The sequence below is a fragment of the Tetrao urogallus genome, assembly GCF_951394365.1.
Source record: "Tetrao urogallus genome assembly, chromosome: 7".
NCBI classification, from domain to species: Eukaryota; Metazoa; Chordata; class Aves; order Galliformes; family Phasianidae; genus Tetrao; species Tetrao urogallus.
The window spans coordinates 679598-935330 of NC_136820.1; the positions used below are offsets into that span (position 1 = coordinate 679598).

A 255733-nucleotide genomic window follows, 5' to 3' on the forward strand; every position below is an offset into this window, starting at 1 on the left:
AACTTCCTAAGTTAATGTATTATTACTTATTGACCCCTGAGAGACGGCAAACCACCAAAAAGAGAGAGAAGGAACATGCCAATCATGGATACGACAAGCAGTGCCAGCAGGGTGTCCTGTGCTTCAAAGTGCACTTTCCCTCTTTCACTCACCACGGACTTTCTCCTGCTTTTATTGTTCTCTGTGTCTGCAGTGTTTTTTTCCATTTGTACTCCACATTCACATGGCTAGTGCACAATACAGAGCTCAGGTGAAACACCTGCTTGCAAAATAGAAATAATCACTAAGATTAGATCTCTCTACAAAACAAAATACTCTCAGAAAGTATTTACAGCTTTAGTTACTTATTTCCATGGTTTCTTGCTAACTAAAGTGAGAATTTTGCCTTCCTCAGTCACCAACATATCACTGACTGATCCCACATGTCCACCATCCAGTTCCCCCGGACCTTCTCATCCTGCTCAAGTGAGGAAGCACTAGTAGTGTGAGCCGGTTGTTTCCATTTCCTTTGATCAAGAGGAAGTCCTACCAGACATATAGTAAATGGGGAGTCAGGGGATATCATTGCTAAGCAGAAAGTGTTCTGTCTGATGGTATTGGCAAGCGTCATCCACACGTTATTCTTAGGCTGTGAAGGTACCCACACAGCATTCATGATAATGGTGCAGCAGATGAAGGTGATGCCGACAAATGAGATCGCATTGCCCTTGCTGGAACCCATCATGGTCCTGCACCTGTGGAAACACAAGCATTATGTCTCCCCAAGATATCAGAGGGAATGGGCCTTCCCATTGACCTTATTCCGGATTCTTTACTAGTACCATAATTTTTCCATTAATATTCACTCTTTCCTTGTTAACTGAAACAAGATGAGGGCTATTGGTGGTCCTCCATCATCACACCCTTGATTTAAAAAGTTCAATACATATGTAGCTTTAGCAAGCCTTTCTACTGAAAGTGCCTTCTCCATTCTCTCTTTTTGCTTATATTTAAAGGTGCTATGGGTATGCTCAACTATGGCTTGTCCTGTGTGCAAGTATGGTATGTCTTTGATGTTTGATTCCTCTAGACTGTAAAAAATGTAATACTTTCTGTGATATGTATCTCTGGCCATTATCTGTCTTAGTAGTTTTTAGTACCCCGAGAGTTACAAAGGCCAAAAGAAAATATTTGCAGATAATTGCAAACATTTTCTCCAATATGTGCTGTCACTGCAATGGTTCCAGAAAAGGCATCCACTGACACGTGGACATATTTAAGTCTTCCATATTCAGGGATGTGTTTGACCTCTGTCTGCCATAATTCCAGGGCTGTTAGGCCTTGGGGATTAACACCATAAAAAAGGGAAGGTGTTGTTTGTTGGCATCAGGGCACGCTGCAATTATCTGTTGTGTCTGAGTTAATCTAAGGCCATAAGACTTGCAGCACCTTAGTGTTCTGTTTAAAAAAGGCATGTCACAGTCAAACCTGTTCAAATGAATTGGGAAAAACAGGAACACCAGCTAGCCAAGCCACAGATCTGTTTCCTTCTGCTAACTGCCCTGGAGAAGTGGTATGTGATCAGCTGTGTGTTACGAAATATGATTCCCGTTGGCAACTAACTAGACACAAAAGGATATACAGAAGCATGAGCAGCTGTTAATTAGAAATGTCTCTTAAACACGATCCTTCTATTCTAGTCACTATTCCTGTAACATAGGCTGAATCAGTGACAGTGTTAATTGGACTGGACCACTTTTGAAACACCCCAACAACTGCAGCTAATTGTGGATATCCCTTTGTTGTCTGCATATCCAACTGCCATCGGCCAGATGTGTCCTGCCAGACAGTTGCCAACTGACCTGTTCTCCCCGACCCATCCGTGAATACAGTCATCTAAGGGTACCAAAGAACATTTTGGCATCTCCTGTACAATAAAATGCATTTGTAACAAGTTATGCCCTGGCGGGTGTATTGATGTCACCCTGGTGAATTCCTTCATTGCCACCTGAAAAGGCAATGAACATTGGGACAGCCATTGTAATATGTTTGTAGGCACAGGTAACATAATTATCAAAGAATTGGTCCGTCTCAGCGACAGCAACCTTTGTTTTCCTCCCATAACAAGAGCAGAAATCATTTCAACCTTCATAGTGATCATTTTGGAAAACTGATAAGGCAAAAAATCCATTCCAGTATTAAAAGGGGATCATTCAAAGTATTATCTCACTGAAAGAGAAGAACACAAGGTTGGAAATCTGGATCTAGTACTATTAATTCAAATGGAAGGGCAGGGTCATATTGCTGAGCTTGTCTGTGAGACGCAGTTGTGCCAACCTCCTGCAAAGCTTGTCGCACTGCATGTGTCAGTCTTTTGAAATTTAAAGCTGGATCGCCCTTTAATAATTGAAGCAATGGGTGCAAGGTTTCGTTAGATATTGCCAGCAAAGTCTTGATCCAATTTACAGTCCCGAACAGCCTTTGCACATCATTTAGAGTTTGAATGTCTGAATCCTGAGGAGTGATAGTCTGATGGTCTAATTCACCATCCGAAATGCTTCCATGGTGAACTCTGTTGGACCTTTTCTGGAGCTACCTTTAAACCATGGCTTCTTCTACTGTCAACAGCTACAGCCATGGCATGCTGTATTTCTTTAGTCGACTTGGTTGCCACAAGAATGTCATCCATGTAATGATAAATAACAGCATTAAACAGTTTTTCCCTTGCAGGGGTTAAGGCTCTGGCAACAAACCATCTTAGGGCTGCTTTTCATGCTCTGTAGTAATACTGTCCAGTGATACTGGTGGGTTGGGCTGACGAAAATGGTGGGTTGGGACAGAAAATGCAAACCTAGGAGCATCGTGGGTATCCAGAGGGATGGTGAAAAAAAAACAGTCTTTTAAGTCAACTGTCGGGCAGGCGCCATGAACAAGCACAGTCACAGCATTGCCTGTGTCTAAAATTCCTGAAAAGTTAAACCTCTGTGTGAGGGTCCCCACTGATCCAAACCTTGCAGCCCCCTTTTCCACAGGCACAGCCAGCATTTAAAAATGCATCAGTTGAGCAATACAAGTGCCTGCCCCACTTCACATGGGGGCATGGGTGACCAGACCATAATTTTAACCTCTGCAGTACAATCAGCGTATGTAAGTCTGAGTACTGCAGAAAGACCTTGCACTGTGGCTGATGAATGCCCTAACAGGAAAGAACTCAATCCATTTCTCAATGGACCAATTACCCCTGTAGCCACTGCTTACACTGTCACAGAATCACAGAATCAAGGTTTACTGGTTCAGAGGTGGCCAGGTTAACTGCAGAGGGTGGCAATGTCATGGTGAGCAGCAGCAGTGCAGCAAGAGATGAGGGACTGCAAGAGTGGGGCTCTGGGCACCTCACAGCAGCAGTGGCAGCACTTTCCAGGAACTACCTGGGCAGTCTGATCCAGAACCCAACAACTCTATTGGAAAAGTTTTTCCTAATATCCATCTTGAACCTCCTCTGGCAGAGCTTGAGACCTTTCTTTCTCAACCTATCACTAGTTATCTGGGAGAAGAGGCCAACCCCCTTTAAGTTAAAGAGGGAAAAGGTCTTCGCTGAGCCTCCTCTTCTCCAGACCAAATGATCGCAGTTCCCTCAGCTACTCCTTATAAGACTTGTGTTTCAGACCAGCTTTACTGCCCTTCTCTGAACACACTCCAGAGCTTCAATGTCTTTGAACAGACACACATTCTGGTGAACCAGAAAGAAATTTTATCAGACAAGTCCCCTCTGTCCTTGATGGGCACAGGTTGTAGCCCTTTCCTGTGTATTGAAAAAACTGCTTTTAGCTCCAGAAAAAATCCAGACAACTGATGCCAGGAGTGCCACACAGACAGCAAATTTATAGTACTCAAGCAGAGACTTGCAAGATATTTTCCTATATTGATTCACTGTGTTTTGTGATGAGAATCCAACTTTTATTTAGTTCTCTACAATCAAGCTGGAAGCTTTCCTGGCCTCACCAGTATTCAAAAACGTTAATTTTTTTTTTTTTTGGGGGGGGGTGAATGCAAGAAGCTTTCAAAATCTCATCTCCTAAGGCAGAATTACTGAGCACATGAGCCTTGGAACCAGGAACATTTCGGTTTTAGCAGCTGTGGCAGCAAATAGTTACCAACACGTTCTGAGGTTGGAGATGTGTCTGCAGAGCAGTTGCATGCATGAGCTTGAGGCCAAGGGGCTCCAGGGCCTGCAGATCACTGGCTTCTGACAGACCCTCCAGGAACCCGAACACAGCCAGAAGTCTTGGATTGGTAAAAGTCCAATAAAATGAAGTGTTCAAAAGCAGTGTTCGTTGGTGGGGTTTTTTTTGTTGGTTTTTTTTTTGTTTGTTTGTTTTGTTTTTTTTCCACAGAAACTTTGTTTCCTTATATGATTTCTGACCTGCACCACCAAAAACCCCATTTATACCTTGATTTATTATAAATTCTTGGAACCCACATCAAAAGCCTTTATGGATGAAGCTCACATTTGCTTTGAGAAGAATCTGTGCTGTATAATTGATTATATAACCAAAATTTAATTACTTAGTCCAAATCTGAGCAATTTATGCTTATCAGTACTTTTTGTTTGTTAGAATTTATACATGAATTTTCATCCAGCTGAGCATGATGCGGCCAGGCCAGATGTTTTCAGACCTACCCGTGTTTGAAGAATGTATAATAATACAGACATAGACCTGTGTTCTTTGTTGTGAAAAACAGGCAACAGGATCATGGGAAGTTTTGGGAGGTTTTATTTTTGTTTCCTCTTTGATCTTTATTTGCAAGAATCTGAGTGCATAGGGATCATTCTATGCCTTCAGAGCTATAGGAAACTGTAAGAAAACATTATGCACAAACATTAATTTCAAAACTGGAAAGCATTTATCTGTTCTCTCATGCCTCTATGAGATGGAAAGAATAGTTGTGTGACACAGAATCTTTGGTTCTGCTTTGGAAAATGAGTTAGTGGCAATAATTCCTCCTCCTTCAACAAAACAAACCCTGACTTCTTGGAGTCAAGCTTGGTTTGCTCTGATTATAAATATATATTTCTTCTCAATAGTTGCAGCTGTTCAGGAAGTCTGGACTACAAAAATGTGACACCTTTGGTGATTCTTCATTACATGGAAAAAGAAAAATATTCCAGGCACAGGATCACATCATTCTCCCAAGTGTCTACTTGGGGCCATAAGACCTGATCTGTCCTGTGCTCTTCCTCCTGCAGGCCAAGTGTTTGCAGGTATTGCCCTATTTAGAGGGGGGACAGCTTTCCCTACTGTGATAAGGACTGAGCTCTGGAGACTTAGACAAATGACTTGTCTTACTTTATTTAAAGAACAATTTAAAATATGGCCTCCTAATCTGGTGTGAGCCTGCAGTGCTGAAGGCCAGCTGTGGAAATGCGGGAATGGGTTATCTGCATATTATTTCAGAGTTCTGAAAGAAGCATATGACAAGAGGTTTGGTGAGTGCTTAGCTTCAGAGCTCCTGGCCATTAAATGTTTATCTTTTTTAAATGACAAGCTTTGAATTAGTCTTCACGAATGTAGCCCAGTGTTTGTTTGAAGGCAACTGGTATGTCACGCAAAGTAAGTACTTTGGAATGCAGTAATGATGGCTGCAGTTGGGGAGACATGTTCATATTTGGGAGACTGTGAAAAATAGATAGAATTCAAATGCACTCAAAGAGAATTCATTAAAAATCTAGTGAACAAGTGAACAATACCATGTTGCTCACACAGGTTCATTGATGATTGTCATCCACCGCTGTGACTCAGAGCTCAGGAAGTGGCAGTGTCTGAAAGGGAAAATGCTCAGAGTGAATCTGAACTTCTGTTTGCTTCCAGTTTAACTCTTGCCCTTGCGTTCTTGAACACGCTACTCTTCTAGATTTTCACTTCCATACTATATGTACTCAAGTGAAAAAGTATACATCTAGGTAGTTCATTTAAAGCATAACAACATTAAAGCTCAGTGATAAAGTACTTTGTCAGCAAATATAGATGCTGAAGACAGAACTCAAATCCTAATCTGGGCCTCACACAAAAGCAGAGGTGCTCAGACCACCCAAATTTAGCTACCCAACTTGGCTGGTTAAACCACAGTCAATGGAGAAACAAGGGGGGGAAAGAGAGATTTGCTTCCAGGAGCAATTCAGAAAGTCTGCATTCTGAATTGCCTCTAGGAGAACTTCTCAATTAAAGGAGTTTAAGAAGGCAAGCCAGGTAATTTAACCAGCTAGGCTGGGTGCCTAAACTCAGTGCTTCTTGTCATGCCATAGAAAACAATAGCATCTAATATCATCTTGGAGCACGGCATCGTGTGAAGCCACTGAAAAATGTCCTGCATCCATCCCATCTTTGTGTTCTCCAGCTTTCCAGAATTCTTTGTCTCTGTTTACCCTGCACCCCAACAGACCCAGAAGCTATCAGCATAGCAGCCTGGAAGTATCATTCATACAGCTTTACATGTGTCTAGTAGCAGGGAATGTTGGGTCTTGTTCCTCTACTTTGTCCTGGTATTTGATACTAAAAAGGCTGTGATCATTTGGCATTATGGAACTGCTTGGAAACCTCCTAGTCAGATAGAACTCTACTTGAAAATGGCATTCTGGTGGAACTGAACTGCTTTGTTGAAATACGTTGTTTTTGTGAGTGTTTTTAAAGGAAAGCATACAAAGTGGCTAGCTGCCTGGCTCACTGACATGTCAGCCAGCAGGTGGTCAGGTCCCGAAAAATTTGTTCTGTTTTGCTGGAACAACCATGTTGTCAACTTATCACCCTGACAACCAACGTGCAGAATTAGCAGCTTCTCTGACTTTATCATAGAGTGAAAGATTATTTTTTTTTCTGGCCAGCTCTGAGCTACCTACAACTGTTATTTTCCCTCTCCCTCCTGCACTCTCTTCCATATTACAAGGGAAAACAAGTTCGTCTGAGTTTGCTTTGTTTTCCCTCTCCTTTGTTCTAGTGTCTCAATTATTTCTGGTATGCATATTTATAATTTGGAAGCAAACTCGCTTTCCTGCTCTCTCGTTCAATACTTCCTTCCATAAGGTCTATCTTTCTGGCACTTGGAGAACATGATTTCAGTTCCAGCCTTGCCAACAGCCTTGCCAACAGGAGAGCTGCTAACTCTGCTGCTCTCAGATTTGCACTACACATTCAGATACAGCAAAGAATAAATGAGGCTTGGATAACTTTTGGTTTGGATAACTTTTTACACTTCAAGAATCATTTTTAAAGGGACTTTATGTGATACTGAATCAGGTAACAGGAAAGGAGCTGGCAAGGACTGGATTCAACTGAAGCAGTTGAGAACCAAGCATCTGCAGACACATACATCTAGAAAGGGACTCCTGACAATCTGGAGTGGAAAATCAGTCAGCTTGATGGGATAACAACAACTCCATCCTCTGTAATGTTGGACATGGAGCTGGTGTGCCTCCAGCACTGTAGCATGATGGAGTCGCAGGGCTTTGTCCCAAGCCAGTATGACTTGTGCTAACTACCAATGTAATTCACTGTGTACTGAATTACAGATTCCCATGTAGCCAGGAGGATGATTGCTGGCAAGGATGCCTGTATTTTTCTTGAAATCTTCACAAAAATCATCTTTGACATTAAGAACTCTCCAGAGATGACAGTTACACTTGTGCAACATCAGAATACTTACATCATTTTACAGCAGCTTTGTTCTAGAATCCTCAAAAGCACCAATGATTTCTTGTTTAATTTAGAGACCTTTCAAAAAATCCTCTTTGATGCAAGGTAAATTCTTTGCAATCACATTCTTTCCAAGTTTGAATTTCTGAAGATTCACATATACTCCAGCCTTCATCCCTGAAAGCACTTAAATGCACACTGAACTTGGCAAATGTGTATCATACAGTTGAATTCAGTGCAGTAGCTGAAGATAAAAGAGTGCTTAAAGATTCCCTGGGCTAAGACTAGGAAGCTTCATTTCTTGAAGATTCAAGCAATCAGTGAAGAAGGGACAGAGGCAGGTAATTTGTTCGCTAGTTCTCAAATTTAAACCTATTTGTTGTTTCTACAATTAAAGAAAAACGCAACAAATCTTGACAGGGAAACTTGAGTTTGCTCTGCTGGCTGGGAATACTTTTACTTGCTCTCTAAAAAGAAATATTCTGAATGCATTCATGTTTTTGCAAGTTTGTGTGTTTTAAAATGGAGAATATATCAGCTTGTGTAGGATAGGTTGTTTTAAAACCTCAGGCTGCTTCCCTGCCATTCATCAGTTTTCTCTGAGCTTCAGCCAAATCTGATGCATTTCAATACCAAAGACTCGTTTTGATGAGCCCTGAAGGTATATTGTTTGAGAATGGAATGAGTTAGTAGAAGTAAATTTTATTTTCCCCATCCTCCCCAGCTTTGCATACATGGCAAACAAATATGGCCAGATGCCCTGAATAACCTGCATTGCCCTACAACAGGCAAAAAGCACTGCTCTTTTGGTAGAGAGCACAGCTTCATGCTCCAAAAATATGGTGCAACCACAGCATGTACAAATGCACAGGAAAAACTAGAGATGGCTTAGGCAAAGACAAGAGTGCAATCATGATAGAAAGGCAGAATAGCCCTTCCCTGCCATCCCAAATAAGAGACTGCCTGCTGCTGGGGAGGCTGAGCTCCCTGTGCTACTTCCACGCTTTCCTGAAATAAAAATAAAGAGGATTTAGCCACTGTTCATTTGAGCAGCAGCATATTTACTCAATTCTTATGAACAGGAATGGGAAGTTTAAATTTCCCATCTTGAAGGGCAAACCAGGCCCCAAATCTTTCCATCTCTGGGACAATGTGTAAAGGAATATATCACAGAACTGAAACTGCAAGAAACATTTCAGCAGCAGTACATCATCTCAACCCAGAGCTTGACTGGAGCTCAGCCTAACAACTGTGCTCCTGTTGAAGCTGTTGTGATCCTGGAGGATGCTCCTTGGCAAGACACTGGGCTGTGAGGCAGCCCATCATGTGCTGAAAGAGCAACACAGCCAACTTCATGAAGCTGCTTTCAAGTAAGAAACCCTCCTTTCCACAGTGTCCTTCTGGTGTGCTCTTACACGAAACCCAGCATGTTGTCAGCCTTTCCCACTGTGGGTTAGTCTTCAGGTATTACTCTATTTAGAAAGTTTTGGCTCTGTAGTTTAATATTTCCTGAGTGGAGGAATGCTTGTAACTTCACAGCTGCAAATTTTTAGTTGGTTTGGATTTACAGAAAGTGGTTCTATTTGAAAAGAAATACCAAAGTAATTGGAGTTTGGCTGGGAATCTACACAGACTAAAGTGACTTGGATTTTCTTGTAGCACAAAGCTACTCAATGTAAACAGAAGTTAAAAAAACCTGGAAGGAACACAGACTTATTCTCTCTGAAGGCCTCTTCAGCACACATCTTGTAATTAAACAACATAGGTGGACTAATCAGCTTGTATCACCCACTTAGCACACACCGATAATTCAGTTTTACCTGCACACTAATGTGTACAGATGTAGGAGGTTAAAACTGGAGGTTGGAAAAAAACTTCTCTATTGCAGTTTTTTAGAGAGCTTCACCTTCGTGCACCAAATAAACACTGTTGCTAAGATGTGAGTCAAGCATCATTTTTAGTAAGTGAGCTGGACTGATCAAATGTCTGAAAAAGCCAAACTTGCATAGAATTATGTTATGAAGCTCCTTGACATTACGACGTTAAATTGAATAATGGATAAACTGTTAAATCGTAAGTAGTGATTTGGTTCTCAGTGAGTTTACAACTTCTGTGGCCAAACACATGGTGATACTAAAGCCATTAGTTTAATAAAAATATTTTTAGGAAAAGAGAGAAAGAGAAGAGGATTAAAAAAGTACCACAGAGCACGTATTTAAGCCTAGTACACTTCATTGCATCTTGCATGGACCTGCAGGAAATTTTAAATGATGTGTGAGAGCCCCCTGGGCCTCATTTGCAACAGGCAAACACTCAAGGCAAGCACTGAAAATCAGAGCCTGTGGCAGGACTGGCTGTGCTCCATCTTGCAGGTAATGTAGCCAAGGAGGATGAGCATGCACTATTACACAGGAAACTAACCTTTTTTTACCCCTTCTGGGTAAGAGCTGCTTTGCTTCCTTCAGAAACAAAGAAAGGGGTAAAGTAAGTAAAAAAACCTCTCCATTTCTCAGAAAATATATTTAAGGTGAACTATCACAAGCTGACAAATATATGTACAGAAACACTTAAATAATATGGGCCCCAAAGTTTGTAGGCATCATCTAAGCAAGGGAAAAGCTGGTCCTTAAGTTACTGACTAGCAGCAGCAAAAATACTTCTCTGCTTATACGCAGATCTTTAGGAAGTTCTTACTAGTTCATGACAGTTCTAATAAATTTGTTTCAGTATTAATCTAAATTTAACTAGATGACTTGGGGAAAAAAAAAGAATAAAAAACTAAAATCCATTTCTCCGTGAGATAGTTTAAATTTGTTGTTTTGATTATTTTTGTATTCCTATGACTGAGCCAAGAAAAACTCAAAGGATTAAATCCTTTTTTGTTTTGTTTTGTTTTGTTTTTTTAATTTCTAGGTGTGGTTTAGAATCTTCTCAAAAGAATGTGAACTGTAGAAATTTAACTTTTTGGGGGGCTGATATCAGCACAAAACATCATGACATCATGTTGGTTTTGTGAGTGCCATTTGTACTAAGTTGTGTCAACGCATCTCCGGTGCCAGCAAAATATCCCAAAACATCTGAAAATTAGATCTGGAAAGAACTCTTCAGAAACTAGTGGCCTGTGCTGACAGTTTCAAAGTCTCTCAATGCTTCTTTTCCTCCTCTTTTTAAACACATTACAATTGCCTGATTGAAAACAAATATGCACCAGGAGAAGGGAAAATGCAAATCTTTTCTGTGATAGACCAGAATCTTGTCTTTATCTCAGATAATTTTAACTCTATTTGTTGTGTTATTTATATCAGCATCTGTAAACGTCGGATGTAGTATGACTTCAGAAGGCAGACAAGGACTCAAACAGCACTGACCATATTGCAAAGTCATGGGATAGCTCTGCCCATCTAGAAGATCTTTCCTATTTTCTTGCATGGAAGATGACGCTGCTAGCAGATCTCTAGAGCTTACAAAGTGCACAATGCCACTAGTATTTGCTAAACTGCTAGAGACTGGATCATACCATCTGGAGAACCTGTGATGTGTGCAAGGTATCCCTTCTCAGACAGTTGTCTTGTTCTGCTCTCGGAGTTGTATTTTTCACGTTGAATGTGGACAGTACCTTTCATACTGTTTATTAGTTTGCATCTTGTGCAAAATGTATTTTCTCTCATTTCCTGCTTTGTAGTGTAATCTAGAATATTTCCCAAAAAGCTACACAGTCTTGCACCACCTGCCAGGTTCTCATGCATTATAATATTTTTGGCCAGCTGCTGTGTTCATGCCAGGAGCAAGTATTCCATTGCTCCACTTTTAGCTTTCATGCAGTCCAAAGCCTACTTTCAGCCTGTGTGAGGCTGTGAGCATAAAGCCTGAGTCAGTAAGAGTTAAAATATAAGGTCAAACTTCTCGGAGCCAATTGGTGGAGCCCAGGTGTCACGTCCTATTCAAAGTTTCAGCACAATGCTTTCCCTTCCACTCTGATGCAATGCAACATCTACTGGGGCCTTCCAGGCAGAATAGTGAATATACAGTCATCATGATCCTAAGGGAGATTTTTGGCAGCGATTACTGACATGACTGATTGCTAGGAGCTGCTGTTATGCCTATGGCCAGGCCATTCTTAACCCTAGCTCTCCACTCACATTCGACTGAACCCAGTGAATTGGAAGTGTTTCCTATTTTAGGAGCTAATTTTATTTTTTTTCCCACTGCATAGTTGGATATCAAATAGGCTTTTATTAATGTTTCCTGTGTCTAGCATTTCTAAATAGTTTGTTCTTTTCTGGTGGCTATATTACTTCCTGATCTCCAGAGACATTTTAGAGGGTTCAGAAGACATTAGCCTATTTCCAAGTGACCATGTTTTTGGGTGCCCAGTTCAAAATATATGCTGTTTATGGGGTTTTGATTCTTAAGAAATTCCTGACATTCCCTTCTTGAAGTCAGATATCTCAAATGGGACACTGACCACTTTTCTGAAAAAGTTAAGCCACACTGTTCCAGTATATATATATTTAATCACATGTATATTCACAGCATGGAAGATATACTATTGCTGCTTAAGAGCTTATTTCAACAGAATGATGATACAATGGATGATCATAATTGTTGACTCAGTAGGCACTGTTAGAAAGCATTATAAACATGTAGAGACAGAGACTTCTTTCTCAAAGCAGATTTGGATCTGAGTTAAAGACATCTTTCGGTGTAAAGAAATTCAGCTCAGTATTTCTGTTTGGGTTTTGATCTCAAAAACATACAGCAGTCTAGAAAAAGTGAATTTTGGATGGAAGAGTTATCTAAGCAACGCTGTGAAAAATCCTGCTCTAATGAAATAATCTGCTATTGAAATTTCTGGGAAGGTCCTCTCTAGTTCCTTGCTCAAGAAATGAAGTCTTATCTCTTACTGCAAGAGAGCAGAAAGTGTTCAGTCACTGAGGAGGTCTAAATAAAGAAGAGGATATCTGGGAACAAGCTACTGCCATTTTTAAAATGGAGAGGATCTGATGGGAAAACCACCAACGCAAATAGGAGCTGCAAGGAGGAAATGCTGAGGTGACTGCATTCTAGCAAAAAGCTTTATCTATAATTTCTTTAGCATCTCCAAATTGTACAGGATGTAAAACACGAGAATAAAGCTTGTGAGGAATTTTTACGTACAAAGGAATAAATTGTGTGAAAAGATTATTTCTGACTGCAAAATTAGAGGATTTATGGTGATTAGGCTTCAGTCTTTGATACCATATATCACTGCACTCATTAGAGCTAGTTCTTGAAGAAGTATGAATTACAATTGTGTGTGTGTAGTCGTAGCAAAGCTATACAAAAGGAAAGAATGCTTCCCAGGTAAAAGGGTAAATTGCTTACCCCTTTTTACAATGGATGATTAAATTGACATCTTCTTGCTTGTTGTTTTGATTTCAGTTGTACTTCATTTTTGTGGTGGCTGATGGACTCAGAGTCAGACCTGGGCCGCCCTGCTGCTGAGCAGAGGAAATCTATGGGATGCAGTTGTAGGAGAGAACAATACAGGGCTGCTGTGTTGTTTTCCTCCCATTCTTGTTTTTCAGGCCTTTCCATCTTACAGATCTCTCTTAACATGCTCTACATTTAGCTCTTTGCCATATCTACAGTAGATCTGAAGATATACACCCTGAGGAAGAAATGAAGGGCTAGAGAAGACTGAACACTTGGACAGCAAACAGAATTGTGATTTTTTTTCCCTGTGGTTAAGTTAATCCAAACAACTTCTTAGAAGGCTGAGCCAGTTCTCACATATTTAAATGTGCGTCTTATTTGGGTTGTGTTTCACTGGTGTTTTTTTAGCTCTGTAAGCTGAACACTGATCCTGGTCACTCTCTTTTCCTGTTTATGCTTAACTTTCACCTGCGAAGCATCTCTTTGTTGCAAAGTGAGTGGTACTTCAGAAGAAAGTGCAAGGGCAAAGAGTGTGACCATTTGTTCTTAAAAGAAAAAAAAAAAGAAGACGAAAAAAGCAATTACAACTGCAACTGCAATTCTACAGAAAATCTTTATGTCTGACAACTTCCCTTCATATCTCCCTCCTTCCAACTGTGGTTTATTAATTGAATGCCAAACCATTTTATTCCTTTCTACAATCAAAACAAGCAGCATGTGTCCCAATGATTATCTGCTTCATGTGATATTTTAAAATAACATTCTACTACATAGAAGACCCTTTCAGAGCACCTTTGGAAGAGGTTTACCCAACAATTTCCACATGCTTTGAATCAAACCCATTTATTGTAACGTCTCTCCACTGCAGTCATGGCTAACAGTCATAACATGTTCATGGCAAATTGGGTTGTCTATTTGGTGAAATGTGTTTAGTCACAGAATACAATTGAAAGGTTACATGCCTGCGTTTATCTTCCTCTCCTCCAAATTCAGAGCATGGAGTTATCAGGTTTTTCTTTAAAAAGTGTGTACACAAGTATGCATAACTACGTTTTGACAGCATAAAGCAAACTGTGCAATCTTCTGCATCCCTACTACTCTGAGTAGCATTTCACTCCATCAGATCTTGATCATTTTCATAGAGCTTATTGAGTGATTAGTTGAAGGCATGAGCATGGGTGAAATGCTGTTGTTCTTCATCCATGTTTTCAAATGTGTATGGCAGAGCCCAGAATTCATGGGAAAAATCATTAGTGCAGAATTATTTATGTTGGAATGGTCCTCTGGATATCATCTAGTAAGAAAAGAAATGACTGGGTAACTTTGACTTCATGTTATTTCCCCAGTTCCTGGAAAAATTCAGGTACCACATTACTGGGAGAGGCCATAGAATTTGTTAAATGAAGGCATCTAGAAACTCATGAATCAGAGTTTATTCCTAGCTGTGTTTGATAACACTTCATTGAGCCCACTCATGAGACAATGTAGGTTGGCAACACAATAAAAAAGCAACTCCTGTCTCAGTGAACTGCATCAAAATGTGCCTTGAATTGACTGACTATAATTCAGCTCCACCAAAATGAGAGTTCAGAGTTGAGTCCTCTAAGAAACTGCAGATAAAATGATAACATTATAATTGCAAAAAATTAGTAGGATTTGTGTTATTTCATCTCAAATGTGATGACTTGTAACACATAAAGCCCATCTCATTTGGATACAGACATTCTGTTAGCATTCAGTAACCCTTAGTGAATATGAGCAAAGACTTCTGTTGCAGTGTATAGCATGTATCATGAGAAGAATGTTCTTGGTTAGTCTGGTGCAACCCAAGGCTTTCGGTAGAGTTATACTATTATATCTGAAAGACCTTTGACATCTGGGTCTTCTCAAATGTATGAGGGGTGCAGTGAAGTTAGTGCCTCCTATGTTATTGTGTTGGCCCACACTGTCAGTCAAGTGCTGGTGGTATGGCGATAGAGTTTCCTACCACTATCCTGTTACATTTATTGCCATGAGACAGATGGCAGCAGGGGGCAGTCTGACAAAAATGCCATGTGTGGTATCTGATGTGGAAGTGCATGTTGAAGCAAAGGTATGGAATTGAACTCCTCTGTATGGAAAAAATGACACCCACTGACATTCATCAATGCTTGCTGAACATTCATGGAGACTAAACAGTGACTGTTAACACACAGAGGTTGTCAGTGGCACATTTCAGTGATGGTGACATCAAAGTGGAAGACAAGCCATGTTATGAATGCCTATGCACAGCTGTTACACCATGAAATTAAAAGTGTTTTAATCAGCTCATCTGCATGAATCAGTGGATTACAACCAAGGAACTGTGTGTGGAGCTGACTATTGGCTTCAGTATATTGGTGGCAACACTGGAATATCACAAAGTTTGTAATGAGTGGGTTCAATGAGTGCTCATATAGATACAGAAGAAACACTGTATAAAAGTTTGTCAGAACCAGTATAACACTGAAGATGACTTTTTCCTGGATGGCATCATTACCGGTGATGAAGGGTGGTATCACAACTGCAAACTGGAGTAAAAACAGTGGTCCATGGAGTGGTGATATGAATTCTCCATCAAATAAAATGTTTAAGACACAGCCCTCAGCAGTGAAGTGATGTGCTCTGTCTTTTAGGATAGATGATCTTTCTGGATTTCCTGGCCCCCAAACAAACCAGCAACTCTGCCACTACAGTGTATCACTAAGCTGAAGGCCCCAGTTTATAGAGTGAAAAAGACAACCTTTCTCTTGCAACATGATAACACCAGGCCCCATCATATCAGTTTAAAGACTGACGCACATTGCCAATCTTGGCTGGACTGTCCTATCACACCCACCATATAGTCCAGATTTGACACCGTCTGACTTCCATCTATTTGCGCCAATGAAAGATGGACAGCATGGGCAACATATTGCTAGTAGCGATATTGTCATAGTAGCTGTGAGACAATGGGTATCTTCCTCTGATGCAGCTTTGTCTGAGAGCAGCTTGCAGACTCTTTCATCGCTGGTAAAAATGCACAGTTAGTGGTGGTGGCTATGATGAAAAATACTGTTTTCTAGCTGTGATTTTTCTCTGTCAAATAGCATCATTTGTGCTCTTTGTATCTTTTGTAATTTGCAGGGAAACAAACAGAAGGCATTGGTATTACTTTCATTGCAATCTAGTTAATCAAATGAGAAGTGTAGCCCCAAATCTTAGACTTCTTTTGAAGTCTAAGTCTTAACTTCTGCTTTCTGGCTGCCAGGATTTACTCCTTCACAGCTCAAACATTCCTGGGCAGGAAACTTCATGTCTGCCCAGCCTGTGGTTTTTCTGATTTGTATATGAATTACTGGAGAGACTAACTGGTTTTAAGGATGAGAGGCATCAAAGTTAGACCATATGGCCTGCTTGGTCTCTACCTATATCTGTAAATGCATGCAAAATTATGCTGGGATTTTTCTCCCTTTGGAGTTTCTTTTAGGGATTCTACTACTGTACGTGCTTTTACAGCATCTACAGTAACAGAAAGGCAGTTAAAATAAATCCATGGAGTTTAAAGTTGGCAGCTAGAGCATGCCTATACAAAGAGTTGTATCCAAATTAGGCTGTCACCTTGGGTTTGATGACACAACACAGTTCTTGTAGCCTTCCTGCCACCTCAGATTTCTTCTTGTACTCTAACCTTAGCTCAACCAAAAACAATGTCTCCAACGCCTCGGGTTAGAATTTTTTATTGTAGTTACATCTTTCTGTCTCATTTGACTAGTGCAAGACAGCCAAATAGTATGTAAAGGAGTTCATAACTAGCTGTCCAGCTTTGGTGCTGATTAACTAGTTTTTACCTTTTTTAAACCAGAATGAGTTTTCTTGAAATGCAACAGTGACGGGCCCTTCCTGCTTAACCTCAGGAGATCTGTGGTGTTTATGAGAATGGAAGCACTTCCTCAAAGGAGGGAGGACAGGCTCTCTGGTAACACTCACTTTCTGCAAGAGACTGGAATAAGCAGGTCTAGAAAATGAATGTAGACAAACCCTGATGTCTTTATTGATATAGTTTTAAAGGTCAGAAGCAACAGCTCTCAGTGATTTGACATAGGGTGATGGCACCTCCTCTGAGCTCAGTGCTGAGCTCTGTGCTGAGCTCAGTAGAAGAGAGGAAAATGCGTATCTGTATGTTATTTATAGTATTTTAATTTTGTGTTTTGAAGACTAAAATATTTTTATTCATATGATAGGAGCACCCTCAAATTTGTGGAAATTTTCAGAGTGGGATTTTGTACTTAAAAATGATGGACTGGCTGGAAAGGTCGGGGCAGCCTTGGATACAGTGATCATGAGATAATACAGTTTGAGTTCGTACATGGAAGAAACAAGGCAGCATGTAGGATTGCAGCCCTGGACTTCAGGGGAACCAACTTTGATCTCTTCAAGGATCTGTTTTGGAGATATTTACTAAGGATACGTTTGACAGGGGCTGTCATCTTCATTGGTCCTACCTGCTTACAACCTGCAGTGCAGTAGGGGATTGAACTCCAAGAGGTAAACAGAATATGATAAGGAATTGCATATTATAGAAAAACTAGTAAAGATGTGGAGGTGTTCAGGAGAGAATGCCTGATTTTTAATTACCATTGCATTCAAAATAATATGTTTCATGGTCTTTTCTGTATATCCTCAGTAGTGGCTGTGAATTGGCTGTTAAAAATAACGCTTTAGTTTTGAATACCAGCCCATTGGTTCTTGATTGTACAGTGGCAGTTATCCTGCTGGATCAGAAGAATTAATTGAGCTTTTTAGAGTACCCTTTGATCCAAACCAGAAACATACGAAATAATACTTCTGACTTGACTGTATTTTAAAATTCACTTTCTCAAGTATTTGGACTCTGCATTGTCCTCCTAAAGGGCAAATACAAGTTCAGTACTTTCTGAGGCTTTCCTTGTTTCAGCTCCTTTATTTTAACACCACTTATCTATTACTTGGCCAACCTGCTGCTGCTTCATGTACCAAATAGATGGTGCTTGCATTTGGAGAGAATGTTATTAATAACACTGTATGCTGGGTTCCACCAGAAGAAGGCTGGCCAGAAGGGTGAGGGAGGTGATTGTCTCCTTCTGCTCTGCCCTCGCGAGACCCCAGCTGGAGTACTGCTTTGAAGTCTGAGGCCCACAAAACCAGAAAGATGTAGAGCTTCTGGAGAGGTTCCAGAGGAGGGCCGCAAAGATGATCCAAGGGCTGGAACACCTCTCCAATGAAGATAGGCCGAAGGAACTGGGCTTGTTCAGCCTGGAAAGGCTGCAATGGAGACCTCAATGCAACTTTCCACTATCTATGAAGGGAGTTTATAAACATAAGTGAAATCAACTTTTTACACAGGTAGATGGAGATAGGATAAGGGGGAATGGTTTTAAACTAAAAGAAGGTAGATTTAGATTAGATGTTGATGCAATTTTTTTCTGAGAGAGTGGTGAGGTGCTGGAACTGGTTGCCCAGAGAGGTTGTAGTTGCCTCTCTCTGGAGATATTTAAGGCTAGGTATGATGGAGCCCTGGGGAATCTGATCTAGTACTTGATCTAGCAGCTGGCAACCCTGCCTGTGAGAGGGAGATTGGAACTTAATGATCCTGGAGGTCCCATCCAACCCAATTCTATGATTCTATAACTCCATCCATCATTTTGTCGCTTACCCAAAATATACAATTAACTCTCCATTAACGCACTGGGACTCTGGAATACTGATCTTTCACAGGGCATTTCATCAAAACTCTCTAATAGCTAATTGCTTGTAAAGTGGATGAGCTAAAGGTGCTTGTGGGTATTTGTTCATGTATATAAAAATGATGTGTATGAGACTTTCATGTTTTCACATGAAGACTTTTTTTTTAAGGCTTTTTTTTTTTTTTTAAGGGTTAAACTTACAGTTAAATTAACGGGCATTTGCATATTCTTATCTGTTCTACTAAGGGAAAAAAGACAAAAAACTTTAGTGGAATATTTTTGGCCAAATCTAATCATTAAAAATATATAATACTGGCTTTTAGCTCTATAAGACTTTCAAGATTTATCAAATATATTCAAATCAGTCAACTTCTGCTACAGAAAATTATGCATATATTAAGGTAAAATAATTCTTAAAATTTATATGTGAGGAGAAAAGTCTTCAATAAGAGAAAGTGATGTCTTCTTTTAAGCTTTACAGAAACTAAGGAATAGACCATATACATATTTATCTGCGTATATAATAATGTATTTAAGGACACATATTCAGTCCTTCTTGCATAAGTAATGGACTTAAAATGTGTTGCTCTCCATCTCACTGCATAGAGACTGTTTCAGAACCCTTTGCTACTATATAGATGTACTTCACTAGTTAAAGTCCAAATTCAATACGTCAGCATACCCAAGCAATACTTTTTTGTATAAACTTTTTTATATAAACAAATATAATTGTTGTATACAAACTCTTTTGTATAAGAGATATTTCACCTGTACTTACATTCTTATTTAGCAGCTATTTTCTTTGTCTTCCTTTTCAAGATTATTCATTATGCAGGACACGACCTGTGCACATACAGGCAGCAGTACCCAAAAGCAAACATGTAAAGGATGTTTTTTGAAAATTAAACTGTTAGAGATACAGACTTGTGAATCTGGCAACTTCATACAACACCTGATCTGTTTTTCTGGTGGATGGTGGGCTCCAGAGCCTAAATGTGAGATATCTACTTTGCATACACAGATTGGTTGTGATGACAAAAATAATGCAATGTATTTGTGTAATAATGCAATTTAAAACAAGTATAGTGAAATCTTTCTGCAAAAAAACTCTTGCCACATTGGTGTACCTGTCACAGGAATGCACTAGGCATCACAGCATGTAGTTTCCTAGCAGAAAGCTCTACAGCTAGTAACATGAAAAAAGTTCTAGTCCTGATCTGGTGATCTCTAAAGAAATGGGTTCTCCTCACACAGAACCAGAAATTTGTCAGTGTTATCTATTACTTATTAGCATCTGATGACTTTCTGCTCAGTGCATAACAACATGAGAGCAGAAAAAAAGGGAAATGTGAAATAATTCCTTTAACTTATTTTCAGAAAGTAGTGGCTGAATTGCCAACTTTGTTGTCTCTTCTTAAGATGGGAATCTTCAACGATATGACAAGTGGGTCTGCCCTCTTAGATGAGATCGGGTCAGTACTGATGGAGGTTTCTGCCATCTCTGTGCATACCTTCTTTGCAAAGGTCTTTGGAATTCTGCATTTATAGGGAACCTGCTGGTACAAATATAGAGGAGCATTTATATGCTTAGTCAACAGAGATAAGCCATGCAATGCCCTTCTGACTGCAAGCTGTTATTTTTTGTGTTCAGACTGTGTGAACTAGTGTGAGGGCTGTGTTGTGTTCTACCAGAGCATGCAGTCTGTCAGGAGATACTTGTTTCACATCCCAAAAAATGGCATGATTACATAGTGGTGGCATGATGATGAACAATGGCATGATTTGTAGCAGTGTTCAAGATTACAAGAACACTTGGGATAGTTTGGGAGTATGGTGCAAAGTTAAAAGAACCAAAATTAGTGAGACTCATTCATATCAGCTCATGAAAAGAACACCTGCCCCAAAAGTTGGGGCAGTAGTCCAAAACAGAGCAAGGCATGACTACTGGTGGTCAGGTTTACTCCTAAGCTTTCTTATACTTAACATTTAAGCACTTAAGCACTTCATTTTGGGGGGGTTCTGAGTTATTCAGCTTTGCAAACTCATTATGACCTGTCAAGCCCAAATCCTTCCCCTGTAAGACTTTCAGATGTTTTGCTGTTACATGATTTCTGGTTCACGGTTACTTTTAAATCAGAGAGCTGTCAATCTCACTGCTGATCCTGACACCTCAGGTGAGATTTCATTCCTTGTCTTCTCTTGCCCTCTTCCATGGACCCACAACTCCTTTACTTAAAAACTTCATGTACTTTTTCTTCATGATATTATGGTAGCCACTGACAGCCTGGAAATCTGCTCTCAGGAGCTGTTCTTGCAGTTCTTTTCACGAGGTACAGAAGTCCTATAGCACAGTTCTTCCCCTAGAGACCCAGCCTGTCTGCACCTTTGCTCCCATTCAGGTCAGTCTTCTGCAGGATGCTTTGACTGCCTAAAGTGTCTAATAACTACTGTCAGCAATTTAATGCCTCAAACCATCAAAGTAATTTCTAAGTGTATGCTATGGGTGCTGCTGATCTGTTTTGGGAAAGTCTGATTTTAATTCCTCTTAACCTAAATTCCTCTGCCTGTTTTGTGGATTTTGTACTTTTCAGGCAACACAGTTATCTGAAAAGTCTGTCACCCAGGCTCTGGGGCATAGTCCAAGAGTAATTTGTATACCAGCAGTTGTATTACTTACACATTTGTGGATTGCACAAAGGTTACACAGCTTCAGATTTCCTGACCATAAGCCTTTCTGGGAACACAAAGCCAAAAATCTGACAGATCACAAAACCTCCACAAAAATCAATGAAGCTGCAAATGAGATCAGTATTTGACCTACTTCCTGTAGTGCTTTCTTTTATTAAGAAAGTCACTTCTCAGGTATTAGGCTCAAATAGTTTTCTGCTTAAGTCTACATCTAAAGAGCAGAAGAATATGAAAGTAACTTCAGTAAAACGCACTCTGTACAGCTGCATATCTGAAGAAACACTGGTTACACACCTGGAGATAACTTCAGGCTCTTAATCAAAATGAAATCCTAGAGCTTAAGAAGTCACTCAAGCTTCCCTAATGAATGACGATTTGTTCACTTGCTCCTTAATAGAGAGTTGACTAGGCTCCATTATTCAGAAAGTGTTTAATGTTGTCCTCTCAGTAATGGTCTTTACAGTCCACTACCATTATGCTGAACTAGCTCTACAGAGAACTTGTGTAGACACAAATTCAGCAAAGTATAGTGTAATATATGCATCTTTAGGCAACATATATACTGGAGATTCCTGAAGGAAGGGTCTGACAGCTCAATAACATACTCTTGAATAAAACCAAGAAATTTACTGGAAACTCCATACTGCCGTGCTTTTCTTTCTTTTAGTGACACATATCTGCATAGATACAGGCACTTTGTGAGTAAGTGTGTGTGTGTGTGTGCGTGAGAGAGAGAGAGAGAGAGAGAGAGTCAACAGGGAAAATGTGAATATCCAAAGACATTACCCTAGGCTTAGAGGGAACAGACAAGTATGTGTTTTTGAGTGACCCTACGGATGTATCATGGACCAGCATTCAGAACATGCATTTCCAGTTATTTCTGAACACTCAGTTTGGTAGCTTTCATGTTCTTTCATGTTTTACTTAAAGGAGAAAGATTATTCAACTGTTATGTCATTTTGTTGCCTTAGTTTCATCTGAGATGGAATTGTTTTCTTCAGAATGTCTGGTATGATGCTATGTTTCGGATGTGGGAGAAAAACAATGTTGATAACACACTGATGTTTATAATTACTGCTAAGCAGTGTTATACAGAACCAAGGCTGTTCCAGTTTCTCAGCTCATGCTAATGAAAGGCTGAGAGGGAACAGAATCAGGAGCTGACTTAAGCTGGCCAAAGGGATATTCCATACCATATGACATCATGCGGAAGGAGAGTTTTGAAGAGGATGGGAGTTCATTTTGGGGCTCTCATCCATTGTGGACTAGCTGGACATTGGTTGGTGGGTGGTGAGCAATTGCTTGTGCAGTGCTTGTTGTATACATTCATATATATATATATACACACATATATATATACATATTGTCATAACTACTAACCTTTCCCTTTTCTTTATCTTAGTAAATAGTTCTATCTCAGCCCATGAGTTTTACTTTGTTGTTTTTTTTTTCTTTCTTTTTTTTTTTTCTATTCTCTCTTCATCCCGCTGGAAAGAAGGGGAGTGAGTGAATGTCTGTGCAGTACTAAGCCAACTGCCAAGTTAAACCTCAACAGTCAGTTTGGCAACTGATGTGCAGTGTGAAGTGTTGAGATAACAGCAGATCTGATCGAAGTGTGTTAATACAGTGTCTTGTGGTAGTTTAATAATTCCTAGTCACAATGCTATTTTTTCCCCTATTTACAGAGCTCTTTGAGAGTCTTCTCGTAGAACTATAATGTGTAGCACCTTGCTTGCTGCTTATTTTCCCTGCTGCGTTATTTTCTTTTCTGGAGGTTGGATTAAAATTTTTGTTTTGCTATGTGGCCTTGGCTTATATTATGATAGAATTGGCAGCCAAAAAGCTAATTTTATTTTATTTTATTTTTTTTTTTTTTTTTGTGTGTGTGTGTGTGTGTGTGTGTATGCAGACTGGCTTTGGAAATCATATTGTTTGATATTATAAATAATTACACTGTTTGCTTTGTATTCTGGGGAGCCAGGAGACAGAAGAGTAACAAGATAAAGTGTATTATTCACTACTGGTTAGGGATCTGGAAAATAAAGCATTTCAGCATTCTGACTTACACACAGGACAGCTGTAGCCTTGATAAGAACTAAGTGGGCAACTTGATACAGTGCTTGATCTAGCAGTCGGCAACTCTGCCTGCAGCAGGGGAACTGGAACTATATTATCTTTAAGGTCCCCTTCAACCCAAGCCATTCTATGATAATGTAGCCAACACCCAGAACTTCAGGACAAAGCAGGGTGAAAGATGTTATCCCGTGTGAGTGCTTGTAGACCTTAACCAGGCATATCCAACCCATGGTGAGCAGCAGCTAGTAATTAGCACCCCACACCATCATGGCAGCAGCTCTTGCTTGCCAAGCAACCCAGCCCGGTCATGGACTTTCAGCCATCACTCATCAAAAAACAAAGTATTGTCCCTGAACAATTCCTCTTTACTAAATGTAGCTCAGGCAAGCTAAAAGGTTGGACACCCGTTATCAGCAGCTAAAGTATTCAAAGATCAGTGATGAAATATAATCACAGAATCACAGAATAGCTTATGCTGGGAGGGACTTGAAAGATCATCAAACTCCAACCACCCTGCTGTGGGACAACCACGAGATTGGGCTTTACTCTCTTTTACCTCCTGCCATCTCACTGAATCCACAACCTTAACTTCAAATGCATTGTATTTGTCAGTTGTTGTATAGGCAGCAAACTACTGAGCACCTTAAATGAAGGGAAAGGAAAATGGTACGTACTTCTATAGGTCAGTTTGCTGAGTATGGTGGTTTGGTGAGTATGGATTAGTTTCATTGGAAAAATGATGTTTTCCTTGCACAGCAAGATTCTATGGACAGTTAGTTAAATCTTTTTGGACAACTGGTTATTCATTGACACTGAGAGAAAGACTTATCAGCAGAGTAAAAGGGAACAGAAGAAACCCACTTTGAGAATACACCTAAGTGTCTCATACATTTGACGTGTAGGTAAACCTGTAATACAATATATACACATAGATGTACAGAGCAGCATAGCAACATGTATAAATCATATTACTTAAAACAGATAGATTAATTTTTATTCTCCTTGCAGAAACAAAGAAAAATACATTCAAAGAACTGCATTCTTAGTTCTACCTAGGTGAGAACAGTTCTGGCTTTGATAAACAGTAAGTCCATTTACAATGTTTTCTTTAAAAAGAAAAAGAATCAATTTCAAATGTCCAAAACGTGACCATATAAATCAAGACAAGACAATTCATTCTAGGCATCTCCTTACAGATGATTACAGGATACGTTTGACTCTGTTACTTATTTCACATGGAACAGGACACTGTGGTTGCTCCTCTAATTTATACATTGTTGTAGTGGTCATAACATGGTTATGAAATTTCCCACAGCTCCAAATTTGCTGTTTGGATATTGGACCAGGGTAAGACACAGTTTCCAGTGCCAAAGTTTTCCATCATGCAAATTTTGTTTCAGGGTGAGTTGTTCTGTAGTGAATTCCTCCCCAGCATTTGATAGACTTTGATGATATAGAAATTAGGTTAGGTGTCAGCTAAAGTCTGCACCCCTGTTACTATAAATGTAAACTACTGAGGTTAAGTGACATCCAGCAAGAATCAGCTGCTTAAATTCATCTTGTCTTGTGCAGTGCTTAATAGGCATCACAATAATACGTTATGAGAGCAAGGATGGCAGTACTAAGCTCTGAATAGTATCTGTGGAGCTATTTCCTTTTTTTGAAGTTGTGAAGTCCTTGTGCTCAGCTGAGTTCACTGCAGATTTTTTGAAATCAGACATAAATATATTTAGCTCTCCAGAACTTAGTGCAAAACACTGTAAAATCACCTTCCATTCCCAGAGTTAACGGTTTAATGTCTGTCTTCATTCTTATGCTACTAGAGATTTGGTGATTCATAGGCAAAGCATTTTTTTTCCAGCTCCCATCCTTACTATAAACTCTACAGTCTTATAAGCAGCATTTATTCTGATGGCATTCACCAAAGCAGGGAGTAGAAAGATGCCTAACAGAAGACAGTTGCATATCTCGAAGATAAATTTCATAGTAATAAAAGAAGTTTTACTATATTGTGGAAGAAACTATCAAAGGCTTACTGGCCACATATTGCAATTGTTTTCATATGAAAGCCACTTTGAACTGTATGTGGCAATCTGACTACTTGCTTGGAATGGCTGGATTTGAGCAATGATTCAGTGATATTCCGTTGAGAACCTTCTTTGGCATGCCCTGTTTTCAGTCACCTCTAAACTTGGTCTTCACAAAGAAGCAGTGAAAGAAATGACAGAGGGGAATCTCTCACACCTTTTCCTTGCAGTTGTCCTACAGCTAATTGAATTTTGTGTAGGAAATGAAGCAGTTTCTGTGTGGAAGGTGACCAGGATCACACAGTGTTTCACAGGAGGGGTTGCAGGGAATGAAGGAACACGATCTCTTTCCTTCTTCAGAATACATCTGGTATTGCAGGCCACACACATTCAAAACTGTCACATACATAAATGGTGTAACAGGCTTTAGGAATCATGTCAATTTGATAATTATGGGCTTCAATTCTCTATCTTCTTGTGGTGTAGATACAGATCACATTTTTTATTCTTTTTTTATTAGATTTTTATAGCGAAAGGAAAGGACATCACATCTCTTCTATGTTATTGTATTTGCTAGTTATTTAAACAGGTTTTTCAAGTCTTCCTGCAGAACCAATGAGCATGGCATTCTGTTTTAAAATATGTGAAATGGAATTTTCTGTTAAATACTGGTAGAGGTTGTAAGAAAAATACCAGCTACTATGGATGCAACACTAGAACAAATGTTCTAAATAGGGACTAAATAAAATAGAGCAAGTCTAGTTAAAGCACAACACTGTTAACATGCATCAGAATCAGACAATCTTCACAAAAAGATTCCAGACAGAAAGACTGAAATAAAATAATTCTCTTATCAGATGAAAGCATCATAAAAATGACCTCATAGAAGAGTTTCATGATCTTCAAGTACTGAAAACCTCTGAAAACCCACTACTCTGCTCTCATGAGACCTCCACCTGGAGTATTGTGTCCAGTTCTGAAGCCCCTAAAAAAAGAAGGATGTGGAGTTGTTGGGGCAGGTTCAGAGGTGGACCACAAGAATGATCAGAGGGCTGGAGCATCTCCTCCATGAGGACATGCTGAGAAGACTGGGACTCTTCAGCCTGGAGAAGAGAAGGCTCTGATGAGACCTTACAATGAAGGTGGCCTACAGGAAAGCTGTGGAGGGACCTTTTAGAAGGGCAGGTAGCAACAGGATGAGGGGAAATAGCTTCCAACCTTGTTCAACATCTTTATCACTGAACTTGATGAAGGAAAAGTGTCCACCCTCAACAAGTTTGCTGACTGATACAAAGCTGGGAGGAATGGCTGACACACCAGAAGGCTGTACTGCCATCCTGGACAGGCTGGAAAGTTAGGCAGTTTTTTGTTAGATCAGATGATGTTTAACAAAAGCAAGTGAAGAGTCTTGCACCTAGGGAGGAATAACCACATGCACACATACAGGTTGGGGGATGACCTGCTGGAGAGGAGCTTTGCAGAGAAGGACCTGGGGGTCCTAGTGTACAACAGGTTGGCTAGCTGAGTGCACTGGTGTCCAAGAAGGCCATTGGGATCATGGGGTGCATTAAAAGGAGTGTGGCCAGATGGTCAAGGGAGGTGATTCTCCCCCTCTACTCTGCCCTGGTCAGGCCTTACTTACGGTACTGTATCGTATCCAGCTTTGGGCTCCTCAGCACAAAAAGATAGGGATCTCCTGGAAAGAGTCCAGGGCAGAGCCACAAAGATGAGAAGAGGCCTGAAGCACCTCTCTTATGAGGAAAGGCTGAGCAACCTGGCCTGTTCAGCCTTGAGAAAAGAAGTCTCAGAGGGGATCTGATCATTGTCTATAAAATATCTAAGGTGCAGGAGGCAAAGGAACAAGGCCAAGCTCTTTTCACTGGTGCAATGGTGACAAGGGGAAAGGGCTATAAACTGAAGCACAGAAAGATCCACAAAATTGTCTGTAAGAACTTCTTCACAGTAAGTGTGATGGAGCTCTGGAACAGGCTACCCAGAGAGGCTGTGAATTCTCCTTCTCTGGAGACATTCAAGACCTGCCTGGTTGCCTACCTGTGCAACCTGCTGTAGAGAGCCTGTTTTACAGGGGACTTGGACTCAATGCTCTCTAGAGGTCCCTTCCAGCCCCCTGTGATTCTGTGATTCTGTGAAGTAAGCAGTTGTAAGAGTGAGACAAGTTCTCTTCTTAGATACTTAGCAGGAGAAGCCACTATACAAGGGGCCATCCTTCTGCAAGTTCTTTTGTTTTGTAGTTATTCTTGGAACTCATGGGCTTAGCAGTAGAACTGATGTCATTTGGGAATGCTTGTTTTGGTTTTGGCAAGTATGTTTGCTAGGCCCAACTCATTTGACTTCTTGTGAGTTAGTGTGCATGGATTATCTGTTTTCTTCCCATAGCCAAAGTAACTTGACTAGTTAATCACATTTGTGCACAGGAATGTGTAAAGCAAGCTTTATTTCTCCAGATACAACTACTAATCTACCATACACTGTGTTTACACAGTGGAAATATCTTCTGTCAAGAAATGTGAATATAAAAAATACTAGTAGGCATGAACACTACCTTTCTCTTGAATCATAGACTACTTATATTCTTATGTAGGAAAGCTCAATCATATCCTAGAACATGTTTAATATTTTTGAAAGAGGTCCAACTTCCACAACATTCTCTTTTATTCTCTTTTCCTTATCTTTTTCTACGTGCATAGTGATGTGTTCTCTCCAGGCACTGTGCTTCTATCTACAGACTGAGTGATTCATTCAGGGAATATGAACCACACTCATACTAAGTCATGCTGGCCAAATACAGAATGCTAAGCACAAAAAAATGCAGAAGAGGAGCCTTTGCTTCAAAGAACTTTTGGAAATTGAATGTTTCTTAACTATTACAAGTATCTGTGGAGTAATTCTGTTCTATCTGTAAAATTCATTACTATCTTGAGGATAGAAAAGAAGCAGTTCCAAGAAAAGATAAAATGGTGAAATTTCCTAGAAGTTTCTATTTCATTTCTATTGTCTTTGGTGTTTGAAGAGGATAAGGAGTTTTGTGGAAACTTCCTTTGTAACAGAACAGTTGTCTCTGTGGGAGTTTTCTAGTATCTGATAACTTGTGCCCCAGTCTTTTTGCAGACACTTCAGTGGAGTCTCTTTCTCTGTTGAGACAATCTTGATGGAACTGGTCAGTACACACAAAACTAAAGTGGGATGGACAGGTGGACGTGGATACAGCTAGGCTAATCTGTGTAGTTTCTGTTTCCTCTCAGAAAGCTGGTTCAAAGAATCTATATTCTTAGTAACTAACAGTGCCTAAAGCATTAGCAGCAGCAGAGAGGGAGGTGCTGCAGGAGGAGAAACTTAATGCAATCTTGTACTGTCTAATGTGCTGAAAGACAAAGCAATAAAGTCAGTAAGATAGCAATGAAGTCATTTGCCTGCATATGAATAAACTCTTAGTTACCTATAGGTTTGTTTAGGACTGCACTACGTGATAAAGCAGCAGATTCTTTCAGGATCAAATGCAATCTGGTAGCCTGCAGAGTAGCTTCTTGTATAAATACATACAAAGATTGAGAAAGTAAACTGCTTTGTCTGGTTGTGGAATGGCCAAAAGCATGCTGAGATGTTTGTATTTAGTCATCGATCATTATTTGGGTGGTTTAAATTCTGTTTTGATTTTAGATAGTTACCATAAATAGCTTCTGAAATTGAGCAGTGCATGTGAGGTAAGATAGGTGCAAAGTTTCCTTATACTATTTCTGTTCATAGAAAGCTCTGTTCATGTGTGCCTGAACTGATATCTGAGCAAAAGTATGCACCAAAGAGAGTACGAGAACAAAGTTTTGAGTCTTTTACAGGAATAGTGCTCAGCTTCTTACTCTAGTCAGAACTCTGCAGGGAGAGTAATTCTACCAGTGCTGTTTCACGTGTGCTAATTGGTTGGCAAGGATGGCAAAGATTTAAAACAATTTGCTTAAAATGTAACAGGAGCACAACATGAAGTTTGGAAACTTCCCAGTTTGCAGAGAGATGGAGCATCTCCAGAGCTTCTTCTCTTAATACAGAGTTTAACTTGACAAGTTTGGAACTCTCTTTGTAGATTATCTAACCAGACATAAAACAAGACTCACTTGTGTGCCACATGTAAGCTGCTCTAAGACTTGTAATGGGGAGGTGCATGTCAGACAGCAGAAGGGTTACTGCTTGTAGAAAAGTGCCATGTACTCAGGGTATGGTATGCTTGTTAGATTTATAATATTAATAACCAGATCTCCTGGAAGGACCGTGGAAGTGTAAAAATGTAAAAGTGTGGGATTATCTGGAATAAATTTTTAAATTTTCATCACGAAGGGCTGGTCGCTTTTCAAGAAGGAAGTCTTAAAGGCGCAGGAGCTGGCTGTCCCCCTGAGCCGCAAAATGAGCTGGAGGGGAAGAAGGCCGGCGTGGATGAACAGGGAGCTGTTCTTGAGCTCCGGGAGAAAAAAGAGAATCTAGCTCCTGGGGAAGAAGGGATGGGCAACTCAGAAAGAGTACAAAGAAGTTGTTAAGATGTGCAGAGAAAAAAACAGAAAGGCAAAAGTCCAGCTTGAACTCAACCTGGCTGCTTGGGTAAAAAGGTACATTTCTGTGCAGGGGAGTGTTTGTATCTTAGGTATCACTATGGCTTGTCTGAGTACATATGTATTTTTTTGAATACTCACCCTGTAATGATACAGCCTATCTTACATGTTTATTTTAAATGTATTATAAAGTGAGGGTAGATACCATTACCTGCAGCACATGGCAAAGGAAACCAGCACGGGTTCAGGTTATACCCTTTGCTGAAGAATGCAAAGCAAGTCTTTGGCGAAACAGGGAACCAGACCTCTGATACAAAGCCTTCTGTCTTTAATAAGACACATTACTTTTCATGCTTATTCTGCTGAGGAAGCATTATGAATTGTAAATAATCTAACATGAATTCACATTTTGTTGCTCAGAGAGCCTCATGGCACTGAGGAGTGGAGGTTTTATTTCTTTACCTAAGGACCTTTGCCACTGCTGCTGCTACTGGCATCAAGACTTGAGTTCAGCATCAATTTGCATTGGCTAAACACTGACCTGCAAATAATACTGAACAAGAGCTCTCACATGCATCCTGTAGCAAATATTTAGTGGAGTGACGTGCTAAGTCTGGTTGCATTCACTTCCAGTAACCAAAGCAAGTGATCACAGACTCGACTATGACCTGGAATGCTAAATCACAGTCCTTCAGAGGACCTGGTCCAACAATTAGTCCAGCCCTCTGGACTGCTTTTTACAGTAAATGTTTGTATACATTCAATTCTGGAAATTATCAGATTTGGTTAGTACAGTAGAGCTTACTGGAGAGCAAGCTTTTTGGTTGTTTGGCAACTTTCCAGTTTTGAATATGAATTTTCATTCAGAATAATATTTTCCTCCAGATTTTCCAGTAAAACAAATGGAGAGAATCTCTTTGGGAAATGATATATTTTGTCTATGATGTGTTCTTTTTAATTAAAGGAAAAATAATTCCTAATCAATAAATTGAAGAATTTCATCTTCAAAATGTTTGAACAGGTCAAAAATATATTTTTTCATTTTTTTAACAAAACATAATTTTCAGAAAAATTGAAACATCATGAAGTGTTTTCAACATGCCCTAAGTTGTGCTTCTCACAGAAAGCTAAAATTTACATGACAAAAGTGTCCACCTCAAAGTAGACTACAAACTGGGAGAACCAAATAGATCACTTTGCAAGAGACAAATATTTTCCTTTGGCCTTTTTTAGACTGCAAACTCCCTTATGGCACAGGTAGTCTTCATTTTATATCACCTACCAAGAAAACCCACTGTTGAAACTTAAGAAGCAATAGTTTCTCCCAGAGTTTATTCACATCATTAAATCAGCTTGTGCCCTCTTGTTGACATCTCTGGATAGGAACTGCACAGAAATTCAAATCAGGCATTATTTCATTTTAAGTGAGTGTAGATAATATCTTTTAGGCTGCAAAATTTGCTTATTAAAATAACATGGTTTTTGTTCTTCTCTCATCTCTGTTAATCACATTCAAACACATCAGAGTAGGTTGTGAATTGTAAGCAATACATGAAATTAAAGCAGTCAAAGAACCTAAGTGTATTTTTTGTGGTGTATTATACGAATTAACTTCAAAGCTTACAGATATTCAGGCTATGCAGTGACTGAACACAGTTCTGATGCACCAAAAATAAGTCTGGAAAATTAGAAAGGGCTTTTTACGTGAAAATACAATGGACAAGCTTGAAACAAACATCATTCCTTCTCCTTGCCACTCATCCTTTCCATCACCAGCTTCCTCCTTCCAAATCAATTACAAACATAATTAATCACGTTTTAATGTGACTTTTTTGATCTCTTCTTTTGTAGTGGTACTAACAGACAGATTGGACCACTGGGCATGCAGAGCAGAGAACGTGTCTTCTGTTGTGCTGTGTGCCCTACTTTTCTACAGCAAAATAATATACATCCAAGAGTCTTCAAAGATATTGTGTTGTCTTCTTTCTCCTCCATCAGAGTAAATTGTTTTAGAAAATCTGCTGTTTGGGACTGAGGAAGGTCAGGTAAGAAACGTTACTGATCCTAAGTGTACTTGTCTTGAGAAACTGTGATCTGTGATCTGTGGATGCCTTTTTTGTGCCTGTGGAGTACCATCTCTCGTGTTAGCAATGTTTGAAATTGTAATGTCTCTGCACAAGAATGTATGAATGGATGAGTTTGATAAACTCTAAGAAAGAGGAAAGCATTTCCTTTAAATAGTCTGTCTGTATGTTACTCCTCCATTCTAACAGAAAACAGGATCAGGAGCTTGTCCTAGAGCCATGTAAATCAATGGGACTATGGTAACTCAGGCAAAATTTATTATAGGCTCAAGTGCTCTGCATAGTTTTCCTTATTTTGCTCATTTTTATGCAGCATTTTGCTAATACCATGCATATGCTGTAAGAGGAAGAGATTTACATGTTCAGTATTACTAACATTCACATTAAAGGCTGGATTCCAAAGCCTTTACTCATTACCAGTAGGTCACTCCTCCATGAGTAACCTTGGAGAACAGGGAAGCTTGTAGTGAAATGAAGCTTTATTTAATGTAGATTCAAGCTTTAGAGCCTAACTGTGTAGTATTAGGGACAAATATTATCCCCTTCCCTCACTTTACCTGCAAGGTGATCCAGTGCTGCACCCACAGACTCGGTTGGGCCTGTGTCATAGGAGTGATTTATGCATCCAACAACCAGAAACATGTGGGCCTGGTATAGAAGCTGAACTAGGGGAACACAACCCAAATATTGCCCATCTCTAACGCATATCTCAGAAATGTGGCATTCTCTGGGCCCCTGTCACTTCACAAGTATTTTCCGTAGATGGACAAGAGCTCTCTCAGGAGAGAGCAGCACCTGAGGTAGCACCAGGGAAATTTACTTTGGCAAATGTTCTGCTGGTGGCAGGTGACAGCCATTCCCTGCCCAGAAGAAGGAGAAGAACTGTACTGCATATGTAAACACTGGAGGAGATAGGAAACAGCACCTAAGGACTCCCACTTCTGCTTTCCAAGTTTAATTCAGTGCAATGGGAGGTTAGCTGTACTGTCAAGCACAAAATGATGCTTCCATGATATATCTCCTCCCTCATCCCACACAGTTCCCAAAATCTCCTACAGTGTTGGACATTTCTAGAGGGCATAATTGAACTGATACTTCTGAATTTAACAGTCCTCAGTGAATTCAAACTGATCAATTTTTTTTTTTTTTTTTTTTTTTTTTTTGCTTACATCTGTCACAGTGTTCTGCACTGATGCGCTCTGTAGCAAAGCTTGGCCTTGAGTTTGCAAAGTCAGACTTTGGTAAAATAATGTTTCTCCTACCTGTGGACTACAGTGCCTGCAGGAGGTGACTGGTGACTTCTTTTCTGGGGCAAGTGTTGGCAGCACGTTTCCCAGTACCTTGGCCCTGTCTAGAGCAAAACTGTTGCCTGTATTGTATGTAACCCCGTTGCCATTTGTGTGGGATGCAGTTGTCAGAATCAGACCTAAAGTTATAAAGATACTGAAGTACTCAGCTCCTACCAGAATCCATGTTAGGATTGTTGCTATCTTCTATTAAAAAAAAAAAAAAAAAAAAAAAAAAAAGAGAGAGAGAGAAACAGAGAAAGAGAGAGAGAAAGAAAGAGAGAGAAAGAAAAGAACTGTGCTGTGTCACACATGGAGTCTGCTGGCTTTGAGTTGAGGCACATTAACTTTGAAAAAGAGCTTGCAGGACTTGTTATACTTGTTCTATGAATAAGGCAAGGCTTTCTGTTTCCCAGACTGCCATTCTGACAAGTTTTACAGGCACTAAAGTAAACAAGTACCTTTCCTAGGAAATGCTGCTATTAAAAAAGCTCAAGTAGGACTTTTTTTTTTTTAATAGGTGGGAAGATACACAAATATATATAATTCCATTCTGACTACTAATGGCAGGGAATCATTTGTCTGTTTGTAAGTTGCCTGTAGGCCCACGTGCAACCATCACGCAGCTCAATCCATCTGAATTCAACACTCTCTTTCACACTTGGCTCTGAGTAGGTATAAATGGACTTCACATCAGAGGCTAAAGGGAAGGGTTGAAGCATCCAATCTGGCTGAAACTGGGGCTTGGAGCCTCTGTCCCCCTTACCCCCACACGTACAAATGAATGGCCTTTCTCAATATTTCAATATTTCACCCTGATTTTAACTCCTTCTAGAAAGTGAAGTGTCAGATGTTCATAGTAATGTAGTGATTAACCAGCCTGTGGTAAGAACACTTTACCCAACCGGCTTGATTTATACTGCACTTGTCATCACACCAGCAATTGAGAGTGAACACAACAGCAATGCCAATGCTGTGTTGCATCGATTTCACTAACTTTCAGTTTTGGGGTTGAAATGCCCCTCAAGAAGTGAGAGTGCAGCTGGTGTTTCATAGCAAGCACCCTCTCGGGTACACCAAATGAAAATCAAGGTGAAAGCTTGTCATTTTAAGACCATTTAGCATCCCTAAAGCCTGCTCGGGCTGCAAAGCATCATGTAGCTGTTAAGTGAGTATTTCTAACAATGACTTAGCTGGTTGCACTACCTGTTTGCACCATTTTACAGGGGAAATTGGGCTCAGGCAGGCTTACAGTGTATGAAGCCCTGACTCCCAGTTCAACATTATTTTTTTTTCAGGCTACAGGGAAAAATTTACTCCTTCAGAAAGTTTTTTGGTTTTGTTCTCTTCTTTTTTTTTTTTGGCTTTTTGCGCTTTTAGGGCACACAGATCTCCCAGAACAGCAGTGATGTGCTCCCACTTATGTTTCTGAGATCTTTTCAATGTAATTCTTATTTTCCCTTTACTTCTTTCTGCTCAAAAAAGCCTGGTGTTCAAATAAGATCAATCTTCTGATTCTTGAGAAACTGAAGAACACAACCTCCTTGATTCTCTTTCCCCAGGGAAGCCTGCGTAAGCTGGCCAGATGTGCAGGAAAGCCCTCTGACTTTTGTGTGGGTTTGCTCAAGCAGGTCTGACTTCTGTTGTTAGCTCAGGGGTGAGATACAGAGATAAAAATAGAGGTCAGGAGCAGATCTGTGAATGACAAACATCGTGGTCATGCAGCACATATGCCTCTATGCCTCTCCCATTAGCCCTGACAACTTTGTTAACCTTAGGCCACATCGATGACCTGATATAATCTCTTTAAAATTAAAAACAAAAAAAAAAAAAAAAAAAGAGAGAAAGAAAAAAAAAAAGCCTCAAGAGATTTCAGATGTGCTATGATGTGCTCCCATTCAAATAAGGTCATGGAGTTACACACTCTAAACCTATAATTATTTTTAGTGCTCTAGCAAGGACATTAAGGGCACATTTTGGCTGTTTCATGTTAGGCAGCTACAGCCCCTTGCTAGCTCCCTGTTTTTCAGCCTGGAAGCAAGATGTATGCAGTCACTCAGTCCGTCAGTCCCTACCCCTGCTAACTAATTTTAACAGAATTTCACAGAAGACTGAGGCCCTCTCAAACTTTGGGAAACTTGGTAGTAGGTGAGACAAGAGTCTGCAGCTGCAGCTGCAGCCACATGGCTCATTAACATGCATACACCTCCATAAGGCCTCCTCCAATCCCACTGGCATTGCAGGGCATTGAGTATGACAGGCAGCGAAGGAAGAAAGTACTATTCTTTGCAAGGAACTAGACACCAGCAGTTCCACTACTCAGAGGGCTGGGCATTTGCTTTTCTTCTGCTGTGATTGTACAGAGAACAGGTAAGATTTAAACTATGCTTCCATTTGCAAGCTTGCCTTCAATTCCTGCAAGACCCTCGTTTCAAATTAATAGATTCAGCAACATGTGTAATGAAGAGGCGCTTGCTTCCTCAAGTAAGCCAGAAAAGCCAAAGTGCCAAATTGCATGAGTAAGTGCTCACTGACTGGGTAAAGGATTACGCATGAATGCATGAAGAAATAAGGTTACTGAAGTTTAAAGTGATAAAACAGCTTCAGTCATCAATGATAAATTTCTTTGTCTTCAGAGGAAATATTTTAAAGGAAAAAGAATTGTTTTAAAATATATTTAAAGTATCACATTACACGTATTTATGCCTAAATCACTTTCCCACTCCCACAGGCTAGGATTAGAAGCTGTGGCCCTCAGTTGCCTTTTTGAAAAGCACAGCTCCAGTTCTTTCGCAGTCAAATATGCAGTGAGGTCAGGAAGGAAACAGGTCTGGAGAAGTTAATGCTCTTGTGATGGCTCTGAGTTTTTCAGTTGAATTGATCCCTAGTTCTGCAAAAATAGCTGGGAAAGGAAGTAATGCATAAAATGAAATGAATATCTTGCAGTTACAGGGCTGCTTACAAAGATGTGGTGATGGAGAATCTGAAACAGCTGACCCATTCTGACCCATTTCAGAAAAAAAAATAATGGTAGAAGACAGTTTGCTTTGTTCTCATATATCCTTGGACTGTTTTCTGGTGTGCTTCCCATTATATCAGGATATTGCATTCTTACTAGTGATGCAGGGTATCACATGTGGGTTGCTGGGGAGTCTGTTGAGGCTGAAGTGTGCACACTGAATTGATTAGGGGCTTAGCTTCTTCTTGGTGGCAAGTCATGTAGGTATTTCAGTGTCTGAACCTGGGTCTGGAGCAGAGGAAGCTGCAGAGACAGCTATATCTTAATTACCTCTGGAAGGTTTACACCCAGAGAATTGCTCATCTGTCTGAACAGAATGGGAGTTAGTACCATCAAAGCTGCTGGGAGCTCAAGAAGTCAGTATCAGAGCTGAGATCCTGAGGTGTGATGGGGACCATGTAATAAAAAAAACACAATATCCAAATGACCCCTCAAAATCCCTCTTTAACTCAAGTTTTGACAGCAGCTAAAGCACGATGTCAGCCCTTGATTATCTGGCTTGGGGGTAAGCTAATTTTCTCTCCAACCTGCTGAGGCATCCTGCTAAGGATGCAGAGGCTAGCCCCATACCCTGCCTTATCCCTGTGTGTGTTGCCAGACCAGCTGTCTGTGGAGCTCTCAGATCCTATTCTTCAAGGTACACTGTCCATTCTTTGTATTACACAATCTATGCATGTTTTGTATTATCCATGCTTCTGCTTCACTGAGCTTATTTTGCAGTACCCCTGGGTAACAGGAAGTTCTCAGCATTCTCATCCCACTACCATTTTTGTATCAAGTAGTTTTCCAAGTAATCTGTGAAAGTCTAGGTTTGTTTATGTTCTGGGTTTGGGGTCAGCCCCGGCTGGAAACCTAAGACTGATGTTTGGATCCAGGTCCCATATTGCCGTTTAAAAGATTAAAGCATCTATAGAAACTCAAACATTCTAATGTTGTTTCTTTTTCTTCTAGAAACAGCAGACTGTGATCAACAAGAGAACTGACAAAAAGAAAACAAGAAGTAGGGAAACAGAGATGACCATGTCCATATTGGTAAATTATGAAGTGAATGTTCCCTAGATGAGACCATCTATGCTATTCATTTATATGAATAGCCAAGGATTGCTCCTGGTAGTTAGTTTGGATGCAGCCATGCTAGTCTTGTGACTGAGAGTTTATCTTCATGGTGGATACAAGTTATTCTGTGGCAATTTGTTTATGTGGAGATGGTCCTGAAAATGCTGAATTAAGGCAGAGATACCTCTACCGTGGAAAATCATGTGTCACCAAGTGGGTAAAAGGGAAGCCTGATTTCTTCCATGCTACTTAGCCCAAATTAGGACTGTTAGATGCAGTTGTTTAGGAGAATCATGGTGTTGCAACTTCTTATCGCTCCCATCTGTGTCTGCTTTTGATGCAGACAGCGGGAGATGGCTGAATCTGAAGAAACCCCCATTAGCCGCACCCTTGATGCAATGCACATTCCTTGCTCATTGACTCACGGCTATCAGCTTTCTCTTACTCCCTCTTTGCCATGTGTTTTGCAGCACTCTGAACACCTGAGGAGACAGTGTTTTGAGCAGACACTTGCTGTATTTGTGCACAGTATTGCATGTCCTCTCTCTGTCACTCTGGACATATGTGGCTCATGCAACAGATCAGAGATTAGGTAAGCAAAGCTATAAAGTTCTATAAAAGCTATAAAGGGAGGTGTTGTTGTTGTGTGTGTTTGTTTGTTTGTTGCCTATTTTTATTAATGAATAGGCTAGTGCTGCAAACAATATCAGAGCTTAAGACATTTAAGAGCATACTCCTGGTTTAGGAGAAGCTTTCCTGGAAAATGCAACGTTGAACTTGAGGACTGAGGTAGTAGATTAAGTCTGATGTAAAGAAGTTAAAACTGAAGTACGAAGATCTACCCAAGATAACATCACGGTCACTTGTCAAATACTGACTATGAAATTTGCTACAATTAAGACTTAATTCCAGCAACCCTGTCTGTGTTGGTCTTTTCCCTTCTATATGCTGCTGTACAAACAAGCAATCAGTGTTAAGAGAGGAAAGAGAGAAGCTGAATGTGTTAAAATATACACATTTAAACAGTTCTCCAGAGATGTTCTCTAGAAGCAGCACAATCTGACAGGGTTTAAATAGTGTTCAAAAGAAACAGCTGTTGAGTGATAACTCCAGTCCTGCCACTAACATTCTGCCCAAGACAAATTAGTTTCAATCTACAAAATGAAAATGATAGTTACTAACCTGCTTTACAGGTGATTTTCAACTATAAATTAATTAATATTTGTGCAGTGCTTTGAAAGTGCAAAGTGCCATGAAATGCAAAGAATAATTACCTCGTTCCTTTGTTTTAAAACATCAGTGAGCAATCATAGAATACAAACCGCTGTGCAAACTGTGATGTCCGCTGCCTGGAACACCACACACATTAAATCTGAGAAAGCCAGGTTGTAAAATCCCGTTAATTCAGCTCTGCTTCATCTCTGCTCTTCCAACAAAGATTCTGCCCTTTAGAACCACTTCTGCAACATGCACAGAAGAACCATGTTACTACTGAGGAACAGTTGCTAGTAAATTTTGGTGAGATGCAAATGCTGACCCAGTCCTCATTGGGTAATGGATTTACAGTTTACATGTGTATATATGCTGAACATACCGGAAAAAAAAGGAGATATGTATGCTCAATAAAGGAGGTCACTGAAGAATGTTGAAGTGAGGTGTTTTATTTGGTGTAATATTCTCACTATGAACCATAAATTTAAAAACAAATGGTCAAAAGCCTGACCTTTATCCCATGGCCTTTGCACACATACAGTTTTGAGATGTGAAAAAATACTGTATGCCCATGCTGAAATTCACTCTGTTACACTAACTTCAAAGAAGTTGGATGAAATGCAATTTCTGGGTACGTGGCCAGCTGTGTAGGGAAAATGCCATGTTTGAGTTCAAATTTACAAAAATTGTTCAGTTATGTCAAACGGGCCTGAAAGAGCTGCCTGTCATCACTGGTGTCTTCAGCCTCAGTCTCTCTGTGTATCTTGTGACCTTGACAAGCAGAGCATAGATGCCATAGAAATGGTGCATCTGTGTTCAAAAAGCCGGGAAGTCAGAACCCATGGCAAGTCTGTGGTACTGCACCACCAGTCTCAGACAAGACTTCCCTGCATTGAACGACTGCAGAGTGGGAAAGAAAACACAGAGAAGAACTTGCCCAGTCTTCTCTTTACCATGTCAGGAACGAAGGAGAAATTAAGTTAGGATCAATGCTTGTTTTCATGTGGATTGGTGTAGGGGCAGTATGCGATAGGCTGTAAATGAAATATGAAATATTCCTGCACAGTACAGGAGGTAGAATCACAATTGTATGAAAAATTCTGCAATGCAAGTGCTTGTTCTGAAATGAGTTAGAACAGGACTTTGCCAAGTTTCTCCACTGAATTCATGTGCAAAAGATGTTTTCATTTTCCTGTGCTTAGCTTACTTTTTAACTGTCATGCCAAATCCTTCCTTTATTGTAGATTATCAAAACTCAGTTTCATGTTGGTATCTCATTGTGCAACATGCGTGCCTAGAGGTATCTGTTTTTATTTAGCATTTATCTGTAGAACTGATTTGAGGTTCATTTCTTTGGTGTCTTAATTGCACTTCCTCTCATAATGCAAGCTGCAACCTTTAGTGTGTATTGAGGTTACTTTGCAAATCTCCCCTCTCTAAAAGACGATTTTTTCCTGGGCTTCTCATTTTTAAAAATCTTCCAATTTGTCTAAACAAATGAAAATGTGTCATATGCACGTAAAGTTTTTGATGTTGCACCGTGTAAGCATCTTTGAAGCAAACTGAATTAAATGGATATTGTGTTGCAGGATCAAATTCTGCCCCTGTTAAAGGCACAGAAACAATCAGAGGAGCAGTGTTGTATGGTTATACTTATGTCTGAGTTTACTTCAAAGTATTTATTGTGTATTATTTACAATGGATAAGGAAAAGAGCATGCCAGCTATAGCATCCAAAAGCTCATCTCAATAATAAATGATTAGGGACATGATACGGTATGTGTTGGAGCATCTATCTTGTGCTACTGTAACTGAATGGTGTTTCACTTTGCCTAATTAGCACAATAACTTGTTAAACTTAAAAAAAAATTATGCAGAGAAATCTGATGGGTAATATAAAATCAATGAATCATTATAAAATCAGTGGATCTCTCAGAATCTCTCAGAAGGAATGAATCACCAAGGCAGGATATCTCAGCGGCTGTTTTGCTATCTATGTGATATATTTATGATATCCAGTTGTGTTGCTATCAGCAACACACTGATGGGGATAGGCACAGGTATTTAGCACGTCCACCTCCCAAGCCCCTTGTCACTGTGAGTTCTGGAGTTCCCAATCGATTATAGCAGTTCATATCCTATTGACTTTGTGACCAGAATCTTTTCAGGAGCTTTAGAAAGAAGTTTCCAGTAAGCAGCACATAAGCATGAGTCTGGGTGCCGGATGGTGAGATGGAAAACCGTGTGCTTGAGAAGATCCCAGCACAGACAAGTGACACTTCGTGTCCCATTTCCATGCCTAAGCAATAAGGCAGTGCTCCTTCTCACCTTGCAGATCAGCAGCCCACTTTAAAACAAAACAGATACATGTTGACTTGCTTGGGTTTGCTTCTTGGGGTAGCAAAGCTGAGGGGGAAAGAGCATGGTGCTTTTGCTTTGTGGATTTCCCTGCAGCACCCCAAGAACACTTCTGTATTACTGTCTGTTTGCAAAGTAATTCACTACTCACAACAGGTAGAAAAGAGAAACAACACGGGCAGATACGGACCCTGCTAAAATACATCTAGCATCAGCTTGGTTTTTCTTGAGGCAAAATGACCACGTGGAAATAGGACCGAATGGGACTTTTCGCGGGCTCTGCTGATCCCGAGGTAGCAGAAACGAGGGCTGCGTATAACGGGACGAGATGGGTTTCTGCTGCATTCCCCGGCAGAGGCTGAGCTGCTGCCCGGTGTCCCACGGGAGGACACGGAGAGGGAGCTGAAGGCCACGGGGCTTTTTCGCAAGCGGCGACGCAAACGTCTGCTCGCGCCTTCGGCAGCTGCCGGGCAAACAAACAGCCGGGAAAGCGGAAAACGGGATATCCTCAACACTCACATAAACCGAGCGGGGGAATCGGCCGAGCTGCTCCCTTCCCCCACAACCCGTTCTCCTCCTCTGTCCTGGGGCAGGTAGGGGCCGCTCCATCCCTACCTGGGCGGGGAAAGGCGCCGCTGGTTCCTCCTCCCCCCGCTCCTTGCTCCCGCCCCATCCTCCTCCTCGGCGTCCCCAGAGGGAGCCCCTGCGCTCCGCGGCCGGGCGGAGAGCACAGCTGGGCGCAGTAGTCCCGCGGCCGGCCCCAGCCGCTCCGCAACCCCTGCGACAGAAGGAGCAGAGGAAGGAGGAAAGAAGAGGAGGAGGAGGAGGGGAAAGAGGAAGAAGAAGGCAGCAGTCCGCCTGTAGCTGGGCAGGCACGTGTGCGCGCAACCCTCGACGGCCTCCCTCCAGCATGTTGCGCAGAGGCAGAGCGGCTGCCAGGAGCTGAGCGGGGTGGAGCGGAGCGCAGGGCAGAGCAGAGCGAGGAGCGGCTCGTCGGGGAGCTCCGTGCTCCCGTCACGTCCCACGCACACCATGGGCGTCCGCAGCCCCCTGTCCGCCGCCGGGCCCCGCGGGGCCGCTGTCCTGGTGCTGCTGCTGCTGCTGCTGGGGCGCGTCGCCCTCTGTTTCGCCGTGGAGGAGAAGAAAGGTAACGGGCGGTGCGGGTCTCCAGCGGCGCTGCCGGGTGTGAGCCTTGGTGCTGCGGGGAGCGTCGGAGGGAAAGTCCCGGCTTCGTCCCTTAAGAGAAAGGGGAAAAAAAAACGGGAGAGAAAGATGGGAAAACAAACCTACAGCAGCGATCGCGCAGCTCTGACTTCCTGATTCTAAGCTTATTTTCTTTTGGAGGGAGGGGGGAGGAGGTGGAGGAAATAAAAGGGAATAAACCTTCGCGCGTCTCATCGTTTGTGCTTCTCCCCTCTCGAGGCTTTTTTTTTTTCCTTCTCTCCTTTCCACTCCGCCCCCCGTGCTCTTTCCGCGGTGTCCCGAGCTCCCTCACCGCCCGGCTTTACCCCGTGCTGGCCGCCGGCCCCGTCCTGCTGCCCCGCGGAGCTCGGGGAGATGGCACCGAGCACGGCAGGGCTCGCCGGGCAGCCTCGGCCGGCCCGCCGCCTCGGGCCGGACACCTCAGCTCATTCCGCTCCAAAAAGATGAATGCATGTTTATACGTGTGCACACACCTGGGTAGGGCGTGTAGGGGAAGATGGGAAACTTCTTGCGGGTTCTGGTTCTCCGGTTATCAAAGCAGAGAGCGTTCCGTGCTCTCTCTTTGCCCCGCGCGATGCTGTCACCCTCGCTGAGCGCCCGGCAGCCGTGCGTGGGAACGGCGGGGGGTGGCCGCGAGGCTGTCTGCTTGGCTTCTGGGGCTTTGTTTTTTACACGTTTTTGAAAAACTGGTTTAAGGAGTGAGGAAACGTTTGTGTCGGGAGAGTTCCACCACTTTTTCTCCATGCGTGGTGATCTTTTCTGTGAATAGGCCCCGAGCGTTGTTCCAGGCAGAGTGCAGTTCTCTTTATCTTGGAAATCTGCCAGCAAGGGAAAAAATGCAGATTTGTTGTATTTTCTTTCTACAGAAAAAGAGGAAAAAGAATTAGTGGTGTTTAGAAGAGCTGGTGTGTGGCTGAAAACAGCTGAACCCATCTTTTTGTAACTGAGGGCAATAAAACCATCTTGAAAGGGAGCAGCAGCTCCCCGTTCTGAGGAACTAGTTGCACAACCTCAAAGCGGCGAAGAGGCTCCCTTGTTCCAGAAATCAAGTTCATACCTGTTGCTGATGTAATGTAGGCAGCTCTTCTTTCCCAGGTTTCTGATCTTTTTCTTTTCTTGTTTCTCCTCACCCTTTGAAAGTGACGCAGAGTAGAGCTGGCTCCATCTCCTGCATTTCTGTTAAGTCCTTTGAAATGCAACTCCCAGGTGCACGTACCCTGTAGAATCTGTAAAATGTGAGGATAAACACATTGTTGCCTTCTTTAAAGCGCTTAATTCTGTGTCTCATGAATTTATGAGGGTGCTGTTTATTTGAGGATTATTAAGTGATCAACAGCTACGTGATAAATCCAACAGACATTATTGTCAGCATTCTGTTAGTGAGTAACTGTTCATGTGAGGAGGACTAGGGTCAGAAGAGGGAAAGGCAGAATAACTTCTTCAAGAATCAATTCTTTGGACTTTATTTGTTTTCCTCCGCATTTGAGGATGAATGAGAAAAGAAGGTGGGTACAGAATAAAGCAGCATCTGGGAATCACGAGATGCTGATTTAGGCAAAAGCCCATCGCCTTGGGACCCCATGGCATCTGAATTTCCCATTTTCCAGTTCTGAAAGCAAATGTACTGCCATAAACATTGCAACACTCGTGTCTTATGATAAAATTCTGTTGCTTCTAGATGTCCAAATGGCATGTGCATTTGTACTTCTTAGTATTTCAATCCAGTTAGTACTATCCCCCAAAAGTATGTAGGCAAACCTTTTTGTTACAAGAAGGTCAGAATCAACCTATAATGGGCGATGTCATAGTTTGATGGAAATTAAAATATAATTGTATATTTTACCAGAAGTTTAGGAAGATCTTTTCAAATTGGGATGAGACAAAACTTTTTTGTTTGAGTGACTATAGTTGTGAAAATGAAAAACAAAACAAAACCCAATAGTTATGCATAATCCAACACCAAACAGCGTTGTTGGATACTGAAGAACATTCTCAGGAATCAATACCTCCCTCTCTCTCAACCCACCTTCTCTAATAATTGATCCAGATTAAAAACAGAAGAAGTTATCTGGATTTACACTTATATTTGCTGGATGGCCTGTTAGGTGGCACCTGGTACAATTCCTTTGACAGCAGGCATGCCACTTCCTGCAGCATGCTTTTGACTGATGTCCATTTTGTGTCTCAGTGCTTAGTGACACTGCATTTATGCAAACTGCTTTTTGTTGCTTTATTGGCTCTATATGGCTAGTTTTGATCTGTACTTTTGCAGCCTTTGTGGGATGGGAACAAGGACTGTGCACATTAACCCACGGGGCAGCATACTGCAGAAGGTCTCTGCAGTGCCCTCCCATGTACCTTATGCTTCGTATCGCTTTCTGCGGAACGGGGAAATTAGGCTCCTTTAGGATGCTGTAGTTGTTTTTTTGTTGTTGTTTTTTTTTTCTTTTTGTTGTTGTTGCTTTGTTTTTTTTCTTCTTTTTTTTGCCTTTGGAAACTATAACAAATTTGTGAAACGCTGGAGATGATTTTTCAGATATAGTTCAATGTGGTGAAATAAAGCAATTAAATAAGTCTTCAGTATAAACCTGTTCTTACTCCTTTGCCTCAATGTGTGAACGATTAAGAAAAAAATCCAAAGCCTATTGTTAAGGGCAATTGGTGATAAGCAAAGAAGGGAAGGCAAAGTGACAGCAGTCATTCCCTTAATTCAGACAACTTGCAAATACAGTGAATGTGCAAAATGCTGTGAAAGAGTTTGGTGTCTCAACAGAATGCATATATGTTCACATATGTACATGTGAACAAACTGCGTGCAGAAGTGATAGTAGTAAATAATGTATTATTGCTTGCGTCAAGAGAGTATGAAGAGATTTCCAGATAAATGAGAAATGAAGAGCAATGCCCTGAAGACTACAGTCAGAGTAGTACATTATAATTCATTTGTTAATTTATAGAGACTTTCAGGGAGTGTAACACAATGTCATTGTGTTCCTCAGGGCTGACTTTTTCATTTGGGTATCCATATATCACTGAAATCAGTAGGATATACGAGCTTTAGCAGTGAGATAGCTGACTGGCCAAACCAGTTCCTTCTGAAGGCATCCTTATCTTCCTTCAGTACAAACTACATTAGCTTTAGCAGCTGTTCAGAATTAAGCCTACCAAAAGGTTTACTTCATCTTAGGGAGGATGACTGTCTTCCCTGAATGCACTAATATCCATACTTACAAAGCAAAACCCCTAGATCAGTCCAAGTTTCAGTAACGTGTGCATCAGAGGGTACAGTCAAACTGTGGTTCTAAGTGTTGCATCCAATAAAAAACTAACATACATTAAGAACCTAGCAGTCAGTATGTCATGTTCTACTTGTGTCAAATCCAGTGTTCCAGACTGTATTGCTGAAGTGCTTTGTGGTTGTGCTTTGTGCCAAATTGCTTTGCCTTGGAGGGCATTGCTCTGAGAAGCCAGGGCTGGCCATACTCACCAAATCATCCTCTGACTGGTCTACACAAGAGGAGAACTTGTTGGGGTGACCCACTGACAGACGAGCTGGAAAGGCCTCATTTTCAAAAAGTGACCTGCTATCAAGAGTAGTTGTTATTTTGGAAGAGCGTTAGTTGCACTGTCTTTTATCATTCTTCAAATACCACCCTGTTACGCTGCTTTCCTGGAGCAGGGGAAATGTGATCGCCTTGGCTGGGGCTCAGCTAGTACAGAATTGCACCCAATCTAATTAGGATTTTGCTAGTTTTAACAGAAGCAGGAAGTGATTGGAAAGAGAGCAGGGCTTTCATTTGCTCTTCATTAGAGGCACATTCTGACTTTTCCTTTCTTGAATTTGCCATGCAGAAACTGTGGAAAGTGTGCAGCCTCTGATACATGCTCAAGCAGTAATTATTGCTGTGCTAAGGATCATCACCTGACCCACTCTCACCTAAAGGTCAGCTTGAGCAACGTGCCTTGCTGTAAGCATGTTTTGAGAAGTGAGTGCACAGTTTGCCTCTCTGAGTCCTACAAAGCGCTTCATCCAGCACCTGGGTGCAGTGGTGGCTGAGTGGGACCATTGCTTTGCCCGGGCTATGTGATACTTGGGGGAAAGCATGATGGGATCAAGCAAAACAGCCCTTGCCTTGGGGATACACGCTCCCAGTTAGACTGATGTGTGCTGGCACACCAGCTCTGGCTGAGAGGGTGACTCACCGGAGGTCCTTCTGCCCCTGTTGCCTGCTTGTCCCTGCCGGGTAGTAATTGGCTTTAGCCAACGGATTTAGCAGCTTTAGCAGGGGTAGAAAGCACTTAGGTTCAGCAGAGACCGCAAGGATGATCTGAGGGCTGGAGCACCTTTCTTGTTGAGACAGGCTCAGGGAGCTGGGCTTGTTCAGTCTGGAGAAGGAAAGGCTCTGGGGGAGACCTTACAGTAGCCTTCCAGTATCTAACATGACCTGCAGGAAAACTGGGGAAGGACTCTTTATCAGGGAGTGTAGTGACAGGACAAGGGATTATGGTTTTAACTAAAAGAGGGGAGATTTAGCTTAGGTATGTGAAAGAAATTCTTCTCTATGAGGATGGTGAGGCACTGGAACAGGTTGCCCAGAGAAGCTGTGGATACCTCATCCCCGAAGGTGTTACCAAGGCCAGGTTGGATGGTGCCCTGAGCAGCCTGATGTAGTGGGAGGGATTCCTGTCCATAGCAGAGGGAATGGAAATAGATAGTTGCTTGAACCCAAGTCACTCTATAGTGTGGTATGGTCCTAGGATAATTCTGCTTTGCTGGGAGTTAATGGTGCTTGGGATGTGAACCCACCAGTTGATGTTTCCTGTGGACTTGGGCAGTTGTTGTTCAGCTTGATACAGTGCATGCTACCCCTTTTGTGTGTGAAAAAATTTGACTTCCTTCTATGCATCCAGGAACACTATGTTAGTCAGCAGAGGATGAGATCTACTACAGTTCCTGCCCGTTTTGGCTTTCACTGTGTTACTTCTGGCTTCCCATGGCATCAAACTGGACTGTAACACTCCTTTATTTAGGGCTGAATTCTGCTGACCTAATTGTATTGAGTAATAATGTACTTTTTTTTCAGAAGTTATAGTTACAGAGGACTTGGCATGAATATGGGCAGCAGAAGTTATTTATAAAAGAAATGTGGAAAGAAAGTGTTTTTTTTTGCTGTTCAGAGAGGTTGTACAAAACGAATGTCTATTTCTGCTGAAGCAAGATTGTTGTTTATTAAGAAAGCTGTGACTACTATGCCTTATTAGTTTGGCCCATGTGGAGCATATTTATATGTAGGTGTGGGTCTTGTGCACTCTGTATTTAATTAGTAATGTTATTAAGTGTTGTTCACAAGGAAAAAGCATGAGAAATTCTTGTTACTTTTCCTCAAACAAACTTTGTGATGACCAAACTTTCTGAAATACGCTTGCTACCACATTTTGAAGTTTTAATGCGAAGTGTGTTTTGCCTACTGACAAATCAGTGCAAGGCAGATGCGAGTTTCCTCTGCCTTCCAGTGTGCTTTCTTCAACCCACACATCTGTGTACGTGAAAGTAAACATCTACATGTTCACATGCATGTCTCACTGTTTGAGTGCATCAAACCATGGGAGGATTCTGTTTGTTTCGGTGGTTGAAGGAGGAAAACAAACAAACAAACAAAGAATGACTTCCAGTCAAAGTGAAACATATTAGGGTGGTTCTAGTAAAGTGAAAAAAAAGAAAAATGAAAGAAAAAAAAAAAAAAGGAAATAAAAACAGAGCACTGACTATCTAAAAAAAGGCAGATCTAGGCTAATTTGGAAGATTTGTTTGACCTGAAACCATTTTATTTTTTCAAGTTGGGTAAAAAGGAAAATCAAATGCTATTTGTAATGAAAAATTGCCAGTTTATTCTGAAAATAGCAGAGCACTGCTTAATTTTCTTAAATTTGTCTCCCACTCAGTTTCTGGGCCATGGCATATTTGCTGCATTTGGCTCAAATTAATGAACTAACTTCAGTTTTTGCTTCAGAAAAACTAAGGTGGGATGAATTGCTATTTGTGTAAAGTTGAGAAGCTCTGCTCCAGTTTATCTGAAGGTAAAATAGAGAGACAAATGTTTGTCATGGCTTTTCCATTTTCACTGAGAATTAATAATGAAGGATCTTGGTTTCCATCACCTGTGCTGGGTATGCATGGTGCATACACTGAACCGTGCTGTCCTTTGGCCAGGGCTGATACACCTGGGACACCAGTCCCAGTGTGGACTGGGGCTTTGGGCAGCAGAGCAAGGGCTGCCATGCAGAGGCTGTACCCCAAGGGCTGGTGGTGCTGCCAGGCTGGTTAAAGGCCCTCTGCTGCATGCACCTGCTGCTCTGTGGTTCCAACATGCAGCGAAGGTGCTGTGCTCCTCGCCACCCAGCCATGCCCTCTGGCGCCTGTGGAAACTGCAGCTCTGCCATCCCACTCCATCCCAAGCCTTGCACAATAAAAATAACACAGTACATGCAAGGACTGTTTTGCCAGAATATCTCTTTCCAGGCTGCTGGGGTCCAGAGCAGGGTGATGCTGGGCGAGATGTTTTCCAGGAAATATGGAAAGAAGGAGGAGTGGATATAAAACAGACGTTTCAATGACAGAAAAGTAGTGCTTTAGCTCGGGTTTGTGCAGTAAAAAAGTTATCATTTGTGGGAACTGTTTTTTTTTTGTTTTGTTTTGTGTTTTTTTTTCATTCTGTAATCCAAATAGTGGCATAATCCTTAATTTCTCATCACCAAACTCAGTTACACATATGAAGATAACCAGGGTAGCCCTAGAAATTGGCTATTCTTGGCACTGGCGCGCTGTGAATTTGCACTTCTCTTGGTAGGAAAAGTATTATTTTATCTACTGGGAGCCATGGAACCAGGGCCACGGAGACTTTGGCTGCCTGAGGTAGAACAGTTGGCTACTGGCTAAGTTGCTTGTTGGGATCTTGGCCTCTCCTCCTTTGTGCTAGCCAACAACAGTCATAGCCTGCAGTTTGAGGTAACCGGCTTCCCATTTGAGGGCTGATTTGCGAGCTTGGAAATGATGTCTAGCAAAGGGCATTGTTTTGTCCCATTCCTGAAGGTCATTCTCTGCATCCTCCCTGGCAGTTCTATGTCCATGTGGGATGCTGGCCGTAGCGTGTCTGGTGGTTCACTTGGGACATGGTGACTTCAATGGTATGTGTCTGGCTTGGCTTCTTATTTTCTGCTTGCGACAGGCCTCTCGTTCCACCACATTGGGGAAACTGCAGCAGCTGCTAGAGTAACAGCTGTATGAGGCAGTGGCTGCAATCAAGGTGGGCTGCAAGTGGGTATTGCTTTGTGAGATATGAACTGCTTCTGAAATCGCTTCTACCTAGCTGCAGAACAGTATTAGTGGCAGTTTCGTATTCCCAATGCCTGACTGAAGAAAAAAAAAAACAACAAAGAACTACAGCTACTTCTGACTGGGGATTTGTATTCAAACATTCAAACTTGTCTCCACCACTTAAGATCAGATAACTTATGTGTGCTTCTGAAAGATGAATCTGATTTGAATCTAAGGTAGTAAACAATTCATTTTCAGAACTGTGTACTTACATTCTGCAAACGATTGTTATGGCTGCATGTTATTGTTCCCTATTGCTAAGAAATTCCCTGATCTGGGAAATACCGATGCACATAATTTATTTGTTTTCTTATTGAAATTCTTAGGTTCAAAATGCGTTTGTAGAACAGCCCTGCTTTCTGAAGTTCACCTGGGAGGCAAGGCTTAGGAGGGAGGCATGGTTCAAGGAGGAAGCCCATTCTAGCTGCTGGGTCAGTTATTTTAACAATGCTTTCAGCAAAGATGCAAGAGGCTGTTTGTGTAAATCAGTAACTGGTTCCCATGATTCAGATTATATCACTTGTTCAGGTCATTTGAATAAATAAATAACTTCTAGTAAATGAAACAACTTCTGCAATTAGGATGGCATGCTGCATACTTCATGCTGTTTGTTGTGTGGCTTTCAGTAGATACAATTAAGTTGGGTTATACTTGGAATGCTAGGTGGCATTTCATCACGAGCCACTTAACCAAAGCTTACATTAAAATGAGATATAGATTTGTTTTGTATGGGTGGCATTGTGCTGCATCTTCAACGCTTGCGTTCTCTGCAAGCAGACACTTAATGGGGAATTGATTTCTCTTGCCAAGTGCACCTTGAAAGTAGTATTTTAAAAACATATTGTTACTTACTTTTATAAGTATGCCATGTACAAAGTAATGATGATAAACTGAAGAAAATTTATCACGTGCTATCCATGGCAATAAGCAGCTTTGGCTGATGGTGCTCTTTGGAGATGCAGTGGATGGGTAAGAATTGAGGGCTTCCTGACAAAATCAGCAACTGCTGGTTCTCCTGCCTGAGGGCCTTGGCACTGGACTTTGCACAAACTGTGACTTTGGAAGCTGAAAAAAAAATCCTCCATTTCCTTTAATCATTATGAACAAGAGGCTGTAATAGAAGCAGACATGACTAATATTTGACGAGCTTGCTTCTAATGCATTAAATCCAGAGGTACAGAGATCATCTATCTGTATCCTCATATCTGGGCACATGAGAGCAGGAATCTCTCCCTTCTTCCACAGAAAAAGAGGGTAAGGAAGATGTCCTGAAGTCCTGGTTGAAACTACCTTTTCAGAAATTATTTCTCCTTCCACATGGAAGTTTTCTCATCTGTGCAGTCTTGGTTGTTTTTTTTCCCCCTCCATTTTTATTACAACTTATTTCTCATGGATGGAAACATGATATTCACAGTTGTTTAAGAAGGATTCCATTTGTTTTGCTGCTCTTCAGATGAGTTTTGTACAAAGCCCTGCCTTTTGCTTTTTCCTGTTTAAAAACAAGCAGAAAAACCCAAGTGTAAAAAAAAAAAACAACAATTAAACCAGAGCAAGGCAAACCAATTATTTTTTTAAATAAGAATTTTTAATCAGCATAATTCTGACAGAGCTGACCATAATTTAGACTTCTGTGTCTGCAGATGAACGTGGGTTTTGCAGCAAGGAGTGGTGTGTATGGTCTTTGTGCATGGCATAACTCACTTTTGCTGAAAGTGGGAAGTGGCAGAAGTGGGACTTTGTTCTCAGCCACCCTGAGGCAGAAAGGTGACTGCACTAGAAACAAGTTGTCACACAGTTTAGGAACAGTCCCATCTCCCCTTCATCATGTGCCGTGCCAGGTCTTTCCCCATGGACACATGCTGTAGGCTTAGATCCAGAAAGGATGTATTTCCCTCTTCAGATTCAGTGTTTGAATCCTGACTGGTATCTGGTTGGCCCCAATGGGGCCATTCCTATTGAGGCATGATAGCTGATAGTACATTGATCATCATTACAAGTGGAAGAGCTAGTGTTTGTCTTTCTAATGAAAATCTCTCTTACTAGTCATTATTTACTTGGGCTTACTGAGGACAGAACATGGGCTGTTGTTTGAAGTTTCCCTTGCAGAGCTGTGGAAAACAAACATTAGTATTGAGCCAGTGTATTTGTGCAACAGGCTGTGGGAGGTGCAAGGCTGGATCAGTTTGCTGCTTGCCATGGCTGCATTGGCCAGGTAGATGTTGGTCCCATTATCTCTTCCCCAGAGTTAAGAGCAGGAGTTCAGTCCTCTAGAGCAGAAGCAGCAGTAAGTCCTTTTCCACAGATGTAGAAAAAGGAAAATGTTGTTTGTGCTTGTGCCAAGTGCTTGGCTTCTGGTCTTCACTACTCAGAACAAGGGATAAACAGTGAAGTTACAGTAGTTACTGTCTGTCAGAGCAAATGTGATGCTTCCCTTTGGTGATTCCTAATTTGATAACTTGGAATGAAGTTAAATGATGTAGGAGATTGAAGTCAAAACTTTTGCATCTTCAGTGATCCTGGTAAGACCTCATCATTTCATAGAACGTCCATGTTGAGATATGAGTCTAATTACTACACTAGTTTGATATTTTTCCTTTGTCTTGGGTTCAGAAGGGGTTTTCATTTATATGCTTTCTCATTTCCATTTGATCTTCAAAAAGTAGTTGTGTTGAACAAAGATACTGGCAGCCTGTTTCCTTTCTGATAAGCTCAGTGAGGTGCTCATGCTAATGATTTCTTTTAATAGTTATTATTTCAGGGCTTTTTGTATTCTTTTTTTTGTCTCCTTAATGTGGTAGATGCCATTGGAAGCGTCATTTTATCATAGTTGTCCATGGCAATTAACTAAACTGGCAGCATCTTTTCTGAAGTTTTTGTTCCTCAGTGTGCACGATGCTCCCAGCAGTGTGTGCTTCCTGACATTTATGATATTTCTCAAGCAGAAAAAAGATAGCATAGAGTTTTTTTCCAAATGAAAGTCTTTTTGACTTGAACAGCAGCAGTCTGTCTTGCATCAATGAGCAAGGTTTTCAGTGAATTAAGACTAAAAATAGCTAATTAACAAGTTCTCTGTTTCTTTTGTGTCTGGTCATTAGTTACTATGGCCCACATTAACTCATAGTATAACAGCGTCAAAGATGCTAATGCAGGAGGAGAATTCTTTGGGGTTCTGCAGAGAAATACTCTGTTACCTATTTCCCAGAAATACGTCCTTATATCATGAGTATGTGTGCTTGTATGCTCAGCTCGTGTCGGTATTTTTTACTCACAGCTTATCTGACGAAGGGGAAAATCTAAATTAGTCACTGACACTTGAAAAGGGACTTGGCCTGTTTTCTCCTCCTTTAACATACCAACTGGATCCTGACTATAAAGCTAAACTCAAATGCTGTTTCAAAGACAAGGATCATTTCAAAAACAGCAAACATAACACTTTAGTAAACAGACTAGTTATAATAGGCAAGACTAGAAAATGGATTGTTCCATGGATCAGTGCTGTACTGTTAAGAATGATGGTATCTTAGTGGCAATCTCACTGTTGGACTTAATGGCCCGCAAACATTGATAAAAGCTTTTGTAAAATTGTCACCAATGATTCCATCCATTGTTAGATTGCCAATGAACTTCCTCAGACGCTGAATAAATTGCTACTATCAATTATGTTTTTGTAATTATAAAATAAGTCTTTTGTTTTGGAAGTATAATAACTCGCATAAGGAAAAAACAAATTCTGTCAGCTTAAAATTAATTGATCACATTGCTGTAAATGCCCAAAGCTCTTTCAACTGTATAGGGCTGGTGTAGCTTTTCATCTGAAGCTGTACACCCATGAATTTCCTCTGCCAAATACTCTGTGTCAGCAGAAATGAGAAATGTCATTGCCTGTTTTGGCTGAAATGGAAAACAGAATTTTGAATTTTATAATAATTCTGTTCTGTTGTTTCTGTGTAATTTTAGCATGGTACTAGAATGTGAACATTGAAAAGGCAAGAGAGATTGCTTTCCCAGCCTTTAATACGCCAGTGTGAAAAAAAAAATTCAGAAACGCTTAGATTTTTATCTACAATTACATGCTGTGTCAACGTATGGTCCTTTTGATTTTGATTTTTTTTTTTTTTCCACACAGCTACTAAATTCTTCAGCTCCATTTTTTTCCTCCCTTAATCCCTTCCATGTGATTGGTGAAATGACTTGTTATCAGCCCCAGCCTGATACAGAGCGGACTGTAATCCGGAGCAGGAAGAGAAGGAAGTTCTCTTGCAAGAAAGTAAATAGCACAGGGTATTTAACAGTGCATTAAGCAATGTAGCAGTTAGACTATCCTCATAATATAGAGATGAGAGCAGGAAAATGCTCTGTATGTCATTAGGTTAGCCAAGCAGTGAAATGTCCTGGCATTGATAGTGTTCAGCGTATCTCATGCACTGGCATTGGTAATGCAAAATGGAGTAATGCAAAATGCAAAACACATGGAGGAGCTGCCTGGGAGCTTTCCAGTTGCAGCACGGAATGAAAAGGAGCAGTTGCCTTACCTGATTTTTTTTTTTTTTTTTTTTTTTTTTAGTTCAGTTTTTATACTCTAGGGAAGAGAAGTAATGTGCCTACTGCTGAATAGACCCAGGATCTGTTCTCTTAGTGCTATTCCGTATTCCGTTTGCTTGATTTTCTTTAGGAGATGGCAGTGGGCCATGTATTCCAAGGGAATATGTTATACAGCCCAACTCATGCAGTTTTGTGCATCTAATAATGGCATTGGCTGGCACATTAGCTGTGATGAAGCCACTTTCTCCATCCCCACCTTCCTCATGTGTTTGCATGTGTTTGGAAGAGGGCGGTATGGTGAGATTCAAGGATGGCCTTGAAGATTTTGGTTTTCTTACTCAGGAATGCGCAAGTTCAAAGAAAGGCACTGCAGCTATATGCGGGGTGGGGGGGTGGATTGCAAGAGGTGGAATTATGGAGAACTGGAGGAAAAAGAAAATCTTGCTTCTGTTACAGCTCTGTTACAGTAACACTGTAGCAGAAGCATGTCTTTTCAACTGGTACTTAATCTGGCAAACCTTAGGTGTAATATTCCTTTGAAGTCTATGGATATTTTGCCTGCCAGGACTGCAGGATCAGGATTTTTTATTACTTTATTTGCCTAAGAAAACTCTTCTCATCTACTTAAAGGGGAAAGCTGATACAAAATACCAGACTATGTATTACGAAGGCTATGCCAAAAAAGTAATTTGTCTGAAACAGAAGGTGAGATTATAAATTATAGTCACATCACAAGGCATTGTGGTGTCAGAATTAAAACTTTAAATGTGAATTTTGATTGGCTGTGCTTAAAAATAAGTCTAGTAATCTGGTAATTGTCACTTCACTTTCTTTTCCTAAAAAATTATTCCTAGACATTCTGTTGGATGGAATTGAAATTGATGAATTCCTTAGGATGTGTACAGTGATGTGTCTTCACTATGGATTTCTGCCAGCTGACATGATGGTTCTACGACTGCAGAGAAAAGGAGATATCTCAAAACTTGCTGGAGTTAACCTGGTTGAGTCGAATGGCATTTTGCTCACATACTGAATGTGCTGGACTCAAAACTTCTAAATGTCAGATCTTGCAACTAATTGTATGTGTATACATGTATTACACATGTATGTCTATATATAAAAGAAAAAGAATTATTTACTGTAGTCCTGAGACAATATGTTAATATGGCATTCTTAGTTTTTACAGGCCTCTGGCACTCATACTTCCTAGGAACAAATAGAACAAGCTGCAGCAACTGTTATGCCACACAGTACCTAAGCAGCTCCTGTCTATATGGTGTACATTAGACAGACTTTTAAACCGCACACAATTAAAGCAAAAGTAAGAGCTTAGCACTCACTGAATGCTGTGGCCATAGGAGAGCATGAGTTGGTTCTGAAGCTGAGAAAAGGTCTTCATGGAAATAGTTAGCAATAGCTGTGATTTAGCAAGCTACTTTGGCGAAGGCATCACTTCGTTTGTATGCACAATCCATTTGAAATCAGTGGAGTTGTACATAGTCATTGAGCCTGTACAGGATTAGGAGCCTCGTCTTACTGGGGGCAAAAAGTAGATTATTTAAGGGAGCAATAATTTTTAGAAGCTGAAGGAGGGACGCTTTAAATCATGACTGATGAGGGCAGCTACTTGCCATTTCTTGATAATGAGCCTCTGAGGATTGTTTGTAAATTTAATTTCAATAAGTGGAAGCATCAGAAGCTGCTGGAAATTTTGATTTATGGATGTGAATTTTGGGCAAGATTTCATGTTACGTGTGTACACTGCCTGTGTCTGAAAACAAGAAAACGTTGTCAAGCTGTGTAACAAAGTTTTGCTGTCTATTAAAACTTAGAGATTTGAAGTAACACATTCTAAATGTTTCTATACAGTGCAGTGCAAATAGGAGAAACAAAATAGTGGTAAAGACTGAACTAGTCTGGACTCAGCGAGACTCTACTTTATCACTGATAGTAGCATCAGATTAGCATCCTATTTAGGAGTTTCGCTGTTACTCACTCAGCTATGGTACAGGAAGACTTTCTGTGCAACGAATTTACTATATTTCATTGTATTCTTAAACCTTATTCTTACCTCTTAGAGCTGAGTGTGTGTATTAATAGATATATGCATTTAGAAAAAGTGTATGGGGATTATGAAGAATTTATTATGCTCAGTAGCACTATGTTTTCATGAAGATTGGCTGCTGTTCTCTTGTTGTTTTTTTTTCTCTCAAAGCTGTGCTTTTATCAGATTATATAAAACTGAAGCATATATGCAGTTTTGTGAAATAGAAAAATGCTACTTATATATGCTTCATAATTGGTGCCTTTCCCTGTTCTTTTGGAGTAATTGCTGATCTGCATCTTTATTCTTTGAAAGTGCTCTGAAATAAACATACACTGAAAGAAATTATGCATAGATGCTAATTCATATATTTGTAAATATGAGTTCTGTTTGTCACAGCCTGAATTTCAGTCTCCTCCATTAATGGTAACCTGTGTGCTGTTAGTAGCTGAGAGATAAATGATGCAGAAGGCTGGAAGGAGCAGCTTCCCTACTGGTGTCTTTTCTGTGTGACTGTTCTTGTTTTCCCTGGTCTGCTCCTGAGAGCATTTAAGACCATGCATTAGGACGGTGCCATTGGGGCTTACCTCCTTTTTCTCCCATGAAAGCCATTAGTTAAATAACTTGGGAGAGAGCATTGCAGAAGTCTGCCTCTGCTGCAGCTGGATGTTCAGAGCTGAGCCCAAATCCTGATGTAGTGAGGATATGGTTAAAATACCTGCGAACATTTGGATATATTGATGAGAAGCAGCAAGTTTTGTGTGAACTGTGCTGGTCTTGGAGGCAGCCATCCTAGACTGAACCATGTAGGTGTGAACACTGAAAGATGACTTTTGGATGCTTTCTGTAGCTCTACTTTTCACATCTTCACTGTGATATAAGCTCTAGTTCCTGTGTGATACTCCTGCCCTAATTTGCATTTTGATCTTCACAGATACTCTCCCTTGACAAGCATCTATTATTGCCACGTGTACATTAGGGCAGTAGAGCACATTTACACTTGATAACAATGCTAGCCTCATTATGTTTGAGCAAATGCCAAAAGCACTTTAGAGTTCACTTAAGTTAAAGGCAGTGACAGTGGCTGTATTCTAGGATTGGACGCTTTGCACAGGGTGCCTTTGTGGTGCTACCCGGAGGATAAGGACAGGTGAGCAAGGTAGAGCAAAGGTACCCTCAGAAGTCCTTTTGGAAACATTATTTAGGCCTCATACTAATGCACCAGAGACCTGCTGCACATACATGATTTTCCATGTGTTTTCCAGAACTGTACTAGGGGAACAGATTTTTGTGAAGGTGTTCAGATACTTGATATATATCATCATATAGCCTGAATCATGACAAAAATAGAAGTACTTTTGTAGTCAAAAGTAGAACTTTTAAAAGACGTTTTCTTGTTAGTGCTTTGAATGCTCTATAACAATACTTAGGCAAGCAGTAAATTATCTCAAAAATGTATGTGCACCTAATAAAAAATGCAGCCTGTGTCTGATTTCTAATTAATCACTGTGATAAACTCAGTGTTATGCAAGGAATGCTTTCCAGCAATAGTAGGATTTAAAGAGTTGTTTTATATGTATATTAAGGATGCTTTTGGAGGCCAAGAGACAGAAGAGCTTAGAAGTCTGATGATTATTTATCTGGAGGGAGTTCCTGGTGTCACAGGAACTGAGCCTGCACTCTGTAGTTGTTTAACCACATGGGGAATGTGTTTGGTAGTCTGCTCACAGAGACACTGAGGGACACTGTGCCTTTATAAGTATCAGCATTCTGCTCTCTGTGGGCTTTGGAAGCACAGATTGGTAGTATAATGAAACTTGAATTCCTGGTGAAGGTTTAGAAAGAAAAGAACTGAAATACATCAGGACACCAATAAATTCTCATCTGTATTCACTGCAGTGAAGCCCAGAGAGGCAGTGAACCTTAGGTTGATTAATGAAAGCTAGAAAGCTGCACTGGGGAGTAGGAAATATCGGGTGTTGTAGAAAAATGGAGCTTTTGCATTCTGTCCTGCCTTTTGAACTCAAAATTAGCAAACTTCTGAAATTGAAAATTAAAGGCAGTGAAATTATTCCAGTATGTGAGGTTAAGTGTCTTGCAAAGGGTGATAGCTAGGGTTTATGTCTGGACGCCATGTTTTCTCTGCAGCTTGCAGCGTTTGCACAAACTGAAAGTGAATGAGGAAGCTTCCCAACACTTAGAAGGTTTTATTTATAATGTTTGTTGCTCCTTGTTTAAAAGGCATATCTGTACTTGTTTCCTGATCTTATATGATGTGGTATGCTAAAATACAAAACTTGCTTTAGCTGTAGGGGGAGATGAACACTATAGGCTTCTGAAAGTGGTCTGAGCAAGGAAGACTTCAGTTTGATTGGGGGGAAGTAGTTTCTTTCAGATGGAGGAATAGCAAACGTTCACCTGTGCAGCCAGCAATTGCACGGGCAACTGTTATCTAAAGCTAACAGCACCTTTATGTGCATGGGCATGGGCTGGGAGAGTGAAGGTATCCGCAATGCTGTGTTATGAAAACATGAGGTCACATTCTGCCCTCAGGTAAACTTCATAGCTCATGAGGCAATGAGCTAGCACACCTTTACCTGAAAGTAGACCTGGGTCCTGAGCAGCCAGGAGAAACATTGTGCCAAGCAGGATTTAAGTCTTTCAGGTTTACTCTCCATCTGTGCTGCCCAGCATAACGCTTCTGGCAAGAGAAATATTGCTTGTCCTGGATGAATCATATGGAGAAGTTCTATGCAGTACTCTTCACATTATTTTCCTGTGTTTTGGGTATTTATTTCAGGTCACAGTAAAACTGCAGTAACAAAATTTGCAGAGAAATTATAATTGATCTGTCCCAGTTAAAATGGAATTTTGGTTTAGAGTTTAGAAATGTTTAAGTGGTAGAAGTACAGCCAGGAAAAAATACAGCAAGTTAAAAGGTGGCCTGAATTCAGGTATCAAATTGTCAAGTCTCTTCAGATTTTATGGAGGAGTAAGTTGTTTTTTTTTTAATCTTGTGTTTGGGAGTGGGGTTGTATTTATAGGGATCAGAATAATGCATTTCCCATGAGATTGTCAAAAGAGGATTATAAAAATCAGGATCTGTGTATTATAACTGTACTGTCATATAGATTTAATGCAGCTTAAACCCCTACCCAAGAAGTTGTACATAAAAAAGAAATTACATGCTGCAGATTTTCCTCCTGGCACTTGCTTGTTCCTGGGAGCATGCTCTTTGTCCTCAGCTTGTTGCTGGATGGGTTGAGCCTCCACAATGAGCTGGGAGCTCGTGTTTGGGTTTGGTGGAATTCTCTGCACCAAGACTCACTTTGGCCAGTGCTTTGGCAGCAGCTCCTTTCACTAAGATCCTTTTAATTTGTCCATCGTAGCATGTTTTGCTAAAGTTTGTCAGGGTTTGTGAGTTGTGGATCAATAGAAAACCAAAGGGGGTAAAGAGAAAGAAGAAAATCAATTAAGCTTTGAACTATATGCTGCCTAAAACCTGCCATTAGTAATGACTGCATTTAAGAAACTATTTTATTAGCTCACGGCTTTGGGATATTTTGCTCTAATTAATGCTGAGAATTAACCTGCACTGTTTTCTTCAGCGTTAACAATCCTTCTGTTGAATATAAATAAGATTTTTGCTGCAGCTCAAAATCAAGTCTAATATTGGTTTATATATAGAGTATTTATGATGCACCTGCATGGACTGGTGGATTCTGTTTTGGAAGGTTTGGGGGAGCTATATTTGTATTATTTTTTTTTTTAATTTTATTTTAATCGATGCAACTTTCTGTGGCCATGATAACTGGTGGGACACTGCATCTTCCTTCCCACTTTTTTTAAAGCAGCTCGTGCTGCAGAGGCTTAGTGCTTCATAGCTTATTTTCATGAAGAGAGAATTAGATCCTTTTTTATACTTGCAAAAATTTCTGAACAATATTTTGCTTGCAGATCATACCTAATTTATGAAGACGAAAGCGCCTTGTTAGGAGAACCCAGCCCTACGATGTCTGGAGAGCCTGTAAAAGGTGATAAACTGCTTTTGCAGCCACTTAATGTGCTACCTGGATATTTGCAGAGTGGCAGGATTGAGCCCTAAAGGAGGTGGAGACTTCTTGGTGGCAATGAAAAGGAAAACCAGTCTTGGGTGTGTTGTTTGTTTTCTTTTCCAAGCCAAGATAGGCTTATTCCTTTGCACAACTGCTTGCACATTGCCCTCACCTGAAGTTTTCAGAAGGATGATAACATACCTGTACCTGTAGAGCTGCAAGTAGCTCATGTTGAAGCCACTTTCCTGCAGTGCTGGGAAGCAGATCTTAGGCTTGCGTTCTCCCATGCAGCAGGGTGGGTTGGTGTTCCACCCCCCTCACATGCAGGTATGTAGAGTGCACACAGCCTTTCCTTAGGATGAGAATGTGAGAGGAGCTGCACATGACAGCTCTCGTGCACATAATTTGATTACAAAAGGGAATTTTTAATTGGTAATTTTGTAATTTCTCATTTGGGACAGGCAAGACAGAATTCCCTTAACCTTCAAAGCATTTTGAAAATGAATGATGAAGAAAATATTTGGTTTTCAAGATTCATTTTGTGTCTTGGTCCTAAGCATCACTTTATTGGCAATTTAAATCCATTAGAAGGCAAACAAAACTACATGGATTGTGATATAGGCAGTAGGTCCACATCTAAATTTGAAGTGTAATCATTCACAAACATTTACTTGACTAGGATTGCTAGTGGCATTAAGTGGATAGTTAAAGACTTAATGACACCCTCCAAACAAATTGTTTTATTTCTATAATGTATTGATCAGACTGTGAGGCCTGCAATTGAATATTTTTTCTAATCATTGATTCTAGAAAGCCTTTTGGGTACTGGCATTGGTTCATCTGTTCTGTTTTCCAGCCCAGTTAATATACAGCTGTTTTGGCAGGGCATGTGGCTGGTTGCCATCAAAGCATAGCCAGATCCTACAGCATGCTTAGGGTTTCTTGTGAAATGCAGCAAATGCTTGCTAACGTGCTTTCCTGATCTTTGTGGCAGGGAGAAATGTTGGCAGTTGGTTGAGAAATCTGCCTGATGCAAGGGGAAGATCCATTGGCCCTGGAACCTACGTGGCCCTGAATATGTCTTTGGTGAATCCAGTCACTAGAAGGTGACTGTGGTGAGGTCTGAGGAGGGAGCACAAACTGTAACACTAAGTTTTCCATCTTGAATTTTTCTGCAGTTGACCTTTAGTCACTTGTTCTAAGTGTGAGGAGAGCAAAGATCATATAAGTACCTGTTTTCCAAATGTCTGTGCCTGAATGAAAACTTGGTGCACAGAGATCTAAAATGCAAATGGTTATAAAAGTAGCCAGTTTGAGGTTTGGTAATGAACTAAATTGCTGGAGGCTTTGGAATGAAGTTCGTGGAAGCTCACTTTTTATGTCACTTAATAGCAGTTCAATGGGAGAGATTTTTGGCACAGGCCAGTCACTCCCTTCTTTTACTTGGGATTGGCTACTTAATGCTTCTGATCCTCTGCTCCTACCAGACAAATGTCTGCAGCACCCACTGGCAGTGGCTGAGGCCTCGGGCTGTTGGGTGAGCATCTCCAACTACAGACCTAGCAACCTGAACAAAGGCAAGCAAAGCTTTCACACCTTGCTGTTTGTAGTCTCTCATCCCACTGTGAATTAATTTAATTAAAAAGGCAGCTGGTAAAACCAACAACACACTGAACTTGGCATTGCATCTCTTATGCAAGTCTGAGACTCATAAAAGAGGCTTGGGTGCAGGGTGAAGCACCTTCAATGAGAGCCCCTGGCTACTGCCCAGGTTGCAGCAGCCTGCTTGCCAAACAGGACTTCTGCAAAATATAGCAGAGCTGAGAGACTGAGGAACAGCAGCGGATGGGAGTGGAGATAGTCTGACCTGCTGGCTGCCCTCTTGGAGCAACACACACCCAAAATGTAGACTAGGAGCCCTTCTCCTCCTGGGATCAACTTGAGTTGTCAGATAGCATCATTTGAGGTGTCACCCAGCAGACAAGAAGTTGAATATACATTTAAGTACATCAGTCTGGTTTTAGGGAAACCTATCACAGAATCCTAGAATGGCCTGGGTTGAAAAGGACCACAACGCTCATTCAGTTCCAACCCCCTGCTGTGTGCAGGTCACCAACCAGCAGCCCAGGCTGCCCAGAGCCACATCCAGCCTGGCCTTGAATGCCTGCAGGGATGGGGCATCCACAGCCTCCTTGGGCAACCTGTTCCAGTGCCTCACCACCCTCTGGGTGAAAAACTTCCTCCTCATATCCAACCTAAACCTCCCCTGTCTCAGTCTAAAACCATTCCCCTTGTCCCATCACCATCCACTCTCACAAACAGCCGTTCCCCCTCCTGTTTATTTGCTCCCTTCAAGTACTGGAAAACCACAATGAGGTCTCCCCGCAGCCTTCTCTTCTCCAAGCTGAACAAGCCCAGTTCCCTCAACCTTTCCTCACAGCAGAGCTGCTCCAGCCCTCTGCTCATCTCAGTGCCCTCCTCTGCCCCAGACCTGGATGCAGTACTGCAGATGGGGTGTCACAAGAGCCGAGCAGAGAGGAACAATCATCTCCATCCCTGCTGGCCACTGCTTTTTTCATGCAGCCCAGAACATTGTTGAAATCCTGATGAGGGGGCATCCAGATTGAAGGCTGAAGGGTTTGATGTTCCCCAGTTGGATTCACATAACCAAAGCTGCTTCTGCAGACAGCAGACTGCTCCTGTAGTCTGCTGTTTTGTTTATCCCTAAAGATGATAAAAGAAGTTGTGCTTCTGGATTAGGTGTAATGCTGTGTCCTGAGTTATCTGTCTGCTTGTTGATAAGGTGTTCCCATACCTCTTATTTTGCAGGAGCAGGAGGGAAAGTTTGGGGAATCCTTATAAAGAGATGGGAAAGTTATTGGGGTTTCAGCGTATCTGTAAACAAGTAGGTTTCTATAATCTTGTTTCTCCCTTTGGAAAGCTTGTCATGACATCATGTAGGAGCCCCACCTAAGAAGGAAGAACTTACTGCCTTTGATTTCTGAAAACATGCAATGGGTCAGTACGTTTGGGTAGTTGACTTTAGGACTGGTAGAGATGTTGTTTCTTTAAAATCCTAAATTAAAGAGTAACTTTTATTTTTCTTTCTAAGCAGTGCAATTTGGCAGTTTCTAGAATTTCAGAGAGGCAGCCAAATTACTTTTGGCTTTGCCACCATTTAAGCATTAGCAGATTCTCTGTGCTATATACTGGGGAGATTTGGGAGGAGAAAGGAGCTGAGGAGTTATGTGCATGTACCGACACATGCATGCACGCTTATTTAGTAGCTTCTAGGAAGTATTCGGCCTGAAATCTCAAGTCAGTGTTCGGGGTCCCACACATTACTGCAAAACAGTTTTGTTGCAGGACAGTATTCTACAAAATGTATTGAAATGGTAGCTGCATGTAACTCATATCATGCTTAGTATTTGTTAGTGTTGAATTGTGCATCTTCCTGTGTCTAGTCCAAAGGGCTCTTGTGGTTCTTGCCCCAGGAACTTGGCTTTTTTCCTCTGAAATCTTGAAGTTCACATACTGATCCAGCATCTGGTGATAGTCACAGAACTGAGCCCTCATCTGCATGCCAGTTCACATGAGCATGATGTTAATTACTGAGACCTAGCCTGAAACTGAGCTTTTCACTGCACGTTTCTGTGGACCCAAGCAACTTGTGAGCTTTATTTAAGCTAATGGATATGAAAGGAGTGCTGAGCATGACTGGGGAAGGGGAAGTGGGGATGGTTTCAGGGCTGCACACATCTGTTATCTCCATGGAGTAGAGCAGCGGGGGCTTTTTGGCACCTCAGATCTTTTTCAGTTCAGTTGCTCAGTACCAGCTTTTGTTTTGTACATTACTGTAGTTTCGCATTTCACTCTTGAGTTATTCACTGCCTGGGCCAGAAATTAGAAGTTTGGAGAAGATACTGAGCCATCCATGAGTAGTTAAAGAAAGATCTGATGCATACTTGCGTCAGCAGTGATTAGCTGTGTGTTCAAACCAAGCAGACGAATGCTGCGTGGCACGTCCACCACACACTGGGGCTGCCCATTAAAACAACCGGCACGAGTCACATCCTTGGGCAGATCACAAGCTGTTACCTGAAAGAATAAACCAGACAAAAAAAGTCTGAGTGCTTCCAGTGGCTGAAAGATGTGGTAAATTACAGAACATGTTTAAAACAGAGTGAAAATATACGAAGAATTACAAATCCAGAGCACTATTGCTAGTTACCCAGTTCCGCTAGTCTAAGGTTACATTCTCACATGGAAAGTAAGAGACTCTCCTTAGTCTGCATGTTCTGCAATAACATTTTATCAGCAGGCAAACTCTCATTTAATACACCCCATTGGCTGCATTTAGGCTGCCAATTTTTGAGTGGAAACATTGTATTAACTTGGCTGTTCCCTACAGGATGTTACTCTTGGAAAAATACAACGAAGTGAACAATCCCCAGATCAGCATTTTTCATTTAGGGCAGGCCATAACTTACAGTGCAGCGTGGATCTGTGCTTGCGCAGAGAATTCCCAGTTTCTATATTGGCCCAAAGAAATGATTTGTTTCCTTACTTAAATGTACACGGTGGTTTTGGTCTACTTTTCCTTTGCATTTCAGTAGAGCACGTTGCATGTATGGATGTAATGACTCATTAGCTGCTGTGTAGTTCCAGATTGCACATCAGTCTTAGGGACACACCTTATCTTCTTCACGTGAGTTATGTGTACTTTCCAGTGCAAAACCTAGTGTATGTTTGTATCCCGTCGTACATCAGATACCAATCTGCAGGAACTCCTTTGAGGTGAAGATTTACAAAGGAAGGGAAAAGAAGTTTTTAAAACACTAAAAAAAACCTAGCACCAGTTTGGTTTTCTCTCAGGACTCTCTAATTAAGAAAGCTGTCTCCTTGCACTCCAGAAATTTCATACTAGTACCATTTATAACTGTTGATTTAACTGGATAGAGGCAGTATAATGGTTTAATTTTCGGTTTTGGAAGCTTTAAGGAAGCAATGTCCTGAACATCTGTGAAAAGAGTAGAAAACTTTCCTATTATCATAAACAACAACAACAAAATAGAACCTTTTTCACCTGCAAAATTTTGTCTAACATATGTAATTTATCCCATCCTAATAAGTACAATCCTCTGAGTAACTGATCCTGTTTGTTTATATATCAATTCAGCATGGTAAATGAAAACGCAGTTCAAGCTATTCACATCGACATTTTCTCTTTAATGGAGAGTATGAAGATATTAAATAGAAGCATGATGGAAAAAAGTCAAAAATAAACTGGGCTGGTCTGAGAGTAGTGCCTCTTATTTTACTATGTTGTCCTCCAACATCAGAGTGGTATTGGTCATATGGCAATACAGGTTGAACCTTCCCAACAATATTCCATTACATTTTGCTGCTGTGTGACAGATGACAGCAGAAGGGCACTCTATGAGAATGGCATCTGACATAGGAGTGCATATGAAGGGAAGGTGTGTCATTGAATTCCTCCATACAGGAAGAATGGCACCTGTTCATCAATGCTTGCTGAATGTTTATGGAGACCAAGCAGTGGGTGTAAGCACGGTGAGGTGGGTGGTGCATTTCAGCAGTAACAACAGTGGGTTACTTCTAGTCGTGCAGATTCTTAAGAGTGCAGCACGCAGGTTCTTGCTCATTGCTGATGAAAATGCAGAACTAATGGTGGTTACAATGTTGAAATAGTGTTACTGTGCTCTTTGTATCTTTGCATCATCCAATTTCCATGAAAATAAATAGGAGGTGCTACTTTCAGTGCAAGTACCCAACAAAAAAGACAAATCACTAGTGTCCATGGAGATGTGGATTTTGGTGCATTTATGTCTGGAAATGCTTGCACATGTATTTCATATTTTCATGTCTGCTAAATAGGAGCCTTGCTTCTTTAAAAGCATTTGTCTTTTTTTTTTTTTTTTTTTTTTTTTTTTTTTTGAGTTGCTTTAGTGTAATTCAGACACTACTGACATAAGTGAATTCATACTATGGAGAAGAGAGCTATGCCAGTGCCAGTAGTTCTGAAAATGCCAGTCTTGGATATGCAGCCTGTAGATATTTCTTTATGATAAATAAATAAATAAATAATATAATTTTTTCCACCTGAAATCTTTCCTTCCAAGGGGAGCATTTTATGGAGGCTAGGTGGGAAATACACATTCCTTAAAAACGTATATGGGGAAAAGGGGATGGATGCAGTCTGTGTTAGCTTTGTTTGTTCCCATCAGCTCCAGTATGGCCTCTCTTTCATATTCAGTTTAATTTGACTTAATAATCCATTTCAAAAGAGAGCAATTATATGAAAGGTCTGCACTTGGTGCCAGAATCTTTGAAGCCAACCATAAAACTCCATTCCCAGAGGATGAAATTTAATTTTTGAGAAGGCCTAAAATTTCTATTACGTAAACAAAGTAATTAGATTATTTTACTAAATGACTATATTAATAATTATATTAACTGCCTGCACTGGCTCTACACCCACTGATTTTTACATTATTATGTAGTGAGTACTCAGCACCTGGAGAACAGGATGGAAACAAAGCCACCAGATCACTTTTTTTTCCCTGAGATTATTTTAAGAAGAAGAAAGCATGTCTGTCCTGCACCATTGCTTTAGTTCAAGAAGCATCAGTAGGATGAGCCTAACCACTAGAATTTCATGTGTCAACATTGCCAGTTCTTGGCCTCTGCAGGCACCTTTGTATGGGCACATAGATGAATGTGGTTTCTGGCATTCTGGCAGGCATTGGATATGTGCAGGGGAGTGCAGAATGAAAAGATCTGAGAAACTGTGTGAAGAGAGCCATGGAGAACACCAGGAAGTCATGACACTTTAATTATTGCTCTGTTCTTGTGCCATTTGAGTGAAAGAACCTTGTGGTGGTTTTCTTTTTCTTTTTCTTTTCTTTTTTTTTTTTTTTTGCTTTCTCCAAGACTGGGTTCTTCATTCCAAATTTGTTATTAAGAGTCAGCATATTTGATGTCTTCGTGGGTGGGCTCATAAAAACCATTCTCACTTCATATTCTTTGCATAATGAAGAGTAAAGAGTAAAAATACCTCTGGGGCATCGTAATAATTGAAACTTAATTCCCAGCTATCTAAGCATATTACTGTCTTAAAAGGCAGGGCCAGAAACTGAAGGGAATGTCCAAGGACTTCATGCATATTTGGAGGGAGAGAAAACATAGCAGAACAAAAAACAGTTCCTAGACTTTACAATTCTTTTTAATCCAGTCTTCTCAGTGTTTCTTCAAAACATAGTGTAAGCTGCTAGATTAAATAAGGAAAAGCAGCATACAAAATATTGATTTTGAATCTCAACCTTACCACTCACTGACGAGGAAGTAGATGTTTCTGTGCAATCGCCTCTGTTGAAATGCACTTTTGGCTCTGTGGAGCTGAGAAGGTGTGTTTCTGTACTTCAGAGGTAGAGGTGCAGTGATCTGAACGGCACACAAGCAGATCTCACCTTGTTAAGCATGTGGGCTATTCACAGTTATGCTATGCAAAATTGTTCTTGCCTCTTAAAGATACGTGCGATTACTGAGTGAAGATAAGGTTGGTTACAAGCTGTGTGCCCTGTTGTTGACAGTCAGCCTGACTTAAGCCTGCTTTGCTAAGACAGAGTAGGAAGTTGGTGAAGAGGCAATGATGTAACTAAATGGAAGGTAGGTCCTACTGGCTCCTTTTCATCTGAAAGTTATCTCTATTTTTCACCTACAAAAAAACAGGTATGTTGTTTTGATCAGTCATTGAGTTCAAAACATAAACCTTGGCTGTAATAACATTTAAAAAATGAGAGGACAAAATTTTTCCCTCAGGCTACTTTGAGGATGCTGATTCATGATCTTTCAAACACACCATTATACAATTCAAAAGACCCTCCCAACATCTTAATACCAAACATTATTCTCTTGTTAGTAGAATGTGTATGCAAAATTGCACTACTTTCTTGAAAGACCCAATTTTGACCTTTTCATAACTTTTCTTTGCCAACAGAAGTACTTAATAAAATGGAAAATTTTCGTATATTTCTTTTAAAGAAATCTGCAGATTACCAGATCTGCATTTGTGGTATGAAACTGTGCCTCACTAAGCACTGTTAGAAGGAGGTCAAGTTCAGATACTTGCTTCTGAGTCAGGCTGGACTTGATGAAGCAGTGCTCTCCCATTCCCAGAGGGCTCTTGCTGAAGCATCAGATGTGTCAAAAGTGTCCTAACCTGACTTTGGGATGTCTTCAATCTCTTGTAGATAACATGACTGGATTCCATATGTTCATCTAAAGGAAGAGATTTCTGGGCCTTTTCCAACATTTCAAATTGGTAATTGGTACTCACTGGCAAATATTGTTAAACAATACTCATGGCAGCACTGCAGACTATTACATCCTTTCTGCATAAGATGCTCAGAGGTCTAGAGCTTAGGCCTTGGCTGGGGGAGTAAAACTACATATTCTGCTTTTGGAAGAGCAAAAGTTGTTGGTTTTTTTTAGGGTTTTTTTTTTTTGGGGGGGGGGGGGAGGGGTTGGGGGATGGTAGCAAGGAGGTTTCTTTGAGCAAGGGGTTAGTGTTCTTCCACAGGCAGCTGTGGTGGAATGTGGGTTCTTTGAGACTATTTCTCATAGTATCTGTATCAGCAGTGGGAGTTATCTTTAGATTTTTCAAATTTTCTGCCCTGGAGTCGTAGAATCCTTCTAAGGCTGCCTGGGACTTGTCCCTCCTCTCCCTGGGAAAAGTCTCTGTAGAAGAATAATGATCTGGCTGCTCGTGCTGTGGTCATAGATCTGGTAACTTGCTACCTGGCAAGATTGTTATGTGCAATTAGGAGCTACAGTGCTCCTGAGATGAATGCTGATCGTCCTGTTTTGTTCATGTAATTGTATCGTGATTTGTACTTTATCCCAGTTGATCGTTTTGTGTGTGTGTGTTTTAAGGTGTATAATTCCTGTGTGTCATCCTGTTACAGTTCTTTTAGTCACTTTTCGACTTTGTAGTATGGACTAAAAGAAGACAAGGAAGGCTTCAGACATTGTGACAGAGGAACATTTTAGTGGAAATGTTTCACCCCAGCCAGTTGTTATTCATCCAAATTCAAAGGTTGCATTTAGTCCATGTGGGAGGACACTGCATTCCCATGCTGTCATGAGGAAGCACAAATAAGGGATGCTGCCCCAGAAAGAAGTTCAGATTATTTTCACAGTGGGAAATACACAGTGTGTATGCGGCCCTGATACTAGTGGAGAATCAGTTAACTGCAGCAGAATTTTGGTTGACAACTGCTGTGTCTAGTGTTCAAATTAATTAACTGATAACTTTAAATAAATGTTTTACAGCGGCTTCATATCCTGAAGTCTCTACTTCACTTGTAACGTAAGTCTTGCATGTAATGTAAGTCTCTACTTCACATGTAGTTTCACATGTAAAGATCTAAAATCTATTCTTCACTTGCATTGTTAAAGCTTTGGGATCTTAAACGCTTCTCAAGTTTGTTGAACATATATCTTTTCTCTAAACATTTTAAATCAGTGTGTTTTGAATTGTCTTCAGAGATGGAAGGTAGGAGGGAAGCTAGAAGTACAAAATGATTAGAAAAAAATATGCTTGGTAATGAAAACATACCCCTTTACACAGAAAAGTGTGATGTATCTAGCAAATAGCTCTAGCTAAGAATGACAGATTAATTAAACTAAATTAGAAAAATTTGTATTTTATTCAAAAATTTTTTAAAAAGTAAAACTAAAAGCTATGACAAATGTGCAGGGCAGACGTCTTATTTTGTAATGGAGGAACTCAGTCTGATTAATGTAGAAGGCTGGAGTGACTTTTCATCCGTTTTACATGCCATGCCATGTCTGAGCAGGAATATTTTCTCTTGGTTAATAAACATTTGTTCTTTGCCTTGGGTGCTTAACAACCCTGTTGATCTGTTCTGCCATGTGGAACACCTCGAAGTTTCTCAAAGGAAACAAAAAATACAGGTTGGCGAAGCAGAGTTTCTCTTGTTTAAAACTGGGACAAATATATGCTTCCCTTTCTCCCCTGCTCTATCTTGAACATCTTGATTAATGAAACTGTTTCCTGCCTTCCCTGTGGAGCTTAAAATCAGGACAGTTTCTGTTCTGACGGGTGCTGGCACCAAGGTTTCTACTCAGGATCCCTAGAAGGATCAGTGGAAGGGGGTACCAGCATTTCAGATGTCTGGTGGCAGCAAGGATGAAGTGGCTGGTCCTGCAACCTCTGTGGGAATGATCTCCAGAAGAAGCCTCTGCATGGCCCCTCTATTTGCACTGGATGCTGTTGTATGTCACAAGCAAGAACTAGCCTTGATGGAAGAGCTGTACTATTGTAAACTTAGACATAAATGTAAACTGATCTATCAGTTCAGCTTCATGTGTGGCCAAACTACTCTGTAAAGACAAAGTGGATTAGGAAAGCAGAAAACTGACTGTGTAATGGAGAGCAAGTACTTGGGAAGAACACAGTGTGTGGCTGGGGACATGCATAGTGAACAGCAGTGTGTGTGCCTGCAAAGCTCATCAAGAATAACTTGGTGTGAAGTGGCCCTCTGGAATAAAGCTGGCACCCTCCTGTATTTATTTCATGGCACTGGGAAGGGATGTTTCTCTTTTTGTGAGCATGGCACCGAGATGTAGCTGGTGCCACATACTGTGTTTTTAATAGTTTTTAATTTGTTAGTCTAGCACTGCACTTCTCTTACAAAACATTTTCTACTGGAAAGAAAAGAGAAGGAAAACCGATACTACAAAACCATTATGAATGTACCAATTTTTCATTTCATATACCTGTGCTCTGCATGCCTTTCAAATACAGTGTGCAATTTAACTCCTGTTGAGGACTTCTATTTGTTTAGTTTTGGAGAATATCAGCTGTCTTTAGACTCAAATTTAATTGAGGAGAAGAGCTTAAAAATCACTGTTACACAAAAAGTTAATAAAATGATAAATTTAATTAAATTTATGTATGGCGTAGACATAAAATTCAGAGCACCTCTCACTTCTAAAAAATTAATGAATCGTGTCCACTTGAAGTAAATAGAATCCTATCTTGTGTCCTGGCTTCTATAGCAGAGCTTGGCACTTTGTTGCAGCAAGAGATACTCGAAACACCAGATAACAGCAGATATCATGGACCACATGCACTGAGTGCACCATGGCTTTGTTAGAACGAATAACAGCCTTCATCGAGGTGTTTTTCATTCTAATTATAATAATAATGAATGCTATGCTAAGAAACGTTCTGGTTTCTCTTCTAATTGCGAAATGGCAATTGGTAACATGAGAAGAGCATTTTGAGTATGATGTGGTACTACTTGGAGCCCAGTCAGATGCAGAAAACCCAGTTGGTTTCCATGGTAAAGCTATCAAGTCAAAAATCAGAATTCCAACCAAAAATGCATCAGTGTCCCAGTGACAGTGTGATCCGCTCTGCTTTTTTTTTTTTCATTGTTAAGGGAGGCAGGAGGCAGTATGGTTTCGGAGTGGTGTTGCCCCTCCCTGCCTCATTAGCAGCATTTTTTTGATGTTGTTGTTCGAAGCAGGGTTTGATAGCTGCTTTCTTCAGCTCTTAACAATTCTTGACTGCTTTGATATGCTCTGTTGCAGTGGAGTCATAAAATTCTGTGGGATGTTGGTGGGTTTTTCACTTTGGTTTACACTCATTGCATCTGGAAGCATTTGAAATCTAGCAGGGTTTTTCTGCTTTTGCCCCCAGATCTCTGGAGCGGGGGAGCATTATGGCTGCAGAAAGCTGTTTCAGCCATCACACTTAAAGTGGTTTTGCAGTGAGACAAGGATTCCTCCTCCCTTCCAACCTTAGCACTCCCTTAGGAATGGTGTGCGGGAATAGTGTCACTGCTTGGCCAAGAGAGCAGTTCTTATTTTAAATGCATTGTAACTATGATGATCCTTACTAAAACGTTGCTGCTCTTTTATACTTTAAAATATATGTGTTTATCTTTGTCGTAGTTTCTTCTGAAGTAAGATCAAGGTTTAGACTTCTGTCTTTGTTCAAGCAGAACTCAAACTAATGGCAGTGAGTGCCTGAAAGATGTTCTTGTAGAGTGATAACAAAAGAAGCGCCAAAAAAATTGAGGTAAACTGGTATACCTGGGTGTAATTAAATATAATTATTATTTAAAACAAGACCACACCTGAATTCATAATTCTAATTTCTTTCTTTTTTCTTCTTCAAGCTTCTTCAGTGTTTTTCTAGAAGCACGTAAATTTTAATTCTTTGGATATCTTTTGCAAATGGCGTGTTTTTCTGTTTGTTTAAAAGCAGATGAAATGGAAGACGTAGCTGGCTGTTTGCACGTGCAGATGTTTGGACTGAACAGACCCATAAGGTGTTCGTTTGCAGTTGCACACGTTCCTGAGCTAAAAAAATATGGCCTATGGTTTGTAAATACCCCTTTGGGTCTCAGGATAAAAGATACTATGTAAATAGAGTCATTTCTATAATTGCACTGCAGTGGAACATTAGTCTTCAGTCTAAAAAGAGAATATGCTTAGAAAAACAGTAATAATAATAATAATAATAATAATAATTCCTTTAAAACCTTTTGCTTTCTTCTTTGCTCTGTGTCACTGCAGAGCAGCTCCAAGAGAGCTCTCCTCTCCTTTGGTCATGTGGAAATCCTACCTGAAGAGGAGGTTATTTTGACTGAACTTGTTCTCAGAACTTGCAACTTGCTCTCAATAGCATGAAACTCATGCTTCTTTCCTGCAGTTTTGCTCATCCTCTGTCTAGAAGAAGTTCTGTTAGCAGTGCTGATTGTAGGCAGCCTTATGGTTTAGTTCCTCTGCACCCTGGTGTATCCAAGCACTCCCCAAACACCACTGTGCTTTGAAATGAGATATTGTACTGGCCCAGGTTAGAAAGCCTCCCTAAACAAGACAAGAAGGCAGACTACATGGTGCCTGTTAGTGGTTGGTTGGCTACTGCAGCTGAGAGGAGCAAGCGAGCTGTTGGAGATATGCAACCACTCCTCCAAGTTGTCATTTCCTGCCAGATCCCCTCACAGCAGCAGCCTCAATAGTGTGCTGTTCAAAATAAATACATAAATAAATAAAAATAGTGTGTGAGCTCTTTCCATGGCACATATTGGAAGTGGATAGGCACGCATATGGCAGTGGGACTGCAGCCTGCCTCAGGCTCCTCAACATTCATTTCATCCCCTTTTCCATGCATTTTGTTTTCTTTGCAGTTTCAGTGTCTCTGGGTATCTCCTAGGGTTTGGGTTTATCCAGTTGTGTCTTAAGTGCTATACGATAGGAATCCTTCAGAACCGTTTTTTGTCTCTCCAGTGAAATATACTAAACAACTCCTGGACATAAAGAGTTCCTTATTTTAACAAGTGTTCCCAATATTGTCTCAGTGTGCTGAAAACTGGACTTTCAAAGCAAAGTTGATAAAGTGAATAACTGTAAGGGTGTTGCTTTCATAAAACCACTTTCAAATATTTTGTTCAGACTAATTTTGAAGCCACTTGTTTTTGGTTAAAAGTACAGGGGAAAAAAAGACTGTATAGAAGATTTTTAAGGCCTGTTCTTGTAAGATCCAAGTGTTTCCCGTGTTCTGAACTGTGTTTTCAAAGCAACATGTTGTCCATGTGCCTAATCTCTTCCGGGAGCATCTTGAAAATTAGCATACCTATCTAGCCTGCTAAAGGGGAGATGAACCACATCGTTAGCTAACCAAACATGTGAAGGGAAGAAGTGGGGTCACGGTCTCATGACCATTGCAGACCTCTCCCCCAGTGCACTCCCATAGTGCACCCAGATTAATATAAGGGATGCGCCTTTGTTATGTTAGTGTACGTGTTAGGAAGGAAATAGCTCCCATGCGTCTGGCACCAGATTAAAGAATGCCTGCTTCTTCTATCACATTGGCTTTAAGGAGTTTTACTTGGGCCAGGGTTTATCTGGCAGCAAGGACAGTGTATTGGCAGAGACATATCATGTTGAAAGAGGCTTGGGTCCCTGGCTCTGGATCAGGGCAGCAAAAGATGTGACTTCTTAGAGTTTAATTAACAGGATGGCCTGCCTTGCAGTGGGATGTGAATTTCAATGACCTTTTTCCTTTCTAGGAACAGGAATTTAACATCTCTGTGAATCTGCAAGTTGCCCAAGGCAATAACAAATACTTGATGCTCTTACAGTGACAAGCATTATCAAAGGGGGATTCATCAAAAATTTGCACTTTTCCATCCTAAAACATTGCCTCATGCAGGCATTTTTTAAGTGTGTTTTTTGAAGTTTTAGAGGGCTCATTCCAAAGGTGTGAATGCTGTTTTTAAGTTTCGACCACCTGTCTATGTGGTTTATGGGATTGTGCATTTTTGCTCCATTATTAAAGGCTTTATAGTTAACAGTGTCACTGCTGAATGGATTAGGGGCTATTAACCTGCAGTCTTCCAACTGTTTTGGTATGATTCCTGCTGATTTGCTGGTTTTATCCAGTGCTCTCTTCTGACCCCTTGATGCTTCTCCTAGCTGCCATAAATGTAAAGCAGATCCCTGAACTTCCTGGTATTCTCAGGAACCAAAGTTCCTGAACTGATTTCCAAGCTCCAAGAGTCATCTGTAAGATGATCATTATGCATTTTCCAGCTAAAGCTACTGCACTGAAAGAAAATCTCCAGCTTCTACAGACTGAAAAATTTCTGGAAGTACTCAGATGCTTGTTGTTCACTTCAAATGTCTCTACTCATTTTTGAGTGAGTGCTAATCACTTGGAGGAGCTGAGCAAATTCATAGGTAAATAGGACGGTTTGGGTTGGAAGGGACCTTCTGGATAATCTTCTTCCAATCCCCTTGGGTAGGACAGGGACACCTTCCACTAGACCACACTGCTCAAAGCCCCAGCAGCCTGGCCTTGAATGCTTCCAGGTAGAGGGTATCCACAACATCACTGGGCAACTTGTTCCAATGTCTCACCACCATCACAGTAAAGAATTTCTTCCTAATATCCAGTCCAAATCTACTGTCTTCCAGCTTAAAACCATTTCCCTACATCCTGCTGCTACATGCCTGTATAAAAAGTCCCTCCTCAGCTTTCCTATGGGCACCCTTCAGGTACTGCAGGACTGCTGTAAGGTCCCCCTGGAGCCTTCTCTTCTCAAGACTGAAGAGCCCCAGTTCTCTCAGCCTGTCCTTGTGGAGGAGGATCATCTTTCTGGCCCTCCTCTGGACCCACTCCAACAACTCCATGTCCTCTTTGTGTTAGAGGCCCCAGAACTGGACACAATACTTCATGTGGGATCTCACGAGAGCAGAATAGATGGGCATAATCACCTCTCTCAACCTGCTGGTCATACTTCTCTTGATGTTATTGAAGATACAATTGGCCTTCTGGGCTGCAAGTGCACATTGCTGGCTCACATTGAATCTTTCATCAACCAGCACCTCCCAAATCCTTCTCCTCACGATTGCTCTCAAGCAATTCTCCACCCATCCTGTATCTGTTTGAGATTTCCCAGACCTTATACAACTTGCCAAGCCATGTTGATTATCACCAATCACTTCATCTTAATTTTCCATATGCCTTAGTAAGACCTTCAAGAGGATCTGCTCCATGATCTTGCCAGTCACTGAGCTGAGACTGACTGGCCTGTAGTTCCCTATATCTTCTTTTTTTCCCTTCTCAAAAATAGGGATTATGTTTCCCCTTTTCCGATTGCCAGCATCTTGTTTGCAAAATTCAGTAAATGCCTCTGGGAACCATCAGCACTGATTCAGATGTGTCCTCTTTGATCTCTACCATTTTGAGAATGTTAAGGTATATTTAGTTGGTTATGGAAAATACCTTGCACTACTTTGTAAGAATAAACTGTTCTTACTGTTGTATTTTTACATGAAGATTTTGCTAGAAGACACTGGAGCCCGTAAACATCTTCTCTGAACTGGAAGTAGACTCTGCATTTTGCGTGTAAAGATTTGGTGAATTGCAGATTGATACAATTAACTGCCATAATAACTGATGATGCAAATACTGTGGAAATCCTGTGGATTTAAACAGAACTAAAGCATCTGTGCTAAAATTTTATTCAGTGAAAACCAAGCTTTCATGGTAAAATTAGCTTCTCTTTCAGTAGTATAAAAATTGGGCGTACCATAGGAGACTATTACATGTCTATTTAATTGTCAATATCCTGTCAGTAAATACCGAAAGAACATTTAAAAGTGCAAAATACATCTATTGGTAAGATTTTCCTGGAGAGGCATTGAATAGTCTCAGCTCTGATTTGAAGTTAGCAAATTTATTCGTATGGGTATGACTTGAGGGATCAGGCCCAGAACTTTGTAAATGAGACATCTCCAGTGTATTAGTGAATATTTTTACTTTAATATAAGGGAATAATATACTTATGGCATATTCTTTATCTCTGTAGCAACTTTTTTTTTTTTCTTAAGGCATGTGATAAAGCTTCGGAAGCCCTGTAAAAAGTGAGACTTGAAAGTGAGACTTGACTCTGTTAAGGTCAGATGGATATTTCGTGGGGGTTTAGGACATGCTGAACATAAATCTGCTGATGTGTTTTTCAAAAGCTTTATCTTTTTCCCTTCAAGCTCTCAAAGTTCACAAACTGTTTACCTGTTCTATTGTGGTGGCATTATATGTAATTGTTTTTTGTTTGTGCGATGAATATGATAGAAGAGTCTGATCTCGCAGACAAGATAATTATGCAACTGTGTTTTAACAGTTAGCTTAGGTACTCTTGGGCTCTCAAAAGCCAGGACAGGGAACTGTAGTTCAAGACCATGAAGTCATGGTGCCTCTTGGTCATTACTGCTAGAAGTGAGTGGTTTAGTAGGAGAATGTTATCGATGATTTCTGCAATCCAAATGTATGATGTCAAGGCAGCTGCAAAGGTTTTGTTGTTATTCTGTGTTCCGATTCCAATCTTGAGTACATGCCAGCTAGTTTGTCACAGGAAGGGTTCTTAGGCACGCATGATCTCTGTGTGATAAAAAGGCCTCTTTTTGCAAAAGCTGAAATGAATCTTCATTGCTTTGACATAAATCTACTGCTGTACTTGCCCTCCACTCAACTCCACAGTGGCAAGAGTCGGATAAACACTGCTTGTAGATGGCTTTGCTATTTTTCCAGCATTATGGAGATGAGGGATTTCTTTTGTTCCTGTTGTCTCCTTAGGCTTTTATGAGATAAGCTCTTGTTTTTCTAAAATGTGTTCCCAGAAGCTGTTACAAAGAGCACAGTGGTCTGTGTTTATCAAGATCATTCAGATATTGGTTCCTACTGTGGCTGATCAGTTAATCTCAAGTTCACCGACATTTAGATTGTTCAAGGCATTCCAACACTCTGCTGATGTCTGCTGCATTCTTTGACAATAAACTATGAAGTGTTACATGAATAAGGGCCAGTTTGTATTGGTATTACAGTTGGAGGATTTGGACCTTCTAGTTTGAAAGCTGTACTTCCCCATAGGTACATGTGAGGTGGGATTTTCAAAGTTATTTCCTCACACTAGTAAATCCACTTGATGGATCCACCACAGAATTTCAGAGAACACTGTCTACTTCAATTAGAAATAATTTCAAATATTGCAGACAGCTAGTAGGAGAGAAAGATGGCACTCACAATTCTCCAGACTGGACCAGCAGAGGAATGCAGGTGCAGATCAGAGAGGCATTGTGTTGTGGCAGACAGCATTGTTGCATGTCATGGCACAAACAGACCTCAATGCACAATGGTAGGTGCTTGGACGCTCAGTGTTGATAGAGGTTTATGGTACAGGAAGGTAAGTGTCTGCTAGGAAGGGACTAATGTCATCTTAGCTCTCTGACACATCAGTGCTTCTGGCAACTTAATGCCATGATGGCATCATTAGTGTCCTCATGATCCAGTCAGTGTCTGGATTAGATGATGATCGCAATCATTAGACGTAGGGTTTATTATGTTTAGCCTTCTTCCAAACCGAAAGTAAACCCTCCTCTCACACTCTTTTAGCCGATTGCTATGACTAACAGCAGTGACCGTTTGACTTTCTGGGAAGCATGATTTGGAGACTGGCTGTTCATAGAAGGGAAAAGGTGTGTACCTAGGTGTGTGCTTGGGGAGGGAGGGTAGGTTCTGAGCCATTGGGTAAGACTTGATCTGGCATGTCTGTATTTCTTTAACGAACACTGACTGATGCAGCACAGTTTGTGTGGTTTTCTCACCTAATTAGGCAAAACGCAATGCTCCTGCATTTTGTGAATGGATCTGGAAAAAGATGCATAACAGGAAGCCTGTAAGGGAGGAAGGCATGTCAGTTCTTCTAAGAGAACCTGACCTGAACAAGGATGCTGTAAAGGGCTGATCATTTTCTCATTCATGTGCTCTTTGATTAGATGAAGATATCTCTTGCTCTATCCCCAACCCCATTCCTGTGTCTTTCCCTCTAGTATGTGCTTTTTCTCTCTTCGAGATAATCAAATAAAGTATCATAGATAAAGACACTTTTGTCCTGATGAAATGTGCTATTAAATCTCCAGCCATTTTGCAGTGAAAGCATTTTCTATAATTACTTATCTTGAAGAGTACATACTGAAGAGTGGATAGTATAGGGAATCACTTAGAAATGTAATTGCACTTCAAAATATTTATTTCTTTTGCTAATTATTGTCTTTTAAAGTGTTGGCATGTTAGCACATGTGCTGTTCTGTGCTGTGCTGTTAAAATGAGCTCCCAGGGCTGTCTGAACAAGGTACAAATCTAAGCTGTAATGCATTGATGTGTTCTGTCCTTGCCAACAAGATGAATACTAGAAATTTGTAGTCTAACCCACTGGGAAACCAGTGCTGTCTAACTGCAGATTGCTTTAAGGGGAGATCAATAAGGTGCATCTACTTTTAACAGCCCACTTACCAATGTTTTTTTTTTTTAAATCTATATACGGAGTTTGGGCATGAATGATCATTGTTCATTTTACATAACAGTACATTGTATGCAACTAACAATGCAGTTCAAGGGCACAGTGAGAAGGTCATGGGGACGTAAAGAAAATGACAACTCGGCATTTCATAGTGTTCTGTAATCAATCCTAATAGAAACTTGTTGTGTACATGAAATTCATTTTTATTGAGTTTTTGTATATTGGCTTTTACCTCTGAGCTTCCTTTAAGAACCTTTTTTCTTTCCTTCTTTTGTGAATTACATTTAGAGGAAAAATGATTAACTGATAATTCTACTTCCTCCATTTATATTTTTCCCACTTCTCCATTTCAGCATACCACCTTATTACACATATTTCCATTGTAAGCACTGTGTATTAAGAGTTTCTTTTATCTTTATTTTCTACCTTGTGTTTCTCTTTTAACTATCTCCATCAAACAATTGTTCATAAAAAACACAAAGAACGTTGTATTTTCAACTTTATGTTTTTGTAAATACATACAAATCTCACCTGAGAAAACTTCTACTATATTTTTTTCTGTTTTGTTTCTGTAGAAACTGCCAGTGACTTTGACACCTTACTGAAAGCAGTAATTTCTACTAAAAACTTGATTGCCTATGTGCAGTAAAAGTATAATATTTATTTCTAGCTGAAGAGTTGAGAAGGAATGCTTTGGAGGTGTTTCTACACAGGGTGGATGGTGCTTGTCTGTTTTCAATTTAGGCATGCTTAAATTTTTGGTTTCCAAAAATACAGTTTACAACTATACTGACTGGAGTTTTTCTAATATCTGGGGGGTTGAGGAATCAAATAAAAAGACATCTGATTTACGGGTTTTCTGGTTTTGTTTTGTTTCTTTTTAATAATATCTCTGTTTTCCCAGAAAAGTTTGCAAACGTGTTTGTCTGCGTCCCAAAGCAGATGGATGCAGTTAGATAAGGGAACAGCTTTCCCAGGGACCAGTGCTGAGCTGTTTGGAAGACATCTCACCCTTTTATGCTCAGAAAAGGAGGGGCACTGCTCTTCAGATGAATGTATTGGCACCCCTGCCTCTCATGAAGTCAGGCTAGCACTGATAAAGGGCCGAAGGCATCTCGTCTTTCCTCTACTCTATTTAATCTTTGCCTTTGCTTGTGGCCTTGTTTGTGTTTATGAGAATTGTATGTAAGAACAGATGTGGTTGTCTTGACCAATTTCACCACTGCATTAGTAACAAACATTTTTCCTACAACATCTGTGTTGAGCACGTGTTTTCTATTCTGTTTCTCTGCTTCTTCCAAATGTTTTTATTATGAACAGAGTGATGAAAACTTCCTCTATTGAGCCCTTTTTCAGAGCTGGGTACCTTGCACAGAGCATCCCTGGGCAATAAGTTATTTTGTGCCATATCATTATAATCCAAGATTAGAGCACCACACCAGTGTGGAGTGGTTTAGTCCTGAGGAGTGTGGGGAAAATATAAGTAATAATTTTCTGTTTTGTTTAAAAGGAGATGCTGTAACAGCAGTAAGTGGTGGACAAGACATGCATCTAAACCAAGTTCATAGCCTCCAAACAACATATTAGGCATGTTTTCCAAATAACACAGTGGAACTGTTTTGTCCACACAGGGTTTCAGTCAATCTCTGTGCAGTCATTGAGAAGTCAGATGTAAATCTTTAACCATGAGAGCTTGTACCCAGAGATTACCACTGTAAAACAGACACTTGCATGGGATCCTTGAAGTGGAGAGGTCTGCTCTTTCATGCTCCTCAGCTGGCACATACTGGTGCCCTTAGGAGCTTAATCTCATAACCAGACAAAAGAGAACAGATTCTATATACAAGAGCAGAGAAAAGTATTCCAGTCACAGGCTGGAAAATGCTTTTCTTTAATTATTATGTTGATTTTTCTGTAATAATGTTCTCTTCTTGTAATGATTTTAGTCTCTGGCCTTGAGTTTGTTGCCTGCAAACATCTGATAGCACAATAAATGCATGCTTTTATTGGAAAACAGGGATAAATGGATGAGCTTTGGATTAACTCAGTTTTCCTTTTAACACTTTCTAATCGAGGAGAGCCCCACAGAACCTAAAGCTCAGCTTGCTGCCCTAAGATTTCACCACTAGACTAATTGGATCTGATATTTTCTTCAGGTTGTCTGTGACTTTTTAGTCCAGCATTCCAAATGGCAAAAGTAATTTTTTTTTACCTTCTCAAGTGTCTTTGCACTGATGCAATGGGGGTGAGGAAAGCCAAAAATTTTCTTAAGTATAGTTCCAGCAAGGGAACTTTTGATGCTTTATGGTAAAATGATGAAACTCTTTAGGCCAGCAGTCCAGAAAAACAAGAAGAAAAAAAGGAAATTAATGTCAAGATTAATGTATTTATCATAATTTCTCCTAAGTTAAGACATCTGCTGTAGTAACAGAAGATTCTTTCATAAATATAAAGTATTCCCAAACACATACAAACTCTGTGCAGATAACTGTATTTTCACTTTTCAGTAGATACACACCTGGACTATAACCTGGATCAACCCCTGCAGTTCACACTGATCAGTGGTTCAGATACATAAAACAATAAAGCTTGGCTGTAGCTCATTTCCTTGCTGCTTCAAGCATTCTTCAGCAGTGAAGTCACACTTGAAATGTGAAGACTGTTGCTATTAGGGAGATGGAGGGGATTCTCCCACGCTAAGTCTGCAGAGCCCTCTCTCTTGTTCTCTGTATCCACTGTAATCTATATAGTGCATGCTCCTACTTACTTCAGTTTAAAGATCCCCCCCCAAAAAAGACTGAGAGTGTTTGAGAATACAAGAAGTCTAATTAGTGTTTGTGTTGTGCCTTAGCTTTGAGATTTAGCAGTAGACAGATTATTAGGTATGACTTTATTAATTGGACAATTGTTTAACAATATAAGCTAAAGTGAAGGAGATGTGAATGACCTTACTACATCAGCTGAAACAGGAGGCTCCCAGATACCTTCAGGAGAGTTCCACTTCCTTAGTGATGCACTTTGCATGCTCACTTTTTTTTTCCCAAATTGTTCTGGAACAGAAAAATGCACAAAAATAGCAGAGCCTGGAATTTGTTCAGGTGTGGAACACTGGGTGAGTGCCATACTGTATGCAGGAATATGCTGTCTCCATGTAGGAACATGACATTCTGGTCTCACTAGGTGCTGCAGCAGAGGGCTGCACTCAGCAGCACCCTATAACTTCTGCACACAGCTCCAGAAGATGTACAGGTAGCCATGTCCTGGCATTAACAGGGAGGAGTTTTGTCAGGGCATCTAGCTGCACACAAGCCCTCACCCTCAGAGCACTCTTGTTAAGCCTTGTGGCAAGCTGGAAACATCGTTTTTCTTATAGGAAAATTTTGTGAAGCATGACTGGGAGGCAGGAGTAAGGTATGTTACAAAGAGTGCCCAAGTCTGACAGGCAGCTCAGCCTATATTCTGTAGACATCGCCTTGTTAATAGCTGTAGTATAAGATAAATCCCACTTTATTTTTCCTTGCATATCCATTTAAAAGTAAAAAACAAGAAAAGCTGGATTATGTAATTCAGTACCGGTTGGCGTGGTGCCTGATCAGATAGCAGCTCTCTTCTACAGCTTGTGTGATGTAAAAACATCAAGCCAAAACAGATGTTATAGGACATGCCCCAGCTATTCCATCAGAACTGTTGTCATATGACCATAGCCTGTCTGGGTCCCACAGTGTCTCCCTCTCCTGAGATGTTTGCTATGGCAACCAAGAAGTTGAGGTTTTCTTGTCCTCTTGCTCAAACTATCTACCAGGACAGGAAGGTGACAGCATGGGGCTCACTGTGGCTCCAGCTGTGGTTTCTCTGGAGAGAACCAGCCTGTTAGCATGAGGTGAAGGGCGCTGGCCTATTCCAGCTCCCCATCTGTGGCCCCATATTTAGCACTTGCCTTGTGCCTTAGGTGGGATTCTGCTGGTGGATAATGCTCATTACTCAAGTGTATTTTTAGCTCAGTATCAGCCTTATCAACCCCAGTCTTACTGCAACCAATAATGTATCTTCTCAGCATTAGCAACAGTCCATTTTTCATTGCAGAACATCTGGCTTTGAAATCTCTTCTTTTTTTAAAAAAAGTATGAAGGATAGGTATGCTGTGGTTCTGGAAGGAGAAAGGGGTTGCTGAAAGACTGTCTGGTTCCTAAACTGCAATCCAGCGAAATTTTGTGGCAAGTCAGTTCTTGAGCAAAGGCTAAATAGCAGGACCTGGGTGGGGTTCTCCTCTGTCTTCAGAAGTAATGCACACCTCTGTGAAGCACCAAGTGATTTTTGGTTCTTTGATGGGGTTTAGGTTTGCTGAAGTAGCAGTAGCACCAGCCTTATGAACCAGTCAGTTCTTGACTCCTGTGAAAAATGAATTTGGCACCAGTAGGTTTAAATATATGTATCCTGATTTGGGATTTCTTTCTGAGGTGGTAATGCTCTTTTGTGATGTGAAGCATTTTGTCTCTGATAAGATGAACAAAACTTGTGATGACAACAACCAGGAAAAAGAGGAGATATTTGCACCTCTGCTGGTGTGGTGACATTGCCTCCTGCCCTGAGTAGATTTCTTTTAGCCATAGTTCTCTTCTGAAAGGTACCTGCAGTGTGCTTGATGGGTGCTGTGGCTTTTCTTGGGCATCAGTATGCACAGCAGATTTGTGCCACGTAGAGCTCCCTCCTTAAATCTGCTCTCATTAACACACGCTTCATTACTCCTTCCAGTATTTATTCTAACTTCGATGCAAGGTTAGAAAACTGCCTTGTTAATCTGGATGAGCAATACAATGTTGCTGTCTTCATCTGTGAATTAGGGAGAAACAGCAAGGTTTGCCTGGAGACTTCTCACTAGAAATGAGCAAAAATACCAAAATTGGTGAAAATCCCACAGAAAAGCAGAGTTCTTTATGCCCATGTGATAGTCTCCTTTGTATGGTCTGTGTCATTCTGACTCTTTAAGCAAGCCACAGAAATCAAAGCTGTTATGAAATGTACCCAGATGGCTACATTCCAGACTTGAAGCTTGTACCAAGTAGGAAGGAAAATTAGCTGAGGCTGTGCCAGTGGGGCTCATGCTAACACAGTGAGAAGTGGTGGGATGAGCTCAGCCATTTCAGCTGCTTGTAAAAGAGCGCAGACGTGCCAATCTGTGGTATGAAACAATAAAAGTGTGAAATTTCTCACAAAGTTACTGACCATTTGATGGGTTCTCTTAAAAGTATTTTTGCAGAACACTGTGAATCAAAAGATTAAAACCCACAGATGGGTTTTAATTCAGTCCCCTTGGTTGATGGCGTATTATCAAACTGTAATTCAGTCTCATGGTATGAAATACAAAGGTAAATGAAGAGAAAAGCTAAAGAGACGATAAGGAGACCTGCAGTACCCATTTTTTCCAGCCACTGAGCTGAAGAGATGCAGGGGCAGGGGCTGGATAGATATCCATCTTGTTACTGGGCAAGAGCCATTTCTCCTTTTAAGGACTCTGTTTCTTGAGAAGTGCTTCAGTGAATGGTGGGAGTTTTGTGCTGGAAAAGACAAAAAAAATAAAGTCACTTGTACAGTTGAAAAGTAATTTATTTTTCTTCTCTACTTAAGGAAAGTTTGTACTGAGCATTCAGTTTTCATTTAACTGACTATTTTCATATTGACTTTCTGTGCTCCGCTAATATCAGAACAGCTGAATTCAACAGCTCTTAATTCTCATACTTCCCAGTGCAGAAAACGTACCAAAAAAAGATGTACGTTAGTGCAGAGTCTGTAGCATTTTCAGGGAGTCTGCTATAACTGGGCTGAAGAGCAAGTTGTTGAAATCATTACTGGGCTGTTGTAGTCAGTACTGAACGGGATCCTTTCCAGCAAAATTCTCTGCATCTTGTTGATCACTTAAAGACATTTTTTTTTTTTCTGTATTTAGAATACTGAAGAAATTTATGCTAAACTAGGAAATTAATAGAAATATTTACAGTGCAGTTGAAATAATTTGTGGTGTTAATACAAAAGTAAACATTCCCAAGAAAGGATTGGAAAGCAGGTTTATATTTAAAAAAATACCCAGCATGTTCTTTCTCCCATCCCCCAACCTGTCACTTGTGTTTGCCTTCACTCAAATGTCACAGACCCTTTGCATGTTTATTTAGATTAAATAGAACATATATTAAATAAAACAGAAGTATAACTCCGTATTTTTTTTTTCAGATTAGGTCAGAGAGCGTAGTTGGCTCAATCTGTAAATTAAAAAAATAAGAAAATATAAATAAAATATAAATATTTATAAATGATATAAATAAAATATAAATATTTTAACAAGTGAGCAGCTGCTGCATTTTCACTTCTGTTAGTGCATGCATTTTTCTTGAAGAAAATGGAAAGGAGAATTTAGCTGGAGGGGAGAGAGGGAGGAGGAATGGTATGTAAAGAGGATGAGAAAATGTGTTAAAATGATACATCCACATCTTCAGAGAATCTGTTTGAATGGTGGAGATTTACAAAGTTTTGTCCTACCCCATGGCAACCGGGGTACACAGATCAAACATGTCACTGGAGTAGCATAGGGCAGGTAAGCCTTGTGCCAAAAAATGAGAGAAGAAGCAGTGTGAGAGAGCAGATTAGGCTGAAGATGTGCATGCCGTCTACTTGCTGGACATCGGCAGTTGTGCAGAGGAAGTAAGAGCAGTCAGATGCCATTAGCTGCAGCTGGAAATTCTGTGAAGATTTTTTTTAAAAAAGGTAGTATACTGAATCTTTGTCTTTTCCCTTTTTCTTTTTTTTTTTCTTGATATAACCTTTGTGTTTGCAAGTCCCATGGCACGGAGTTAAAGAGAAAATATGCACTTACTTGCCTTTATTTGTTTTAGAGGCAGAGTTTGCTCCTCACTTTCCCTTGGCCTATCTTGTGTGACCAGAGTATGTTACTTCATGTTGACCTACTGCATATTTTCCAGCATGAGCTTTAGATCATTTGCTTCTCAATTTTGGGGCTTCTTTCCATTCTTGTATCTTCATTTTTGCTTATTCGTCTTCACTTGTTTATGAAGGGAGAGCAGTGAACACCCCACCTCATGACATAGGCTGTTATGTCAGAAAACCTAAAAACTGAAGTGTTTGTGTAAATTTGGTACTAAAGATCTTTTTGAGCAACACAAGTCTTAGATCATTTCTAATACATGCTGATGGACAGAACCTTCAATGAATGGGTATTACACCAAGTGATCACACCAAGACACCAAGACAGATTTCTAATGACAGCTTAGTGCCTTCCTAGCTCGATATAATTCTTGTGCTTGTACCACTCAGTATATGCCATTATCTTGGCTCTATCTGGATCTGTCTAAACTGACAGATTAGTGACAAGTTGCGTGGTTTTGTTCAACTTCACAGTTAAGTTTGAGTATTAAAAAAAGAAAAAAAGAGCTAAACTGATTCTTAAAATAGTCCAAAATAGTCCTTATTGAAGCTTATAGCCTCTGTGACTAGAGAACATACATGAACTGAAACGAGAGAATGCATCTCTCTGTGACGTTGTTGGAGTTAGTGGATTAGTCCAGCATAAAAAATGGGTCTCTGAAAATGAGACAATTAGGAGGCAAATTTTTATTAGGCTGAATTTTGCAGCATGGTCTTTAGAAAAGATGCTGTATAGGCAGATAATGAAGTACATATGCAACCCTGAAGATCTTGTTTCAGGTCACTGCATGGAAATCTCTGCAAAGACAATAGGGAGAAACATGGTCGGTAGCCCAGAGCGAGTGAGAGACCTGTGTTGCTGTTCAGTTTGCGTGCATTTAGTCAAAATTGTCTTCCAGGAATGACTTTTAGAAGCGCATTTACCTCTCCACTCTTTTCCCCCTGGCTCACTGCATATGTTTAGTTCAATTAAACCTCCCTTCCATCCTGATGACTTTGTTTGAAGAGATCCCGTGCATAGATCTACAGTTGTATGTAAATAATCTTTCTGATGAGAGATGGCTGCCATTACTGCACCAAGGACCCTGTGGGCTGGCCATGGAGCAAATTAGAAACAAAATATTCCGTTATCCTTGTGGTGTCCAATAAGGAGGACAAAGGGAAACAATATGGTGAAGTTATGGGATGCAACTTTAACTTCACGTGATGCTCCTTGTAAAAAATGAGTGCTTTCAGCCATGTTCTTCCACTTATTTTCCACGCTGCTGTGATGTGGGCTGTTCTGTCTTTTGTGAAAGCACGTTTGAAATTGTTAGCTGTTAATGAGATACTCTTAAAGCTTTTCATTAGGCATCATGAATATCTGCCCCTAGTTAAACACTGATAGAAACAATACCAAAAGTAGTAACGCTACTTTAAAATATTGCATAATTAATTATAAGGAAATTAAAATTATCAGTTTTTCCAAAGTGAAGTCAGAGGAGCAAGCTCTATGAGGATATCACAGTTACCTTATCAATCCTCTTGCTCCTTCATCTGGACAAGGCTAGTGTGAGAGAGTGAAAGCTTTGCTGCTCAGTGGGAAACAATTTATGTGCAAAGTGTCTTCGTTTGCTCAGTGTGTGGGCTTCCTTTCTTTCTTCTTGAAAACACAGTAATTCAAATAAATAATGAGAACAAGCCAAAAGATTGTTCTGTCAGTTCTCTGAAATACACTGAAACTTTTGGTTTCCGAGATGCAACATTTTTGCAGCTCTGGAGAGTTAAGGCAGTTTTCAGGCCTTAGAGGTAAGCAGATGGCTGATGTTAAACAGAGCAAGAAGGGAGCCTGTGGTTAAAGAAGGATGGGCTGAGGCAGGGACACTTCTGCCAGGTTCTGAAAGTGCGTTATCGTTGTTTAGTCTACTTCACATCCAAGAGATTGTGCCATTATTCTGTGACAAACCAGCTGCTTGATTCCTTAAAGTAACGAAATTGTCAACACAAATCCAGAATACTAATGCTTTATAGGAATAGTGAAGAGGCTGTCTTAATTATGTAAGCTTTTGTTTTCTTTTCATGCAGTTTAAACAAAATTCCTTCAAGCAGTGAATCAGTAGAGTATCTGTTGCTGTTTTGCTAGCAGGTTCACTTCTCGTGAATGAGTCTTTTTTATAGTTATGTTGCACTTCTGAATAGTTAATTTTTCACTGAGTGAATGTAAGAGGAGGCAAGAAAGGGCCAGCCACTGATACTGATTACAAAACGATACACTCTTCTTTACCATGTGATTCATCTGAAATACTTTTTCCCCAAGATCTTTTTCAATAGTTTATCTCTACTAATGAAAATAATTATTTCTTTCTCAGCCTGAGACAGCATCTCTTGAATTCTCTAGAGTTTGGTCCACTTCCCTGAGATTTATGGTAGCATATTGAATATTGAATAATGAACATTACAAATAGTAGGAATGTTTCAAAAAGTAGACTTATTTCAGCCCCATTGTTTAACACTTGGTGAAGAAGGATAGATTACTGTCTATGCCATTTGGACCTCCACTGCAGCTGGAGAATCATAGAATCATAAAATCATAGAATCACCAAAGTTGGAAAAGACCTACAAGGTCACCCAGTCCAACTGTCCACCTATTGCCGACAGTACTCGCTAAACCATGTCCCTCAACACAACATCTAAACGTTCCTTGAATACCTCCAGGATTGGTGACTCCACCACCTTACTGGGCATCCCATTCCAGCACCTGACCACTCTTTTGGAGAAGTAGTATTTCCTAATCTCCAACCTGAATCTTCCCTGGTGCAACTTGAGGCCATTCCCTCTAGTCTTATCACTAGTTACATGAGTGAAGAGGCTAACCCCCCACCTCACCACCAAGAGCAATAAGGTCACCACTCTCTAGGCCCAACCCTACAGCCAGTTCCTTATCCAGCCAAGAGCGTACCTGTCCAAGCTACGGGCTGTCAGCTTCTGCAGGAGAATGCTGTGGGAGACAGTGTCAAAGGCCTTGCAGAAGTCTAGGTAGACTGCATAACAGCCTTTCCCTCGTCAACCAGATGGGTCACTAGATCATAGAAGGAGATCAGGTTGGTCAAGCAGGTCCTGCCCTTCGTGAACCCATGCTGTCTAGGCCTGATCCCCCGGTTGTCCTGCACATGGCACATGATCTCCCTCAAGACAATCTGCTCCATAACCTTCCCTGGCACTAAGGTCAAACTGACAGGCCCATAGTACCCAGGATCCTCCTTACGTAGATAGGAGTCACATTGGCAAGTCTTCAGTCTTCTGGGGCCTCTCCAGTTGACCAGGAATGCTGATAGATGATGGAAAGTGTCTTGGCTATCACCTCTGCCAGTTCCCTCAACACTATCAGATGGATCCATGGTGATGGACCTGTGACAGTCTAGGTGGAACAGTAGGTCTCTGAGTGTTTCTTCCTGAATCATAGGGGTTTATTATTATTTAGTGCCCATCTGAGTCTTCTTGGCCATGGGGTAGAGTACCCTGAAGATGACTGGTCTGATTTTAAAGACAGATGTAAAGGAGACATTGAAAACCTCAGCCTTTTTCTTTTTCATGTTCCCAGCCATATCCTCTAAAGAATGAGCATTCTGCTTGTTCCTGCTCTTACTGTTAATGCATCTGTAAAAGAGTTTCTTGTTTTCTTTGCTCTGTGGCCAAGTTGAGTTCAAGCTGGGCTTTTGCCTTTCTAATTTTCTCCCTGAACATCCTAACAACTTGTTTGTTCTCTCCCCTAATTGCCAATCCCTTCTTCCATAGGAGGTAGATTCTCTTTTTCTTCTGGAGCCTCAGGAAAAGCTCCCTTTTTGTTCATGCCAGTCTTCTTCCCCGCTAGCTCATTTTGCAGCTCAGGAGGATAACCTGCTGCTGTGCCTGTAAGACCTCCTTCTTGAGGAATGACCAGCCTTCCTGGACCTCTTTATTCTCCAAGACTGAATCCCATGGGATCCTCCCTACTGGTCTCCCGGACAGTTCAAAGTCCACCCTCCAGAAATCTAAGATTGCAGTTTGTTGGTCCCCTTTCATTGCTCCACCAAGAATTGTGAACTCTACTATTTTGTGATCACTTTGTCCAAGACAACTTCTGACCTCCACATCTCCCACCAGACCTTCTCTGTGAACAGCAGGTCAAGCGGGGCACCTCCCCTGATAGGCTGTCTCACCGGCTGCTGCTCTAATTTCTTCCAAAAGGATCTTCCATACATTCTAGGAACCTCCTAGACTGCTTCTTCTGTGCTGCGTTGTATTCCCAGCATGTATCAGGGAAGTTGACATCCCCCATAAGGACAGTGGCTGGCGATCATACAACTTCTGTCAGCTGCTCATAGAACACCTCATCTGTGTCTTCGTCCTGATTAGGAGGTCTGTAACAGACTTCCACCAGGATGTCTACATTATCAGCCCTTCCTGTGATCCCTACCTGCAGATTCAGCCTTATCCTTCACATCTATAAGCTCAATAAAATCTAAACACTCTCTAACATAGAGAGCCACACCACCACTCTTTCTTCCTTTCCTATCCTTTCTGAAGAGCTTGATTGCTTGAATTGTTCAGCATCCCCTTGCAACAGGATTATCAGGACCATCTTAGTGATTGGGGCGAAATCAATTGTTATCTCAATAGTGAATGTGATAAAGTATTATGTCTGCATCTTCCTTTACTTAAAAATGGATGGATTGGGAGACAGTGCATCAGAGTACAGAGACAGCTCTTCCCCAAGGAAAACTGTCCCATCTGTCGGTTCCACCAGCAGCCATCAAAATTCCAGCTACAGTTGGTTCACATCTGTAGTCCACAAAGAGAGACAGGGACTCAAGAGTGATTCAGATTTGGGGAAGAAAGTAAGAGGGGTGGAGCTTATTGACTCAATGGGCTGATTAGTGGTGGTGTAGTGGTCAGAGATACCTATCGGCCACACCAGTGCCTGATGTGGTTGAACTGGGGAACGCTGGAGCTGACTGAGGCAAATGTGACCTATCTTTGTTATATTCTTCCTAGAAATTAGAGCTGTTAAAAGCAATTCCTGGGAGTATAGATAGTATAGATCAGTTTTGAACTATTTCTGTGATCTGCATAGTATATCATTGTCCTGCATTGTAATATGTTACTGCAGTCCTCTTTTTTCTTCTCTTTCTTTGATGAATGCAAAGAACAATTTTTTCAATACCTGCAATGAAGGACAACTAAAATGTACTTGCATATATGTATGTCTGTTTTCCAGAGCATGTTTTTTGAAGGAAAACTTTGTTTTCTAGTACTGAAGAAAGCTGAATACAGTATCGTATTCACAAACATTTTTTTCATTGTTGGCACTGTCATCTGATGATGGTTTTTTTTTAAAGTCCAACATTCTGAAAGTAAGTGATTAAATGACAAAATTATTTAAAAAAAAAAAAAAGAGAGAGAGGAAAGAAAGAAAGAAAGAAAGAAAGAAAGAAAGAAAGAAAGAAAGAAAGAAAGAAAGAAAGAAAGAAAGAAAGAAAGAAAGAAAGAAAGAAAGAAAGAAAAAGAAAGAAAGAAAGAAAGAAAGAAAGAAAGAAAGAAAGAAAGAAAGAAAGAAAGAAAGAAAGAAAGAAAGAAAGAAAGAAAGAAAGAAAGAAAGAAAGAAAGAAAGAAAGAAAGAAAGAAAGAAAGAAAGAAAAAAAGGAAGAAAGAAAGAAAGAAAGAAAGAAAGAAAGAAAAAAAGAAAGAAAGGAAGAAAGGAAGAAAGAAAGAGAAATAAGGAGTTTAGGTTTAGGTTTAGTTTGGGTTTTGTCTCCATGCTTGTAGAAAATGTTTTGTAATAGGACATAAATGCTTCCTAGGGCTTAAAATGTAAATAATACAGCTGTCTCCACACTTATTATCTATGTTTATTTTTATAAAACTTCTTTCTTGAAGCCAGTTTACTTTATGATTTCCGAAAAGATCTGGGTGTAGTAAGTAGTCTTTATTCAAAGATGTGTGATGGTTGGATTTTTTTCCAAATAAGCCTAACATGTGTTATTAATACATATATGTGTATTTTCAATATGTTTCTTAATCCATGTAATAGCTGCAGGTTTCTTTTTAATAGGTTTGAAATTTCCCCATTTGATATTAGGTTAATTTAATTATAGTTGGATTAGGCTCAGGAGAGTGTACTGTAGAGTAGCCTTGGAGGCAAGATTTTTGTTGTTCTTAGTGGTGGTATTGAGCAGAAGGGTGAACCAAGCCTGGTCACAGCCTCCAAAAGTGGTTATTTCAACTTTATAGGCTGTGAAAGTTCTTGTGTGGACTCATTTTTGCATTGTGTTGCCTTACTTCTAATTTCTCCAGACTGCTTATTTCTTGATGCTTATTTCCTCTGTAAGCGCTGGATCAGTGTTATGCTTAGAAAAAGGTAAGCACAACAGAGTCTGAGATGTCTGGGTCAGGTTGTTTCTAAGGCAGTCCAGCCTGCTTTGAGGCTTTCATTTTTGTTTTTTTCTTTATTCCCTTTATTTTTTGGCAAGCTCCAGTACTGCATAGATGAGGGCTTGGCTGCCATTCAAGGATAATGTGCCAGACTGTATTTTCCTTTCCCAAATTAAGCATGCTGGTAGTGTGTCTGTGAGAGGTAATGGCTCCTGGCTCCTAGCTCTCACTGAGTTTGGAAGTCACTGAAAGCCAGTAGCTATGATGTGCTGGTCAAGACTGGCCTTCACACAGCAGCATGGCAGCTTGGTTTAGAGCATCCTGGAAGTAATGGAGAACCCTGTTTTCAGGGTCATATTTAAGTTGTTTTACCATGCATGTGCTTGGACTTGTCCTCTTCTTTTTCCCTGTGAACTTTTAAATAATTCCTGTATACTCACTTGATGGTTGCATATTTTTTTTTCTGTCCAGATTTCTTGCTGCTAAAGTGAAGGCACAGATACCACACACGTCTCCCTCAACCCACTCAAGTAGTTATTCGCTGAGCAGGAACCACAGGTTGATAGCAGGCTGGCTCACTTAGCTGTTTCTAAATTCATGTCCTAAGTCTCTCCAAGTCTTCTGTGTTCATGGTTTTCAGAGTTTTTAAACTTGTGGTTGCCAAAATGACTTTGTAGCTGAGGTGCAAGTTTTAGTAGCACTTTCCAGGCCACTGAAACTTTATCCAGCAGTGGGTGTGGGATGGGATGCGTAAGTCCTTGCCCATCCTGGGGTAACAGCTCAGCAACCAGTGCAACTGATCCTGGGATCCCTAGGTTCTTAGAGATAAACTGGAGTTGATATCTTAATAGCATTTATCAGTCCTTACTTTGGATCTGAGCTATGCCGCATCACTGCTTCTATCCCTCTTAAATGTTTGGCAACTAGAAGCTGCTCAGTGAATGCCAGTACACTGAAGTTTTACAGGATGCATGCTCAGATTTATGTTGGTGCTTTGCTTGTGATGTTTGGACCAGTTCTGAGTGCTGTGCCTGACTGCTGGAGCATGTTTTGAGCTCTGCATGTTGCCAGTTACATGGCATATCTACAGTTTTTCAGGGGTTTTCTTGTCCTTTTGCTTCTGATTTACTGCTGCAGTGGTGTTGGTGAGTGTCACAGTTGTGCAGCTGGCTTCCTTTTATTCAGATCATATCCATAAATTAAAAATGGTAGTAAGCCGAAGTAGAGAAATCATGTGAATTCTCTCAGCATGGAAGCTCAGTGAGCACTTCCAGGTTAACAAAAGATAGTTTGGTTGCTATTTTTCTAAGGATTTGTCCATCCGTTCCCATGTTCTGTCCCCAAACCCTCTGAAGTTTAGTCCAAGCAGAAGCTACTTTCTTTAAAGATATCTCTTTTGTTTTGGGTTATTTTTTTCCATGCAAACTTTGCCATCCTCTTCTGTAGCCACAAATAAACACAGGAGTCAAATTCTGCTCAATTTACAAATAGGTCAACCTCACTGATTTCACTAGGTCTGCAGTAGACAAAAGTCAGCGGAATATTTGGTCCTTGTTTTTCTAGGTTGTTGGTAGATTTTGTATAAGCTCACCAATTTGTATAAGCTCACCAAAACAGAAACTGCTAGTACATGGGAAAAATAAGATTGTACAGCAATCCCTAAACAGTTTTCTTAGAGCTGCAGCAATAACAAATACACTAGACTCAGTTACCAGCACTTAAGAGCATAACCTCATCCATGCCTCTTCGCACAGATGCAAGTGGAAGATATATTTTTAGAATAAAGTACGCTTGTAGACGCTGTTTCCCCTACTATCACCACATACAAACAAAGCTCTGCAGTTACAGAGAGATTTGAGGCAATTTGTGCAATTCATTCCCACTGGGTTTGGTAACTGGTGAGGAGCACAGTGGGAGCAGCTTGGAAGAAAATCCTTGAAGACAACTACGGGGTGCTGACTGGTTCCCTCTGTAGTGCAAGCCCTACTGCAGACTTTGTCTTTGGTGAAACCATGCTAACACTTATGACCCAAAAGGAGAGAAATAGCGCGTTAAAAATAAATAAATAAATAAATAACAATAACAGGTTTTCCTTACTTTTAATTCCCCTTTGTTTGTCAAAGTTTATAGACCATTCTGCTGTAGTCACAAGAAGAGGCTGTGGAAAATTCACAGTACTTAAAATGTTTCCTCTGCTTTTCTTCAAAAATGATACTTAGATGCTCTTTATAAGCTTAAAAGCTGCTGAATATTCTTTGGGAGCCCATAACAGTGATTAGGTCCCTGAACCAGGCTTTTTTCTCCCCTGTGATATTTTTCCAGTCAAATCCAATACAACTGTCTTGAGTGCCAATGGATGCTTTCCTGTTACAAACAGTCTACAGATGTTTGCCACTTAAACAAGTGGGGCAATTTATTAAAATATTTGTACAACCCAGTAATATTCCTGTGGGCTCAGGATAAAACAGGGGCATGTTGGGCTTCTTCCAAATCTATCTTCCCAAAACATTGGTTGAAAACAGTATTTTTGTTTTCCATTTTACCTCCTCTGAGCAACCATGACAGATAGATGGTCAAAACTCATACAGATTATATCTCCTACCCAGGTAGGTACATCATATTGACCATGTGCTGGTAAGCCCAAAATTCTATATTTATTCTGATTTTCATCAAGACTAGCGAGTAGTGCTGCATGTAGTATCTCTGTGTGTGAGGAGTTCACTTTGCAAGAGGAGATTAGGTCATGGAAATACCCTCATGTACTGGTCTTCTGCCCTGAAATTTCAAAGTGCACTTTAACACTGAAGCCTTCCCCCCACTAGCACTGTTCAGCCTAAATCAACAGCACTGGGTTAAACTCCAAGCAAATGAACTGACTGTCAAATTAAGTTTTTGCCATTCAATCTCATTAAATTAGGTGCTTGTGGCTTTCAAATGCTGATGCTCTCACTATGCCACTGCACAGCCTCTCTTCTAAAGCTTGTAAGCACATTACGTGCTAATCCCAATTAAATTCAAAATATCCCTGGGTGTTTACCACTGTTGCCCTTTCTTTTTCATTCTTATTTGCACTGTGGCTGAATAACTCTGCATCCACACTGGATTATTCATGAATAGCATACTAAGTTTACAGATCTCATTTCATGACAGGGATCTTCTTTCGTGTGATTGGTGTAATCTGATGCAGGAAATTAATCTGTCTTTCAAGCCATTAATCTTGCCATGAACTAAATAGGAGGAGTTGTTTGGTTGGGCTTTTTTGGTTTTATTTTTTTTCCATCAATATATGGATGCCTTGTGAGCTGTATGGCTTGTAGAATAAAAACATGGTAAACAAAATCTATGACCAATCAGAATTGATTTTTGAAATTATTTCAGCATCTACTTGTGTACATTTATGTATTTACATATGCTGACGCCTGGGAAAGGAAACATCAAGATTGATCTAAAACAGCACAAAATTCTTTGGCTCCAATAGCATCGATGTTGATGTTGTAATGTGGGGGCAGAATAATGGAGCAGAGGGAGAAGCACCTTTTTAAGGCTCCAGACCACAAGTTCAGCCCTGTGCCCACATTACCACTGGTGGTTGGGCCTCCACATAATAAATGGGCAACATCACTCCAACTTTTGGTGGCTGCCATTGGGAATGTGGTTAGCAGCTGCCAGGCAGGAGCAGAGATGCTCCTTCCCACAAGCAGGTCCTCCTAGCCCTCGGCATGTCTTCCTGCAGCCTTACATGTTCAGAAACATGTGGAAGCTGCTGCAAAATCTCTTCCTTGTAGTTCTTCTGGAGATAAAAATGAATTTCAGTTTCTGCAGCTATTGCAATATAGCAATAACTGTAGGTGCTACGTAAAGCATACTTCTCTTTTTTTCTTTTTCCTTCTTCTAAACCTTTATTTAACTGATGAATCAAGGAATCACAGAAAGCTTAATGTTGGGAGGGGACCAGAGGTCATCCAGTCCGACCCCTATTCAGGCATGGCCACCTAGAGCAGAGTTCCTAGGACCAAGTCAAAGTAGCCCTTGACGATCTTCAAGGATGTTTTGAAGTCTGTTTTTATCATCTTATGCAATTGAGAGAAGATGTAAATACCACAAATTAAATACTGAGGGTATTTTCATGAGACCACTCACACAAATAATTCTCCAAGTTATCTGGCTGAGTGGCATACACTGGACAAGGAGAATAAGTACATACACAGATTAGGAGGAGAGGCTTTGAGGAATAGAAAGAGCTGTTGCTGTGGCTAGTGATATTAAAACCTGTAAGCTCTGATTTTCATTTACAGGTAGGAAAAAAACATTTCTCCTAAACAGGATGGAAATTGAAACTCCAAGAACCTTGCAAATTTTGATGTATTTGGGGACTTGAAGGGGATTTTAGAGGAGAAGGGCAGCTTTGTTTGTTGTTGTTTTTTTTCACTTCTAAAACCAGTGAGAAGTGGGGTCTTGCATGGAGAAAAGCCTGCAAAAAAAAAGATCTGTTTTCTGCCCTAGGTGCCCTCACAAACTGTAAGATATTAAGCAAGTTTCCAAGGTTAAGGCATATTGATGATGTGCTCTGATATAAAACCAAAAACTCTTACCAGTGGTTTCTGTAGATTCTGTAGACTATTTTAAGTGCTTTGTCTAGATTTTTCTGTTTTCCCTGTTCCATTATCTGTTAGATAAGTCCCGTTCTTAAATGTTTCTTTCTGATTTTCACTTTAAATGCACTTATAATTGAATAGAAGTTGTTTTTTCTTTTCCCTTTAGCCAGCCATGGCTATGTTTCCCCTTAATGACTAGAGGGAACCTTTGCTTCGTATGCAAGCTGACCCTGAATAACCCTGCAGCAGCTGTGCACATGAAAAGGCTGGGACTGTCTCAGCAAAAGCGGAAAGGCATACACAAGAAAAAGGGTTTTTTTTGTTTGTTTTGTTTTGTTTTTGTTGTTTTGTTTGTTGTCGTTGTTTTCCTGATTAACAAAAGCCCAATGCTGAACGGAAAAAAATCCTGTTTGGTTTAATTATGGAGAACTAACAAATTGCAAAAGTTGGAGGAGGAAGAGTTTTTTAAATGAATCTCAACTGCGATTTTTAAGAAAAGGGTGTTTAGGTAACCTAACCTGGCAGGAAGAGAGGACGCTCTCCAGTGAGGTGTGCAGAAGGCATATTGATGTGCATTACTATTGAGCTTTAACCAAAATTAGTCAGAAGCAACCAAGAGAGAGCATTTCAGTTGTACAGAAACTTAGTTAAATAAATTTAGTACTTTATATAACATGACTGTAAGTATAGTATATGAAAAGTATACATAGCAGGGCAGAAAATGTATTAAAAGAGATGCCACTGTATTTTACTGCATTGATCAATCTAGGAAACTGCTTCCAAGTATGTTTTCCACATAAACTCTCAGGAAGTATGTTTTCCACATAAACTCTCAGTATCCACAAAACTCTTAGGAAGTATGTGCCCTCGTTCATAACCTGGTACTGTAATTTCCCAGCTCCAGCTGTTGCCTATACATCTCTCTGTACGACTGTTCTGGAAATCAAGTCACTTGATCAGAGTACTTGCTTTGTTTAGAAAAATAAAAATGTTTTTCTTTCTGGAGTTTAAGAATAGCAGACACATGACCTGTACTAGATCTCTCTTCGCTTGCACAAGTGTACAAAGGTGAGCAAAACCAACAAACCAAGCCCAGCCAGATCTAAGAAATTAAATATATATTTTTCTCCCGCAGTTTCTTTGGTGTAGCTGCTGCACATAGTACTGCTGGATGAAGGATTTGAATTTCCAAGTATCCTGTGACCTATTTACAGAATGGGAGAAGCTTATGGTTTCAGTTCGTTATAGAAAAGGATTTTAATACCCAGAAGAACACGATGACTAATACAATGGAATTTATATAGTAACAGTTGCATATATTTGCAATACTTACTCGTCTGTATACCATTGCCTCTGCAGAAGTGTGTAGTTGTTCTCTCTTAATTGAGAGGGCCTTTTGGCAGCACTTAGTGTTTCAACATCATCTACTTTATGATATAGATTCATTTGTGCACTGATGTGCCTTTTTAGAAATGCACCCTGTAGCTTTTCATGTTAAATATGAGATTTTCTATGGAGAAAGCTCATGTTTGTGACTGAGTTAGTTTTGTAAAAAGAGCTGCAGTTCAAATACCTCCTCTTATAAAGTGCCGTTTGCTCTTGAAAGTTTCATGATTATTATGGTATCCATGACAGGTCTTGTAAAGAAGATGAAGAATAGCTCTGCGATATGACAGTAAAATTAATCAAGGGCAATCTGCCCAGTTCTCAGAAGGGTTGACTATACACTGCATATCTGGCAGAGAGTGTCATAAGTTTTGCAGGTCTGCTTTAATATGCAAGGTGCCACCTAATGCCCTTCCTGCTGAGAGAACATTAGGTTCAAACTTTCTTGTTTTACTTTACTTCATTGCTAACAGCAGTTTCAAGTGTTGAAAGACGAAAGTGCTTAGGGAGAAGTTCATTACAACAAAGCCATAAAATCTCTCTTAAGGCTTTGACAGTCACAAAATTGTCCCTTGTGTCACTTGTTCATGCTTTCCACCTTCAGTGGGATCATTCTGATAGGAATACTTTGCCTCACCTTTGACTTCAGTGCTGAAGGGAAGAAAGCAGGCAACTGTTTGAGAATGATGTGGATTTTCCTTGCATGCACTGTTTGATATTATTAATGTATTTGGTATGAAGAAATGCTAGTTTAGATGGCAACATTTCGGTATTCTGAGCTGGTTGGGGTTTGCGACACCTCTCTCAGGCCAGCACCTGCTCTTGTTCTGCAACCTTCCAGCTCACCAACCCAGCTCACCTTTCCTCCTCCTCTTCTTCAGAGATGATGTAAGTCAGACAGAAGAGCTATTTTCCTTCATTTGCCTTAAAATCTCTCAGCTTATTAATTCACAGGGAGCTCCTTCCAAATCCTTACGAGGGTTATTGGCAAGGCTGGTGCAGATCAGCTCTGTACCACGGCTTCTCAGGGGCACTCTGACAACCTGTGCCAGCCAGAGTTCTGGCTGTGAGAAGTCAACAGGATCTCTTGCACCTATTTTCACCTGGCTACCGTGTCTGAAACTGATACTAATTCATGTCAGGAATGGAGGATCTAGGAATGGAACTGTTCCGTAGCGTTTGAGACTCATGGTGTGTTCTTAACGAGAGCGAGCCCACAGGCCCTGCTGCTGCCACAGTTTGCCGAGGTAGCAGCAGCAAGCAGACAAAAACAACTCTGCCACCACAGCACTGACATTTGTAATCCTTGACAGATCAAGCTCTGTTCCCTCGAACTTTGGTGTCCCAGCAGCCCTTGAGCTTGCTGTCCCTGCCACAGATGTGGCTGGCCTGATCCATTCAGTGGCACTTGAGGTTCAGCATCAGCTTGCTCCATGCTTTCACTGCGAGGCAGGCTGGGGCCTAGCTGCCATAGACCCCACAGCGAAGCCTCCCAGAGGACTGTGAGTGAGAGCCTGTGGCTGCTGCCTTTCCCACAGGAAATGGGAGCAGAGGATACAAACCACCTTCGAGGAATGTGTTTAACAGATCGCATGAGTCTGCACTGCTGACAGCTGCAGTTTTGGCTCTGGAATCAATATGCTTTTTGAAGTTTGAAGCAGCGTAACAAATTGCTTGTGAATGAGATAGATAAAGTGATACATTTTCAGGCAAGTGCTAGGTTTAGGGAGACAAATAGCGGTGAATAAAATTCCCCTGTGCTGCTTGGTAGCCTTTTCCTTTTCCTGCAAATTAGAACCTGTTTGACGTTACGAAAGCAAAACTCTCAGCAATTCCTTGCTGCTATGAACGTGGCCAAAGTTTAGGGCTGCTTGGAGCTGAAGTTGGCAGAAGGCTCCACCAGAGTCTGCTTTGGCTTCCTCCTGCAATAAACCTTCTACCTCTTCACGCAGAAGTTAATAGTGTGATCACAGGGGCTGAAAGAGGAGTTGCAGGGGTGCGTTCTATTGTTGCCTTCCTAAATTATGTAAAATGGACAGCTTTACATAGGGCAAAGTGTGAGCAGCTGAATGCTGCTGCTATGAGTGATGTTTTCTAATGGTATCTCACATAGTAGGCAGACAATGAAAGCAGATGGGGAGATCCAGTTTGCTTGTAGATTCTGCACTTTTCACAAGCAAAACTGAATGAAACACTGCTCTGAAATGTTCTTTTAATTATTACTGCTCTATTAATGGGATCTGTAGCCCATCTTTCTGGATTTTCATTTCAATGAGCATATCTTTCACCACGAAGTAATTCTGCTTCTTCAGAGTCTTTTGTTGCCATTTACATTCATGGTCTTTGTGGCTTTATTTACTTGCAGGCTGTTCAGAGAAGACTTCTCTGACTGAGTCACATTATAGCATGTTTCCACTTTACTCCAACCTTAAAACTGGCTGCAAGTAGCAACAGAACAGCTGAAGACCTTGTAACATCTCCCACCTTTGCAAAGCTTCCTCCTCCCCTATTGTATGTATAAGGACTGACAATGGGGAAAAATCACAGTGACACCAAATAAAGTCATTTAATCTACTTGTAGTTTCCATGCCACTCAGCATAAACAGAGTGAAGCTGGATATTTGCTGTTGCTTAAGCACTACCACACTGCATGGTATGGAAAGTCCACAAAGTGCAGGGATTTTCTGGGAGGCCGATTCAAAGTTAATGAAGCTCCAAGTATTTCCTTCTGCCACAGGAAGAGGTCCAGGTGGGGGAGTCTGAGGAAAATAAAATTCATCATTCAATCAGAATGTCATGATACTTCAGTCATTTGGATGTAGGTTTTGAACACTAGCTTTAGTTTAACTATAAGCTGCAAAACCTTTGGGTTTTTGAACCTTTGGGTTTAAATTTGGCTTTGCTGAATTGAGTTTTGCAGTTGGATAGGACTTGTAGATTATAATTTAAGCCAGATATTGAAATCTGTATATATACTTGCATGAGGGCTTTCCCAGGAAGAGTAGAAGCTGAATGGGGAACTTTTTTCTTAAAGTTTTACCCTGCTATAAGCTACCAGAACATACTTTTTATAGTGGTACTAGGCAACAACCGGGAATTAATCAATCAAGCATGGACTTGTATATTGAAACAATAACCTTTAGTTCTGCAGCACAAGCCATTGGTTCATTAGAATTTACTGTGCTACAGTGCAAGAGCTTTACATTGGAAAAACACTGTGTTTTAAATCTAAGCTTTGCATGAGGACAGGTTTTTACTCTTACATTGATTGATGGAATTTTCTATCTGGATGGCAGCCAGAGCATGTGCAAGTGACTACTGTCTGTGTGTTTAATAGTGAATGTATATAGCATCCTATCTGTATCACTAGAAATTCATCTGTTAACAGAGAGGGTATTTTAAATTTCCATTCTAATCTCTGACATCTCTAAATGCTCAGCAGCTCACCTACCTTAATGCATTAGGAAAAAGAAACTCAGTGAGGCAGAATGTTTTCCTTTCTGGATTTTGAACATTATTGTCACTTCTGATAAGCAAAAGCAGCAGGTAAATGCCTCCAAAGCTTCATATACGAAGGATTTAAGTGATAGCTGTTTCCACCCAAAACTGCTTGTAAGGGCCATTTAATTTGATTATATCTTTACTCTGTCTGTGCTTACCAAACTCAGTGACTTTTTTCCAGATACTTTTAGACAATATGATCATACAAATGATGGTTGATCTGTGCACGGCTAGCATCTGATGTACTGCCTCCTGACACAAATCATAGAACCAATTAAAAAAAAAAAAAAAAAAAGAACAAAAATAAAAAATTATATCTCTGCTTGGCTTGCTTCCCAGAGCTGGTAGATTTCTTTGTTTGAATGTTTTCATGAGTCAAAATTTAGAACTATGAAAAATTAATAGTACTGTCTCCACAGCAAGGCTATCCAAGAAGTAATGATAGATAAAGCAGACAGAGTAAACTCTAATGGGAGAGAAAGTTGAGACCATAAATATCATTTTACAAAACCTTCCCTGCTGTTGCCTGCTAAGAGCATCCTCATTCTCTTCTTGCCCTTGCCTTGTGCTAATATGTGCCACCCCCTCATTTAAACCTGCCATGTTGTGTAACACTGGAGAATTTAAAAATAGACTGGCAATTAAAAACTTTTTTTTTTTTTTTTTTTTTAAAGCCAGACCTGTTAATCCGGTTCACGGAGCATGATTTCTCAAACAGTTGTGCTGGGGCAACAGAGTGGCAGGCACACAGCTTTATAAGAGCAGGCTGGGACTGGTGAGCAGCAGGATAGCAGGGTCACTTTCCTGCAATGAATTCACCTAGGAAAGCTACAGCTTCGTCATACATCCTCATTTTCAGGCTGTGCACCTTTTCCCATTGTGGACCTTGGCTCTCTATACAAAGAGCTCTCACCATCACATCTGGGGCTACACTCAGACCATTTGTTCCTTCCAAGACTTTGACATAGGCTGATCCTGATCTTGAAATCTTCCTCAGGCCTCTCTACCTAGAGAGCACCTGAGGAGAGCTGCTTACAGGTATCACCATACCCGTTTTCATGCAAGTTAGTGATCGGCCTGGGACTTGTGATGAATCTCAGACTTCTCTTTGTACTGTTGGATGGGTTTTAAAAGAAAATATATGTTTGTTTGTTTGTTTGTTTGTTTGAAGTTAGCAAGCAGATTAGCAGCCACTCATCCAATTCCCGTGGCATGATATCATTGTGTTGCAACAGGTTTGTACTGGAGTCTAAAGGCAGTGGGCACAACCGGACTTTGACAAAGCACAAATCCTTCCTGTGCACTTGTTCATCTGGAAGTGTGTGTGTTGTGATGAGTGAAACCTCCTTTCTCCCCTCCCCTTTCCAAGCCCATCCTTCATAGCTTGAGTGCCCACAAAGCATGTTGAATTAGCACTGAATTTCTGGTATGCAAGCAGAAAGTTCTGAACTAAATACAACTGTACCATCGGTAGTGCCTGCTTCTCTTACATGTGTTGATGGAGTGTGGGAAAACAGATGGAACAAGCTTTACCAAATGCAATTTGAAAAGCATGTAAGTGTGTAAGAATGAGTGGCATAGGCAGTTATTAATGCTTTAAACGCTGTGTGTTTGTAGTTAAATAAGACAACTTTTTTTTTTTAAACAAATGCCAGCTTTTTTTTTTTTTTCATAATCCACTAATTGTTATAACACTTAAAAGGTGTTTAACTTGCTCTAACCACTTCATAATGGCATCTTTCCTGCTACAAAAACCTGAAGTAATGAAGCAGACTTGCCCACACAAGCTCTTTTTAATTTAACAGTCTGTAGTTTGTTTTTTTACTTCAACATCTCATCAGACTTTCACATGGTTTGCAGCTTGTATGCTCTGTTGCAGTCATGCACTAACACCATGCTGATATGGATTTGCACAGTTCTCTAGCAATTTTTAAGTTTCTTAGCTGAGCCTGTTTAGCAAGACAATATGAGATTTTGGTCTCTCAGTTCCTCCCTGCCCATCCCCAACAAGTATGGCATCGCTGGAGCAAATCGAGGTTTTCAGGGCAGATGCTTATTTCAGAGAGCTACAGAGGCAAAGAGTTACAGCTCTGCTGATCATCTCTATAATAAAATATTTATCACATTACCCAGCTATAATCAGTGAGTGCTTTGCAAATATTAATGAATCTAATTTTGATTTCGCTCTTCTGTGCCTGAGTCTGTGAAGGTGGTTCACTTAGCCAGTGCCGTGCAGGAGATGTATGATGGGGTGTAGGCTGGAGCACAGAGGTAATGTTTCTCAGTCCAGTTCATTAACTACTACATTTTAGCTACTTTTCTCCTGGGGTATCTCAGAAAGAGGTGTTTTTTAGCTGTTAGAATAGGAAAGTTCCTCTGGCAGAGGTTGAAAGAGGTGTTTGAGGAGATTAAAGTCTTGGGCATGGAAAAAAAAAAGCAATGCTTTGATTTGGACTAGGGATAAGTAGAGGCTTGGAGGGAAGAGTGGGGGAGATAGGGTCCTTGAGGGGCTGGAGGCAGTGATGCTCTAGCAGGGTGAAAAAAATCCTGCATTTTATGTTGTGCAGCATCATTTTGTTGTAGAATTGGAAATGCTAGGTGGAGCTATGACATTCTTGTGCTTTAGACTTCAAGTGATGTGTTTATCCTGCTGGTTGACATGAAGTGTCTTCAGTGGGAAAGCATTTAAAGGAGAAGACTAAAATACGGTACCTCCAGAGTCTTTGCATAGGCCAGCATGGTATCCAACTTGTATCTCTCACTGAAACTTTCAGATGTATTATTCAGTGGTCATTTCTTAGCAATAACTGTGTCTGTGTTTTTCTAAATGCTGTTTCCTAGAAGAGGATGTACAGTGTGGCTTTTCTTAGCTGTTATTGCAATTTGATGCTGTAGATGGAACCATTTCAGGTTTGGGCTCTCAGCAGTTTATGGGCATCACTGCGTTCACAGGAAGTCTCAGTACAGCCAGTAAATGGAGTATGGTGGACTTCTGCAGACCTTCCCATTATGATTTCATATTCAGAAACTTATTTTTAGTTTTGCACTTCAACCTTGTTTCTTTATTTTCCATTCTGGTAATAATATCACTCAGTGAAAACTGGAACTGGGATCCAACTTTATTTGCTGGAATTTCTCAGGTAAAGCAATGATTACCCCTGTGAAAGAGGACACCTTGGCTCTGCTTCAGTAGGGTGAACACAGGAAAAGGAAAACATGCTGGTCAAATAGCTTGAAACAAGAAATTGGAGTAACACTTGAGATTGGTTTTTTTCATTCACTCATTTTTGCCTAAATTCCTTAGCTATACAGACTAATAGAAGTCAATGGGGGTACCTTCTTTTCATTTAGATGAGAATAGAAGTAAATGCATTCAACTAGAAAAAATATTGTTAGCAATTCAAACGTTTTAATACTTTTTCCCCTTTTAAAGTTACTTAACAGTGTCAGAATATTCTTCCTATTGCACTTTAAATAAATTTCATTCTAACTTAATATGCATGTGAAGGTCCACAAAATCAAAGAAAAAAAACCACCTTACTGATGGACTGCAACAAGTGTCACTTGCCCGTGGAGGCCTGATAGAAACAGAACATGGTATGTCTCTGTCTTGTTATACTTTTATTGCACTGAAATGCTTCTATCAAGAAAATATGACTCTTGCTGCAAACATAGCTCTTTCTAATGTTATTTTCTTCCAAACTTTGTCTTTGTGGTGATGCTCTAAATTCGAAATAGTTAAATCTGCTGTGCAATCTTAATGGGAATATTCCTTCCAAACTTGAATAAATGGACAGCCACCAAGGCAGTGGTTCCTGATAATCATTTAATATGTGGCAACAGGCACCAACCCTTGCACTGCACTCACACTTGGTATATGATTTCATCTTTATGGAGGATTTCCAAGAAGTCCTTCTTCAGAGAAGAAAGTTAAATATGATGCTTGGGAACAACACAGGCAAAAGTCAAGGTTAGTACTTTAGTAGCTTTAATTTAAATGCAACTTCTCAGCCAAGATAAATACAGCTAACTTCTAGTGTGCTTATATTCTGGCCCCATCATTTTTGGATTGGTCTTTTTCTTGGTTGAACTGTAGTCTCATCTGCCTGCCTGCAGAGCAGCCCAGATGAGGTCCATAGCCCTGAAAGCACAGGTCTTTTCTTGCTGTAACCCATAGTTTGGGCTGAGCCACCACTAGATGCACACAGAAGTTGACAGGGCAAACTTGTTTCTTAGAGGACTTTATCAGACAGCTAGTAGGAGATAAATCTGGTGCAAGCTAGAGAGCAAAGATGGGAGTGTTGGATTGGATTGGTGTTATGCATCTTCCTGGCGATAAGTGTCACTCCGTCCTGGAGTTCTTGTTACTGTGCTTGCAGAGCACAGTATCATCTGGTGTCATGAGAACAAAAGGCACGCACTACACCATGTAATGGCCAAGCATTAGATGCTGATCTGTGCCCTGCAGTGTCCACCAGAGCTTCTGGCTCTGGCTCCTTTCTCTTTTCATCCCACACCGTATGTTTGTGGCCTGTCTGCCTTGCAGGCAGATACTGCACAAAGTCTTACAAACCTCATGCTTGAATCAAAACGACAGAATGCAATACCAGATACCTTGGCTTCCTTTTTAAATTTCTATTTATTTATGTATTTCCTACAAAAAGGTTTATTTTTGAAGGGCTCAGAAACATGTCAGTCACTTCTGACACCATCCTCACGTATGTTTAGTTGGTCATTTCAGGGGTTTCTGAATTGCTTTATCTTTGCTTTGGCCTGAAAGATATCTGTCTTTTTACATGTGAACTCTGTTGTTTATTTCATAATAGCCTTCCTGGGAACTAAACTTTAAGACGCTAACCTGAATTAACTAACTGTTCCTAGGAAAATGTTGAAACCAGAGGAAACAAACTTTGACTCTTTTTTAAGCCAAGTTAAAGTAAAGTAACATCACTATTTCCAGTCCTGCTGGAAATTAGCTTTGGATGAGCTAATGACTGGTGAATGTCATTACTGATGCTGGAGGTTTACTAAAATAAAAGTGTAAAATTGCTGTTATTCAGCTTTTTCCCTTTTCCTCTCTAGGTGTTCATCCAAGGGCAGAAGTTTTAGGAGAAAAAAGTTTGGGAAATACAAGAAAGGAGTTGTGAGAAATCATGATTATTTGCACCAGAAATCTGTTCAAGACTAATTTTCATCTCATCTGCCACAGACTCACTTGTGCATTTCAGAAATATGTTCTTTCTACTCTACCTGCCTTACCATCCTGATGCTTCATGCAGTCTCCAAGACTTGGGGCTTCTTTTCTGTCTTCCGTGTTTCTGGTTCTTTAACCTACTACCTGCTCAAGTGAGAAACAACATATTCACACCAATAGAATTAAATAGAAACTTTTGGGGTGTTTGTGGTTTGTTTTTTGTCTTTTTTCTTCTGGTCGGCTCTTTAGATATCAACTGTTAATACTCAACCTCTTTCATCTGCTGTTTGTAACGTGAATGTCTGTATTCCACGTGGATTTTCTATTCAGTTCAGGGTGCATGGAGATTGGAGGTCATTGCAACTCTGTTTTACAGGCTGTCTCCTTAGCTTCGGCAGCAGATCAGTGCTTTCCAGTTTGCTGTTCCTGTTCAGTGGTTGGCACCAGTCAGACTGGTGGCCAGTTTCTGCTGCACAAAACCGAGAAGGTGTTGTGTTCTAAGGAGTCCTGAGCAAGTCTAGCACACCCTTCCTCTGCCAAAGAGAAGGTGCTGTCTGTGATTTCCCATTCAGTGCTGCGAAAGAATGGCTTTCAAATGGTTTACTGGAAAAGAATTGAGAAAAGCATGCACCAATAGAGAAAGTACAGAGTAGTGAGGAGCTGGGGAAGAACAAAAAACTTGCATAATTGGAGTGTCTTAGACAGGAGCTTGAAGAAATCTAAGAGTAAGGAAGTAAGTGAAAAATACAGGCATGGTCTGATTGCAGCAGCAGAAATTGTTGGATAGAAAGTTCATTTTCAATAGAAAAGCCAGTGAGCAGCCTTAGGGATGCGGATGTGAGAGGCATTTTGGTGACGTGCTTCATTTTCTAACAACTTCTATGCATTTATGGAGCCAAGCAACCAGAGGGAAGGAGCTTACAGAAGGTAGGGAACGTTCAGTTGACCAGAAGGAGTTGGAAGGGAAAACAGATTTTTAGTGATTTGGGAGAGGAGGGTCATCTGGGACTGTGAATCTAAGATGCATTATATTCCAAACCTGGTGTTGAGAGTCACCTACTACTCACTGTTTTCAATGTGAAACAGGGAATATAAAAACACATGGAATATATAAAAAAAAACATATGTGTGGAACATATGGTTTGAGGTGAGGAACTGTAATAATCATCTTAATGGCTCTAACAGCTTTAGCACACAAGCAATATCATATATGCAAGCATAAGGGTTAAAAGCAGCAAGTAACCCTTGCTGAGATTACTTCAGTAAGCAATAACCATATTAAAGTTCTGAAAGAATGAAAGAACTTTGTGCAGAGAGGCAATAGGCAGGGGAAACTTTTGAGGGATTGCATGAGAAGGGAGTCCTCATGGTTTTGGTGGTGTATGCAGTTTTTAAGAAGAAAGTAAAGTCAAATTTTAAAAAATGAGGAAAAAAGAAGGCAGGAAGGAAACAATCAGAGTTTTCAGTCTGCATACTTAGCACTCATCCTTGTTTTCCTTTCCTTCAGGCGGGAACAAGAACTGTCTCTGTTTTTCTAGGCCATTCAGGAAGTCGTACAGAGCAATAATATCCCTGTTATCTAATGGTCAAAGTTTATTTAGGCTTTCACTGCTTGCACTGCTCACTTGAGCCCTCCCCTCCCCCCCAAGTGCTGCTCTGGCCAAGCTGGGGGAGGCTGCTGTTGCTTGGCATTGCCATTACACATTGCACTCATACATATTTTCAGCTGGAAACTTTTCCTTTCTCTTTTTTTTCCCCTAACAATAACAACAGGGAAAAAGCTTTGGCAATAAAGCATCCCACACTATCTTCTCATCAGAGTTCTGGAGACTCGCTTCCCTGAGGGACTGATAGAGGAATGCATGCATGCTTTGATACAGCAGCACAGATAATTTCTTGCAATGCTAACTGAAGAAGCGTGCACAAATACGGCTGTCCAGAAGTCACAGATATTAAAAGTCTGTTATACTTGAGTATGTTTCACAAGCAGGATAATCAGATAAGAGAACTTCTTTATTAATCACCGAACAAGCCCTTATCTCTGCCATTCTTTCCTCTACTTTGAAACATGCTGGCAATATTGTGATAAATTTTGATTAAGTGGTGGATGTTAAACTCCAATGAGTGTTTTGGTTGCTAGCTGCATTCTGTTTGCTTAGAAGATGTCATTCAGTAAAAGCAGCCAACACTGACTTTACCATACAGTATATATGCATAGTAATTGCACTGAGAAAATATTCACTGATTTTGAAAACTTCTCTTCAGAATCCATTCATTAAGCTGAATTAAGTATGGATTTGAGATAGCAAAGAATAAATCAGTAGTAATTTGAATCTGGTTAGTAACAAGTCCTTTCTTTTTAACAACAGAGCAAGCAGATTTGGCACAGAAGGTCAAAGTGGTAATGCATGCAATATCATATATAATATTGTATACTATATTGAGAAGAGCCCCTTGGTTCTTTTTTTAGGAAGGACTTGCACAGTTACTATACCCGACATATTTCCCCAGCTTTCAGACAGAGAGTGGATCAAACATATGGCTATCACATCAAACAAAGAAAAATTTGGTGTGATTTTTGAACAACTTGCCAGGTGCTTTTGTTTAGAAATAAAATCTGAGGTCATTATTTTGCAAAGGTACCACTGCATTACAGAGCATATTGTGGTAGAGTGGAACATCTACAGCTATATGAGATTTACAGTAAAGTTAAGTAAATGCACTGTTCTGAGCTACCCCCATGATTACCACATCAGCTGGCACTTGAGTGAAATCTTCCATTGTATGATGCATGTGAAAGAGAAGATTCAGTCTGCTCCTTTATACTAAATTAAAGCTTTTGCAGAGCTGATTTTCAGGTCCTCTTCTGAAGTGTTACATTATTGCTGTTTGTGTTCTCCTGTGAAGAAACTGTTTGATGAGCCGAAGAGTAAAGAATTCTAGTCTTTCTTTGTCTCTAGAGTCATTGTACTGTTTGGAAGTATAAATTACAGTTCTCAGCTCTCTTTAAAACAAAAGTAGAAGAAGTGTGGGATTGTAGCATCTGTTCTGCAGTGTTTCTTTTGCAGGCAGTAGACACCCTGTGGTATTAATCAGGACAAAGAATGAGATGTGTGCTTAAAAAACATATATAGAGACAAGAATTATCCCTTATGTGTTTACTCCTCCCTGGTTATTGCTGAAGCCTGTTAAGCCAAGGCTGTTAATTGCGAAGATTCACCAAGGTTTCTCCCTCCTGGATTTCACTGTCATTCCCATGTATCTGGAATTCCACTGACCGCAAAGAAGTATGCAGGTTTCAGACTGCAGCAGGCTGCTTCACTCTCCCCTGCTGATGGCCAGCAAGGATGCTCATGCAAATTCTCATTTGTGCGCTCGATGTTTAGCTTCATCCCAGCGATGCGGGCTGACCTTGGGGCTGGCAGGGCTTTGAGAATAGTTCCCACTGTACTCTGGCTGAGTTTAGAGCAGAAAGCGTTTCCTCCATGAAAGCAAACATATATTTGAAACAATATGTGTACATAATGTATATTATTCACACAAAGCAATCCCAAAGCCCTTTATGAACTCGTGCATCTGCAGCTGATAGCTGCTTGTAGAAATTACATTTGCATGTGACTGTCCCACCTGCACTCTGCCCACTTAATCCCCTGGCGGCCTGCAGCTTGCATTCCTGACTGCTGAGCTGTGAGCAAGCAGCTGCCCTATTACTGGCCCAGCTCCTGCATTGCTCCTGGGGCTGCAGCCAGCATCCTCGGGTTCCTGCATCATCACTGGGCTGTGGGACTTGTGCTCTTAAGCAAGCTTTGGGAAAGTGAGCTGAGGGTTTGGGGTATTGCACTAAGTGTGAAGAGATTGAAATGCTCCTCCTTTCCTCCTCTCTTCTCTTCCAAACTCTCAGTGTGCTTCTATTCTCTACTCTTCAAACTCTCAATGAGATATGATGTGACAGTATTGTTATATATAGGAATACTGCTTCAGAAGTGTGCCAAATTTGTGTCTTTAATTGAATTATCCTCTACTGCAGGTATGGTTGCACTAAATTTTAAAGATGTAGAACTGGGAGGGTGTAAAGGCTATTGACAGTAACATCTTGGAAACCCTAAGGCAGGTTGTCTGTCAATTGTGTTGCACAGACACTGGTAAGAAATGGCAATGAGCCACGTTTTCCTTGGCATCCCTTCGCAATGCCTACAGTTTTGGTGCCTCAGTTCAAATGTGGGTAATTCAGCCAAGCACTTATATGTGAACCATAGAAAAAAAGTTTGTGCATGAGATAAATCACACCATTTAATTTTTGTAAATACTCAGTTTTGTAATTTTTTCTGCTTATTGCTGGAGATAAAGAAAGAGGCTGGATTCAGTAATTTTGCGCCAAAGAACAGGTTTTGTGGGGCCCTGGTGGTCCCAAGGGAGTGGGATAGGCTGCACCACTCCAAGGTTAGCCTTTCCCCTCATTGCTGATTGCACCAAAGGCCAGAACGACTGCTGGATCTTAGACATGAAGAAGGAGACTTTGTCTCTTTTAGGGCAGCTTTAATTGTCTTAGAAATAAACGCTTAAGCCCACCTATTAATTAAACTCTCACAGAAGAAGTTTTAGAGGCTAAGATGGTTGTGGGGGTGTGCAGAAATAGCCTTTCTGAATTGCAGGCTGTGACAAGCAGCATTCTTGAACTTCTTTTCTCAATTTTATATCTTCAAAAGCCATCTAAATCACCAATAATAGAACTTCCACTACCTGTTCAATGCCACTATGTTATTCCTAGAGTTGGTCTTGGTATTTCATCCAGTTGCTGTAGTGCTCTTGTAATAATAAGTCATCAGCTTTCTCAGAGAAACTATCTACATGTATGCAAGAAGATGAGAAATAAATTTTACCAATCAAATGCAAACCCTGTCATTTTTTTAAATGTTTCTCACATTAACAAAAGAACACACCGTCCACAGTGCTTCCAGAGATGCTGCGTGCTGAACATCTTTTCACATTGGAAGAGGAAAACATAATTCCTGAGGTTGTATCTCAGGGGATGATGTCTGGTGATAACATTTACTCATTTGGAAGTTTTATTTCTGTGTAAATGGCAATTGCCAATGATGGAAAAAATATATTGGTACAGTATCAAGCTGCACACCCGCTTAAGACATAACTCATCCCATCTATTATGCAAGAACTTGGTTAAGTTTTGAATGTCTCCTGGAAATGACAGGCTTCAGACTTCAGGAAGGGACCAGATTGTTTTTACTAAACCAGATGCAATGATGAAATGATAGAAAATTCATGTGTTCTTTTCAGTGTGGTCAAGTGATATTAAGCACAGCCATCTCCCAAGAGATAAATAATGCTCCATTATTTATCAGCCCATTGTTTAGAGAACATTATTGTTTTTGAGAAAATAAATTAAAACTTTTAAATTAAGTAGTGTCAAGCTGTATGCAAGAAGTTCCAGCGCAAGGTAAAAGCCCTGGAATATAACCCAGGGTTGTGTCTGTATGTTATTCTGAACTGCCAAAGAAAGACATCCAGCACAACATGAATGGGGTATATTAGAAAAAATGTTGGTGCTGCAATTTAATAGAGTGCTTGCCCTGTGGGCTTATTTCATGGCTGATAGCAAGAATATTGATTAATGTTTTCTGTTGTCCATCTGCTCAATGCATTTAAAGAAAGAAAAAAAAGTAAAATTTTAATGCAAATGTTATCTGGAAACAACTTGTTAGATAGAAACTATAGATTATCTATTATTTGCTCTATAGAAATTTACAAACTAAAATACTTTATTTACAAGGTGACTTGTGTGACATTCACTAGCACAGAACCCTTTCTGATGAATTGGGTGTTATTAAACTTATAAGACAAGTCTTTTGTTTTAATTTGATAGGCATCAGATTTGCTCTCACAGGCTTTGTATCTGAGCAGTGAATAGTCTCATGATTAAATAAGCTGGTGGGAATTCAGTTGTTGAGTTTAATATTGTCCTTGGTTTATGTCAAACCAAAGGCAAAAATGCATCCTTAAAAGTTTCTGAGGTGATAAATACTCTCTGCTTTCTTTGATTTCAGAAGGAACTGTATGGCCTTGCCGTCTGAGGCCAGAGTTTACAAAAAATATCATCATTACTTTATTTCATTCATTCCTTGATGTTTAGAGGACTATTGAAAGTCTCTGAGACAATTGAATAAGAGTTTTCACTCTGAATATAAATTCAGCTATTTGAGTAGCCACTGAATGTTTGTTTAAGGTACTTGCCTTTTCTGTAACTTGTTTCTCTTGTCTCATCTATCAGCAAATTACAAGTTTTGCTATTTAGGGTGTTAAGCTACTTATTGTCCACTTTATTCTTGCCTTGGCTTTGCTGATGCTCTGTACAAGGGCAGGGACAGAAGTGTTCTGTTCTCTGCTCCAACACAATAAGCCCCTCACCCACCAGGTTCACATGAAAGGGAGGGGTGGGTAGACTGGTGACACAGAGCAGTTTTGCTTGTGACACTAGAAAACAAGATTTTCATCTAAATGAGTTTTCCCCTTTGGAGTTAATAATGAAATTAACATTTTTTTTCCCTTTCCTTAATTAAAGTTCCACCTACTTACATGGGGGCCTGGTACTAAATACTGTACTGTGGTAAATGGATGGGCTTTCACTGATTTTAATAGGATCTAGTAGAGCCTGTAACCAGGCATCCAGGAGAGCAGCAGAGGGGTCCTATCCTTCCCTCAGCTCTTAGCTTTGTGTGCTCCACCATCTACCAGTCAGAGAGAGTGCTGGATTCCTCCAGCCCTACAAGAGTGGACAGGAAGTGTAGCTTGCTGTCTCCCTCCAGCTGGGCTGTGCAGCTGCAGTAACTTTGAAGCCAGTGAAGTTTCTTCTCCTCCATTTTAAGTGAGTCTGTCTGGAAGAAACTGGAATTTTAGAGAAGCAAAATGCATCTTATTAAGCATGAGATTAAAATTGTTTTTGAAAACATTAAAAGAATTTTTGGTGTCTGATCTTTATTAAATGCTTTGTTCAAGTCTACGTTTTATTAAAGAATTGTATTTGTGCATGTAATGTCTTGGAATTATATGCATACTTTTAATTTGACGAGCTGTATTCATTTGCCTCCAAAATTTCCATGGATATATTTGTGCATCAAGGAAAGAGCAGTCTTCCTCCTAGAAGCCTAACCTTAGCTAAAGCTCAGCAGATGCATGCTGTTTGGAGGGGAGCTAGTAGAGACAGAAAACATTGGTCTGACACGTTCAAGTAGTGCATTTACATTTTTCTTTTAATTAACACTGAAAAACTTTCATTGGGTTTGACAGGTGTGTATAAAAAAAGTATATATATTTTGCTAGGTTTCATCATTTATAAGCTTAGTGGAATTTGTTGTTGGTCTGCTTTTCTCACCTGTAAATCAGAAGCAAAACTTGATAAATACCTTCAGAGATTTCTAAGGCTAAAAGTGACTATATCATAGAGTCATAGAATCACAGAATGGCCTGGGTTGAAAAGGACTACAATGATCATCTAGTTTCCAACCCCCTGCAATGTGTAAGATCACCAACCAGCAGCCCAGGCTGCCCAGAGCCACATCCAGCCTGGCCTTGAATGCCTGCAGGGATGGGGCATCCACAGCCTCCTTGGGCAACCTGTTCCAGTGCCTCACCACCCTCTCATGAAAAAATTCCTCCTCATATCCAACCTAAACCTCCCCTGTCTCACTTTAAAACCATTCCCCTTGTCCTATCACCATCCACCCTCACAAACCGCCATTCCCCCTCCTGTTTATCCGCTCCCTCCAAGCACTGAAGGCTACCATGAGGTCTCCCCGCAGCCTTCTCTTCTCCAAGCTGAACAGGCCCAGTTCCCTCAACCTTTCCTCACAGCAGAGCAGCTCCAGCCCTCTGCTCATCTCAGTGCCTCCTCTGGACCCGCTCCCAGAGCTCCACGTCCTTCCTGTGCTGGGGGTCCCAGGCCTGGACGCAGCGCTGCAGATGGGGCCTCACAAGAGCTGAGCAGAGGGGGACGATCACCTCCCTCTCCTGCTGGCCACTGCCTTTTTCATGCAGCCCACAACACAGCTGGCCTTCCGGGCTGCAGGCGCACACTGCTGCCTCATGGCCAGCTTCTCGTCCACCAGGACCCCAAGTCCTTCTGCGCAGGGCTGCTCTCAAGGAGATCTTCTCCCAGTCTGTATCAATACCTGGGATTGCCCCGGCCCAAGTGCAGCACCTTGCACTTGTTCTTATTAAACCTCATTGGGTTCACATGGGCCCACTTCTCCAGCCTGTCCAGGTCCCTCTGGATGCTTCCCTTCCTTCCAGTGTATCAACTGCACTGCTCAGCTTGGTGCCATCTGCAAACTTGCTGAGGCTGCACTTGATGCCATCATCTGTGTCATTGATGAAGATGCTGAAGAGCACCAGTCCCAAGACCGGCCCCTGAGGGACACTGCTTGTGACCGGCCTGCACCCTGACATAGAGCCACTGATCACAAACACAGAACCATTAATCATAAAAATGATTATCATTCAGAGTAACAGAGACCATCTAATTGCATCCTGTTACTCCAGAAGGTGTTACTTATTGGCTTTTCTTTCCTCTCTAAATGTTGCTTTAGGGCACAAAGAAGTATGTGAGCCGTGGAAAGGAGCTTATTCTGTATTGATTTTTCCTTTGCGTGGTATCTCATGACAGTAGCAGCAGTTACCCTCCCTGACATGACATGACAGTAGCACTAGTTATTCTCCCTGCTGAGTTCTCATGATCTCCTTTTCTATCACCACTGCTCTCCCCTCCCATAAGCAGTAGCTTCCCGCTGTGCAGAAGATGGTTCATTCAACTCGGCCAACAGCAGAGCAATGGAAGGACCAAATTTATGCTGGTGCCCATGGAGAGAGGTTGAAAATTTGATCCAAAGTGCACAAGGATTTATGCTTTAGCTCCTCAGAGTCTCCAAATCCTCTAAATAAGAGGGAGGGGGGAAATTAAAAAATATCACATGAACCTGTGCTTTTTTTATACCCATATGTTTTGTTATTACAGTAATAGAAGAAGCTGTATATGAGGTCACATGCATCAAGGATTGCATTCATGTTTGATCTGCATGGGTGGTTTTGGTAAAGGCTGCTTTCTCTATCATCTTCAGTGCTTTCTGTTCAAAGCTAGTAAACAAAAGCCTGTATTGTTAAGTGCTCTGTGGTTTTGAACCTTTCCATTGATTGAGTGCTCAGATGGAGATACTGAAAGCTGTTCCTTTCTGATGTTCTTTCACATTCTTGAAACTTTGTGACTGAAGTTTCTGAAAACTGAAAGAACGGTGCCTCAAATTGGTGCCTAAAGGAGGGATCCTCCCAGATAACAATTGCATTTGAAAAGTTAAGCTGTATCATTTATAAATATAGGAAAAAGAAGCAGAAATTTCTCAGTCATGGACCTAGGATGATGTTCAAAGCTTAATTATCTTTAGTTTTTCCCTATGCAAGTATGGGTTTGGGGAAAAAATAAAAAAAAGTATATATATTTATCCATCTTCCTGGAAAGAAAAGTTTTCCATGGCTAAAAAAGTAGTATCTAGATTTTATTTTTCTTTTGGAAAATCCTTTTAAAAGCAAAACAAACAAAAATAATCTTCAGCTACTCAAGTTTTTGTACTGTTGAAAGGTCTTCCTTATTTAAGGATCTTCTCTAAATGCTATTATTTGGTTATGGAAATCTGAAAGCTAGTAAAAAATTTAATATAGAAACAATCAGCTCTTTACTAAATCAGTTTAGGAACTTTGAAAATTTTTTAGACTTTTGAGTTTTTTGTTGGATTTGTATTTGTAGAAGATAGTGCAAAGAACAGTCAATATTTATTCTAGTCAACTGATAAATAACTGGGTGATTCAGGGAAACTTAGTCAGAATACCCTTGTCACGGTCATTGCTGACGTCTGAAACAACACTGAGTTTATTGCTCATTAAGTTTTTGCAGGAGTCTGTAATAAAAACCCTAAACATACTGAGAGCTCCTAATGTCAGGGAGGGGCTGGGCTCTTAGTGCATATGGAGAGAGTCTGTGATTGCAGAAGCAGAAGAAAAGGATCAGAGGTTTGCAATTAAATTTAACCCTCAGCACTTCTACTCACTGGAAACGATTCCTTGTTTATAAACTCATCTGCTTTACATCTTAGCTCATAATTAACATCCTAGCTATTTAATTCTCTGTCCAAAAGGCTACCACTCCCATTTGTATGGGGGATTCTTTATGCAGTCACACCAGCAGAAGGGGCATATTTGCTTTTTAAATAGCTGAAGATTTTCAGCCAAGCTTTAAGTGTTCCCTTGCCATGACTACAAACTCTTCCAGCCCATTCCAGTTATATCACCAGCAGCAAGTACAGTACGGTCTCCCAGAGAGTATGGTGCTATCTGGAAAATCTCCTGCACTAAATTAGCTTTGACTTCAAACAGCTGAACTTCTAGAATTTCAGAAAAAAACTAATCATCATTAATTATGAAAAGCTGAAGCTTTTCAGCCATGTGTTGAAACCATATAATACAATGCTACACCTGGAATGGCCTTGTTAGAATAAATTCATGTTGAAAATAAAACTGCAAACAACATTGGTTAAAGGTGCATGCCAAATGGTGTGTGTTTATTGTTTCTCTTCTCCAACAATATTTATGATCCATATATTGAATAATATATTATCTTCACATGTTCATGATAAATCTCAAGATCTGCCATGAGCCATGGGCTAGGGCAGTGACTTTCTTTTTAATAAGTTCATTAACGGAGCTCATATCTCAAGTGTTCCACAGACGAGCTATCCAGATGGCATTCCATGCACAAATCCAGGCTGCTATCAATTTGCATCATACCTGTGAATGATTTTGGTGAGAAGTTGGGGTCTACCTGCTCAGTATTAATGTTACCATACAAAATGGTAAATCTCTTCAGAGTTCATTCCAAGAGATGGCTACATCCTTCCTCTTAGGTCTCTGAAATCTGTCAGGCATAATATGACTCTATTTAAAGTAAATCAAATTTAAATGAACTTTAAAGAGCAGTATTTCTTCACTGAGAGAGCAACATTCATATCTGGAGAGATTTTACAGTCACAGTAAACCATGGAGTCTTTTGCCCATGTATAGCTTAGTCCTGGGGAAGAATTGCTGCAGGACACCAGGAGGCTGATGCACAGAGACTGTATGAGGGCTTGGGCTGGTGGTTTTCAAGAGAAGCCTGTGATATAGGGTGAAAGTCCAACTGGGAAGAAGAGAAAACACAGTCCTTTTTGAACTTGCTTGGTCTCTTTATGTTTGAGTCCTGAATGAAAACTTAAGGTTTGGCCTCAAGCTTTTAGCGAACAGTTGATAAGGTTTATTAGAAAAGCAAAATGTGTTTTGTAATGCATGCTGAAGTTTCTTATCTGTGGTTTTTCAGAGGAAGCATTACTGTCTGGTGTGGAGAGGCAGGTTGGTGCCATTCATTTTCCATTCTTTTTCATTGAATTGTGTTCATTTCTTCTTCAGGCTCTAAGTCTTAGAAACAATGCTAAAATGCTATCAAATAGGTTACTACTAAGTAGAGAATCATTCCTGGAAAGCCACTCGCTGCCTATAAAATGTCATCTGGCTTAATACATCTGCCGAGGTATTTTTGTAAAGGTTAATGAATACGGTTACTCCCAGTACTGAGCTTGGTAGCTGACTGAAAACTGAGAGGAGAGAAGGAGGAAGTGAGAGAAGGTGGCCAGGTGATGAAACCATTTGCTGGTGTATGTGGTGGTGTTCAGAGCAAGAATCCTGCCTGCCTTTCTCAAAGACTCCTTCAATGCTGCAATTGCACCTGCACTCTGATGTGACAGCGGGACTATGTTTGCAAAACAACAGCTAAAACAGGTTATTGGGGCCCAGTGGGTGCCTCCTCTTTCCTGCTTTTCTTCAAGGGAAAGAGTCCTTTTGTCCAACCTCTTTGTTCTACACTCCTTCAACATTGAGCTGAGCTACAAAACCTCCAACATTTTCCTGTAAAAAATATTTAGTTAATTATATTGTCTCAGTTGTAGTACCTAAGCTAAAGCCTGGTGTTGTTTTTTACAGTCATAGAATAGCATCAAGTAAAACAAATCCTTCCCGTCTGGAAGCTAATCAGTGGAGACTGAGCCGTCAGAGATAACCCAAAAGGATACATTCTCTTTGATTTCCTGGGAATGCAGCAACTGCTGGTATCCAGCAGTCTCTGTGCTCAGTACAGCCTCCTTTTTTATATTCCTAAGTATCTTTTGCCATCCCTCTTGAGTGAACCATTCACAGTGGTTTCCTTTACCACTTTTTGTGTGTGTCTGTGTGTGACAAGAAAGAATGAAAAGCTGCATATAAGAGGTTTGTGTTCTTTTTTCTCCTGAGAAAGGCAATAACAGGCACATCTGGTTTATTACGGTACTGTTTAGAAGGAGGAAATCAGGGGGTGGGGGGATAAGGTTTTGTTTGTGTTGCTTTTTCCTTTGGCTTCTCCTCTGTCACACAAAAGCTCAACCCCCACCACTTGAGTTTACCAGGTCCCCTCTCACTGTCCGTACATTGTCACTGCTCTGGATATTCAGCAGCTGTCTTATTCAAGAGCAACTGTGGTCAGCCTGGCTAGTGCAACAGTGTAGGTCTTGGAGCCTTTCTTTCTCCAAATTTCTGCAGAGGAAAATGAAAGAGTACGGACCTGCCATCTGCCCCACAAAATTAAAGAGACTGTGACATGTCCTGCGGTGCTTCAGAGATCTGTGTGTGTCCCTGTGGTTCGTAGTTCATAAGGCCACAGAAAGTTGTTGGGTTTTTTTCTGTTAAATAGGACGTTTTATAAACTCTTGGATCAGTTAGGCTACCCATGACATGCTTAGGCAATTGGCACTACCTTTCAATCCTGATGCCTGACATTCCTCTGGGAAAAGGATTTGCTCTTACATCTCTCCATAAAGCTAAATATGCTTGCTGTCTAATATCACCGACTTGTTTTTGAAGGTCAAGCTTTATGAAAAATCACTGTATCATTAGGTTTAATGATACATTAATGATCCATTAAGGAGGGACTGGTCCAGAGCCATCAAAATAGCCTTCTTGCCTAATAAATCCTGGAGACCAATATAGCTGGAAAGTTTCTCTTCTGTCTTCTTTAGGTGTATGCTAAATTTTCATCACCTCTGGAACTTTGTATATTTTCACTTGTAAGTCATGACATCATGGTAATGAGACTGTGCAAACTCTGCTGGATGTTGAACATGAGGAATGTATCTGGTTGTACAGATGTTTGCAGCAGGCAGTTATGTCAAAGATACCTTGCAAGAGCACTTTCTGCAGTTTATCTACCTATTTTGTTGTTGTTGTTGCCCTACAGCAAGGTAAAGGAAGATCTGATTTGATGCATGGAATGAATATTGGTTCTAAAACAATTGATTATTATTTTCTGCAGGCCAGTATGAGAGAAAAAAGACATTGTGTTATTCAGTGTTGGACACTGGTTGATTTGCAGTATGTTTTCCTTTAGCATCCCCAAAGTTTCAAAAATTTGAACTGGGATCCAGTTACCGAAAAAGAGAATAATACCTGCTACATAGAATTAGACTTCTGGTAAAGTGCCAAGGAAAAACAGGATGTTTTTGTTTGTAATTGACATTTAGTTACTCTTACACTTTACTAGTACTGTTAAGGAAAGCATGGAGTATCTTGTAAGAGAGTATGGAATTTATTGCACAAATAGAAATTTAAATAGGAAAAAATCAGCCATGTGTGCAGATTTCATGGTTGTTATTTAAAATTCCTATTTTGAATTTATTTTCTGTTTGTAGTGTATTTTTCAGAAAACTGATTTAAGAATAGATGTGTAAGTACATGGTATTTGTGGTGAGCTGTTACGTAACCATTATGTAGAAAGCAATTTAGAAAAATAATGTGAAACTTAACCTCATAATATGAGTGCACACTAGTTGTACTTCTTACAGTCAACTACTTTATGAACAAAATTATTAGACTCTCTGTGAATGCCTTTTTGTATCTTAACAGTATCCAGATGCTCAGGAAAGATACTTAATGTTTGTATATAGATGTAACTTTGTTGCTCAGCATATATTCAGAGCCCAATTCTGCTTTTCTGAAGTCACTGGAATCTTGGCTGCATAGAAGACTAAGTGCAGCAGTGAAGGTATTGTGAATATATTTAAATATGCGTGTGATGAGACTTCCAGAAGCTAATTCTAGCCCTTGTTATTTGGCATGAGTGAACTGGTTGTGCTCAGTCTCCTAATTCACGCATCACATTGTAAAGTCAGAATAACATGCTACTATCTGTAGAGCTGTAAGCTCTACAGAGAGGAGCACACTTTGTGTGTGTGTGTGTGCACGTGTGTGTGGGATGCTAAATCATGACAAACTCAAACAACCATGTAGCTTATAATATTTTAATCTAGTCTGCAAATAACATTAACAGGACGGGAAATGGCTGTTTTAATTGATGGCAGACTGAGTTGTAGTTTCCAAAGGCCATAGTGGCTTTTGAAGCTTAGGAGCTTCAAGCTTTGACAAAGGAAGGTACAAACAGAACATCTGAAAATTATTGTGTGTGCACTGACTTTTAATACTGTTACAAAAGGAAAACATATTTTAATATTAAAATATTTTTATTTCTAAAGAAGCTAGATGATCATATATTTTTGGCAAAGGGGTTTTCTGGGGAAAGCAACTGAAACATAAGTAGATCTTCAACACCAAAGTTGGCACTAATGTGTCTATGGTCCAGATGAGATGCAGGTCTAATTCTGGGTAGATTTTGTATTTTAGAATGATTGTGTGAATAACAGCAGTCTCATTTATTTTGGGTTTAAATACAGTCTTTATGCAGCTGACAAGTCCAGAAAGTGCTTTTCTTTCTGGTCTTGCAGAAACTGAAATCTGTTGCCGTTCAGACTGTGCATTAGGTCTATCTAGCTGCAGTGCAGGTGCTGTGAAGATGATGACTGGGGGAAGCTTTTGAATCACCCAGCTTATTGCCAATTTTCTAAATTTACGGTTCCATTCTTTTATAACTGATGGCATACACCAGCAGTGACCATAAACAGATGATAGCATGATAGTCTGGCAATCGGTTTGGCAGCTTTTCTGGAATTCTTTTCAGTTGTGAGGCATATAAATGAAATCTCACCGTTGCCCTTTGCAGGCTCTGACACAAGGCAACGTGCCGTATTATCTCAGTTGTTGCCAGCAATGTAAGGTGCAAGCAGGTCACCTATCCCTTGAGACTAGAAGCAGATGTGTTTAAATTTACTGCAGCTTTAGAGTAAATGCCTTCAGTGGCTGCTTCCTACGGTTTGGGCAGGAAACATAGGAAGGGTTGTATCTGTTGTTTGAAGCCATCCAATGGGGTATCACTTCCCCAGCCCCATGCAGATGCATGCCTCAGCAACCTCATGTGGCTTCAGGGGAGCTCCTTCTACCTCATTGGAGCGCTGGGGCTTGTCCTGGCTCTAGAAGTTGAGTACTTCATAGGCCAGTAAAACGAGCCATATCCATTCTGGCTAAGCAGTTTTACTAAATTCACAATCACTGCAGGGGGGATAGCTCCAACAACTGTAACTTAAAACAAATTTAGAATCATATAGATCAAGTTCTTTGATGTAGCATGTGTTTGCGTATTTTGTTTAGATACCTCGCTATAGGGGTTCTGGTTTTTATTTGTGTTATTCTGAGGATGCTGGTATCAAAAGCTGGAATTATAAATACATCTGGAGCAGGGATTCTTTGGGGTCCTCAAGTACCCGCTTGGAATCAGGAGAAAAAAAATCTTGTCTTAACTCATGGCTTACAAGAAGATTTAGAGCCTGCAGTGCAACAAATCCATTCTTTTATGGTACTTGACCAAGATAATTCATTTCACGAGGAGTTTAATTTCGTAAGCAGTAGCAAACATTTAGCTCTTTGTTTTTCTATGCAGAGAATAAAAATGAATGCTTGACATTAGCACTGAAACCTAATTTCTGTATTCACATTCATCATCTGAAAGATAATTTGACCTCAGCCACAATTACCAACAATCAATTTTTTCTTAAGATAGAGCAGAAGGGAAGTTCTTTTTTCATTAGAATATTTCTGTGATTTTAACAACAGCAATAAAATGGGCACATGAATGTTTACCTCCAAAAATGAGATCTTAGTATGAAATTGAACTTTGAATAATGAAAAAAAAAATCATTTAAATGTTCACTTTAGAAATGTACAGATCTAAGTTGGGGTTTGTTTGTTTGTTTTTGTTAATTAAATGTAGTCTTTTAATGACCTACTGAAAACTGATTTCTCTCTGTTGACTGTAACAAGGTGAAACACTGTAAAACATTTTGTCAGTCATCTCAAAGTCCAGCTTGTTATCACTGGAAATTATCATCACAAGTACTAAGTTAAAAGCTCTTGTTAAGGTCTCTGCTCCTGTAGCCCATTGGAGCAAGCCACAGCCAAAATGTTGCTCATTTCAACAGGTCTCCTTACATTCAGATATGATATGAACATCATTTCAACAGAAAGCAGTACCAAGTAGAATATAAACATCTGTGTAACCTTCTCTTGGTGATTTTTGGCATGTGATAAGACTATATTGTTTAATGCTCTGCTCATCAGCGTCAAAACACTATTTTACCAAATAGATCTTGCCAAGGATTTCAAAAACAGCTAAGAATCTAAGATCAACCATATCCAACATCTTTACATAGCAAGAGCAGACAATTTGTATAGGAGAGTGGGGGAGGAAGGAGGGAGCAGCCAGGACAGAACATAAAGTCTTGAATGTAAAGCTTTGGCTGTTAAGGAATGACTGTGGAAAGCTAATTTATGCCTCTCTTTGTAAGTAATGCAGATAAGCGATAGGGAACAAAAATCTGGAAGCAGGGCCTGTTGCACCAGCAATGAAAGTCCATTGGTCATTTTGAGGGAAGAAACTCTTCTTGGCTGTAACTTCCTTCTGTGAGGGGGAGGGTGCTCTTTTTTTTTTTTTTTTTTTTTTTTTTTTTTAATTTAAACATCTGGTTCACTCAAGGCAAGAGAAGATCTCATTGTTTACACAGAGTAGTTCATTTTGTGAACACAGACACTTTAAAATAGTAGCTCTCTCTTTTGGGATGTTGTTCATGGAAAGGCTTTATTTCTGGCATGATATAAAAGGGAAAACTACAATAAACAGCTAATTATTGGGGGAATATTAATAGAGGAATGACAGTTTGGGCCCCCTCTCCTAGGTTAAGTTGCTAATCTGAAAACATGAAGCTGAATGTCTTTATTTGAAGTGCATTATTACTGCTAGTGAGTCACGACGTCCTGTAGATTTAAAACAGTGTAAAATCCTGTTATTTCAGGTGCTTGAATAAACTGCTCAGATGATGCATAATTCTGCAACTCCTGGTAAACATAAGGCAGAGAGAACAGAAATAGCCACTGGTTGTACTCAAACCTTCCCCAGTGAAGTTCTGTTTTAATTAGAGGGTATCTAGCTGTCGTGAGTGGTTTTGTTAGAAAAAGTGTACAAGATAGAGTCACCTTTTTTTCCCCCTTGTGCCACTAGAAAGATCCATGAGGCCCTGAGGCAGTTCACCAGCAGGCCCTCACCAGTAGCGCTCCCTGGGCTGCAGGACAGACTGTTTGGGAGCTAAGAAAAATATTTAAAGGCTATGTAAATATACAGAGCATCTTCCCTGCTGGCAACTAGATGCTGACTTTATGTTCACTCTACAAAAGATTGGAAATGAAGACCATGTTCTGCAAGGCATCCCTCAGCACAGGATGCGGGCCGTTGTGATTGCTGCACAGAGCTGTGCCCTTCTCTGTAAATGGGCAGAGGATAAGTTGAGTTCCTAAAGGCATTTTCATTAATGTGATGTGTCTAATTGTAGACATATTCATTGTTGTTGTCAGCAGTGAGCTCTGGTAATTTACTAAAAGAAAAGGTGTACGTTCTATGAAAAGTTTCTTGTTTTTCCCCAGCCAATTTCAAGAAGAGACTTCTCGGGTTTTTGTTTTGGTAACTTTTCATCCATCCTAGCAACATTAAAGAACTATTTTTCAAGGCCAAAAGAACAGGGAAGAAGACAGACTGATGGCAATTCTCAGAAGGAAAGAAGACTAATTTTGCCACAGCACATGCAAAGCCCCTTCTGCATGCTGAGATGGGCTCTCTTTGAGGAAAAAAAGTAGGTGATCTCAGATCTCTTCAGAAAGGAAGGTGAAGTAACACATAAGTTGTCTTTGGTTAACAGTTGTTTTCTTTAAAAGCGAGAACTAGCAGGCACTAGAAAAGATAACTGGAAGCTCTTGCTACTTCCCAGATGAATCAGTCTTCCTGGAAATATTCCCTTTGCCATTTATGCAATGATCAAGAAAATGAAAGTTAAAACACAAAGCCAAACAAACAAACAAAACCATTGCCAATTTCATTTATGGATCAACTATAATTTTAAACCTGCTTTACGTTGCTCTTTCTCATGTTCTCTAATGAAACTTCAGCATTGCCAAAAAAGCCTAAACTACCCATTTTTTTGTCATGCAGTTCTGGACCTTGACTACAAAATACAGCCCTGGTGCCTGATAAGCTCTGACTTGCACTGATCCAATGGTTTATATCCACTGTGTTCAGAGACACCGTCCCAAGGAAGGCCAGAGCTTGGGAGCTATTGGTGATAGGTGAATGGTTGGACTGGATGATCTTTTAGGTCTTTTCCAACCTTGGTGATTCTATGATTCTATGATTCTATGAGCATCCACCCATAGGGAAAATCCATGGCATGAAACACCAGGCTGAATTGCTGATAGCTTAGACTAGCCTAGTTTCTGATGACAGGCAATTTGTTTGCTTCTGGACACAGGTGACTGCATTTATTGTTTCTGTTGCTTGATGTGTGCTGTGGACTCTGTTCTGCCCCATGTCCTTATCTCTGCCAGACAGAGGACAGTGTAGGTAAGGGCAGACTTTGGTTGCCAGGCACATGGCCTGTTGTACCCATCATCCTGTCATTTCAGAGACATTATTAACAAAGCCATTTTGTATCCATGTGTCTTTGTTATCACATTGGAAATTAGAAAGGGAACTGTATTGTGCTCCATTGGAAAATGCGTGTCATACACAGTGCCAAGCCACACTCACCACTGGAGCTCCTCTGACAATCAGCAGCTGTGGTCAGGTGTGCAGATTAGTGCCATGAGCTATTTTGATTCTGCTTTGCTCTTGAGGCTGCAAGCGCTCTGACCTATTTCTATGCTGCTATTCCGTTCTCATCCCACTTCATGCATTATCCTCCTCCAGGCTTCCACTATCCATGTCCAAAGGGGCACCTGCATGGCTCTGGCATGTTTATTTTTGGGAGGCTCGAAGAGGCAGCAGCTTATTCAGACTTCCTTGGACTCTGCTACCAAGCAGACCAAGCAGTGCCCCCATGTTTCTTCATAGTAAAACTAGTGTGATGTCAAAGCCTGTAAGTAATTCCTGTCTAGCCTCACATAGATTTCCTGTGAGCTGTTCTTGGATAACACCAGCAGCAGTAAAATCTTGGGTAATACCTGAAATCTAGCTCCCTTGGCCTTACTAGTGTAATTTGTAATGAGGTACAAGGTGTGCATTGAGGACACTTTTGATCATATTGAATTTCTTGGGATGACAGAACAGACACATAACTGTGGGAAAGCAAACACTCTTGTTTATCCAGGCTGGTTGTGTTCATCTGCTTCTCCCTAAATGTAAAAAGCAGATTTAAGTTGGAGATGATTCCCAGTGAAAACTTATCCACCGAGTGAGTGGCTGGAAGTTTCTCCTATACATAGCTCTGCTGCTTGTGGTTTCAGTTTTTCTATTTACACCCCAGTAGCTGGCTCAGTGGACATGTGATCTGGGGTTTTAGTTCCCAGCTTCACAACTCAGTACAAACTCAGGTTTTAATTCTTTTATTATTGTTATTATTTTTCTTGGGAGTACTCTGACTGCACAGGAGCAGGCAGAGCGGAGCCAGGGCAGCCCCAGCGGCAGTGCAAGCCTGTCAGCCGCATGCAGGAAGGCTGCAGGAGGTGAAGAGGCATCTCTGAGTGGTTGTGATTCTTTGGGCCCAGCTTGAAGTTTGCACCCCTTGCATCAGGAAGCTGGGTGGCTATGAGAAAGCAGACTTTTCACCTCCTAACCTTCCCAGAAGACTCCTCATTTCCTTATAGCTGCCATTAAGAGAGCCATCAGCCACTGAAAGTAAAGTATACCATAAAATGTGGCTGACTTAATTTCTGTAGATCTTTTCTGTTGTTATTTGAGGCTTTTATTTTTCCCTAATATTTTTTTCATTCAGCTTAGAGGACTAAGCAGCCTTTTTTGTGTGTTACTCTGTTCACAAAGTTTTTACTTAATGCTCCTGAAAATAGGCACTTCAGTAGTGCCTAGCACTTGGTAATATTGGCAGAGGATCACTATTAGTGGTCACAGAGGAGATTACACACCTCCAGAAAACGGATAAACACAAGTAAACATTTTAACAAAATGATAACCCACAAGACTCCACGCATTAGCAAACAATGACTCCACTGTTCAATATTAAATTTACTCTGAATAAATCTAATCTGAGCGTGTCACACCTCTGATTTTCAGTTTACAAATGGTTTTGTACAGCTCAGATATAAATGGAGATATTGCTTTTGAGGTTTTCTGGATGATGATATCAAAGAGTGGAAAGGGAGCACACAGCTGGCTCTAGCCTGAACTGTTTTTTTTCCAAAAAGAGACTTTCATTCTTCTTGCCTCTTTCTATTTGCTATATTTATGCCTATCCATTGAATTTAAGAGGATTTTATAACTGGTGGCAATACAACTAGTGCACACAGACTAGATTTTCGTCTTGCTAATAACTTGCTGAAGTTCAGTGAATTTGGATTTAATTTGATGGATTTTATTTAAGCTGTCCTTACATAGTGCTGTCCCTGAGATGTAACTCTGGAGTAAATTTGCATTACTTCTGTTTTGCCATTGATATAACTGAGAGCCAAGTCTGATCGTCCTTGATAAAGACATCATCTGCAGTTTAAAAGGATGTCTGGAAGCTCACTGAGCTGTGAATAGTATTGACAAAGCTTGTTGTGCAAATCCCTCAATTTTTCTTTAGTAAGAGATAAGGTGAGTTAATTCAGTTAACAAATAGACTTTTTAGTATTTTTTTTTAACTCATCTGATTTCACAGATTTCCAGAAAGAACAAAATGAAAAGCAAAACTTGTGGCACGTGGTTCATTTTGTGCACACATATGAGCTTTTCTCCTCCCTCAAGGGAGAGAATGCTTTCAAATGTACATGTTTTTCACGTGCCTCTTTTAACAAAGCTTGATCCTGCAGATAAATCACTACTTACTGTTTATTTTATCACTCTGGACTCTATCACTCTGGATAAGTTTGGAAGATTCGGCAGCATGATTTCACAAACATCCTTGAATAGGGAAGCATCATCTGGAAAAGTGAAACATTTTATTTCAAATTGCACTCTCTGCGTAGATGTAGTATCTGCTGAGGCACCTCCACTCCTTGACAAAGATACAAGACTAATCTCTGCATTTACAGTATTGACTTAAAGTCTCTTTTACTTTTTTAATTTCAGCCTGGAATACCTTTGAGAGCATTAGTACAGAAGCTAGCTATACTTCTTTTTATTCCTGGTGATTTTTAGGTAGGGGAAGATGAGGGTATTAAACATGTGACAGAGCAGGTTTAGTGCTGTGGGTCTGCCCCAGGAAAGAACACCATGAGAGAGACAGAAGCCATCATCTGTGTTGTTAGAACAAGCATGGAGCAGTGCCAGCCAGAGATTAGTAAAAGTTGTTGATGAATGTGGCATCTGTTGTGCTACCAGAGGTATTTTGTTACTTACTGCATGAAATGGAAGCAGACTTCAGAATGAAAAAAACTACTTACTAACATCTCAGTAAATTTTACATTTTTTTCCATCAGCTGCTCTTGAAAATAACTTTTTTTCTCCCTGAAATACATTGATTGCGTTCCACTGTACAAATAGTACTTCTAAGACAGCCAGTAACTATCATATAATTATTATTTTGCTGTTCGACTTACCTACCTTTAATTTGGAACCAGAAATAATTAAAAAACTGCTGCACGTGGAAAGAGAGCCTTGTTACCCTCTATCCCCAACCTCTCAGCTTGTGCTTGAGACAACATTTGCATTTGGCTTACTGAATAAGTTTTATTTTTCTCATAAATATTTGGCTTGTTTGCAAAGAAGAAAACACATCAGGTTAATTGTGGTTAATAGTTAGCCAGACAGTGACAGATAAGTAAACAGAGCTTTACAAACAAGGTGTACAGAAGGCAGTACTGAATGTTTTCTGATATATTACGAAAAGCTCATTTATCGTTTAGAGAACGATGCAGAGAACCTTAGTGGCTGGTATGACCATCTGAATAGCTTTTTAAAAATATGCCCTTTAAAATTACTTGGATTTAAAAGACCAGCCTTCCTTATTTCTCTGTAAAGGGTGTGAACATCAGAAAATTGCATTGATTAAGGAAAGGAATTTAAATTTTATACCATTGTGAAATGAATTACATGGTACTAGAGACACACAGGAGATGTGGGTGAACAATGAAAGGTACATAGCCAGGCCAGTATATGTGTGAAGATAATTCTTGGTGGATTTTCACATTTCTCACTATGAGATATGTGCCATCTCTAGCTTTCCTAATATTTCCAGTTGCACCGTACTTATGTTAACCTCCTATTATCACTCAGCATACTTTGTTTAAATTTAATAAATAAATTAATAATAAATGATAAATTTAATAAAGAATTTAATAAATTAAGCAATCATAATTCTAAGTATTTACACAATGAAATGATGTCCCCATATACTCATGGACTGAAAGAAGTAACTCACCTGTAGAGCCATTACACAGCCGTTGAGACCTTAGCTTCAGAAAGCGTATCAAAGGAGAGGAAATTTAAAGGCGATAAAGGAAATGCAAAACAGTCAAAAGGCTCAATTGCATTATTGAAGAGCAGCTGTACCAGACTGTCTTTCTTGTTGAGATGGCTGGATCTTTTTATTTATTTTATTTCAGGGAGATAATTACTTACTTGAACTTGAGTAATCTAAATAAAATAATGCAACAATAGAAATTACTACTTATCTTTTAGGAGGTAGTTTAGTATAGAAGTTTAAACTTGGATGATTTGGTGATTAAAGAGGACACAATAGATTGTATCAGAAAATCTTTGAAGACAGGTGTCTTCTGGGTTTCCTTCAGAATTTTTCTTGAAACATGTCTAATTAAATATTTTCATTAAGAATCTCAGCATCGGACATAAGTTTGTCCCAGCGAAGTTTCACAGTGGAGAGGTGAGAGGTGCTGAGAAGGAAGAGGAAGGTTTGGTAGCATTTAAGAAGAACTGCAGGATGCTCACGAATGGAAGAGGAATTAGATAAAATGATGCGGAGCACAAAGCATGTACTGATTCTGCTTTATGCAGGAAGGAGACACCTTGTGTCTGTAAAGAAAACAAGGACTCACTGTACGGAAGGTGTTAACGTCAATTTCAAGACTCCTAAATCTGCACCAGGAATACTGTCTGCAGTTCTGGTCCCTAACTTAAAGGAGATGGATATTGAATAGAAGGGATATAATAAGAGGAAACTGAGGGAAAAAAACAAAACAAAACAAAAAAAAACCAACACCACAAAAAAAATTTTTCTTAGACAAGGCTAAATAAGTCTGGCTGATTGAATAAATCCGATGAATGTGGGATTTGACATACGCATTAGAAAAGAAAATACCAAACTGGGGAAGATGCTCTTTTAACACAAGGGACATTGTGCAGCTTATGCAATTTATCCTGTATACTTTCATATTGTTTGATTCGATACTTGTTTGTGATAAGGTAGGTGACCTCCTCCTCCGTCTTCAGCACTTTGCATAATATCCCTGCCACAGTCCAATTTGCCCTTTCTGGAGGGGAAATACCTTGTGAGCTGGTTGTGACCAGTCAGAGTAACGCACTCATTAAGGCACTCTATAATCTTGTCAGAGGAAGTGTCAATTTTATAATCCCATGCAAGTGAATCACTTTGAGAAATACATCCGAGTCTTCAGGAATACCTGTAAGATTGCAAAACCTAAATGGTTCCTTCATTTAAAAGGCACTGAATCTCTCAGAAAACAGAAGTTGTATGTCAGAGCCATGTCGTGATCTTACACTGTTACTTGTCCTTCGACATTTTAGCCCTCTTGAGCAAGAGATTGCCAGGCTGTTTAAATTGCATGTGTTGGTCTGAGCTATATTTGCAGGATGTATTTGGTTGTAAATTTCTCACAACAGAGCTAAAATCATGTGCTTTTCATAAAAAAAGAAATAAAAATTTAAAAAAAATCCCTTTTATTTCTTCCTAATCAAGACAGAACATGACTGTAGAGGAAAAACACTGAGTGAGGAGTTCATGGAAATATCCAGTTGTGCTAGAGAGGATAAGATATGGTTTTAAGTCACTGATAAATACACTGGTTACTTTTAATTATGGGTGTACTGTCACATGATTGATAAGAAATAATTTCTAACTTTCTAACTCATGCATTTCACAGAATCACAGAATGGCCAGGGTTGGAAGGGACCTCAAGGATCATGAATCTCCAACCCCCTGCCATATGCAGGGCCACCAACCTCCACGTTTAATGCTAAACCAGGCTGCCCAGGGCCCCATCCAACCTGGCCTTGAACACCTCCAAGGACAGGGCATCCACAGCCTCTCTGGGCAGCCTGTTCCAGTACCTCACCACTCTCTGGGTAAAGAATTTCCCCCTGATGTCCGACCTAAATCTCCCCTCCCTCAACTTAAAACCATTTCCTCTCATCCTACATGTATCAACCCTTTCAAAGAGTTGATTCCCCTCCCCTCTGTAGGCTCCCTTTAGGGAGAAAGGCTGCAATGAGGTCACCCCGCAGCCTTCTTTTCTCCAGGCTGAACAAGCCCAGCTCCTCAGCCTGTCCTCATAGGGGTGGTGCTCCAGTCCCCTGATCATCCTAGTGGCCCTCCTCTGGACCCTATCCAACAGCTCCCTGTCTTTTTTGTACTGCGGGCTCCACACTTGGACGCAGTATCCCAGATGGGGCCTCACAAGAGCAGAGCAGAGGGGGACAATCACCTCCCTGTCGCTGCTGGCCACCCCTCTTTTGATGGACTCCAGGATACCTTTTGCCCTCTTTGCAGCTGTGATCTTCGCCCTTTCTTGCAAGTAGTTTTTCAAGAAGCTTTTCATGTTGCAGCAAGGAAATTGTCACAGTGTCTGGTTTATGTGATGATAAACTCCTGTGGAAGCAGAGACAGCATTTATTTTCACTCTTAGACAGGTATACGTTTGAGAGAGAATGTCCAAAAACAAAAGGATATAAATAGTCTTCTCACCTATTTCTGATTTCCAGTGTTGCAAACTAAAGAGCTGCCTGTCCTCTATAGTCTGTTTGTGCGTGTCTGCTGGACAGGAGATGTACAAAAATATGCTAAGGAGCATTTAGCAAAAATAAAGTGCCACATAACACATTTGGACAGTAAAATATGCTCTCTGTCAGGCTACCCATGCTCCAGAGAAGCACACAGCGGTAGCTGCAGTTTCCAGGCTCACTGAGAGTGCTGATGGAGTCAGTGAGCAGAGACACCAGGGGCTTGTGATGCTTCAGTGCAGTAGAGCTGACTTTCTACCAACTAAAATGCTAGTTGCCCAATTTCATTGTTCTACTTTTAATCATAATTAGGCATATGCATTCTTTTTGTCTATGAAATGACAATTTAATCTTATATGCCAAGCCCAAGAATTACAAGCTTAGTTGTCCTTTTAAGTACTTCAGGGAGACTCGTATATACTTCAGAAAGCCTATTCAGTATATATTGCATATAATAAAATGTATGTGTATGTGTGTTTATATGTTCTGTGAGGGGTGGAGCAGAAGGAGCTACTTGAAAGGTGTACACAGCACATTTGGAGTGGGGTTGTGCATCCCAGTGTTTTGCAGTCTTGCTCAGTATGCAGGCACCTACAGCATTTCTGAGGGCAGCAGGGCACAGACCTCTGCTTAGTGAATGTAAGCCTGCTTTCCTTATTTATCTTTCATGGGTGCAAAAATAGTCCGGAGACTCCCAGGGAGATGCAGTGTGCAGGTTGAAAGTCACTGGTCCGTACAATAAATAGTGAGGAAGCACTTTAAGTGGTGAGTTGAAATGCATGAGATGATGACACACTTTTGCAATAATAACCACAGAGACCTAAAAGCATTCCTCTGCTAAAATACAAGAAAAAATGTTTCCAGTGCTCTGTTTGAGACATACACATATTTATCCACTGATATTGAAATCCTCTTACCTCTCTGAGTTATTGCATAATGATTATAATGAATTTTTTTTCATGAAGACATGGCCTTCCAGTTCTGTGCTACAGGATGCAATTATTTAGAGACAAGTTTGGGTCTAAAAACAAGCTTAAAAGTGAAAACAAGCCTGACTAGGCTTTAAGGCAGAATTTTTGAAAGCATCAGTATTGCTGTCACAGCTTCCAGCAACATCATCCTTACCATGGTCACTGATCTTGGCCAGAGCAAATTTCCCACCATGTGACTTTTTGTTCTTGAAGCGTAGAGTGTGTTCTGCATTGCTGATGAGAAGCCAGATTTTGAGGTAATGCAATTAAACAGAAAATAAGAAGAGCTGGCAATTTCGCATGCTTGAAGACATGTATGATTAGATGTGTTAACAGGAGCAGATAAGAATTGTATTTGCTGTAGATGAGCATCCCCATAGATCTGGATAAGACTGCTTCCTTGCAAGAAAGCCAGCTTGGTCCTTGCATTCCAGAAACCAGGAATTTTACTGTGTTCCAGCATACTGTGCTTCAGTCGCATGATGTGAAATGCAGTCACATAGGACATGGGACTCCCCTGCTGCTGTCGGCTTCAACATATGGAGGAAAAAACAATATCCTAGAATCACACTGGATTTACTGTTGGACCCATATTCTCTTTTCTGGGCTGTATTAGGAGCATGTATGTAGCATGGAATAGGCACATGTTGTCAGAGCTTATTCCCCCAGGAATAAACTGCATTGCCATTTATTGGGAGACTCCAACAGAATGTATCAGAAACTTTCCACAGGCTACTTAGAGACTTTCAGTGGAAAATAATTTTGGCAAAGTTATGAAAGTACTCAATAAATTTCATTTTGAAATCCAAAAGCTAAAATACAAAATCTTTTTATGAGAGACGGCCTTATAAAAGCAAGTGTAGTGAAAGCAGAGATGTGTCCCATAGCTGTATAATGTACTCGAATCACAACTAAGATTTTCCCATGGGTTTTCTCAGCGCCTGTGCAAGAACCTTTTGGGAGATTTTAAGCTGAGTGAGAATGTAATGCATCTACCAGCAGCTGTTTTATGTCCATTCTAAGCCCGTCTTTCTTTTTTTTTTTTCTTTTATCACTGTTATTTTTAAAACTTCATTCTGTTTTGTTTAATAGTGCCCTTCAAAGTATTGCAGCCTTGTGCAATGAAGTGAAGTCATTCTGAAGTGAAATGGCCTCTAAAGGTGCCCTTGTACAGCAACAACACTGGAATTAAGTATTTGGGAAAACTTTGTGCTCTCTTTGTGCTCTCTTCAGGATATTCCTTCTGTAAAGACATGGTGAGCTTGGAAATGTTACTGTTCAGTGGCAGATCCTGCGTCCTTGCTTCAGTAACACTTAAAGACAGAATTCTGAGAAACCAGTTCTGATTTCTGATGTCCACTTTCCACTGGTGTGAAGCGTAATTTGCACCAGCTCTGCTATTCCCACTGTGTAAAATCTCCTAAATGCTTTGTAGTTTGGGTTTTGTAATGCAAACTTTAAAAAAATATATTTCCTATTTTGGGAAGAAGGTTGTTTCACTTTTTTTTGAGGGGGAGACTGGTCAGTGTTGCACCATGCTTACACTGAGCACTACAAAATACTTTATTACCCAGTCTGTGGGAGAAATAGCTTGATTTGTTCAAGATGGATATTTGTTTCCAAGCTTGTGTAGGGGTGAATACCAGGGCAAGTGAGAAAGAGAGTATTTCTCATGAGAAGAACTTCTTGAGAAAGAAAACTAAACTGAGAGCATTTGAACAAAAAGCACATATGTATTGAATTGCGGTGAGACAGTTCCCACTGATTTCAATGAGAGCACCATTTCCCTCCAGCTTTCTACAGAAGCTAGCATGATCGGGAATCAAATAGACCTGACTTGCCTCTCATTTATGCTCGTGTAAGTCAGGGATGATACCTGAGGCATCCCTCACTACTGCAGAGGAGCTCCATGTTTAATTAGGCTGAACCTGAGCGAGCTGTAGGGTGGGAGGTGACCTCTGAAGCCCCTGCTCTGTTTCCAATCTTTATTATTTTCCTGTTTCCACCTCCTTACTTGCAGCTCCCTCCTCACTGCTTTCATCCCACTCACTTTAACTTTGAAATCTGCTCATTGATTGTAAAAATGCATTTTTTTTCTGCTCCTGGAGTGTACTGGGGGTCCCATCTGCATCCCTGAAGGACAAAACTGCTCTGTTCCTGGAGCTAGTAGAATCATATTGCATGCAGTGAGATGATCCAGTTCTCCCATGAAGTGATAGATGCTGATGGAAGACTGGCAAAAGCATCAATGGCAGCCAAACAAACCTATGGCTATGAACACTTGACAGGTGTCATTTAGCCAAGATATAGTGGCTCTGATTTTAGTGAGGCTTATCAGAAGTTACTTAATGTGGGGAGAAAATCCCCAGCTGTATTGGAGAGTTGGCCATGTGACATGCCTGTTTGCTCCAAAGGTGTCTCTTTTGCAGTTTCGGAAACTTTCTGGAATGTAGTGTCCAAAAATAGATACTTTATGAGTTACCATCATGTCATGGAAAAATAAGTGTGATTTCTTTTTTTTCTGCAGTCTTTCATAAATGCATGCCTCGCGTAGGTATTGTTTTTCTGATGTTTTTATCACTCAATCTTTGGATGCTTAAAGAGTCAAACTTGAAAATACTTCAAGCAGTGGATCTCAAAAAAATGTAACACCTTGACTTTACATTCTTCTTTTTCCCCTTGTTTTTGCTACCCCAACAATTCTCTCTTTCTTTGAATTGCCACATAAAAGATAGGCTGCAGAAAAACATATCACCTCCCCACAGTGTGCCAGAAACTTGCCAAAATGTGATTTGAGTTGTTCTGCTAAAGATGCTTCCCAGAAAAAAAGTACAGGGGGCAAGGAAGTGCTGGGTCCATCCATCCACCCACAGTGCTGGAGGTGCCCTCCAGCAGAATCGGCTCTACAGGAAGGTACCACTCTCCATGCAGCAGCTCCACTCCTTATTATCTGGGTCATCTAGAAAAAAAGCCAAGTCCATGGGTTTCAGAAATCTCCAGCCACTGAATGCAATCTTTCTCAAAAGCAAACGTGGCAGGAGTGGTGAAGCAGATAGGAACAGAAGTGAATTTGGTCAGGCTTACAGCAAGTTTTCATGTCTCCACATGTGTTCTGCTGCACAAGTAAAAGGCTTGGCTTTTTTCCCCTCAAGACATCTTTGGCAAAGATAAGCATAGTGCAACTGACTGCTACCAATAAAATTTTTGCAATCAGTGTTTTAACTTACACTGTAGCTAATGTAATTGCTTTCCATACAAAAGGAGCATTTATTCCCTTTTCATTTAATTGATAACAGCAGTTTCTTTCTGACAACTTTTTGTCTGTGGGATTTATGTCTGCATGTTAAGTGCATTATCATATTTGCATGTAGGTTTTTTGTGTTTGAGAAAGGCGCATGGATTGCCTACCTGGCTGTGTGGAACTGATCCAGGGAGACACAAATCAGCATTGTTCCTCAAACTGCGGGGGCAGAGGAGCTGCAGAATCAAATTTAGCAGCTGCGTTCATCCTTGTGATGAATTAATAATTTCACCTAAAGAAAATTGTTACAGGTTGATGCCTTTGACAAAGCCACACTTTAATTCTTTTTGGAAAAGAAGGTCATTTATTTCATCAGTTTGTTAACGTTCCTTCCATTAGTGTTTTCAAAGACAAAAGGTAGGTAAGGCATTCTCAAAAGTCTACCTCAAGAACAGTTGTTTGATAGGCTTTTGTGCAGCCCATTGCACATGTGGGCCTCAAAATAATTCGCATAGGAGCCATGATGTTTCCTCTTCAGTGACAGAGTAAAAGAAGCACATGGAAGTGGGAGGGCTGTCTTGGCAAGGTCAGAGAGAAATACAATTTGTGTCTGTGCCCTGTTCTGTAACAAAAGATTAACTCCATCGTTTCTTCTTCTCTGACCTTGGCAATTGTGCATTATGAGTGTACAACTCTGGGAGCGCTAGCAGAAGTTTATCTAATATGGCATTATTTTTATGCAGTTCTGATTGCAGAATTTCTGAGATCACCACTGAGCTACTGAGGAATTTATTTGCTGAAAAGGGTGCAGGAGCACAAGGAGTGCTGGCTCTGAGCTCAGGTTGCAGGGCAGAAGCTCACTGTTCAAATCAAGATGGAGAGGGATCTTTTCAGAGTGTGAACAGTCTGTAATGTATTGTACTGTGCATTTCAAGTACATTTTAAAATGTTCAAACTTGTTTACATTTCTTCACAGAACTGAAGTCTGGCATTAAATGCAGCTGAGATTCTGTATTGCTAAATAAGGCCAACTCTAAAAGCAGGGCACTTGCTGTAACATGCAACATTTACAGTAGCAATGACCAAATTGGATGTTTTTCCTTCCCAGACTGTAGAAGATAAATTGGTCTCTGTCTTCCAAACTTACCCAAGTGCTGTTAAATCACTTTGTGGCTGTTTAGCGGTGCTTTCAAAACAAAGTTTTAGCTCTCCTTCTTCCAGAAATAAAAGAGCGGTATGTCTGTTTATCTCATTTTTTGAATTTCACACAGCTAAATTAAGTGAAATAAGAGTTTGATTCAGATCCAATTGATTTCAATAGAGTCTCTCCTTTTAGTCAAGGCTTAAATGAAGATCAAACAGCAATCTGGAGTATATGTACATTTAATATGCTCTTCAACTATTCCTTTTAAACTTAAATATTATTGGAGTTTTTTCAAACCCACGTGGCATGCATTAAATTGCTTGCCTGTCAACATATGCAAATATCCAAATTTCTACTGGAAACCCTAACGTAAGTGTTAACTGTAGGGTTCAGTCACATGAATACAACCTTTTAAATTTATCAGCTTTTACTTATTTTTCTTAGTTATTTGACAGGGTCTGTTTGCTCTGTTAGTACAGATAACAACAGTACCTTTATTGTTTAAAGGAGCAAAGGAATTGTTTATCTTGGTCCTGTCTTGTTTTAACCTCACTCAAGAAAGCGATCTCATTCTTAAGGGACAAGATGTTTCCTGGGAATTTTGGGAGCATAACTCCCTCTTTCTGTAGCTTTCTTGCTTGAATCTGTGTGAGGCTGAAATTTACAAAGAGTTACTTTCTACAGACCAGCTTCAGAGCAAGCACTGTGCAGTGACAGAGTGATGCAGCCCCAGAGGCTGGATTCACCATCCACTGTGGTTGCTGGCAGTGTTCGCATGACTTTGGTGGACAGGGTTGTACATGGAAGTGAATGTGCTTACCATGGAGTGTGGGCATGCATGGCTCAAGGTGGTAAATGAAACCTGCTTGGTTGCTCTTGTGCTTCGTATGTTTTGCAATCTGTAGAGATCATATAAGTATTTATGCATTTATAAAAATATTTGTAGGTTAAAATTGAGAATATGTTGCATTTGTAATAGCAACTGTTAGTCTTCTATTTGGAATCAGATTGATAGGTTTATCTTACCCTTTTTTAGTTTGCATATGAGTGCTCACCTAGAACAAAAGCCTCGAGAACTACGTATGTAAAGGTTAAAATTTGTTACAACAAAAGGCTCAAAATTAGCATAAATCAAGAGAAACAATTGTTTTCTTTTAATTGGAAAGTGCAAATGGACATATGCAATTGCAGTATATTAAGAAACCCTTCATGATAAAATGTTCACAGCATCATTTCATGTTTTAAATTTTGTTTCCCAAGTTTGAACTCATTTTGAGACTGTTATAAACAATTCAGTTGTGATGTCATTAGTCACTGGTCTCACATTGTCATGGGCACATTTTCTTTGTATTGTGCTATAAAACCCTGCTGCTCTTTGGATGTTGCTGGAACAAATGACAAAGAATGCATTTTCTCAGATGACAAGGCACAAGCTTGTGTATCTGTTGTCATCTTCTTGTTTCCTGATATATTCTGGCGTAGATCTCGAAATGCCACACCCCTGCCATGCATGTCTCTCAGGATTGAAGGCTCAGTGAGCTGTGTTGTAGGTCTTCTGGCCACTCGGTGCTGGCCTTTACGTAGACTTTTGGAACATTCGCAGCAAAACTGGAGAGCTGAAGGGCTATTGACCAGGAGCTATGCTACCTGATTGGGCTATCTGTGGGAAAAGCACTAGGAGGACGCAGGGCCTCTTCCTTGGATTCACAGTAAGGTTGTTTTGCAGTACTGAATGAACTTACTTTTGTCAGTGTGTGAGTTTGACATAGCATAAGGAAACAAAGGCGAGGTTATTTGATGTGTGGACAGTGCTTCCTATTGGATGACCTGCCGAAGTGCTTGCATCTGCTATTACCAAATGCACCACCAGCACTGCCTTTTCCTCTTGATTTCCTTCAAGTTGTTTCTAAAATTCCATTGTTCTTTGCAGTGCTTGGTGTTGCTTTGCCATGCAGTATGCTGCTTAAGACACGTTTGAACTTGAAGAGTTTTGTATCTTTGGGCATACATGTTCAATTGCTCCACTCCAAGTTGGGAACTATAAGATCATCACTGTGCTCTGCCAAGTTCACACAGAGAAACTGCTGTGGGGGAACTTCACATCCAAGTTTGACTTTAAATAACTTGTTAAGTGTGGCTTTGAGTTTCTCCTAAAAGCGTTGGGGGATGAATAGGAGAGATGTGTGTTTTTCTGTAGATTCAATCATTGGTGCATAAAAGTTACAAAGCATTATCATTTCTGCATATGTGTTTGCACAGTAGTTGATATATATGAAGTTTCCTTGTCATTGTAGGTTCCTTGCTATTGTAGCAGTATCTCATTGTTGAGTTCATTGGTAATTGCATTTCCAGTAAACCAAAACCCATGCACAAGCCAAGTCCTAGGTGTACTGCACAGCTCATCAGTGTGGGGAACCCATCTTGGAGAATGATTGAAGCCAGGATGGGCATTTCCGATGATGCAAGGAGTTGCTTCGCTAAGACTGGAGAGCCTTCTAGTGCAGAGGCTTCGGCTCTCAGCACACCAGGGCACAGCTAAGGATGAATGCTGACTGCAGGTCTTTACTTGCTTGGTATTTTCCTGCTGATGCATCCAGTAACTGTGCATCAAGCTATGCACTGCTCACCCCTAAGTCCTTCTCAGGAAGCTTGCATCCTAGGTCCCCATTTTCTAGTCATGTCCTACAGTCTAATGTGAGACCTCGCCTCACCTTTTTCAGATAAATGTCATTCAGAGGGGTTGCTTTCCAGGTTGTGCGGGTTACTCGCCTCTCGTTATTATTTAGAGCCCCAGCATTTGTGTCATCTTCAGACATAATCAGCAGTGATTTCCTACAGAACACTGACAAAGCTATCTGAGGAAAACTGGTCTAAAACCATGTACCTTTCAGGATCTCACTAGAAAACCTCCCCAGGAAAAACAAACAAACAAACAAACAAACAAACAAAACCCCTCACTCTTATTTACATTTTGAAATTGATTTTTTAATAGAAAAAATTGGTTTTGTGCTCTATCCCTCCTACAATAGTTTTGTAAGGCATTTGGAGGGAAAGTTTAAATGCTGGACTAGCCCACACTCTCATTATTATTTCTTCATCTTTGTCAGTCAGAGAATTGAATCCCACATCCCATTCTCAATGAAGCCAGTGGAAAGACTGATTTTGGAACATTAGGGAATATACATGCTGAATTAAATAATAACAACAGAGAAGAAAAACAAAAATATGAGCAATATCGAGGGAAAAAATAATAGGGAATTCAAAAGACAGAATTTCTTATTGGTAGAAATGCTAGAAATGCTTCTATTTTGGAGAGGTCTTTATTGAGGAGCAAGATGATTTTTATATTATTACCTATTCTTTTAGACAGAGATACAGGCAATCAGATCATCTGTCTGTCAAGCTGCCTCTGTGTCTACAATTTAGGATGTGACTTTTGCCATCAAAGGGCAGGTCTCCACTCCTAATCGGAGCAGGGGAGACTTTAGATTTAGCTGGAAAAGTTACTTTCATCAAGTAAATAGAAGTAAGAAACCATCTGGAAAAGTTTTCTTTTAGAGCATAATCTTCTTCTTTGCTGTGGCTCTAGTTTTGGGTCACTTTTAGGATTAGCTTCTGTCAAAGTATTTTTAAGAGCTCTTATCATTGCTTTTTCCCAATGTGCCTAAAATCTGGATTAATCTCATTAGTTGCATTACTCTAAACTACTCTTTTTGAGTAGGGATTTAAAACAGCCACATGTGGCTGTTTTTCATGATGCTTCGAATTACCAAATTTGAGTATGTGCAAAAATGATTGTATTCTGTGGTGACATTTCCAGTGCCCAAGTGCTGACATTAGGCTGGTCTTTTTAGCTGTTGTATACATTTCCAACCACTGTTCTCAAGGGAAAACATCTGCCAGCATCTGAGCACTCTTCACTTGTTTTCTAGCTTTTCCTTTCCATATTGCAACTTTTCAAAGCACATTACAGCAGCTTTTTCTTTTTGTGTCATGTAGTCTTTCTACCCCCATGAAACTGACTCAGTATGAAAAATGCACTCAAAACTCAGTAATACGGGAAGTTCTCCATCACGTCTCTGTCTAACGTTGAGGAATATGTAAAGTATTACTATATAAATAATCACATATAACAAAATGTCACTTTCTTTTTTGAGTCTCTGACATTTCATTCCTGTTTTCTTTGCAGAAATAGTTATTAATTATTACAAATGAGTTATCTGCTCTCGTTCTGCCTCATAATCTTAAATGCCGTTATCTCAATCATTTAACAGTGCTAGTTCTGCACATACCAGGTTTCCACAACTATCTGGAGGGCCTTTGGGGAGCTGTTCAATAGCTGTAAGAGAGAGCTTTGGGATTGGTTAAAAAAAAGTCTAACGTACAAGACCTGTCCAGATTTGTGCCTGAATACACGAGGGGATCCTCACTTAATTAGTAGGGGCTTGAGTACTGCTTGAGTTGGAGGGGACCTCAAAGATCATCAAGTTCTAAAAGGTCAGTGGATGCCCTTGTAAGGGGCGAATGCATCAACACAAAGCCATTCCTATCTGTGATTGCCCATACATAAGCATGCTGATCAGTATTTCTTACAAAATGTTTCTAGTTCAGTTGAAGTGTTTCTTTCTCCACACTCTGGTTGAGGTGAATTAGTATTGGGCATCACTGATGTTAGAAGACCAAGACTCATTTTCCTCCCTGACCTCTGGAGGCAGCTCTGCATCTGGAACAAGACCCCTGCAAGGTACTGCTCTTCTGCTCTTCCAAGAAATGCCGAAATGAATCAAAAATGAACTTGCAAGTGAGTGAGAAGAAAGGACTTATTAGAAATATTCTGGCAGATTAAGCAAAAAAATCTCTTTTCTGCAGGTTTTGCATTATCATTAGTGGCTGGAAAAGATGCAGAAAAAACGTATATGTTTGTTATGCCATGTGGAGTAGAGCTATCAGTGGTGTACGAAGCATGGAAATGGACTTGCATGTCTCTGAAATTGCCTTATTGAGTTATTATTTCAGTGTGTGTGTCAGAGCAGCAAGAGGGTAAATCAGTCAAAACACAAACAGAAACAACTGATGATTTGGGGATTGGTAATAATTTGGGTTCAGAGCATTCTCCAGGGTTTCATCAAGTGTGGGACAAATATGCATGACAGGATTGGTGCTTCAGTAATCAGAGATTTTCTGAGAAGTAGAAAACAGACTTCTCTTGTATCAGTACGATCACTGTAGGGACCAGCTTATTTAATTTGAGATTGAATGAATTTGGGAGGATATAATCACTTGGCATTGCAGAGGGTTGGGTGCATTCTGTGCCCCTAAAATTGCCTGTGGAAAAATGTAGTTTAGGAAATGCTTTCGTTTCACCCTAGTTGTTTGCACAGCAATAGACTCAGCAGAAACCAATGACCTTTCCAATAGTCCTAGAAGATGAAGAATCAGAGGGTTGCAGAGGTTGCATCACCTAGAAATTCTACTTTGCAGCTCAGTTTGAGGTACAGTAGGTAGCAAGCATTACTTTTAGGCCATTTGTGGAGGTAATGCTGTAAATGACTCAACACTGACTCTACACTGACATTTAGGAAACCCAGTACATTTGCTAAGAATAACATCCCATAGAAATGAAGTTGCTCTCTGGTGTCCCACATTGTTGCCCTGCAGCAACATTTCCACACTGGCTGCATTTTTGTTACAGTAACACAGCATCTCAGAGCAAAACTTCCCTCTTTTACTGATCAGCCCACTTTTCAGATCTGGATCTCAGCTTTCCTTCTGCCTGGGAACAATCTCACCCTGAATTGCTATCAGAAAACTTCTCAGTTTTTTCTTCATTCTCACTTTTATCTAAAACGTGCTGGAGACATGTGGAGACACAATGTCCTCATTGGGGATTTACTGTGTAGAGTATGCTACCACACTACTCATCATGTGGAAGGATCCATTCCCTCCTCTCCTTACACTGGATAGTTTGCTCTGTTACCCACTGAAACAAAAGTATATAATAAATGTTGCTGGCATCAAAATCTCTGGAGGGCAAATAGATCAATCTGAACAGATGTTAAATCATAATTCCTCCATCCATTCATGCATACGTGCCCCCCTTTGACCTCTGCTGAGGCAGCCAGTACTACACTGTGGTGGACTGCCTCTATTGCCTGCTGACCCGTGCAGATGCTCAGCATAGGCTAGAAGAAATGACCTGCTATGTTTACCTGATACGTGCAGTGTCAGTCTGCATTGCCTATTTCTGAAGATTCTGATCTGTAATTTGTCTTGTTTTTTTTCTTTTCCCCTCTGGCCAGAATAGTGTTCATGCATGTATTATATGCAGATAATTATAGCATGTATCTTTTCAGAACATGGTTTTCATAAGAAGAGAAACTGCAGGATAGTATTATTATAGGTAGTATTATTATTAAGCAAGTCATTCTCTTTTCTTTCGAAACCTTTTATTTGGGAAATTGGGCAGCAGATTAGCCTGAGTTCAGTAACATTGCTCCATGGATTTATGTTCTTCTGTTTGATTCAACTTTCGCAGCATATACTACTTATGATCCTAGTGCTCATCTGGTTGGTATTACTGTAACTAAGTTAACTTTTTTTATGCACTTAGATCTTTTTATGGCAAATAAGTGTTTGGCCCCATATGTATTTGAGCAAACAAAAAATTATGAGGGGAGCTGCTATGGGGTGGTAAGAATGCTGCTGGCCATATACTGTTGAAATCTTAACAGAAGCAAACTATTTACTTTTGCTGCCCAGATCTTAACAAACATTCGTCCTTTATCTTCTGTTTACTGCATAGAGGACATGATGCGCCTGATGGAGGGGACGTATTTTGCATATGGTTTAAAACGTGTTTGGTAGGAAGCCATCAAAGTTGTCTGTCCTCATAGGACAGGGGAAGATAGCAAGTCCTGGTGGACCAACCTGAAGCCTCTTCAGAGCTTGTTATGTCTACTTTTCCTTTCATGACCTCACAGACTGGCAAGGTCCTTCTACTGGCTATGTACTCCTGCCCTCTCCCTCTCCTTGTAAGAGCTGTTTGCAATACAGAAGTACATGGAACACCACGGTGACCCAAATTGACAAGCTTTCTTGAGCTAAAAAAGCCTTCATTTCATTTACTTATTTATTGTTCTGCACTATTAGGGGTTTAGATCAACTCTTTGGCACGATTCATTGAGCAGTCCCATGAGAGAGGGAGAAGTGCGTGAGGAACCATGCCCTCAACCTGCTGTGTCAGAGCTAGAAAGCAGTGAAAAAGGTTGTGCTTTTTGGGTCAACTGAGCCAACTTCAGAGTTCTGGCTCTTCTGTGATCTCAAGTGAATAGATCTGCAGGCAAGCTGTTTCCCTAGGGCTCGTTTTGGTGACCTGGTTGTCTCTGGTTCCACAGCTGCCTAGTTGGTAGATGGTAGGCATGGGCCTGGAAGACAAGGCCATAGAGGGCTGCTCTTTCCACCCATCTTTAAATTCAAGCTGTAAAAACTGTGTAAAAACTGCACCTGCTGCAGAGTTCTGTGTTCTTCCCTAATCCCTGGGCAAAAGCTGGACAATAACATTGCTTAAAATTCCAGAAGAAGTCAGTAGGACTCCTACTTTTCCAAACAGTGCAAGGCCTCTTTACTCGCATCCCCAACAGCAGTGCATTTTCCAGTGCAGACCAATATGTGAAAATTTTTCTAACTTTATACACTCGAAATATGATCATGCCACAGAATAAGACCTGTCCTGTGTCTCTGTCTAATAATCTGTGATCCCCATATGCAAAAGAACTCAGATGCAGATTTTAAACATGAACACATTTAAACACTTAACTTTGAAACTGGAGCAGAAAATCCTGCCTAGGAAATTCTCATCCATTACAGAAATTTGAGGCAAATATAAACAGGGTCATTTTCTACACTTGATGCTCTTGTAGGTGGTGTAATTGCAGTCTGTGTTAAGCTGCTCCCACGTGCAGCTGCTACTCTGATCACAAATACAATAATGCTTATGTAGATGTATAATGAGAAATAGCTGAAGAATGTAAGTGAATGACCTGTTTCAAACACAGATGAAGAGTATTTCGTCTGTAGTTCGTCACTGTAGCTCCTTAATGGTGATGACTGTACTGAGAAGTAACATGTGTTCAATGAATGGTTTTGGCAGTAGATAAGTATGTTTTTTATCATTGATTATTAAGTTATTTTTCCTACTAGTGAAACATCAATTGTTTGGTAAATCTTCAACAGGTGTCTTCCCTCTGAAACTTGTATCCAGCTCTGTCAAGTATATTTGTTATTTGCCTTATGGCACCCCATGCAATGGTGTTGCAGTTTGTAACTGGTGTTTCTCAAAATTATGGCTCTGTGAAGGCATAATTTCTTGAGATCAGGCCTGACATACATTATAATAATGATGAGATGAAGGCCTCCTTTTGATCCCACCCAAGAGCCAAGTTGGGTTGAAGTTTTCTACCTGAAAGGTGTTTTGAAGTCTTCTATAGGATTTATTTATGTATTACTCTCCCTTCCTCCATATTGCAATAACATAAAGATGTTTTAATGTTTGGTGGATGAGTGCAGAGTTTCTGGGGCTTGCCTGTTTATAATGCTGATGCATCTGTTTGCCTAGGAAATATTGTATGCTCCCAGTGCTGTTGCCATTAGGTTCATGCACAGTAGACACATCTGTGTTTCTCACTGTGCTGCTGTTTCAGTTACGGTGATTCTTGTAAAAACTGGATGGGCAACACGTTTTGGAGTTGTTCAACTCTCCATAGTTGATCTTTATTTCCTTCATGAAGCTTTCTTCTTTCTTCCACAGTTTGTCAAGGGACAAATAACAAGTTGACCCAGCTGGGGCACGTGGAAGACCATTTCACCAGCCTGCAGAGAATGTACAACAACTGCGAAGTGGTACTGAGTAACCTGGAGATTACCTACGTGGAGCATAACCGTGATCTCTCCTTCCTTAAGGTTAGTGGTTTCAGCCAACATGGCTTATTTCGGTAAAGGAATCTTACTGCATTTCTGAGTGCAAAGGATCATCTATCTATCTATAAAATGCTGCAGTGATCCAAGAACAGTAATTGTCAGAGATATTGCAAATCACAGTCACAACATGTCTGTAGGCTGCAGGTTATGCTCAGCCCAATTACACAAAATCATTTACTTTGAGAAATAGCTTCTCAAGTGTTGACCCGACCTATTTTGGTTGCCTATTTTTGGTTGCAGATGGGTTTGTAATTTTCAAAAATTATCACATACTTACCCTTTGTCTCCCTCTGAGAGGGCAAAAGTCTTTGTTATATGATAGGGCAAAACAAATGGCAAAGTGAGTGGCAAACACTGATCGCAGGCTTTGATGTGTGGAGGCTGTTACCCTTCTCTGCAATCTGTGATCTATTTCCACACGTGATGGTGAGTGCCTCACCATCTATCAGCACCTGTGTCCCAAGGAAGCAGGCAGCTGCATTCTGCACCAGCTGTGTGCTTTTTGTGACCTTCAAGGTAATCCTCTGCACTTAACACACAGACTATTCCCATCACAACATTTGTTCTGTGCACAACTGCATGAGCTACCACAGCCAACTGGGAAGAAAACAGACAGGATGGATGTTAAAATGCAGCCAGAGCATGAGGAGGAGAAGTCTGTCATTGGCACCTCCAGGTTCCCAACCAACAGACACTGGGTAAAGGGTACAATTCTGCTCCCCCCTGTCAGAATGCACTAATGGCAGCAGCACTGCACATTAGGGTTTATGTTTTTAAAGAAGTTTTAAATGCTTTGCTTTTGGCATCCCTGGTATGTCAGATTAGGAGGTTTACAAAGAACAAGGCGGAAAGAGAAAATGCATGTTTTACATGAAAAATGTGTGTCTGGTACCAAGAACTCTTCTATGGTGGATCTGAATAAGCAGGTCAGTCATCTGAGTTTAGAGAAATTTTCATGAGCTTTCCTCCTCACAGAACAAACAAAGGGAAAAACACTGCAATAGCAAGCATGAACATCAGAAAATAGTTGTTTCAGACATACAGGTTATAAATATGATGGTATTGCCATTTTTCTTTCCAAGCACTGCTTGGCCATGAAGATCAGTGTCTCCAGGAACATAACAAGTCTTCTGAAAATTCACTACTAGACTTCATAGAAGAGAAGAATATCCTAAGTAGCCTGAGGGCTTTTTCATTTGCAGGGATTTTTTTTAGAAGATAGAAATGCGCACATCTCACAGTACAAGACAGGAATTAACCTACATCCATGGTCAGCGTTTCACTTGTCTTGTTGTCCTGTAAACGTCTATCGCTTGAGAGGTGATTGCCTGATCCTCCCCTCTGTTGAGCATTAGAGTGCTGGTTAGGGAAGAGGCATAGAAGATAAAGTATAAGACTTAATCAGGTGAAGTGTCTGTGCTGCAAATGGTTGAAGGTAAATATTCAGAGAAAGCATCATACACAGTTAGCATATCATATGTGCTTGCCCTCTTCTCCTGCATCCTCTAAGTATGCCTACTTGCCCTTGCTTGGGAACAAGATACAGGTAGTGACCAGCTGGTAGCTACTTTTAGGGTCATTTTATACCTGCTTAGCACAGTCAGTCAAGCACAAAATACAAACATGAAGACGCATTTCTTCAGCTCCGTTTTTCATGTAGTCCCTTCTTGTTCTCCAATTTACTTAGTTCTTCTGAGACTGTTTTTTTGTTCATTAAAATTCAAAGATTGCATTGGGGGAGTGGGAGAAGGAAAGTAACCTTGTCAAGAGGATGAAAGATGGTTTATAAATGCTGTGGATTAAGTGCCTTGTTTCTTCTCTCAGACCATACAGGAGGTTGCAGGCTATGTGCTCATTGCACTTAACATGGTGGACGTTATTCCCTTAGAAAACCTCCAGATTATCCGAGGGAATGTGCTTTACGACAACTCTTTCGCCCTGGCAGTTTTATCCAATTACCACATGAATAAAACCCAGGGACTTCGAGAGCTGCCAATGAAACGGCTATCAGGTGAGACCAGGGCAAAAGGTGGAGGCACCCATAAGTAAACTTAGACCATTAAATTATTGATATCAAGACCAAATTGAAGATCTGCTCTCAAAGTCAATGCTTAAAAAACTGGGTGCAGTTTTCCGTTTTTCTATTCGCTTTCCAGCTGTACAGCCTTTTTCAGAACATGAAGAAAGTTCATAATTTGCCATTACAAAAGGACACGAAGTCCAAAGCATCAATAGGATGCTGAAATTTATTTGTATCCCCAAAATGGAAAAGAATCATCACTTCTTATTTTTTTTTAATTCTAGTGTAATTTACTATTTTCTGTTAATTTCCAGTGGGAGCTGGTGGTATGTGAAGAGCTGCAGAGTTGGGGTCTCATATGGTCTCTGGCTGATGGGTCAGGCTGTGCAAACCATCAGTGCTAGCAGATGCCTAATTCACCCTCTATCAGAGGTCACAACCACTGCAGTGGAGGCACTGTAGCGGATGGCAGAATAGGCACTATGCCCAGTCTTCTGCCATACTGATTTATTACAGACTTTGTAGCAGCACACATTGAAAAGAATTGTTTGCATGAGGAGACTCAATCATGAGCTGAAGCAGGTGAAAACACATTACCTTCTGCTATGTCTGCCAAAGTCAGTGGCCTCTGGACGTGTCACTGTGTGAAAAGCTATATGTAGTGGCTTCTCAGTGGCATCCAACAGCAGGTAGCCCTCCAGAACCTGTCAGTCTGAGCCTGGAGTTGGTTGCACTTCAAGTGTGCCTGTGCTGTGCAGGTTGTCAACATAGTGTGAGTGAAATGAAGAAATCTGATTTTTGTTTCCCTTTCTTTACATCACAGAGAGAGGGAGAAAACTTAAGAAAGGTGCTTCACTCATTAATGTTTTTTCTTCATGGCAGAAATTCTCAATGGAGGTGTTAAAATCAGCAACAATCCCAAACTGTGCAACATGGACACTGTTCTGTGGAATGACATCATCGATACAAGCAGGAAGCCTCTCACAGTACTTGACTTTGCAAGCAATCTTTCTTCTTGTAAGTATTAATTTACCAAAATGCTATGAGCTTCCTCATTTCAGAGAGAAGAGTCAGCAACCAAACTCAGCTTTGGATTTCATATCCACCAGTTCTTATACACGGGAGGAGATCAAATCCAGTTCTGAGGGAAATCCATTCAGTTCTTCATCACTGACTTGAGATTCAATGTTTTGTCATCTCTAGGTCCTTAACTCATAGCTCAAAGAAATTTTTATTGATTCCACGCAGTACCTTATGAATGCTTTTTTTCAAAGATAGCCACACAACTGAGAATAACATGCACTTGCATGTTTTCCAGGAGTCTTTAAATTTAAAGCAGCTGTACAGGCACCTTCACATTTTTGCAATAAGGCACAATTTTCTATCAAGAGTGCTGTAAAAAAACTCCTATGTTTTGTGATGCATGAATAATCCTTGAAAATGTCATTATAAGAGGTAAATAAATCTGAGCAAGAAGATACGCATGTGTTTAAAAGTTTGTGTAGGATATGCCTAAGGTAGGCTCAAGCTGATCACAGAATCACATAATACCAGGGATTGGAAGAGATCTTGCAAGATATCATGTCCAATCCCCCTGCCGAATTAGGAACACCTAGATCAGATCGCACAGGAACGAGGCCAGGAGGGTTTTGAATGTCTCCAGAAAAGGAGGAAAGGAGGTCCCACACCCTCTCTGGGCAGCCTATTCCAGTGTTCTGTCACCCTCACCGTAAAGAAGTTTTTTTTCATATTTATGTGTTCCTGAGTTCCAACTTGCACCCATTGCCCCTTGTCCTGTCATTGGATGTCACTGAGAAGAGCCTGGATCCTTGAGCCTTGTGAGTTCTTGTGAAATCCCCTGTTGCTTCAAGGAAAGGAGTTTATTTTCACTTCTGAGCATTTCATTTCTGGCACTGTAAACTGGCGGGAAACATATTTTCTTTATCTTCTAGTTGTGTAATCGACAACTTCTGTGTTGACATATTTGCTGCAGAGCCCGAATGTAACCTAGCATTGCTGCAAACAGTGCAAGTCAGCACAGGATCCTGGCTCTGAATATCATGGAAAGTTAACCTTTAACTTTTTAACTTTGGAAAAAAACATAGTTCTTCAGTCCCAGAGCAAATCAGTCGGCTCCTGGACAAGTACTGACATTTGTTCAGCTATGTGATCAGCAGTGAACGGGGGGAGGATCACGTGCCACTAGCAGGAGGAATTACTCTAATATGACGTGTCTCTTCAGTGTAGTAAATTCCAGATTAGTCTGCATAGACAGCCACTTATGGTCAATGGTGATAGTGATCCTGTAATCTAAAATATGTTATTTCTCTGGGACGCTGCTTGACACTGAAAGGGAAAAAAAAAAGGAAAAAAAAAAGAAAGAGTACACACAGCAGGAAGAGGGAGGAAAGCAGAAAAGAAAGGGATGCTTAGCAACAAGAACCCAGTGCTGAACATTGAAGGTGTACATCTGTCCCGATGCCTCTCCAGTGACAGCATAGACCTATGCTGAGGGATGTTTTTGGTTGAGAGCGGGAGGAGAGCGTAGTTCAGACAAGTCAAATTGTTTTGTGGCAGGAATAGCTGGCAGTTACCTGTGAATCCAGTTGGTTTTGTTTTCTTCTTAGAAACATGTTGTTCAGAAACATTCATTTCCACATGGCCTGCAGCAAGCATCTGTCTCATGCCCGAATGCAGGCCAGTAGTGACTTGCAGCTTTATGCAAATCCAAGCCTGAGAGCCAGAAGGGCAGTTGCTGAAATTCCTGTACCTGGGAAAAATACTCCTCTTTTGTCTTGCCGTATCAGCAGTGTATTGCACTTGCTTGCTATGAGGAGTCTTGTAGTACTGCACAAAGGAAACCAACTATGAACAACAGATAAGGATTTTAGTTCCAGCACTCATAATTTCTGAACATAGAATGTGAAGGCTCAAAGTTTTGTTTCCTGTGACACATATGGTGTTGTCACCCAGATTTTAAACAGCGTTTTTTATAATACTCCACTCTTATGTTTTAGGTCCGAAGTGCCATCCGAACTGCACAGAAGACCACTGCTGGGGTGCTGGTGAACAGAACTGCCAGACTTGTAAGTGTGCAGATTAATTAGGAATTATCTTGAATGCTACAATCTGACATAGTAATCTTCTGCCTACTGAATAATTTACCTGCCAATTGAGCAGCATGTGTTTTACACTTGTCCTTTCTTTGTCCTCCTATGCTCATGCTCCTTGAAGCACAACACATGGCTTGCTTCTCCTCACAGTCTTAGTAGGCATGATAAGTGGCAATGGGTCTGAAACAAGTCTATATCACACACGTGCACATATGGCCTTCCTGCTCTGAAAAAAACCTCAGTCATGAGGATCATTGAATCACAGAATGATTTGGATTGAAGAGACCATCCAAGGTCATCTGGTCAAAACCCTCTGCCCTGGGCAGGGACAACTTACTTAAATCCAATCATGTTGCTCAAAGAGCTCAAAGAGTATCCAGCTCCACTTTGAACACAAACAAGTTTGTTTGTAGACACAAGCAATGTCACAATCATATGGGCAATAGCACTACGTATTATACTCAGAAGACCTTTTGAACACTCAGTTATTTCTTAGTTTGTACATTTATATATTTGCGATTGTGAGCCTGTTCAGTTTTGTTGCATATGCTTTACTTCAAATTTTTGAAGGTAGCCTATTTTCCTGAAATTACAAGAGTAACATGCAATCAGAGTTGCTTGAGATTTTGCAAGACTTTATTTCTCCTAAGGTAAAGATTGAGGAGGAAAGTTTTCTTTATACTTCATTATTTTCTTTTTCTATAATAATTGGGGAAAAACACAGTTTCTAATTTCTCTTGCTTGCCAGTTTTGCATAACCATGTAAAGCTCAATGGAAAGTTTGCTATACTTACACAAACGAATGCGACATTTTCCATTGTAAATAATGGCTTAAACCTAAGTTTCATGCTTCTAAGTGTCAGACCAAGTATGTACAGCTTCTACAGCTGACAGAAAAATAAATGTAGAGCCTTTCTCTCTTATTTGGCTGCAAGCTTGGTTTTTTTTCTTGTGCCATTGCCGAGCTCACCAAGTTGCTTTCAAGGACAGTGCTCCCCACCACTAAGACAGAATAGCTGTTCCAGGGGCTTGCAAAAGATCATATCTCAATCCTGCAGACTTCCAGCATTTGCAAACATTTGTTGGCTTCAGGAGGGTTATGTGGAGTACATAAAATGAAACCATTTGCAAGCTTTGGCTCTACTCTTGAAGCATTTGAGAATCTGAGCAGCTGAAAACGTATCCCACATTTTCATATGTGGGGAAGTTTGGTCTACTACGTGTCTTTCCCCTTAGATGAATGTGGGATGTTCTGTACGAAATATAAATGTTTGCCATGATGCATGTTTCCAGCAGGAAGCTTCAGTCAATAGCTATCAAAGTGATGAGCTGTTTTACTCCTATGCTGATGCTTATGAAAAAGTTGTATCAAAATGCTGTCCATGTTGAACAACGTACCTTTTTTTTTCCCGTTTCTGCTTGAACAGAGGAGTTGCTGCCAGAGAAGCTAATATGTATTGTGCAAATCATGTGTTTCCTTGAAAAGACAATATGTTGCTTACAAGATACAAGAAAAATGGATAATGGAAAAATATAGTGTGGTTTAGGAAAAAAAAACAGTGATGGTTGTGTACCTGTATCAGGTTGCATTTTCTGATAACTCTCTGTTAGTTAACAACCATCTATTTCTGACTTATAGGATTTCCTGGTGGTGTTGTAACTAATTTCTGCCCAGCAGGGAAGCTGGTAGCAGTACTGCACTGTACAGGTGCTCAGGGTGCTGTAGTGAAGCACACTAGCAATCCCCCACTTTCTCTGTTGGGGACTCAGTCCCCTATTGCCTGAGTGCTGATCAGTGATTTTATTGTGGAGAAAAAGCAGACCACTTTTGGCCCATGGTACTGACATACACTATCCATTAATTTCTGCATTTCGTGGTGTTCTGCTTTTTTAAATTATTTTTATGATTACTATTCTATCTGCTTTGATATTCAAATTGAGATTATATCTGGATCTAAAAAATTATTGCAGGCAGCTTTTCCTCTCCTGTTAAAAGCTGACCCAGGATTAGCTTTTCCTTCGGGTTACATTGGTACAAACCCTGAGGAAGTTGAGTAATGAAGATAACATTTGGCCAAGGAATTGAAGCTTAAAGAAAATAATATTGTATTCATATGAGATCAGTTTACTGAGTGGATGTCCCCTCTCTCTCCAAATTTCAGAAATATTTTTAGTCATCAAAGGAATCCTAAGACTGCACCAATGATACATAATTTCCCACTATTGCCCAGAGTTCTGGCAGTTCTCCTGTCATGTTGTTTTTCCCAAAGCTAGCACCAGTAGTAGCAGGTTACCTCAATAAAGCAGAGCCAAGCTGAAAGTTGCCTGACTCCGTGGAGTTATTCTCGATTCAGACAGCGATGCCAAAGGGGCCTGGATGCTCTTTCTAAGCAGGACATGATTTGCTGATGTGGAACAGAGTGCTTTGCACCCCACAAGAGCTGTATACATCCTCTTTTTGCCACCACCCACACCAGCTCTCACCCTTCCTAGCTTTTGCCTGATTTGTGGGCAGAACATGGGGGAACTAGCACAGATACTGCATCAGATGGTTGTTCTGCATTTATTGATCTCATTGCAGCCTAAACGTTCCTCATTTCTGTTCTTTTTCTTTCTTTTCTTTCTTTTTTTTTTCTTTCAGTAACAAAAGTCATCTGCGCCCAGCAATGCTCCGGGCGGTGCAGAGGAAAGGTGCCCAGTGACTGCTGCCACAACCAGTGTGCTGCAGGGTGCACAGGACCTCGGGAGAGCGACTGCCTGGTAAGGATGCTACAGCTTCATCAGTGCTTAAATCCTTAAACAGAGGAGCAGGCAGGCAGCTGAATGTCTTGCAACCTTCTTCCATCTGAAGAAGCTTCTGAGATATACTGACCCATAGGATGCCATTTGGAATGGGAGCAAGCCATCTCTGAAACAGGCAGGGAAGAGGACACAAACCTTTCAACACTGGTCTTCAGTAACAAAGTTTCCCTGCCTGATTCTCAGTTGCTACAAACTTTGGGGTCCCTGGTGCTGTGGATGGGAAAAGGGCAAATCCAACTTTTTTAGGAATAAAAAATGTTATTGTCTGTCTACAAGAGTTTTCAGGGGTTAATACATGCTGTGCTTTTAACTTGTCCCTGGCTTTGCACTAGATTTAATTCTGAATTAAGTGATGCTCATGTAATTCCCACAGAAACTGTCCAGTCTGTGTCTTGTTGCTGTTATCTGTATTCTGGCCACCCTAAGAAATTGCATAGCTAGGATGATCTTACTGGCTTGCAAGGGAGAGATATTCTGTCTCATCTGGAAAACCAGGGACAAATAAAGGGGAAAAGGGACTGATTATTAATTTAGTGCTGGATTGGGCTGGAAGAACCAACTTATCCTTCATAAAGAGCTTCTAAGTTGTTCATTACCGGCAGCCAAACAGAATGGCTTCTTTTTAATATTCAGCCACAAAAGTCAGTAATTGGCAGGAAAGAACTTGATTTGATTGAGGTTATTAAAAAGTGGCTGGCCAAGAAAAGTACTGTTTGTCTTGATCTGGTTACGGCTTGTAGGGAAAATTTCATCTGAGGCATGCAGATTCGCCCATGTTCCCATGTGAATCCCAGCAGTTCTTCTCCAGAGTGCCAAGTTTTCTTGTTCAGAACAAGAAAACCTTACATTTGCTCTTTTTTTTTTTTTTTCAAATGTCATACTAAATTGCCCTACCTGAAGTAACCTTTCACATCCTAAGCACTAGGGACCAGCCCTGGAGATGCTCAGGATTCCCATTAGAGCTAGGTGAGAAGCAGCACAGCTCACAGAAGTGTTTTTAAACAGCTAATGTAAAGACCTTGTAACGTTTTAATGGGTGCTGTTGTTTGACAGGCATGCCGCAAGTTTCGGGATGATGCTACCTGCAAGGACACGTGTCCCCCACTGGTCCTCTATAACCCCACCACCTACCAAATGGATGTCAACCCCGAGGGAAAATACAGCTTTGGAGCCACTTGTGTGAGGGAATGTCCACGTAAGTTCATTTCAGCTTGCAGCCGAAGAGAAGGACCTGTGTCACCCTCTGCATTACAGCCCAGCACATTCCTATTCTCTTCATTTCCTCTGGGAACTGAGAACAAGTGACAAAAGTCAGAGAATGGCTTATGAAGACAATCAGCCTTTTTTAATCTTTCTGAATCCGTCAACTTCTCTGATTATTAGCAGCTAAATGTTGACTTCTGAGGATTTTTTCTTAATGGAGAGAAAAGCATCTTAATAGAATCATCAACTCAATGGCCAGAGAAGACATATGGGAACAATCCTGTGTATTACTGACACAGTACCAACTCTTCACTGGTTCTTATTTAGTACAGATCGAAAGTCATTGGTTTAAACACTCTTTGAGAACTCCTGTGATCATTGCTTCCTTTACAGATGCTTTCTTTCTTTCAAGGTTCTCCATGACCATGGTCTTTTAGACAAATAAGACTTAAGTGTAAGAGAGAGTTCAGCATATAAACCTGGTATCCTTTTCTGAGGTTCATAGTTGCCCTTAGCCTGGAAGGATGTGTGAAAGTGAGGGTTCAAAAGGGCTGTGTACTGATTCAAATAACAACAGTGCTTGGAATCTGTCTTTTGCAATGTTGTTTCACTCTTCTGTGACCATTCTCCTCTGTTACAAAATGGTAATAGCACTCTATGTCTGTCTATCTTCAAAGGATGTGGAAATTAATAATTAATGTCTGTGTTTCATGCATGGCCAAAGGTCAAAAAACTTTATTTTTCCTAGTATTGAAGTACCTGTATCGCCTCCGGTACATGTCTCTTGTTTTTCAGTGTTCTCTGTCATCCTTGTTTTTCCAGACAACTATGTGGTGACAGATCATGGCTCCTGTGTTCGCTCATGCAATACTGATACCTACGAAGTGGAAGAAAACGGCGTTCGGAAGTGTAAAAAATGTGATGGGCTGTGCAGCAAAGGTATAAAAAGCATGGTGTGAAATAGTAAGGCTTTGAGATGATAGATGATTTATTAGAATAAATAGATGGAGTTCTGAACTGAATTGAGCCCTCGAAGTGCAGATTCAATACACATATCCACTGCTAGTTTGAAGTTTTGACAGGCTGTTTTCTCAGGAAGCATGGCAGCAGAGCATGCTTCAGCTGGGATATGCTCCAAATGTGCTTACACAGATAAACTGCACTTAATCACACATCAGCATCCTTTATGTAGCCTTCTCAGTTCTCATCAACAGGAATAAAATGAAAATGGGACAAAGAGAAGGGCATGTGTCAGAATGTGTGTGTGGAGATGCAAAGACCAGGGCTGTACAGGTGTGCAAAAGAGAAGTGTTTTTCCTTTTGTGATTTCTGAAAAGCAACAATAGGCAAAAGATTTGTGACACTGATCTTACAGTGGTAGAATTGACCAAGCTTTTTGAACAGCAGTATTTTAGTATGTGTTTCCTTACATGTGATGATGCTTCTCTCTACCAAACTTTTGTGTCCCTATTTTAACAGTGTGCAATGGCATTGGAATAGGTGAACTTAAAGGGATCCTATCCATAAACGCCACAAACATCGACTCCTTCAAAAACTGTACAAAGATCAACGGGGATGTCAGCATTCTTCCTGTTGCATTCCTGGGGTGAGTTGCCTGCTGGTCACTGAGGACTGGAAGAGAGGGACTAGGGAGAAATTCAGGCTGATTCATTCTTCTCCCAACACCTCCTTCTGTTTGTTTCAGGGATGCCTTCACAAAGACACTACCCCTTGACCCTAAGAAGCTGGATGTCTTCAGAACAGTCAAAGAAATATCAGGTCAGTGACATGGGTTAAGCATGAGATATTATCTGAGTGGTACTGCCAAAAACCTAAAGCAAGAAGAAGAAAGTTCTCAAAGTTTGTGAGCGGAAGAGCAGGCAAATGGTTTCTGTTCCTGAGCTTGCAGGGTCACTGCTCACACTGGAGGTTAGCAGCATCTTGCCAGTATTATACCCACCCTGCCTCCCATCCAGGGATTTCCTTGGATGTTTCTGGTTTTTCCAGATCATCCCTCCTACTGAATTGTCAGCCCTACCGAGGACTAAAAGTAGAAGCAATTCTCAGCTACTCAAGAAGTGTGTGGTGATTCAGGGGCATGCCACTCTATCTGAAAATAGCCAAGTGTTTCTATTTGTGGAAAACCTTTCTGCAGCTCCTTAGGGAACCATGCTCACTCTCTTGCATCATCCTCATGGAGACACATGGAGACACTCTCTCCAGCCCAAAGAGCCCTGCCTGGAAATGAGCACAAAGTGGCCAAGAGCCACAAAGTATGAGAGTGCTTGACTGCGATCTTGCACAGGCATCAACTTGAAAGTAATTTTGTTCATCCAGTTATAAAACAAATGTAATGTCAGAGCCCGTGGATATGACTCCAGGTCCACTTCTCTTTATCTCTTTTACCTGTCTTTTTGCCTTCAGGGTAGCAGTGACTAACTTCAGAGTTTCATACTTCTTTGTGCAATTTCCCAAATTCTTTCCCTTCTCCAGAGTACCATACCTGAGCAGAGAAATTTGCTTGTCATAACAAATGCACTGTGAGCTGCTGGCTGTTCTTTGCCTACTTTTTCTCCTACTGAAGGGCAGCTCACAAAGGGGACAATGCCTCCTCATGCTGCAGGAAGCCCACAACCCCTCAAGCAAGGTACTCTTGTATCAAGAGCCATCATTGGCAGCTCAGTGTGTCAGATGCACAGCCCCTGACACACTGTTCTCTGGTGTTCCTGAGCGTTATGGTGGACTAAAGAGTAAACAGTAAAAGAGTTTACAAAGCAGTGTTTACAAATATCCCTAGCATGTCATGTTTAATTTTGAGATTCTCAGAAAAGCACGTGGAAAGCACAAGTGCCTTCTCCTGGCCGAAGAGAATCTCAAGAAGGACATTTCACCTCCAGTACTGACTGTGTTTGCATTATTATTATTTTTTTTAAATCTTCTTTTCTTTATTTCAGGATTTCTGTTGATTCAGGCCTGGCCTGATAATGCTACTGATCTCTATGCTTTTGAAAATCTGGAGATTATCCGAGGCCGAACCAAGCAGCAGTAAGTAAATGATGTGCCAGGATGCCTGTAAAAGGAGCTCTGCTGGGAGCTGCATTTCTCTGAACATACCAGGGTGCCTAGCACCAGGGTGTCACAAAACTCATGCAAAACAGGAAATAGCCTGAAAGATGCTGAGCACCATTTTGGTAGCAGTAGAGTAAGATCAAATGCGCAACTCTGTACTGTTGTTAGAGCCTGCACCCAGCACCCATTTGAGTTTGCCCTGAGAGGAAGAGTGGCTTTGGACCAGCACAAAATAGCTTCTCTGCCTACTGCTATCCTTACCCATCATTCATTTGATGGAGTGCATGTGTCCTGCCAGATTTAGTTTAAAATTCCCATTAGAAAAAATTGATTACACTGCAATACATACCAAAAGATTATTTCTCCAAGTACAACCCTGCTTACTAATTCTCTTTTTTATGTGTCTTCTTTTTGTCCATTTCAGTGGCCAGTATTCCCTTGCTGTTGTTAACTTGAAAATACAGTCCTTGGGGCTGCGCTCCCTCAAGGAAATAAGTGATGGAGACATTGCCATTATGAAGAACAAGAACCTCTGCTATGCTGACACCATGAACTGGCGCAGCTTGTTTGCTACTCAGAGTCAGAAAACAAAAATAATACAGAACAGAAATAAAAATGACTGTAGTAAGTCAATCTGCTTTCCTGCCCTCGCAAATGCTCTTGATGAATTGGAAGAGCAATTAATGCAAAATTCATCAGAGATGCTGCTTTATAGAAGACAGTGAGGAGAAAAGGGAGTTGGTCCCACAGGGGATGTGGGCTTCATGGTGATCATACATCCTGTTATGGACACAGTGAGGGACAGAGAAGCCAGCTGTAGACATCAGGCTTGTTTGATAAAGTTAGTCACTCAGCAGTGGTTCCTGGGCCAAAATCTATTTATTTCTTTTAACCGGAATGTGAATTTGCTACACATCAGAAAAGTGTCTCCTCTGGTACTGGTTTTGCTATACTGTAGGTCTGGTACATGGTCACAGTGGATCTCATTTTAATTTTGAAAGGCCAGAATTTGCTCCAAAAATAAAGGCCAGAAGTCAAGTTTTGGGAATTAGGAAAATTGTGATTATTCCTCTTCTACTAAGGTCATTCGTGTCTGCTTTGGAATAGTTTGAAAAAAAGTGATTGTCAGGATGAAGTCATTTGCCATGCTGTATCTGCCCTTTCTCTTGCCCTGAAGTTCATGGTTTCTCTTTTCTCAGCTGCTGACAGGCATGTGTGTGACCCGCTGTGCTCGGACGTGGGCTGCTGGGGCCCAGGGCCTTTCCACTGCTTTTCCTGCAGGTTTTTCAGTCGCCAGAAGGAGTGTGTGAAACAGTGCAACATCTTGCAAGGGTAAGGCCCTTGGGGGTTTTGGTTTTAGAATGCGTGTGGCTAGAAAGTGAGCAAGACGAAGGGTCTTTGGATTTTGGTGTGTTGGCAGAGGTGTTAGCCTGAGCAAAAAAGATATATATTCGGGGATTTTTTCAAGCATGGGGAAAAATTCAGGCCAGTTCTCAGCATTGGTCATACCCACTGCTCCTGAGCATCAGGCCTGCTGCGAAGCTGTCAAGGAGGTGAAGTGCTGCCTTTCCTTCCCAAACGGTACAAAGGAATTTAAATCACCAGTCTGTGCTGGTCATGTTAAACGCATCAGGCAAGAGTCAGAGATAGCTGTCACCATCAACCACAGAGGCAGTTGTAGAAACACAGCCACTCCCCATAGGTTTCCTTGCTGCAAAGGCTCTCCTAGTTATACTCAACGTGTTGGATTTGCTGAACTGCAGCATGTTTCATTAGATCAGAGCGTACCTGGTGTGCTCTGGGGCTGTCACCTTCAGGACAGGGCGATCTTGCTCACCAGCCAGATTAGTAACTTGCCCTCCAATGTGCAGTGTTGCAGTTAAGGGAAAAATAGGCTCCATCTGCAGAGCACTGGGTGCAGTAATTTGAGGCAAAATATTGCTTCAGTTCTTCACAAGTCAAGGAAAGCATACCAGTGTCTTTGTATCAGGGCTGTGGCTGTTTTTTTTTCAGTCAGTTCAGCATGTGATATAGGCAGGGAAAGCATGGCTAGCACCAAAAAATATGCTGATCTTCAGAAATGCAGAATAGACTAATGCTTTGCCATCCACAAATTTGTTGGTGTAAACACTTCTGCCTTTGTTTCTTACTAAAATCTTTAGTGCTAAATAAGAACTTGACAGGATGCTCATGCCCATGATGATTTGTCTATCAACTTGCCATTCAGCAGCTGTCTTTTTCATAAGTGAATTCCCTCCAGCAGCTTTTATGATCTGAAGGGCAGATCTGGGCATTTTTTGTGTCCTGTGATGTGTAGATGTAGTTTAATTAATAACTCTATTACTTGAAGGAGAACAGCTTTATTGCTATTGAAACCATCTGCTCCCAAACTTTCATATTTTAGTGATTAATTGTGTGTTGTAGTGAGGGCATGAATTTAATTATTAGAGCATTGCTGTTTAACTTTTCTAATTATTATTTGGAGCTTTAGAAACACTTGAAATTATTTTGCTGTTCTCTTTGCATCGCTACCATTTAAAAGCTTCTGAAAATCTTTGAGAATATTCTGTGTCATGAGCTTAAAATGGAAAGTAAACTCATTTGTAGTGTGTGGCCTGGAGTGCCATGTGTTCCACTGCCATCTAAATTTCCCTTTCCCTTACCTCTCTGTAAGCTGAGAAACTGCCCCTGGTGGGCTGACATCAGGCAAGATGGTCCCTACACCTCCTCTTGTATCAGGGCAATCATCCTGATGGATTCAAGCTGGGAAAGACAGGAGGTGGAGAGACGAACAAATTTTAATCCTCACTAATTAGCTGGGGCTTTATTATTTCTCTTTTTTCTTCTATTCCAGAGAGCCACGTGAGTTTGAAAGGGACTCCAAATGCCTCCCCTGCCACTCAGAGTGTCTGGTACAGAACTCCACTGCATACAACGCAACCTGCACTGGACCTGTAAGGATAGACCTGGCTTAGCAAAACAGTACCTTGGGCTGTAGTTTGTTATAATGGGATGATCTTGAATTCCCATTTACTCTTTGCCACAGTCAGGCACAGGTGGGGGAGAGGGGAAAAAACCAAGAGAGAGAACTTTAGGATGTGTTATCCACATAGCCTCATAGTCACAGGCATTGTAAGGTCTTTCTTGTGTCTTTGTGGAAAAAAACACACACAAAGAAAACATAAGTGAAGATATAGTAATTTGGGGATGTGTAATTACTGAACAGCCAAGTTAGCATGAATAAATTACACTTCCTTGCTCACAGGAAAAGAGTTGTTAAAATAGTGGATCAGCATCTTGAAAAGACCTGTTAAAATTGAGATTTAAAAAGAGCTTACTGAAAAATACCCAGGATACAGTTTTTACTTAAAACTGTTTTTAACTAACTAGGCTAAAGTTTATAGCCAATGTTAAAGTAATGTAGGCATAAAGTATGATAAAAGAAAAGCACTCAAAACAAAATGATTGGATTTCCTTACTTTATATAGTTAGATATATGTTCATACTTACACAAAATACTTTTACAAAAGTCAAAACGCTGCAGTCTTGCAGTCAGTCCTGAATCTTTCTCAGTGTTTTTTATATAATTTTTCTTTAATTTTTAGAATACACTTATGTGTTATGAAATGTTCAGTTTGGCAACTGTGAAAAATAATTTTAATCAGATAAAATTCATGTCTTAATGATAAACCTGTAACTCTCCTCTATTCTTCTTCCTCTGTCTCAATAAGCTTTTCTCACTAACTGAAATCAAATCACTTGCTTCTTCAGAGCACCTCTTGCCATCTCCTGCAGCCTCTGTATTTGACCCTTGCCCATCAGTCTGAGGAGTGACTGCTCAGCAATGTGAACTATTTCCATCCTCCCTTCCAGTTCAGACCACCTAAGGGATGCCATTAACATTATAAACTACTTCAGGTGTTGGCCACCCCTTGTTCCATATTTCCCAGCATCTAGTAATTAGTCAATTATATTAGCCCTTAGATATTACAGTAATTAAAGTAATCTTCACATCGCATGTCTTACTGTAATTCCACTGAAACAAACATTGTGGATCTGGCGTGGATTTTTTGTGGGTTTGTTTTTTCTGTAGAATTTGACCCAGAATTACTGTTTTCCCTGATTTAAAATACTTACAGCATTCCAGATGCTGTCACAGTCTGAGTAAAAACAGCTCTACCAAAAATGGCCAGAGGCATTGCCTTTAAACGCAAATGAAATGCCATTCAAAGCAGAAAATGCATGGCATCCTTGGGTAGTTTCCATTTCCTGTGCTTCTCAACACAGAGAAACCAGGGAAATAACGATTTGGGGCCAGTACTTCAGAGAGAGATAAGCAGAGCCAGCCATCATTTTAAATCATGTGATGGTAGACTGCAGCAGGAAATAGCTTGGCCTGCTTTTCAACTTACCCCTTAATGGGGTTTCATTAAATTGTTCCCCATTTTAAACAAAAAATGTGAGCTTTTCCACCAGGCAGAGGGCAGAAAAAAGGGCAGCAGGAACTATGCAGCAACAATCCCAACTTGAGGAAGAATTAGCTTTAAACACCAGGTATTGCCCTTTGTACAGTCCATCCTACAAGAGCAAAAACTCGTAAGTATTTCAGGTAGCAGGGTAATGAAATCACAAAATGCTGAAGATGTTCCATAGTTGAACGCACAGATTTTATGTTCTGCGTTTCTTCCTGGAGGAGCGTAAGGAAATCGTAGATGAGTTGTTTCTTTTCTTCTTTGCAGGGCCCAGACCACTGTGTGAAGTGTGCCCATTTTATAGATGGTCCCCACTGTGTGAAGACCTGCCCCGCAGGGGTGCTGGGTGAGAATGACACCCTCGTCTGGAAGTATGCAGATGCCAATGCTGTTTGCCAGCTCTGCCATCCAAACTGTACACGAGGGTGAGTGAAACCATGTTCTGAATGGAGAGGAAGAAGTGAGAAGCATAAGAACAGCTTGTTTCAGGCTTTCTCCCTTCCTGACTGGTCCCATTTCAAAACACCAGGAACAAAAAATAGCAGGAAGTGAAAGAGGTCAGGCATACACAGGTAATGTAAGCAAAGTGCAGTGGACTTTGTAAATAGGAAAAGTTCAGTTGCACTTCTTTACACAGAAGGATCTGGGTCATTTAAAACAGGGTTGTTTGCTTACTTTCTGGTATTTTACAGAGCTTTGCACTAGTGGTGCACTTTTTTTTTTCCACCTGGCTGGGCACAAGGTCCTCTGTTTTTTGGGAGGAGCATCAGTGACATCTGGTGGATGCTGAGCTCCTGGGGCACCTTTGATTTTTTGGGAGGGAAATTCCAGTGGGAGTACCACAGTGATTTTCTTCCCCTTTTACTTTCCACATCCTAGCACATCCCAGAGTTCTTCTCCCCTATGTGTATGTTTATGTTTGGTGGCCCTGCTAGGCAGGGGGGTTGGAACTACATGATCCTTGAGGTCCCTTCCAACCCGGGTGATTCTGTGATTCTGTGTGATTCTGTGATTCCTGTTTCTCTTGTGACTGTTTGGGGATTTTGTACACCAGCTTTCTTCTGCTCTGCTTCTACAGCTAGGAATATATGCTCCATTAAAGAGAGCAATGACCCAAAAGCCCTGGAATTACTCAGTTTGTATCTCCAGCAACTAACAAAACACACTTGATTATTCTGCTCCATGGTGAGGGATCTGATTTTCTCATGGATTATGAGAATCAAAATCAGCCACATTCAGTGAAGTGGAAGAAAGGGGGACAGCACAACTGTAATTACTAGGACTAGATGATGAGTCCTGCCTCCAGAGTCTTCACCAGTGCTGTGTCTTATTGGTCCTTATGTTAAATACCAGGGGGTTTTAGGGGTGGGTGAGAAAGTGAGGTCTGATAAGGAAGCTTGCAGCTGCACAGTTCACACTCAATGCCTTTGTCATGTTCTAAAGGTTAATGACAAAGAAAAGGTGGAGGAAAATTCTTGTAAGGCTTTGAAAAGCCCAATGGTTTTCCATTTCTTTTATGATTTTGAAGTAACTTCGGCTGTTAAAACACAGTCCCCTCTGAAAGGCCATAAATCATAGCAGTGTGTCTGCATTACATCAAATGAGGATCTGTGGGTCGAGGAGAAAGTTATTCAAATATTGATGGATTTGGGAAATCTATAGCTGTGTCTGAATCAGGACAAGGAATATGTACATAGAGAGAGGAAATGCTGAGTTCAGGAAGTAACACTTTCAGGGATCGTACAGAGCACAAATTTTGCAAAAAGTAGAGAAATATTTCAGAGACTACAACTGCTGCTAGATTCCACCCAGTACAGCCATAAGATCTTGAGGCAGTTTATAACACAAGGTGACATTTCTCATTTGGGTGTCATCATAAAATTCCACATTAAGAAAGATGGTTATACTTAGTATTGGATAGATACGTGTCATAGTCTTTATTTCTTCTTTGACTTGTGAAATGAATCAGAAAATTACATGGGATTTGAAAAACATAGCTGATCTGTCATTTTATTCCCAAACGCCTTTTAACTTTATCCCACCAGACTTAATATTGATGGATTTGTGTGGGAAATACTTTCCTTAAAAAAAAAGAGCACAGATGAAAATTTACCCCTCTTTTCCCTCCACGTTCTGGCCTAGAAAAATAACTGGTCAGTCATTCCTCAGATTTCAGGTACTATTTTTTTTGCTGTTAGGAAGTGCATGAAGGCTTTGCCATAATAAAGTAGCATGAAAAACAGAATTTTTAGAAAGAATTAACTTGGAGGACTATGGTCACATTCTGGAATAATTCAAGAGTTTTTTTTTATTTCATATACCTAACAGGAGAAGTTGCACACGCTTTGTTACATTAGCATATAGAAATTCACATCCAGGTGACTGATAGAGTGTGATAGGCTGAGATCTTGGATTCTAGATCACTTTTCTTTTAAGTGCCCAAAGAAATAGCCTCATAGAAAGTGAGATACATCTCCTGTGACCACAGGCAAGCTGGTAGTTCTGCTCTGCATGTACAGCCTCGCTTTGCTTAGTTACACAACTAAGCAAACAAAACAAGCTGTAGGCAGACAGGGAATGCTAACAAAGAGGACTCCCAGGATCCAGGAACCAGTATGCACAGTACTTCCAGTATGTCCAGGACACCAGGATGCACATTCTTGCATGGGAGACCAGTGAACTCACAAGACCTTCCAGATGCTGGGTCTTGGAACACTGTGTTGGCCTCTAAACAAGTCAAATACATGGGGGAAGATCAGAGTAATGAAACCAAACAAATAAACAAAAACACAATAAAATGAGTACTTGCTTCCCCTCCTTACCCCCCTAGACCTAGGTCACTCCATGAAATAAAATCTTCAGCTCCACCTGCCATTTTGAATTTTTTCTGTTTCCTCTTCTCAGTAAGAGGGAACTCAGAGCACTCTTCCTGGAACAGGTTTACTCCTTAACACATGCATGACCTCCTCTGTAGCTGCTTTGGTATGATGGACCTTAAGTCAGCACAGAGAGCAGATACCACAAGCTGAACTCTCTCCTTGCTGTGCTCTGTTTTTCAGAGATGATGTAATCTCCTCTGTAATGCTCTCCTTCCTCAGCAGGCACCACAAAGACCACATTTCCTATGAAGAGCATACATCTTGTAGCCCAGAAGCACTTAGGGAATGCACAGTGCCCCTCAAGCCTGTTAGAGCACAATGTGAATGCAGTCACTGTGTTTTCATCCATGTTGTTTTTTATATGAAGCCTGCCAAAATGAATTTTGGACCTTTTAAATTCAAATGCAGGGAGAATGACTTGCTAGTAGAGTTTCTGGCTCTTTGGATAGCTGTCATACCTTTTTACATTACCAGTGGCATAAGATCTGAGATTCTGAAAGGAAAATATCATGGACACTGTAGTCAAAGGGAGTGCTGTCAAATCCTGTTTTCTGATGCAAGCGTGTATCTGCTACCGAAGCTTTTCCTTTAAGTCTGGAAATGGGAATCCTTAGCTTCTCAGGACACTGGGATAATACAGGAGGATCTGCAGCTGTGCATTTCCTTGTAGCTTTCTGTCATCTTGTATTCCTCTTCAGTCAGCCCTGAGCCCTTCTTTGCTAGAACAAATGACCACATAGAACCAGAGCACTGCTGATAGCACACTGTCTATCACACAGCTGTCTCCATGGCTGTTTATTTTTGTGGCCTCTGAGTCTAAGCAAGCTGATCAGTTCTTTTGAAGCTGGTGGATAGGACAGTACATGTAGAAACCACAGAAATATATTCAAAATAAAGAAGCAGGGAATCCAGGCCCATTTGAAATCTGTGTATCTGTGTTCTCTCCCCACTCTAACACATAAAAAGATGTTTTAAAATATTCTTTATAATGGTTACATAGCATAATTATACCTCTGTGTAAAAGGTTCTGGAGCAGGGCCATTGTGTGATGTTTGTTAGAGTGTGTGATTATTATAAATACCTGTGTTAGTGCTTGTTCTGCTCTAAAACATAAAATTTCCATCAGTAGCACTCTTCTTAGTTGGAATTATAGGAGTAGGTATGCTGGAGCTAACATGTTAGTAGCACTCATTTGTTTTTACAGGTGCAAAGGACCAGGTCTTGAAGGATGTCCAAATGGGTGAGTATTCCATCTGCTATAATTTACAACAGAGTTTGAAAGAATGCTTGTGTGTCTACATTTCTGCAGTGTCTGCTGGATGCTGTAACATTAGGCTGAAGCTTGGTAAAGTCCTGTTTCAGATTTGTATGAGGAAATGACCTCATACAAATATATAGAAAAACTATAAAAATGACTAAGTAATTAAGAACTGCTCCTACTGGCACAAGATTCCAAAACTTGTTCTGCTTACTTGTCAAAAGAAAGATCAAGATGAGACCTGGGTTCTGATACTGGAAAGGAAAAGGAGGAAGCTGGAAAAAAAAAGGGTAATGGTTTAGAGGCAGAAAGATACATGTTTAGAACTGATGTAGTTAATTCCCTGCATTATAGGGACGTAATTGCAGAGAACGTGGGGGCTTCTCCAGTCTGGAACCCCTACATCTTCAGCCTCTCCATGCAAAAACAGACATTCATTCTTCTCATGAGATCTTATTTTGCATTGTTTGGCCTCTTATCTTGCTCAAGAACATGCAAGAAGTCAACAGGTTTCTCGGACTAAGAGAGGAATTTAGTTTCTGACAATTATGTTATGCTATGGCAAGACAAATCCAGCTTAAAAATACTGTTAAAATATGACCTTTTTTAGTAGTAATCCCCAAGGAAATCTGATGGATTTCCAAGTACAAACCAATAGGCAACCTTGGGATACAGGTTCTTCTTTTCAATTTAAGTCTGAAACCAGCTGGACTGTTATAAACAGGCAGCTATCAGTACATGCAATACAGATTGTTCACACGCTACCCAGCCTCAGTCATTTTGTACCTGGGGAGAAGGGCAGATAGTTTGAAGTACATCGTGACCCATGCATCATGCACTCTCACAGTGATGATATAAATACTGCTGTCAGCTTCATCAACGGTATTACAGCTCTGTATGCCTTCTTGATATCACTTTACCTGTATGTATACAAACCTGTAAGTACCTCATCTACATGGAGAGCTTTCTCTTTTCCCTCCTGCTTTGTGATGTTAAAATCACCAGGGTAAACAAGCAGACCCATCTCTGCAAGGCTCAGCACTTGGCCATAGGAGCACTTTTTTCCTGAGAAAATTGGTTTATTAAAGGTTGCTTTGCAAATATGGAAAGACAACTACAAAAGCAAACAGCACAGAAATGGGAGATACAGAAAAACAATCAGCTGCAGGAGGAGGAGATGGCAGAGCAGTGGAGGAGAAATCTCCAGTGCAAAGCACAGTAGAAGTACAGATGGTCTCAAATCAGCTCAGTTCTTTTGATTTTTCACTATTCCCTGGCGATCAATAAACACAAAGGCTGGGTGAGGAACTTAAAAATACACTTACACCAGACTCCCAAAATGTCAAATTGTTGTAGGGAGGTGTCCAATCAAAAATCAGAAATGTATATGCAACCTCTGTAGGTTTGTCCTGAATCACACACCTAAGCATTGTCTTCTCTTTCTGCATCTCTGGTGCCCGGCAGCTCCAAAACTCCATCCATCGCTGCTGGTGTTGTCGGAGGACTCCTGTGCCTGGTTGTGGTTGGTTTGGGCATCGGCCTGTACCTGCGGCGACGTCACATCGTGCGGAAGCGCACGCTGCGCAGGCTGCTGCAAGAGAGGGAGGTGAGCACTGCCAACTGCCAACCCTGCCTGCTTTCCTGAGGGCAATGGAGCCGGACCACCTTAAACATGAGAGCTGCAGCACTGGGATCTGCCTCGTAATTCAATAAGCCCAGGCTTGGCTGCCGTGGCATCTGCCACACTCATTGGAAAAGAGGCAGTGGGCACCCAACACCTTCTCGTTTAATCTTAAGTCTGATCTCTGTGGATATAATTTTCCAAAGCCATAGGGATTTAGATGTGTAAATCTCAGTGGCAATCACTGAAAATTGCTACTCGAGGAAAAGACTGCCTGAGGGGTGATGTGTAATATGCTTGCCATGTAAACCCTCAGCACTGAGTCATTTCTCCCTCCTGAGAAGCCAAGTGGCAACAAAAGAAAATCAAGAAAGGGAAAAAACTGACTTACATATCAAAACAAGTGTTAAATATTTCTGTTTGGAGGCCATTGCTACTGTTTGCAACAAGGTTTAGATCAAATTTTAACAGTCAATTCAACTTTTCCTTTTCGATTTATACAATGATTGTGCTCAGAGTTTAAACTGTTGTTTTTAAATGCTGTAGTCTGGGGGAGCTACTTCCAGTACCATGGGAATTTCATCTAATTAAACAAGAGCAAACCTGAAAGGTTGCAGGTGGTTCTTGCACATTACTTTAAACATTTTTATAATTTATATGCAAGTTGAAAAAAATAATCTTATTTAAGATCTGTGGTAATTGCACTGTTCTTTGTGCCATATTTTTTAAGTCTTTTATGTCTAAGTCTTCATTTGAACAGCAATATTCCTTCATTTTCCTTCAAAATGGCAGCTGCTGTTCTGCTCAATTTCAGTGAACAGAAATGGTGTAGTGGAGCTTATTTTGATTTATTTTACCTCTGAAATTTGGAACAACTCTAGATATTTATTGCTGTAAGTCAGAGCAGAACTGCCCTCACATAAATTTCAGCTGGAATAATATGTTCATTATTTAAATGTAGGATTAATTTCCTTCCCAAATTGTGCTGCTTGCTGTACCCCAACCTGCGTCCTTCTAAAGCCTTGTTCTTCTGTCTGCACCAGCTTGTCGAACCGCTGACACCCAGTGGGGAGGCACCAAACCAGGCCCACCTGAGAATTTTAAAGGAAACAGAATTTAAAAAGGTCAAAGTTTTGGGTTCTGGAGCTTTTGGCACTGTTTATAAGGTAAGATCACAATGTTTCTCTTCCCCTCTTTGTCTTGTTCCCACACAGGAAAGCCACCCAAACAGAGCATGAATTGAGAGCTGAGGTTACTATTGTAGATTTTTTTCACTTTCATAACTTGTATGTGTTGAACTGGCAGAGATACTACTAAAATTGTCATTAACTCATTTATTAATTTGATAACATGGGATTTTTTTGTGTGTTGCTGAACCAGTGATTTATAAACTGGAAGTGGCCAGGTTTCCTATTGCAGATGCCACAATGTGCTAATTAATTAGATTTCTATCCAAGTAAGGTGTTCCTTATGCATGTCTTGGGCTATCCATAGAGGTAATTAACATGGAGTTTTTTTGCATTTTTTTTCATAAAAATACGGTAGAAGTAACAAAAAATGAAATGTCATTCCACTGACAGGATTCTTTTAATACCCGCAAGACATAATGACTTTTTGCATATTGATTGTCAAATTTTTTGTTATTTGCTTTGCTTTCCCATTGTTCAGAATATTTAAGTCTACTCAGAAGATGTAAAACGTGTACATAATTGTGAGAATGAAATTGTTAGACATAAGATCTGAGTAATTCTTTGTTCTTCTTTTTGGTAGGGACTTTGGATCCCAGAAGGGGAAAAGGTTAAAATTCCTGTTGCTATTAAAGAATTGAGAGAGGCTACATCACCAAAAGCCAACAAGGAAATACTTGATGTAAGTGTTCATATTTGTTTTGCCAAGTTGACAGTGGACTGTGGATTTTCCCCTTTAGCAGCTAAAGGGATTTCAGAACATTGGCTGGCAAGAAATATTTAACATCCCAGCCAGAATTCTTCATATAAAATTGCGGTCATAATGCAACTGTTTTGAATCCTGACATTGCAGATTGTTGTCACATGGTTGCTTAGTTATAAAGGAATAAGTTAACTGTTAATCCGCAAAGAAAAATTCCCAGCTAGTTTCTCAGCCATGAAAAGTGAAAAATTGTCTCACTTCCTGAAAGAAGCTTGGGAATTTTACTTTCTTACTCGGATAAGACTTGCAATTTCACAAAACAGGGAAAAGGCTGTTTTGAGGCACTGTTTCTCATATGCTTTCAGAGGGACAAAGATCAGCAATTCTCAGATGACTGAGATCTCTGTTAGACCTTGCCAGGTCCCCAGGAGCTGCTGACAGCCATGGCTAAACAACTATGGTCTGGAAATTGTCTTCCAGATTTTGTCTCTGGACTTCTGGAACAAGCTTCCTAGCATTATCCCGTGGGGAGAAACCACTTGTTTCCCCTAAGCCATTGGACAAGACACAAGCAGCACAGACCCTTTGCCCCCAGGCCAGTCTTACGCTTTTCCAAGTCCCAGACCCCCATGGATCCTGCTACTGCTCCACTGCATCCAGGGTAGGCCGATTTCCTCCTGCATGGGCCTTCCAGGGGCTGTTTCACAGTGATAAGGAGCACAACACAGTTTTCACAAATTGAACTGTGTCAAATTCCTGTATAGTGAAGGAAAAGTTAATTTATAAGCCTGTGGCACCACATCCTGCCTTCAGCAGAGCCAGATGCCCAAATGATACATTTGGTACATGCGTGGACTGCATGCTCTTTGGTGGTATCAAAATACTTTCTGTTGAAAGAAGTCAGAAAGATGATTCCAAAAGCTTTTTTCCTTTTGCTACACAACCAATATTTTAAGGTCACCGAAACATCAGAGATAATGACAATCAATTAAAGGTGATTTCTCCTACAGAAACATGCTAGGCATCAAACCAGCTCATCGGCTTTAGTTCCTGTAATCCAGACAAGCTCTCCCTGACTTTATTAGGGTAGGGCTAATTCAGAAGATTGTTGTTGAATACCAAGCATACTTGGAGCAGGTCAGAGCATACACAGAGACTTCCAAGATAAACAGTTGAAACAAAGGCTCACTTTAATGTCTACGACTACTTGGAGGGATGCTGGATGTGCAATAGCTCCCCTCTGCTCCCTTTGAGGAGGCCGTGTCCCTATTTCCCTATTACCAAATCTGGGAGCTCTCTGAAAGCTGTGTGGCCGAATGCCAACTCCACGCCTCCAGCTTCCCTGCTCTGCCCCAAGCCAGCCCAGCAGGGGCTGTGTGGCAGATGGGCAGAAAGCAGCTCTGAGCCTGCAGATTTCTTTTCCCCCTGCAGAAATTAATACAGCACGGAGCTGAATCCCAACAGGAAGCAACACTAGGAAAAGACGCCCTTAATCATCATTGCTGCTGGGTTTTGAGGCCTCCTGAGATTAGTGTACTTTGCTCTCTGCTTCCATCTAAGCATCATAGTAAATTCACAAGATTGTCTTAAAATCGTAAATGTTTACGTAATTAAAGAGCACATCATCTTCTTCTTTTGTCTTTCCTCAAGCTGCCTTACTCAGCATTCTCCTTTTTCGGTTACCTGCTCACATTCTGCAGGAGGTTGAGGATCCCTTAATTTGAGTTCTGCTGGAGATCATCTTCACACTGGCTGCCTGGAGGCCACTTGCATCCCATTGGCTCTTAAACAAAGAAACCAAATGCAGACTTAGCACCTCTGAAGAAATGTCGTTATGTCATGTTTTGTTTAGGCTGGCATGTCATACAGCAATTCCAGGGACAGAATGTATTGCTTAAGAATTGGGATTGTTTATTTCTTGAACGTCATTGCTATAATATCTTTGTTTAATAATAGTTCTTACCAGCTACACAGCTATATGACGTCTGTGGAAAGCTTGTTAGGTGGTGAGTTTACTGCTGTGGTATTTCATTTCTTAAGCTATTAGAAAGTGCAGATTTGCTTCTTTCCCTGCCACAATAGTGCTCTGTGGGCATTGACTATTAGTTTAGGCTTCTGGGGGCTGCTGACTTAATGCTGAAACTTTCAAGGGATGATTAGTTGGTGCGCTCTAGATACTGAGTTAAGATACTGACCTAAAAGCTCACTGCATGGAAAAATCCCCATTTATTTATTTAATTGTATCAGTTTTCAATCAAAGGCCTTTTAAGATGTCCAAAACAAAAATACTGCAAAATCAGATGGGAAGTTAGTTAAAAAAAAACTTCAGCTTTGCTTTTTCCCCTATTGTATATAACTCATAGAATTGCTCAGGTTGGAAAAGACCTTAAAGATTAGCAAGTCCAAGCACAACCTAACCACACTACCCTAACTCTAACAACCCACCAGTAAACCATGTCCCTGAGCACCACATCCAAATGGTTTTTAAACACAATCAGGGATGGTGAGTCAACCACCTCCCTGGGGAGCCTATTCCAGTGTTTAACAACCCTTTTATAAAGAAGTGTTTCCTGATATCCAATGTAAACCTCCCCTAGTGCAACTTGAGGCCATTTCCCCTCATCCTGTCACCAGTGAGAAGAGACCAGCCCCACTCTGCTGCAGTCACCTTTCAGATACTGGAAGAGAGCAGTAAGGTCTTCTCTCAGCCTCCTCTTCCCCAGATCAAACAGCCCCAGTTCCTTCAGTCTCTCCTCACAGGCCATATTCTCCAAGCTCTTCCCCAGCCTTGCTGCCCTTCTTTGGACCTGCTGCGGCACTTCCATGCCCTTTCTGTACTGAGATGCCCAAAACTGAACACAGCACTCAAGGTGAGGGCTCATCAGTGCCGAGTACAGGGCAGGATGACTTCCCTGGTCCTGCTCACCACACCGTTCCTGATCCAAGCCAGGATGCCATTGGCCTTCTTGGCCACCTGGGCACACTGCTGGCTCATATTCAGCCCACTGTCCATCACTACACCATTCTTTGAGCTGGCTCTCGACAGTGGATCTCAATACAAATACAAATCCCAAATTTTAATCTGTAAGTAGTTTTTGCATAAAAAACTGTGAAGTCTGAGGTTCTTATCCCTCATGTCCATGTTAAAAGGTGTATTCAGTTTTTCCAGAGGCTACAACAGCCTCTCGGGACCTCTTGTCTCTTAACTGCGGACAGAGCAAAGAAGAGGCACCGTGTTTACCTTACTCAGGGTGTACAGGCTTGAAAGAAGAGTTTTTCAGGTATTTATGAAACTCAAACCCAAAAGGCTTTATTAAGGTTTTCATAAAATGTATAACTATTTTCTTGATATCATAGACAAATACTTTGGTTGTATGTAAGGGAGTGTTTCACATCCCTTTCTTCCCTTCTTTCTTCTCAGGAAGCCTATGTGATGGCTAGTGTTGACAATCCTCATGTGTGCCGCTTGCTGGGAATCTGCCTCACTTCTACTGTGCAGCTCATCACCCAGCTCATGCCTTATGGCTGCCTCCTTGACTACATCCGAGAGCACAAGGACAACATTGGCTCTCAGTACCTCCTCAACTGGTGTGTGCAGATTGCAAAGGTAAGTTGACCGGCTTGGCTTTGGGGCCAGCTAAGACCCAGGCTGTGACAGAGATATCAGGAAATACATCATGTGTTTGTTTACTTACCTGTCTGCGCAGGTCTCCATATTTCACTATGCCCCATAGTTCCTGGAAACTTGATACACATCACCAAGCCGTCGCTTTGTTTTAAACAATTTATTATTTTCAAGCCACTGAGCAAACAAATTGCTCCTAGGCAGCATAATATTGTCACCAATGAAAACTAATCACCCAGTGATGAAACAGTCATATAATTAAGTTGTGACGGAGAAAAGAATCTGTCATTCTCATAACAAAATGTTGCTTCAAGTTACCGTATTTATTTGGGCTGTGCCACAAGGCAAACAGTAATGTTAAATATACCTTCTAGCATGCTCTGGAGAATGACCCTGGCTTTTCAGGCTGAAATCTGTGTGGTCTGGGGATCAAAACTGCTGATTAATAAATACCATCTGGCTGTGACCAAAGACATTCCAGGCACCACAGGGATTTTTGCAATTCAGATACAATGAGTTGGTGCATGATCAAATTGCCACAGTGCTAAATAAACATCATTATCACACCTGGCACTGGTTATCTGCCTGTGCGTGGAATTAAGGAGAAGAGAAGCAAAGGAGATTGAAGTACAGCCCTTAGCAGCAGTATGCTGCGTGAAAAATGGTTCGGTATGTAAGAGTGGGGCAAAACCAAGCTGCAGTTTGTGTAAGGCTTGTTTTGTGAGATAGCATTATTTGCAAAGTCTAGATCCTTAATGCTGCTCATTTCAGTAATACCAAGTTAACCACACACTTACCACATTATTGGTCCCTTGAGACCTTGTATACATCTCAAGCTCTCCTGGCCATGGTTTGCTTTCAGAAATGTATCCACCAGAAGTATACAGTGCATACTTTTCATCTAGTTATGTGTATTTTTTACAGCACACTCCACAGCAAATTAGTTTGTGTGTCCACCGGTAACACGAGCTGCCATTATTCTGACTCTTGCTCTCTTATTTGAAACCAGTTATTGCTCTCTCCTGGTCTTTCTTCCTGTGGATGATGAACCAGAGGCCACATTTCCCTCCTTTTCTTCCTCCTCCTCATTCATTTTTAAGGTGTCAAAATCAGTCCCCAGACTGATCCTCAGAACACCCCATTTGTTGTGCGCTTGCCTGAAACGTTACCATCCACAATAGTTGCTTCTTTTTTATTATCTTCACATCAGTTCAGCATTCACCTATAGCAACCTTTACCCTTTTGCTTGACCTTCAGCATCCTCCTTTGTGTTGCTCCATACTGAAGTTCTCCTCAAAGTGCTTGTAAATAATGCATATGGCTTTTTCCCACCAATGTGTCTGGTGTTTCTGCTGCACCGATAAAGTCATGCCCCGTATTTTGAATTTCTCTGACCCTGAAAATGGGGAGAAAAATTATAACAATATACTTGTGTCTGGAAACTAACCAGAAGGAAACAAATTCACTGCGAAGTTTATTTTTGTTTCTGTTTTCACAGCTTTGAAATAATTTCTCTTTGTATCTTTCACAAACATTGTATTTTACTAAGCCATGTCTTTCAGACAAAATGAGTCTATCCACACCATGTGCAGAAACACTTTGAAGTCTCTTTGAACATATTAGTCTCACACTTAATGATGAAAAAATGGCTTAAATCAGAGACTTGAACACTAATAAAGATCTGTTGTACTTTCTGCATGAGCAGTTCAACATCTTTGGTGTATGCTTATGCATGTGTACAAGTCCTTTGGGTCCCAGAGTCTTAAATAGCTTAGCGTGAAACTGATATTCTGCTTTTCAGTAGCTTTGAGTCCTAATAAGACTCTGCAGCAATACATGCTTAGCAGGAAATGTTTGCTCCACCGGGGTGAGATTTTGTGATTTTTTTAAGATAGTCAGTTTTCTATTGGTAGCTCATTTTTTTTCAAGAACTCTGCTCATTAAAGACATATTTGTATAATTAAATGCATGCTCACAGAGGCTTTGTGCCAGTCTGTTTGGGTGGTTTGTTTTGGCAACACAAGCAGCTCTAAGCACAGGGGTTTTTCTGCTGAGAAAATGCAGTGGAAGATTCACTGGTGGTCCAGGTTAACAGTGGGCTTTAGGATGGGAGTGGAGTATGGAAGGGAATTACTCCCTCCAGTGCCCTGTCATCAAATTTTGCTCGTTTTGGTGTTAATTCTGTAGGCCAAAAGCACTTTTTAAATGAATTCTGTCTTTGTAAAAATACAAGCATGTAATCTACTGCCAGCAGAAACCTATGGACTGGGAATAATTGTGGTTTTTAGAAGGGATCTCACAGGAAACTTAGAAATCATGGTTTTATTTAATTCCGTGCACCACAAGATTGGAGTTGAGGGAACAAAGAATTAACTCTATGGTCAGAGAGGCAGATGTTAGGATCATGCCTTAAAAATCAAACCAGCACAATTAGCAGTTTTATCTGTCTGAGAGATCTGTAGTCACTCCAGAGAAAAGTCTGTTCTTCCTTGAGAGAAGTTGTACCAAAAAAGCACGTATGCTATGGCAATGAAACCAGAAGAACTTGCCTTTACAAAGAGGACTTGAAAATAGATGCAACTCTGAGCTCAGCCATTACATGAGGGTTTTTTAACTTTTTTCCTTTTATTGTGTTTGCAGAGATGCCTAATTGCTATCTGTGCAAAGGCAGAGTTCATTGTAACAAGGCACAGAAATGGCAGCTTTGAATAATGAATTTATTTTTGCTTGGACTCTTCTCCCAGGCAGTTTGTGTCTAGATTCTCCCAGCGAGGTTTGCCTGTGTGAATAAGGATGGTGATGGTCACCAGATATTGTGCTGCCTTGAGGTCATAGGAGTTGCACAACCACACCTGAAAGATGGGTTTGCCCACTCATTTGACAGTACTGTGCTGATTTTATATGTCCTGAACAAAGTCCTAGAGGAACCACATCCCCTGCTATACCTCCTGCCATCCCTTATATCTCCATGGTTCCATTTGAATACAGACCCACAGAAAGGTTACTACAAGACAGTAACGTAACTACCTCCTCCTCTGTGTAGTACATGCCCTCATCTTGCAATCAGCATCACAAAATTCAAAACAGCAAATCTTTCTGAAAGGGGAATGTGTTACCACATGTTTATGGTGGTGTGTATACAGTTACCATAGAGCAGCTGAAGTTTGGTGACTTATTTGCGCATCAAAGCCCGAAGTATATGAGCAAGATGCTTACCACCAGTCTGTTGTTTTGCAGGGAATGAACTACCTGGAGGAACGTCGCCTGGTGCACCGTGACCTTGCTGCCAGGAATGTCCTTGTTAAGACTCCACAACATGTGAAAATCACAGACTTTGGGCTGGCAAAGCTGCTTGGGGCTGATGAGAAGGAGTATCACGCAGAGGGAGGCAAGGTACAAGGCACTAGAGGATGAACCATGGCGTGTTTATCGGTGTGTTCGTGTGTTCATGCATGAGTCTTTATGTTAAAAATAGGAAAAAAGAAGTGGGCTTTTCAGAAGACTCAGCTGCAATCTCAGCTTGCTGCCTTTGAAGCCTGTGGAAGTCTGCTGAGCACAGCCAGAGCAGCATCAGGCCAGTGTGACTGCAGTAGGAGCAGAGGTTGCAGAGCAGCAAGGGCTTTTGAAATTCCCACCCTGAATGTCTGGAAAAAAACAAGGTTATTTAAAAAACAATAAAAATGAAAGCATCTCTGAATTCATCACAGAGCCAACACCAATAAAACGGTGCAGTTTGTGAAGAGAAAGGGAATGCCGTATGTTTATAGCAGAAGAAAGACCTGTCAGGCTTGGTTCAACATGCCTTTATGTTGTACTACATGCTGATGAAGGGAATGTGTCCTGCTGAGAAATTAACAAGAATCTGCTTGCAAATATTGCAGCAACCGTAAATGGAAATCAGATGAGCACAAATCAGTCTGTGTCATACTGTCTGAGATTGGATTTCTATTCTGTTACAACAGGAGAAAGTTAAAAAATTAGTAATTTAACTGTTAAAAATATGGTAAAACTAACTTGTAAGAGATATTTATAATAGCCTCAAAAATTTCACAAGTTTCCAGGTTTAGCATAATAAATTAAAACAGTAACAAGGGACTCAGAACTTGCCTGCTTTCCACTCAAATAATTGTGTTGTTTCACTGTGTTTTTTGACCCCCTTCCACAACCAAATCATTGACTTAAACACCACCTGGTGGTAAAGGTTGCTGATAAAATTTGGTTCAGCATCTTATGGCTAATTTGCGGATCTTCCTAGGTTCCTATTAAATGGATGGCATTGGAGTCAATTTTACACCGAATTTATACTCATCAAAGTGATGTCTGGAGTTATGGTGAGTCTGAAAACATAGTTATAGTTTTTGTAGATGTGTTGGAACAATTGCAATGACATTGAAAAGAGTTCTTTATTCTTCCTATTATCTGAAGATTGAGAGATTAAACCTAAATAATGGGCCAAAATCACCTATTCACTAAGTAAAAGTCCCACAGAACTGAGCGGTGGTGAGGTGTAAGAAGTTTTGCAGAGTATGCTTCCACATGGTGAGCCCTTCCCTGACAGGAGCTACACGTGGGAGACTGTACTCCTCCAAACGGTGAACTGCTGAAGACCGAAAATCAAGCAGTATAATGAGAGGGAGGACATAAAACCATTGGCCACACTGCCAGTCAGCATCAGTCAGTGTAACTCCACTTTCTCCTCTGGCACTATTTGAGGTGATGATATAACCTTGTCTTGTCACAGTGGCCTAAAATGATTCAGAGTAGTTGCAAAAAGGCAAGGAGTATGATGTGCTCTCTGGGTACTGAGAGGACAACAAGGAAAGAAAAGCAACTGAAATCATTCATTTTATACTTTGTACAAGAGATAAAAGAGCTGAAAGGAAAATTTTCAGAGCAACTTGTTGCAAAATTTCCACTCCATGGTGTCATACTCCTGGAAGAAGTTAAGTACAAATGTCAGACGCTGTATCCATTTAGAAAAAGTACAGTCTCTGGTTCTCTTAATCCATTTATGTATCTTGGCATCCGAAGTTTTATTTTGTATCCTAAGCTACTGGACAATCACAATAGCTACATCACAGAGTATGTCATCAGCAAACAACACTGAGGCAGATGGTTTACACATCTTTCAACAACTGCTCTTGCTGGTCTCCAAAGAGACTGTTTTAAACAAAAAGACAACTTCCATTTTTCAATACCCTTTCTAAGCTGAGTCAGGAGTCTGTAACCTGTATTTCCTTTCTTTCCTGCGGGGCTGGAAAGTCTGTGAGATGTTCAACACTGAGACACTAGTTGCAATTAAAAAGAAATAAAGGAAGGCAGGATGATTTCAAACTGTTTTATTAATGTGTATGTCTTTAATATCATGGCAAAAAGTGCTTTGCCTGGATGAGGATCTGTCAGTGTTTTTCTCTCAATTGACAAACACATCCAGGCAGGCCTCTCGGCTTCCTCCAAATTTCAGTCACTGTCTTCTCCTTTCCCTGCAGGTGTGACAGTTTGGGAGTTGATGACATTTGGGTCCAAGCCTTACGATGGGATCCCTGCAAGTGAAATCTCCTCTGTCTTGGAGAAGGGCGAGCGTCTGCCTCAGCCACCCATTTGTACCATTGATGTGTACATGATCATGGTCAAATGTGAGTTCAGTGGATTTGTGGGTGCTTTCCTAAACCCAATAAGTGGCACAGTTGTCTTCATTATGTAGGCATTTCTGTATGTTGTATTCTTGGTGATGGCATGGAAATTAGGTTACATGAAAAGAGCAGTGACAGGGTGCATTCCTGCACCTCATGCCTTAGGTGGGAGTAGAAGGCAAGATTTCGTTAATTGCTAATTCAGCCAACTAATGGTTTTTCACCATTCACACTGCTGGCTGATGTTGTCAATTATTTTAAGATGTCAGGCAGTATAAATCAGTATAACATTGTCCATGTGACCTGATACTCTGGTTTTAGACACCTAGAAAATAAAACTAACAATGACTTCTCCAGGCTCAGCCTTAGTTCAGTAATATGCTGTCAGGTAGGGCACACTGAAGGGCTTCTAAATCTCAAACCCTTTTTTCATCTATCAGCTGCTAAAATGTCATATTGTAACCTTGCTTCCTAAGCCAAGATTAGGCTGCATCCCTGCCAGTAGAGTTTGTGAGGATGCTGAGAGGCAGCCCACCAGGTGGCATTTAAGATCTTTTCACTGGAACAGACTGTAGCTTTTGCTGAAATAAAAGCTGTGCTACAACACCGACCCTGTAGTATAGCACTTTTGGATAGGCCTGGAGAGCCTGTGCATTGCTGTGCTGGGAAAGGCACTTTGCAAGGAGAGTCTGATCCTGTGCTCACTGTGGTGAGAAGGAACCACATCCAGACATGTCCATCTGCATCCATCAGCAGTGCTCAGACCCATAAGCATTCTCCTGGAAGTCCCTCCTCAGCAATGCTGATCCCTGGTAACACCTGAGCCCTACCAGATTTTGGCAATCCTGTCCCAGATCTTCAAAAGCTCTGCACAACAGTGTGTCTCCAAATGCTGAGATTTTGAGTCCTGGCAGCTCCATTCCACTGCCCTTCTTTAAAGCCAGGCTAGAGCTAGAAAGCAGGCGTTTTTCCAGGCACTCAGTCGGGTACCTCTTGCTTATAAAACACTACCAATGGAGTGTCACTACCCTCTTTTATACCAGTGCACTAAATTTAAAAGCAAGAGCATGCGAATGTGGGGTTTGAGCCTTCCTTGTTCCACAGGACTCAGTGGCACATTTTTCACTGCTCTGATCAGACCTTGTGTACAGGTTGCAGTGCAGACACTGCTGAAGCCATGCCCTCTTGTCTAAAAGAATTTGGGATTCCCGTTCATCTCCTTTTATAAACAGAGAATATAAACTGAAAAGTTGGAAGTTATTACACACAATTTCTTAAGCTATATTTAAACACATGCAATTAAAAGATAAATTCAGAAGCAGTAGATGCTGCTTCTGCAAGAGCAGCATACTTCCAAAAGGTCCACTTTCTCCTAAAGTGAGAAGAATTTCCTTAATTGGTAAGAACTGCATTGGAAGAATTTAGCGCACATAGTATCTTCAATGTGACAAAAAAGCCACTGGCACTGATGAGATTTTGTCCAGTGCAGATTTCAGATGGCGTATTGTCACTTTGCTCCTCCATTGCCTTGGATAAGCTGCTTTTATGAGTTCTCTCAGACATACTAACATTAACCTTTCTTACTTCTAATTTCAAACACAAGTGTCTATATATCACCACATCTGTTAGTTGATATCGGAAAGTGTGGATTTTTTAAGTCATCTCACATGTAAAGCCACCAGTATCAAGATTAGAAATCTTTTCCATCATTGATCCAACCCTAAACTGTAGTTAAAGTTCACATACTAATTAAATACAACTTAGGTACGGTTAATCTTTCAAAACATTTTGTAGATGTAAATTTTAGAAAATATCTGGTACAGGGTAGAAAATTGCAGGTCTTCTGCAAGGATTTCATGAAGCAGTGCAGTAAGGAATAGGCAAATTATCATATATCTGCAGGATTCTGCTGAAAATACTTTGCTTCTCTTCCTTCAAGATCCAGACTGGCCCCAATTAGCTGTCCTCAGGTCTTCTTCCTTACTATCACGTTGTAGGACCTTCTGTCCAAGCAGAGACAAGCCAGGAAGAGAGTGGACAGGCTTAGGCTGCAGCTTATCTGGCCTTGGGATTTTACTGCCTCCTTCATGCTTCCCAAACTGCCAGGATGTACTTCTTAAAGGCTGACCTTCGCACCAGCTAGCGTCTGGTTAATTAATTTTTTATGGTGATCTCTTACAGGCAGCTGCTTTCTTCTTACCATGTATAGCACTGCTCTTTTAGCTGTTACACTTTATTTCAGACTCTGTGTCTGATTGCCGAAACAATTTCAATTGTGCACTGCTCTCCCTGCTGTCCCTTCAGGCTGGATGATTGACGCAGACAGCCGGCCCAAGTTTCGTGAGCTGATTGCAGAGTTCTCCAAAATGGCTCGTGACCCTCCCCGCTATCTTGTTATACAGGTACTGAACACAGTGGTAGCAACATGTCTAATGGGCGTTTAATATCGGGTCCAGAATGATTAATGATGAATAGGAAAATAAATTCCTGGTTTGGACAATTTTTCCACATAAAAGATGCCAGGCCACACAGGCCTGCTTTGCTTCCTTCCGAGGCAGAATGATTTAGCCTGCCCATACCACTTCTGGGTGCTGCAGCAAAATTTTTTTTATGTTGACATTTACTTCAAGCTAAAAGATCCAACACAAATGGCATAGGTATGAGGATGTGAAAGCTGACTGAAATGGCAGAGCTCTGTGTTTTAGAGAATCTGTTGGTCTGTTTATCTCCTTGCCAGTGAAGGATTATTTCCTGTGATGTTTGCTGAAACATGATGTGGAAAGAGAAGCCATTTAGGAAAACAAGAGCAGTTGTAGAATAGATTTTGAACATCCTCTCTGGCACTGATGGTAAGAGGAAACAGCACAGCTGTTTTTGGCAGAATGTGAACTCACATTCAGTAACAGCATGAGTTGAGAAGGTATACTGCAAATAATTTCTAGCGCATGCTGATAATTTAAGGACAGTTCTTGCTTTCCACGTCTTAACACATTCAGCTAGAACCACAAACAGAATTTCAAGACCAATATTTTCTTAACACTGGTCCCTGTCTATGCCCAATAACATACTGAAGTTCTGAAAGGCTAACGGAGTTGGAATAGTTTGAATATTACAAAATATTCAAAAGATGTTACAAAAATGCAGATATTTTACAGCAGCATGGACATTGCAAGTCCAAATTCTATGGATAGTGAGGGCTTGAAGGAATTCAACTTGACGGAATCCTCTCTCACTCTGATTTGTCTCACAGGGAGATGAAAGGATGCATTTGCCCAGCCCTACAGATTCCAAGTTTTATCGCACCCTGATGGAGGAGGAGGACATGGAAGACATTGTGGATGCAGATGAGTATCTTGTCCCACACCAGGGCTTTTTCAACAGCCCATCTACATCTCGGACTCCTCTCCTGAGTTCATTGGTATGAAGCTTTTCCTCTCTGAAAACAAAAAAAAGAAGTAATGAGTGAACTGTTTCTCATGCTACCTGTATTTTCTCTCTCCTTCTTTTCAAAAGAGCGCTACTAGCAACAATTCTGCTACAACCTGCATTGACAGAAATGGGGTAAGTGGAATGACTCGTAAAAAAGGAGTAGCAGCACTGTGTGACCACTTTCCTATTGAAGCCCTCCCTCCATACTTTTATACCTCACTTACGCAAGTCAACTTCTACAAAACAGTCCCTGTAATACTGAATTTCTGCATTTCCAACGTAGCAGGGGCACCCTGTGAGGGAAGACAGCTTTGTCCAGAGGTACAGCTCAGACCCAACAGGTAATTTCTTGGAGGAGAGCATAGATGATGGCTTCCTGCCTGCTCCAGGTAAGTACCTCTCCTATGTTTCCATCCTAGGGCTATTCACTCACAAACCTTTTGATCAGTTAAGACTCTTGCATGAATATAGCTGTCTTCCTTACTCTTTGAGAGAAAGGAAGCAGTCCAAATGTTTCCTACCTTTTGCTTTTACTCAGTAAACAAGAGTGGAAACGCATGCACATATCCTGTTCTTAAACTTTTTCTGGTTGCTTTTGGCCACCTCTCATTTCCACTCCTTCATGAGCCAAGTTCCCCGTGTTTACCACATGTGCCATCTGGTCAGGAAGTTTAGGTGTGTCAGTCTATGTTTAAAGCTTTCTACTACTTCAGAAAATATCATGTCAACATGGATTTCACCCCTTATACCATTTCTGCCATATAGACAGTTTTCTGGTCATGTCACTGCTTTCAGATATTGATACACAGAAGGAAGCTCACAGGTTCCCATTAACTTACAGCACTGGCCATCACAGAGTGAGACAGAAGGCAGAGAGGGTCACGGTTAAGTAGTATCCTCAAAAAAAATTAACCTTCTCTCCCTTCCCACATCTCTTTTGAAAAGACTGACAAGAGACTGCATATGAGTGAGATGTGGAATCTCTGTTACTGTCTGTTCTGTATTTCCCAGGTAGTTGCTTCATCTCTAAACATTTTTTGAGGGATATGGCTTCTGACCACCAAACTCCCTACTGAAATTTCAGAACAGTGTCAAGGACATAGCTGCTGAAATCAGCACTAGCTATCTTGCAGCCAAGTTTCAAAGCTGCTGCTTTGAAACTTGAACTTTGATGGTGAGCTTCAAGGCAGTATGCTTCATGTACAGCTTGGCAGTCATTGCATTTAGCTCTCTTCCACTCTGGATGCAGAGCTGGGAAGTCTGGTGAGATGTTGCACTGAAAAAAGTGTTGCAGATGGATTAAAACGGCAGCTAAAGTGGTGCAAATGGTTGCATTAGTCATACCTCACCACTTCCATTATCTCGTTTGTTTGTTTTTAATTCCAGAGTACGTTAACCAGTTGATGCCCAATAAACCATCTACTGCCATGGTCCAAAATCCAATCTACAACAACATCTCTCTCACAACAAACTCAAAGCTCCCCATGGACTCAAGCTACCAGAATTCCCACAGCACAGCTGTGGACAACCCTGAATATCTCAACACTAACCAGTCCCCACAGGCCAAAACAGTTTTCGAGAGCTCTCCTTACTGGATCCAATCAGGCAATCATCAAATAAATCTGGACAATCCTGACTACCAGCAGGACTTTCTACCAAATGAAACGAAACCTAACGGTCTCTTGAAAGTTCCTGCAGCAGAAAACCCAGAGTACTTGAGGGTAGCAGCACCAAAAAGTGAATACATTGAAGCTTCAGCATGACCACAGAGGATTTCTTCTTGCATTGAGGCAAGCCAGACTGGTGAATCGTCTGGCTGCTGCAAGAGCAAAAACTGTTCAGCGCGAATGGCAACCACAATGCATCAATAAGCACACTTCAGCATGCAATCTGAATCTGCAAAGCCAATCTCACAGGATAGTTTGGGTCTTTTCTTGCCCATTTCCATGTATAGCTGAAGCCCATGCCCTGCACTGAGATGTGTGTTGAAATGGAGCGGGACCATTCTTGTACAGAAAAAATATGGATGCATTCCTTTCATTTTCAAATGGTAGCATGGTAAGAAGCCACTCTGGGATGAACTTGTGAGCTGTACACTCTGTACAGTCAAATTTCTTTCTACAATGTGTATTTTTATAAATGTTTCTAACAGATTTTTTGGATCTTTTACAAGATCAGATGCTTGTACTGCTCGTCTGTTAGTTGGTGATCAGATCACCAGCAGAAAGAAAAACAATGTTACTAAGTAGTTTTCCAAAGGTCCTGGAACAGAAATAGATGTTCCAAAACACAGGATTTTTACACATTGGCTCCACATACTGCATCTTGGCATGAACAGGAAAAGTGCATCTGGTGGATGTATGGGAGATTCTGTCCATGGCAGGATGAAGCAGATTATTCTGGGGAAAACCAGCACAAGGAGTGAATGGCAAGACACACCACCTACTGACCACTGCTGCTAAAAACTGACAGGAGGAATGCAGCTCACAATAATTTGTAGATTTTTACAGAGCACTCACTCATCTGTTTTCTGATGGTAAAACACAAGGCGTTTTTCTGATGTATTATGCTATTGTAGAGTTGTCAAAATGCTTCTCTTCTTCAACAAAGCTGTTAAAGATGTTGCCATAACTGAAAAAATAAGTGTCAAATAATGTTTAACACTCTAATTAAATGTCAAGGAAATGCAAATGTTTGCAAATTGGAACCTTCATGAGACAGACAGGAAGACTGATACTAAATTAAACTTCAGAAAGGCAGGAAACACAGGTAGCTCTAGCCAAATAGTCTCTTTTAGAGACTCGGAAATCTTTTTGCCTACATTTGGCAAAGAAAATGGTCATGCCCATACTAGTGCTTTCCTCACTTCAAGGCAGAATATGGCCAGTAGCTGTATAATGCCAGGGCAGAGGCTAGGGCTGTACCTTTCCCGGTGGGGTGACCTCTCACAGCTCAAAGCAACACAGGAGAGTCAGTGAGCATGGGTTCGGAAGAGTAAGCTAGAATGGTGGAAAAAGTTGCCTACCTCTTATGAAACACAGCTTCTGCTTCTTCAAAATTCCCAGCCTAGGCTTCTGTTGTCAGTGTGGAAGAGGCAGACTAGCCAAGGTTAAGACTTTAACATAATATATAAATACTGTGTATACTGATAGCATGTCAGTCACCGGAACCAAAGCAGGTACTCTTTCAAGGGCTCCATGTTACAAAACTTCTCTAGCAAAGATATTTCTTTGTGAAGTAGGAGTAAAATGCCCAAAGTGTGACCTTCCAGCAGCTTGGCAGCAGTGCAATTTTAATCAAACCATCAGTTCAGAAATTAAAGGCATGTTCATCAATTTTAGAACATTGTTTTTACAGATTTACTGAGGAGTGAAAGAGTGGTCATGTGAAATGACCCTTTTTATAGGTAATGCAGTGAAAAAGGCATTGGCAGCTCCTGTGTGTGCTGTAGTTCATCAGCTGCCTTTCATTTTGAGGTAGAAAAGTGTATTTAGTCAAAATCCAAAGGTTTTCCTGGTCTGCTATTTCATAGATTTGTGTCACTGAGACGTGAGTCCCAGCCACAGTGCTATGGGGAATGCAGTGTCTGACTTTGATTATTGCTGGTTTGTGTTTAAAACAATAACCAAAATTTAGTTCCCACGTCCAACTAGTGGCAGATTTCTCCTTGCATTCCTGAGAGCACATTTGTTCTGTTGCTCTCAAAAGCAATGTGAATGCACAGGCAGTGCTTTTCTGCCCACCCACCACCCCAAGAGGAATGTATATAAAACCAAAATGTGTTTTAAAAGAAAGCACAGATAATTTTCAGTTCACTAAATCTGTTCTGTCTCCAAGCAGAACACTAGAAAATCATACAGTGTGTGTCCTCCCATAGCAAATTTTCAACACCATTACATGGAAGAATGTATTGATGTTTTAATCTGTCATCCAAAACAAGAAAGCCACTAAGAAGGAGCAATATCTATAACCAGTGTTATGTAGCATTAAAATTGTTCAATATTGGTTAGTTTGCTTGCCCTTCTAAAGCTATTTAGGAGGAATTCAGTAGAGACTTATTACTAGAAACAGGGAAATACATCTAAAAATTATTTTTATATATCTATATATATAAATATGTATTTTTTTAATGAGAATACTAGGAAAGAGGCTTTAGCTCTTGATAAAAACATACAGGAAGATTCCAGACTTGTGGGATTAGCTGCATTGTGAAATAATTCCACTAAATATGCACCCTTTAAGCCATGATTTGTAAATAGGCAGCGCAGCAATGATTAAAAAGCCAGCAAAATAAAATAAAAAAAAGGCAGTGCCTCGAGGGGCAGATACAGTGGCACTGGGGTGAATGAGATTGTGCAGCTGCACGGTTGGCATGGGTGCTACACAGGGTAGTGCTTCTGGGTAACATGCATTAGCAAGGTACCCAACAATTGCCACTGAAAAAATAATTAATAAGCAGCTGAAATGCATTCTGTGTTGTTTTTTTCTTTCCACTGCAGGTCACTGACCGTATAACAGCAAGTAGCCCCATAGGTGCTGGTAAAGCCAAACTGGGCCAGGCAGCACTTTCACAGGCACCTTGCTGGTGCAGCGTTGTACAAGATGCAGGCTATTGAATGGGACAGAGAAGCTGTGGGCTTACAACTTTTAGGAAACTAAGTATTAGAATTTTATTTTCTGAATACTGGAAAAGATAAAGGCACTGCATCTTGACAGCTTACATACATCAGCATCCAAAAATAACTTGAAAGCGCTGCCGTTGTCTCTCAGGATACGTGGGTATAGAACACTGATTTTAAAACACAGCTAAACAGGGTAATGGAACAGGCCACAGCCACTGGTAAAAGCTAACAGACACTTTATAATCCAGAAAATAAAACCTCAGTTTTCACTGTATTTCTCATGGAAGGCAAAATGACACCACTCACAAGTTACTGTCTTTTAATCATAAAGCAGCAGTTAGTGACAAACTATTTGAAATAATAATTTAAGCACTACATGCTTGGATATGAAAATGTAAGTCACGTCAAGAGTCTTCATGTCACTTTGATGTTTTCCAGCAATCTGTGTGCGGTGTTGGTGCACTTTATTTCACTTGGGCCTTGGCTTGTTTTCTTCTGCTGCAAAGGAAATTGGCTTGGGAATTCTCCTACACAATGCATTATAAAATATGCTCCTGGGGTTTACTTGAGAGGAAGGGCAGAGTAATGCCAGGCTGAGGACACAGACAGCCAGTCCACATCTGAGACAGCTGCCGAGTTTGCAATGAATTGTTCTTGCAGGCATGGGTGGGAATAGCTACACAAATGGCTCCTCTCCCTGCTTCCACCTTGCAGAGAAGTCCTCTATATTTCTAGAGAGACTGTACAAAAAACAGGGCTCAGCCTCTGTGCTTCAGGAGGCTTGAGGGTGTACCTGGGGCTGTGGCAGTGTCTGTGCCCTCACACAGTGTCTGTGGTGTCCTCAGGCTGTCTGGGGGTGCTCCAGGCTGCCAACAAGAAACTTTGCATTTCCAGACAAGCAGTCATTTTTCAAATTCAGAGTTCCAGCCTCTTCTACTAGTACAACTGCCTCTCCAGATGAGGAGTTACAAAATGCCAGCTTTTATTTCTGCCCATGCTTCTCTGGGAGAAGTAGTCTGAATCAGGACAAGATATGAAAATGTACCTGTGTCCTCCCTCCTGATGAAAACCACATACTGATGAAGCATCAAACTCTGCATGTAACACTTAGCAAGAATGCTTTGTAATGTTTTATCACCACTGAATCAATTTTCTATATTGGAATCCCATTTTCTAGTGTTCTTTTTGTAAGTTTTTATCTCTTTGTTCCAACATACAAGTTTTTAAAGAGACTTTTTAAAAAATAACAGAAAAATAAAGTTTATACAAAAGAAAAATATGACACTTTTAAGAAGCTTTTTTAATAAGCTGCATTAGGACCAAAGACGTAATGTCTTGTTTTCTTGCTTTAAAGAAATAGGGTATTGATCACCACTTCCACACTATGTCATTACAAGGAAAAGCTGCTGATCTCCATCCTGCATTGGGACTGGCCAAAGCATCGCTGTGCCAGGTGGGCTTCACAGGTCACTGAGGCCTGTCCATAGAAAACCAAACCAAACATCAGAACCAGACATCACTTCAGGGACAGATCTACAACCTCTGCTCAATTTTGATTCATTTTTCATTCAACACAATAGCTAAACAAGGACACAGTAAAGAAAAAAAGAAACAACTGCATTATATTTTGGCTCAGATTTAGGAAAAAAATACAGTGATGAGACATGATTAGATAGCTGCCTTTTATGTGAATAAGTGCGTCAGCAGGCAGGGAGACTTTAAAATGAAAACACTTTTTGTTATGCATTACTTTAATTATGTGGAAAAGTTGAAATCACGACACTTCCATGATAGGTTTCACTTTCTGTCACACATTCTTCCTAGTTGGGCATTGTGTGCATTTGCAGATCACCTGTGTTGCAAAAGCCTAGTGGACTGAAAATCATGGTTCATTCACATCAGCAATAGCTACTGTACATAAACTTCTCGTTCTTTTACACGCAAAGCAAAATGAGACTGGGAGAGGAGACTGCAGAGACAGCAGGCTGTACTGCAGTTAGAGGAGAAGGAAACCCTCAGTAGCATTAGAAAAAAAAAGTTTCCTGAAGAAAAAGAACTGAGGACCTGGCTAGAGACATGTTAATTGCATCACTGAAGTCAGCAGGCAAAATACCTTCGGCAAGTTTTGGGGCTGGTATTCCACCACCTTTGCTCTTGTCCTCCTGCATGCTTCAGCTTTGTTGCACATGGGACTGTCTGGATGCAGCGTGGTCTCTCTGTATCTTTCTCCTTAAAATGATGAATTTTCTGATTAATAAGGTGAAAAAAATTAAACACAAAACCACACCTGTGACCTATCAAATTGCTGATTTTTTTTCTTGTGTAGCTGAACGGTACATCATTTCCAGTTGCTCTGGAATTGAGCTAAACCATACTCCTGACCTCTCGCAATCTAACTGAAAACTGTGGATTTTCAAATAACATCAACACTATCCTTGTATTTAATGAAAGGGACATGTGAAGTAGTTGTGTACAGTGATAGGAGGGTTGGCTTACATACCTAAGTTTCTTTTTAATCCTACATTCCTAATTCTGTTCCCCTTGCAATTAATGGGATGTTGAACTTGATTTCAATGAGAGTATAAAACAAGGCTAATATTGAGTGATTTTGATAACCAGAGATCCTATGGATCTATTGCCCATTTTAGGCTGCTTGGTATTGATGCAATCAATTGAATATAAGGAATAATGTCTTTGTTTTAATGAACTATCAAGCAATATATCCGTAGATACAGGTGGTACCCTTGCATTGTAAAGTTACTCAACTATGAAAGCACTATTTGTACAATAAGAAACTCTTGACTTTTATATGGTTTAATGGTTTATACTGTTGATCAAAGATTGTTTGTATATTGAGTGAGAAAAATGAGGTGTATATTATTCTTTTTATTTGTTTTTAATTTGTTGAGAACTTTTGTTGTGATATACTGTTGTACTTGGGGGGAAGAAAAATCAGTGGCTAGCTTGCAGCGTCTGTAGCCAGAGAAGAAATCACATTAGGGATTTTTTTTGGTGGGCTTAGATTTTTGTAAGAGCAGTCACCTAAGAGATTTATCCAGTGCTTAGTGAAGCTAATAACAGAACCTCTCCTCTCTTCAATAATCTTGGGCTCTCTCTATTGATAGTGCAGCAGTTCATAATGTGAGAAAAAATCCAGCTAACAGTTGCGACCATTGGAAGTGTAATATAAAAGACGCGGTGCTGCTTATCAGGGTGTTAAGAAAAGCTGCTCTTTCAAAATACACGGCAGGTTCTCACTTCTGTTTCATGGCAGCAAAAGCAGAAGAATAGTCAAAGAATCCCACAGATTCTCATCCTTGTGGCATTTGGCATACAAGCTATACTTACTAATGAACATCTCTGAATTTCATAATCATGAGTTATGCAACAGCAACACAGCACAACTCCATGGAAAGGAAAGTCAAAAGTTTCAATTAGAGTCACACACTTGAAAAATATTATTGTACTACTCTAGCAAAAAGGATAAATTCTGTTATCAAAGCAACTGAAATAAAGCCTTTAAAGAACTGCGGGATCTGTGATATAATGGAGCAAAATACATTGGGTTTACAGTACAGTAGAGAGGATCTAGAATTGACAGTACACACTCAGCCTGGATAAGTCCCTGGTATCATCACTAGTAAACTAAATCATTTCTCTCTAGAGATTAATTTTGTACAGAGGGGAAAAGAAAAAAGAAAAAAACAAACAAACAAAAAAAAAAACAAAAAAACAAAAAGAACCACTACAGCACCTTTCTCATTTTCATCTTTCCATCCAGACCTTTCCAACACATAGGCTGCATGTTTTACCAGCTCAACTTACTTTATTCAGAACTTATGTAGTCTTAATATTACTGGTTCTCAGAAATGTCTAATGTGTATTAATGCATGATATTTTTATTTTAATAAAAGTAATTAAATAAATCTGTTGCTTGGAAGCATGTTTTTTTTTTTTCTCTTTTTTTCTTTTTCAGTGCTAAATTAAGATTCTGCATAAATTAGTATTACTGTTTTTAACTTGAAAAGGAACTGAGATATATGTCCATTCACCTCCCCTGTGAAGATTCAAGTCTTCTTCATTGGGCAGGAATACTCTTCTCTGTATTTCACAGACAGAAAAACAAAGGCACAGCATTACCCAAAGAAGTGGAGACACTGGTGGGTAAAAATCCCCCCGCTGAAGCACTAGAACAGAGGAAATTAAAAATCAAGAATGAGGTGAGTATAGAAATATACGAATGTTTGGGAAGAATAAACATTTAGAAATTTCACTGATCTCAGTTCAAAAGCCTGAAGCATAAAAAGTGACAAAAGGTGCAAAAGGATAGGACGGCCAAAGAAACACAGCTGTTGTATTTCCCTACTTATTCCCTAATTATTAGTATTCTCTAATTTCCTTATCTCCCTTAAGGTAAGATACAGAAAACTGCTATCTAAGGAGAGGAAGGCAAGTCTCTGCCACGTTCTTCCGTCATTATTCTCATCAGCACTGATCAAACATCATGTTTCACTATTCCCAAATTCAAGCAAGGAAAGAGCAAAGTGAGCCTTTAGGGATCTCATCCAAACCTGCAACAACTACACCAAATCCTGTAAGAAATTTCCAGGACAGCCAGTAAGAGCCATGGCTACAGTCAGAGTCTCTACCGCAATGCCTATGACAGACTCACATGCTGTGAAGATGGCAGAGCTCATCCAAGGCCACCTCCTGCCCAGGGCTGAGTGGTTGGGCTCCCTGTTAGCCGCATTGCTCACACCAGGAGCTTACCATTGCAGAATGTTTTTCCATGCAGCATCAAAGCAGGCGCTTACTGATCCATCAGCACAGCTCCTCTGAAGTCACACAGCACATGTTGGTGCCCACCTGAGGCAGACTCATGGCAGACCCCCAGGTTTCTGGGCCAGCAGACACCAAGGGATCTGTCCTGCACAGGATGTTTGTGAGGTGGACAAATTCAAAACGGAGGACATTGCTGCTCATATTTGAAAGAGGAACTGGAGTTAGAGGTCGGGCGGTGCTTTAAATTGTTGGGAACTGAAATCTCTCTAATAACTACCATACGTGAGGTGTTCCACATCAGAGCTTTTATTTCAGAAAGCCTTTTGCTTTAAAACCTCTTTTCTTTCTGAAGAGAGAAGTATCATCTAATGCACGCATTAACCCCAGGGACCGCTGTCCTGTGAAACTGAACCAGCTCAGAAATAGCAGCGTTTGTCTTTGTATCCAGTACTGCGTGGGCTGATTTACACTTTTCAGTTCTTTCTCATTTCTTCCTTTTGGGTATAGATGTATGGATTTGTATGGGAACTGTTGAGTCATGGCTGAACCACTGATTGAGAACCAGGGAAAAGGACCTGGTCAGCCCTGGGAGCTCAGGTGAGGGCAACGCAGCTGAGTGATGGGAAGGGGTGGAGCCTGTCTGCACCTCTCTTAGACTGAGGCTGACTGCCTCAGGGAAGGATCTCTGGTTGGAGATCTGTCCTTTGTGAAGGTTTTCCTGTGAGCCTAGATCTTTGGAGACCGGTGAGCATTCTTCCTTTGTAGCAACACTCCATCTGATCTCGTTCCTTTGCTGTTATACTCCTCTAACTCCTCCATCATCATTCCTCTCTGTGAATCTTTCCAATTGTAACAGGATTACATTAGACTTCAGTGGCTCCTGTCTTTCTCAGGTGTGAGCTATGATGACAGTGGAGATGGCTGTTCTTGTCTTACAAACAGCGTTCATTTAGCTGTGTTTCTACTGGCACTCTTAACCAGTCAATATACAGTTAATAGGGATCGTAGCTGACTGTATCACTTTCTGCCTAATTGCTAAATCATCAGAAGCAGATAACTCGTGTGTTCTGTGGTGGTGGATAATAAGCACAACCACCTCCGCTGCTGCCTGAGAAGAGCAAGCTGCGCTAGGGCCGGCTGCTTCGGGTAGGCCAGAAATGTCAGAGGGGCAGCTCTTGTAGGGGTGCCAAGTCCTCCAGGCCCCGACCACGCTGTTCTGTGCGGACAGCCCGGTGGGGAGAGGTGCAGAAAGCACAAGCAGCTATCGAGGCTGGCAAAGCGAAGCCAAGCCTGCAAAGCCTGCCTGGCTCCTGTTGTTGGAAGGTGTGGAAGAAAAGCTAGCAGCGCCCTCTTCTGGAAGAGATTAAAATGTGCGCAAATACATAGCTTTAAAATAGGCTTCCAGCAAGCAGAGCAGAAAAAAATAGCACAAACAAGCAATTTACTTTCCAGCCTATTTGGAGTACAGGTTCATGCTACATTTAATGCAGTGTAAGTACGGGCTGTTGCTGCAAAGGATCGCTGCGCTGATCCGATGGGTAATTAATCCTTCTCTCTGATGGTGTAGTTTAAGCAGATCTACAATGTGATTGCATGCACGAGAGATCTGAGGTCTGATGCGGCAGTGTGTACGCCAAGGACATGACCGGACCGTGTGACAAACGGGTATGTCCTGCCCTCAGGAGCTCCTGCACATATTCCTGTGAAGCACGCCACTTCTGTAACACTCAGTTATTTGTTTTCTTTGTGTCGTGCAAGATAATGCTGTGAGTTGAAATAATACAGATAGGCTGTGTCAGCACAGAGGGAATTAAGTTTGTTCTCGGTTTATGATTTTTATTTACTCTGCTGGTAGGAAGCAGGCTTTGTCCAGGCTTTTCTTTATCATATGAGGAGTTTCCAACATACACACAACCTTTTGCAGAGTAAGTAAGAATATTTTCAGGGAGTGTCAGCTTTAGAAAAGTTGTGGTCTTGTGGAACGCGAACAAAAAAAATGTTATGTACATTTAAAAAATGGTTATACTGGCTTCTATTCTTCTAACACAGAATTATTTGTTACTTGATTCTGGTTCAGAATGCAATAGAGATTTGCCTAAGAAATCTGGATGCTGTACTCAGGATGCCAGAGTAGTTACCTCACAGAGTTATCTCTAGATCTGTGACGGGGCACGAGCCCGAAGAGAGGGGAAAAAAACAAAGGAGTGGAGAAGGAAAAGAGAAGCGTTAACCATTTATGCCTATCCGGTCCGACCCCGGGGCTACTGAGTGACTCGCGGGCCGGCGCCTCGGGAGAGCCGGGAAATCGGTGGGTAGGGGAAGGGTAGGGAGACAGTAGGTGGGTCTTTTTTTTTTTTTAAAAAAAAAAAAAAAAAAGGCAACGATCTGAGGAGGAATGGTAATTTACTGAAGTAGACTGCAGGAGAACTTTTCTCCTTAGCTTTTCTCCACAGCGAGAGGGAGGCGCGCTGGAGCCCTGCAGGGAGCTCCGTCTTTCCTTTCGTACTCTGGGGAATGGCCGCTCCTCCCCTGCCCTCTGAGAACCAAAATGCCCAAAAAAGGCAGTGCACAGAACCGGAACATTAACTCTTTAACTGCTTTACGTGATGTTAATCATGTGGAATATCGACAACAAAAATCACAAATCACAAAACAAGTGATAAGGGACAAGTTATAAGGAAGTGAGGTCTGCATTTGTCTCAGACGTGTGAAGACGATAAACCTAATTCCCATCACACATCAGCTCAGCAGGCAAGCAAAAACTACGGAATGCCTTTGTGCTGAAATTGACTTATTTGGAACCTTTTATATTTGCAGAAGGCAACAGGCATGTCTCTGCAACGTGTTAGACAAGGGATAAATAGCATCATGAGAGGCTGTTCATCTGTGTTCCTCCTGAATGTTGCGCTGCTTTCTCCCCAGTTTTAAATCTCTTGTGTATTGCAAAACCATGCCAATTAACAATTTTTTGCAGAGCAAGTGTGCTGATACTCTTGCTCAGGATGTCTTCTTGTGGTACTGGGGCATTGACCCATCATAGGCAGTGGCAAGGTCAGGCAATAGGCATTTGAAATCAGTACAAAAATCCAGGCAGACAGCAAGAAGTTCTTGAGAGGACAGTGATCTATGTGTAATTAGATACTGGAGGTAACACTGATCCCGAATTCATGTTTGTAAGCATCCTTGTCAGTTTACTAATTACATAGGCTTTTCTGCTGCTTCCTTTCAATAGGAGATGTTTTAGGCTAATAGGGCACTTCTCCCAAGGTAACAGTGGTCACTGGGAAGCTTAACATCGTTATGAAGCAAAAGATGAGCCCATTGGGATACTGGCAGCTCAGAGGATTTGCACCAAGATGGTTTTTGAGGAAGCCAATGGCAAGAAACTGGAAAGTAGAAATGGTACATCAAGACAACTGGAAGTGATCCTGCAGAGATGATGCCGGCTGTTCATAGTGCAACAAAAACTGGGCTTCACTACATCTCTGGAAGATTAGTAAACACATTACACTAAGGTAGGAAACTGAGATAAAGAAATAGCATCTGGGCTGGTGTGGGATGCCTGAAGGGAGGGAATTTTAATAACACTGATGGAAACTAGAGGGCAAGCCTGTCTTCAGCCACCCTTGGTGATTTTGATGGTTTAATTGCATTCACCAAGCAGAAGATACTCTCTGTGACTCGGGCTGTTTCAGCTCTTCAGGGAATACAAAGCAATGGGATCCAGCTAAAGCTCACATCCACTGAACTGGCAGTGCCTTTTATCAGTTTATGACCATATGACTTTTTCTCTGTTATGTTAACTATAATTTTTATCTTGAAATGTGTAATAAGAACACGTTTCACACATGTAATAAGAACTTACTCTTCATATTGAAGACAAATATATAGACAGTGACTGCTTTTCCACAGATGGTGAGAAATTAGGGCTGAATAAATTTGTAGTCATAATTTATAATATAATCTTAAGAAAAAGAGGGGAAAATACACAATTTATGTGGTACAAATGCCTTACTTCCAACATTATATTACTGTACAATAAAAATTTTAGTACAGGTTGGGGCAAAAAGCTGTGGATTTGTTTTTCACTGGGGAAATACATTGTGTTCTTCATCTTGAGGTAGTTTGTACCATTACAAAATTCTCATTTTTGTGAGTTCTTCCACTTCAATACAAAGTGTCTTAGGAATGCTACGTTTTTCTGTCTTAGTACTCTGGGTATTTTTTATGAGTTTAATAAAGAGAACAGCTAGTTTCTTAAAACAGCAGAAAGATTTGAAAATATTACTTGATTCATGCTGTTACTGCAGAGCTCTTGTGTTCAAACAAACAAAAGATGCTCTAATGCGGGTTGTTTAGTACTTGGCTCTTTACCCTAAATATTGTAGTTTTGTATAGGATTTCATGAAAAGAACTTTTAACTTGCCAATGGCAAAGTTGCTGTCACATCTTTTCTATCTCATATTACAGCCTACCCTATCATGCTCAGCAGAACAGAATCACAGAATAGTTGAGGTTGGAAGGACCTCTGATTGTCATGTGGGGCATCTAGAGCAGGCTGCCCAGAACATCGGTGTGATTTTGACTGGAGGGTTACTCGCACAGATCTTTTTCAATAGACTCAATTCCCTAGGTTTCAAAGCTATGTTCCTTGTAGTCAAGGGGAAACTGGTGGATTTTTAACATTGCAAACAGGAAGATTTTTACCATTTGATCCGTAGTGGTGGTTGCTGGTGGTGTGCAATGTGGCACTTGAACTCAGCTTCCTCCTGAATCTCCAGGCACCCTAGCAGCACAAGTTCATCACAGAGGCATTAGCATAGCAAAAGGCAGATAGTGCGCTCACAAAGTGGAGCTGGTAACCTTGTCTCTGGAAACCCTGGAAACCTGGCAGCAAACTGGACTCGCAGCAAACCACTTCAATGCACCATGCAAAAAAAAAAAAAAAAGCCATCAAAACCCTTGCTTTCATAATAATCAACGCATTTAGCATTAAAAAAAAAAAGCTTTTCATCTTCAAAGTCTTTTACAAATATTCACTAATTAACCTTCCATGTCTCAGTATTAAAGATATCATGGGAAGGGCCTCAGGGAAAATGTTAGTAAAGTTTCTAAACATCCCTTTAAGATGTCAATTAAAGCACAGATTCTTTTTTTTTTTTTTTTTTTTTTTTTTAAATCACTGCTGAATGCAAAGCATTTCTATAAATACTTCAAATAGCATTAATAATGTTGTTGGAATCTGCATCTGCCTGTGTACACAATCTGTGTAAGAACTTACATATCATTTATATTACTCTTAAGTCTTTAAAACATGACTAATGGCACATCTGCCTTCTCTGCAGAGCAAATTTCTCTGCAAAGACATGCATAGGTGTTTAACTTCTTAAAGTAGTTCCACAGAAGCTCTATGAAGCTGTTCCTGGTGTAATATAAGCATGCAATACTTGCAGGAGCAAGGCTGTAATGAGCTCTCAGTTGCTTGTTTGTTTTTTGCTGGCTATCCTTTTTTTTTCCTCAAAGGACACAGTGATGGGGAGGTAAGTATGTGGTTCATCTGGAGGTCCAAGCTAGCATCTGCTCCAAGTCTCACTGCAGCAGGTGTTGCTGCCAGCTACTGACAAGAGCATCAATCACTTGTCTATGTTATAAAAGCTCAGTTTAACTTGTTTGCTGGTTATGGTAATTCACAAGGTAAAACTTTAGTAAAATCAATGGCAGTTTTGCATATATTTTCTCTTAGGCTAACAGATGTCAAAAACGCTGTATAGCATGATGTGAACGCCTTGTGTAATTTCAGGGAGAGGAACAGATTTCCAAGTACATAGGTCTCTTCTAAAATGGGGTTTCACATAACCAGATCACTTATGACCCAATTCTTGGAAGTATGAATGTGCTTAGAAATGTAGGCAGTTTTTTAGCAGGAGTTACCATCTGACTCTCTTCCTTTTTTCTCCTTCACACCCTCAGTCTACTTGCTATTTGGCCCATATTCATCTTACAGGACCTTGAATGCTCTTTCCAGCTTTCCTTCACTTCCGCAAGCCACCAGTGGACTCTTCAGCTTCATGTCCCTTCACTCTGCTCTCAGCCCCATGCCCTCTTTGGCAAGCAAGGTCTGACACAGTTACAAGGAGTATGCACCCTGCTGTGGAGGAGGATCTCATAACCAAAGCCTGTACCTGTCTATCCTGTCAGTCACTTGTTTTGTTATGCTGATGCTACAGTGTCCCCTCAGGGCTGTTTTGTTTGAAAGAATATATATATTTTTTTTTTTTTGGAAAGCTGATAGCTTACTTAACGAAGCACTCTGCAGCCTGATAACTGTGATTTACTCTTCTTTCCAAGGGGATTAATTCTATTGTATGTTATCCTCAGTTTGTTGAAGAGGAATGGTAATTGAAATGGGAGTCAGTGGGGTTGCTTTAGATCAAATTATGCAAGAATTTCCAGGGACTTCAGTTGGCCTGTTTTTCTCTTTTCTGCCTGTGCCAATTTCTTCCTGTGTCTACCAAAAATACTTATTTTTGTTGAGAGTTCCAGCAAAACTAGCTCAGCTATTTAGAACAGGGATGTCATGGCAGAGATGAAGGAAAGGCATTTTGTGAGTAAAGATAATATCACGTTTTTAAGAGTCCTGAAAAGCAAAGCCATAAGAATAGGCTTTTCTCAGCAACTGTGCTTCTAGATATTTCACGAAATACTGTATTTGATTTTGCAGATTTTTCTCCTATGGTTGGTGAACTGCACAAGCTAGAAATCACTTCCTGTACCCACTGGATGCAACACTCCCTGTGTTGAGAAGTCAGACAGATGCTGTCTGGATAATGAGGAGGTGGTTAGGATTTCATCATTTCATTTCATGATTTTCAGCATTTCATTAAGGTAAGTACAATTCAGAGATGTCCTCCATGAACGCTGCTGTGCAAAATCTAAAATCAGGTACTCCCACTGAGAAGCCTTTGGAGAACAAACTCGCTCTCAAATCAAACCAAGTGAGACATTACTGCTCATTAGGGCCTGGACATTTAGGTGCCTTTGTGATGGAGTGACTCCTCTGTGAGACAAAATGAGCCATCAATCAGGGAGCTATGTAGGTTACTCAGGAGGCATTACTTTCAATTTATTTATGATCTTCCCACCACCTAGCACTTGTGAGAAAAGCCAGGCTTCATCTTCCTCCATGCTCCCAACAGCAGCTGTAGGTAGCACTCAGACCTCTGCCTTCTGTCCTTAATGCTGACTGAAGGCAGCTCCCTTAGCCTGCCAAGGAGTGCCAGGTGCCCTGGCCCCTTTCCAACCCCTCCAGGCCCTGAGTTGAGCCCTCACACCACCTGGCAATGTCTTTGGGGAGACCAAGAGGGGACACAGGAATCTACATGCAGAGTCTGGAGTTCCAAAAAACAAGAACATCTATTGTTTTGGTTATTCTTGTGGGTTTGTTTTTGGTTTTGTGTTTTTTTGGGGTTTTTTTTTCTTTTTTTTGGTTTTTTGAATTGTTCATTTTTATTACTTCTAATTGTTTCTTTTCCACTCTTGAAAATAAGTCCTTCATGCTGCACTTCAGCCTTTTTCCTTTGAGAACTGAAGTATTTTGCTTCTCCACAGTAACAGTCACTTCTGTCACTTTGACAGCTCCCCACAGCCCCAGGCAGCTTCAGGTACAGTGCTGCTCAGCACAGCAGCCCAGCAGATGCCAGTCCCTGCCCTCTCTTATTCCTCTTGCTGCAGAAGAAATGAGAAGTCCTTATGAGGAAAGGGTGGTGGGGACAGGAAGGATGGCTTATAGGAGGCTTGGCTGCCAAAAGAAGAATACTGAGGAAATGGATGTCCCGTGGGAGCCCACAGAGCGGTAGTGGAGTTGGGGTTCTGCTGGCTATTGGTAAACTTACAGGGCAGGAGGTTCAGTGCCAAGATTGAGGTGTCCATTTGAGGGAAGCTGGACAGGATGCTGTGCCCCTGTGATAATAGGGGTGCGGTCTGGGTCTCCTTCAGCACTGCCTGAAAGCGATAGGCTGATGATGGTTCTGCCCTGATGGAGGTAGATCCAACTCCATGGGCTCCTCATTGCTCTTAGGCAGGTCCACCTTCATCAGTTTGAGGGTGTGGAGCCTCTCCATCAGCTGCCTTATCTTGGCAAAAGGGCAATCCATCTGTCTCCTTGGCAGAAAAGGCAGCTTAAAAGTAAAGTTACTGCTGGTCATCTGTTGCTCAGTGGCTGGAGTTCTGGACACAGGGTCCCCGTTTTGAAGGAAGAGGAGAAAGTACGGGAGAGCCTGAGGACCCCCTTCATGGGAATGGTTCTACTGTGTCATTTATCTTCCTGAAGAGAATAGGTTTCCCTTGGGCCACTGAGACCTTCAGTGGCTCCAGCCACCTCTTTGTTCCATGTGTGTGGTTCCTTTGAGAGGGTAGCGAACATGTCCCAAGAGGTTCAGGGGAGTCTCCTCTATCCCCACCCAGCTGCCTGCAGCTGCAAAGGCATGTGAAGGGCTGAGCAGCAATTAATCAGATGTCCTGGGAGAGTTGGCAGGCAGATCTGCAGATTCCATAACTGAAGATATGAGGATTAATCCCAGGTAAAAAACCAGAGCCCTGAGAGATGATAGCCAGTTTGTTCTGCAACCCAAAATAATTTGCTCAGACAGGTGGGTGAAGTCTGCAAGGGTATCTCCAAAGCTGTTCTTGGATACATCTGTATTCCATGTAGCTTAAAAACCCTTCAACCCATAGTTAATGAAAAAATCACGCTCTGAGATGAGAAGACATCTCTGAACTCTCCTCTGCAAGCCACATGCTTTGTTTGGATACCAATCTAGGTGTTATCTTTATGGAATTTTAGAATTTTATTTTTGCAGTTTTAAAAATTCTTCTAATGCCATGATTTAGTTGAATTTAAAAACAGGCTGCTTTGTGTGCAGGACTACTTTCGAAATCTTTCAGGTGATGTCCTTGAAGGCTATAGTGGATGTCAGTGATAGAGAAATACAGTGAATTCTGAGTTTTGAGCAAGGAAGGGAAGATAACTTTTGTATGAAAGTGAAAATAGAAGGGACTGAGATATACATAGGTTGCTCCAAATGTAATTTATTTCCTATTTATTTCCATGGAAACTACAACACATAAAGAGCATCAGGACACTATTTGGTATAGCAAACTGTTGGCTACAAAACACTCTTTCAGTATAGTCCCCACCATTAGCTATGCATTTTTTGCCAGCAATGAACAAGACTCCACATGCCACACTCATAAATCTCTGCACTAATAGAAGTGACCTGCTGTTTTACAGATGCAACAATGACATAATTGCTACAAAAATACTGTCTGCCCAATCCAGCTTTCACTGTGCTGATATCCACTGTTTGGTCTCCATAAATGTTCAGCAAGCATCAGTGGATGTCCATGGGTGCATTTTTTCCTACCTGGAGGGATTCAATTACATCCCTTCAATTCACACATACTCCCATGTCAGGTGCCGTTCTGTCAGACTGCACTCTGCTGCAGTCTGTTGCATGGCAGCAAAACGTAACAGTATTGGCAGAAAGCTTCAGCCTCTATTACCAACATCTGCCTCTGACATCCTGGCCCAAGGTAATAAAATAGATGTTATTTTCAGAGCAGCCCTCTTATTTTTGTTCAAGTTTGGCTGTTTCACAGTAGTAGATCCCTAATTATGTTGCTGCTCAAATCCTTCAAGATTGACAAGACGCAAGTATGGTGTTTCATAAATGCCTAATGTGAGAAGTACCACTGTAGGAGTAATTCATGGTTTATTATTTGACAGATCTCCATATTGCTAGACTGCATTCAACTTTTCCATGAGTGCTGCAGAATAAGAAAGAAGAGAAAAAAGGAGTCTGTCTTCAGCTTTTCAAACCACACTGAGAAGAAGCAGGTATACTAGGAGTAGCTTCTGTGGTTTGTTAGTTTATCAGTAGTGATATAAAATTATTTTATTTCAAAGCCTTCCAAATCCTATCATATTTCCTCATGCTTTCCCAATATGTAGGTCTGTAGCTCCATTGGGTCTTTCTAGCCCAGGATCTTAACTCTACCAAGCATCAAAGACAAAATTTATTGGCTTCAGATACTACCAGTAATTCCTTCAATGCTCTAATTCTTCTATGGTATCCAAACACAAACCATCACCTTCACAGTGGCATTCACAAGAAAGTTAATGCGACTGAAAAGCTGAAATGATACAGCAAATAGTGGAGAAAAGATACAAGCAGGTGAAATTCAAGAAAAATGAGAATTACTAGGTGGGTTTATTTGCACCTTGCAAAAAAACGAGGTGTCAGTCAATGTGCAGTCCCTGTTTAATACTGTTATTGATTGATCTGTATAAGGGAGTTGAGTGTACCTTCAGTAAGTTTGCAGATGGCACCAAGCTGGGAGGAAATATTGATCTGTCTGAGGTTAACAAGGCCCTGCAGAGGGATCTGGACAACTTGGATTGATGGGTTGAGGCCAACTCTATGAGATATAGCAAGACCAAGTGCTCAGTCCTGCGCTTTTGTCAAAACAACTTTGTGCATGAGGGTAGAGTGACTGGAAAGCTGCATGGAGGAAAAGGACCTCATTGCTCTCTATGACTACCTGAAGGGAGGTTGTAGTGAGCTGGGGGTTGGCCTCTTCCCTCGTGTAACTGGTGATAAGATGAGAGGGAATGGCTTCAAGATGCGCCAGGAGAGATTTAGGCTGGATGTTAGGAAATACTACTTCTCTGAAGGAGTGGTCAGGCAGTGGAATGGGCTGCCCAGGGGGGTGGTGGAGTCACCGACCATGGAGGTGTTCAAGGAACATTTGGATTTTGTGTTGAGTGACATGGTTTAGTGAGAACTATTGGTGATGGGCAGATGGTTGGACTGGATGATCTTGAAGGTCTTTTCCAAACTTGGTGATTCTGTGATGCTGGGTGTTAGTTCACAGCTGGCTGAATGTAAGCCAGCTATGTGCCCAGGTGGCCAAGAAAGCCAACAGCATCCTGGCTTGTATCAGAAATAGCATAGCCAACAGGACTAGGAAGATGATCATCTCTCTGCACTTGGCACTGGTAAGGCTGCACGTTGAGTGCTGTGCTCAGTTTTGGGCCCCTCACTGCAAGAAAGACATTGAAGCCCTGGAGTGGGTTCAAAGAAGGGCAACACAGCTGGTGAGGGGTCTGGAGCATAGGCCTGATGAGGAGCAGCTGAAGGAGCTGGGATTGTTCAGTCTGTTATGCTGAGAAGGCGGAGATACTGAATGCCTTCTTTGCTTCTGTCTTCAGTGAAAAAGCTCCCCCTTGGGAATCCGAGACCCTGGAGGTGAGTGAGAGGATCTGGGGAATGGATCTTCCCTTCAGTCAGGGAAGAGGTAGTCCGAGAGCGCCTAGGCAACACCAATGTTCACAAATCCATGGGACCCGATGGGATGCATCCACGGGAGCTGAGGGAGCTGGCAGAGGTGATTGCTGAACTGCTTTCTGTCATCTTTGAGAGGTCTTGGAGGATGGGGGAGGTGCTGAAGACTGGAGGAGAGCCAATGTCACTCCGGTCTTCAAAAAGGGCAAGAAGGAAGATCCAGGCAATTATAGGCCAGTCAGGCTCACCTCTGTCCCTGGAAAGGTGATGGAACAGCTTGTGCTGGATGTCATCTCCAGACAACTGGAAGAAAAGGAGGTTATCAAGAGTAGTCAGCACAGGTTCACCAGGGGGAGGTCGTGCTTGACCAACCTGGTAGCCTTCTATGATGTTGTCTCTGGCTGGGTGGATGGGGGGAGAGCAGTGAATGTAGTCTACTTTGATTTCAGCAAGGCATTTGATACTGTCCCCCACGACATCCTTATAACAAAGCTGAGGAAGTGTGGGACAGACGAGTGGACAGTGAGGTGGGTTGAGAACTGGCTGACTGGCAGAGCGCAGAGGGTCGTCATTGGCGGTGCAGAGTCTGGTTGGAGGCCTGTAACCACGGTGTTCCTCAGGGGTCGGTGCTGGGTCTGGTCTTGTTCAACATCTTCATCAATGACCTTGATGAGGGGATGGTGGCCACCCTCAGCAAGTTTGCTGATGATACGAAGTTGGGAGGATTGGCTGACATGCCTGAAGGCTGTGCTGCCATTCAGTGAGACCTAGACAGGCTGGAGAGCTGGGCAGAAAAAAACTGGATGAGGTTTAACAAAAGCAAGTGTAGAGTCTTGCATCTGGGGAGGAATAATTGCATGCACCAGTACAGGTTGGGGGATGAGCTGCTGGAGGGGAGCTCTGCGGAGAGGGACCTGGGTGTCCTGGTGGATGACAGGTTGGCCATGAGCCAGCAGTGTGCCCTTGTGGCCAAGAGGGCCAATGGCATCCTGGGGTGCATTAAAAAGAGCGTGGCCAGCAGGTCGAGGGAGGTGATCCTCCCCCTCTGCTCTGCCCTGGTAAGGCCTCATCTGGAGCACTGCGTCCAGTTCTGGGCTCCCCAGTACAAAACAGACAGGGATCTCTTGGAAAGAGTCCAGCGGAGGGCCACGAAGATGGTGAAGGGCCTGGAGCATCTCTCTTATGAAGAAAGGCTGAGTGAACTGGGTCTGTTCAGCCTTGAGAAAAGAAGACTGAGAGGGGACCTGATCCAGGTCTATAAGTATCTAAGGTGTGGGGGGCAGAATGGCAAGGACGGACTCTTTTCAGTGGTGAGTGGAGACAGGACAAGGGGAAACGGCTGGAAACTGCAGCATAGGAAGTTCCACACCAATGTGTGCAAGAATTTCTTTACAGTGAGGTGACGGAGCACTGGAACAGGCTGCCCAGGGAGGTGGTGGAGTCTCCTTCTCTGGAGATGTTCAAGACCTGCCTGGATGCCTACCTTTGCGACCTGCTGTAGGGAACTGCTTTGGCAGGGGGGTTGGACTCGATGAGCTCTGGAGGTCCCTTCCAACCCCTACAATTCTGTGATTCTGTGGAGAAGAGGAGGCTCAGGGGAGATCTTACTGTGCTTTACAACTACCTGAAGGGAGGTACTAAAGAGCTGGGAGTCGACCTCTTTTTCCAGGTAACTATTGATAGCATGAGAGGTAATGTTCTCAAGTTGGGCCAGGGGAGCTTCAGGTAGGGTATTAGGAAAATTTTCTGGTCAGGAAGAGTGGTAAGCACTAGAACAGGCTCTGCTCAGGAAAGTGGTGGTCACTGTCCCTGAAGGTGTTCATGAGATGTGTAGACGTGGGCATTAGGAACATGGTTTAGTGGTCATGGTGGTGATGGGTTGACAGTTGGCTGGTAAAAACTACAAAGATCATCCAGTCCTTAATGATTCTATGATTCTGAGGCATGTGTCCAGCACACAGTATCTTGATGGTGTAAGAGTAATACGGCACACTTGAATGGTAGTAATGTCACCAAAGAGAGCATTTTCCTTCCCTGGGACAAAGTGATCCTTCTCAGTGATCCTTGTGAAATTGCATGGCTTCTGACCAATACTATTGTGGACTACATCGAAGTGATACAATTGATCTTTGGCAAGATTTGCAAGCAAGCTCAGCTCCATTAATCTTTAGGTTAGAAAATGTTCAGAACAAGCACACTCAACTATGAAACATGGTGTGATCACATAGCTGGTGTAAGTAATGAATGCCACACTGCCAGTCAGTGTGGCGATAGTAAGAAATACTAGGCATTAGCAAGTATGCATTTGAATATTGTTGTTGGTTTTTTTTGTTTGTTTTTTTGTTTGTTTTTTAATAAAAGGCAAACAGAATGTGTACAACAGTTTTGCAATGAATCTTAAGTGTTGCTCCTCCTGTACTTACATGAACTCCTGGCTTGAAGGAAGATATATTGAATATGCATTTTCCCTAGTACCCTATATAGCTAGTAAATAATTTCTGGCTTGAACATAAAATCTGTTCCCAGATGATGTGCTTCTGATTCTTTTGCGTACTGAAGCACTTGGCAAGAATCCTGACAAACAAGGTTAAATTCAAGAGAGTCTCAAAATACCTGAGGCAGTGGGTTTCTAAGGCTTGTTCAACTGGAAAGGAGAAAAGCATGTTTTTCAGGCAGAGAAAAAAAGAACAAAGGGAAGTCATTTAAGTAATGTGAACTTGCACAGATACCAAGAGTAAAAAAACCAACATTGACAAGCTAGGAGGCAGCAGGCATAAAATATTTTACTGTGATGCTGCCAGTAGAACTAAAGTAGCACAGGAATTAATCTCCACTGAATACAAAGATAAATTCACAGCTTTAGCAGTCAGTGAACTCCGCTTAATCAGCACTGAGAGTTTTGTATTGCTAAGAAATAATAGTTCCTCTAACCATAATGTCATATTTTTTATAAGGGAGAGTTTACAACTAATTCTAATCTTTTCACTAAAAATCAGATCTCATGGAGAACAGGCATTTCCTGTATTTTATTTGATACTGCACATTCTGAAAGTGTCGCATCTAAAAGCTACGGTCACTTTTATCAACATGTCTAATGAGAGGTCAGGCCACAACAATTCAGGATCAGCTTTGATCCTGCATGAGATAGCAGTGATTATTGTTGAGATCACTATCAGGCTGTGTAATTAATTAATATCATCAATAAATGTAAAATGTGCATCCTAACTATCACAAAAATAAGCATATTTTATTTAAAGGAGGAATAACATATATGCATTTGAATGAAAGATATTTCTGTCAGTGTATTGAAGCACCAATAAAAACCAAAATATCTACAAATAAGGACCAAGGCAATGGAACAGCATTTATAATAGAGAGAAAAACAAATATATAAAGATATTAGAAATCAAAGATGCTGACTTTAATGACTGATTAAAAAAATCTAGTGGACAATGCGTAAGTCTTTCAGGTTACTGTGCCTCCTGGTCTGGCTTTTACTTCATTCCCCAGCCAGACACCACACAGGATTTCTGAAGGACTAAACTGGAGATTAAACATGCTACAAATCAGATGTTTCAGCTGCTCTGCAGGCCTCATGCAGAGATTTTTTTTCATTCACAGTGGGTGTATGCTTAAGAACAAAGAATTAGAAAATTTTTTCTGTCTAAGGTTTGTTATCTCTACCATCCAATCCTTGTACACTATCTGTCTCTAAGGTTCGGGTGAATGGGTTTGTGCATCTATACATTTACTCAAAAGTATCCAAAGGAATTTTACAGCTGCCGTTGCTTGAGGGTAATAATTCCAGATAATACTCAGGAGATTGATGTGGAATAAATCCAGAATTCGTTCAAACATTATTCCCTTTGCTTCTGAATCTGTCTTAAGTGACATATTCTTATTGGAACAGTTTCTTCCTCCCCTCCTACTCTGTGCCTTTTTAAAATAGCATAAAACAGTCTTACATAGCATGTACTGGGGTTTCTGCTAAAGAGTGGTAATCACACAATAGATCTTTTTCTGTCAGACATCAAGATTCAGGATGCAACAGAAACTGTAATCACGTGTGTTGGTTACTAAATGGGAAAAGGAAACATTTTAGCTGCAGCTCCATTTGTGCAAGCATATGCACACACACGCACATACTATTCCTGCATTGCATCTCAAATCAGGGGTTCCAAAACCTGCATTCACAAACCAGAGTTTTTCTTACAAAAGCACCAGTCTGCTGTAACTATCGAGCAATGTTCTTCACTGATGCTGCATTAGTGGCACTAGCACTGGAACAATCTCTGCATATAGGTGCAAAGAAAGAAGATAGCTCTTCCTGTATTAGGAATAACTCTTACTAAAGAACTGGAATGGAAGTATTAATATTCAGGTTTTACATTCCTAGCTCTCCAAGATTAGGGTGCTAGGTCTTCAGTAGACACTGTACCAGTCCACTTGGTTGAAGAATGCAAATGAATAAATTATAATTTTCAAAGCCATTATAGTCTCACCTAATAAATATAGAATAGATTTTAGAATTTGCTTCTGATTCTTGAAGTCTTCACAATGCCTACAGCCTCTCCTTTCTTGCCCTTTGATTTCTGGCATGGTTGGCCTTTCACCTGAAGTTTTTTTTCTGTCTTATCCTTCATTTTCTCCTCCACAATACAGTCTTTCAGGGCATGCTCTATCAGCATTCCGTAAACAGTTCTCCTCTGTGAAGAATATTGAGTCACTTCACCACAGATAATTCTTAATACCAAGCCCAAAATATCTCCAATGCAAATTCACTGAGATCATCATCATGTATCTGCTAGAGTCTTTGAAAACAAATTTCCACCTATCTCTTTAACAGGGATTATTATTACTTCCTACCTTCAGTCTTCCCTTTCATAAACCAAAGAAAACCTTACATTTCAGTCTTTTCTCAGACTAATTTGGGTATCATCTTCTAGTGATGTATTCATTAGCACCTACTTTTTTGATTTTCCTCTTTGGGACTCCCTCAAGTTTGACAATACTTAATGAAGTGTGCTGCCCAAAACTGTTTTAAAGCCAACGCCAGCCTCTTATGGGCCAAGTAGGGAAGAATAATTACCTTGCATTTGTTACCTACAATGCTTCTATCAGCACTGCACAGCATGAGATTTGTTGTTTATCTTTGTAACTGTAACATATCATGACTATTTCATTTGTGCTCCATTAGAGTCATCACAGCTATTTGTTATGTTTCTGTGATTTGTTCTTCTAGTTCCCACAGAACTTTTTCCTTTTCTATTACCAACAAGTGCTAATGGTTAGAATCAGAGAATCCCTAAGATTGGAAAAATGGGATGAGTTTCAACAAGGCCAAATGCCGGGTCCTGCACTTCCGCTACAACAACCCCAGGCGACGCTGCAGGCTTGGGGCGGTGTGGCTGGAGGACTGCGTAGAGGAAACGGACCTGGGGGTATTGATTGATGCTCGGCTGAACATGAGCCGACAGTGTGCCCAGGTGGCCAAGAAGGCCAATGGCATCCTGGCTTGCATCAGAAACAGTGTTGCAAGCAGGAGCAGAGAGGTGATTGTTCCCCTCTATTCAGCACTGGTGAGGCCGCACCTCGAGTACTGTGTCCAGTTTTGGGCCCCTCACTGCAAGAAAGATATTGAGGCCCTGGAACGTGTTCAAAGGAGGGCAACAAAGCTGGTGAGGGGTCTGGAACACAGGCCATATGAGGAGAGGCTGAAGGAGCTGGGAATGTTCAGCCTGGAGAAGAGGAGGCTCAGGGGAGACCTCATTGCTCTCTATAACTTCCTGAAGGGAGGTTGTAGTGAGCTGGGGGTCGGCCTCTTCTCTCATGTCATTAGTGATAGGACCAGAGGGAATGGCTTCAGGCTACGGCAGGGGAGATTCAGGCTGGACATCAGGAAGTACTACTTTTCAGAAAGGGTGGTCAGGCACTGGAATGGACTGCCCAGGGAGGTGGTGGAGTCACCGAGCCTGGGGGTGTTCAAGGAAAGGCTGGATGTTGTGTTGAGGGACATGGTTTAGTGGGAGCTACTGGGAATAGGTGAACGGTTGGACTGGATGATCTTGAAGGTCTTTTCCAACCTTGGTGATTCTATGATTCTATGATTCTATGAAAGACCTCTAAGATCATCCAGTCCAACTGTCCACCCATCACCAATAGTTCCCACTAAACTGTGTCCCTCAGTGCAGCATCTAAATGTGTCTTGAAGACCTCCCAAGGATGGTGACTCCACCACCTCTCCAGGAAAAACTGGAAACAAAAAACACCTTAATAGGACTTATTTCAGTTACTTTCTTCAGTTTCTTAGATATTTCAGGGAAAATACTACTGTAATCTTTAATAAATGTAGTAAAATTAAACATTTTTTAAGCTTTTTTTTTTGCCCTGATTGCATTCATGCATCTGTTCTCAAACAACCTAATTGCTTTAGGCATTTGCTGATGATTTACCCCTATGGAATGCCTAAAGCAGAGATGTTGAATATCTTGGCCTTCTCATTGTTGCTTATTATTTCCAATACTCTCCTATTAAGGTATTATACTCATTTTTTTTTCTGCTCTTATAGTGCTCATAGAATCTTTTCACATTAATTTTTATTGCCCTTGGTAGTAAATAATTCTGTGCTTTAATCATTCTAGGCTAAACTACAAACCTTTGGTCTATTTTTATTCCACTCAGCTTTACCCTTGTTGCTAATTCGTAAATAATTCCCTTTTTAATATCCAACATTTAAAGAGATTCTGCTTCAGCTACTCTTGCTTCTTTCACTGATTACTTTCTCCTCCACACAACAAAAATTGGCTGTTATGCCTTAAATACAGCTTCTTTCAGTAACTGTCATCTCTCCTGCACTCCTTTCTCCTTAAATTACTTTCCCAAGAAAATCAATCTAAAAATTCTTTGAGTTTATCGAAGTCTCTTTTACTGAAGCCCATTATCTTTACTTTGCTTCTCTCATGCTGTCCATTTCCTAAAATAGTAAGCTATGATCAGTAGCTTTGCAACCATTTCCTCCCACATCATTCCTGGAATCTATCGTTTTTACAGAAGTCAGGCTGGTGTGCTAACATATTTGTGTGTCTGAAATCTGCTACAGCTTCTGGTCCAATAAAAGATGCATGCCCTGCTTAAGCATGGGTAAAACAACACTTGTAACTTGTAATGGGTAGCAATACTCCAGAAATATTCAAAAGCAATCTGCTTAATTCTGAGGTGATGTTGCAGCTGAATTGCAACACGCAAGCAGAGTAATGTTAATCCATTTTGTTTGTTCAGAAAATCTGAACCAGTCAAAGCAGGTACGCAAGAAGAAATTAGATTTTCTAATTTGTTAGCAATTTCCATTCACATTATTCAAGCATACGATGTTCTGTACTGTATTACTTCTGCTTAGCATCTACACTGTATCTTCATAGATGCAAAAATAGCCACATTGGTGGTATTCAGTCTTCTGGAAAACTGTACTCAGTCCAACAGTACTGGAGGGACTATACAATAACTAAGTTCTCTTTTATTCCTTGAGTCAAAATGCAGCTCAAAACCAGAATAGTTGAGGTGAAAAAAGAAGAGTGTCCCCGTATCTTCCTTATTTGTACAATTTAAATATTAATAGTCTTTTCTATATCAAACTGACAGCTCTTAAATGGCTCCCAAGAGGGCACCACTTTTAAATTTCACCTTTGTTCTCTTTCATTGTTAGACCTGAAAGCTCAGTCTGGATGATAGGAATATTTTTACACTTAAATACCAGGAGAGATGTATGGAAATAAAAACACACGAGCGGAAACTGTCAGAATGGGAAATTCGCTTCAGAATGAAATCTCCCTTCAAGTCACAAAATGGAAATCTGCCTGGGTTCATCCTTTTGTAACTTCCCTCTCTCTTAACTGCCCTCCCAGGACTTCGGCCTGTCACTCCCCTGGCAGAATTTTAAGCAGGTATAGATGCCTGTACTCCTTTGCCACATCAGTACTACATGTGCAAAATCGCTAACAGCAATTAGACTTCAGAAGCCAGATGAAGGAAATCTCACTCAGGAGCTCATTGAAAAAATTACAGTCATTTCACTTGCTAATTCACCTTCCTCAGCAGGAAGTTTATGAACGGCAAAAAAAGCTTATGCTCTCTTAATCACTGGTTACCTGGACCTATCAGTGGTTTAAGGAGATCTGCAATGTCTCCAGAGGCCACTGTACTTCAGAGGACTGCGATAATCTTGGCTCACAATAACATTATTTGTGATCAGTGGCTCTGTGTCAGGGTGCAGGCTGGTCACAAGCAGTGTCCCTCAGGGGTCGGTCTTGGGACTGGTGCTCTTCAGCATCTTCATCAATGACACAGATGATGGCATCAAGTGCAGCCTCAGCAAGTTTGCAGATGGCACCAAGCTGAGCAGTGCAGTTGATGCATTGGAAGGAAGGGAAGCATCCAGAGGGACCTGGACAGGCTGGAGAAGTAGGCCTGTGTGAACCCAGTGAGGTTCAATAAGAACAAGTGCAAGGTGCTGCACTTGGGTCAGGGCAATGCCAGGTATTTTTATATAGACTGGGAGAAGATCTCCTTGAGAGCAGCCCTGCGCAGAAGGACTTGGGGTCTTGGTGGACGAGAAGCTGGCCATGAGGCAGCAGTGTGCGCCTGCAGCCCGGAAGGCCAGCTGTGTTCTGGGCTGCATGAAAAAGGGGCGGCCAGCAGGAGAGGGAGGTGATTGTCCCCCTCTGCTCGGCTCTTGTGAGGCCCCATCTGCAGCGCTGCGTCCAGGCCTGGGGCCCCCAGCACAGGAAGGACGTGGAGCTCTGGGAGCGGGGCCAGAGGAGGCACTGAGATGAGCAGAGGGCTGGAGCAGCTCTGCTGTGAGGAAAGGTTGAGGGAACTGGGCCTGTTCAGCTTGGAGAAGAGAAGGCTGCAGGGAGACCTCATGGTGGCCTTCAGTGCTTGGAGGGAGCGGATAAACAGGAGGGTGTTAATAAATAGAACGGCTATTTGTGAGGGTGGGTGGTGATGGGACAAGGGGAATGGTTTTAAACTGAGACAGGGCAGGTTTAAGTTGGATATTAGGAGGAATTTTTTCATGAGAGGGTGGTGAGGCACTGGAACAGGTTGCCCAAGGAGGCTGTGGATGCCCCATCCCTGCAGGCATTCAAGGCCAGGCTGGATGTGGCTCTGGGCAGCCTGGGCTGCTGGTTGGCGACCTGCACACAGCAGGGGGTTGAACTGGATGAGCACTGTGCTCCTTTGCAACCCAGGCCATTCTATCATTCTGTGATTCTATGATTCATTATAGCATTTTTTTCCAAGACGTTTATCAGAGTCTAAGGCTTCTTCAAGCCATCCTCCTCTATCGTTCAACACCTCGTTCTTTATAGCATGAATTTCATTATGGGCAACAGATAACCACGCCTGTTCAGTTGCAAATACTGTCACTAGTTATTCTGTCTTCTCCCTAATATAGATACAGATCAATATTTATACTGTCTGGTACTTACGGACAACAACTACATACATTTCAGTCTTTGTTATTCTTTGTTTGCCTCAGCTTTTCTCATAAAGCAAGTTCTCCATTCTCATCCTCTGCATCTACTCCAATTTTAACATCTTTTGAGCATGACTAACCATCTCTAAAACAGACAGAGCAATTATAACAATGTATTATGCTTAATACACTCTTATCCCTACTGAAACTACCAACTCCACATTATTGGCTATTACTTTACAAAATTCTGATCTTTCTCTGCATCAACAACCCTTCCATCACCAAAAGTAATTGATTTGTTTTCCTTAACTTCTCTATAAACATTGTTAATACAAACATACATTAGGATCAGTCTTTTCTGCAGCCTCATGCATTCTCTGGTGGCAGATTCTTGCCTCCCCTCCCAGGTTAGATCCTTGCTTACAGTACAATAATTGTACTAATCTGCTCTCGGGCTACATAGTTGATTACTGCAACTGTATAGATGATTTTATTTTATTCCATTTTCATACATCTCCAGCTTCCCAGTTAATCCTTTCTTCAACATTTGTTCTAAATCTTTGCATCCTACTGAGGTCATATAAATGATTGGTAATGGAATACCTCATTATATCTCTTTTTGTTAAATAGGTCTTATATGTGCCATTCATCAACTGCATAATACTGCCAACTGCCAAATTTTATACCTGCACAAATAAATATAACTGAGGAAACTGCAGTTTCATTTGCCAGTTTTTATTATTTCAGTCAAACTGGGTATTAAGTTTTGGTTCAGCCCAACTCAGAACACAGTAATTTGTTCTCCTTCACTTGTTCCCATGACACTGCTTTCATTTCCACATTCTCTAATCTGTTACAGAATTTTAATTTAATTTTAATTCTGCTTTTGCTAGACCTGGATTGACCTTAATCTCCTTAATCCTTCTAACCTTATCCTTACCCTACTAAAAGAAAAACAAAACAAAACAAAACAAAACAAAACAAAAAGCTACTCTTTCTGTGATCTTTGTTTTTGTCCTTACCTAGCAAAAGGGATTTTACTGTTGTTACAGCAGATGTTAATTTCCTTTGCACTATCCCAGTCACCTTAATTTTTGGAACTCTGAATTTTTCCTCATACTTTCTGACAAAACAGAGTTGCACATCAGACACACAGGCTACAGGAAGAATTCAAATTATAAGATCTGCCAGGCACATTTTGCAATATGCATTTTTTGGATCAGATGTATTTCAGTTTGTAACAGGGAAAAAAATAATAATAATAAAATCTTTTGATGTCTTTCTCTCTTCCCAACCCTGAGATGCTGAAATCCTAGGAATGGAGAGGCTAATGGCACAATCTGTGCATCCTGAAGGGTCAGATGAAGCCTAAAGCCCTGGGTGGGAAGAGGTATGATAACAAGGGGATCATGTCCCAAGTCATCACTGTTCATCTGTGGAAGTACACTAGCTCCCCATGCTGCTCCCCTCAGGGCTACAAGAAGATGTACTGTATATAAATCAATAAATTGACATCCATATGGATTCCCTTTCTATATGAGGACTGTGTTAGGATCTTTTCCACATGAATGTGATTCCCTTTTTGCCTTTCAATTAAGGCAGGAAAAATGTTTATGATTTTAATGACCTCCACCTGTCTCCATGTGTTTTAGCCCAGTTCTTCGTACTCTCATCTCAGGACTTAAGGCACCAAATGAGGCAGTTCCTGCTTCCGTGATTAGGGCTGCATGGAGCACACACAAGAGATGTAAAAAGCACTGCCTGCTGCTCTTTGCAGAATCAGGCAGTATTCACTAAAACACACAAGGTGTACACAAGAGGGAAAAAATCCTGCTGAGTGTTGAATGCTCCCGTAACGTCTTAGTAAACTGTTTTCTGATCCAGGCTTCTGAAAATCATATGCTCATAAAAACAAACAAACAAACAAACAAACTAACCTTTCCACAGCTTGCATGAACAAGAATAAAACATACGGCAGAAAATGAGACTTTATACAGTTCTACAAATGCCATAGTCCCAAGAGCTGGAGCAATTAATTGTTGATCAGCTGAGACATCTGAGTAGCTTTGTCTCTCTTTTCACCTACACTGCTTTCGTGATGCAGGTCTCTTGTTAAATAATTGACCTCTCAGCACTTCCATTGTTGTGGCAGGCCAGACATCTTCAGATAAAGTGATCATCAGGGCACGTAAATAGCTGCCAAACACATGACTCTTCTTGGGGGTGTATTTAAAATCTAGACAAACAAATATGTCAGCACTCACCTCCTTAGTAAGAGCAGCATGGCATCCACTAGTCCTGTTTTTTGTTTTTCTTTCCCTGTCTTGTCTACCACATATTCTACTGTCTACCCTTGCTTCTCTTTTCCCTTCTTGTACTGCTGCCATTCTTCCTCAGCCTACAAAAGTTATAGAGCCACTGTGCTTGAAGGTGCTTGTGTTTTTCCTGATTATCCCCCAAAATATCCTCTTCATTATTCCTCTGTGTCCTAAGATGATGAAAACCACTGAAGATAGCATCCGAAGCCATGAAGCATATTTTGAAGAACATAAACCTTCCCCTCGAACAGGAGTGAGAGAACCCTGTGCATTATAGCACCAAGCCTGTTACTTCTGGTGAATCTCAGGCCTGGGTCTTTCATTTATTCTTATCTCAAAAAAATAACTGGGGCTACTTTTTAAGTCACATTGTCATTGTGCCATTCAAAGGGTACCAGAAGAAATAAGAAAATAGTTGTAGTAGGGATACAGTCAGAAATTTGAAAATCCAAATTGAAACAGCTTCCTTAGAGAAAGGAAATTGTCAGTTTTTTGTTGCTCCTTTGTATGGAGCAAAGGCGTATTGTTTATCCAATATCGTTATTGGATGCTGGCGCATCCCCAGCCACAGGGAGCCTAACAGCATACATATTTCACCTGTTTGTTACTTTCCTTGTCTTTTGGAAAGTTGCTTTTTTACTAACTGGGATGTTCTTTTCCTGAGCTTACAAATCTTCTCAGGGTTAGTATCATCTCCTTTGAAAATCCAGTGATATGCCAAAGATTATTAAGGGTACATTTTAATAGCAGTAAACTGGTTCAATTTTCATCATGGAGAGTAAAGAGGAGTGAGAACATTTACAGACATCTCTGCATAATTTCATTATTAGTTGTATTCCTCAGAAGGTGAAAAATCAAGAGCACTAGGATAAGGGGAACCTAAATGTTTGATTATGACAAAATCCATTATTTAAAAACAACTTGAAAAGCAAAAACTGCTGCTCAAGCTTATCATTTATTAGTGTGCACTCATCAAAACAGAATTGCAATAGACTTGATGCCACTTTTTTGTTTGTTTGTTTTTATTTTGTTTTTGCTAAAAGAGGAACGAACAGAAAAATTTTAAAAAAGAAAAACAACACAAAAAAGCACAAAACCACAACTATATGGAAGTATTATTACTTGGTGTTTGAGTTGCACAGTGTCTTAACAGATACATAGAAATCTCTGCTATATTAAATAACAAAGTTATTCTATTACAGAGATCAGTTATTCCTAGCAGACACAGAAATTTGTTGCTATGGGAAATAAGTATGGTATATCACACAAAACCACCAGTTCTTGTGAACAGTTATACTCTGCCTGAAGATAAATTGAAACACAGGGCTGAATTTCATCCAAAGTCTGGAAGTCTTTTACAATTAACATACAAAGCCTGATCCTGCAAATTTGATGTAATAACATCATATTCAATACAAAAAGTCCAACAGAGTTTATTAGGCCTATACTGTTTCAAGTAATTTAACTGCAGAGCATGATAGACAGTGGTGGAGAAAAAAAGAAATTAGGAAATATAATTAAGTGGAATGCAACAGTAATGGTGAAGAGATGATAAGGAAGTCTTTGTAGGCTGTTATAGGCCTATAGCAGTGTCAGAGAAGAAAATGGGGTTCTGCAAAACAGACACGGACTGCAGTATAGACAAAAGAGCAGACTGAAGAGAAAGCAAAGGTCTGTATAAAATACTATAATTTTCATGGCAAATAAAGGTATGATCCTGGATTTTCAGCAGGTGTAAACTGCCCAATCTTCACTGTTTTGTTGAACAGATAAAAAGAGGCCTTGGTTTGTTTTTCCACATTATAGACTGAAGAAGGCAGTGCCCAGCCTGGCCCTCTTTTATTCATGTACCAGAGATGAGCTGAATCTCATCAATGCACATTGAGAAATAAAATGAGATTAATGCAGCTGCTGCACTGGTTCTCCTCAATTTACAAGGTATTTTATCAGTCACATACTCATCATCTGGTTTCCACTGAATAAAACACAAACGGAGCTGTTGCTTGCATGTCTGGAGGCACTACACACATAAGTAAATGACAGCTTAACAGCTAATGTGAAAAGAAGGAACAGAGCTGTTGAAGGAACCATTAAATGTGTCACAGCTAATGATTCAGAGATTCCTGATGGTTGCTCTTGTAGATTATATAAGCCACATCACGTTGCTTATATTGTATGATGTAGCTCTTGTGAGGCATAGCATGAGGAGCAGCTGAGCACTAGCCCTGGGAGGACTGGCTCTGAGATATACAGCTCTTTCTCCCCTTGTTGAAATAATTTACTAAGCACACTAACGATCATACAGCAAAACATGTGGGAAACCACAGCATTGTTAATGGCTTATGCATGGATAATGGTTGTTCAGTCTTGGCTCAGAAAGTCACAGATACTTTATTTTAGTGCTTTAAAAACTGGCAGTAGTCCCATCAGGAGTAAGGTACTGGACTTAGTAGGATACAAGGGGAATTAGAGGGAGGGAAAGCACAGATTAAGTAAAAAAGAGAGGCTTGTGAATTCCTCCTGTGTAAAGAATGATTAGTCTAGTTTTCTGTTAAGCAGGTGTTAGACCTTGGTTAAACTTTTATTGCAGTTTCACCCGCAGGACTGAAAGGTGTTCGGCTTGCTGCAGGACTGCACAACTTTTGCAGGATTTGCCAACTGAGGGCAAGACACCATTTTAGACAGAAACATGCACTTTTCCTAGTAAGATGTCTTCATGGAGACACGAGATTTGTTTAAAAGATTTTGTGCTTACACACTTAGGCTCACACTCAGCATAAAAGACTTCCTTCAAAGAGAAAAACACTGAATTTTTTAGGTTATTACAGAACACATTATTTCATGGACGGTTGTGTCATTTTTGAGTCAATGGTCTTTTTTTGCTTCCAGAGCACGTAACTCTGCTGTGGACAAGCTGTTTAAATTTTTGCTTAGTCATCAGATCAGTTGTTAAAAACAAGTATTTCTTAATATTTATACCACGCCGCAGGATAACGGACACGCTATATGATCAAATTGTAGTCCACCAACAACCGTGAGCTGAAGCCGGTGCTGGGACAGGCTGCTTCTACGCTAATCTTACCGCCCACGCCTCCCCTCCGCAGCCGCCTCTCCCGCCAGCAAGGGGCGGCCGCCGCCTCACCAGGCTCAGGGCGGCCTGCGAGGGCCGCCTTCTGCTCGCAGGGCAGGCGGGCGGGCTTCGGGGCCGTCACCGCCTCTTTCCCTCTCCGTACCGCGGGGATTCCGGCCGCCTCCGGATGAGCGCGGGCTGCCGGAGGTCGCGGATGCGCCGGGCGAAACAGATCCTCGCGTACTGCCTGTTCCTGGGGCTGTCCTTACCCCTCGCGCTGCTGCTGCTGCTTTGACGCGCGGAGCCGGCGGGAGCCCCGCTCCGCGGCCCGGCGCGTGGCCGGCGGCAGCTAGCCGAGGGCCGGACGCCTCGGCAGAGGAGGATGAGGAGCTCGGGCGGGCTCCGCGGAGCAGCATCGCGGGCCGGCGGGCCGCTTCTCCCCGCGGGGGGCCACGGCCGCGACCCCGGCCGCGTTCTGCCCCCGCGGCCGTGATGCCGCCGCGCTCGCCGCCCCCTCGCCCCGACTGACGGGGAGGCGAGGCGGCGCCCGCGGTAACAGCGGCCCCCGCTCGCCGCGCCGAGCCGAGTCGCCGCTGCTCGGGGGCGGCGGCTCTTCCGCCCTGAGGCGGCTCGATGTATTGGTGGCCGCTCCTCGCGCCCCCGCCAGCACCTCGGGGCCGCCGCGGCCCGTCCGACCCCGCGCCTGTCGGGCGGCGGCCGTAGCCGGGAGCCGGCCGCGGAGCCGGCACCGCCGCGATTCGCCGCTCCGCCAGGCGGAGCGCGTCCCCGCCGGCTTGCCGCGCGGGGAGGCGGGCCGGGGGCCGGCCGAGATGGGAGAGAGCGTGTCCAAGAGGCTGAAGCTGCAACTGGGCGGCGAGGCGGAGATGGAGGAGCGGGCTTTCGCCAACCCCTACCCCGACTACCAGCCCCAGGGAGCCGCGGCAGCCCACGGCGCGGCGGAGGCCCAGCGGGATCGGGCGCTGCTGCCGCCGGCGGCGGAGGATGCTCTCCCCTTCGGCGCGGACGGGAAGGTGAGGGCCGGCAGGGAGCCGCTCTGCGCGCCTTCGGGCCTGCTGCCCGTCCGGGCCGCCCGCGGCCTGCGTGCGGGGCGGGCCGGGCGCCGTGCCCGGACTTGGGGCTGCTTGCCCCGAAATGGGTGCCGCTCTCCTGCGGTGCCGCCTGCGGCCCTCCCAAGTTCGGCTCGGGAAGTGTGTGTTGGGGAGAGGAGATGCGGAACGGCTCCCCGCCGGCCTCTCGCGGCCCAGCGGCGTTGCAGCCGCCCTGCGTTGAGCAAGGAAGGGCTGCGCACAGGTGGGCGGCAGCGGTGCTCCCGCTTCGGGTATCGCTGGGCCGTTCCCTTCAGTGGTGACTCTTAAGGCATGTGGTTACGTTCCCGAAAACGCTTTATTTTGGGTGGCCTGCAGGAGGCCTGTGCGGTAACGCTGAAGGCAGTTCTACTCTGCTTGTTTTCTTGACACCGTGTGCTGCTGGTGAGCTGCTCTCCCACATGCATCTCAGGCAAAAAATGCATGGGCTGTTTGCACACGAGTTGGTGTAAGCTGCGGAAGGAATGTCATCTTTCCAATGAAGATATTGCGTGGTGACGTTGCTGGAAGTACAAATGCGTGAGGTGCAGAAGTAACTTTTCTCACCTGTGCTTGGGTGAAGTGCAGAGCATGTGAGCGAGATAAAACTTAGCAAGGCACATGCTAGCTCTTGGTCAGGGTGAGTTAGAGCTTTTACTAATTGTTGGGAGTGGAGTGAATGAAGTGTGGGTGCACAGAAAGGAGCACTCTTGGGGTTTGGTTTCTTACTGTTTGAGCTCGTTGCAGCTGTCAAAAGCAGATCATGGAGCTTGAAAAGGTTTAAAAAGCAAAGGTAGATTTGTGAGTAAAATCTTGTTTTTACAGAAATCCTAGACAGTAATACCCAGCATTAAATTTTTTTTTTTCTTTTCCTTTTTTCCTTTTTTCTTTTTTTCTTTTTCCTGGAAAGAACTGTGATTTCTTTTGTATTTGGCTTAAAGTATGAAAAAACCTATCCGCATGTGTTGAGTTGGAGTATGAAGACAGAGAGGGGGCTTTGCAGTGTTCAAAAGCATGGAACTCCTCTGGAAAAAAAACAAGTCATCTTCTGTGTTGCATTGAAGCAGTGTAGTTACACTAACTTTCAGCAGGCCTACTAGGAGTTTTTTCAGCTCTGTGTTTTGCTGGAGAGAGTAGATCTGTGCCTACATTTTCTTTTTGTTTCTGCATCTGCAATTTCTGAGTAATGATTCTGTGTATTTCTGGGTTAGAGCATGGCTTGGAGTATGTTTGTGTGTATTTATACTGTTGGCAACATTTGCCTCTAATCAGTCCTTATTCCATACTGCCTTTTTGAGACTTCCTGATGGGTATTTTAGGGTAGTCATTTTGATTTGCTTTGATTTTTGTGTGTGTGTGTTTATTTTTGTTTGTTTGCTTGTTTGCTGCATTGAACAGACACTAGTCCTGTCAGAGGAACATCTAAGGCGTCTGTGAGGGTGAAAGGACTTTACACAGGTTGGGAGACTTACTGTTCTGTAAACTGTTTTGTGCACTAGCACAAATTTCCTGAAAATGAAATTAGCCTACAGAAGCTCTATGTGCACTGTGTCTTTTTTTTTTTTTTCCTGCCATCTGCTGATGTGTGCAATGGTGAGAATTGAGTGACTCACATAATGACAGCAAGAACTGTATGGGGTTCTGCTGTTGTCACAGAAGGCACTGCATTATTATGCCCTCCATTTGATTTCATAAGCTGCCATATTTGCTATGTAAAGTTAATCCAGTTGATAAAAGGACAAGGAGCTCTTCAAGTCATTGTCTAGAATGTGAGACAATTGGGGCAAAGTGCTGCGTGTGGATGTGTGTGCTTATATGCATAGGGTATATGTAAAGAAGTTAGAGTGTGGGAGGAAGAGAGGAGCAAACAGGATTTTGGCCTGCTGATTTACTTTTTTAAAAATAGTAGCACTAAAAAAATGACTATTTTGATTAAATATGTATATATTCCATAGCCTTTTTCATTTCTATTTGAACTCTATAGCGATGCTTTTCCCTGGAAATGTACCTATAGATGTCATCTTAGGGTGGTCCAAATGCTTTCAAACTGGAAATGTAAATAGCTAGGGGCAAAGAAATAAATAGATAGGTATAAATTGAAAGCAAAGCATACTTTGTAGTTCATGGGGGTAAAAACAGTTTATCTGTTTAGTTTAATTTAATTTTTAATTTGGTTTAGTTGCTTTTTTGGGGAAAGTATTAGTAGTTGAAAAGCAGACATTTTGGTATTTTCCTTTGCATCGTAGAGAGTTCTATTATGAGTTCTCCTGTTCTTAATGGTGGCTGTAGAAGTGTTTGGGCCCCTGCGGTTGGGAGCCAAAACATAACTGTCTCGAGCAGTACAGTGCTTTGCTTTCTCCTTCCACTTGAACTGGAGCAGAAACAGCCTTTAGCTGGGAGAAGTTATCACTTTGCAGGGATAAAGAATATTTACTTATCTTTTGGGTGGTTAATTCAGTATCCCATTCTGAGAATTTAATGGCTTTTCAGTCTTCTTCCTCTTGTGCAATAAAGAGGGGGAATAAGGCCTAAATTTTTTTCCATTGCCTCACTCTTGGTCCCCCTCCTTGCAGTTCTTCCTGTGTTGGTTGAGTTACTGAGAATTTCATTTATTGTGCTGGGAGCAGCAGGGTCCACCTGTTGTGGGACTGACTCTGCAACCACTTGCACTAATGGGGATCGCACCACTTGTGCAGTGAAGGCCAAATTGAACCTCTAGTGCCAAAAAATGTTTTTTTTTTCCCATCTTTTTGTCTGAGTTGTGGGATATTCCCAAGTTGTGGCATCTGCATTTCTTTCAGACTGCTGCTTTGTTTGGCCATTTTCTGGTGCTCCAGAAAATGCCAGGTGTGTGATATTGTAATATTTTAATAGGCTTCTGAATATGACAAGTCGTTTTCTTGTTGAAGGAAAGTTTATTTTAATTCTTGTGAGTCTTGGTCAAAATTCAGGCTGAGAATCATTTTTATTGCCCCTCACTGTGCACTACTCAGGACAGTGTCAGTAGTCTGAGAAGAGAAGCTGCTACTTCTTTCTCACACTGCATATTGGCATCAAATACCATTTAGCACTTCTATGATGCTTTTTGAAGATCTTTCCTAATTTTCAGGACTGGCTTTCATACTTTAATTGGCTTTTAAAACCTGTTTGGCTTTAGCCAGCCAGTTCTGAATAAATACACACTTTCTTAGACTAAAACCAAAGTTCTGATCAAATTTTCTTATATCTGTCCTGTCTTTGCCATTTTCTAGTTTCATCTTGCAGATGTGTTTGCTAATATTCTCTGACTAGTCACATGAGCAAGTGCAATAGGAGGTAGTAGTGTTTTTTGGTGAAAATAAATGAAATTGTAATATATATGGTAATTGAGTCTGACTACAGGACATTTATGTACTGTCGAATTCACTATGTGGAAGTTCCTGCGCTCTGTGCACCAAAATAATTTAGACAGTACTGGGAGAAATTTTAGCTTTTTTTACAGCTTGTGGAACACTGGAAAATGTTCGAGCTGAGGTGGAGACTTCTGTGTAGTGAGTAAATTTATATCCCACTCACAGTAGTTTTTTTATCTTCCTGCCTGTCAAGAAGTAGCACACTGGTATTAGGCTACCTGGAGTACCAGTGGTGTTAGTAGCACTCCTTTGCTTTATCATCCTCCGTTTCCCAGAACATGGGATAGTGTTCTTCAGCATCTGTCAATCATGTTAAATTGCATTTGTTTTTGCTATCAGTAAATAGAAGAATAGAATGATGATCTAAAATCTTACTCTTTTTTTCTCCAGTCAGTTACCAGTGAGACATATAGCTTATTTTACATGTAAATGCATTAGATACAGCCTCACTTCTGTCTTGCTTTAAATAATTTGTTGTGTAACATGAATGGACTGCTGGCTTTCCCTCTGTTCTCTGAGGCAGGGTGTTATGTGCATTTAAGGTTTATTCCAAAGTTGACATTTGTAATAGTTTGCTTATAGCTAATGATTCTCTCTTCCTCCTCCTAGCCCACCACCCTCTTTTTTTTCTCACTATCACTTACATGATAAGTAAGTACAGAGATGGCACTGAAAAATAGGGCAATATGTTCTAAGACAGCAGTGTTTCAAGTAATTTGGTTTTGCAGAAATGGAAGAATGTAATTGAGCAGTAGCAGAGACCCATGTTTAACTGTTTAATGGGCTGAGTTATTAGAAATCATTACCTGATATTTTCAGAGGTGAAAAAATGTTACTGTTGGAGATGTAAAGGTGTTTTGATTTAGGTAGAAACAAAGTAAATCTCGTTTTTATCTGCAAAAACGTGGGTCGCTTCCCAGCTCAACCCTTTGGATTCTGCTCTTGGGTTCCTTGTTTCTGCCCTTGTTTCTGCTCTGCTGTTGCAGGAGCTCTGTGGAGTGAGCACAGGATCTCATTCCGCTGCAGTAAGCGTATGCTGCAGCACATGGAGTGTAAGACCTGGCTACCTTAGTGTCACTGGCAGAGTTCCCAATGACTTCACAAGTGCCAGGGTTTCATCTTTCAGTGGAATGCTGCCTTTTGATTTTTTTTCTCCTGCTCTTCCTTACCGGTGTCTGTCATGTCTTTTATTATGAAACCTGGGAAATGTGGGATAGGTGAGTGGATGGTGAGGTAGATTGACAATAGGCTGATTGGCAAAGCTCAAAGGGTTGTCATCAGCAGATGACCTGGATGAAAGGATTGAGTCCACCCTCAGCAAGTTAGCTGATGATACAAAGCTAGGAGGAGTGGGTGACACAGCACTGTCTGCTCAACAGCACCTGGACAGACTGGAAAGTTGGACAGGGAGGAACCTGATGAGGTTTAACAAGAGCAAGTGTGGAGTCTTGCACTTGTGTGGAGTTTCCTTCTATGGAGATATTCAAGACCCATCTGGAGAACTATCTGTGTGACCTATGTAGGGTACTTTCTTTATTGGGGGAGTTAGACTCAATGTCTTGAGGTCCCTTCCAACCCTTGTGATTCTGTGATTCTCAGCAGGCTGATTTTTGAATGAATCCCTGCTGTGGTGCCAGCTTGAGGTTTATTTTCTTCTTTGTGAAATACTCTTTGCCCTCCCTCCCAAAAAAACCCCCAGCGCTGTAGTCTTCTGGTCTTCACCAATATTGAAGTCACTTCTCTCTGAAATGCCTCTGTTCCTTAATGTGATTTGAGCTGAGATGAAATAGAGGAGTTTTGCTTGTTTGATGGATAGTATTCTGCATGTAGGCCATCTCTTTGCTACTTCTGCATAATCATTTGCTTCCTTTTTCAGTCCTCCAAAAGAACTCATAATGATAGAGAAGAATTAACAGAAAGACAGTTGTTTTGGGAACAGATGGTGACAAGAAAGACTGAGATGTTGGCAGCTATTCAGGAAGCTGAGCTCAGTTCTCTGTTGTCTTGCCATCAGGCTACACAGGTTGCTTAGATGCATCGTGATGCAATTAGGTGATGAGAGGTGTTCTTGAAATTTAAATATCTAATATTTAGATGATATCTAAATATCTTTGAAAAAATTAAATGAAATAACTCATCCTGTGGCTTTCAAATCAGACTATTACTATCCACAGAAGGAGTGCCATGGGCTCCCAGTTGCTCTGTCAGGTTTACATAAGCAGTGTGGTATGCTTATGTGAATCGTTTGAAGCACAAGGTGTGCAAATATGCGTACCTTATTTTAAAGCTTGGAAGACTTCTAAGCTATGTGCTTCACTTCATTTCCTGAAATCGTAATATAAAGCACGTATATTGCAACTGCATGTTCCTTCATCAGTGATTGGTGCTGCTTTGTTGTAAAGCCACAGCTGTGCAGCTGAATGTAATGAAGAAGTTATTCATTAAGAATTGGTGTGTCAGTGCAAGTGATAATTTTTTAGGAGATTATTATTTGCATCGAGATGTATTTGTGCAACTAAAGTGCCAGGTTCACAAAAAAAAATCACTGAAGTTCTTTTTAAGAGTTTTGCAAAATAAAAGAATGCAAATAGAGGAAGGAAGTAATGCGGAGAACAGCGTTATTTGTTCAACATGTCATTAGTGCCAAAGCTGAATGGTGGTATGCTTACATTCCTTAAGTTCGTAGTAGCTTTCAGAAGACTTTCTATTGGAGTGTAGCTTTGCATTCTGGATCCTGACTCAGTGCAGGAGGAAAGGTACTGTAGTTCAAATAAGTCAAAAAACAGTTAATTTACAAAACAAACATAGCTGTATTTTTCTGCACTGGTTTTGTTTCATGAGCCTTTCTTGTTAGACAGTATAGTTCTGGGTTCTTATGGGTGTTTCTGGGGGCTAGCACTCATCATTTGTGTTTTGCTGGTCTAAACGTTGAGTGGTGGTTGGTGATATGTTATTCCTTCAGCAGCAGGGGGAGTAACTCAGCAGTTGCATTCCTGGAGTGAAGCATTTCTTGTGAGAGATACTCTTCAGCCCGTGTTATCACTGTGTCTTGTGAACGTGGAGTAAATGTGATACTGGTTAGCGAAGAGCAGGTATCCTGATTTTTGTTTTTTTCCCAACAGGAATGAGAATAGTGAGTTGCTGGCAGAACAGGCAGAATGCCAGCTGGAATCATCCTCAAAAAATGAATATGCTTCTCCTGAAATGAGCTCAGTGCCAATTAGTGTGCCTTATGTGTGACTGTAATGCTTCCATAAGATTCCTTGAAGGAGGTTTATAAACCTTAAAAACCCACCTTTCAACATTAATTTATTTATGTAATTAATCTCTTGCATGTAGACATTTCTTATGAGCTTATAGTGGAATCCTATCAAATGAACAGTAACAGTGCTCTGTTAGAGTAGCAGCAAGAAAGAAAGTGGTGGAGGAGTAGTTATCTGGGGAAAACTGCTGTCCTTAACCTGTCCACACTGGCATAAACTTGTGATTAGCTTTGTTTATGTTGATAAATGATTATAACCATAATTTAAAAAATCCTTTCGTTTTTGCTTTTCCTAGCACTGAATCAAGATAAATGAGTTAGAGTTCACATTCTGGAGAGAGGGAAATGCCAGCCTTAGCTAAACTACTTCTGTGGAACTGGTGTTTCAAAAGAGAACCTAGTTGTCCTGATGTCCTAATTCTTTCCTCCTGCCTCTTAAGTAATTTGATCTGGTGTTTGATTAATAAATAACTCATTCTGGTAACAGCAGGTGTATTGTCAGAACAAGAAGGTAACCAGCCTACTTGTGATGTGCAGTAGGTAAATAAACTTTGTAAAACCTTTGTTCACTCTTGTGAGATAAACGGAACTGTTCCTGCATGCATCAGCTCCTGCTGCTATGCCATATGCCTAAGTTTTGGCACAGCTAGCTTTGGAAGGAGAGAAGCCCTGCCTTTGTGTTTTGTTCACTGGGCTGGCTGAAAGGGCTGGGGGTGGGGTTTTTTTGTATGGACGGTATGGTTTCCTAACAGAAAGATGTTTAATGCCATATGAAAGCTGAAAAGCAGATGCCAGCTTCTTACTGTATTTGGTTCTACTTCTCAAGTTATTGGAGAATGCTAAAGAGAGCTCTTGCTGTTTCCTAGGATAGGCTGGAGTGATATTTGTGCAACATGCTGTGTAATGGCACAATTTCCCTCCCCTATCTCATCACTGTAAAATGGATTTGAGCTGTTGACCCTAGACATTTCTGAGTGTGTCAGAGGACTTGAGTGATTCCTGCTATCTTTCTGATTTCTTTATCAAGTGAATGTCAAGAGGACAGGCTGAGAGAACTGGGGCTGTTCAGCTTGGAGAGGAGAAGGCTCCAGGGGGACCAGATGGGAAGCCTTTCAGTATCTAAAGGGGCACTATAAGAAGGAGGGGGACAGACTCTTTAACAGGGTCTGTTGTGATAGGACAGGGATAAGTGGTTTCAAATTAAGGGGAGATTTAGTTTGAGTAGAAGGAAGAAGGTGTTTTGTTTTGTTTTTTAACAGTAAGGCTGGTGAGGCTCTGGAACAGGTTGCCTGGAGAGGTGGTGGATGCGCCATCCTTGGAGACATTCAAGATCAGGCTGGACTGGGCTCTGAGTGGGCTGATCTAGCTGCAGATGTCTCTGTTCATTGCAGGGGGGTTGGACTAAATGACTTTTAAACTCCAGAGATTCTGTGATTCTGTGTTTGCATTCATTGCTTGAAGCTCCACTCTGAACAGGATGCAAAATGCGTGTTCTGAGTGATCAATTGCACAGCAGCACTTGGGATTTGCCTTTTAACTGAACTCCTCTTCTTTTGGAATGTGTTGTAATGGAACAAGAGCTTGCCTTCCTAAATGAGCTAACTTCACTTTCTATAGTGAGAAATCATAGATGTAGACGTGTTTAAATCAAGCAAACCTTCACCAATCTGACTTGTTCTAGCTGTTACTAGGGAGTGTGCTGGGAAGCAAGTGTAGAAGCATGATTCAAGTGTATCAAACACAATTCAGAATGGAGTGGCTAATTCTGCCTGTGAGCTGACAAGCAGCAAAACTGTATAATGCTCTTTTTCTGGATGCTGATGACCACTTTGTTGTGGCACCTGGGTTTGGGGATGAGAGAGCGCTGCTGGCTTTCTTATTCCTAGAGAGGTTCTATTCTTATTGTTCCTGCCTGGGTAACTAAGACAGGGAAGACAAGTGACACATGCTTGGATGTTTCTATAGATGGTGAAAAATTAACATTCACGAAATATTTTTTTGCCCTGTGAAATTAGCATAGATCACTATCTTGTCAGAGTGGTGTAGCTGTCTGATACTGATAAAGCTTTTCTTGCAGCCCAATTAGCAAGGAAATTTTTTATTTCTTCTTCTCAGGTTCTACTTAAATATAATAAATAGTTTTAATAAATGTATTAATAGCAAAAGTTAATTAGCAAGTCATATTGTGTATAATAAAACATTTTTGAGTATTCTTCCTGATTTCTTCACTGCACATGTAAATCTATCCTGTGATGGGACTTCATGAATGCACTTTTTAATGGAGGTTAGTAGGGAAAACAATTATTTGTTAACTGACTATTTCCATGCTCCATAGTCTTAAGGGAATAATCAGTAATGCATTGACCCACACATTAAGTTTAACAAGAGGTGGCAAGATAAAGTGTTCTGTGTAGTATTTAGTATATAATTATCTGTAAACTTTTCTTGCTTGAAAGTAAAAGCAAGGAATGGATAAAATCAAGGGTTTGTTTCTTCAACTTTGTGCCAAAGGGTAAAAAGTATGAGCTAGAGCTGCCAAGCTGCTTTTACATATCTTCATGCCTAGCTTATTTTTTCAAGTGGTTATTCTTTTGTAGTTTGCTGCATTTAACAACCTTCTCTTATGATAGAGTGTGCCAATCCTAATGGTATTTGGTGGAGGAGAGGAGAGCAGGAAGTAAGAGGGAGGGCATTTTATGGCTAGATCACTTGCCTTTTGTATGGTGATCACAGACTGAGCAATCAGTTAGATTTAAAAATAAGATATGAATAAATTATGAATTATATCATTTAAAGTGATGGCTTTGATTTTGACTTGGTCTTAAACACAAATATTTATTTTCCTTTAGCTATTTCTTTGACATTGCTGATTGCTGTATATAATATTTATTCTGCAGTATTTTTTGTTGTTGTTGTTGTTTGGTGGCTGGTTTTTTTTTTGTTTGTTTGTTTTTCCAAACAGAAAAGTGGAACACCTGGCTTCTTGGATTCTTTCCTTTTTGCCTCACTCCTTTTCTCCTTTTTTCTGTTCACAGGTCAGTGCTCAGTTCACAAAACGGATCCAGACAAAAATCAAGGACCTTCTGCAGCAAATGGAGGAAGGGCTGAAGACAGCAGATCCCCACGACTGCTCTGCCTATACCGGCTGGACTGGTGAGAGAGCTAGACAGTGAATGAAGAATGTTTGTTGAATGGCGTGAGTGAGTCTTTTCGCAAAAGGACCTTTAGGTATCCTCATAGGAGCAGTAGCAGAACTCTGATACAGTATGAGTTGCTTTCTTTTAACTCTATAACGTTGGTCATTGTTGTCTGCAGTGACTTCCATTGGCTTCAGTGGACCAACAATCTCATTATAGAGAGTTAATAGGCTTTTGTATATTGAGATATTCATTTTGCAAAATGAATGGATTTTTTAAGGCTACTTCTTTTGAATTACCTGTCATTTTTTTTAAGGTTTTATTAAAATTAGTCATTTTCACTTTTTTTGCTTAACTGTCTTAGAGCTAGTTAAAACTAAACCTCCCCTGTCTCAGTTTAAAACCATTCCCCTTGTCCTATCACCATCCACCCTCACAAACAGCTGTTCCCCCTCCTGTTTATCCGCTCCCTCCAAGCACTGAAGGCCACCATGAGGTCTCCCTGCAGCCTTCTCTTCTCCAAGCTGAACAAGCCCAGTTCCCTCAACCTTTCCTCACAGCAGAGCTGCTCCAGCCTTCTGCTCATCTCAGTGCCTCCTCTGGCCCCGCTCCCAGAGCTCCACGTCCTTCCTGTGCTGGGGGCCCCAGGCCTGGACGCAGCGCTGCAGGTGGGGCCTCACAAGAGCCGAGCAGAGGGGGACGATCACCTCCCTCTCCTGCTGGCCGCCCCTTTTTCATGCAGCCCAGAACACAGCTGGCCTTCCGGGCTGCAGGCGCACACTGCTGCCTCATGGCCAGCTTCTCGTCCACCAAGACCCCAAGTCCTTCTGCGCAGGGCTGCTCTCAAGGAGATCTTCTCCCAGTCTATATAAAAATACCTGGCATTGCCCCGGCCCAAGTGCAGCACCTTGCACTTGTTCTTATTGAACCTCATTGGGTTCACACAGGCCCACTTCTGCAGCCTGTCCAGGTCCCTCTGGATGCTTCCCTTCCCTCCAACGCATCGACTGCACTGCTCAGCTTGGTGTCATCTGCAAGCTTGCTGAGGCTGCACCGGAGGGTAGTTTGGCTCTGCTGTTTTGTCTGTACAAAAATGTTAAAATGAGCATGTGGGAAGGAGTGGAATGGAGGTAAGACTGCAAAATTGTGAATTATATGAAGAGAAATATGTGTGTGCAAGTGCTGTTTATCCCTAAACACCACTGTTCTTTTACTTTGCAGTACTAATGCTGTCAAAATATGAGTGAACCCTACTGATCCTTTAGGCAGAGCCTGCAGATGTCAAGCCTGACACAGCCACTGCTCTTCAAGCTTCCAAAACACTTTTCCATCTTGGCCTCTAAAGTGCTGCTTTGCAATTACAATGGCGAATTGTATTCCTGCTCTATCTTATGCTTTAGACATTCTTCTGATTTTAGCATAGCGTGTTTGATGTGTGCCATGAGGAGATCTGTTCTGTTATCTCTGTCAGAGAGGGGGAAGCAGCCTGAAAAAACTTTCCATGCTTAGTCCTAATTTTGGCAGTGGAAATGCAAAATTTCTTCACTTTCTTCTTGATATTTCAGCACAGTACTGTGGGTGGATGAGTGGGGATGTTTTAGACAATTCATGTGTAAACGATAGATATGTTTCAAGGTCTAAGACTGGCTGGTGAGTGAGTGCAGCAGATGTCAAGTAGCCAAGAATGCCCATGATATCTTGGGTACATGAAAAAGATCATGGCCAGCAGGTTGAGGGAGCTTATCATCCCCTTCTATTTCGCGTTAGTGAAGCCTCATCTAGGATACTTAGTCCACAACTGGGCTCTTCAGTTCAAGCAAGACAGGGAACTACTGAAGGGTCACCTGCAGAGTGCCACAAAGATGGGGCCTGGAACATCTCCCTTTTGAGGAAAGGCTGAGAGATCTGAGGCTTGTTCAGCCTGGAGGAGGGAAGACTGAGAAAGGATCTGACAAATGCTTATAAGTATCTAATGGGGGGAATCAAGATGATTTAGACAGACTCTTTCCAGTGGTGCCTAGCAGCAGGACAAAGAGCAGTATGCACAAACTGGGACATAGGAAGTTCCACCTGAACATGAGGAAAAATTTTTTTTACTGTGACGGCAGCAGAGCATTGGAACTGCTCAGAGAGGTTTTGGAGTTTCCTTGTCTGGAGATATTCAAAACCTGCTGTCTCGCTCCAATTTATAGGAGGAAAAGGAGGTTCTTTTAATGTATGTATAGCCGACAGTGAGATTAAGACGCGGCAGGTCAAATGTTAGCCCAACCAGTTTATTACAAATCCTAGTCGTTTAGGGAGATGGGGAAGGGAAGATGGGCAATAGAAAAGATAGGAAATAAAAGCAAGGAGTTTTTGTAGGAAGCAAGAGGAAGATAGTCACCACCATGGATTCCAGCTTTGCTTATAGGTTGATCTTCAGTAGAGGTGGGTCATTGGGCATTGTTGTTCAGTTGACGACGATGATGGCGATGACGGAGACAGTGGAGAAACTTTCCAATTGCTGTACAAGCTTATAAATAAGTCCAAAGTGGTTGAGTCAGCTCCTTTTTGGAGAGACAGCTTCTGGCTTTTGGATCTCTACAGGAACTCCTTTTGTTCCCATCTTCTGGGCCTTGCCAGCAGATAAGAGGGAGTATGGAGGTGCCCACTTGTATCTTGCCTTCACAGCATACAATGGTATTATCCCCCAGTCTCCCATAGCAAGCTGGAGTTATTTGGTCACAGGCCAGGTCTTCCACCAGTAAACAGTCCTGAGCACTCTCTTCTGAAGAGAAATGCTTTTAGATGTAAAGAAATGCTTTTAAATGTAGAATTGTCCACACAGTGATGCTGACTGCCACACAGCAACATCCAACTCTCATCTCCTAGATAAGTCAGTCTTATTGCAAGAAATGCCTCAGAAAGCATACTTTGAGCCAAAAAAAAGAAGGGTTCAAACACTTGCCTGAATGCTTTCCTGTGTTCCTACAGTATGGAGCCTGCTTTAGCGAGGCGGCTTGGATGAGAGATAGCTTTGAACCCCAGCAATTGTGTGATTCTAACACCATGACTGACAGCAGACATTACTGAGCATGTTGAAAGTTAGTTATAAGCTAAAACTAACACAACCATCGTTAGCTGAACAAGTAATGCACTCTAGTGAGAATTTTTTTTTTCTGTTATATAGAAGGATTGCTAATTACATTTGCTTCAAGCTGTAAAATTCTTGCAAGGTTTCTGTGGAATTGCCTCAATAAAAATACTAAAATGGTCTGGATTTTGAAAAACTTAATGAAAATACTTTCTCCCCAAGCTTGCTTCTTGCAACATTTTGCTTGAATGTGAAAATCAGAAAGTAAAAGCCAAATCTGAAAAGAACTGCCCTGCTTGCTATGTACCAAGTCTTGACAAATCTTAGTGGAGGTGAGCAGTACTGAATATTGGCTGAACATGTACTTTGGAAGCATCTTCAAAATCTTGGAGTGCTTATTGTTGTCACATACCAATATTAAAACCCATGGTAGAGTCCATTGTGCTTATATCCTAATACAAATACTGTTTGTATGTGGCAAATGTCTTGGAGCATTTTGCACAAGAAAGGGTTGAATAATCTTGACCTCATGGCTAATTTCCGAACACAGCCTTGATCTGCATATTTGGTGCAATCTGAGAAAGAATTGTAGAAATGCCAGTCAGGCCAACAGCCTCAGAGGCAGTGTTTTCCTGCCATTGCTTTGATGAAGGTGATACTAAATAGGCCACAGTCTCCTGTGCCACTGAGTTGGCCTAACCAAGCTCTGTAGCAGCCTTCTTGGAGTCAACTGTAAATGCCTTTTCAAGGCTGACCCAGAGAACATCTGAGCATGTACCACTGCTCTTATGGTTCCATTCTTGTACTCCTCAAAAAGCCTCTCTATGGAACTAAGTGTGTCTAGTTCGTTCTCCACTTTATTCATGGCACAGAAGAATCTCCTCCCTGCTCAAAAAAGAGGAGTTTGAGTTGCAGCATGGTCAGAAGATACATTTATTGCTTCTATGCATGTATACTTCTAGTTGGCCAAGAAACATCCACTTAGAGTTGTTTCACTTCATTAAAAGCTGCAATGATGTAGATTTAAGGTTGGGTTTTGTTTTGTTTTAAATGAAAACTATATAATCATTGTAATGGAGTAAAGCTTGATTTAACCTTCCAGCATTCTCTTAGGACTTGTTCGCTTTCTGGCTTTTACAAGCTAGCTTAAATCTTCAGGTGTTATCATGCCATTGTGAAATTCATTCAGGCGTTATAAACAACTTGGCAACTTGAATCCAAGAACTGCTTAAAATATCCTTTTAAAAATCAAATGGGAAATAGGTCATTTTTTGCCTATAACAGATCAGTATTATAAAGTGAGTCTGCTTGGTTGTAGGTATACTTGTTACCCTAAGATTTTGAGTTTTAAGTGATTTCTTCTCCAAGCTTTAGTACCCGAGTCATGAATTGTCTTAATTCTGTGCTAATAGTGCATGTTCTGTTGGGCTTCAGTCTAACAAATTTAGATGTTTGTCATGATCCAAATAGAAATGTAATAAAGACAGACTGATGTGTTCCTATTGCAAAGCTAGGACCCTTAGCTGAAGTGCTTTAACTGACCAAATATCTCTTCGATTTACTGTTCAGTGGCTCTAAGATGGTAACGTGATGTATTCAGAAGGGAAAATTAATTAATCTCTTTCTCATGTGTTTTTTTCAGGCATTGCCCTCTTGTATCTCCAACTGTACCGTGTCACAAAGAACCAAAGCCATTTGCAGCGATCTCTCGATTATGTGAAGAGAATCCTTCGCAATCTGAATGGCAGACGAGTTACTTTTCTCTGTGGTGATGCTGGGCCGCTGGCAGTGGGTGCAGTAGTTTATCACATGCTGAAAAATGAAAGTGAATCTAAGGAATGTGTTGCTAGGTAAGTGGTAGAAGGTGGGAAAAGCTATGACCTTCTTTTGTAGAGCTCAGTAAAATTAGCAATTTCAGTTATGGAGGACAAGATTAAAACATGGAGGTACTTTCTGTACTGATGTATTTTCAGTAGAATACAGGATTGACTTTTAGCATTATTAAATCTGGCTTACACTTGTATTTAGTGGGTCACTGAGTCTTCTGAGTTGCTCTAAGAACAGGATGTCCTGGACATATCTGTAGTGCATGCACATCTTCATTTTTGTTACAGTAATAGAAGTTGCACACCTTTCATTGACAGAATGTGCTTGTGCAGTGTGTGATGCTTTCTGTAAAGCATGTGTTAGCAGTTTTGCAGCATGCCTTGCCCCATCAGAATTTGCATACTAGCTTCATGTCATCATCTCTGGTTTATGTTTGAGCATATAATCCATCTTTTTGTAATCTAGAATCCTAGTTTGAATAATATCAGTTACTGTTCCTGAATGAATATTTAAGTTTTGAAGTGAATGAAAGGTTTGTTCCTTGCTTTTAGCGTTGATAGTTAGCTTAGGCATGTCATTTTAGATGCAGCTAGGAAGGCAGTGTTTCTGTAAGGCATGAAGTATGACTAGAGCAAAATGAGATCAGCAGTGAATCTTTTAATCTTACCTGCGCTTGGGAACTCCTTTCCAGAGGACTGAGAAGGAGGTTGAGTATTTGCTTCTTTACATCCTTCCGTTTTCCCCCCCCCAACTCCCCTTTGTTTGTTTGTTTCGTTTAGAAATGCCAGGGATGCCCTGAAAGCAATAGCTTCTATTTTATTATGTTGGCTCACAACATAAGAGGCAGATGTTGGTGGCATGGCAATAGAAGATGAACCTTCCTGCCAGTATTCCATTACATTTTGTTGCCACATGACATGCTCACATGGGAACGGAAAGAAAACCCTGTGCAAGTTTGTCATGATCCACTGAACCAGTACTAGCTTGAAAGTGGCAGTTTCTTGAATTGCATCATGACAAGACATAGTTACAGTTACATAGTTATGTAGACACCATTACAGGCTGGAATCAAAGTGGCATTCCATGGGGTGATGACATATGAATTCCCCATACAGTAAAACGTTCAAGATGCAGTCCTTGGTGGCTAAAGTGATGTATCTTGTCTTTTTGGATACAAAAGGGGTGATCCTTGTGGACTCTCTGGAACCTGGGCAGACCATCAACTCTTGACTACTACATTGTAATGCTGACTAAGCTAAAGGCTGGACTTCTACAGTCAGGCCAGAGAAGATAGCTTTTGTCTTGCAGCATTATAATACCAGCCCCCATACCAATTTGAAGACAATGGAGCATATTGCCAGTCTTGACTGGACTGTCCAACCCATCCACTGCATAGTCTGAATGTGGCACCTTCTGACTTCCATTTGTTTGGGCCAATGAAGGATGAACTATGAGGGCAGTGTTTTCCTAGAACAAAACAGTTGTGAAACAGTGGATTTCTCTGCTGGTGAGGATTTTTACAAGCATGGCATGCAGGCTCTTGTTCATCACTGGCAAAAATGTATAGCTAGTGGTGGTGACAGTGTTGAAAAATAGTGTTTTGTAGTTGAGAACTTGCTCTGTCAGTTTTATTGTGCTTTTGGTATGTGTTGTAGTTACATGGAAATCAATAGGAGGTGTTACTTTTGGAGTGACCTACATCTATTCAGGATATCAGCAGTGAGAGTGTATATATGATTGCACATAACTTTTTACCTTGAAGCTGTCTAGCTATAGTATGACTTGAAACCTAACAGTGGGCATTTAAAAGAAAATAATTTAATTGCAAGTCCAAAGAGTAGTTCCATGAAAGGAATAATAACAGAAAGCTCCTTTTTGTGGGTAGCTTTTCACAGATATTAAGCAGTGACAGTGTGAACAAACCACTGAGGTCTGTGTTTTTGCTCCAGCATGATGCTAACATTTCTGCCAAGTAATTGCTATTAAGGATATCTGGGAATAGATCTTCCTCTTAATCCAGATTATTTTTTCCCCTCCCCAAATTTAAAATGTGATTATCTCCATGGTTTCATCTAATAGCTAGTTTTAGTTAGTGAAAAATAAGAACAGAGAGAGAAAGAATGGGAAGGATAACAATTTCTCTGCTTCTCAGTTTGAAAGCAGACTGGTAGAGTAATAGCAGGAATGCTCAGTGGAGCATGTGAGAGTTGCAGTGCCCAGCCCAAGGTGTTTTTCCGCTACTATAGGCAACCAAACACTTCTGCATAATAGCAACACTCTTTCTAAACTATATTATTAATCATTTGAAAAAATGCGTATCTAGGGAAGGGGAGTGCAGAGTGTTGTGTTTTTTTTCTCCCCTCTGAAGCATCTATAATTAAGAGTCCTTGCTCAGGTGAAATTACTAGAGGTTCCAGGAGTTTTCATCATTCTTCCCATTCATTTATAGCTACTTTTACAATTTAACTGACATTTCGTTTGATTGATCTCTGAGATCAGAAGTGATGTAACTGGCATCTGTGAATCTTTTTGCTTCAGTGCAAATTAGTTGTCAGATAGCATCTCCAGGTTGGTGTTCCTGGTCTCTCTTGGAAGCAGCGTTAGCTCTAGATTGGAGTAGGTTTCCAGCCCATTACCTGTATATGTGTTTCTCTCTGCCTGGAAGCCACTTATTTCACTATACTCACTGGCTCCAAGTTGCCTGTCTGTCAGGGACAGCACATATGTATTACTCTGGTGTGTAGAGCTGGCAGCCAGCTGAGGAGATGATGAAAGGAAGTTATGGGACTTAAGTACTGTAACTGCTTCTGTTTTGATGGTTTGTGCAATGTATAGGCCAGTATAGTGTCTAGAGAAGATGCTTTATCTCACCCTACTGTTCTTGTCTGATGCAGGCTGTTGCAGCTGCAAAGGACAGTCATAAGCATGGATGCTGAACTTCCAGATGAGCTGCTTTATGGCAGAGCTGGTTACCTGTATGCCTTGCTCTACCTGAATACAGAAATTGCTTCAGACACTGTTCCGCAGTCCATTATCAAAGAGGTAGGACTTTTTTTCTCTCCTCAGTGCCACAGTGTATGGCAGAAGAAGGTGATGATAGTTACTTCAAGTGGGATACAGGTACTGCAGAGCAGTAACAGGTAATAAAGAAGGAATACTGGCTCATCCCTTCCAACAACCTGTGACTGCTCAAGAGAAGTATGGTCTCTATCTAAGAGATGCTACTTCTTCAGCTGTTAACCCATAAATGAGGGTGAGGAGGAGTGGATCCAGGCTCCACCCCTTTAGCCATGCCTTCTCACCTGATGCTCAGCCATTGCTTCAGGCTGTGACCTGGCAGTTCCACTGCACAGAATACTTGCGCAATTGGACTGGAATCATTCCTCATGTAATTCAAGGGATTAGGAGCATGAGGCTGGAGAGGAGAGAATCTACAACTACAAACTCAGTCTCTTTCCCTGCTGCCTGGCTGGGATTGAAATGGAAGCTAACGTGGCAGGTCTGCAGGTAGTTATGGAAATGGATCTGCTGTGAAACTGGGCTTGGAGCAGTTGAGGGTGAGAAATCGTTATGGAAAACCTGGAAAACCTTAGGAAAGAAGTGTGAAGACGGAGAATTCAGTGGGGAACATGCATGTCTTCTTCAGATACCAGAACCAGAGAAGGCAGGCCTGGAAAAAACTGATGAGAAGTTTTTAAGATTCAGTTTCTCTTATAAATCTAAGTGATTCTGTCACTGAGGCAGAAACTTCCTTCTTACCTCAATACTCAAGTCCAAAGCAATATCATGGTCATTCTGTTTATTGTGCCTTATATTCAGTGTGATTCTAGTCACGACAAAACTCTGTGAATCAAAGCAAATGAGATGGAAGGGATGTGTTTTCTTTCTTAGGTAATAGATGCCATTATTGAATCAGGGAAAAACTTCTCAAAGGAGGAACGTAAAACAGAGCGTTGTCCTCTGTTATATCAGTGGCACAGGAAGCAGTATGTTGGAGCGGCCCACGGCGTGGCTGGGATCTATTACATGCTAATGCAGGTAAGAGTGTCTTCCGTGGGCTGGGATGAAACGCCAGTGATGTCTTGTTTTACATCAGAAGATCTCCATTTCAGGTTTCAAGCATGCACAGTGCAGTGTTGTGGTAGGTCAGGGATTCAGAATTAGGGGTTAGACCCTGCAGCAAAGAACAGCACTAAAAAAGGCCCCAGTGGCAGAAGAAAACTGTGGCTTGTCTATCCTTGCATTGGTGTGAATTAAGCCTTGCCTCTCAGCATCAAGGCTTCTCTAATGCTCCTGTTAGACCTCCGTCTGGAGGACTCATTTTTCTGCAGTTTACTCCAGGATGTCAACGTTGTGTTGTGCTTGTATGGCAAGACCTATGTCCTTGCCCCGGAGTACACCATGTATTTGTGAGTGTGTGTGGGTTGCAGTTGAGAGCATCAACATTCTGAAATTTTCTATCCTCAAGAAAGAGAGTCAGGTACTCATCCTCATGTTTACTTTTTCTGATACTTGCAGTTAGGCAAGCTAAATATTCATTTAGCTCAGCATCCGTCACTCTTCAGTTTTTTCTATTTCAATTTTTGCTATTTTTCAGTGAGTGATCACTGCCTCCTGTCCTTCATGTCCTTTTTTTCTTCTGTGACTTATTTTTTTCCTACTATGTTGAAGTTTAAGGAAAATTGTCCTTAATCACATATTCAGTATGGTTTTATTAATTTATGCTCTTCCTTTTCTGCCTCTCTTCTCTCTCTGCCCCCAAAAAATCTGATGTTCCTGATTGTGTTTCTGACCGCTGCTCTTCTCTTCATGTTTTACTAAGATACCTCTCTTTTGTATACCTGTATATTGTACTTAAATCCCTTCTTCCCCCTGCTTTTATATCCTCAAATAGTATTATGTTTTTCAAGACAGACCTGTATGTCTGTTCTTTTGTTGTACAGTCTGGAAGTAGATCCCGTATGTTTCATTACAGAAGTTGGCCATAATGCTGCAGAATCTGTATCATACAATTTTCTGGTTTTGGAAGATGCTGCCGGTCTATGCATCATCGTAAATGGTAATTTTCTGATCGGCTTATGGAAAATGACTGTCCTTCAGGCAAGTGGAAGGAATGTACATCCTCACCTCTCAGCCTAAAGATCTGTACAGATGCTCTTCGCAAAAGTGACTGAGGTAGCATTAACTGTTGCTACTGCTCAGCCATTCCTCTTTTGCAAAAGATGCTATGACTTTTCTGTGCCTGCTTCAGATCAGCTCACACCACTTCTACCAGTAGTTCATGCTAAAGCAGATGACTTTGATGTGAAAGTGGCTGATGCTCTGCTGCCTGGGGTCTTTTGTACAGTGGACATCTGCTGATGCCTCGGGACGCTCTAATTTACTGTGTCCTTATCTTCACTTCCTGCTGTCCTTGATGGTTTCTTGGTGGTTCACCCTTTCCAGCTATCTCATCTTACCTGACTTCCCTTTTTTTCACTGGGTTTTCTGAGAAACATCCATTTCTTTAAAGAAGTCTTTTTAAAGACTCCATCCTTTATTTGCTATTCAAAGTCTGATACCACAAATGCAGTGTGTTCTTGTTTAAGCTCTACTCTATCTACATGGTAAAATCATAAATGTCTTTTCCTTTACATCTAATTGCTGTTTTTAAGAATTACCACAAAGCTATTGTTTATGCAGCATTAGATTACTGTCTTTTCACTATACATTAAACATTGTGAGTCATACAGAGTTGAGTCATCTGCTGCAGATGAAGATGACGTGTCAAAGTCCGTCCTTCCCCCCATCCCTCCTACTCCATGTGAGGAAAATTTGTCTGTATATTCAGCAAAAAAATCATTATATGATTTGCTGGGTGGTTGTTTGGTAACAGAGAAAGCATCCAAATTAGCACCTGAGATACAAAGACCACCAATTACTGCTTCTGTGTAATATCTTTGTGAGGGAATGTGTCTGGGATCTTCTTATAGACAACTACAGTGAGCGTAAGGGCTCAGCAGTGTTAAGTAAGTAATCCAGGAGGCAGAGGAGGTGATTCTATAGCTGGGAAATCTCCAGCTCCTTCACTGATGCTGAGACAAAAATATCTATTTGAGTATCTGTCCTCTTGGCTAGATAATGAGGACACATATCAGTATGTGCTATTGACAGTTAGGTGCCAGGAACCTCAGCAGTTCAGGAGAAAGGAACTTGCTTGTGCATAGATCTTCGTAGAAGCATAAGGTGAGAAGGTATGTAAAGAATTCTGTTATTGTGACAGTCATAAGTTCACTTAAACCCTGCTCTGTGCTTGCCTTGAACAGCTCAAAACTGAATAGCACTTATTGCTGGTGCCTGTCTTACCTTTTGCTGCAGGATTCCAATATGAAATCAGAATCCTGAAACAAAGATTTTATGAGACCTTCCATACTCTGGGCTTATTAACTCCAAGGTATTCTTAATGAGTAGCTGATCTATATTCAGGTGTCCTTGCACTCAGAAAAGGACAGAAGAGGAATTTGCTCTAGTGATATGGTGGGCAGGACTCCAGCATAGCTTTCCTAACTGAGGTTAAGTAGAGATTATTTCAGGTTACTAAGAATATAGATACTTAAAGTCATGTAGCTGTAGGACTGTGAATGATAGCAGCATTCTTAGCCCTTGAATGCGAATGTGCTGGTAGGAAACAATAAAATTGTATGACATAATCAGCAAAGACAAGTCATTTATAACCAAAATAGACCAGTTATTAGCTTCTGTAGACTCCCACAGTTGTTCCACCAGTTGCTAGAACTCATTAACTTATCCAGGCTGTGTAAAAATAGAGAGCTTTGTTATGAAAATACTGTGAAGTGGGCCGGTAGAGGAAGGAATATCAACCAGGAACAGCTACAGACCAACAGACATTGAGGAAGTGCAGTTTGATGGATACATTTGCCTTTTGGGAAGGATGTAAACTAAATGAAAGAAATAGATTATTATTCTGAATCCTTCTTTCCTAAGGATGAATGCGTAGAAAAAAGATACTTAATTGCTTTGAGAAGTAGCTGTTGCTTCTGACATCAGAGATGCAGTTTTATAATCCATAGCTTCATGGAGTTCTGTTTGCAATGGAAAACTTCAACCTTAATAAACGTTTGTCAGGTTTGTCCACGTTAGTTATTTTTAAAATGGATAACCCACTGTGTTTTAAGTAAGCATTATAAGCAACTAATCTATAAAACTGTCTTCTTCCTGTGAGCACTCTCTCAGTATTAAGATATAAATAGAAGCATCTTGAAGGCTGCGTTCTGTTCTCAGTTCTTCTGTAGTCTTTCTGTGTCACCTCAAGTAAGACAGGTAACAACTTGGTGTCCCAGTTTCTTTATGTTTGTTGTAACACTCTCTTTGTAAGGATATTGTGAACAGACACTAATTAAATCTGCCTGAAGTGACAAAGGATTTTGGATCAAGGGCATATATGTAGAGTAATGGAAAATAGGGCACATAATTGTTGATACCCAATTTATTACTACTTTGATTTTGGTTTTTTTTCTGTGTTGTCTTTAGCCAATTGCAAATGTGGACCAGGAGACCTTGACAGAGTTGGTGAAGCCAAGCATTGACTATGTGCGCCATAAAAAGTTCAGATCTGGGAATTACCCATCGTCGTTGAGCAATGAGACTGACAGATTGGTTCACTGGTGCCATGGCGCCCCTGGAGTCATCCACATGCTCATGCAAGCTTATAAGGTGAATCATTCTTTGTTTGTATAAACCCTTTTTTTTCCTTTTTTTCTTTTTTTTTTTTTTTTTTTTTCAGAAGGACCTGTACGTAGGCCTGTTGGATTCTAAGTCTTGTGTTTTAAGTCTTTCCGGATCTAGGCTTTCAAATGAGAACCCTGGGCTAGGCACCTAAATATCTCAGAATTCTATGTACGAATGTTTGTAAAGAAGTAATAAATAAAATTGCTTCTTGGGATGTGAGTTGTTAATAGACTTGAGGCTTTCTTGAAAAAGCGCCAACGTAGTTCAGCAGCTTGATATCAGAATCCTGGTTCTGAGCAGTTCTGGCCTAAGTTATTTTAATCTTCATCCCAAGCATTTTAAGAATTATGTTGGTTTTTAAAAATGTAGGTTCATGTGTTTTGCTAAAGAATGTCTTTCTGAATTACTCCATTATTTTGTGACGGTACTTCAGAACTTAATGTCAGAACAAAGATGCCAGGCCCATTCTAGGGCATAAATGTAACTCCCTAGGTATCATGAGCCTCCTGCTTGCTCCTTTCCATCCTTAACTAGATTGGCTATCTTGCTTGTGTTGTGCGCTTCTGACTTGCATGACTTTTGAAAGTGTGCCATTTAATTAAATTTATGCAAATTTATTTCTGCATTTGACAGCCCTCTTTGGCAGATTCCTTGGTTGGCTTTTGGGTAAGCTGATAAAAAGCAGGTTTTGTTTATGGAATAATTACTTATGCTGCTACCTGTGAAATGTGAACTCTTACAGCACTGCTAAATGCAGCAGCAGTCACATTTGCTTTTGCTTTGGACTGTAGTAGGAGGCTGGCTTATCACTGCAGACCTTTCCAAGATGAGAGAGGAATAGGACCAAGTTCTGCTTAGCAGTTTTCCTTTGTCCTCTTTTTCTGTGACAAAGTGATGCTTTTTCTCTTTTATCTGCTCTTTGAAAGATTAAGAAAAATTGGAGTATGTTGTGCTGGCTGTGCTTTCTCATCAAGCACTGGGACTTCTGATAACAGACAGCAACATTAATCCTGGAAATCAAATGCTGTTGCCAGACCTTCGTTTGAAAAGTTACTACTGATTAGCTGACAGACCTGGTCAGAAAGGGAGATCTTCTTTATCAAGGTTATGGATTTACTAGAAACACTTAACATTCAAGATCTTACATTAATAAATAGCATCTTTGCAGTGGATGCCATCTGCAAAAAAGCATCTGCAGTAGTGTATAAATTATTCTTCTTTCTTTGTCTTGTTAATCTATTGTGTGACTCAGGCACAGGAGAAGAGAGTATTATGTAGATGGAAGTCTGTGGTGCTGTTCAGCTAAGCTGCTTGGTGTTTCTTTTTCTGCTCCCTCAATGGGCTCAAAATTTGCTTCAGTTGTGTTCAAAATGCACTTCAGTATATTTTGTAAATCTGATCCTTTGCCCAAATTGGCTTTACCTCTGATTACTTCCCATGCAGATACTAACCAAGGTAATGGAGTGCTTCTACTTCTGCTTGAGATAGAGAAGAGAGCCCTGTTCTCTGCAAAGAGATACTCTTGCATTTTTTGGAATGGAGTTGAAAGCAGGCAGTGAATAACCAGTGAGAATTACTCAGATGCATGAGAACCTAGCTATTCAGGACCAAATTTGATGCCCAGTGTTGTTGCATTTCTTGGAAACAAGAATTATATTTCTCTATTTCAAATCAGATAATATAGTGATTTGGGACTGGGGGAGGGGAGTATAAGAGGATCATGTACCCTTCAAATTGATTACAGCCTGTGGAACCAAGGGCCATGAACTTGTGAGTTTTTTCTTTGGGATCCTCATTTCAGATACAAAAGCTTTAACACTTACCTTTTTCCATGCAGGGAGAAAAGAAGCGACTTAGAAGAAAGGCGAGTCTGTGATGGATGGAGTCTTAAAATTCAAAAATAAACTGTATATGAAAAACTCCACCCCTACAGCAAAGCATTTTCCAGGTGCATCATCCTTTTGTTTTTGTTAATACTGCTATTTATGTGTTTGTTTTTGTTCCACAGACTTTTAAAGAGGACAAGTACTTGAAAGATGCTATGGAGTGTAGTGATGTCATCTGGCAAAGAGGTTTATTGAGAAAAGGCTACGGGATCTGCCATGGTACTGCTGGCAATGGCTACTCCTTCTTGTCTCTCTATAACCTAACTCAGGACAAAAAGTACCTCTACCGAGCTTGCAAGGTGAGCTTTCTGCATCCCAACAAAATCACTGTTCCTTTTCCTGCATTTCATTTCATGTAATTTTCCTTTCATTTCTATGTGGTAAATAGAGTGATCAAACTAAGTTACTGACTGCTGCCTTTGAAGCTAACTCAGTGGGACAGGAGCATAGCATCACGTATTCCTCTTAACTAATGCCTTGACTAGACAACTTCAACTCTGCTTATGTGGACACTTATGTCTTAATATGTAGACTGAAAAAAATACCCTAAATTTTTTACACCACTTTGCTGTGGTGTAAATGTCTGAAAATTAGCTTGCCTGAACAATAAGAGATGAATGTTATGTGGTGCTAATTATTCCCTTGAGAGCTCTACTGTCATCCTCAGCTCCTCAAGCGATGCTGTTTGTAGTCTTTTGTAATTATTTGTTTTCAGACTACTGTCTGGGGCTTTCAGAGCTCTGAATTGCAGTTATTTAACTGCTCATTTAGATTTTTTTCATTCATACAAATTGTAGAGAAAGACATGCTCAGAATTTTTCTGCCAATCTAGTTTCTGCTGTCAACTGCTATCAGCTCTGATTATGCTAGCAATTCTCAAAGAAAGCTTTTTTTGCCCCTATTTCTTGATCTCAAAAGAGCTTTTTGTTTCGTTTTCTACTTAATTTACTGATACTGAATTTCATATCGCATATATAGCTATTTAATAGAGGTTTGTTTAAAGGTAGTACAATGGGAGATTTGATGAGGTGCATCTTGGGCTCTTATAGGTGAGCCACATTGAAAGCTACTGCTTTCATTTCTACTGTCAGCCTGTCCACCACCAGCAGAGCTTTAAAAAGTTGATATTTGTGTCATCTTATATTCACCTATGTCACCTGTACACATCCTAGAAAATACAATAAACCCCTAACACTGCCATGGTAAATATGTGACATTATTTGTGGACTCATCCACTGCTGAAGTGTGAGCTACACTACTGAGCATACATGGCTCTCAGCACAGTTTCTGTGTCTTCCTGTCATTCACTGCTGTATATTTTCAGGGAGCTCTGTGCAGTGCTGCCAATTTCTGTTGCTCTGCATTTCTTGACCGGGGGAGCCCTGTAGTTCTATGATGCTTTGTTTTGTTGGGGTTCTGGGTTTTTGTTTTGTTTGTTTTGTTTGTTGGGTTTTTTTAGATTCAGGACAGAGCTTCCAAGGTCTGAATGGCTCTTTCTTGATGATTTTTTTCCTAAGAGAGAAAATACATAAAGCTATTAATGGCAGTTGGAGATTTAGTATTCTAAGTCAGTGTATGGAAGTGGAAGAAAACAAAAATGCAATTAACAGCTCTTTAAGTCCTTAGGAACTGGATGAGTTAAGCACTGAGACAGATAAGAACTGATGAAAATTTCTGACTTAGAAACTGTTTGTATCTGTTCTTGCAGTATTTCTTCACTGGTGTGTTGCACAGTTTATTTAAAAACTGGGAATTAAGTACAGCCCATCTAATTATGTTGTTGCAAAGTTGAAACTCCCACTGTGGAAATACATGTCTTAAAGAATAATTGCATCCTTGTCACGAATGAAGTGGGATTAATTAGTCTTGTACTGTGTTGTGTCTCTGCTTACACTATTTTACATTTAGTACCTGTGAAAATGTCTTCCCATGCAGGTTTCAAACTTGCATTTAATGATCTTAAATTTAAAATTAATCAATAAATACATTTTATGTTTCCCACAGTTTGCTGAATGGTGTTTGGAATATGGTGCACATGGATGCCGTATTCCTGACCGTCCTTATTCTCTTTTTGAAGGTAAAGTGGTTGTATTGCAAATAGTATTGTATTGTACAGGATAGAAGGGCTACCTTGCAGTTTTGGGACATGCTTGGGAGTTTGGAAATATTTTCCTAGAGCTTTGTATGTTTTCTTTATTTGTAACTTTTTTTCTACACCGTATCTCATCGCTAAGTTTTAAAACACAGTAGCAAGAAATCACAGATAAAGTAGGATATAAAACAGTGCTGCTGTTCTGAGAGCAGTGAGCCTAATGTGCCACCTATCACAAGTAAGTGAAATTACAGCACACAAAGCAGGTTTATTTTACAAGTAAACCAACCCCAGGCATAAACACAAGAGAGCAGTAGTTGTATGCATCTCTTACAAATGCAGAGTTATTGTGCTGATGTTTATGGGGAAAAAAGGACAGCGTTCTTATCCCTGGGAGATCCCTTGTAGGCATTTGTAGAAGGAAGAGGCAAACAGACAGTATGTAGTAGAAGAGCTTTGATACTTGATGTGGAGCAATGCCAACAGTAGTCAGGATGATTTCTGCTTCAGTGTTGATGCACATTTTATTGCATTTTTTTAATGTGATTTTTTTCTAAAGACCTCCTTGTGTCAAATTTGAGGAAAAAAAAATACTAATTTTTTTTTCCTTCCTGCTGCCCCCTTCATGAACAAAGAATGAAGGGGTGTATCACGGGAGTAATAAAATTGCACCTTTGCTTTTGGACTGAGGAAGTGATCAATGAGAGTTGCTCAAAATGTGAGAGATGGTCCAAACTGGGATTTACTTTTTCTTAACTGAAGTAGCACTGAGATTGTGGTGCTAAGAACAGCAGCAGAGATAAGCCTGTTTCTGCCTTTGAGCTTTTCAAGCGGAAGTTAATTTCCTAGGCAAATACAATAAACTTGCCTTTCTAGAAGTTGTACGTTTACTCAAAAAAGATTTAGCAAGGTGCTAGATTGCCTTTGCTGTCAACAGCGATATTTCAATGTCCCAAGCTGCAAAAAATCTGTCTCCTTGCTTTGTAGGTATGGCTGGAGCTATTCACTTCCTCTCAGATATTTCAGTACCAGAAACTTCCCGGTTTCCAGCATTTGAACTTGGACCTCAGAGGAGGGAAGACAAAATGGAACAGGACAGCTAAAGGGTTCTTTGGAAAGTAAACACATGCCAAAAGAGATGAGACTGTTTAGTGCCTCTGATACAGAGCCAACATAACCCTAAGCTGATTGATGGATAAACCGTTTCTCACTTCTCCTGCCCCAAGGGACATGAAGTCCTTAGAGCATGAATTGAGAGAAGCTACATTTAAGTTCTGTTAAAGTGACACCTTCACATGCAGAACGAGAGAAGTCAAATTTGCACTTTCTCTCTTTCATTGTATTTGTCTTCTTCAGGTCTTTGACATGACTTGCATGTTTATTGGTGTTGTCTGTTGATTCGAGTCTGTTGTTGTTAGCAAAGAGCTGTTCTCTGTGTGAAGCTCCGTCCTGTACCTTCATGCATGACCTGTAACAACAGTGTTGCTTTCTGCAGTGTGGTTAGCCTGAGAGCTCCACTTTATGCCAGAGAGTTCACTGTAAGAGAGTACTCAGCTTCACTAGTGAGCTGACAACTTCAAAAAGAGATGGAAAACATGCTTTTCTTCATTGCTTTCTACATTTTTCTCCTCTACAGTCCCTAGGTGATGGAGATCAGCCTTGCCTGATGAATTGGTATGAGGCCTTCTCAGTTTTCAGGAGTGTATCAGGTTAGATGTGGCCTGTGGCCTGACTTTTCTTTTGCTGTTTTAGGAGCCTTTTTTTTTTTTTTTTTTTTTTTTTTGAGAGAGAGAGAGAGACAGAGACAGCGACAGAGACAGAGACAGCGACAGAGACAGACAGAGAGATACCTGCACCTGGTTTGTGTGCTAGGGGGAGATGCTCATCCCCACCTTTGCATGTTAGGAGCTTACCAAACTGCAGGCAGTCACCTGAACTAGCCTGCTGCTTCCAACAAGAGAGAAGGGACAGTGTAACTACGCTTTTCCACTGTGGTTCATGGATTTGTAGTAAATCTCTCTTCAACAGCACATAGCGTACAGGTGAAGTCAGCACTGTATCTCATACTGGAAAATCAGCATGACTATTACTACTGACTCAAGAAGGTGGATTGTTCCAGGCCCTTCCCTCCCTCTCCTTACCCCATTGCATTTATCCCATGCTGTGTGACAGAAGTGATAAATACCAGCTGCTTGTGGAGGCTGCAGAAGATCAATAAGCAATATATATGCCATTGCTAAGAGCTGTAATTGAAGTTTATTTTGTCTTAAAATCAAGACAGAAAAAGCGTTTTCTCCTTAGTTTTTGACTGAGTTGTTAGTGCTTTGCTTCCCCCTGCTGTGCGGTGGAGTTGTGGAGTATTGAGTCTTCTCTCAGCTGTCAAAGTGTAAGTTCTGCCTCCGTGTGCTCATACAGGGTTCTTTGTCTGGGAGAAGTGGAACATACTCTTAAGTATGTACATGTACAACGTATTCCTGTTTTCCAGATAAAGAAGTATGCATGCTATTTGAGAAGGGTAAGAGTGGCATTCTCTCATTTGCTCAAATTCTGTTGTCATCCTCACCTTCCTCACAGGCCTTGTTGTGTTCTGCCATCTCAGGTGCTTATTTTAACCAGTACCTTACATCAGGTGAAAGTGTGACAGGTGGCTGGGACTCTGACCTTTCAGGTGCCCATTGGGATATCTGCGACCATGGGCAACTGCTGAATCCTCAGCATTTGTGGTCAGGCTTGGAAATGCATGCCTGTACCTGCGTAAAACAGGCAGCAGGTGTCTTCCCTGAACATTGACCTGTCTGTTGCCAAATCCGTTGGGGTGCTAATGTTTTCTAGATTCAGTTCTGCTAGGCGATAGCAGCGGTGCCAGTGCTGAGAGAGCTTAATGTCTGCTTATTTGTCAGTTAAGATTGGGAGCAGTGAGAGAGACTTTTACGCTCCTCTGAGAGTAGATCTGCTGGGGGCACTGGGCCCAGATGCATCTGTGCAGCCAGGCAAGAGGGAAGATTCTGAAAGGCAGCAGGGAGGAGGGTACTGCGTGGCAAACAGCTGTGGTGAAGTGACCCTGGTCAAAGAGGTGGAAAGCAGTGGGATCAGTGAGGGATGGGGAGCTGCTCGCGGGAGGCAGTGTGCAGAATGTACCAGCTCAAGTGAAATGCTTTGCTGCAGCGTGCATGCTGAGGCCTAACTGTATTTTTTCTGTCATTGTATGGTTTACTGCCTGTAATCCAGGGAGGAAACTAGCTCACAGTGAAGCCTGACAGAAAGCCTAGCAAAAGAAGACGTGAAGAAAAACACTACCTGATCCTCTGTTTCACATCCATTCCCACCCCTTCGTTCTCCTTCGTCTCCTCTACACCTGTAAAGTGCATGAGGTGGGCTAACAGGTGGGATGCATTCCTCTGCCAGGTCTGCAGGAGCTCCTGCAAATGCAGCACAGAAGCCACCCACCTTCCTGGCAGATCCAGGCCTGTCTTTCATGACCAACAAGCTGGGGGCGACAGGGAAAGGCTTTCATTCATTTGTTGGGAGCCTTCTTGGCTGCTGTGCTTGGGATGGCACCTGTGGAATATGGTGATGTTGGCTGGCTGGTATTCAGGGAGAACTGAAATTACTGGCTTGTTTAAAAAATGTGGGTGCACATGCGTGAACTGCTTAACAGTGAGTAGAGACCAGAGGTGCATGATTGCCACAGTCAATGGAGTGAGCACACCCTCTGTGTGCTCCTGCACTGCAGCTCTGCTGTGGGGTGAGGCCCAGCACCAGGTTCTCTGCAGAATTATCTTGGAATTGAGCAAGGCTGGAAGTGTGGTATATCACAGAAGGTCTGCGAGTGCCTGTGCTTTGTCTTCCTCACATGGCTCTCATGCAGCTCCTCCCTTTTGTTTGTTTCACCTTGTGATATCCAGGCAGCTGTTACAAAGTGTATTGTGCGAAGGGGTGGAAAAAATACATTTTAACAAGACACCATTTTCAGAAATCTCATCGAACTAAAATGTGGAAAATCGCTAAATATTCCCTGTTTTGCTTTGTCCATGTGTAGTAGTCCATCTGTTGCAAAAAGCCATAGTGTTAAAAATGGAGATGTTCTTTGGGCAGAAAAAAGAGGAAAAAATGCCGATGTGTTGTTCTTTGGCTTTATTAGTAAAGATCAAGTTATGTGGTGGTAATCTGTGTGCAGTTCTTTTGTGTGTTGTATGATTTCCTTCCCTTCCACAGTGGTCACTGGGAGCGGTTCTCTGCTCAGATTGCTGAGCTGCTTCCAATTTCAGAGTCCTGCAGGATAAAACAGTGGCCAAAGTATGGGCAGATCTCTTCTTAACCTTCACTTTTTTCTTTTTCTTTACTTAGCTTTACTGAGCTTTTCCCTTTGGTCAGGTCCTGTTGGACAGTTTGCAGCTCGAACTGTATTTAGGACCGGGTGGTTTTTAAGAACAAATATATGAAATATCTGTCTTGCTGACAGCTTTAAGAAAGCTTGACATTTTCCCATAGCAAGGACTTAACAGAATTAAACTAAGTATTCTGCAAGCAAGAGGCAGTATTTCTACTTTCACAAAGCCAATTCACGGCCCTCTGCTACCGAGAGCAGCTGCTGCTGCTTCCTCCCCCTCCTTATTTAATAGGCTCTAGGTACAAACCTGAAGACAATCTAAAAACATTTTCCTCCATCTTATGGCAGCTGTTGCCAGGTAAATGTGCTGGGACTTCCTAATGCAGTGAGTCATGGGTTCAAAGTGCTGTTTTCAGGCGGGAAGAACTGAGGTGTGCGAGGGCAGAAGCAGGAGGGCTGCCAGCTGCAGCACAGGCTATGGCTGAGCAGCACTGCCTGAGCCCTGTGCTGGTGTGGGGCTCAACAAAGCAGCCAGTTTCTCCTGGTGGCATTGCATTGGCATTTTCCTATTTGTTTCACGTTGATTTACAGGGGCAGGAGTTCTGTCTGCACCCAGTAGAGCAGCTGCAGTTTGCCAGGAGCATCAGTGACCTGTGTTCAACCACTGCTGCTCCTCCACAAATGTAAATGTGAAAGTAAAAAGAAGTACTTAGCGCTGCTCACCAGTTCTATAAACCATATGTAACATTTCAGTTCAGAAGTAAGTCCCTGTGATGCTCTTTCCTCAAGCTTTTATTATCACCTAATCGTAAGAGAGATGTGTCAGGAAAATGAATACCACATTCCAGGTTCTAAGAAGTTTTTTGTTCAACTTCCAAAAATTCTGTTATTCCAAAGAGATGTAAAAATGTCCCCTATCTTTTTTCAGAGGTTCTGCTCCACTAACTTGTTTAATATTTTAAAGAGATTATTTATAATTTCTTCATTTATCATTGGTGCTGTTAGAAAAATAAATTCAAAGCTATTTAAAGAGGAAGAAGTTAAAATTTCTACTCTATTTTCATAGAATTACAGAATGTTTTAGGTTGAAAGCATCCATACCCCTGTGCACCGGACGGGGTGCCAACCACTAAATCAGACACTAGAACCAACTGGGCCTTCAACGCTTCCAGGGAGGGGACATCCACAATTCCTTTGGGCAGCCTATTCCTGCACATCACCACCCTCTTACTGAACCATTTCCCCTGACATCTAACATAAATCTCCCTTCTTTTAGTGTAAAACCGTTTCCTCTGGCCTCATCACTTCTACTAGTGTGGAAGGTTTATTTCTCCTCCTGTTTATAAGCTTTTAAATATTGAAAGGCCGCAGTGAGGTCTCCCTGCAGGCTTCTCCAGGATCTTCCTCCTCCCCTCCCCTCTCCTCTCCTCCTCCTCCTCTCCTCCTCCCTTTTTCCTTTTAAGTTCAGCAACATATGTTTCTTTCCCATTTAAAATGTATTTTTTCTTATACGAGTGTTTTGGCTTGATTTATAACCAAAATAGTTAAAGGAAACAGGTTACCAGTTTCATTAAACAAGAACTGTTAGGAACACTTCTTCCAAGATATATATACTATTGCATCTGTAAAACCTTGATCCTTGTACAGCCGTTAGCTGATTTTTCTCAGTAAAAGTCCTTTGATCCTGCTCTTTTTCTATTAAGTAATAATGCTACCTGCTACTGGAAGTTTAGTTTCGGACATGCAGAATGTAATTAAGAAGCTTTACATAATCTCTATGAAAAAAAAAGAAAAGGTAGATTAGCATTTCACATATTTTCCTTTTAAGAATATATTTTAACAGACAATAGCAGGATTCCGAAAGAATGTCTTTCTACATTTTGAAGACTTGTGAATGTCAGCAGGAAATTAAGCTGGATTCTGAGTAACACTAGCAAGCTGCTAATGTGCAGGATGTGTGTCTGGAACTACCTGGGCATACTGTAAGGAAAAAGATTGGAATAAAGGAAAGGTTCATCTGGAATCTGTGGGATTCCAACCTTTACACTTTTTCTTTCATAGAACTTACTGCAAAAAAAAAAAAAAAAAGAGCTGCAGGATCAGGCTCCCATGGCCTCTTCTTCCCTCAGAATGTTCATGTTCTGGGAGAGGATTAAGTAGTTTTAGAACGCTAGTATAATGTACGTAAGTATGGTGTGTATCTGATGAGTTCATAACATCCTCTTGTTGCACTAACTCTTTGTAGAGAACGAGGTACAATCTGATGTTAGGCAATTCACTGTTTCTTTTTCCCACTTGGGCTCTTGCAGGGCCCAACTGACAACACCTGGGTTGGAGAGGGATAAAAAAATAGAATACCACTCATGGGTACAGGATACATGGAAAAGGTCCGACGAGTAAGAAATCTACTGAAAACCCAGGCGTTACAGTGGATGCCATACTGAATGAGAGCCAGCACCGTGCTCACCTCATGAATAAGGCAGACCATACCGTTGGTGCTGGTGAGTCTGCCCCTGGATTTCTGTGTCCAAATTTGGGGCCTCTCATTTCAGAATGGTTGCTGATAAACTAGTGTGGATCCAAAGAGCTGCCAGGATAACAGCGTGTAAGGGAGAAGGAAGGAGCTGGGCTGGTTCAGTCCAGCAGAGGCGGTTGAGGGGAAGTTTCACAGCATCACACCAGCAGCAATGCACGGTAGTGTAAGATGGTCTAGCCCAAGGCTATACCAAGCAAATACCAAGCAAACTTTTTGTTTGTTTGCTAAAACATTAAAAAGAGAGAGCAACAAAGCCATAAAACCAGCGGGATGTCCGACCTTGTTGTTGTGAAACTAATGCACTGTCTGGTTCAGTGGCAGTGGCTGCCACTCTTAGTGAGTTCTCAAGGTGTTCATCAGAGATTTTTGATGAAATTTTACTTTCCCCGTGCTTCATTCTTAGGAAAAATTGCTAAGAAATGTATGTACTGCCAAAAGCAATTATATTAATACAACATGACTTGAAGCAGAGGTTGTTTCTTTCTTGTCCGAGAGGGTTTATGAAGGTCTGGTAAAGAGACACAATCAGACCACTGAGTGGAGTATCTGATTGTAACTCTATACATTCCATTTGAAAACTTGCAGGTGTATTTATGTCAGCAGAAAGCGGAGGTCACAGCTGCAGCAAAATGGCACGGTGCAGGGTGAGCACAGGCTGAGCTAGGGGCCTCGTGTGTTCCTGTCCAAAGTCAGCTCTTAGTGCCATGAGGTGGTGCATTTAGCAACCCAAAACAGAGCTCAAGCTGCCTGCACACCTATCTTTGGATAAAGATTGGACCAAGAAATGACTGGGATGATACTCAAGAAATGAGCTAACTCCCATCCTGGGAGTAGCACCTACATGCATGTGTCCACCAACACAACCCATTTCTCTAGCCAGGCAGCACTGATGAGCAAGATGAGCAAGTTTGTGGCATTGCTCCCTCCATACTGCAAGTAACAGAGCTTCACAGCTCAACACTGACGTGCTGTGGTTCTACAGGAAGCACTTCTGCTATGTGATGTGGAGGCTCCTACCAGTTGACTCATGGAAGTTAAAAATAACACCAAAAAGCAGGGATTGTCCAGGTGATGCAGAGCACGAGCCAGCACCTGGAAACTCAAATGAAAACAGTACCAAAAATGAGACCAGGCCTGTGGCCATGTCTAAGAAATTATGTTTGCTCATCCTTCAGGAGGAAATGTGATGACTGCGTACCTGGAGGCACGAGCTCTTGCCACTGCTTATGCCCTGGTGCAGTCCCACAGGAGGAAGGCTAGCAGAGCCCAGCCACCATTCAAATCCTTTGCAGTACTTCACTGAGGCAGACACAGCAGCACAGGCTTCACCAACAAGCCTCAGGATGGGCATACTCCCTGCTCAGCCTTCAGCACACCCAGGGCTCTCCTCACTTGAAGCGCTTCCCACACCAGCACAACATGCCAGGTGTAATGAGTTAACTACCAGTGACGCCTGTTCTCTGGGAGATGTTTCACTGGAGGTTTTCCTGCCAACAAGGACTAGGACCCTCCCACGAGGGCCAAAGCAACACAACTGCCACCCAGCCTCTGTTGGCAGAGGGAGAAGAAACCAGAGAATGCCACAGAAAAACGAGTGTATAAAGCTGCCTGCCACAAAGAATTTCACAGTTGTGAAGAATGAACATTGGCTCTGTCCACCTTTGTGCACAGGAGAT

General features: G+C 41.1%; 2 protein-coding genes across 3 annotated transcripts; both read left to right on the forward strand.

Annotated features, from left to right (window-relative positions):
- Positions 1–42198: 42198 nt before the first annotated feature.
- Positions 42199–185866, forward strand: EGFR (epidermal growth factor receptor; the record flags this gene model as incomplete). 2 transcript variants are annotated; one of them, XM_079538685.1, is made up of 29 exons in its annotated part: positions 42199–42313; positions 146920–147071; positions 148914–149100; positions 149992–150126; positions 150876–150947; positions 152127–152195; positions 154864–154982; positions 156078–156219; positions 157050–157166; positions 157707–157833; positions 157933–158006; positions 159182–159272; positions 159721–159920; positions 160496–160628; positions 162151–162250; positions 164036–164193; positions 167852–167887; positions 169370–169511; positions 170570–170692; positions 171297–171395; positions 174838–175023; positions 178279–178434; positions 179297–179372; positions 180531–180677; positions 182979–183076; positions 183925–184092; positions 184188–184235; positions 184387–184492; positions 185490–185866. In XM_079538685.1, 29 exons carry the CDS (start codon positions 42199–42201, stop codon positions 185864–185866), a joined length of 3753 nt encoding a protein of 1250 aa, XP_079394811.1. The 2 variants fall into 2 exon arrangements, with proteins under 2 accessions (XP_079394811.1, XP_079394812.1); XM_079538686.1 differs by lacking the exon at positions 150876–150947.
- Positions 185867–220539: 34673 nt separating this feature from the next.
- LANCL2 (LanC like glutathione S-transferase 2) lies at positions 220540–248294 on the forward strand (the record flags this gene model as incomplete). The annotated part of the gene is made up of 9 exons (XM_079538668.1): positions 220540–220740; positions 230484–230601; positions 235301–235508; positions 238380–238527; positions 239377–239523; positions 243016–243198; positions 245222–245398; positions 247104–247176; positions 248179–248294. The coding sequence occupies 9 exons, from the start codon at positions 220540–220542 to the stop codon at positions 248292–248294; spliced, it is 1371 nt and encodes a 456-aa protein (XP_079394794.1).
- Between the last annotated feature and the right edge of the window lie 7439 nt (positions 248295–255733).